This window comes from Zonotrichia leucophrys, chromosome 2, assembly GCF_028769735.1.
Source record: "Zonotrichia leucophrys gambelii isolate GWCS_2022_RI chromosome 2, RI_Zleu_2.0, whole genome shotgun sequence".
Lineage (NCBI taxonomy): Eukaryota > Metazoa > Chordata > Aves > Passeriformes > Passerellidae > Zonotrichia > Zonotrichia leucophrys.
The window spans coordinates 145915454-146203811 of record NC_088171.1 but is presented as its reverse complement, the minus strand read 5'-3'; the positions used below and the strand labels follow the sequence as shown (position 1 = coordinate 146203811).

Sequence of the window (288358 nt, the reverse complement as noted above, 5' to 3'; positions counted from 1 at the left end):
GGCTGTGAAAGGAAAGAGGAGGAGGAGGAAGGATGCAGGAACTGATTCCCTTGACAATGAGAATTACTGAGCTGCCACTTCTGCCTTCTCTAGGATTCAGGATGTTTCTCCCATCTTTTTAATCAGTGTGAGGACCATTTCAGTGGGAAAGCATAATCATAGGGCAAAAATAATCTCATAGTCACAAAGTTATTCCTTAAATGTGGGCTGAACTGCTTATGAGGTTAAGGTGAAGTTGTATTTTTATGTCCAGTGTGGCATTCACATTCTCTGAACATGATTCCTTTGCCCAAGGTTTTTCTCCTGGGAAGCTGAAAGGCAGCAAGAGGCCTCAGAGAAAAGAAAACCAATTCCTATGTCATTTGCTTCTCCTGTGTTGTGCTCATGTGGAATGTGTTTGGAGATTGTTTACCCAAGGTGATTGCCTGATTGAATTCTGGTGTAAATTGTTTACACTCATTGGCCAATGGAGGCCAGGGTGTGTTGGGACTCTGGAAAGAGTTACGAGTTTTCATTATTTTTTTTTTAGCATTCAGTAAGTATCTTTTCTGTATTCTTTAGTATAGTATAGTATTCTTTAATATAATATAGTATAATAAAGTAATAAATTAGCTTTCTGACAACATGGAGTCAGATTCATTGTTCTTCCCTGCCACGGGGCTCGCTGTGAATTTATAATATTAAATATTATGAATTTACAATTTACAATAGTGCAGCTCTGCTGTTTGGCTCCTGGAGCACCCTTTGCGCCAATCTGGCTGTGGTCCACTTGTTCTGAGTGTGACTAAGGAGTTGAATGAACCTTTCTAGTAGACCCAAATAATGTTTTTCACTCCTCATGCATCTTGAAGAACTACCAGATTTATTATAGAAGTTGCTCTTTCATTCCTTGTCTCTACAGAAAAAAAAAATTCAAAGCACTTTGAAAGACAATCCGTCCCTATGTTCTATCTGCCTGTTCCCAGGATCAGGAGGATCAGAAAAACCTCCTGGCTTTTCCATTCTCCACTAATACCACATTACAATGTGCTGGCCATTTTTCCCTGTCATGTTTTGAGCAGTTTCAAATGAGGTAGATTAAAACCTTTTCATTTATTTATAACAGTTGCAGTAAATTTTAGGGTAAAGCAGGAGGCTATTGGACAGCAGTATTTTGTTTCATTCCCTCCTCAAGTTAGGGCTATGGAACATGGAGAGCTGATATTATGTTCTGGCAATTTAAGTCTGTTTAGCAAGGTTCTTAATAATCTCTGCATGTATATCACAGAGAACCTTTCACATATTGCTTTAAATAATTCAAAACTGCTCCAATATTGTACTAAATAATTCAAGAATCGGACAGGCTCTGTGATTAATGATGTGTACCTGGAATTTCTGCAAACACAGCAAGGAGTCAAAGTGTGCTCTAGATACAAGTGCACTGGCATAAGATTCCATTTACTCCTTGCCAAGGCAATAGTATGTATTAGAAAATTGGAAAAGAGCCTGCTACTCACTGGAAAACTGACTGAGGCCAATGGTTAATGTGGCAGCTGCTGAAAGAGTTTGTTCTTCCAGACAGACAATACTAATTTGGCTGAGAACCTCTATTGTCTTCTGACTTTCATTCTTAATCTTCATGAACAGCATTGGTGCCTGATGTGATAATTAAATGGAAGTATAAATATTTCTGCAGGAGCTGGACATTTGTCCTTGTATTTTACCAGTCTTCATTTGAGAGCATGGAAAGGGTTTGCTTTATAAAGCAAAGCACTTAAGCTTATTTTGCAGGTTAACTTCATCCTAAAGGGCTGGCTGGGAAGTTGCTGTTCTTCTCAGCTGGGCTTGGGTCTGTGATCATGAAAAGTACCTGGAAGTCTGCTGTTCTTCTCTATCACTGTCATATTTTCTTAAAAATCTCTTTCCCCAGGATTTTTCTCCTGGGAAGCCGAAAAGCCTCAGAGAAAAAGGAAATCAATATTATCTAATTTGCTTCTCCTGTGTTTTGCTGCTTTGGAATGTGGTTGGAGATTGTTTATCCAACATGTGAATAGTTTTTACTTAATGATCAATCATGGCCAAACTGTGCCAAACTCTGAGGAGAGAGTCACGAGTTTTTCATTAGTATCTTTTATCCTTCTGTCTGTATCCTTTCTCTATTCTTTAATATAGTATAGTATAGTATAGTATAGTATAGTATAGTATAGTATAGTATAGTATAGTATAGTATAATATAATAATAAATGAGCCTTCTAAGAACATGGAGTCAGATTCATCATTTCCTCCCTACTATGGGGGACCCCAGAAACACCACACTTCTCCATTTGCTTTTATGGGCAGATGCATGTGGAGCAGCATTATTAAGGCAAAAAACCCCCCAAACCCTAAATGCTAGAATTGCTGAGTTTTCACCTTGTTGGCACAGCAACCACTTTCCCTTCTTAGTACAGATGAAACAATTGTGGTTTAGACAGTACCAGCAAGAGTTTTTCCTAGGAAATGAATAGATTGCTGTAACCTCAATGTATTTTTTTGGTTAAGGGATTTCTTTAAGACACAAAGAAAATCAATGCTACATTGAAGTGGAAATAAAGCAACCAAATCCTTCTAAATAGCCCTTTTTAAAAAAAATAAATGATATGCTAGTGAGCAAAACGGAATACCCAGGAAGGAGATTACAATTATCAGCATTATTGGAAATACTCTGCAGATATCTTTATGGGAGTCTGATTTTGGACTCCCAGCCCAGCCACCTCAGTTAGCAACCACTCACAAACATCAAAAGGACCAGCTGATTTTATTGGGTTTTGGATATTTGCAATGAAAGACTCCACAGGGGATACACTGATATGTGTCCAGCTTTAATATTTAAACACATTCAAGATTTCTAGAGGAAGAGACAGAGAAATAAAGAGAGCTGCTGGTGTGGCCAATGCATTTGGCATGCCCTGGCCAGTGTATTTTCCTCTGTGTGCCTCTCTGCTCCAGCAGCAGCTGGTGGCCTAAGGGCCATTTGGATAAGGTGAGGCACCATCCTGGATGAAATAAATTTTTATAAAAGCCGCATAGGGAATATTGACATTAGAAGCACAAGCTGGGGAGAAGATTGGTGGGTTGGTTCTTAGGTTTTTCTAGTTGTGGCTTTTTGTTGTTGTTTTGGGGTGTTTTTGTTGTTTTGATTTTGGTTTTGTTTTTTTTTTTTTTTTAAGAATGTGCATCTCAGAGGGAATCACAGGTATTTATGGGCAGGGACAAAACCCAAGGTGTATCAAATGACTGATATCTAGAACAAAGCTATGTACACACATTTGCATTTAAATAATAGAAGCTATTGGAAATTTCCCACACAAATCTTTATTTCAGTAGTTTAGAGATCCAGGTTGCAATAAACTTCAGCATTTTTACACAGGCTGTCTTCAAAATGCTGCCCATTGTTATCTAATAAATTGTAACCTCAGAAGGATGACCAATTAAGGTGTCTCTGTAAAAGTCTCAGGGATTAAACATCTTCTTTAAATAAAAGGGAAACATGCTAATTTTCCATCCCTGCAGATTAATTGAAGGAGCCACAGTATTCTTTTTGTGTTTCAGGGAAGAGCAGGTTGGAAGGGAAGAGAGAGGACATTGCAGGTCGGCCACTTTTAGATTTTGATGGAGTCTGCCTCCTGTAAAGAATGAATAATTCAACCACCCACGCCCCATAACCATTGAAATTACAGCTTCCCTGTTATTATAAAGTAATGTCTCAAAGGAATAAACAAAGTTGACAAAAATAGTCTTCATAAGGGTTGACACTGATTATATCAGACTGAACTCCCTCACTCATGGGGCTCGTCCACCTTTAAATGTCATCATGAGATGACACCTGTCTATCCTGCTGTCATTCTGAACAGAGAATAACTCTCTGTTCCCAGTGTCTTCTTTTCCTAACAAGACCAATTCTAAGTCATAAAGCACAGGATGACAAGTCCTAAACCAGCATAAACTGAATGGTTTCTTGTTACTCCTACTCATAGTAGGAGGGGGGAAACCACTGAGAAGAGGAGTGAAGGGGAACTTCATGGCAGATAAATTTAAAATTAAAAACATGCTGGATGTTGGTTCTGTAAAATTAACTTCTGCAGAAGACCATGTAGGAGAATGAAATGACTGATATTAGACAGAAATTCTTTTCTTTGAGGGTGGTGAGGCACTGGCACAAGTTGCCCAGAGAAGTTGTGGACTCCCTTATCACTATAGGACATAAAAGAGCACAAGTGCACACCACTGCTCTCAAGGTGAAGAAAAAAGGGAAGTTTATTTTCTGACTCCAACATTTATAGTTTTCCAATATGACAGTGGATTGGAGGGTGACACTGCCACCTCTCTAATCACACTGGACAAATCCATCAAATTTCTCCTCCTCTATAAAAGAATGCAAAACAATGAGTTATTTACAGAAAGTGTGTGAGAAAGTTTGTTACAAGAATGTCAACATCAGAAGGCTTAGAAAATCTTAAAAAATTCAGAGTGACACTCCCTGTCCCTGGAAGTTGAAGGCCAGGCTGGATGGGGCTTTGAGTAACCTGGCCAGATGAAAGGTGTCCCTGCCCATGGCAGGGGCATTGGAACCAGCTGATCTTTAAGGTACTTCTAACCCAAGTCATTCTATGATTCTGTGACAGCAAACATTGTCCCTGCAGTGCTTTGGGTTAATCAGCAGTGGTAATTTAGCCAACTGCTTATCAAGGACTGCTGACCTTGTCACTCTGTACTTCATAAAACTGGTCTGTTGGCACATATTTTATTTTTTAAAATTCATTTTTACAGTTGATTGTTCATCTTGCAAGATAACAGGCTCAGAGAACCACAGGTACTTCCATATCCAGTGAAATCAAAGGCCTAACTAGCCCTGGAGGAAACAGCCTGTTGAGAAAACAAATCATGGCGGGTCTCTGTGACATGGCTCATCTGAAACAGAAATGAGAATGATATTCAGCTTTTCTGAACAAGCCCCAAAACCTTTTTCCTTAGTCAGAAAATAATTTATTTCCTGATGACTTCCAGTTGTTTTATTAAATTTCTAGCACTGAGGACAAAAACATTCCAAAATGTGATTGTTCACCGAAACAGATTTTTTCCCCTATTTTTGCTTCAGTTCACATTTCATTGCAGTACAATAAATTGACATAGTGCCCTCATGCCTCTTTCTCTTTGAGGGTGCCTCAGATATTAACAGTTCATTTGCCACAGAGCAGCTTAACTGGCCTCCCCTGCCCAGCAGCACAGAGGGGATGGTTATGGACACTGTGATACACACTGATATCCCCTAAGGGCAGCACATACATTTATAATTTAATTCCTATGGCTTATTTCTTACTATTAGGATGGTTCTCTGTGCTGGTAGGAAATCCTAACTCTGTCCCATATGGACAGCTCAGATAAAGTGCCTGCCTGCCTGTGCTCCTTTTGTCCTGTGCACAGCAAGTTGGGCAGGAATGGAACAGCCTCAGTGCCATGGGCATGAGAGGGAAGGAAACACCTCAGGCTCCCACTTCACAGCTGCTGCCAGGCTCGCTGTGGTCAGGATAATGTAAAAACACACATTTAAACAGACATGCCTACATAAATTCAGAATGAATGCTGCATCCGTTAGCTCATGGGAAACTTCAGACTTATATGATGTGGTTTTTTGCTATTATCCAATCCCTTTCCCTATGTGTCATTTCACTTCTTTGAAGCGCTGAAGGTGCACTGCAATCCAGACTCAACAATTCAGAAAGTGTACATATATAAATGAAAGAAGGAACTGGTTGCTCTGAGCTATTTCCAAATCTAAATTAAGTTGCCCTTACCAGTTCAACAGCAGCAGGAGCACCTTGTTCATATTTTGTGTGTATTAAAAAAAAGCCATCCCCATTTTGTTCTAATAACATGCTATTCGATAACTTCAGGTAAGAATACAGAGGATTAAAACGGTTTTACATCTCTCCCAGCTCCTCAAGCAGCTGTGCTATGCTGCAGCTGCACACATTGCTCAGACAAGATATAGCAGCAGGTAATTCTGCAATCATTGACCCACAACATACACTGGGATCCAGCAGTCCCCTGGTTAGTCTGGGTTTTAGAGGAGAAGCTAAATCCTCTAGGCTAAGTCCTTCTAAGAAAAAGGAAACAAAGCTATTTTATTAAACAAATATATTTGACAATAGGATTATCTGAGTTTCTAAGGTTAGCATCCTGCCTTTCTCAGAAAGGCACTAAGCACACCTAATTAACACTATAAAAGAAACTAAACATATTGGTTGGGTACTAAGATTTTCTTTTTGCTCTAAAAAAAATTGTCACGACTAAATGAAAAGGACTGATGTCTGGCTTTAAAAATGGAGGAGGGAGAAGAGGTAAGGTGAGAGAAAGGAATTACCCATTGATTTATTTTTTTACTTAACAGCAAAGGGGAATGAGCAATTTAAGGTCAGCAGCATATTGTTCAGCTGGCCTCAGATCCTGCAAAATTACCAGCACTGTGTGTTGCAATAAATTGCATGCTTTTGTCATCCCTGTTTGTTTGAAATATGTGTGAAATGAAGAGGGAAACAGCTAAGACCAGCATTAAGAACAGCCCTGATCTGCCTAGAAGGTGAATGGAGACAAAATTGTCTGTTTTGTTGTGGATAGGAGAGTCCTTCTAATGCGCAATAATTCCCACTGCTTTTGTAGCTGTTTCCTTCCCCTCTGCCAGGGGCACACACAGCCAGGTGGGTCAGGAGGACTGCTGAAAATCCCAGCAAAACCACTCCTCCCATTTCTCTCCCTCTGTACCCCAAAGGGCTCGTGTTTGGTTCTACACAAAGTCTGTGTGCTGTCCCTGTAGTGCTGCAGGCTGCCCAGCCATCATGCCTGCATTTACTCCTACAGTCCCTAAAGAGCTCACCCTGTGCAAAAGGGATAAATTGAACTCAGAGGTGTGGCTCAGCCAAGGCACTGCATCACACAGTGAGCAGGTTACTGACAGCCCAAGTAACTTTTCACACTAATGACTCTCTCATCAGTCCAGGAAAACAGGTCCTATTGCTCCAGAAGGTCATGCTGGCCTTTATTTTCCTCCTGGTGATGCAAGCACTGATTATAGTGCCATATCCAAGACAGGCAATTCATGTCAGAATGTGGAGAAAGTGGCTTTGCTTATTGATGTGTTGTCATCGCAACGTTCAGCCTCTCTGTTCGCAGCTCTTCACGTGAGTTACAGCAAACAGAGCCTGTGCCTGGCATTCACCTGCTCCCCAGGCAGCTATTGCTCAAAATGCACAATGGCCTGCAGGACATCCAGAGATTTGCCATTGCTCTATTGACCAGGCACAGCCTTGTGCTGCACTGTGGGATGAGGCAGTGTCAAAATGGCATTCCAGACTGGAAAAGTCAGGAAGCCACAGCCTGGATGCAGACATGATATTTTTTATGAAAAATCCTTTCCTTAGGATTTTTTCTCCTGAGAAGCTGGAAGCCTCAGGAACAAAATGTAAACAATTATTATCTGCTGCTGTGGAATGCAACAGGCGCATCTGTGATTGGTCTCAAGTGGCTGTTTCTAATTAATGGCCAATCACAGTCAGCTGGCTTGGAGTCTCTGTCCGAGACACAAACCTTTGTTATCATTCCTTTTCTATTCTTAGGTAGCCTTCAGATGAAATCCTTTCTTCTATTCTTTTAGTATAGTTTTAATGTAATATATATCATAAAATAATAAATCAAGCCTTCTGAACCATGGAGTCAGATCCTCGTGTCTTCCCTCAACCTGAGACCCCTGTGAACACCATCACACCTGGACAGGTGAACTCTTTGCTGAGTCAAGAGCTGCCTATGTGGCTGGGCCCAGAGAGTGGAGGTGCTGCATCCAGCTGGTCATTGATGGTCCCCCAGGGATCAGTATTGGGCTCCTGTACCAATCAATAATCAATACCTTCATTGATGATCTGGGTGAGGCGAGCAAGTGCACTTCCTGTAAATTTGCAAACATGAAGTTGGGTGGGAATGTCAATCTGTCAGAGGCTAGGAGGGCTCTGCAGAGGGATCTGGAGAGACTGGGTTGATGGAATGAGACCAGTTGTGTGAGGTTCAATAAGGCCAAGTGCCAGGTCCTGCCCTCATGTCCCAAGAAGCCCCTGCAATGCTCCAGGCTGGGGAAAAGTGGCAGGAAAGCTCCCAGCAGGAAAGGCCCTGAGGGTGCTGGGTGATAGCAGCCAAAGGTGAACTGGTGTGTGCTCAGGTGGGGAAAGAGAGACAAGAAGCCCAAGGGCATCATGACCAGCACCAGTGTGGCCAGCAGTGACCAGGGCAGTGATTGTCCCTCTGTGCTGGGCACTGCTGAGCCACACCTTGGGTGCTCTGTCCAGTTTTGGGCCACTCAGCTCAGGGAGGACATTGAGGGGCTGGAGCAGGTCCTTGAAGGGCAATGAAGCTGGTGAGAGTCTGAAGCTCAAGATTTATGAGGGGCAGTGGAGGGAGCTGGGGCTGTTTAGCCTGGAGAAACGGATGCTGCTCTGGGGAGAACTTATCACTCTCCACAACTCCCTGACAGGAGAGGGTGGCCAGATGACATCAGCCTCTTTTCGTTTACCAAGTAAAAAGTGACATAGCCCAGAAGGAAATGGCATCAAATCGTGCCATGGGTGGTTTAGATTGGATATTAGGAAACTTTTCTTCACCATAAGTTGTCAAGCAATTGAATAGACTGCTCATGGAAGGCCTGGAGTCACCATCCCTGGAGATATTTAAAAGACATACAGATGTGGCACCTGGGGACATAGTTTAGTGGTGGCCTTGGCAGTGCTGGGTTAGCAGTTGGGCTCAATGACCTTTAGGATCTTTTCCAATCTAAATGTTCCTATGATTTCATGCTTGTCCTTCCCTTGTATATTCTTACTTTATGGGCACTGCAGCACCTAACAAAGGAAGTGCCATGAAGGTCCCCATTTTTCATTTAGGCTTCACTGGGCAAGAAGATGAAGCCACCCTATTGCTGCAGCCCAACGAGCTGTGCAGCAGTGTGAGCCGCAAGGCAGCATGCATGGGAGGGCTGGAAATTGCTGTTTGTTGTGCCTGATCCTGTGTCAGCAATGACTCAAGTCTCATACTGCTTCTGTGTATGAAAGTACTTCTTCCCAGCTCAGCCACAGGAAAGGCAGGAAATATCCTGCATGCAATTTATCCTTGCTTAAAGAAAATAATTAAAACAGCTTTTACTGTGTGTCTTTCATTCTCTGTGTAGAAAAATCTTTTTCTTCACTTACACTTTACTAATCAATACATTGTCTCTCAGAGGACACAACCAGACTCATCAATGCAGTTTTCTGGCCCTACAGAGGCATTGGGATCTCCACGTGCCTCCAACTCCATACTTACACTAAGTGATGGAGGTGGGAATCCTGAGCTGGAGTTGCCACACAAGTTTTGGTCATTGCTAAAGGCCATTCCTCAGAAACCACCTTCCCCAGTCATTCCTCCAGTCCTTGCCTTGGTCTCTGTGCTCACACACACCTACCCTCTGTTACTGCTGGGAATAGAGGCTGTGGTCCCTTGCCACTGTAAGGATTACACTTCTTTACTTTAGATATCATCCTTTCATGGCTTGTCTGGACAAATAACATTATTCTAAATCTCCCAGCAGACAGAAGGAGAAGTTATTGCAACCCCACAACTGAATTTGGTGGGCTGCTGCACCTTCTCCTGGTGCAGTTCCTGCAGGGATGGTGGGAGCTGACTGCCCCAGGAGCCACTGTCTCACCAACACACAACACTTTGTGCAGCACCAAGCATCATCTGCAGGCACCTATCCAGAGTCCTTGATTGCCTGGATCTTTCTTTTGACCTGGGCAAACCCTAAATTCAGTAGGACCCAAGGTCTTCTCTTGGGATCTCTCGCTGGTCAGTGACCCCAAGAGAAGCTGGATATTCTCCTTTCCCAGCCCAGCACTCAAAGAAGGAGTCAGAGCTCTTCAGTTCTCGGTCTCAAGGCTGTTTATTTAATCTTATCTATAAAATATTTTCTCCTATCCAGCTGAGGTCCACTCAGCAAGACAGTCAGAGGCATTCTGCCTCCCTGGGGCAGTGTTATGTCTTTATACTAAAAACTTTGTACACAATAATTACAATTACTTTGCAATACCTATCACCTATTTTAGACAGTGAGCTTCTACTCTAAACTGATCTAAAAGTGCCAACATCACAGCAGAAGATGGAGGCCAAGAAGAAGAAAGAGAAAGGCTGGACACACCCAGATTCCACCATCTTGCCCCCTGAATCCCCATTCTAAAAACCCCAAAATCTGCTTTTTCACCCTGTGATAAATTCACTATCATTCTACTTAAACTGTTGTGGTTTGCAGGTCTTTGTCTAAGGTTGGCAATTTGCTCCACGGGTCATAATCAAAACCACAGGGGCATTTTGGGCTCTGTGCCAGGGTCTCTGAGCGCCTGGCAGGGGTCTTGGCTGCTCAGGACAGCCAGAGGGATGTCCTGGGTTCCAGCAGTCTCCAGCCTGGCACAGAGCAAGGGGCAGTCACCTCTAATGGAAACAAGGTGCTGCCCATCAGCATCCACACTTCCCATCCTGGCCACAGGTTTTAATTAATGATGCATTTAACTTCCATAAACAATGAAAGTTCCCCCAAAGGTGCTTTATGATATCAGGCATGTACATCCATGGAGCTGTGATCCAGCTCTCATTTTCCAGAGGATCTTCCTCTAAAGAAAAACTCCAGTGTCATCCACAGTTTTGGAGGTCCAGAGAAAACTCTTCTAAGGCTACACAAAGTATTTAGCACAGTCCCAATCACTCAAAATGCCATTTGTGTAACTGACAGACCTCTGAAAGCAGCTTTTAATTTACAGCAACAGGACCATTTTTCAAAGTTTCTAAGGATTTTGTGCATTTTACAGTGAAAGAATATTTATTGCCACTTTTATGTGAAGGCTGACTACAGCTCCATGTTACTTGGGGTATAAAGCAGATCAGCAAAAGGCCTTTAAACTAGTGTTGTTGCACTTCTGATCTTGATTGATGTTGACACCAATTAGCAGAAAAGGAATCTTCCAGATAAAGGAAAAGAAGATTTTATTAAGCCCTAAATGCCAAGAGTCAGAATTCAATGCAAAATTCATTAGTGCTTATGGCAGGAGTCCTACCAGCTATTGCCAAGGGGTTAAAGGGAAATAAAAATTACAAAAATAGGATTTTCAGGACTTTTAAATCCTAGTCTGAACAGTAAACTTGTTTGGGTTATTTCAGCTTGCTGTTCTATACCCTGACACATAAAGGCTGTTCTGGTACACTCACTAGCTTTAATCAAAGGAAACTTCTATTGAAGTCAGCTGTATTCCTCTAAATAAAGAGAAAAATAGAGGTCATATTTTTTTCATTCAGTTCTAAATACATTTTTGTAAATGCAACATTCATTGGGTAGAGGAAGAGGTCTTCAATTTATATAAATATAGATTTTAAATCTATAAATCTGTAAATATACACGTGTATGTATATGTATATATATATGGGATCAAAATCTGATTGAAAATTCCTATTTCATGTACAGACAGTGATAGAAAAATAATGATACTTGCCTTTGCAGACTTTTACCCTTAAACAGTTGCTCAGAAAAATAAAGGAGCTTTGCAAGTTTTCTGATGTTGTATCACCAATAAATCCTAGTTTGACAAAGCTCTGAAACAAGATTTGAAAGCCTTATAAAAACAAAGGTTAAATATGCTTTTAGAACTAGAAATTAAATAGTTTGGACAGTTTGGGGTCTGGAGAACTTTGAGTGGCTGCTCTGTAAGAGAAGTGACACAGCTGCCTGTTATTCTAATACACAGCTCTTACAGGAACTCAGTTTTGGAACAGAAGCAAATACTCGGGCAAGTAGAGGCAATTCCTTCCTAAGGTCTCTATTCACAGCACTCAGAAATTTTATTGAGTATTTATGTCTCTCCATGTTCACTAGATCATGTTTTGCCTTTTAACACCAAACTCTTCAGCTTGGTAAAGAAAATCAGAGGTCCCCGAACACCAGGCACTGCCTGCACAGCAGCACACCACAGGTTTTCATTCCTCTCTGCTTGCAGAGTATCTGCTCTTCCAGTTCAAAGGACTGCACACACACACACAAATTCCTTGCAATTCAATTTAGCCAATGATAACTCAATTTCAACATGTCCTGAGACATGTTCTTCCACTGGCAGAGGATCCTGATGACCATCAGTTTACATCTACTTGTCAGAAGCCCCAGGGCAGATGTTGACTCTGAATTTTCCTTCCAATCTCATTTGCTGCATCAAATGTCATCAGTGCTTTTGACAGCAGCATCCTAGACTTGTAGCTAGAAAGTTATTGCCGTTTCTTGCTTGCTGTGCACACTACAGATTTGGTTTGTACATCTCTCATCTTCCAGGGTTAAACACTGCAGTTTTCTGTTTCCTTATACTGGGCCAGTGCTGTTCACCTGAAAAGGTTTAAACCAACCCAGATTTATTTTAAAAATCAAAGCATCCCTTTCCTGTCTTTACATCATTTGCTCCTGCTCTGCAATCAACCCTTCCCCCTTCTTCAGCACATTCCTGTTGTCCCCTGCTGCTTAGGGCAGGAGTTCATCCTCCTGTACATTTGAGCTACTTGCAACATAGTGAGGGCTTTGCTCTCTGAGGCTAAGCACTGCTTTTATTATTAAAAAACCTTTGCAGGTTGCTTATTAAAAAAAAAAAAAATAAGCTAAATTAAAAAAGCAAACAAATCAACCAAACAAAAAACAACAACAACAACAAAAAAATCCCAACAACAACGAAAAAAAAGAAAACAACAAAACAAAACAAAAAAAAACAACCAACCAACAAAATGAACAAGCAAACAAAAAAACCACCAAAATCTAGACAACGCCGAGCTTTGTTATTAAACCTTATGTTCTGAATATTGGTGAGCCTGGAAACTCTAATTGGAAAAAGAAGAATGACTCTAGAAATAGGGATGTGGGATTTTACGGAATATGTTTTTGCAGACCCTACTCTTATCTAATATTAAATTGCCTCAGTTTCCTCTCAATCCTTTTAAACCACGTTATGCTCTCACAGTATCCCCATGTTCTGTGAAGGAACGTGGATTTCTGCTCTTTGATGGCTGCTCTGTTCCTTGGATCTTGGTTGTACTTGCAGCATGCCAATTTTATAATAGCAAACCTCCCTCAAACAAACATTTAAATGTGGAGAGGATGAGTTCCTGTTCAGGGAGTAAAACCCATCTAGCAAAATCTCAGAGCAAGAGCCAAATGCCACCAGCTCCTATCAGTCCTTCAACAGCAAGTGGCATATTGCAGAAAGCTGTCCCCTCCCCTAAAGGATCTCAGCCGCAAAAAAATGAGGAGACTGCCCAAGAGTTAGAGACTGTGGCTGTGTCTGTGTCTATACATAACAATCAAAAAAGCAACTGTGAAAAGCATTATGAGTTGTTTCAGCTGCTGTATCTCTAGAAGTATCTCTCCTTCTGTGTTCACAGACCTGTGGAGGAATGTTTGAGAAAATAGCAGATTAAAGGTATTTTTGTTCTCTTTCTGTTGCTCCTTGATGAGGAAAACATTGGGAAAAATGTGGCATGGAAGTAGAGCTTGTGAAACTCTCTCACAACTGTGCTGGAGAACTCCTTGGAGGGCCAGAGCAGGGCATTTACAAATCTGAAATAAAGGAGCTTTGACTCAGTCACACAATAGATATACTCTCAGTTGGTTAATAAAAGAAGGACGAATTCTTGGTTAAAAACCTGTTTGCAGGGAGTCAGATCTGTTTCAGTCTTATGCACAGATTCTCTTAGTTCTTCCTTCATTGCAAACAGAGACAAAAGAATTTATTGGGATTTCATATTTGCAGTATATCAACAAGAATATTTTTAATCAGAGATGCAGCCACAAGGCAAAATTTAGATCTCTGCCCCTTTTCTCACTCTGGAGTTGCCTGTAGCAGCCATGTAGAGATAGAAAATGGAGTATTCTTCATAGATATTATTCTATAACAGGACCCCAGCAGAAATGCTTTTTCACTGCTATCCCTGTCAGATTCTATGAATCCACAAATCCTGCTAAATACCTAATATCACAGCTAAAGATGTGCCTGGATGTGCAAGCTGTCAGTTACCTATAAAGGCTTCTTACCAGCACCAGCACTGACAATAATATCTGCAAGAGCTGAAGGCCCCACAGCTGCCAAACAAGAAACCATCAACCAGCTGCGAGATAAATGCAACTGCCAGGTGTTGTGTCCACATGCACAATGTAAGGGGATAAACATCCAGGTCACTCAGAATGAACCTGACCAGAGGAAAAAACATGTGAGGAAAACAGTAGGGTCATAGTTAATCCTGATCCTGTTGTCATTGTCAACAGGGGACATCAGGAATCCACCTGGAGGTGTCAGCAGCATTTCTGTTACTTTTCTCTCTCTGCCACCACACTGAATGGTCAGTTTTGATGGTGGTCAAATGTGAGGCACTGGAAGTAAACACAACAGCTACTGATTCCACAAGTCATGAGGTGTGGAAGTGATAGAAATATGGTCATATGCATATTATGGATCAAGTCTGTGATCCAAAATGTCTGCAGCCAGGACTGACAAAATAAGTGCAACAATCTGTATCAGGCCTCTGTCCTCAGCACCATTGCTAGATGGAGGGCAGATAATACAACAGATCCTATTAACTTGTGTAACATCTTCCAAAAACCATAGAAACTTTATAATATCTGTGTTATCCTTGTGGCAGGGAGCTCCACAGCTTAGCTGGAAACAGTGCAAATTGTAGGATGTAAAAAATACAAACAGGACTTTCTTGACCTGTAAAGCAAGTTATTAAGTGAGGATATTTTTTCCTGAACTGACAGAAGATGGAAGTCATTCATGCCGAATTTTGCCCCAAAAGGCGAGAATAACTGCCTAAGAGACTCAAGTAAGTCAGCATAGACAGGAGGTATTTTATTACGACGCGTCGGAGAAATCACAAAGGGATTTCTAGCTATCTCATAACAGAAGCAAGCTTTTATACAATCTTGGGTGCAGGGTTACATCATATTCATAAGAGGCGTGGTGTGGGCGGAGCGTGGGCGGAGACATCTATTTTGAGGATTATTCATGGTGGTCCTTCGTTGCCTTCCTCATGGGCGCGGGTCTTCTGATGAGTCTTCCTCTTTAAACTTTTGAACTCTTATCCTAATATGGTCAATTCCCGGTGTACTTGGCTTGGTTCCCATGGCTTGGCACGGCTCTTAGGGTCAGTTTGACATTGTCACGGCTCTTAGGGTCAGTTTGACATTATTAGCTCTGATCATGCTTAGCTCGACAATTCCCTTATCCCTATCTCTCTTTATTGTTTGCCCTGCTTCAAACAGAAGGATCCACCAGGATTGCTTCTGGATTAATGAATAACCTATCATACAGCATTATCAATAATTCCAGGATTGCTTCCGGATTAATGAATAACCTACCATACAGCATCATAAGCAATTCCTGAGTGTGGATGGGGGCGAATCCCCTTGTACCTAACATGAGACCACCCGCCGGTGATATGGGATATGGCTCCAGTGTTAGGGGTCGCGTGAGTAGCTAATGGGATGGGAATGGGATAGGACTGCTCAGAGTTGATTTTCAGTCTGTGGCTCTGCCTAAGCATTTTGATAACAAAGTTATGTTCTTGTGCAGTAGTAAAATGCTGATCGGATGGGCAGTTTGGGGCTTCATCATGCTCCAGAGAACATGTAGGCATAACCCACAACAGCAGAAAAACACCAGCAATTAGTCAGAATCCCTCTATTGACTGACAAGAAGTAGACATATACTATCACTGTAGACCAATCTTCTGAGCACTCAAAGTGTGTAAATTAGACCTAACGTGTAAATTGCACAGTAAGTGACAAGAATTTCAGAACATTGATTACTTTAAGACAGTCATTTGAGGAATGAATCCTTTCAAGAAATATAAAACTGCTGGTCTTGATGGCATCTGACAACAGAGTAGATGAAATACCTTGGTTGAATGACAAATATCCGAATACTCCAAGCATTTACTGTGCATTGCTGTCAGTGTGCTTGTGCTTGTATCTCATGGCACTCCAAAAATCAGAGAAAGATGCTTCAGAGCCAAAGAACAGTGGGTTGTGTCCATACGGCATCATCTTCACAAATGGCATCAGCATCTGATCCTAATTAAATTAGTTATCACCATTTGCTAAATGGTTCCTAATACCAGAGCAAGCTGGACTGTTCCCAAAAAATCCCTGCTGTCTGAGTGCTTAACATCACTGAGCAGTTCCAAGAGAGCCTTGGGAGGGCATGGACAGATACTCTATGCCTGTAGATCCATCAGCAGCTGCTCATGACACTGGAAAAATCCGAAGTATGGTTTTATTTGTAATTATTAAATTATACTAATTGATCATCTCTTCATAGGGATTGCACACTGGAAAGTTTACATGAACCATGTGAGAAGCAGGTTCAATGGTGCAGGCTGCAATATGAGCAATCAGAAAAGGGGACTTGTACCAACATTTTTGGCCTCTGTCAAAATAAGCAACCAAGCTATGATTGTATAAAATCTAATTTCTTGCAGGCAACTAAGCATCACAATCCAAAACTAGGAGTGCAGTTTTAAGGATTTCATGCAAAATCATAGTCATGGTGACCTGAGCATCCTTCCTGGATATCTGATTGGTATATCCAAAGCTGACCATGTATGAATTCAGGGAAACAGATGTGAGTCTCTGTGACGGTGTTCACAGGGGTCTTAGGATGAGGGAAGAAATGGGGAACTGACTCCATGTTTAGGAAGGGTTGATTTATTATTTTATTATATATATTACATTAAAACTATACTCTAAGAATAGAAGAAAGGATTTCATCAGAAGGCTAGCTAAGAATAGAAAAAGAAGGAATGATAACAAAGGCTTGTGGCTTGGACAGAGAGTCCGAGCCAGCTGACTGTGATTGGCCATTAATTAGAAACAACCACATAAGACCAATCACAGATGGACCTGTTGCATTCCACAGCAGCAGATAATCATTGTTTACATTTTGTTCCTGATGCCTCTCAGCTTCTCAGGAGGAAAAATACTAAGGAAAGGATTTTTCATAAAAGATATCTGTGACAAGTCTCCTCCACCTTTAGACTCAATAAGCAATTTTGCACATCCAAGGCTGAGGTTGACTAGCACATGATCTATCTGGGTATCATACTGAATTGCACACTTCACTGGAGGCCAGAGAGATCAAAATGCAAAGTGAGTGCTTGTAAGAGCTCAGTTCCCAAATGAAGGTGAGGGGGAGATGAGGAGGCTGATGGCCTCCACACAGTGATGTGGGTGGCTGAACCCATTCAGTCACACTCAGACCTGTACATGTGCTCTGTGTCTGAATGACCAGGGTTTGCAGGGTTAGATAGGCTGCAGGGGATCAAAATTGCCTTGTCTTAACTAGATATCTTGGATAAGCTGAAATCAGACTGTCTTTCTGGGAGTCATCCTATCTGATATCATGAAAGTATGAGCTATTACCAGAGAATGCACTCTGAATGTTTATGGTGATGCTGAAAACTTTTCTAGTTGCAGCAGAAATACGGGAGCTGTGGTAGCTACATAATTGACAGAGCACAAGATAATCAGTAAGGTAGTTAAAATTAGCATAGATTAAAAGAAAATAAGAGAAAAAAAAGAGAAAATTACTTTCCCTAGTAACCTGAGAATGAATTTGACAACTTGGAGACCTTCTCACACATGATTTAGCTGGAATAACCAAAACATGCAGAAATGTGATCATTAAGAATAAACAGAAAGGTGTGAACATAGAACCTGGTAGAACAATTCAGCACATCATGGTTTATGGCATCATGAAGTGTTGTAAATTATCAAGGATTTAGCCAAGGCAACCCACTGGTGCATCTCTTATGTTGACTTTATGAAACCTCTTTCAAACAAGCAAAGGATGTGTTCCAGGAAAAAGGAAGCGCAGACATAGCTGTGCAGGCATGGAAGAATAAACAACTCTTTTATTCCTTTTCTGCAAATCACAAGGCAAATGACTGAAAAGCCTTTTTCAAATCCTACCAGTACTTGACAGGAAAGAAGAAATAATGCCCTAATTGCCAAAAATGGCAAGGAGAGGAGAGCAGAGAGGGCAGAATGTCACGATTACAATTTGTTTCCAATTCATTCTCTTTCTCCAAGGTTCTTTCTGCCCTTTAAGAAATCTGTACTTAAAACATAATGGCCTAGACCATTTCCAAACCAGGATCTTGGTATCATTCATTTTAATGCCACTCCAGTTGGCTGGGCAATACAATAAATCATCACACTGCAAGAGAACCGTCTGGTCCAGACCATGCATCAGACTGAACTTCTGGATCTATGGAGTATTTATCATGAGTCTGTTGCCACACAAGGTTATCATGCTGGTAAACAGCATTTCTCCATCTTACAAATTTGGTTCTTTCAGCCAAAATGGAGCTATTCAACATAAAAAATAAATAAATAAAACAATAACAATTTTTAAAAAGCCTATGCTGGCTTTGTCAGAGTCACATGGCCAGAGTTCAATATCCACCATGACCCTCAGGGAAAGCATCAGCAGACAGTATGGTTTCACAAAATATTTAAGATTATCTTTTTTTAGTATAAGCCACTCTTTAATCTCAGAAAGATGCACTGTAGTTAGTTTCAGCTACACCAGATATCCTCCTCTGCTTTTTCTGCTTAGAATAAGCACCATGAGTAAACAGAGGATTTCTTTTTTTTTAAGGTTATTTCCCTCAGCACACACAAAATAAAGAAAATTCTGCATGGTTTTAGGCCATTTTTTCCCAGATCCTGTGACAAAACCCTTGGAACACACCCGACTTGTGGTCACTGACAGTTTCTCTACCAGGAAACCAGGCCAAAAAGTCCAAGATGTCACAGGAGACATGTCAAAGACCTGGGATCAGAAAAAGTGTCACAACTAATTAATTTGTTTTGGAAGAAACTTGGTATTTGATGTTCCCACTTCATTCATGGGAAATGTTCTGAACTTCTGACAAATCAAGTCATTTATCCAAACACTTTATTGTGAACTCTGCTGCTGGGAGTTGGTGCTAGGATGTTTAAGAGATACCAGTGTAACAGAAACAAAATCCACTTTTGCTCAAAGGTCATTGTCAATAGTGTTTTTGGGTTTTTTTCTGGCCTTGTTTTCTCTTCGGCATACTTGCATTTTTGTCTATAAGTGACAAGTTTGGCCAGAGCAGCATTGATTAAACCAAACTCACAGACTCACTCAATATTTCAATGATTGAGGATAGCTGGAGGAAAATAAATACTTATTTTCACTTTGTCTTGCATTTCCAGCTAGCAGCAAAGCCAGTGGTGATATAAATCTGCTGTAGAAAGGCTTCTCTATGCTGTTTCCATTCAGAAAACCTCAAGAATTCCCCAAAAAAGCCTGTTCCCATGATCATCCCACCTTGTTCCAGTGAGCTTCTGAGGTCTCAAGAGCTGAGCCAAGGTCCCCTCTGAGTAACTGGATTGCTGCAAACTCTCTGCTGCCTGTTTTCCTCCTCTCCTTAACATTGACAGAGCTTCAGCTAACAATTCTGATCCATTCCCATTCAGATTGTGAACCTACTTATTGACAGTCCTTAACTCTTCATCATATTGCTAACTCAGTCTTTAAGGCCTTGTGTTGTTTCTTCCTGCTCATATTTATGCTCTTATCTCTATCATTTACCCCTTTTTCTGCCCTCACACTCTTCCCTTGAGCTCATTCTTTCTTCTGGTCCATCAGGGCTGTATCACCCTCGACTCCCTCACTTTCTATCCCCTTGACAAACTTCTCCCTCCATGTCCTGGAAGAATCAGAGCCACACTCTTGCAGTGCTCCTGAGAGTCAGTTGTTACTCCAGCATAAGATCCTCCTGAATCTCCAAGAGAGAATAAAACAAAGCACAGGTGTAGTAGAGGAAACAAAGGAAAGAGGAGATGAGAAATGGAAGTTGATTGGGTGGAGCAACCCATGTTTTGTTGCTGCTACTAGGAAGTGACAGCAACAATAAACAGACAGCCCAATGCTGGGCTTTTACTACTTTTTATGAAGAGAAGTGATGTTTGGAATAGGTCAAAGGAAAGGACTGTGGCCATCAGCATCTATAAGTATCTGTCCAGTGGGCTGTAATTGCTTCAGTGCCTCTACTGGGCAACAGGAAAACAGCATCAAGAGGGTCTGCACTGCAAGTGTTATCCCACAAATGTCTCAGGCACCTGAGGTGGCATGACATGGCATGACTTGAGGGCAGCACATGAGAGTCAGAGGTGAGATTTGGCAGTGTGTTCACATGTGGGTAGCAGGGGGAAGGGCTCTCATGCTGAACCAGTCTCCTAGATCAGCCTTGAGCCCAGGCAGGGAGAAAGATGGGCTGATTTTACCTAAGCCTTCTTCCTGGGATACAAGCATGAAGAGTGTAAGGCTGGTAAGAACAAAAATATTCTGTTTAGGGAAAGGTGACTGAGAAACTGTTGTCCCAGGGCACTGAACTACTACGTTCTTCATCCTGACAAATTTTGTGTTCAGCTCAGGGCAAATAGATTTGGCCAAAAATCAAGCAAAGCCAAATTTCATGAGGTTCAGTGCTGTGTGCCAGATGAAGAGCCTCGACAGGCTAGTTCTATATGATATTGTTAGATAATTTCTAGGGTAGCAGATCTCAAATGGCACTTCCTTAAATGAGAAGTGGTTGCTCAGATTTTCTGACTCTTGGCTATATCACCCCTAGGAAACCATGGGCCTAAAGCTCTTTGAAATGATTTGGCTACTGCAGATCACCCTGCAGGATGCAGCACTGAGTAAAAACTCAGGTCAGATGGTCACAGCAGGCAACTGGGATGCAAGAGTCCTTGCATAGGCACATTATTCTCAAACACTGATATAAAGAAATTGATGTTTTTGTGCTTCACTCAACATAAGCTTAGTTAGCATTACTTGAAATAATAGGTGGCACGTTCCCTCAGTGGTGCCTTAAAGCTGTGAAAGTGTAAAGTATCATAGAACAGCAGAACAAGATACCCAGACTGTTTCTACTGACAGATACAAAATTCAGGGCTCCTGCTGCTCCACATTTTCAAGGTAATGGTTTAAAAAAAAGAAACAAAATAAAACCTATAAGTCAAGACAACTTATTAAACAATTTGAGACTTTGTACTACTTGATTTGGGTACAAATTTAATCAGAGAGTGTAGGGGTGAATTGACACAGAACACATTTCCTAACTTCTGCCCTAGGGCCATTTTAGATACCACAGTAACATAACATTGTTATTTTATAAGCTACCTGAAAATCAGCATTATTTTGTTTTGCTGGTTTTGACAATCAGGGAAAATAAACTTTGCTGCCCCCAATACCTTCTTCCCTTAGGGACCCAGGCAGGATGGTCCCCTTCCCACTTCCAGCCCCTGGTCTTTCCTCCTGAAATCACATCCCCCACCATGGATGTATGTGTGTATGTATAGAATATTCAACACCAAAACTCTACTCCCTGGCACTGTAACCATAACAGTCTGTTCTTCATTTCCATAGTAGACAGAGGAAAGTTTATTAATGAAAGCCTATTAACTGTTTGTATTTAACTGTTTCTGCATTTAAAAAGTAAACAGAGCCTGTAAGGTGATTAAATGTCTCTCACCTGCCTTGATTCCAGTGGTAGGAGGACAAGGACTGTGGTGCAGACCTGCTGGTGCACTCCATTTTCTGTTCAGGATTCTTACACAAGCAGACAAGGGCAAAGCACAGAGACCTGTTTGGCTCCCTCCCATCTCACTCCTGGCATGGCTGATGCCCCTTCACTGCATATTATTGTTTTGGTTCCACGAGTGCAGCCCAACAAGTTTTCATCAGGCCTCCCCAGTGGAAGCTTGAGCTTTTCCAGTGATTCACACCAGAATGTGAGCAAAACCAATCCTACTCATTTCAGGTAGGCAGCCAGTAAATAAATCCTGTGTCCTGTCATTGAAGATCTTTCTGTTGTCTTGCACACTGCTTAGAAATTTTTTTTTAAGTAACTGTTGTGTTCCACTTGTTTCTTTTCAACAGTTAAAGCTTCTTGCTTCTGTGTAACCACGGAGTGTTTGCTCAAGGCCTGCTTCTGTGCCCAGCAGAATCTGTGCTGTATTTACAAAGCAGAAGCCAATATGAAGAGTGCTGACTGGAATGAACAGTGTTTGGAACGAAATGTCTAATGAGTGTAGATGCTATCAAAGCTGTTCTCTTGCTCAGAAGTGGATGCTAATGCCAATTACTCATGTTTCTTGATTAAACTCTCACCGAACATTAAGTACTGCAGTAAAAAGATCCTCTAGCACAAAATATGCACACTGCAGTTGAGTCAGAAGCTGGTACCAAGAATCCAGGGACATGCTGTACTCTGTGTTGTGGTCCTCTAAAGAATGCATGGGAGTACATTGGGCATGATTTATAAAAGATGTCTGGGCAGAGTGTGCCACTGGATCACAGCCAAATAAGTGCACACCAGACTAATATGTACCCTCCGGACAACAGAAATGCTTCCATGAGTAAATAACTGGAAGAAGACATTTCACATGGACAAGTAGGATGTTCCACTAAAGATGTGACAGATCTCAAGATATACAACCAGGAATTGTATAAACCAGGAGGAGTCAAACAGTAAACTCTCATAGCTGGAGTTTGGGCTACTGCTCAGTTTGACTGGATCCATGTCCATGATTTATCCTGGATAAACCATTCTGGGGTAAATCTGCAGTAATTTTGTTCCATGAATATTTTGTTATGATACAAAAAGGGTCAGAAACCTTGTTATATTTATATGTATGCTTGAGCTCTGAAATAAAAGGAAATGCACCAAACAGGAAAAAAGGTGAACGTTAGGTTTCTCTTAAAAAGTGAAAAGGTTTATCGATGAAGCTACAGGAATGTGTGTTTGTTTTCTAATCATCAAAACAGAGTTTAAAAGGGATGCATAATTTATCAGTTTATCAATTTTAAAGGGATGCATAAATTATCAATTCCCAGCCATCTTCTCTGTCTCAGGCCATTGTATTTATACAGCTCCCAATGCCTTGGGTTAGATGTTTCCCAGAGCCATGACACAGTGACATTCTAAATCCCTGGCACTTAAGTTACACAGTGGATGTAATATTGGAAACAAATAATAAGAAAGTCTAAAGAAATAAAACGGAAGGTGGCTGGTGGAAGAGCAATTTTCCACCCCTAGATTCAAAATCTTCCATCCAAAGAGGATCCTGAGGGTCTCATGAGCACCCAGAACCTGCTATACCTGCCTTTCCACCAGCACCTGTCAGAGCTGTTCACCAGAAAGGTTCACAGATAAATAGATACATTAATATGAAATCTGAGAGGAGTGGCAGGGAGGGGATGTGTCTTGTCCAGGGATAGGCAGGAAGCCATTAGCAGAGATGGAAAAGGCCACAGATGTCCCAATTCCAGAGACTGTGCTTTAAATATTAAACTACCCAATGTTTATCCCATTTGTTATCAATAGATCACAGCACCTGGCTTAAATAATGCTTGACTCCTTGAAAATATCACTTCATAAATCTTCAGGACAGACACACGCAGAGGATGGGTACCAGTGCTATCCCATCTCTCCAAAACTGGGACACTCACACATCCCAGCAGGGAGATAAAAAACTGACAAAAGATCCTCCTGCAGCCACTGGGCTGGGGAGAGCCTGAAATGCCCCCAGAACTCTCTCCAGGAGCCTTGCAAAGAGCAGAGCATTGTGATTTAAATCCAAAGCTGTGCCTGCCTGAGGATGATTTGCAGGCAGTGCAAGAGTGGGTCTGGGTGAGCCAGGAATGCTCAGGAATGGCTGAGCTGAACCATCTCTGATGGGAAAAGGGATGGCACAGAGGGATGGGTAGGGAAAAGGGATGCCTGAATTCTGTGCCTGCCCCTGCTGAGCCCCTGACCACTGCCAGCACTACCACAGCACTGCAGTTCTCACACAAACTCAAGTTAGAAGCAGAAAAAGGAAGAGATTGGAAGTAAGGGGGGACATATGAATCATATCTGCAAGACTTGAGTGTAATTTCATTTTGAAATCTAAGATTTAAACTAATGTATTCCTTGGCCAAAAGTTATTCCAGCTTCTCTGGGCAGGTAGTAATAGAAAGAAATGTGATCTTTTTGATTAAGCCAGAACATTTACTGCCACTGGGAAGTGCAGCATGTAATGTACCATGGGGACACAGTGCTTTCTGTAACTCCTACTACAACTGCAATATCTGACAGAAAACCTCCAAAGATACAGTATAGAGGAAGTCTCAAATAATCCTCCTTAACTGCATTTATACAACAGAGCACCTGTCTATTAAGGTGTTACAGGTGCTTGTAATGAAATAAATTAAGACTAAGTCCTGATTCTGCTTCCAAGCACCTGGTATAAATCCAGACAACTTGTCCTACTTCTGTAGTATTATACCAGATTTAAATCTATTCAACAAGGCTCTTAAATTTATGCCTTACTTGGGAACTTGAGTATTTCTACCAGTGGCATCAGGGCTGCTCTCATAAGCTTTAAATCTTCAAGAAATTCAAGCATGTGCCAGGGACTAAAAACTGACCTCTGAGGCTAAAAACTGTAACAGATTGTCAGAAAACTGAAAGCTCATACAAAACCATCAAGGAAAATCAAAAGGCACAAGAGCTTGAAGAGAAAAAAAAGAGAACTTACAATGATGAGAGAAGCAATAAAATCCTGAAAGGAAAAAGGAGAGGTGAAGTCTGGAAACATGTACCTGCATTTCAAATACCCCAGTATTTAGTCCTGCCTTAGGATCCCATCATACAGATGTTTTCTACAGAGAGGCTGAGACTCTGCCTCCCCAAAAGCTTACACCTGAGATTTTCATACTTATTGTTTCCATTTGTCTGTAGCTGATTAATCATTCTACAAATTCCACCATTATCAGCAATTTTCCTTCTGGGGAAAGAAGGTGCAGGAAAGAAAAAGAACTTACCTAAGGCATTCTCACACACTCAGTCACTAGGAAAATAGACCTGGGCATCCATAAATATGGAAAAAATCCATATATGTTTGGCAATAAGCTTTTGGGGCTTTGCTTGCCATTTGGACTTATGCAGGAAATGGAATTTTCCTGTTCTTGTCAACCTGAAATGCCTGCAAGGTCACAACTGCTCAGCTGGAAGATGGTAAATACCACAGCCTCCTTTCCTTAATGCACACAAGAAAGAGATAAACTCAGCCTAACCTTTTCAGTTTACTTTACCAAGTTTACTCTGGGATCATCTCCATGGCCCAGGTGACTCCCATCTGAGCCAATGCAGGATGCTTAAATGATATTGTAATATGAATGGTAAATCTTAACTTGGGGCTGAGCAGGAAGCTCCTGAATGCAGACAAACAGTCTGGAGTACAAGTCACTCCAGAGGTCTGTGCAAGCACAGGGGAAAGCTCTGCCTGGCCGTGAGCATGTCAGGCTGCCCAAAGAAGCACATGGATACTTGTCTTGCTGTCTGCAGGTATGTCACAGACATCTCTTATGAAAAATCCTTTCCTTAGGATTTTTCCTCCTGAGAAGCTGGAGGCCTCAGGAACAAAATGTAAACATTGATTATCTGCTGCTGTGGAATGCAACAGGTCCATCTGTGATTGGTCTCATGTGGTTTTTTCTAATTAATGGCCAATCACAGTGAGCTGGCTTGGACAGAGAGCCCGAGCTACAAACTTTTGTTATCTTTCCTTCCTATTCCATTCTTAGCTAGCCTTCTGATGAAATCCTTTCTTCTATTCTTTTAGTATAGCTTTAATATAATATATATCATAAAATAATAAATCAAACCTTCTGAAACATGGAGTCAGATCCTCGTCTCTTCCCTCAACCTGAAACCCCTGTGAACACTGTCACACAGGTAGGTCCTTGCCCATCTTCTCCCACCATACGCTTTGGACCTCATACCTGACTGACAGGTTGATTTCTTCCCTGAATAATCAACCCTTAATTAAACTGAATGCTGCTTAATTCCACCAGCTTGAAAATGCTGCATTCATTATCCAGAGATCTGAGGAACTGAAGGGTAACAAAAACTCCTCACAGGGTTTCACACCCACTCCACTGATCTGCAGAGATCTGAGGTGCAGGGTGAGCCCACCTGTGATGGTGTTCACAGGGGTCAGAGGATGAGGGAAGAGACGAGGCTCTGACTCCATGTTTCAGAAGGCTTGATTTATTATTTTATGATATATATTATATTAAAGCTATACTAAAAGAATAGAAGAAAGGATTTCATCAGAAGTCTAGCTAAGAATAGAAAAGGAATGATAACAAAGGCTTGTGGCTCAGACAAAGAGTCCGAGCCAGCTGACTGTGATTGGCCATTAATTAGAAACAACCACATGAGACCAATCACAGATGGACCTGTTGCATTCCACAGCAGCAGATAATCATTGTTTATTTACATTTTGTTCCTGAGGTCTCTCAGCTTCTCAGGAGAAAAGATCCTCAGGAAAGGATTTTTCAGAAAATATGGCTACACCCTCCTGTCGCTCTTCAGAGAGATGTGGGAAGAGGCAGAGGCAGATCACCCACCAGGAGGATCAGGGTGACTAAACCAAGGGACATTGGGACAATATTTGACTGGAACCAAGGAGGGAATAGGCACAGCCCTTCAGGTAGTTGGTATTGATCTCCCACCTCCTCTCTGCAGCACAGCAGGTGCTGCCCATGGAGCAGCTGCCACCCCCAGGTTTTGGGCTGCCCACAGTGCTTGTTTGTGTTTTGGAGCACAAGGCTCAGGTTCCTGGCTCCCACCTGGCCCACAGCTTGGAGAACTGGAAGGAAATATCCTCTCCCACTTACTTGAGCAGCATCCAAACCTTTTGTTCAGATGATCCCGCCCTGTAGGGGAGGATGGGGTCTGTTTGAGGCTCCCAAGGAAGTGGTAACTCAGCCATTTGGCTGCACTACACACAGGGAATGTGTACCCTGCCTTGGCCATGGATTAGGGTGGGTGCCTCCACAGGGCTCCACCTTTATCTCCTTTTTCTTTTGAGGTTGCTGAAAAAAATGCCAATAGGACAGTGCCAAAACAGAACATGGAAACAGCCAGATAAAATCACAGCATGGAGGGAGAGGGATCAAGAACAGAAAAGACAAAGTTTGAAGGTGGATATGCATTTTCAGAGACAGTTCCAATTTGATGCAAAAGCATTTATAAATTTGAGTTGAATACAGTGAGTCAGAACAAGCCAAAAGCTGAGCTAGTTTCACCTGGAGCAGAGATATTTCATTTCAGCTTTCACAAGAATTTTGCCTTTCCTCACAGTGGGCCATGAAAAATCAGTGGAAGTAGCTGTGGGATCTCTGATGCTCTCCCTCTCTCTGGCTGACTTCCCAGAGGTCTGCATCCCCATTTTCCCATTCCCAGAGGGCTCCATCCTATCTGGCTGCAGGCTTCTCTGCACCTCAGCTCCTGTCTAGAGTATCCACTGGGAGACAGCAGGAGGAGGAATATCACCCAGGGAGGAAGGCACTCACCAAAGTGAACTGACTGCCATTATTTCCTCCATCATCCACATTTGGAGCTGGTTTTAAATTTCTCTGATCAAGCAGAGATCTGAAGGCAGCTGTCTCAGATCACCTCAAGTTTGGGCTGTTTCTGCCGCCTTGCTTTTACAGCTCTTTTATAGCCTTTTATAGGTTTCTTTTTTTCTTTAAAATAAAAAAAAAAAGTCTTCCAAACAAAATTATCTCTTTCAGGTTGAACAAAACACCCATTTAAATCTAAATGAAAGCTTTTGAAAACACTGAAAAAATATAACAGGTTGACCCAAAAAATATATACTGCCTAATCAGAACAATACAAAGATCCTGTCAAGGTTTTTCCCCACAATGCCCTGGAACCAGACAGAATGATTTCTGATTGTGCAGACATGCCTTCCCCCTATCTTCCTAAATTTTTCTTTAATTATTTTTTTTCTTCATAGACATCCATAAGGAGGGCTTTTTTAGGAGAATTACTCACTGAAAGTATTTTTATTAAGTTATTTTTTTTAAAAAAAGTTAAATGTGCATGCATGAATTGTGAAAGCATATGTTCAGACATAAAAATTTCTGAACATAGTCACACTTATTAAAAATTTTCTGTGAGTAATCCCAAATTCAAGGCTGTTTGGGAACTGCTTATATTTGCTTTATTCACGACAGAGTTATTTTTTGCTGTTCTCAGTCTGAGATTGGACTGCTGGAACAGCTTTATTCATATGGAAAAAATAATAAATATTAAGTATCCCAAAATCCAGGTATCACCATTCAGCCAACTACTCATGGATTAAGTAAAGGTTTGGTTTTCATTAATGACTGGCCATAATTTGTATATTTGTAAAGTAAATAATACGATCTCTTATATAATATCTTATCTATAATATCTAATATTCTATCTAACATAGAGTTTAGACTTCAGGGTCTGAAATTCAAAATTAGACTTTCCAACAGTGTGACTCTCCTCAGCAGTTTGCCTGTTGACTAGCAGTGCTGGATAGGAAATAGGATAGCAGCAATGGGATTAGCATTCTGTTCCTATTACTGACGTGCAAAAATCCACATTCTTTTATATGAGATTTATCAAATATAATATTATGACTGTCAGCTTTGCTTATTTTTTTTTTAAAGTCCTATTGCAAAATGGTGACAGCTAACAAAATCTCAGTTTACAAATTTGAAGAAATTTTCAGAGAGTCTCAGGTATAACAGGAATGGTTGTAGATTGATAATGCAGATAAAATATGTCGAAAACATAGAAATAGAGAGATGGGCAATTTAGAGTAATAAGAGGAAATTAGACTATAATGAGTGCTTAAGCAGAGGGAAATAAACTAATACAACAGAGAATGGAGCTCTCAGCACAAACAGATAAGGGTGGAGAGATACAAAAGGTATCCGAGCAATAACAAAGGCAGGAAAACCAACAGCAAGTGCAGAGACAGAGCCCTTCAGGCTACAAGATAAACTGGGAAAAAACACACTGAGTCCCCATTTCAGAAGTACATAATCTACTTCATCTGTGTCCTTTGCAACAGGGAAAGAAGCAGGTGTGGAGGTGCAGAGGACAACAGGAAAGGACTGAAAGAGTGCATGGCACAGTGATGGAGGCACCCACATCCCCAAGAAATTATGCACCAACACTAATAATTTGTAATATCAGTCATGAATAACTTCTCTGCCTCCCAGCAGCACTGAAGAATCAAATTTTTAGTAATATTAAATTTAGTTTTTTTGTTCCTAATCTCCAGACCTGGAAGCACTGGGATTTTCCTGGGGTGAAACACACTCAAATGTCCTAGTGGGTGGAAGAAGATTTAGTGGCAATAACAGATGGGCAGGGCTGGTGGCAGCTGTCTCCCTTATGAGTGGCACCAGTTAGTTGTGCCCCCTGTCTCAGTCTTTGTGTTTGCACAGGGCTGCTACCTCACAGTCCTACTGGGAACAGATAAATAGTGCAAGGAGCACACACAGGATGTTTTCCTTATTGTGGAGCAGCAGAAGATGCTTTTTGCTCCAGCTACTGGAAGGTTTCTGCACAGGCACTGTGCTCTGTGCACAAAGCATCTGGAGTGTCTGTGTGATCAGGATCCCCATGGTTTCCCTACAAATTATCTCCTGCATTAATATCCAAGGAAGAAAAATGACAGAATGCAAATATTCAACTGCAAAAATACAAACGAGTGTTTCATTGACTTCTTTTTCAAGCTGGTTATCAAGGGCAGGACTGTGTAGCACACTGGTTCTCACTTCATCCACAGTCCTCCAGGTCTATTCCATGAGGGCAGAGCCTGCAGGAGGAAGGGAGGGAGAGGATGTCCCACTGCTGGACTCCCCAGCCTTCAGTGCCTTGTCACATCAAGTGAGTCAAATTGGTTCCAAGGGAAAGTTTAATAAAAATGCCTGAAGTGCAACTTATCTGTTAAACTGTGAATTCTCTAGGGGGAAAAATTAAAAAAAAAAAAAAGTTTTTCAGGGTTTGTTGTGTGGCAGGTGTTTCTGCGAATAAATGAGAGCGCCATCAGACTGAGTGATTTGCAGGTTCCTCCTGCCCAGGTGGCACCTGAGCCACAGTGTTAAGCTGGAGGCCTGTGTCCCCATTACCCCATCCCAGACCCAGCTGCTCCCACACCTGAAAACCTGTGCAGGAAAAAGTTCCCTCACAGATTTTATCTCTGACTCAGATATGGGATGGATGACTCCTGATTTGCTGACATAAATGAACATATACCTGACAGGCACTGAGAGACAGAATCAAGAAGGATTTCCAACACTGTGCAGTGGCTTTTTCTCAAAGAAAGTTAAAGTTTGCACAGTTTGAAAACAGCTCCTGGAGAAGATAGCAACAGCTGAAGGAGTTTGGCTGGAAATTGTGCTACCCCTTGATCCATCCTCAGCTCTGTGAGCGACTCCCGCATCGTTTGAAGGTGCTTGGGATGGCTTCAGGCTTTTGGCTTTTTTATGCAAGCAGATTTTCATGCTTTGATATCTTCTCTGACATGACTTTTGATCCAGTGAAGGTGATGCTGGCACATTTTTCACAGTGAATATTTTGTGTACAGTGCTGCTGGAGCGTTGCTGTTGCCTGAGTTATTTTGGAGGAACTCTTTCAAAAAGATGCAGCCTAATAAATGTGATGGAAAGTGAGAGCTCTGCTAACTGCAATCAGGGTGTCTGCCCTGGTCCAGACCAAGGCATTGCAGCTTGTCAGCATGCAGGCACCACCAAACACAATCCAGGAGAGTTGTGAGAGAAGGGGGAGCACAGCACAGGCTGCTCTGGGGCTCTGTGCAGTGAGAAGAGCACTTTGGAATATCCAGATTATTCCCCTCCCCAAAAAAGCAGATGATGTTTCAAGCTGTCAAACTGGCAAGTTTTGGGAAAAGTGAAGAAACCCTGGTGGAAAGTCTGTGCTTTGCTGCTCCTGTCAGGGTAATGCAGCACAGGGAATGAGGGTCACCAGCCAAGGAATGCTTTGTGCCTCAGGGAACCCCCTGCTGAAGGACTTTCAGCTAATTGAGAAAGTCAAACATCCATATTCCTGCTGAAAAAGAGGCTGCACTACCTTCACCAGGCATTTCAGCTACAAAGGGAATTGTTCATAAAGGCAGAAGGAATTAAAGGAGGGAATTAAAGGATGCAGTATTTAATGGGGCAGATTGATGTGCACACTGATGAGATATACTTCAAATTGATTAAATGTCTGTTTTGGCTGAAACAGCTTTTTCTTTTTTCCCCCTTGGCCAATGCTATCTGTGATTTTTGTTGTTTGTAAGTCATGCCTCTTGCTGTGACCCAGACAGAACTGAACCTACCTAAATAAAAGGTGTGCTTAAAAAGTTAAAATAAAAAATATTTAAAAAAAAAGAAAAAGAAAAGGCAAAATCACTACATGCCCTAATTTCTACCATTCCAAGGCCCATGAAAGGAAATGAGTTTTTGCTAATATTGGTCTCAATGCAGCAAGAGAAATCCCAGCAGGGTTGCAGCCTGCCTGGCTGCAGTGTAAGGACTTGTTGGAGCACAGTGCAAATCACACCAGTGCAGCCAAACCCCTGATAACCCAGGAGGAGACTGGGGCTGTGTGCTGGCACCTTCTCCTCCCTGAACTGCTGAGGCAGCCTCATTCCCCTGTGTGTGTAATGGAATGGAAGCAGCTTGGACCTTGTAGGCATCAGAAGGAGCTAATCTATCCTGGAATTATGTTTGTGAAAAATGCATATTTTATGATTGGCTTTTCACAAATATTAAAATGAATATTATATGTGTTGTGTTAGAAAGTAATGCTTTATTAATTCTCTTAAGTAGTGTGTTAAATATAGTTTTGGATTATAAAAAAAAATGTTAAAATAGCAACTATGCTATGTAGGATACTTTTTTTTAAAGAAAGGACTTGCAGTGAAATAGCAGCCACAGGACACCTAAATCTTTTAGAGAAAAAGAATTTATTTCCCTCTTATCAGAAGAAATGAACTTCTTCCCGTCTCAAAGGTGCTGTTAGGATTCAGAGGAAGAAGTTGACACTGACCAGACTGAATCCTGTGTTTGAATGAAATTTATGCATCATGTATGAAGTGTATGAATATGCAACAGGCTGTTGTTTTTAAGGGTTAATCCTCTGTTAATGTGGGTCCTTTTTTGGGCTTCTGCTGCCCAGAAAAAGGTACCCAGAGATCTGTAACTCTTTGGTTCTATTGTCTCACATTCCCCTAATTCAAATTGTCCAAATTATTATTACTCCAATTGTATTACTGTTTTTATAAGCATTTTATTACTACTAAACTTTTAAAAATTTTTTTAAAAGTGATTGGCGTTTTTCACATGCTCATCCAACTTTTCCAGTTGATGGAGTTCCCAAGAGCCAGCCCCCACAGTGGGACTTCCACCAGAGTCAGTCTTGCATGGATTTACTTTCTGGGGGAAAATTACCCAACCAAGCTAAATCATTTCAGGCAGAGCAGTTGTAAGAGCTTGTTTACATGACTCTGCTCAGAAAAGTTGATCTGAATTTTTAAGTGGATTAGTTAAACTGCATTAATTAAAGCCCTTTGTGGGAACTGTCAGAATTAAAGTGTCTTTGATTTGATTTGGTTTACTTCTCTTCCAAGGCTAAGTCATATTAAGGCCACTTTACTTGTGAAACGAGAAGTTTAATACAATTTATTTAATTCACTTTAAACTCCTGCCTTTAGTTAATTTAAATCAGCTTTCTTGATTTTCCCTGTATAGACATGCTCAAGGAAAATGAAAGCCACTGAAACAAAATACCTAAGAGAAACTTTGAATAAATCAAAACATTTCACCAGCCCCTCCAGGACATTACTATCCTTGTCACCAACAAGATTTGGGAAGTGCAGGTGACACTATCAAGGTCCAAGGACTGAGAAACAGATCCTTGGTGCTAAGCTGCAGTTGCTCATCAGACACAGGATGGCCAGTACTGAAAAAAAAAAAAAAACCAAACTTAACTCCAGCCTAAAATAAAAGATGAAAAGTTAAGTAAAAGCCTCCTAGCCCTCAAAATAAAAACAGGGCTCAGGCTATGACCTGTGGAGAGGGAAGAAGAAAGGTTCCTGAATATATGAACGAAGGAAATCTTATTTAAAGCTCTGGTGACAATATCTGCATCCTTCCTCCCTCCTAAGCCAAAAGGCACAAACAATATTGGTAAAATGCTGTTATAGGAGACCTGGTCTCCTTTTCCCTGGAAGTATCATGCCTGTTTCAGGCACTGGTACAGGGAATACCATGCAGCAGGCTGAAGCTGGGAGATCCAGGATGTGGAGGCAGGCAGGTGACTTTGCATCAGCCCTGGCTCTGCAGGGCCAGCTCTGATCCAAGAGCCAATCTGCCTGACAATCCCAAAATGTCACCTATGAAAATCAGAATTCCAGACCAATCTTTGAAAACAATCTCTTTCTTCATCGGCAATCTGCTTTCACAGGACATTTCAATGCCTATGAAACCCCACGCCCTCTGTGCATTGCATTTTTCCAGCTCTCAGGTTGGTCCTGTGCAGCTGTGAGAAACAACTGCTCATTTTGAAATTTAAAGAGGTTTATTAAATCTTAACAAAAATACAACAAAGGATTACATAAGGAAAAAGCTGCAGCGCTGGGAACTGCCCCTCGTGCATACCACATGGCCAGTTTGCTTTCAAGATGGGTGCTCAGTCTTTTATACCCCTGGGGATCATCAACCAGCCCTGGCCCTTCCCAAAGTCTGTCAGTCAGCTCTTCTTTGCCATTTATCAGTGGAAACTGCTTTCTTGTACCTTGATTGGAGGTCAGGTGTTGCCATGCCACTCCCCTAAGCACCCAGCTTTTCTATTTCCAACTGGCCCATGCAAGGGACACCTGTGCAGCTTCTTTGTACCTGTCCTGGACAACCCCGGCTGCCTGATGGCAACAATCCGGGGGGGGGGGTGCGGAGCGGAGAACAGAGGACATCTAAACTACAATAACACAACTATACATCACTAAAGCTTTTATTAATATTCACACAATAGTTATCTTTTAATTGTGAGAGCCAATCATCTCATTATCCATCTATAACACAGCAGCCAGCCCTGGCACAGCCAGCAGCAGGGACAGTGACAGGGCCACTCTGCCCCAGATGAATGATCAGAGCAGGGACTGCCACGTTAAATGAGAGGGAGTATGAGGCTCCTTGTGCTGCTGAGATGCACTTTGGTGTTGATTCATCCTCCACAAGGCAGCCTAAGTGAGAGCAGAGGTGGTGATTAGCGGCACCGTGTCTGTTTGGAGAGGGCTGCATGCATGGCTGAGCATGAATGGCCTGATTATGAGTGGGTGGAACTGCACTCAAAGGGACTGAGCGGGCAGAGCTGAGGCAGCAGTGATTAGCTGCCATGCAAGGTGAGTTATTGTCCCCTGGGATGCTAAAGATGTACTGTACTTAATAGTTCACTGGCCACATGCATTCCAAAGGTTGATATTGTCGCAGCCAGAAACATTCATTCACATAATTAGTTTACTTTTCTAGTTTAAGCCAAATGGAAAATCCCCCTGTACAGCACTCTTAAGCTGGTTGTTGGGCCAGTGTTGATCAGCAAAGTCCTTTTGACTTTGCAAAGTTGCCTGGGTTTCCCCAGAAGGACGTGAGGTTGTTTAATCACCTGCCTTATCACAATGCCTTATCACTGGCATTATAGAGACACTCTGGGATTTTCTCTGGATAATCTGACCCCAACATTTGTAACACCAGCCATTGAAATCAATGGAAAATGAGCTTTTGTGTGACAGGATTGTCACTTGTCCATGATCTTAATTCCAGGTGTGTGACAGGGATGACAGCAGATGACTCATCCCTTGCCAAAAATCCTCTGTGTCACAGATTTGCAGTTATATCTTCCTCCAGAGGAACCTCAGCTACTTACCCATAATAAATGATCTTCAGGTGACTTCCTCTCCCTTCTCTGGGAGTCATGAATATTTGACTTTACAAATTAATCTTTTCACTTCCTTTCGTAGGAAGACAGATACCTTTACATATGGAGTGTCTGAAACAGAGGATAAAAAAAAGACCACAAAGGAAAGAATCTGATTTTTTAGTTACTCTGTTCATTGCAAGGATTAGGCCAACCCTCAGCTGCACCAGAGCAACACCATTTAAATTAGCAAATGTACTTCTCCATCTCTTTCTATCTCACTGATCCCCCTTTGCAAATACCAACAGTGTCAGAGCTGGGAAGGATCCACCGAGGCCCTCAACACCAGCATAACAACATCATCAAACTTTGCATAATTTATCAAGTTGTGAAGACTCAGAAGGGCCTTACTCTGCAGGCCCTCCCTTCTCAGCAGGCCCAGCAAGGTCTGCTGCCTTCTTGTGACTCTGTGTCACCAGGGCAGTGCTTGGATTTGCATTGGGTGCTCAGGAACATGGCTTTGGAGGAGAGGACCCTAATCTGCATGCTTGGTGTGAATATCGTGCTCCATCACCTCCATGGTGATGGCAAGGGAGTGTAGCAGCAGTGAGGATGGTGCCAGCATTTTGTGCTGTTTTATTCTGTCTGTTTGTTTTTGTTAAGCCTCCAGCAGAAAGGCTGGGCTCTGGAAGGGGCTGCTTGGGTGCTCATGGTCCTCTCTGTGTGGCATTCCATCCTGTGAAGAGCCCAGGAAGTACAGGCAGCACTTAAATTTCTACACACCACTTCCAGTCACCCCTAGAGGCTGATTCTACTGTGATCCTCAGCAGGATATCTATGTCTCAAGCCTTGTCCTTCTGTTTACTTGTGTTTGCTTCTGCATGCTTTGCTCCTGACCTATTCAATGCGTTATTGAGCCCTGCAATATTTTTTCATTCATTTTATCCTTTCCTGACTCATTTAGCAAGCAAATACATCTTGGCCTCTTGTGCACTGAGACACACCATCCAGCCCAGTGTGGTGGAAAGTGGGAATCTGCTGCCTTTGGAAACCCTGCAAGCTGGTAGCAGGGAATAGTTGTCCACTGGAATTGTTGCTCCAGTTCCATTCAGAGCTTGCTCATGCAAGAAAGCAATTTTTGGCCTGCTCATGCAAGAAAGCAATTTTGGCCAATTTGTGCAAGAAGAACAATACAGCCAGCTCATTTTCTGTCCCCAGGCAGACTTCCCAAAGATTATAGGAAGAGCATGGGTCTAGGGGCATTCTGGCCAGGAATGCAACAGACATGGGACAAACAAGCACATTGGCACAATCAGGTGGCTGCTGTGTCCAAAGCAGCCCAAAACTGCCGAGTGCCTCAGCTTACCTGCTCACTGATGGTCCTCCTGCACCAAACTGCCTCATACCTGGGTCTAACCCCATGGTGCAAACCCAAGGGGCTGCTCTCCCTGAGGGTCTCACTGCTGCATTGCTTTTTCTCTGCATTTTTAATGAAATTTTGAGAAAACTGTAGTAGTGAGAGATTTGTGCAAACAGGAGTGCACTGCATGTCCTGAGTGTCTGGGATGAAACAGCATGCTCAAAGCCTCCATGCTGAGCTGCCAGTGTCCTCAAAAGAATATCTTATCCCCACTGGCTCTTTGGGATTTTAAGATGGCTGTTCTCATCACAGGGAAACCAGCATGCCTTTTTTCCACCATTTCTGGTGCTGAACAACATGTTCTGTTGTCCTTCTGCAGCTGGAGGGAAGGGAGTTAGGGGAGATGGAGAGATGTGGCCTCTGTGATGCACTTTTGCCATTCCCTTTTGTGTCATGCTTTTTTCTTTACTTGGAAAGGCAGGGCAGGAATAAGGCTGGCCTCATGTGATGAAAAGCAGTTTTACTATGAGGTAACAAAAACTGCTACCCAAAAGGAAGATTGGAACAATGGTGAAAGATTGGAGTGTTATTTCCAAAAATTGAAAGGGGATATGTGCCAAGAGTTATCATAAAGTGAGTCTTTGCTGTCAGAGAGGTGGTCTGTCTGGTAACATATCAATATTTTCCTAAGATATTGAGGAAGGAAGGGTCCCAAAATATTTCCGTAAAATGACAGTGCAAAACCAGAAGAAACAGCCAATGAATTCATCAATCTCAACATTTGTTTTGTCTCACACAGAGATGGTGGGTGGTGCCGAGCTCCGTTTGTCCATGGCTGTGGGAAGCTTTCATGTGCCTGTAGGATCCTGATGGGGTAAAAGGATGGTGGAGAGTGTGGAGATCCCTTCATCCATGGCTGTGAAGAGCTTCCAGCAGCCTGTAGGACCATGATGGAATACAAAGGCAGTGGGTGGTATGGAGTTCTCTATGTTCACAGCTGTAGAGAGCTTAAAGCAGCCTATAGGACCATAATGGGCTACAGACCAGGGATGAGTGTGTTTCCTTACCTTTAAGTCACAGTTGTTGTAGTGTGTTCGTTAAGTTCATTTAATTCCTCCCCCATTTTATGTATCTGCTCCCCCCCATTTTGTGTAAAATGGTTCTGCCCTCCTCAGTTTTCCCGCCACAGCCCTGCCAGTTATATTGTCAATCTTTTAGGTTCTATAATTCCTCCTCCCCTTTTTCCCTTATATGTATGCTTTTTCTCCTCCCTGGGCCAGTCAATCACCCCCCCACTCCACCTAGTATTCCAGAAGCTTTTCCTCTTTGAGGGTTGTGGTTGGCTGTGGTCCCGGGACCCCTCCCATACCTTGTACCTATTGGGCTCTCCACTATGTCATTTGTTTTAAGCTCATCCCCTCCTCTCCCCCTATTGGTCTTTTGTAAACCCCTCCCGGATCCACCCCTTCCCTTTATAACCCTGAGGCACCTTTTATTCTGGGTCATTCGTTGGTATGTCAGGAGGTGCCTCCCTGGCTGGCATCGTGGGCTTTCCAATAAACCTATTTCACCCCCAGCGAGTGTCCAGCTCCTTTCTTCTCGTTGTTTAGCAGCAATCCAGTCCGCAACCAGCACGGCCTGAGGCCTTACGACGCTGAGGGGTGCTGGCAGGATATGCAGCTGGGTGTCGGCCTTAACCTCAGCTGGCTGGACTCTGACTTTCTCTGCCCTTGAAGGGCAAATACACCTTGCCGCAAAAGTTGTTGTAGAAAGTTCCTTGTAGAAAGTTCCACACTCTCTGGGTGGTAGAGGAAGGAGTGGGAGGGTGTGTGCCATGTGCCAGTCATGTCTCTGTCTGAGGATTCAGCTGTTAAAGACAGGAGCATCAAAGAATGGAGCAGCCCCACCTCCAGCAGCCCCTGCCTTCACAACTGAGGCTCTCCCAGCCCCAGGTCAAGGCTGTCCAACCCACACCTCCCTGAGGGAAGGAAATGTCCAAGCCCAGCCATGTCACCAACCCCACTGCAATGAAGGCCACCACCAGAGATGGCCACTGCCAATGTTCTGCCTGCTGTGACACAGCACCGGGGCTCTCTACAGGGAGAAAAAGATGTGTTTGCCATGACTGGCGGGGGTTCCCTGTCACAGATATCTTTTATGAAAAATCCTTTCTTTTGGATTTTTGCTCCTGAGAAGCTGAGAAGCCTCAGGAACAAAATGTAAACATAGATTATCTGCTGTTGTGGAATGCAACAGGTGGATCTGTGATTGATCTCATGTGGTTGTTTCTAATTAATGGCCAGTCACAGTGAGCTGGCTCAGACTCTCTGTCCGAGCCACAAGCCTTTGTTATCATTCTTTCTTTTTCTATTGTTAGCTAGCCTTCTGATGAAATCCTTTCTTCTATTCTTTTAGTATAGTTTTAATGTAATATATATCATAAAATAATAAATCAATCCTTCTGAAAGATGGAGTCAGATCCTCATCTCTTCCCTCATCCTAAGACCCCTGTGAACACCGTCACAGTTCCCAGCTCCCTGTAAGGTTGAAGGCAACTCTAAGACCAAACCAGGGTATAAGTTGGAGGTCATCATGAGCACACCCTGCCACTGCAATGTTCTGTCTGCTGTGACACATCTCCAGGGCTGGTGCCTGGAATTAGCAATGTATCACTGTGACATGGCTATTATCTTCCACCATTCATCTGAAAAGAAACAAATAATTAAAATACATAAATAAATTAATTAAAATACATAAACAACCTCTGGCAATATTGTGGTGGAAAATCAGGCAGCTGTAGCAGCTGTTTAAAGAACAGCACTTCAGAAAACGTAAAAAATAATTTAAAGCAGCAAGTCCTGCTCACTGCCCAAGTGTAAAGAATTGTGTGGTACTTGCTGCTGAGATTTGTGGGTTTGAAGACTAAATTCTTTAAAAATGTTTCTCAAGTTGACTGGAGGCAACATTTCACACTTTTAGAATTAAAGACATGTCCAGTGCAAAATGAAGCATCCACAAGTGGCTGAGGGTGCTGAGCACAGCTTAGAATGAACTGCAAGATTCACATCTTTCTTTCCCTGAAATAAACCAAAGAATTTTGCCAGAGACTGTCCTGTGCTACACACTTCAGCTGGACACTAGAAGAAAATTCAGGAATTGCTTCCCTTCTGCTTGGTTCACTGCAGGCTGCTACATACAGTCTCTTTAACTGACAGGACCAGAGGCACTGGACACAAACTGAAATGTATCATGTTCCCTCTGAACATCAGGAAACACTTTTTACTGAGAACTGGCACAGGTTACCCAGGGAGATTGTGGAGTATCTAACCTTGGAGGTATTCAAAAGCCACCTGGACACAGACCTGGGCAAGTGGCTCTGGGTGGCCCTGCTTGAGCTCAGGAGTTGGGCCAAACAACCTCCAGAGGTCCTGTCCAGGCTCAGCCCCTCTGTGAGTCTGTGATTCAGGCACCAGCCACCCCAGAAATTGACTGACACAGTTTGTGTGATGCCTCATGGGCTCTCAATGAGCAGCCAGGGATGACATCCTCTGTGTGCAAATTCTGACCTCCCTTTGGACACCACCAGAAGAACAGGTAGCTTACAACTATCAGATCACCAGACTGCAGTTTTCCTGGCAGTGGAGCTGTTAGCTGAGCAGTCTTCATCTGGGGAGAAATCCAGATCCCAAAAGACTCACTAGTCCAATGGACTTTGGACTTAACCTAAGGCAGCTGTTTCATCTGCTGCCTTCAGTAACCACACTGCCCCTGAGGAAAGCGTTTTCCAGACATCCCTAAAGCTCCTGGGACGAGAACCAGGCTGAGCAGTCTCAGCAGTTCATTACCCATTCCTGTGCCTGTGTGCAAGAAGGTGCTGATGTACTGGAATCCTCCAGCATTTTACACCTTCTCTGCTCTGAGTCCTTGCAGAGGTAAGTGGTTACACAGGGTGCAGTTACACAGGGTACACAGGTAAGTGGTTACACAGGGTGCACAGCAGTGATGGCTCCAGCCTGCAGTGCTTCCAGATGGGAAGAACAGCACTGGCACTGCAGAGCCCTCCTGAGAGCTCCTGCCTGCTTTGGAGACAATGGGACTTCATGGATGTCAGCTGAGCTCCAGATAAGCATGTGGACTTTGTGATGCTCTTCTGAACCCAGCACAAGTTCTGAACTATTTAAGGTTTTTGTTCACTTGTCATTTCTCATTTCTTCCTTTTAAAGAAATCTTCACTCCTTTGTTAAGATGCTGTTTAAATTTCTCAATGACTAAACCATGTATGAAAATGAGTAAGTGCACCTTGGCCAGGTTTACAAGCTGCAGTTTAGAGATGACAATTCAATAGTAAATAAATCCTGGCTGCATGTTTTTTTCACCTTTTTTCTCTATAAAGAATCCTTTGGAAATCCAGCACAGCTGGCACTTCAGTATTTGGGCTATTTGGCTCCCTGTTTAGCTGCTACATCATGAAAGGTAGTGATAGTCAGACGAGTAATTGCATAAAAATTTTCACCTAGGTGCTGAAAATAGGTGTTTTCTGTGGCATGTGTGCTGAGTTTAAGGATCCATTGGGGTTTTTCTCCCTCTCTCATTCCTATGGCTGGGATGTGCTAACCATGTTGTGCTCAGCTGTCCTGCCTCTCCCACTGCAGTGCCAGCTAATGTCTGATTCCAGAAGCTTTGCAGTTGGCAATGTTTTAATAAGCAGAAAGAGCACAGCTTGATTCTCAGGTAACAGGCTGAGCTAGCTGTGCTGGCAGTCAGAGCAAAAAACATGGTATTGACTTGAAGACTGAGTGAATTTGGAATAGAAATTGCGGAGGAGGAATAAATGTGGCATAGCAGGATGTCACTTTTACACTTTCCAGATGATAACTGCACTCTAAAGTGGAGAATCTCTGACAGTGACGTCCTCTCCCAAGCATCCAACATCTTTGCCCCTACTTGGTCCTCCTGCAAACCTCCTCTTTTCCCTGCTTTGTCTGACTCACTGTGTATTCTTCACAAAACACACTGTCACAGGCTCTGTGTGTGAGAGTTACTCAAGCTTGTTTCCATGTTAGAATTCATGATAGGTGAGGAGGGGAGAAGTTTCCTCTTGGGCAAGGGCATTGGAAAGCCCTCACTGGGGACAAAAGTTGCAGGCTAAGTAGCACATCTCTGTCTGTGCTGCATTAAAAAATGCCTAGAAACTCTTTTGTTGCCTCTCACTACAACATCTTTCACACCATCCATAAAATCAACATCCAAGAGTAGTTTATCTCATTGCTGTCTGCTGCACCATGGACCAGGATATTTATTCCTAGGAGATTAGGACATCACTTGGAATCTCAATTAACTGGGATATCTGGGATGTCGCCACATGATATGACAGAGGGAGCAGATGCCTTCTGGAGGGCAAAGCCACATCTGGGTGAGTGTCCTGGTGCAGGAAGGAAGGGGAACAAAGGCTAGAAGCACAGAGTGTCCTTCTGGTGGCAGGATCAGTGCTTGATTTAAGACCCTGTGGCAACTGAAATACCTAATTTATTTCTAGGAAAGGGTGAAAAAAGGATTAAAAGCAAGAAATCAGGCTCTTCATGTTTGTGGGAGAGAGAGGCAGTTTGATAATAAGCTGCTTTCCCACCAGCAGCTCAGGGTGATGCACTTCCCAGAGCCAGGACAACACCCTTGGCCAGTGTGGCTGACCCACTAAAAATCCCGTTAAAAGTGTGAAAGCAAATGTCAGTGAGTGAATGATGCCAAAGCCTCCTCCAGAGGGCAGGGAGCTGGCCCTGCAGGGAGGGTGTTTCACAAAGTGCCTTGCACCAGGATGCCTCCAGCCTCAGGAGAAAGAAGCTGCACTGCGCCCACCTCACCTGCTCCCAGAGGCAGCTTCTCTCTTCCCCAAAAAACCCCAAAAGTGTGTCAAAACATGTGTGCCTAAAAAACATCAAATCATAATTTTATCAGGCCACATTTGGCACCAAGGATCAAAATTGGTCACATGGAAAAATCTTTAGCAATACCAGGGAAAAGTCAAAAACAAAGTGAGAGCAGTCATTTGTTTGCCACTAAAAGGTGTGTTTGCAGCCCAGTTATAACATTCCTGGAGAACCCAAATAAGGAAACAATTATAAAGAAGGCTCAAAATATCACACTCCACTCTTCAGGCCTTGTGAAATGTAAACTAAATAAAGTTCCTCATGGAAAAAAGGGTAAATGAGTTATTTTTAAAATTTATTTTAATGGTGACTGTGTTATTAATAATGTATTTAGAGAGTTATTTTCAGCTATATCCCTAGATCCAGTGAAATAATTACATGCTCCAGGACAAGAGTAAAAGGATGAGGAACTACATATATCTTAGTGACCAGTTCTATAAATAAGCTGCTAAAAATTAGTAACCACTGTCATAGCTGGCTCAAGAGACACTTGTTAACTAATTATAGATCAAGATGTGCATTAAAATTAAAGCCATTTGCAAGATATTACAGTAAATGTAATGTTCCCAAGAGATGTTAGATTGAGCAATCTTGAAACCTCAAGTGGCTGTGTAACCTCTGCAGCCTCAGCAGTGCAAAAAACAAGATTTCAAATATTATTTGAATGTCATGGACGGACTGGATAGAAATGCTACCCAGGACGGGTCATTCCTTGACTTTCTTAACCTGAAGACCCTCTAGAAGATGTACTGACAACAACATAAATTGCCTGGGTAGGCTGCTCAGATATTGGCAGGTTTTTGGCCATTGCTGCCTGGTTCTGTGTTTTACAGTTGTGCATGATGGGATCAGCAGCCTTGCCATGATATAAAACACACAGAATAATAGCACGGGCATTCTGGTCCTCAAAGCTGTGTTTCAGGAATGTGAAGTTTGTTTCCTGATTTAATGCTGCCACAGTCAAGCAGATTTGGTGCATTACATGGGCCTAATAAGAAGATTTCATGACAATTTTGAAATTGTGAGCAACCTGAGAAAGAGGAGAAAGTATATTGGCAAATAAAGCATATTTTCATGTAAATCACAGATAGAATTTCCAGGAATTTATCCTGGGACAGAATCTGAGGGCTGAGTGGCTGACAAAGTGAGGGTACACAGGGGATCTTTATCACTTTGAGCTGCAGCTTAATCACCAAAAAATAAAAATAAAAATTAAAAATTGAAAAAAAAATGAAAAATTCAATACACAGTGTAACCTTGAACATCAAAAGGACCAACCAGGTTGCCAGAGAGGAGTGGGATACTTCCACCTGCTTGATTCCTTTGCTCTGACTAAAATATTATTAATATTTTAGTATATTGACTGCTGCTTACTTTTCTGGAGCAACACCTTTAAAAATCAAGCTGTAAAACACAGAGATGAACCTGAATGATGGCTGGTTGAAGTCAACTACAGGAGATAGCACTGCAAAAAAAAAAAAAGACAAAAATCTGATTGAAGCTAAGACTTCCTTTTTTATTTTTTTCCTTAATTTGGATTAAATTTTCCATTTGCCAATATAGAACAGAGCATCTGGTTGCAAAGAAGATGGTAGCTGGACTGCAGCATTCAATTACAACTAATCTGCATCACTAGATACTTCTAATGTGCCTGGAAACTATTTTGATCCAAGGCTAATTGGTTTATTGTACGCATTTACAGGTACAAAAGAAAACAAAAATTGTGACTGAGCTAAAATTCAGCTCATTATTTGCTATTGTGGCATTAATTATTGACCAGATTCTTCAGTTACTGAACAATTTAAATCTGTCACGAGCAGTAATCATTCTTCTGAACAATGTGTTGGAAGCTGGTCTATGAGATGAAACCTTGAAATGTGGAGTAATAGCACAGCCCAGTGGCTTGCCAAAGAATAAACCACCACTAAGGTATCCACTGATCTGGGCAATTGAAGGGATTTTATCCAAAAGTCTGGGAAAAGTGAAAATGGGAAATTATTCTGGGGTCAGGTAAAAGTGAATTCTTTCTTCTAATCCATTTTCTTTATACAAAATCATTCTGAAAAACTGCTTTCAGCTTTGTTGGCGACAAAGCTACACATTGCCACACTCATGTAATTTTAAATAGAATTCTTTAAGATTGTTATTCAAAACTATATTTGGAATACTAATTTCATTTAGAATAATTCATGCTCTAAATTATGTTATTGTTATAATTCTATTGTTGCAAAGAATTATTCTTTGTCTCCTTATTCCTTTACATACTTGCTTGGATCTGCTTTTATTTGCATGTACAATTTGCATATATCTAAGGAGTCCTCTGAAATCTATTGACACTGGCTTAGGTTGACCCATTTTTTCTAGAAAATAAATGGGTCTACCTACCATTTATTCTAGAAAATAGTTGATGTCTGACAAAAAATGCACCATCACCACTACCACCCCCAAATTAGTGTTGGACCAGAGGAGAGGGGTGGGATGTTGTGGCTGCAAGGGCACCAGCGGGGTTTGGGCTGGGATCAGGGTTGTGCCAGGGCTGGAGAGCAGCAGAATTTTCAGCTGGGTAGGACAGGAGGGGTGGTGGGTAGGCAGGATGCTGTGTGCCTGTTTCCAACCCCATCAGGGAGAGGGGATGTGTTTAAGGATGCCCTGGGACACAGGCCAAGGAAGGGCTGGCTAGTTCCTCATAACCATTGTTGTGATTGTGTTCTCAGGGGTCTGAGGATGAGGGAAGAGATGAGGATCTGACTCCATGTTTCAGAAGGCTTGATTTATTATTTTATGATATACATTATATTAAAACTATAGTAAAATAATAGAAGAAAGGATTTCATCAGAAGGCTAGCCAAGAATAGAAAAAGAAGGAATGATAACAAAGGCTTCGTCTCAGATTCTCTGTCCGAGCCAGCTGACTGTGATTGGCCATTAATTAGAAGCAACCACATGAGACCAATCACAGATCCACCTGTTGCATTCCACAGCAGCAGGTAATCAATGTTTACATTTTGTTCCTGAGGCTTCCCAGCTTCTCAGGAGGAAAAATCCAAAAGAAAAGATTTTTCATAAAAGATATCTGTGACACATTGTCTGTCTGGGCTGTGAGAGGAGGGTCCAAACAGGGCTGTTGGACACGAGAATGGAGCTCATGCATGTTCACACATGGATGAGGTAAATACCTGTCCAAGTCACCAGGAAAAAAAAGGGAAGGTGTTGTGCCTTAGTATGTCTCCTCTAATTAAACAGAAACACCTCAATTTTATAAGCATTGCTCTTTCTCCTGGGATAGGTAATTCCTCCACAGGCAACAGAGTTTGTCACAAAACCAGATCTGGATTATGGACACGCCAGGTGAGGGGGACAGGATGGGAGCCCCTATGGTCAGGGAAAATTTTTGAAAGGAAAGAAGATCATATAGTGCTGAAAGAAGACCAAAAAAAAAAAAAACCTGACACAGAAGTGACAAATGAAAAACAAAGAACAAAGGCTTTGAGGGGTGCCACTTGAAGCAGACTCAGGTCAGAGTCTGTGTTAGCAGTGTAGCAAGCATGGAGCACCAGCAACACAGATTTCTCTCTATTGACTAGAGGAAAAAATCCACCCCTCCTAGAAAATTCCCCAAATTAATTCTACCAGATCCTACAGATAAGAGGTGACCTTGCACATTGAGCTAGTTTGTTAAACGAGGTATAGCTGACATGGCCAAGTCCTGCACAACACAAGTCCCTGAATCTGAATTTTAGCATTGTGTGTGGCTTAAATAACTCAAGTTTCCACCACTGCCAGTCCCATGGGTAGCAACGAATTGGATTAAATAATAATTACTAATTCAGCTATTAAAAAAAAAAAAAAAGAAGGCTAAAACTCTGAGCTGTATTTGGTACTTTTAAATTTCTGTACAGCCCAGAGGCAAATAAATGTAATATGCTGGCATCTTGACCAGCAAAAACCAAACGTGCACTTCACTAACAAAGTCCCTGAGGATTTAAGGATTCATGGAGACAGATATAGGAAAGGCAAAGCTCAGCACCATTTTGGGCTCTGGATGCAAGCAGTGTTGGTTTCACAAGATGCAGCCTGAACTCCACGTGGCACTGTAGCTCTGGAAGCACAACCTCTAGGCTGCAGTGTGGTGCCAGCACACTCTCAGCTGCCCATTGCACATGGCAGTGACCCAGAAGCTCGGTGTGGTTCCCACAGCCCTGCTCAGTTACAGCCAGGTGCCAAACACAACTAAATCTGGTGGGTAGGCCTTGTTGTTTGAATTTACCAAAGTTCAGGAGGCTGCAGTGGCATACTACCATACTACCAAAAACGTTCCCAGAACAAGGCAGAGAATCCTTCCAAAAGGACACATTCCTCTCTCACCTATTTTCTCTCAGACCCAATCCAGTACATGTTGCCAGAAGATCTCTTGCCTTCATGTTCTCTGGGAGACAGAGAAGGGACCCCAAAAATAAGAGAAAGTCCATCCCTGTGGCTCCCAGCTCCATTGAGATGATCTGTGCAAGCCTTGTCCTGTCCTTAGATTTGCCTGTTGACCACCTGTGAGCAAAAGCAAACTGAGTAGGATAATATTATGGTTCCCTGATCATCAGCAGCTCTCATTTCCTTCCTTCCTTCCTTCCTTCCTTCCTTCCTTCCTTCCTTCCTTCCTTCCTTCCTTCCTTCCTTCCTTCCTTCCGCCACTTCCGCCACTTCCGCCACTTCCGCCACTTCCTTCCTTCCTTCCTTCCTTCCTTCCTTCCTTCCTTCCTCCTTCCTTCCTTCCTCCCTCCCTCCCTCCCTCCCTCCCTCCTTCTACAGGGCATATTATTCTTCCCTGCCATTCAATTTTCCTTCTTCCCAACATGTCAGGCTCCAAGCCTGTCTGTCTATCCCTGTTTTTCTGCTTAGGTGTGTCTGACTGAAGTTCAAGCTTGTGTAATTTGTCCTCCACCAGGAACTCCCTTAAGAATCACGTCCACATCTCCAGCATCCAGACACAGATCACAGTCAAATGACAGGAAAGCAAACATGTCCTTTCATCAACACCCCAAATCCTGATATTTTTTTCTGTTCATTGGCTGTGGGATATTGGCACACAGCTCTGCTACATTTAAACACTGGTTCCACTGGCATTATCTTCTCAATCCCTGCTGATTTGAATGTTTCTCAGACGGTCTTGTACATGACAGTCTCCCAGAAAATGAAACATGTGAAGATCCTTTCATCCAAAATCCCAAGGGATTTTGGGACCTAACCATTCACATTCCAGCTCATAACTGTTCTTGATGAAATATAGGATAAAACACCAATTTATTTTTTTTGTGTGTAGAAATACTGTAGAATTACTATAACACTGTTCCTTGCAGGAGTCTATTTCATAGAGGAAATATGCAGAATATCTTTTTTTCTTGCTTATGCATTGTTCTGCTGCTCTAGGCTATTTCCATTCCCTTATTTATGACAAATTCATTCCAAGTTGTCACTAAAGCATTGCCATATGTTGCCCTTTGTTTTGTGAGGACTGTTACCTGAAGTTCTTATTTTACAAAGTATTATCAGTACTGTGCTTCTCCTGCCTGATTTTAGCATTTTCCATAGTTTTTTGAAGTATGTTGTGTTTTCCAATGGCAAGCATGTGATACTGGAAGTTGCAGATCCCTGAAGTGTTTTCTACTCAGGAAAAAGGGCAGGATGTCCTTCAAAGTACAGTTCAGCTTTTCACAGACCTAATTCCAATCCTTCTTTTTTTGTTCCTTTTCCCTTTACCTGGTCACTTATCACTGGAAGGAAGACTGTTTCATTCTACTCCTTGTCTCATCCCTCATGAACTTTGTCTTTTCCATGTATATTACCTTCGATTTTTGCCTTCCTCTCTCAGCATCTGAATTTATACAATTTAGGGCTTGTAATGGTTTCAGGCAGATAAAATATGTCATTCAGGAATTGCTTGGACTGTGCTTGATGTGTTTACCTTCCTCTCTCAGAAGGTGAAAAGTTTCAATAAAATTATGTCCTTTTTGTCTAATTTCCTGCTTTGACTTGGTCTTTTCACTCTCCTTGAAAGCAGAGTGAGTAAGTCCTGGGGGACCATGTAATTCACTTATAATTGAAACAATAGACCATAAAGGCTCCTTGAGAGCAATTACATCTATCGAGGCAATGAGTCAGTTGTGCATTTGCACCAAGTCCAAGCAGTAAAATATATTTATGATTTTTTTTTTTAATGAAAGTTACTGCTCACTTAGTCTTTGGAGTCAGCACAATGCATCATGAGACAGGGAGCCTTAAATGTGAATCTTCATGAGCAGTGTGCATGACATACAATGAAAAAGGATTGCAGTAGGCTTTGTCTGGGCATGCTGCACCAACCAAAGAATTAGTATGTATCTGATTAAATATGATCTGAAACACAATGGTTAATCTAAGAAAAGTGAAGTAAAAACTAAAGCAAATTTGAGAGCATGGTGCTCAAGACTAGATAGTGAGAAGAGGATAAACTGTATATTACTAAAATTAGAAGTGCCTCAATTCTTTTGTTTGCTTTTATCTTCAACCACAACCTAGGCTGACTCTGCTGACAAGCCTGGTTGAGGTCAGGAAAAAGCAATTACACTGCACTAAGCCACCTGTCCAAGGGGGATTCTGGGCAAATCACATCCTGTGCAAGACACTGATTATAAATGAAGGAGCCTGGGATCAGCTACCGTGTCAGAAACATGGCTGTGTGCATGATGCAGGGATCCAGCTGTGTCTGTGCCCTGTAATGCTCTGTGATCCTGGGCATGTCACTCAGGTGGGGGCCATTCCCCAAACCATGGTCTCTACAAAATGGAGAGCAAAGTGCTCTGTACCTTTTCCTTCTGTCTTTTTTGGGTGATCAGTAGGGCACCTGGTCCTTCAGAGATGGTAAAGTCCATGAGGCCTTTGCACAGGTCTAGCAGCCCAACCCAGCCACAATACATAGGAATTCATAGGATCATTAAGGTTGGAAAAGACCTCTGAGATCATTGAGTCCATCCCTTAACATAGCACTACTGTGCTCGCCCCTAAGCCCCAAGTGCCACTTCCACATGGCTTTCCAGCACTTCCAGGGATGGTGATTCCACCACTTCCTTCTCTAGCCTGCTTCAGTGCCTGAACCACCCTTTCAGTGAAGAAATTTTTCCTAATATCTAATCTAAACCACTTGTTATGATTCAATTATGAGAGATGCCTCTGCCTGAGGTGCAAATGAGACCATATGCTGAATACAGATTTTATTTAACAGTAAATTAAAGGTAGAGAGATAGAAATAATAGGAAGGAAAGGGCAAGAGAAAGAGAGTGAGAGACAGAGAAGTTAAGCAAAACATATCACCACCATGTGGATTCCTACATTTTCCCACTGGTGCTTCTTCACGCTGGTCCTCACTGGTGGAGGTCCCAGAGTTCTTCTTCTGGAGGTACCACTTGTGTCCAGTCCAAGTCCTGGGGATTCAGGGAGTGTAGATGCCATTCCCATAACTTCAGATGGGATGTGCATAAGCACTTGCTTCCTTTCCCACAGTTTGCCATGGTGGGAATTTTTGTCTGGATGCTAACCAAACCTCCACCTCATTAGGCCTGGAGTGAGCACCTCCTTCCTTCTGTGCTGTCTGTGCTTATCTCAGATTCCACTGTGGTGGCTTATCTTACAGGGTTGGTATTTTGAGACAAGTAACTGCATTCTTTAAGTCCTCACACCACCCTGGCCACTTCCTCTAGTCCTGTCGCTTGTCACAGCGTAGAAGAGACCTCCACATCTCCACAATTTCCCCTGCAGAGAGAGTAGTCCATCCTCCCTGTGCGAGACAGATTAAAAAACACATTTAGGGCCTCCCTGAGTTGGGGCAGCTCTGTGGTCTCACCAGTTTGGAGGTCCAGTTAAACAATTAAATGAAACAAGGTGGTTCCATGGAATTAAACATGGTGGTTCTATGGATTGGTGTGGGAAGCACTTTGGCCTCACTAATTCCAGCACCCAAGCCAAGAGCTGTGGTATTCAGTGCCACATAAGCAGAGCAGCACATTCAGAGGCTGCTGAGATGCCTCTGCTGCACCTCTGCAGCCTGGCTCTGCAATAAATATGTGCTTTATGTGCTTTATGTGATGAGGCTTGTTCCCTGCTCTGCAGAAATGCTCTTTTCCGTGGAGAGTGTTTCAGCTCCCTCTTAAAAGTGAGCGTGCATTAAAGTGCTTCTCACCTCGGAGATAATTGAGTACATGTACAGCATCTATCACAATAAAAGCCAAACCTCAGACAGATACTAGGGCACTATCAAAGACAAAAAAACAATAAATAAGAATTCATAACGCTTTCAGTCCAGTGCTTTCTGCCACCACTCAATCCATTAAAAAAAAAAATCAAATGTTTGTGTACAGCACTTAATTCTACACAGTATACAGGCACCACTGCAATACAAATACAATTTACAGCTATTACTACTAAAATAATTAATAAACCTATCATTTGTTGATTCTTCTCTCTTTTTAAAATTGCCTCTCTTTTTTGCTTTTTGGAACCTTTCATATTTTTCTACTTGAAAAATTATCAAGTCATTAAAAAGAAAATTGAATTTTTTTATAACAGATACCAAGTAACAGCAAATGTTCACATCCAGGTTATAAAAATGAGGTTTATAATGGCAATACTTATAGATCATTCCTGTTACCACATCAGCAGGGCATCACTACAACATAGTGCTCCACAAAAATGACATATGGAGCAGCACTGAAAATAACAAGAAATTTCCTGCTATGTCTGATTTTTTTTACTGTTAATTCAATGATCCACCAGCCCTGGTTTCCTTAGTTTGTGTTTTTCATCTGGTTGGATTGTTTGGGGATTTTTCAGAGATGCAGGGGTTATAAGAAAGTGGGGGTTCTTTTATATACACCATTTTAGTTTTGATATTTCCCCTGAATTGTGAGAGAGAAAATACTATTTAAATAACACTTTTATAATACTGATAAAAAAGAGAAGAGGAACTAAACCTTTTCTTTCATGAGGTCAGATAATCTTTAGGGAATACATGGGCTTTTTACAACCTTTTAGAGTTTCTTTTTACTTCTTCACAGAACAGCAGCAAATTCTTGAAAGGACGGACCACCTGCAACTTTGGCTTCATGGAAAAAGGGATGGAGGTTTTTAGCACTTCCCTGGAGTCAGGCCAGGTTCTGTACTTACACTGGCATTTATTTAAAACAGATTAATGGGTTTGTGCTGACAGAGCTAATGCTCAGGAAGAAAACCACCTGTCAGCAAGCTGGGCACCTCATCCAAACCCGTGTGCCAGGTGGGCAAACTCATCAGCACCAGCTTCTGAATCCTCCAGGACTTTGCTTCCATGAGCATTCCTGGCACAAGCATCCCCAGCTCCTCCAAGCTTCAGCACCCCTTTGCGTACTGCCTGATGCTTTGCAGCATTCCCAGAAATTTTATGAGCTTTTTGGCTAAGACACAGATATGTCGACTTCTAAAAATAATTTTTAAAAATCATTAGAGTTGAAAAATTCTCAATTCGGAATTTGCACAAGGGCCCTCCCCTTGTTTCTGAATTGCACAAAGCTTAAGATACCTCATAGAGGTTTTGGATAATTGCCTCAAGGAGTGCAAATTTCTCCCTCTCTGCTCCTTGTGAGCTTCAGTCATTAATAAGATAAAGGGTACAAAGCAGCTTGGCTGCAAGAGAAGAACACAATGCAATACAATACAGCTCATCCCCATCTACATGGGGAGGAAAACACAGGTGAAATAATAGTCCAAAAGTTTTCAGGTGAGACAAACCTTGGGTGCATTGCCATGGCTAAGAGTTTTGAACTGGCTGGGCTAATGTTGACTTGTTTTTCAATCCCTGGCACAATGAAATTATATCTCTGAAATCTGCCAGTGGGGTGCCCCTGTGGCTGCCTGGGTCTGTCTCAGCACTCCTGGAGCAGCCCTGGCACACCCACAGCACTCACACCCACCAGGGTGCACAGCATGCTGTGACAGAGCAAACTGGGATGGGACAGCCCCTGCACAGCTCAAGGCCAGCTGCAAGATGCCACAAATGACAAGAAAAGGTCACATTCCCTTCTCTCTCAGGTGGTGTGCCCCCTGAACACAGCCCCCGGTCTACTCTCCTGCAGGGCAAGGAGGAAACAAACATGGGAAGGTGCAAACTGAGGCAGTTCAGAAAATAGCAATGTTTGTTTTGACAACACTTGACTTCCTGAGTTGGTAGGATTTTCTTTGGCTTTAAAACCATAGTTTCAACACTTACCATGCCCAAAGTGTGCCAGAAAATTAATGCAGTTTCAGGGGTGGGGGAAAACAGCTAATCAAAGTAGAAGGGTGGAGGAGCTGAGAGATATTAAGAAGGACTGTTCTGAGGGAAGAAATTGCTGCCCGCCCTTCTATATATTGTTGTGATTGCTCTCCTGTTGTTCTCATGTGGCATTTCACATGGGCACATAGTGATAGGACAAGGTGGGGGATGGTTTCAAACTAAAAGAGAATAGATTTAGATTAGATGTCAGAAAGAAATTGTTTCCTGTGGGGGTGGTGAGGCACTGGAACAGGTTGCTCTGAGAAACTTTGGATGCCCCATGCCTGGAAGCATTCAAGGCCAGGCTGGGTGAGGCTTTTAGCAATCTGTTCTAGTGGAAGGTGACCCTGACCATGGTCGGGAGCTTGGAACTAGGTGATTTTTAAGGTCCCTCCCAACCCAAGCTTTTCTGTGCTTCTACAAGTCTCTCAATATGTTCTTCACATTCACTGATGAAAGATGTTAAAAAATATAACACAGAAATAGTCAAGCCCTGAAAATATAATGCATCTACCAGAGAAGGTCTAGAATTAATGAGAGGCTGTGCATTTTCTTCTTACTGACTTTTCCTTAGGATGGGGAAATGGTGTGAGCTGTATCTGTCCTTCAGGCCTTCTCCTGCTTCTCCAGCACTGTCTTGACAAGTTGTTTTGTGATTGTGAGTGAGCCTTCCTCAGAAACTGCTGCTGACCTGGCTGCTCCTGCCTGGGAATGCAGGACTGCAGAGAGAACACTGCCTTTCTGTTCTCTCACCCTGTCTGATCCCCTTGGCCAGAGGACGTGGATCTGGCCAGCTTCCAGAGAGTGAATGTGGTGATAAGGAAAAGCAGAACTTTGGAAGACAAAGATATACTGTTACACTGGGCACCAGCAAGGAAGGTAATGTCATTACTGGGATGCTGGCATGCAATACTCAAGGGCAGCCTCAACCATGAAGTCACAATTTTTCCCAACACTTGGAAATGAGTGAATATTCACTCAAAAAAAGAAAAAAAAAAAAAAACAAAGAAGAAGAAAAAGAAGTCATTTGTAATACTACCAAGTGAAAAAAAGCAGCAATTCTTACTTCAAAAACATTATCGATGTGAATTCAATGGAAAGTTTAAGAATATCCAAAGGGATTGGAACAGAGAACTGAGAACAAACAAAGCAGAGCCACCTCCTGTTTGTTGCCTCCTGCTCTGCTCTGGAGGTGAAAGAAAGCAGGAAGCACAGTGCAGGATGGAAACTCAAACCTGTCCCAGGAAGCACAGTGCAGGATGGAAACTCAAACCACAGCATCTCACAGGTGACTGGAAGGTACTGATACCCTCCAGAGTTGCCTGCTGACCACATCCTGGATTTTCACAGCCTTCCCAGTAACTCATCCCCACCTCCCCATTGCTAATTGTTCCCTAATGTCCAAGCAAGGCTGCTGTCAGTGTGCAATAAATGCCTCTTCAGTCCCGGTTTTGGGAACAAACAGTGATTATCCCCTTTGCAACACTGCTCCCTGTTGAAGTCTGTTTCCACATCCACATTTTTATGCTGTTTTTATTAAACCAACAACCCTGCTGTGGTCACCCTTTCTCCATAGGGTCACACTGTACCAATCTCTGAGCTCTGCTGTGGCTCTGCTGAGCTCTACCCTGTGCACAGAGATGTCTGTGCACACACACACACCCTGCTTCCTAAAGTATTTGTGCCCAAAATGGGACACATACTCCAGGAGAGGTCTTGCCCCTGCTAAACAGAGTGGAATAATGCTCTTTATCTCTTACATGTGACATGCACGAGAATGGCTCAACAGCATCTTATCTGCTGGCTTATATTCAGCCCCTGCTTTAATACAGCCCTGTATTCTTTTTTTAATATACTGGGGCATAGACTATTGTTGACCATTTTGGACTTTTATTGATTTTGTTTTTCTTTCAAAGGCAAAACATTTTGCACTTGCTTTTATTGAATTTTGCTTTATCAGTTCTAGGCTATTTCTCAAAGTTATTATGATTATTTGAATTCTAACACTCTTCCAAACACTTGCATCTCTTCCCAGAACATTATCTTACGGAAATTGTATCTGAGTAAGCTCTGTATCACCAGGAACTTGGCAATAAGAACATCCAACCAGTCTGGTGCTGGGCAAGCCTGTCAGCCCCAAATGACCTTGTTGGTGTAAAGTGAGTAATTTATAATTTCTCTTCAAGCATGACTTTTTCAGGCAGTTGCACTCTCCCCCTTACAGTGATTTCTTCTGGTGAAGGACATTTTGCCTTGCCAGACATTTTAGCTTTGCCTTCCTCCATTCAGTTCCTCGCGTCTCAGCACAGAAAGTGGCATGTGCTGATGTGGGATATCACCTGGGTGAAGCAGAGCCCCTCTAGACCAGTTCTCTTTGCCTGTCAGAGATGACATTTCCACATTTTTTATAACAGCCAAGGCAAAACTACTTTGCCTTTCCCCACTGGGTTAAAGAACTACACTGGATTCATGAAATATGCTTTATTTTTAACAACTCCGTGTTGGCAGCTTCTCATAGGGATGGGGCAAATAATTAATTTCTTTACAAGTGTCTTTACAAGTATCAGAACTGCAGAGTTTGATTTACAGCTGTGGATCCTCCCCTCCCTTGTTTTTTAAATACATTATTTATTTTAATATAAATTACCAGACCTGTCATGCAGGTTACACCCACACAAACAGATGGAAAAATGCAGGGAAAATTCCTGGGCACTGGGACTGAATTCTCCCTATCTTACACTCTGAGATGTTGTTATTTTAGCCAGTTAGTATCTTCCCAAAGAATTCCTGCACACCACGCAAGAGCTGGTACAGTCTGCATGAGCCCATCCTGTTTTGAATGGTAGAAATTTAAAAATACAGCTATAGCCAGCTTTGCCTGTCAGCCCAGAGCAAGATAATGGCCCCACTGTTGCTTATTTTGTGGATTTTTCCAAATTTGTTTATTTTTGAAATTTTGTCTCACTGATCACTGTAGAAAAAACCTCCAATTTTCAGAATATTTTCAGATATCTGAAAAAATTAACCAAGTACATAAATTAAGGAATATGATCCACTTTTTACAAAAGAAAGGGACTTTGGCAAAATGGCTGATGCCAAAAACTTCTGTCTATTTAGAACATCCCCATCAGCAGGTGTCTGACACCATAAAAGAGAAGTCATCACCCTTCAGGACTGCATCTCTCTTGCTGGGGCTGAATCACTCTCTCTGGTCTTCATCCAGTTTGTCCTTAGCATTTGAGGTTTTTCAGAAGAAATTCTGGATGGGGTAGAGCTTGCCATAGCCATTAATTCCCAGCCAGTCTCTGGAGCTAGATTAAGCAAGGTTTCCAATAATATTTCCAATTAATTTTTAGGTAATACTGGTGCATGGTGTTCTGCAAGAACACTGAAGGTTGGTGGAGGTCCATTCATCAAAACCTGATGGGAACTGTGGCTTCTGTGGTGTACACAGATGTTGTTCTGGTCTAGGGAAACACTGGAGAGAATAGTTAACACAGTAAGACAAAAGATATATCACAGTAAAATATTTCTAGCCATATAATTAAAAAGAGGGTAAAAGCAGATCTATCCAGCAGAGAGAGTGGAGTAATAACTAAAGATAATCTAATTACAGACTGAAGCAAAAAAGAAGTTTTTTTCCCCACAGTTTTCAGTGAGATGGATTACCCTCTATTGTGGAGGGCACTCAGAAGTGAGCAGAGACTTTAATGATCTCCAGCAAAGTCTTTCTGGTAGGACAGCCAAGGTGTGACAAGGGCCAGATGTGATGTCAGGTTTGACAGGCCGTGGTGGCATCAGAGCAGAGGCAAAGCTCTGCTGACCCATTTGTGAATGGTGCTCAAGGTGAGCATACCAAACCACTAAAAGAGAGTTGATGATGAAGGTTTTGTTTTTATTAGAAGACAAATTAGAACAATCAATTTCTAAAGTACAGAAAATTGGATGTTCTGGATGAGAGACTTCAGCATTAAAGTTTTTGTAAGGAAGTTTACCTCCATATGCCCTCCACTTATGAGAGTCCATGAAAACTTCTCAGGATCCTGCTCCAGCAGCCTCAGCAATGAGCCAAGGAGCAACTCCAATGGGAGCTGGCCTGGTCAGCCTGGTGCTTTGGCAGGGTTTGGCCACAGCCAGGGGCAGGCCATGGGGCTGCAGAGGGGCCAGAGCTCCCCATATGGGACACAGCTGATCCCAGCTGGCTCCAGTGGCCCAAGCCACAGGCACATCTGAGCCTCTTGCCCAAGCAGGAGTGTCCAATGATGCTCTTACTCATCAAGTTCTGTGGTAGGATGTCCTGCAAGGAGCAGGGAGTTGGACTCCAAGATCCTTGTGGGGCCTTTTCAGCTTGAGATATGCTATGATTCTGACCATAACCCCCATTTCCACCCAGAACAACCCTCTGGACCTGTTTTCTCTGGCAGAGCAAAGTCTGGCACCATCTGAGAGCTGTCTTTAGCTCTCAGAGAGAGAGCTGTAAAGACAGTGTGGACAAATGCTCTCAGCCCTGGCAGACAGGATAAAAAGAAGAGCAATGGCCAGAAAAGGCACCATGGAAACTTCAGGCTGGACAAAATGACAATTTTTTTTTCATTTGGAGGGTGATGAAGTCCAGGCATGGGTTTCCACAGAGAGGTTGTGGATCTGCTGTTCCTGGGGATTTTTAAAGGTCAAAGCTATGGCTTATCCCAGCAGGTGCTAGTACAATACCTGCTTTGAGTGAGTGGTTGGACAAGAGACCTTCAGAAGTCTCTTCTGACCAGCACTTCAGTGACTGTGATTATAACAGCTGTAAAACAAAAATGTGGCAGACTAGTTTTGAAAAGTGAGAAAAGTAATATAACTCAGGAAGAATATTTGCACCACTGCAAAAGAACTCCCATGCTTAGAATAAGGAGTATGAAGGTTAAATCCTCCTGAGGAACAACAATAAAGATAAAGGTGATATAAAGAAAGTTGGTGAGGTCATAAAGATAGATGACCTTGGAGGGGGGAACACTTCCTTTATTTTCAACATTTATTTTAGTTTGTTCTGATTTTTAGGGAAAAAAAAAAGTGTTGTGCTGTCTTTTCAAGGGAAGCATAGCCAGCAATGCTCCTTGCAGGAAAAGTGTGGCTGGGCAACAATTGCTGTGTTCCTGCATTGCTGAGGGCTGGTGGGGCTGGGATCCCTCACAGAGCTGCACAAGTGCTGTGTGCCAGAATGTTGTAGTGTGTTGTTAAGTTTCTTGTGTTATTCCCCCAATTTATGTATTGTTTCCCCCTATTATGTGTAAAATGGTTTTGTCCCCCCAGTTTTTCCCGCCACAGCCCTGATGTCCATTAGGTTACCATGGTTACCCCTGTGTCTGTCACCCAAGTTATATAATTTCTCCTACCCCTTTTTCCCTTTTTAGTAAATCTTTTCTCCTCCCTGGGCTCAGTCAATCACCCCCCACTCCTCCTGGTTTTCCAGAACTTTCATTTCTCTGGAGGTGGTGGTTGGCTGGGGTCCCAGGACCCCTCCCGTACTTTTTGAGTATTGGTTTCCATGGAGTGTCAGTTCTGTGAACTTCATCCCCTCACCTTTCCCGATTGGTTCCACCTGTACCCACCCCCTCCTTTATAATCCTGTTTCACCCCCTATTCGGGGCCACTTTCCCGGTTGGTTAACCCACGTTGGGTCCTGCTACACCTTCAATAAACCGACATTTAACCCCCGGTGAAGTGGTCAGCTCCGTTCCTCGCCAATACCAGCGGTGTAAGCCAGTCCGCAGCCAGCGCAGCCCGAGGCCATCAGACGCCGAGGGGTGCTGGCCAGGAATTGCAGAGGGGCGTCGGCCTTTCGCCCTCAGCTAGCCGGACTTTGAACTTCGGGCCACATACGCCCCCCTGCAGCAGAACCTCTTCCTCATATATTGCCAGCATTTGGGTTTGGACACAGGTGGAGGATTCAAATCTAAGCAGAAGATGAGAGCTGCCATCTCACATACAGGTATGAATCTAACTCACCTCAGGCAAAGGGTTTCCACACTCCTGGGAATGAGGAGAAGGGGGAATCACAGCCTTGCTGGAGGCAAGTTAACTCCAGCCAGAGAATCTGCATGGCCCTGCCCTGTTGAGGGAAATGGCCAAGTCTGGAAGCCCACAGCCCCTCCAGTACACCACTGGGAGGGGCAGAATGGCCTGTATGGGACCCTTACAGCATGGCCTATAAGGGACCATGATGGGACATGCTAAAGGATCCTGTATGTGTGGAATGACTGCAAAGACTGAAAGCAGGACTCTGAAACCTCTGGAGAGCAGCTGTGGTCACAAGCAAACACTTCTGTCCCTCCAGCCTCTCTGAAAAACTGTGCCCACATCTGACTGAATGGGTTCAGAAAAGACAGGTTCAGTGTGGACTAGGTGAAAGGAAGGGCTTTTTGAAGGACCATGGTAATGGAGGGCCCATTTTATAATGTCCTGTTTCGTAAGAAGCCTTGTTTAGTCTGGCAGAAGAGTGGCTGCAAGGGAACATGACTGCTTTCTAAAAATACAACAAGGAGGGAAACACTGGGGAAAACTATTTAAGTGAAAAGCCAATTCTGGTGCAGAAACAGGTAATATAAATTGTCTCAGAAAAAAATTAGTGCAGATTTGTAACAAATTGAACAGGGAGGTCTAATTGCTGCAGTGTGTTAAGAATGGGGGGCATCCAAATTACTTGTGTGACAAAATTTGACAGGCTTGGACCTGCTCATGAGTCTGTTTGTAATAGCAGACAGTAAGACTCACTGCCTCAGGAGTTGTTCTGCCTCTGGTGTGTCAGAGGGCAGAGATGCTGTGACCCCCATGCTGTTCTGCCATCAGGGCAGAATTACACTGTTCTTTAAACTGCTTTGAAAAACACAGCTTAAATGTTTTCCTTTGCTTTCACAGATTTCTTGTTAATCTCAACACTTTGTCCTGCTGGTGTCCTGGGGTGATACCATAGATCAGCCAAAGGACCAACGCCTTCTTCTACTCTTTATATTCTGCTTTTTCCAGCATTGTCTGATACTGCCTCTCAAGTAGCCTGCTAGTCCCTCTTCTCTTTTATCTCCATGTTCTCCAATCCATCTGATTTGTCCTCCTTATTCATTTTCTTCTGCCCTGTGCTACATCTGCTTGATCTTCTCTATCATCCTGGATCTCTGATTTCGATTCCGAGCTCTTCTTCCACCGTTGCCACTGCTTGTCTCCCACATCTTCCTGAAGAGGGGCTGATATTTGATACTTCTTACTTCCAGCTGATAACACATGGGAATCTACACCTCACAGATTCCATGGGGAGTGTGTGCCTAACAGGAGTATCACATGATGCAGAACAGAAATTAAACCAGAGCAGATGTACACTGACATAAATTGTGACTTGAGGGACTACAACTGCTCATTTCTGTGAATGGACCATCTCCCACTCCAGAAGACTGCAAGGCTTGTTTTGGGGAACAGAGAAGCACCACAGCTGGGCTAAGGAGGATTTTGCTTGGGAATTTGCCTGCCTTTTTTTAGGTGGCAGCCTTCTAGCTGAAAAGGAAGTCCTGGATCCTCAATCCTTTGCTACTTAGCTCCTCCTATGTAGCTCCTCCTCTGGTGTGCAGAGACTCTTTAAATAAGATTTCAGAGTACACAAAAGAGCAAAACACACTCTGCTCAAGAAAACGTGTCAGCTGAATGTCCACCAGAAGAGCATGATGATCCCATACCCCAGCATGGACACTTAAGGCCTGGTCAGCTGTATGGTCCCCAGGCTCTGCTGGCTGGGTCTCTGCTGGCTCTGCTGGGAATGCAGACACGCAGCTCAGAGGGAAATGCCTGCACACAGCCCAGTTACATTTAACCAATTGAAATGCACGTGCCAGGAGTCACTGGAAATGCCCCAGGGTATCTTAGATGAATTTACAGGACTGTCAGAAATTGTACAGGACCTAGAGTGGACTTGTGACCTTCTGAAGAAGGAGCTGTGGTTGTCTGGGACATCTTAAATGGCACAGAAGTTTTACGTGCAGGCAAGTGAATAAAGCTGTGTGTGTCTTAATCAGGAGCTGGATTGTGGCTGAAAAGCTAAAATAAAAATTTTCATGGGCAACTGAAGAAACCAAAAAAACTGGTTTTGCAAGCTCCAGAGCTTCAGTGCAGCACTTGCAACTTGATATTGATTATCCACTAAAACCAACACACATCTAAATCAAAAGGAAACACTCAAATCTCCAAAGTGGAGCAAAAGCAAAGTCTGAGGGAAAGGCAGGTGACTGTTAATTGAATTATATCACAGGATACAGTGGCTGAAGACTTTGATACTGTAAACAAGAAGGCAGTGTTAGAAATGGCCTAAACTGAAATAAAACCAACTTTGAATGAAAGCAAAGTGTTTGCTGGCTCAGAGATTTGAAATTAACTTGGCTGCTGATTCAATGGATCAAAAATTGCATTGATCTAATCCCTCTGACTTTCCACTTATGTCCAAAAAATGTAACTTAAGTACAGTTCAACTGGAAGATTGCTGCCTGAACAATGCTTTCTTTTTCTTTTAATGGAAAATTTCAACTCAATTTTTCCAGCAGTCCAAAACATCCTCTGCTTCCCACATTGTGAGATGACAACAATGCTCAGCTGTCTTTGGCCTGAGTTGTGGCGCCAGGCCAGAAAGAATCTCAAGTTGTGAAAAGTCTTAAATCAACACATTTTACCACTAAAGAGTGAGGAAAAACAGTTTCTAAACCATATGAAATATTCATGTCTAGCATCTTGTGAGATACCATCTGGTTAGATCAAACGAAAGCAGAGCTGATAGTGACAGAGAAATGCACTGGGTGGAAAGTGGGGAGTGTTTCATGCCCTATAAAAGAGCACTACAAAAGCAGCAACGCTTCAGGAACAATTAACTTTCCAAAAAAAAATCTGAAATAAAACTGTTGATCTTTTGGGTCTGTTATTAGGAAAACAATGATGTACTTCAGATAATATCACACTTCTCATAAGGGCATTGATAATTCAATTGTAATTTAATATTTGCCTAAATATTAAAGTGTCTAAGAAAAAAAGCCAAACCCCCAAATTACTAAACAAGCACTTCTACAGAAGAATAAACAAATGCTGCTGCAGACATTGTGATCTTCCAGCACTTTATATTTATATTCCCAGAAGCAAATATATCCTTTCATCCCTAAAAGCTCTTGTTCATGGGGCGTAGCACTTGGGGGACCTGCTCTTTTCTCCTGCAAAAGCTCCTTTTCTGATATAATACCTTGAGACAAATACTTTGCTCTGTTTCTGCTTCCCCTCCCACTTCCAGTCTCTACCAAATGGCAACAGGTTTGCTGTGCCTTGTACAATGGGGCCTTCACGTGCCATTGCAATGTAAACAGTGGCAGTACAGGTGCCAGTGTGAGGAGAATACGGCTTTGATTATTCAGTTACAAGGTCACCCTTGGGTAAAAGGATTGCTGCATAAAATATTGCTGAGCTGTGGCTGCCTCCTGGTTACATAATAATATTATTTCAAATGTACTGAAAGTGTTTCAGGCTGTCCCAAAATTGCCAAGTTTGTGGTGCAGTGGAAGATCACTGGTAAAAATGGTCCTACACAGGTGAGTATCAACACAGAGATACTCACAGGACTGGGGCTTTCCCTACTCTCTCCCTGTTGTTGGCAATTTACCCCTTCCTTTTCTCAAGGTTAATTAAGCTTTGGGCCACTTTGGAGAATAAGGAACTATTGTACCTGGCTCTGTGGAGGGGGAAGACAAGGTAGAAATTAAGTGGCTGCTTGGAGCATGGAGCTGGAATCAGGACCAGGATGCTCTCCTTTCCCTCTCTGCATACCTTGTGATAAAATCCAAATGCTACCCCTTTAAAAGCAGTGTCACTCACACGGCAGGGGCTCTGCACAGCCTTTGAGAGCAGGGAAGAGAGCATCAAATGTTCCATCCCACTTAATTTGAGAGCTGCCTATAATAAACATTTGGGAACACGTAAAACAGACAGGTCAAATTACATAGTTACATAAATATCACTGGATTTCTAGTGTTTAGGAATAAAAGATTTTCATCTGTTCAGTTTAAAAGTGCCTAAAACATCCATGCACTGTGTTAAAAACTAATATTAAGTGCTTTTCTTTTTGTATTTTCCAAAAGCTTAGCTAGAGACAATTTGGACACAGGATGACAAAACTTCTCCTTAATAACATAAATATCCATGCACAAATAATTTGACACGGTGAGCCATTGCAAAATATTTTATATTCACTAAAATGACAGTCCTTATCTAGTTCTTATCCACAGAAACCCTTGAAGAAACAATCCATTGCCCTTTAAAAGCCCCTCTCAGTTCCTCACTTTCCCATCCATCTTATTTATAGCTCTGTCTTTGTAAAGCACTCCAGGATCTACGAAAGAGAAGTGCTTAAAAACCTCCATGAGAGCCAGGATTTGAAATCAGCAGCACTTATGGATGCTATGCATATGAAGGGAAGGCCTGAGTGCAACAACCTCAGCATTCAAAATCAACCCCACATCCCTGTCCTCATCAACAGCTTTGCTTTAAACCAGCCCTCACTCGACATCTGTACAAATGCACCAAAATGCCTCTTAGCCCTTCTCCCACTTCTTTTCGACAGGCGTTTCACTGTGTCTGCGAGCAGGGATCCTCCCTCCCTGTTTTCCCTCATTGCACAATTGGCTTTCCATGGGCCTCTTTGGCAGCTCCTGGCCTTTTGGAAAGCAGAGTTCATTCCTCCCCTCCTCTTTCAGCCTTGCATTGAGGAGGAGCTCTGTGGCAGGGACTGGAAGCAGCAGAATGTCAATGCCAGAAGTGGCCTTTCTCATGGAAATCAGGTGCAGGAGCCTGGCATTTTCTGTGCAAGAATGAGAGATGCTGGTGGGTTGTGGTTTTTTGCCCCCTCCCTTTCTGGAAGATTATATTTGAACTGATGAGCTCTGGCTCTCTCATGCCTTTTGGGTGCCAGATCTTTCCTCAGGACTGATTTCTCCATCTCCTCCCTCACCTACATTGTTGTGCCATCTCCTTTTGTCACGTATAATTAGTCATTATGGGCTTATCTTGGCTTTTTTTTAAGATTTCACGGATAAAAATGCCAAAGTGTATTTGGTTTGAATTTACTCACGCTGAGGACTGTATTTATGTCTCCCACAAACACTGATTACACTGCTTGACCCCTGGGGAGAAAAGAAAGGGCTCTCCTTGCTAAACTGAGGAGCAACAGGAGATGTGCAGAAAGGAAACACTGTGGTCATACTGACATATCCCTGCTGGCCCATTTATTTATGCCCTTCCTAAAAGTTTGCTTTTCAAAGTCTTCCTCCTGATTTGGGGGTTGGTAATATGGACACTGCACTTTTTCAGCATTAAAAATATTAAGGTGGGAGTCCTGGTGTCTTGATACACAGTTTATCCTGGCTGGCAGGCACATCCAGCCCGGATGGTTGTCTTAGAACAAGACACCTTGTTCTTAGAATAAGGTACCTTAGAATAAGGTCACTCCTGGCTGCTCCTGGCTGGCCAAACGCATCCCCTTCACAGCCCTGCAAGCTGGCCACAGTCAGGCTCATGGCTTGGAGGCTGGAATTAAAGGAACCCATGAAAAGGCAAATTCCAGCAGAGCTGGCACCTGCCAGAACCACTGTGCAAAGGCAGCAGATGCACATATGGCCTCCCAGGACAGGCTGGAGTCACCCTCACTGCCCACCACACAAGAGCTGCCTTCCACCCAAACAATCCTGCTCTGAACAGCAGCCTGATGCAGTGTTTTCACAGAATCATAGAATATTCTGATTTGTAAGGGACCCACAAGGATCACTAAGCCCAGGCCTTAAGTGAATGGCCTGTACAGGTATGGAACCCACAACCACAGCATCACCAGCCAGTAACACAACACTAAATCTACTTGGGCTGATAAGAAATAAGCCATGTCACAAATTCAGTGATAGCTAAAAATGTCTCTTTAAAATTATTTCCCTATTAAAACTCTGCCTTTAAATGAGCAAAACCCAGATCATGCATGAATTCACACGGCAGATCCTGGTCATGCTGTGATAGGATTTAAACTGGTTTTTTAATACTCTGGAAGAAAGGCATTGTGCATTTCAAAGGCAGGAAAACTCTATTCATGCCCTTTTATCCACCTTCAGGAAAGGTTTGATGAACACACCTCAGCTTGTATTTTTGATTAATATAGGACTATATTTCTGAATGAATATTCTGGTTAAAATAATTTGAAATTTGTCACAGGTCCAAAAATGACAGCAAGTGGCACACATAAAGTATGCAGTGTGTTCTGCATGTCGGGCAGATGAAAGGCAGTCTAATTGCTAATTGATAGCGTATTTAAATATCATGCCTGCCTACTTATCTTGACTTAAAGCCTGAAATATGTAACATGCTGATAATGCACACACCTTTCATGAAACAAAGTACAAACCCAGAGTAAAACACTGACCTTACACACGTTGCAAAATGCACGTGTTCACAGCTGTCAAGTGTTTGAAGCAAAGCATTTACACATAAAACATTCATGCACACATTGTGCACTGAGGCATTGAAATATGCAGCCTTCCATATGTTATACATATTACATATATGATTTCTATGCCAAGTATTTTGGGAAAAGAAAAGCAATTACCCATATGTTCTCTAAACAATGGGAACGTGCTGTAAGTTGTGGCATTGGAGAGGCAGCTTGATCCCTGGGGAATATTTAAGTGCCATGGGATGTGGAAGAACACTAGAGATGGAAAGGAGCAGGCAAACTGTGATGGCACGAGCTGGGTTTGTGTAAACGTGTGCATAGAAAAGGCAGCATTTAAATTCAAAGAACAGAAACAGAATCAAAGAGAACATGCTGAGTTAGAAGGGAACACCAAGGACCACTGAGCCAAATTCCTGCACAGCACCGTCCCCAAGAGTCACACCATGTGCCTGGGAGCCTGGTCCAAACTCTTCTTGAGCTCTCAGGCTTGGTGCTGTGACCAGTTTTACTAGAGAGCCTGTTCCAGTGCCCAGCCACTCTCTGTGTGAAGAACCTTTTCCTGATATGCAACCTAAACTTGCATTGACACAACTTCAGGCCATCCCTTGGCTCCTGTCGCTGTCACCTGAGAGAAGAGATTCATGCTGCTCCTTGTGAGGAAGCTGCACAATGAGGGCTCCTCTCAGCATCCTCCAGGCTGAACAGAGCAAACAATCTTGGCCACATCTCACATGGCTTCTCCTCCAAACCCTTCACCACCCTCATGGCTCTTCTTTGGATACTTTCTAATGGCCTAATGGCTTTATATTGTGGCACCCAGGAACTGCCTCCAGCACTCGAGGTGCAGCCGCCCTAGTGCAGAGCAGAGTGGGACAATCCCCTTGCCTGGCTGGCCGTGCTGTCCCCGGTACCCTAGGACACGGCTGTCCCTCCTGGGTGTCAGGGCACTCATGTCCAACCTGCCATGGACCCGGCCCCCGCATTCCCTCTGTTCCTGCAGAGAGAGGGAAGCACTGACTCCATGAGGACTGAGGGCTCACGCTCCCACATCCTGCACTCCCCGGGCACAGCTGCCCGCAGGGACACCAGAGTGTTCCCGGCATTCAAACCCTGCAGCCGACAGGAGCTCTGCTCCAGGGCTTGCTAAAAAAAATAAAAAAAAAAAAAAAAAATTACCCCCAAGGGCTTTGCTCTGTAACTGCCTCAGAATCCTGCTTGTGCACTAGGCTGCGATGGGGGAAAGAATATACAGATATATACACATATGTATACACACACATATATATATGTATATATATACACGCAGATATACGCACACACACATATATATATATGCAAATATATAAATATATGCAATATCGATATTATATATTTATTATCGGTTCTGTGCCCTGTGGGTGACTCCGGGGGGCGGGGCCAGGCCGCCCCGGCGCGCGCTCATTGGCCGCGGGGGGCGCGCGGCCCCGCCCCTCCCGCCGGCGGCGCGTGCGCGCGCGCGCGGGGTTGGAGGGCGGGGCCAGGGGAGGGCGGGGATTGGTTGCCATGGCGGTGACGTCAGAGGGTGCCGGAGACGGGCGGCGGAGACACGGAAAGGTCAAACGGGAGGCGAGGGCAGCGAGCGCGGCGGGGCCGCGGCGGTGGCAGCGGGGCATGGTCGGGCACGGCCGCTCTGGGGAGACCCGCGGGATCCGCCGGTCGGGAGATATAGCCCCTCGGTCCCCGCCGCCTCCCCGCACAGGTACGGCAGGAGCGGCGCTCCGGGGCCGAGCTTGGGGCGGGGGACAGGCGGCGAGGAGGGTGCCGGGGCTGGGTCGGTGAGCGCCTGTCGGAGGAGCCCGGGCTGTGGGGTCGCGGCCGGCCCCGGCGGTGGGGCAGCTGGGAGCGGGCTCCCTGCGCTCTGCGGGGTCGGACGGGAGTCCCGCACGCTCCCGGTGTCCCCCCCGTGCCGGGTCCTTCCCCCGCCGAGCCCTGGGGCTGCGACCCCGGCACCGTGACCCCCGTGACCCGCCAACACAAGTTGGGATTTTTGGTTTTTGTTGGTTTTTTTTTTTTTTTTTCCCTCTGGGCCTTAGGGAGCGCTGCTCCCCGCCCCGGCCCCCAGCTTTGCATAACTTGTCTCCCAGTTGTCTGTCCCTTCCTCGCTGCACTTTGCCCTTGCCCGGTGGTCTGTGGCGTGAGGGAGTGAAACTATTCAAGGACTGGGTTTTGTTTCTCTAGGGAAAGAGCTGGGTCACAAACGAGGCAAGCTATCTAATAATATACATATATATATGTATATTCCTTTTTCCCCCACAGCAGCCCAATGTACAAGCAGGATTCTGTGACAGTACAGAACAAGGCCCTTGGGTGTGATTTTTTTTTTTTTTTAGCAAACCCTGGAGCAGAGATGCTATTAGCATGTAGAGTTTGAATGCCACAGGCAGTCTGTTGTCTCTTCGTGCTGAAAGGATAATTTAGAGGAGCAGCAATGACTCATTAATAGAAAGTATTAGTTGCAGGAAGGCAAAACCAGGTGAAGTTTCTTACTTTACCACAGACTTACTCTGTGACCTTGGATCGGTCTTTCTGCACCACTCAGCCCTGTTGTGTTTGCTTATGAATTGGGAATAGCGGTGCTTTCCAAAAACGTTCTCTGAATAAACATACTAATGACTGTGAAATGCTTATCTGCTGGAGTAATAAAGGGTAGATAGTGATGCTATTTCTATCACAGAAGCAGAAAGGCTCTAGCCAGGATGTGAACTGTAGGAGCCACGCTTTGATGGAAATAAGAGCTTGCTTAAAAAGACATTTAATAACCTGTGATGTTGCATGATTTGCACTGTGGTCATCTTGCATTTCATATTTGGATGTAGTGTGTGCTTTCAAAGAGCTGCTATTCCACACTGCAGATACTTTATGGGTGGCTTTTTTTTCCACTTCTGTTTGGAACAAACCTGTGTGGTGTCCTCTTCCACTGCTAAGGAAACCCTGTGAATTTCTAATGTAGCAGATTATCTCTGATAGTTGACATCTCTGAACTACATGGTGCTTTTGAAAGGAAATACTAAGGGAGTGAAGGGAGTGACAATAAGTTCATTATACCTGTAATAAAAGGCAATGTTAGTTTTAGGAGCAGTATTTTTCCCCTCACGTTACTGGATGCTCTCTGTGGAAAATCAGAATGATTCCAGTATTTCATAGGTAAAAACCTAAATACAGGAGTGCAGGACTTGAGTGTCCTGGTTCACACACTGCTCTGAAGTGCAGCCACTGCAATAACAAATGGAACAGCCAAGCACAGAGCTGGGAGTTGCTGCTGCAAATCCTGACCTGAGTGAAAAAAGTTTTCTCTCTTTACAGTTTTGCTTAATACTGATTTGTGCAGCTAGACTAATCATGTTTTTTTCTATTTTTTTTTTAATATATTGTATAAGGTTACACCAGGAAGAAGCAATGCTTGCCTCATACACTGGGGATTTTTTGAAAGTAATTCGATATATAGTGTCTCACCTACTCAATTTAATATGAAACTTCATAATCAGATTAACATTAAGTAGGAAAACTTTTGTGTTGAAGAAGAGGTAAGGACAACCCAGTTGGGTTTGGTTTGGGTTTTGTGTTTTTTCTTTTTTTTTGATGAACCCGAAAGTTGCTCTGGTAGAATGGCAATTCATTGTTAATTCTGAATATGTAGGTGCCCTGGAAAAATCAAATACCTGGTTTCATAGCTACCCTTAGGCATCTTTAATTTATGCAAGCAGGGCTCACTGAGTAACTACAGTAAGTCTCATTGACCTTAGTAGCTTTGCAGAGGTCATGTTTTAAAACGGGTAAGTTGTGCTTGAACTATTTTCTCAGTAAGTATTAGGAGCAAGTGTTTGTTTACACAATTACACTCTTTTTCCAGTTCTCTGTTACATTTTCTGTTTTTCTTTAGATTCTTGCTCATCTTAAAGAAAACTCTCATTAGGAAGGAACACAGGTTTTTGAAAACAAGTTCCTTTTCAAGATGAGGCTGTAGCAGAGCAGACTGTGAGGTTTTACAAACAGCCAGAAAGGCCCGTGTTGGGTTCAGAGAAACTTGGCCAGCACAAGCTGAACGTACACGAGTGACATCAGCATTTTCTGAGCCATTTATGCTGCTCACTTGTGCTGGTTCCCAGCAGTGCCTTGTGTCTTATGTAAGCTCACACTGTACATCCTGTCCTGCTGTTCTCATGCATGATAATTCACTGGCGTTATCTTACGGGAGGGCTTGAGAGCTGCTGCTGCTCTCAAATGTCTGCGTGCAAGTTTCCTATGAGCCAGGAGCACAACAGTGTCCTAGGAGACATCAGAGGAACAACTTGGAGTGAGACACAGCTTGTCCCCTGCTCCTTTTGGTAATAGAGCTGTAACCCCTGTGAAGTCATGTGGCAGAGGTTTTACTGGACTGAAGCCTTGATCTGTATCATATGTAGATAGTCCACTAATGCAGTTTTGATGGCTGGTGATAAAACAGCCATAAAACCCAAAGGACTTCAGTGTCAACAGAAGCCTCGATAATGCTAAGACTGGAAAATAAAGGCTTTTATTACACTGTCACTGCACACTTCTTGTTACAAGGTCTTTGGGAGGAATTGTGTCTTCAGATACTGATCCTTCAAACTTGTCCTTGCAGTTAACATTTAATCGTGTGTAATGAAAGTGCTGCCACTTGATGGGTGAAATTGTAACAAACCCTCCATTATAAGCACTAAACCCAAACATTTCTTCTGTTTTTCCTGCTTGCTAAATCTAACTGAAACCTGCTGGCATAAAACCCTGCAGTAAAGCAACGTGCATAATCTAGTTCTAAGTAAACAGAGCATCTTCTTTGAACAGTGTCTAATGTTTCATATTTCAGTCTCTTTTGTGCTGTAGCAGTGTGAGGGAGCCAAATTCCTGATTACCTGCCTTGGTGAACGTGGTTGTCCTTGTCTGACTCCATGGCTTGTTTGGAGCAGCTAGAAAGTTTCCTTATGAGTACTAATCTGGCACAGCCTTCTACAAGACTGTGAAATTTATAGCTCTGTAGGGAAACCACCTACAGAGGGAAGAAGGGTTGACCTGGAGGAGAAGTGCACCTGGAGAGTAGTGCTGATGTTCCCTATGGAAGTCACAGAAATCTTTCCTGTGACTTGCTCTGTACTGCACAAAACAGTTTCTCGTGGTAGTGGAGAAACAAGAGGAATGCAAGACATGACAAGGGGACTGGTTATCTAAAAAGGAACAGGTGCAGTCCTTAGACACTGAACAGATTCCTTTAAATAAGCTGTTCTTGCAAGTTTAAGGACGTTTGTTGGCAAAACGCCTAAGAGAAACTTGAAATTATATTTTGAGAAGGAAATGGAGTTATCACTATTACGTTTATTGACCAAAGATAGGGATGCATGGACTTTTACTAGTGCTTTTTTTATTTATGGAGGATATGCAAATCTGTTTTAAAACCATATACAGGAGAATAGGCAGAAATGAAATTGTATTTTAGAGCCTTGTAGCAGCTGTAAGAATAAATGTCATAAAAAATCAGCAAACTCCTCCAAAATCCCCAAGCTTCAAAAGTACCTCCACGTGGCAGATTCAGGATTCTGTTAATTATATTTTATTGTGTGACAGATACTTATTTACTTATATTTATATAAAGGTCCACATATATGTTGTGATGAATCAGTAGCTTTTTTAGTCGATGTGGGCAAATAAAATGTGGTCTGGATGTTTAAGTCTGCTAAAATGTTTATAAGAGGGCTGGCTCTTGGAAAAAGTTTCCCACCGGATGCAGTGGGTGTCAGGTCTAAAGGTCAGCAGCAGAAAGTAAAGAGAAGAATCTTTTGCATTTATTTTTCTCCACATTTTTCAAACAAGCATTGTGTAAAGAAGCAGAGAATCTTTCTTCCTAAATTTCCAAGTGCTAACAGGCACTTGGAGGTTTGTTCATACTTCAGCTGTTTGTTGTGAGCTTCTTTCTTTAAGAGAGAGGAAAAAAATCCCAAACCCTCAGTGCAGTTAATACATTCATGAACTCTTAGCACGGAAGTTCCTAGTGTAAGTCATAAAAGCCAGATGGAGTTTTAAGTGACTGTCATGTACAACTTGGGGAATGAACATTCCTGCTACTAATAAAGGGCCAGATTGGAGCTACGTAATTAATCCCAGTGTCCTTTTCAGTGCATGATGAGATTTGGCTGCAACAGCCATGGAGCTAATAGAGACAACTGTCAGGTCCTATGAAGCTGTGGATTGTTTGCCTAAAATGAAAATACCTGTGTGCTTACTCTGGTATGTATCTTCTGGTGATTAGTGCTCAAATTGCAGTTTATATGGGGAAAAAATGAATGTGAATAGTGGCTTTGTCTTGAGTCCATCCCATCTTAAATATGTATGTAAATATATTTATACATATATTTAATATGCATAATTTATCTGCATGCATATAATATATATATATAAGTGGTTTTAAAGCAAAAGATAAATATATAGGGCTTCTTTGAGAGTTACATGGCAAAACCTTTTCTAAATTTGAGTTGATTTGAAATGTAATGGTCTTACAATGAAGTTTATCAGTCAGTCTTATAATGAAGTTTATTCTCTCTGTGTAGCAGTGTCCTGAAGGAAGTGTGCAGAAAAGTGCCAAAAAACCCCCTTATGAGATGGCACAAAGTCTGTGTCAGATAGAGACAGGAGGAGGAGTGGGCAGATGGCAGTCAGTACAGAACACGTGAATAATCAGATTGAGAACAAGCTGAGTAGACTGGCAGTGTGCTGTTGCGTGCTGCTGCATTTTGGGGACATGCTGGGGATTTTTTCTGTTGTGATCACTCTTCCATACTCAGGAGAGGTAAAAGTCTTCAAGCTAGAAGTATTATGAGGGTGAAGGCATGCCCACCAGAGTCAGGGGAACTTCTGGGATGAGGGAAAGGTCAGTGCTTTCAGAACTATCAAGACTGGAAAACATTAAAAAAATCTCTTCAATTTGTTATAGACTTCATCTGCAAGTGTATTCAGATCTACCTTTGGCATGCATCACATGGAATAATATTAAAATGATCCAAAATCTTAGTGCCTGACCCTCTGGGATGACAGATTTGTTTCTTTTTCTGAAAAGGTCTGAAAGGTAGTAAGACTTATTTATGATAAATTGTTTACATAACTTACTTTATCTAATTTATTGGAGAACTCTTTGGGTGGCTGTGTGGCCTGAGTGTTCATTGCCTGGCTCAGTGGCCTTTTCCAGATTGTTGATTGGATGCCCTGTTTGAATGTGGTATGGAAAGAAGAGCAGGAGGGATGGCTGCACTGGTGAATGATTGATCCTGTAACCTCTTGTGCAATGAAAAGGATTATAGAAAAAAATAAATTCAGAAATAGAGCAAAAAAAGCCCTCCTTGCTTACTGATTCTTACTTGAGCAAGGTTATAATATCAATTTATAATAATAATAAGATATACATATGGAAAAGAGTGTATAGAGATCTAGTTGATCAATAGTAACTTGGTTCTGTTTGTATTTGTTTCAAAATGTTCCTGTTTTCTTCTTTCTCAGAAAGTTCCATAGGCTAGAAGAGTAGTGAACTGGTCTAACTGGAGAATGCCCTACTTCCCAAAAAAGAGGCATTGTCTGAGGTGGCATTTGAATGGAAGGATCACAACACACCTTTCAGTTTAAAATTTATTTAGTACAGATAATTTTGCATGCCTGCAGTTATGCTTTAGTAATAACAATTTGTTCCTTATACACTGTCTTAGCATGCCTCAGTCTGAGCAACAGCAGTAAAGAGTTTAACAGCACAAGAAGGTAGAGCAAATGTGGTCTGTATTTTTTGCAGAAGTGAAGGTTAGAAAGATAAAGGGAAAATGATTAAAATATTCACAAGAAGTGCCCTAGATAAGATTGTTTCGTGTCTGAGGGCATGAGGAGTCCTGTGGGAATGAGGAAGCTAAAAGGCTGTTTAATTCTGATGTTTCACACTGAATCAACATGTTAGATATCAAAGTGGTATTAGTGAAATTTGTAAGAACATGGACATTTTATGTAAAGAATAGAGAAATAAAGTAAGTTAGTGCAAACCAAATCCTTTGCTGTATCTGAGCTATGCAGAGAATGAACATTGGAGGCTTAACGTGAGTATAATAAATCAAACTGCCAGCTGAGCCTCAGAGGGCTTTATTCATGCACTTCATTGTTCTCTCTGCACTCCAGCAGGGTTCAGCCAAACGCAGGGCTGTCATTCTGCAGATGTTCAGAGTGTTCCCAGTGTTCTGGGGCTGAGCTGGTGGCTCTGTGTTGTCCCCTCTGCTCCGAGTGGCCTGCTCTGACTTCCGTGGGGGCTCTCACACGCAGAGATCACAGTGTGAGTTTGCAGGTGTGGGTGAGTGGGGAGCTGTGGTGTTGTTTACTGTTGATAACTCCCAGAAAAGGCTCAGATTTGTAGCTTCTGGAAAGTGCTTTTTGGCAGCAGAAGATGCCCTGCTGACTCTCTGCAGCTTGGCAGAAAATGTTCCTCAGCACATGAGCTTCCAAAGCACCTCTCTCAGGGTACTTCTTGGGGCTGCTGGCACAGAGCAGGTTTTTAGCCTTCACCAAACTGTCTCCTTTCCCTATGTCCTCAGTACCAGGCAAACAAAATAATGAAACAGAAGGCAGACTTGTTAAATAAGATTGAAATGGGAAACAAAAGGGTAAAAGCAGAACAGACAGAAAATTGTGTTCTGGTTTAACACATGGTGACACAGCTGGTTGTTCTTACCTAGAGTTCCAAAGCATTCTTCATTTGATTTCAGCTAGTCTCTGCTGTTGGGCCTGACAAGACAGTAGAGTTTGCTTTAAGTATTCCAAGTTAAAATTACTGAGTTTTCCATCACGTCTTCCTTTCTTTTGCCTCATCCTCACTCGGGCTCTGGCTGGAGATGGCACCTTTGTGTTGAAAGAGTTGCTTTTCCATTCTGTCTCTATTCATTTTGCTGGCTGGCTGGTCCATATTTGATATGCATCAGTACTTTAATGAACATGCTTGCAACATGCTCATACGATTAGTGTAGTGTGTTTTGTTAACTCCATGTTTTCTGGGAGTGTCTTGAGCATTTTATACAGATCTCATGTGATATATTTTTAGCCCTGCTGATAAACTTTAACTAAATTATCTGATTATATACAGATTATGCTTGTAAATAAATATTCTTTCTCATCTTCTCCCTAGTCTGCTTCTTTTGGAGTTCTGCTTATCTTAAATTATCGTTCAGTAAACTTGCCCAGTAAAACTTTAACTTGAAAGCAATCAGTATTTTACTCACTTGTAGAAGGCTAAGTAAACGCATTTTTTCCTTTCAAATTAGGTTAAGATAAGAAATACTACAGCTAACTAATTTTTAATATTAGTTTGACAGGTGTATACTTTATCCCAGTACAACAAAGGCAGTGTTCAGGAATGTTTTTCTTGGCAGTGGTTCTGTGAGCATAACCCTTGGATCTCCCTGTAGGTCAAGGACAAATTTCAGAGAGCCCTTTGCAGTGGGATAACCAAGCTGTCTGCTCACAGGATCAGGTACTTTCAGGTCACTGGAACATTGGGAATGTTCTGGTTTCAGGGCAGACAGTTTTTCTGCAGCCTGGCCCTCATCTGTTCTGAATATATCAAGGGAGTATTTCAAGGAAATGCTAAGGAAGGTGAAGGTGACTTCTAGGGCTTTGTGAAGATTGGTGTGCATATCTCTAGCTGGACAGAATTTGCAGTGTTGAAACTTGACTCAGCTGTGATAGAGGACAGATTCTTCTTTTACAAGGAAATCTGTGATATTTTCTTAAACTGCTCATCTGTCAATTTTGACTTCCTTTCTTTTTTTGATTACTCTGACTTGAAAAAAGAGTTTCCACATCTGATCTAATGATTTAATATTTTTAATTACAAAATAAATGTAGTAGTTGATATCCTTAGATATTATATGATTAGGCACGATTGTTTGGTCTTGCATTCTTCATTTGATTTCAGCTTGCATGACTGCTTTGAGTTCAGAAACCTAATTAAAATTTTATTATGAGTTTTTTGCTTTGAATATGGTGACTGAATTACTTGTCTTGATAAACACACCAGTTAGATCAGAATCTGCTAAGCTGATGTTTCAGTTAAGAGTCAGGTTATGCCAAATATTAACTAGAAGCAGTAAAATCCCATCTAAGTATAATGAATCTGTGTACTTAAACATTCCTTGGTTCTAACAGACTGAGGAAGCTGTGATTCTGTATGTTAATGTGAAGTTGCATATTGCAAGATCAGGGAGAAGTTTGGTTTGTTTGTTGCTCTTTGTTACACAACATGAACTTCAGTGTGAAGTTCCTTCTTGTTGTAGTTAATGGTACCCGACTTCTTGCTTATGTAGAAATTAAGGAACAAGACCTTTATTTGCACAGCTTGAATTGTTGTAATGTGTAATGCTACTTGTAAATGTCTCCTGAGAGTATCAGACACCCCAGTAAAACCCAACCTCTGCTGCAATTTTCAAAGACTCTTAATCATTAATTTATTTTGGGGGGGTGGTGGGAGAAGGGGTAATGTTTTCTTAAGTTGCCTGCTTTAAATGAGGTCACTACTAGTTTTCTGTCAGTTTACTGGTACACTACAAATCTATTTCTTAATAGTTTAGGCAGTTTATAATCTGCTGGTAACTTGAACTACGTGGCTGTTTGCTTCAGTCATTTATTCCTCCTCTGTAGAATCAAGTTATTTTAGCTGTCTGGTTAATCTTTGCACAGATGGGACTTGCAGGTCATTGGAGGCTGAAGCACTGTGGTGTACAGGCTATTGATAACTCTCTGGTGTTTCCTGTCTTTCAAGCTACTGGTTTAAGTTTGTAAATATAATTAGTTTGAGGTGTTGTACTTTTAAGTAGTATTTTAGTTAAGCTGGTATTTGCAAGAATAAATATTAGCTTTCACTTGTGTTCAGAGCTCGACAGATTTTGCCAACTCTGATTCTCTGTTTTCTGCATTTAAGTGGAGCCTAAGGCAGCTGACTGTGGCTTTGTGAAGAGTGGTGAGTTTTGGTGCTTGAGTTTATTGTATAGAAATGACTGGAAGCCTGTGTTTGCAGCATTTCTTTAAGTGTGCATTTGTAGGTCTCATTGTACAGGTCAACTTCTAGCAATTTTCACAAAACCTACTTGTTCTAGAAATGCTACTGCTGATGCTTTCTGCTCTAGCACCAGCTGTATTTGAATGTTTCACTTTGAAAGATTACAAACTACACATGAAATTGTCTTTTTTTTAATGGAATTGATTGCTGAGAGGAATTTTTTGATGTTTTTACAGCATTTCTGTTGAGGTAATATGGTCTTAGCTGTTTCAGCAGGTGAAATAAGTCTTAAGGACTGTTGCATCCTTGCACTTCAAACCTCTTTCAGGGAACAAGTCTGGTTCATGAACTGAGTATGGCAGGATTCCTATGAGGAGCCATATGTTTGCTTATTTTTCTATTTTTGTAAACATTATATATGCAAATATGGTGAAATGAGGTGGGCAGCTTTAATTAATTTCTTTAGCTGATTTATTATGCGTGCTGCCTAACTTTAATGAGCCTTATTTCAGGCTCTTATATGGAAAATAAAATCTGTAGTGCAGAAACTCCAGATTTAATGACATTTTTGTGTGGGAGCTCTACACTTGGGCTTGGCTTGCATCACTCATGCTAATTCTGCAGAGCTGTACCCTTGACCTGATGCTGTAAGTGCTTCTCATGTGTCAGCAGCATGTGTGTCATTTCCAGTCAGTGAAGGAGGACAGAACCACATCCTTGGCTGGAGGTTTTCTCAGATATTTTTTCAGGAATATTAATATTCAGCAACATGTTATACCAGCGAAGTCCTCAAGGGAATTTTTGCCTGAGGTGCTTTAAGATGCTTCTGGTTACTCAGAAAGGTTTTTGTGTATCCTTGTGTTCCTTTGGTTTCCCTTGGCCTCCCTAAGGGCTGGGTGCTTTCAGGACTAACCTGCACTGTACCAAGTACTGGCAAGTGGAGCTTTGGGAACAGAAAACAGACTTGGGACTCCTTCCAGCATTTAGGAAAAGTGATTGCTGTGGAATTGCTCAGCTGATTTCCATGGAGGTGGAGTCTGCTGACTGTGTTTGGCACAGAAGCCTGTGGGAAGAGCTCCATGTTAATGTGCAGTGTTAACAAAAGAGGCTGAAGGACAGTGTTCAGACTTGCAGTGGGGGTGAGCTTCAATGCAGAGGCTGAAAAGCAACTTGATGTTCCTCTGCTGATTTGTTGTTTTGTTTTTTTGGTTTTTTTTTCCTAAGTGTCAGGTTCCTCTTGCAAGCCAGGGAAGTATTGAAGCTGCATCTGAATGGTTGCAAAGTTAATGCGACCTTTAAGGAAGTGTGGTTTTGCCAAATTAATTTGTTGTTTACTCTTTCTCTGAGATCTGCATCTTGTTATTTTACTGTTCCCCACTGAAAATGTTGATATCAAATGTCTTAGGTATTTCTGTATTTTTAGGGGGCCAGGGGAAGGAAAGGTTCTGCTGTGGTTAAACATTTTCACCTATCTTGGTTTAGGACTCCATCACCACCAACACAGGCAGTCCTGGCCCATGCAGTACCTTCCTGATTGAGCTGCTCTCCAGTGATTGGAATCATCTGCCTTCTCTTGCAGAAAACTCATCTTTTTTCCTCTATTTTTTCCCCAGGATAATTTTGCAGCTAATATAGTGGTTGTCCAAGTAAATTGCATCATGAAGTCCAAAAATTCCTGGAGCAGTAGAGGAAGTAGGAATCCCTCGGCTGGAAGACAGAGAACATGACTACCCTTCTGTCACTGTGCTTTTTGTTCAATTTAAACCATCCTGAAAGTGTACCAGTAGTCAGCCTCTGTGGTGTGAGTATTCTTTGCATGCTTTTGGAACAGTCATTGTGCAACAGCCTCCCTCATTAAGATAATTACAAAGCAATACTAAGTTGCGTTAAATGATGTTCTTATTGCACAGTTGTTTTCCGCTTGAGGTACGACACAAAATTCAGCTGCACGTAGTTGTTATATTCTTGTATCACTCTGTATTTTGCAGAGCTAATAAAAATTAAGATTGAAAATTAAGATTAAAATTCAAGATTAACTTGAGAACAACTGTGTGTTGTTATCCCCAGAATGCCTGTCACTGTAGGCTGGGTACTGGCATTCTTTGCTGCTGATCCTGCTGAACATGCAAGTCATGTTTTGGAAGAATCAGAATTGAAGCCTGTGCTTCTAGACTTCACTGATGGCTTTGGCTTGTGGACATTTAGACGTTAGGCTGGATTAGAACCTGTTCTAAAATGAGATACCCTGTGGTGTGTGTAGTTTAAATAGTCTTCAGCACAAACTGTGGTTTCACAGATCTCCTCCTGTTGCACACTACCTACTAATGTGGGCAGAGGATTGGGGTTTGTGTTTTTTTAAGAGGACAGCTTTAGTTAGTTAACCAAAAGGTATGAAAAGCATCAGTCAGCTCAAAGAAGAGAGATTGCTTTAGCTACTAATCTTGATAAAATTGAGAGTAGCTCTCATTGTTAGTTTGAAACTTGATGTCAGCATAGGAATTTCAGGTTTGCTGCACCAGAAGTACCCAAACCCCCAGATTTTAGTATTAGATAATGATCTAGATTTCCCCTTCACCAAGCTATTTTGTTGGTTGCATTGAATTGTTGCTTAAACTGCACTGTCGTGGGAATGAGTTGTAGGAACCAGTCCTTCTACTCCTGAGTTACTTCTAAACTGATTGTTTACTGTAAATGGTTTAATTCTGATTATTACAAAAGCCCTGCACTTTTAGGATGACTGAGAAATAGTTTGGGTCATACTGTCCACCTTCAGTATTTAGTTTATGATGATTTGAAAAGCTGTATTCAGTACTGGGAGGAAACAAAAATTAGATTTGCAGGGAAAAAAAATAGAGGCTGAAAATCAGTAGTCAGTCCTTAAATGTAAGGCATCCCTGTGTACTGCTTCAGTGTAACATTTTAAAGTTTTCATGTTCAAAATAGTGCATTGTAGGAAACATCCTGCTGCCTTTTTCAAATTTGAGGGAGTCCCTGCCTGCAAGCTAAGTAAAAATATCGTTCATGTTGCTTGTTCTTTAATACACTGGCATAAAATTATAATCTTGAAGCGTTCTTTTTCTGGAAGAACATTGAGTCATCTGCAGAAGTGACCATGGGATAGTGTTTGGCAGCATATTTAAATACAGTAGGTTTAGGTATGCAACTTCTATATTCTCTGTAATTTATTTTGAAAAAATATTTGGCATCAGCAGATAAAAGTAGTGTTAGCATCAAATATTTGTGATTTCAGAACTGTTGGACCTGCTGGCAGTGGAATCTATTGATAACACCTGGTTATTTATAGAAAAGACTGTACTGATGTAATCTATGGATAGTTATATGTCCAATATTGACTTCATTATGTCTGAGGACAATTATATAAACAAGGCTGTAGTTGCTGGAACCATATCACAGGAATTAATGGGATTATGGAGTTGCAGGTGTAATGGTCAGAAAAGCCTTCTGGGGGTCTCTGGTCCAACCACTCATTCAAGGCAGGGGTAGAAGTAGCACTGGATGGGGTTAAGTCATGGCTTTGACCCCTGAAGCTGTTAAAACCCCCAAGAACAGCAAACCAATGGCCTCCATGTGAAACCTGTACCTGCTCTTCACCACCCTCCTAGTGAAAAAGATTGTCATTGTGTCCAACCTGAATATTCCATGGTGCCTCTTGTGGCCATTGCTCTTCCTTATCCTGTCTGCCAGGGCTGAGAGTGTCTTCACTGTGTTTACAGCTCCCATCTTGGTGTAGCTGTAGGCAGCTCTCAGATGGTCCCAGCATCCTGTGTGCCAGAGAAAACAGGGCCTGACTCCCTCTGCCTCTCCCTGTGGATGATGCCCCTGAGGCCCTTGACCACTGGGTACCCATGGCTGGACCCTCCTTGGTCCCTCAGGCTCCTGCTGGAGTGGGGTCCCCACCTGGGCCCCAGATGTGTGCAGAGTGGCCTTGCCAGGGTCCAGCCAGGCAGGGATCACCCCTTTCCCTCTGTCTCCTGTCCCCTCCAGTGTCTGCCCCAGTGCCTGGGCCCTTTCCTGCAGGGCTGGTGCTGCGCCAGCCCCCCCAGGCCTGTGCTGGCGCTGTGGGCACAGCTTTGCTTTCCTGCCCTGGGCCTGATGAGGTTTGGTTTGGCCCCATCCTTGTGTTTCTCTGTCTATGTTTATGTTTGTGGCAGTGCTGCCATTCCCTGTGGGAGCCCTCTCTTCCTCTCTCCCCTCCATTCCTGATCCCCTGCCAGTTTGCTGAGGGTGTGCTCTGCCCCAGCTTCCTGGGTGCTGGGGAGTGTCTGGGGCTCTGGGGTGGCCCCTGGAGTCCTTCCTGGCCAGGATGCAGCTGGGTGATCGGCAGATCTGGCCAGTTTTCCAGGCCAGCTTCCCTTCTCTTCATGGAGCTCTGGGCACCTCCGACTCCAGCTGAGCTGTGGTGGGAGACCTATCCTGAAATCAAAGAATGTTCTCTGGGCCATTCAACTTTCAGAGCCCCCCAGGAGTTGGCTGTGCTCTGCCTTTGATAAATATTTGTTAACCCCTTAAGATTATCAAAATTAATTTCATCCAGACTTCTTCCATGTTCCTTCCAGAGGGTGATGGGACTCTGTACTTTTGAGTTCTCAGACATAAGGATGGTGGGAACCTCCTGTGGATGCTGTGATGCTTTAGTAGGTGACAGCACTCACAGACACATGGTGTGATTCATGGGTGTCCTGTGCAGGGCCAGATATTGGACTTCATGATCCTGATGGGTCCCTTCCAAATCAGGATATTCTATGATTTGATGAATCTTGGCATAATGCTGCATAGAATATAGAAAAAAACCCCAGCTAATTTAGTGGTTGGTAAGCAAAATTTTTAACAGTCAGTATGAAAATCAAAAATTATTTTCATTATTTAGGAAAAATAAATTCCTACTAAAAGTTACTTCTGTCTTCAAAAAGTTTTATGCCTTTTATTGTATTAGTCCAGTAACTAAATTTCAACTCTTATGTTGTTCCAAGTAGGGAAACATAACTCAAATTTATCAGTTATACTCCCAGAAAATTTACAAACTAGGAAAGTCTATTTTAATCCTTGTTTGTTATAAATTATTGAAGGAGGTGGCTTGATTCTGGGGGAGATGGTGTTTGAGAGGCTCTGAAAGCAGTAATTTTCCAAGTCTATTTGTCAGATCTGATGTAAGATTGATTCTATAATATGGAGTTAATGTTTTCAAAATGAGCTACTTGGCCAGCACCCTGTGTCTGGTTCCAATTACGGTCAGTAAATCCTGAAAATTGTTTTCTGAGACAGACTTGGTGAAATCTGCATTTTAAATAGAGATAATCAGTATTAAAGTAGTTGAAAGGAGTTTTGTAATATTTCATGCTGCATGGTTTTGGTTTTGAGATTGTTGATTCTGAAGTGGGTGCCATGGCTGTGCTGTTCTGGCGTGCACTGTTTCCTCTGTGGAAGCAGGATTACGAGCATGCTTAAAAGGATGGATCTCCTGAGTATTATTGCAAAACAAGTAATTGACTTTCTTTAAAAAAACCCAGAAACTTCTGCATAAGAACAAAGATGTTTTGTAAACCCAAGTGCTGTGTACTTATCTGATGTTTGTGACTTACATGCTTGCTGGGTTGGGCTTATTTTCTTTGAAGTAATTTTAAAAAGTGAATATGCTCTGGGAGCAAGGTTAGGATTGATCCTGGTGTATAGATGGCTTCTCAGGCTGATATCCCTCAGGATTTAATTGCAGTGGAGCAGTTGAGCTCTTTATACAGCAGGGAAAATAGGTGGTTGTGACACTGTACTTTCAGCAGAATCTGCAGGCTGCAATAGCAGCCTCCAGACTCTGCTTTCAAAATTCAGTGTGATGATGCCAGGACTTGCCATATTTGCAACTATACTCATTTGGAAGGATTGGAATACATTCACAGAGGATTATCCTTAAAATGGGAGCATTCCCTGTGGATCTCTTGGTGGCCTGGCCCTTACCAGCTTCTGCAGCAATTTAGTAATTGCTGCTGACTTAGTTGTTGGACCCTGCTGATAGCAGACTGTCCAAATTTGCCCTTGTTCAGCAAGGTAAGCAAAGGGACTTGGAATGTCTGCTTGCAGTTCTCTGCTTGTTCCCTTGCAGTGTTACAGAGAACTATTGTTGGCAGCTGATATCACCAGAGAATTATAATTGCAAATGTGAGTGAAAAGTCATTAAGTGAAGGAGTGTGCTAAATGTGTCATTGATTGGAGTCTGGGACACCAGACTCAATTGATATCCACTCAAAAGAACCCCAAACAACCAACAACCTACTTAACAAGTGACATATTTATATAGATTTTTTTGATTTCTGTCTTTTTGGGAAGGTTTTTCCATCTGTGCTCAGCCATGTTTGAGTCACCAGGTGTGGAGAGCTTCAGTGAACTTACCACAAATAATTGAATCTTTACCATTCCTGGTATTTAGATTACTTTTTAGAGGGCACTGCAATGAACATCTGTAAGGTGTATTCCTAATTTCTGTTTCTTGTCAAGTTGAAGGTTATTTTTTGTCCTTGTGTTTCTGTCTTCCACTCTCTTAGAGCAATCAGATCACTGGTATAAATTTTTTGTATTTTTTCAGGTTGGAGGATCTTCTGAATCTTATGCTTTAAAGATGCCTTTAAAATGAAAGAGCCCAGATTTACAGGCAGTTTTGTCATCTTGGATCTGTGAAATTGGTTACCCTGGAAGAAGAAAGGACAGATTATGTGCCCGTATGAGGAGTTGGAAGACTTCAGTATAATGTGGAGATATGTCAGGGAGAGGGAGCTGGAAGTACTTAGTGATTTGTTTTAATAGTTTATTATTAAATATCTGCGACAATCTGTCCCCCATTGAGCAATCTAGTTTCTCTGTAGATCTTTACCAGGAATGAGGCAAAAGTTCCTTTCCTGTAAGAGAGAACAAAAGAGGTAAATAGCTGAAACTATGAAATTAAAACTATGCCATGGATAGCAGTAATGAGTTACAATGTCAAACCTACTGAGGTTGTATAATCAAAATTTCTTGCTGACATTGAGGAAGTAATACTTCAATGAAAACTTGAGGGAAAGGATAGAATCTTTATGTAAAATCTGGCCTAATAAATTCATAATATTCATATTTCTCCTCTAATTTTGTAGTTCTGGTTGTTCATGTTTCTCTTGTGCATTGGGATGAGGCTGTCCTGCTGGAAAAGTTTAAAATCTAGAAAGTGAAAATAACAGTGAATGTTGCTCTATGTCCTGTAGCAATATAAACAGCTGGATGACTGTGTACTGAGGAAGAGAAATACAAGTAAGGGTGGTAATGCTGTTTCTTTTTTTTCCTGTTTTTGATTGCAGGTTAACCTTCTAGTTGGGACTTTATGGGGGTAATTCATTATGCTAACTTTTTAGTGGTAAACGAGTTTTACAATTTTTTTAGCTCATTTTTAAAGCAAAATGACCTTGAATTAGCCATTTCCTACCTCCTGTGGTGGCTGTGGAGATTACCAGTTACTGCAGAACTTCCCTGAAATAAAGACTTAATTGGCCTGAATGACATCTTGGGTATGGTACTCCACCCCATGGAGAGCCAAGATGCTGTGCCATAAATAAACATATGGTTTCTTTAGGCTGAGCTGTGTTGCTCAGCCAGAGGAATACGAGACTCTGGTGGGGAAGAAGGGGGTACGTAACTGCTGCCATCATTGAGGCAGAGCACACTCAATTTATGACTTTTTCGAACTTTGTTCAGACTAAGATGTGGGGCAGTCTTGAATCAGGATCTGAACTTTTATTTTGTCTCACATCATTATCCTTTTTCAGTAGTTTGTCCTCCTTAGAACTCCTTTTGTCAGATAAAAATAATTGATTTACCACACAGACTTCTGTAGTTTGTTCTACTGAAATAATTTCATATGGTATATGCATCCAGCCCTCACTGAAATTCCATCTGAGGTGTGCTAGTAACATTCTACTTTCATGCTTTCCTGGACATTTTTAAAATAACAAAGACACTTTTTTTTCTTCTTTCTTTACAATTGGCAGTGTTAGATTTAATCTTTCATTTCTTTAGAATTCATGTCCCAGTTTGAAAGGTCTTTTTCCCTCTTGTGCTGAATTTATTAGTTGCACTGTGTAAGTATTAGTGATCAAAAGAAGCTGAACATGTTTTTCTGAAAATACACAGGAAATGCAGTGTCAAAGCTACTTGTATTCACTTCCTACTTCACTGTAATGCCTCATGATGGGTATTGTTAACTTGTAGTGCTGCAGTGAACTCTGTGTGGGTGTCAGAAGTTCATTGCAGTTCACAGTGGAACCTCTTGATTTCAAGTGTGAAGTTCTTCCTACTGTATTTCAATTTGTGTGCAGTTCAAGGATCCCTTTAAGTAGTTAGGTTTTAATGTTTAATTCTCAGTTCTCTTCTGGTTAATATGCATGACTTCAAAAAAAAAAAACCTCATGGCAACAGTGAGCATCTGTCTGCCTCTGTCATTTCTCATCACTCTGTGCTTGCATCAGGCATCTCAGGCTAAATTGCTTTGACTGACAGATGGACTGACTGACAAGATCTTGGCTCCAAACACACACACAGAGCATGCACACACAGGCAGGCTCCTTGGGCTCCATTCACATTTCATTATTTTTATGTGACAACTGAGGCCCCAATACACTGAGTTTCAATGGTGATGGTGGTAGTAGAGTGAGGAAGTCTTAAGTTGTGGGGGAAGAGAAGGAGGAAGATCTTTGGCTGTTTGCTTCCTCACCCTCTTCCTTTCTTCTTTCTCCTCCTTCCTGTCTTGCTGGACTTTCTGCTCAAGGTGCTCATGAAAGGTGCAATAGAAGTTCTGTGTGACTGTTAATTAATGATGGAGGTTTGGGAAAATTACAGATCATCAAAACTTATTGCATCGCTTTGATTTGGAACTGGTGGATGAACACAGTGTTCTAATGATGTCTCTTCTAAATCCTGACTTTTCCATGAGGGAAATCCCATGAGGGTTTTTTAAAGTATCATGCATATTGATCAGAAGAGAATTGAGAATTAAACATTAAATCCTAACTATTAAAGGGACTCTTGAACTGCACACAAATCTAAATACAGTAGGAAGAACTTCACAATGGAAGTCAACAGCCAGCATTCACAAATTTTCTGGTAGTTAAATAAGGATTTTAATTTTTCTTTGTTGTTGCTGTTCTGGAGTATTCACAGCTGAGGAACAATTCCTAGGAGGGTGATCTTATGTTGCTGTTAATAACAAAGAAGTAAATTTCAGGTGTCAGAAGGACTTCATGTATTATTGAAGATCTGCATCATTCTTTGTGTTCTCTATGTGGGGACTTAGGAGGGGACTTCACACTTCAAAGAATGCTATCTTTTATTACTGTTCTCAAGAGAAACAATTAAAGGCATTAACACAAGCCAGCAGCCAATATTCTTCAGCTTATGATGATATTAGAAAAAATCCTGGCTATTTTCAGGGCTTGTAGTCTTTATGAAAACAAGAAGGCTGTGCCATTAAGGAAAATTGGAGTATGCTCTCTACTTTTTTGTTTGAAAAGAAGAAAGTGGTTGGGAAAATTGCTGAAGAGGCTTCTTAATGAATGTATGGCTTCAGTTTTAACTGAACTTTTCTAGAAATTGGTGTCTTTCAAGCACGTAGTTGTACTGTCACCTGTAATGCCTCTGCCTTTTTCCACACCATGTTTGGAAATGAAAATTTCAACTCCTTTTATACAAATATAATTCCTTTGTAAGATGTTATGCAGGTACTTATAGTTGATAGTGAATCCAATAACACACCAAGAGATGTCATTTTCATGTAGATTGGCATTTTTGTGATGATGTATTTGGTAAAACAAAACCAGGTTGTGGAGAGTTTGTTCTCTTTGGGCAGGTAACATTGTAGTAACCTTCATTATTCCTTAAGAAGTATTAAAGAAAGCAACCAAAGAAATGGCTCATTGCAACTTAATGCTCAGCAGCCTAATTAGTCAAATACCATGTGCCTACCTCTGCATGAAATAGCCTGTTTCTTTCCAATGTAAAATAGGAATTTTCAGTTTTGGAACAGCCTGAAGAGGCCTTTGTTGCAAATGACCACTGGCTTTTTAGTTATTTATTCTCAAAAGTAGTGAAGGTCAGCATGGTATCCACAGTGACTGCATGCAGCTTCCCCATTAATCTTGGCATGCTGCTGCAATAATGAAATTCACTTACTAGTAACAATTTCTTGTGTTGCAGAGGGAAACCTTTCTTTGAAAACTGGATGTGAGTGGGTTTCTGGAACTTGAGAAATCTTGAATACAGTAGTTTTTCTTCAGTTTCAAGCACCTTGTCATAATTTCTGGTTGTATGAGTTACTGTGGAGCTCTAAAGAGAGAACAAGCAACCTTGAATTGCTGAAGTTTATGTAAAATCTGGCACTGGAAAACTTGTGACTTGAAAAATTATTTTCATTTGGAAGTGATAAGGACTGCTAAATGGAGAATATATCATTCTGCTTGCAGCTCTGTTAGTGGGAGGAAGGCATTCTGCTATAAAGTACAAAATTAAGGCTTCTAAGTAGTTTGTGAATATGGTCAAGCCAGAATGGTTGAATGCTCCCAATTCCACGGCGTGAAATCAGAGCATTAGGGGAAAGTGCAACAGCCAACTGAGCGAAATGCTTTTAGTAAATACTTCAGTGTAAGTATTGAATATTGTACAGTGTAAATACTAAATTTTAATATTATAAAGGTTCTTTTAACTTGGAGAAAAAAATTATTGCAGACTTGAATGCAAGTGTTGTGGGAGTTCTGATGGGAACTTGAAGATGGGGAGTGAAATGGTTCCATCCTGAGGTTGCTTTCCCTCACATCCCATTTTGCTCCTTTAATGCTTACCCAAAGAGAGTAAGTTTGGTTTGGGTTTATTTAATCATTTGGTTGTAATGGAGCTTTAAACTGATCAGGAAGGATTCTGACCTTGAGGGTAAATATTTTTAGAATTCTGTCTAGTTTCTGTTTCTGGTATTTTTTCATTAAGAATATGGCTTGCTTTTGCTTCTGTCTTTAATTTTGCATAGAGCTGTATTTAAAATGATAAATATTTATGAGAGAATAGCCATTTTCAAAATTCATGGGAAAGTTCAAAGTGGAAATCTGTTTTTGAGAACTCCACGAATGAGTCTATAGGGAAGTAAAGTCACTGTATCTTTAAAATAATAATTATTTTATATCTGTTTTAAATGTATAAATTAAATATATATTTATAAATAAATATAAATAAGAATGAATCTGTTTGAACCTAGAGAGGTCTCAAAATGCATATTGAAATTGAGAATTTTTCATCTAGTTGCTACATTTAGAAATGTTAATTTAATGTAAATTGTGTGTGAATCTAAAACTATTTTTGCTACTGAATGTAAAAACATGTTTTCTTCAATATTAGCTGCACAGTAATTGGCTGGAATGCTACAGGAGCTAGTCTTAAACCCTTTCTTTTTTTATTTCCCTCTCCTAGAGGTGAGCAGCTGCCCTGCACCCAGGCCCTTGCAGTGATGTATCGTAGTCTGTTGCTGTAAACATCCCCGACTGGAAGCTGTACCAGCTCCAGCTTTCAGTCAGATGTTTGCTGCACCTGGCTATGCTTGGACAACAGCAGGAGGAGAAGCTGTCATGAATCCATATGTGCATTTAGATTTGTCAAGCAGTGTTTCTGCAGACAGAGATGAATTGCCTCCCTGTGAATTATCCTGGCTGGTAGGTGTGACCTCCTGAAATCTGATCTGAAATGGAGATCCAAAGCTGGTACATGCTTTGCTCAAAGCTGAGTTCTTTCCTGCTTTGTGTTATAAACTACAGGATTAGGCTTCCTTGGAATGACAAGGGGTGGTGAACTTCTGCAGTTCCCCATGAACCCTTCATTGCTTCACCAATGGTCTGTTTTAGCAGCTTCTCTTACTTTGGGCTGTGAGTACAAATTATAATCACTTCTGTCCAATACTTAGCAGGCCTCATATCTGCTGTGCCTTCCTTTTTTTTGTGTGGAATTTTGTATTCCAAGTCTCCTTGTGAGAAGATTGTGCTCCTGATTGTTAGCTGAGCTAGAACCAAGACCAAAATAAAGGTTAAAAACATCACCCAGTCTGGTTTTGCTGTTCTCCCAATCCACAGTGTATGGCCTTGTCTGTGGTGTGGTTTGTGCTGCCCCCACCATGGTTTGCTTTTCTTGGAAATAGCAGCTTTTGAAAGTATTCCTTCAGAAGTCTTCACTGGTTCAGTTCCTGAACAACTTCAAACAGTCATGACATCAGGAACAGTATCTGCAGAAAAGCTTCAGCTTTCCACTTTTCTCCAGTGGGATCTGCACATGCTGTTGCCTGGATCTTGCCTGGGATTTCTTTCCTTCTTTGTTTCACTCTATAGTCTTTTATTTTTAAAGGGATGGCCAATGGGAGTAACTGCTGCTAATAGAAAAAATATTCTTGCAATAATCTAGCTCTCTGTTCTACCCCCCCAGATGTTATTTTTTTTATGCCCTAACACTTAAATGAAATGTTTTGTTGAATTTAAATGTTAGTATAACAAACCTAGGTATTTATTTGTTTAGCTTCACTATCGTGGTTCTGTAAAAGATTATTATGAACAAAAATATATATGCTTTTAAGAAGTAAAATATTTTCTTCTTATCAGAATTAAAACTAGGAGGATTTCTTAGTCCTGGGAAAGCTGGACTAATAAGCATTGGAAAGGTGATGATTTTGAAGCTGTCAGTGAATGACCAAAGGTGAACCAAGGACAGCCATTTTTCTGTGATGGTCCCATTGCTGTAACCATTTTGTTCCTTACCCTGTGTCCTGTCTGGTGACACAGGAACATGTGTGGTGATAGAAGGTTGTGAAATTATTTATTGATCTAATTCATTGCTAGCACCTCTACAAAGATTTTTAAAGCAACTTGCACACCTAATATAACCTCAGTTAAAATACCTTTTTTAAAAATAACAGTCTTATTTGGTTTGATAAATCATGGCTGTCTATTTATAGAAAGGACTTTGATGCAGAAGCTACAAAGCTTGATACCTTAAAAAAAATGCTGGTGGTTGTTTTCCAAGCTTTCTTTGCTGTAAACATTTAGCATTTCCTAGTTCTAGACAGTATTTGGACTTAGAAGAAAGGAAATTGTTTTTCTAACAAAGTTCTTAGTTCAAAGTAAATGTATTATAACTAATCTAGTGTTCATTTTGGTTAGTGCTGTCTTAGCCATTCCACATGCCACACTAGTGCTGCTTTTTTTTGTTTTCAATAAGCCTAGTTCTTGTGCAGTTTGTCAGTCCAGTCTTGTGGAATTGAACTTGTGCATACCTTCATATTGTACTGGTGTTTAATCCATGTACTCAAACACAGCTGTCACATGTCAGCACATGCAAACAATTTGAAATAGTTTGTAACTGCAATAAATAAATAAATTTTAAAATCCACACTGTATTTTTGTTTGAGTTTTTTTGGGGTTTTTTTGCCAAGTGTTTGAAATGAAAAGATCTGCTTTCTCTGGTCTTGAATACCAAGTCCTAACATCTTAACATGTCTCAAATGTGGCTGTTGTTTGCAGCTGAAGAAGGTGGGTGTTGTAGTGTTGTCCAAATACATGTTTATGCCATGATCCCAGGTGAGCTTTGCAGTACTGGGATGACTGGGAAGGGATGATGGGGATTTGTGTGCAGTTCTGGTGGGGATGAGGAGTTGAAGCAATTGTTGCAGAATGAAGCAAGACAGGCTCACAGGCACAGCAGTGAAGTTTGGGAACAGAAGAGGCAGATTTGACACATCAGCCTGATGCCCAGCAAGCAAATGACCTCATCTGGTTCCTGTGAAGCCAGTGTTGTGTGACATGGATCAGTTCCTGGTGTTTTGCAGCAGAGGGAAGTACCTGACTGAAGATCAGGCTGGGATCCGGAGTGACACAGTGGCCACACAGCTGCTGCTTTTGGGTGGGTGGCATTAGCTGTATGTGCAGGTGCAAGCACAGCTGCCTTTGCTGATAAAAGCTTGTGATGAATACCAAGGCTGGCTCTTGCTGAGTAGGTGGAGTGTCTGTGAAGTCCAGTGCTTTGCTTGCCTGTGGTATTGCTCTGAGCACGTTTTGTGGCCACTTCTGAGCAATATTCCAAAGTCCTTGGTGACTCCAAAGGCAGTCCTGTGTCCTTTGCACTGGCCTGCTCAAGTGCTGTCTTTCCTTGCTTGGAACTCACAGCTGCATTCAGCAGAATTGCTTGAGCTCATGTTTTCCTTCATACAAAGAACAACTGTTAAAATATTTGGAGGGCTTTCCCCCTCCTCTGTGCATGAAATAATCTGCATCTGTGATTCCTTTTACCCAGTAAAGCTGCAAACACCTGTTCAGAGAAGAACTTGGAGAAGGCTGAGGCTCGGCCTTCTGACTGATTGGGTTCATCAGAATTTTGTCTTCCTGCACTGCTGAGGTCTTGTTTGTTCAAGACTGGACATCACATTAAACACACCTGTAAAATACAAGTTCAGATGGTGAGGCTGAGGAATGTTTTGCTCTTCTGCTATTAAAATTACTTGTATCTCTGAGTAGCTGAAACTGGAGGTGAAAATAAGAATGAAAATAATTGAAATAGTAGAATTGCCTTTAAAAAGTTCCAGAGGAGAAATGGGAATTATTTTAAGAACATAAAAATAAGATGCGCAAATGTTGCAATAAATGCTGTAAAATTTAGCACACTAAGGAAACTGTGGAAATATAAACAAAGGGTTATTTCTCCATAGAATTTGAGATGGGCATTTTTGAGGACTCCCAGTTTGTACCACCCCATTTATCTCCCATATATATTTTAGAGTTGAGCTTCAGTTTGAAAAATTGGGATTTCTAGAAGGTGCCTGTACTGAACATCCAGGGCCTTGGCATGTAAGTGCAGTAGCATGCTCTTGTACAGGGGCTGTGAGAGAGAAACATCTTATTTTTGCTTTTGGATCTCTACAACATCAGGGACTGCAGATGGATATTACTGAGTTCTGATATTCAGAAGATTAAATGTTGAAATGCATGGATTGACTTCACAATGTTAGTGAAGGTTAATAAGAGTTGCATGTACTTCATGAGTGGTGCAAATCCACACACCAGAGTATGTCTGCCGATTTATTTTTTATATCCTGAAAAGCACTGCTGTATTTGTATAGTTCAGGTAATTTTTAGTTCCTGTAAACATCCTACACTCAGCTATAATAAGTGGTGGGGCTGGGGGGTGGGTGTTTAATTCAACTGACTTGGAAAGGCAGCTTTCCTCAATGACCAAGTGACACTGGCAAGCAGGGAATCCTATTTTTCAGTAGTATTTATTATTGTAAGCACTAATTTCTATGGAGACAATATGCATTTTTAGAAATCTCTTGATACTGAAATTATGATTCTGGCTGTATAAAGGCCTGCATGTTTGTTGGGAAACAGGCTTTAACTGATGGGATCTGTATCTTTCTAATTGCAAATAAACTGTGACAATATATCTTTGCTTGAAAAGCAATGTCTCATACCCAGATGACAGAAATAATCTAAAACCTTATCTTGAATGTTCAGTTCTCAGTTGCAGCAGTGATTTATTGCTTATTATCTACTTGATCATTGTCAAAGGAGGAATAAACTTACAGGGTGCTGTAAAATCAATTTCCAAACCAAGAGATCATTAAAGTAGTAAAACTACTAAGCTTTAACAATTTCTGTTGCCTTTTATCTTAAAAAAATGATAAATATCTCTGATAGGGGAAATCTGCATAGGAGGAAAAAGAATACAAGGATCTCTTCTTTTTCTAGTAGCTCTTTTTCTATCATGTCTTAGAATCACTGATAATTCTGTTGATGGATGTGTTGTTAAATGAAATATGGCTTCAGCATTTGGGCATTCTTAGGTACCAAAAAATTTAAAGACAGAACTTAAATATTTTTATTCAAATGAAAGAATGGGGTACGTGGAATTCCTCATCTTCTTAAAGTATAAACAGGTTTTTTGAGGATCACTTTTACAATCTGGTACCCTTGTTAATATTTGAAAGGCTCAGACTCTAATATTTTTTACTTATGAAGCCAAATACATTATAAAAATCAGTAAGAGGATTTGTCCTCATTTAAATTTACATACATGAGCCCCATTTTGTTATAATTTAACATTTTGTTGTGCTTCTATTTTTGCTTACAAACTGAAGAGGTCTTTTTAATACGTAGAAGTCCTTGTGGGCAGGTGTTATGCAAGACATGGCACTGGAGGAATTGTATGGAAGAAATAACATCAAATCCTGTGTCTGAACATCACCCCTGTCTGTGTGAACACTGCAGTGCAACCATGTGTTTGCTGTGTGTGCACTTGTGCATGTACAAAACTGCTCTTCTGTGGTTTTATTCAGTGCATCTGTTTAACTGGTACAAAACACAGATCTCCAGCTGGGATGAAGTAGGGAAGAACGAGGGATGCAAGTTCTCCTTCTCAGGAGAGATGATGTAATTAAAAACAAGCCTATCTCCAGAAAGAATCTGCATGTCTGTCTATTCTATTCAATTTCCCAGAATCAGTGCCTCGTGCTGTCCCTGACTCTGCCTGACAGAACTTTCCTCAAGTTCTGCTGTCTTTGCTTCACCCATTCTGCCGTGGGTTGCTCTGGGAATGCTGGGTTTCGCAGCTGTGCTGAAGCGGGAGGAAAGTGCCGAGACAGAAGGATTTCCCTGTGAGGCTGTGACATCTTGCGGCTTTGCTGTCACTTGTTGTGTGGTGGTGAATGCTGACTCACACTCTTGACCCATCCACTGTGATTCCTGCCCTTGCTCCCAGGAAGGAGCAGGCTGTGTGACCAGCACAGCTCTGGTGTCAGTGAAATGCTCTCGCTGTCCTTCCTCAGACTGGATGCATGTCCTTGCTTGGTGCTCTGTGTGCACCAGCACATGTCGCCATGCAATTGTAGTGACAAAAACAGAAAAAAAAAGTTTGATGGCAAGAAGGAATCCTCAAATCAACAGTTACTGCCAACCAAAATGTCTTGAGATTCATCTTTTCAGCCAGTGCCTCTATGTGAAACTAATTTCCTTGGTAGCACAGACAATGAGTAACCAAACTGAGCAGATCAAATGTGGAGGCATGTTTGGTATTTCAGCAGGTTTGTTGTTTTTTTGGGGTTTTTTTTAATACATTTGAAATCTAGAATTCATATTGCAGAAACTGAAGTATGATCCAACTGGACACTTACTGTTGTTCTATTAAAGAACAGTTCTGACTGCTTTTGATGCAGTGCTTAAAAACTCATTAGGAGTAAAATGTAAATATAGAAAACCAATGAGCCTGTTGAAGCTTTCATTAATGTAAGTATTTGAATAGTTGGGTTTTTCAAGAGTTCTTTGTGGTTCCAGGTTTGTGGATTTGGTTTAGCTACTCCTTGGTTACATAGGCAGTAGAGTAGGTTATAATGATAGTGTATCAAATAATTTCAAATAGTTTGGCTTCTCCTGAGGGAGAAAACGCACTGACTGAGGAGTGTCAGGACCAGTATTTGGCAGGGGGAAGAAGGAGTTGTTTGTTTTTGGTTTTTCTAAGTGAGGATTTGATAGGGGAATGAGTGCCTGTGTGTACCCTTCCTGCTTGGCTGCACTTGTGAGTGCTGACTTGTTTTCTGTTTTGTGAAAATCTTCATTTGAGAATCAGACATTGATTTTGGTACTGTTCCTCCTTGTTGAGGTAATGTTTGGCATTCTGGTTTGTGTTAAACTAAACTTCTAGTTTCCCAGCATAAAATAACCCTGCAGAATTTGACACATTGTTTTAAATAGTGTAGTTCACTTTTTTCTTCCATTTTGTTGATGCTTTTTAGGTAAACAGTGATAATTCCATGGTGCCAGTGATGGCCTAAACTAAAACGGGATAAATACCTTGGGCAAAGATTGAGTGTGAATGATTTATAAGATTGTCTGGAAGTTGTTTATAGATATGACATCAATGGTAAGCCACTTAAAAATTAAATTTCTCTTGAAAAACACAGGGGCATAGTTAATGTGGATTTTTTCACAGCAATTTTGAAAATACATTTATTCATATGTTTTATTCTTCCTGGATTTGTCTTCTACTAAAAATACAAGTTTTGCAATAGATGTTTATTGATATTTGCTTTACTTGTCTGTTGTGTTTACTAAGACTCTTCCAAAATGCAGCTCGCTTCCTTTTAACCAGCTGTGCCAGTTCTGCTTAGCTTAAATCATGTTTTATAGAGGTTCTGTGTCTGGGGAGAGTACAGACAAAGTTCAAACTGCTTAAAACTTGAACTTAAAACATGATAGTAGGTGAGTATGAGTAGTGAGGGTCTTAGCTGTGGCATTGGGTTTTCTCTTCCTGTTAAGGAGCAGCAGATCCCTCATTTGTCCACCTCTGCAGCCAAGGAAAGCCTGATCCATGGAACAGTTCATGGGCTCTGGAAGCAGAACGAAGGAAATGCAGTTTATGTCAGTCAGAATTGTTTGTTGTCTGATAACATCACTGTCTCAGCAGGGAAATAATTTCCTGTAAACAATATGACTTTATCTGAAAAATCTGCTATTTTAATAAAGTGAAAAATTATTTTTCCAAGCTTCACAGAAGCCTTATCTTTGTCTGACAGGAAAAAGGGAAGCGGCGGGGATGAAAGATGCTTTGTGAACTGAGCTCTGTTTACTTAAGGCTATGGAAAGCATGCTGAAAGCATATACATTAAGTGCATGGCTTAATGCTTTTTTTTAATAAACACATTTCCCCACATATTATTAAATTAGTGGAATTGACTAACTACCGTCTAGTGGAAAATGAGATCTGTTAACCATCTCTTTTTCTGGAGATGTTTCACACTTATTCTAAGGAATTTATAAGACAGCAAATCTCTAACCTGGATCACAGTCCAGTGTTGGCAGTCCACAGAAGCTTTTTAACTGTGTGTGATGTCCCATGAGACATGAAGTCTCGTTCATCCCACGAACTGCCTGCCATAGCTGCTGTGGGCTGCTTCCTGCCTGTACTGAGCCATAACACACCCAGGATTTCCACTGTCACTGCTGCTCTAGTTCTCCAGGCAGAGGTGCTTCTTGGATGCATCCCACACCAAGGGGTTGACACTGGTCTGTCTCTGTCAGCTGGAGACACAAACTTTGTACCCTCAGATGTGTTAATGACATCTGGCTTCTGCTATGAAACAAAGAAATACCCCCAACCCCTTCCTGCTTAAATTGGTCTTGGAAAAAAGCTGGTGTTATAGGATAGATGCAGGAAAGCAAGAAGCAAACTGTCTTATCAAAAGATGGAACCTTTGAGGGATAAAGTAGAGGGAAGATAATTTTGTAGTTTTAAGATGAGAGGCACTAGTGTGTATGTTGGTTCTTTCTGTTCTGCAGGAATTTCAACAGTGATGTTACATCTCCCACTAGTAAATGTATTTATATCTGCATTTAGCTCAGGCATCCTCACATCAGAAAACTTAGTGAAAACTAAGTTAAGAAATTGTGAGGAATCTCTTCTTAGAATCTATGTTATTTGTGCTATGATGCTTCTTGGTCAACTAAATTGATAGGTGTTTTGTAGGTTTTGGAAAAACAAATTTCCCAGATTTCTACTTTCTGAACTTTTTTGACTTGTTGCTATATAAAGTTTTTTTCCTATTTGGAATCAGTGAATTCAGGAAATGAAAAATATAGCCACATCACATGCTTGCTAGAGAAAATAAATATTTAAATAATCTTGGATGGTGTTTCATGGTAAGAGTAAAGGTTGTGATATAGTTTTTTTTTTTTAATACTAGAAAAAACAATTGCATGTTGAACAATCAGAAATAGTTTTCATACAGATGCTCATCTTAAAACTGTTTTTTCTATTTTTTTAGACTGCTTGAAGTGCAGATTTACCATAAAAACTGTGTAGATACACACACACACACACACACACACACACACTCATATATAATAGTAGTGTAAGAACAATCAAGTGAAGTTTTACTCAGGGCAATGCTGATAAGAATGTTTGCCTATCAATGCTTCAACTGATAAGGCAGTAGTTAATATGGTGGGATGCAGAATGAAGGCTGCAGTTCCTTCCATCAGAAACATCCTTTTTGATGTAGATGCCATTTTAATTAAACATCCATGTGTGCTGCTGTGTGACAGTGACCATGTGGAGCACTGCCCTGTGCCAGGCTCTGACCATTCACTGGCAGCTCTGGTTCTGGAGCTCTGCAGACATGGCCTGCATGCATGGGAAGCACAAGGGGTGTCAAGGTTCTGCTGGTCCTTGGCTGGATATCCTCCAGTGTGTCCAGATGGGATATTAGGAAATCCTAGAATACCAGACTTCCTGAATTTTTGTTTGAGCTGCAGCATTTCTGCTAGAAAAATAGGTAAGGTCACACTAAAGTAACAACTTCCAAAGGCTTGATCTCAATGTCAGCTCCCATCTGTTAATTGCATTTGATGGTTGTTTTTGTGGTAGAGTAGTGCTGCTGATGTGGGACCGTGTAATCTATCTAAAATTGTTGTGACTGAAAGCCAGATTCTGACTCCATAAAATTCCATAACAACTGAGTGACTTCACTGATTTCTAAGGAGGTTTTTTTCTGGCTGTCATCAATATGAATGAGATTATAATCAGGCTTCAGTTATGGTTCAGAATACATCAGAAGATACTAAATATGAGCAAATGTAAACTGTCATAAAGCATGTGAAGTGTCCACAATACATGCATGGGTTTAATCATAAATTAGTTTTGCAAAATTGATGGCTGAGCTGTAACAGGGATGAGTAATTTCTCAGCAGAGTTTCCTTGTATGAACATAAAACCAGAACTCATATAGTTTTATTGGATGTTTAAGTAGTGGTGTCTGTTACAAAAATAACCAAACCCAAACCCTTGCCATGGTGTGCTAACGAAAGGAGACTGAGCAGATGGTTTTTAGGGACTGCAGTTCACGTGTTATGCAACTGTGCTGTTCTTCCAGAGAAAGAGAAGTGAAGCAGAAAGAAGTCTAGCTAAACCTTTAATGCTTAAACTTCCACTCATTGTTAACACAGAAAATGACTGAAGAAAGCTCCAAAAATAGAGTATTCAGGTGTGCAAGCTACAAAATTTATTTGCTTTTATCCTCCAATTTGAACAATTATCTCATTAGAGCAGCAGAGTGACAAATTAAGCACCCTCAACATGTTTTTATCAGAGGAAGGGAAAAGGAACAATAAATTATTCTTGAATGAGGAAAAACCTTGTAGCATGGCCAAGAGAACAATGCCAGACAGAATACAGAGTTGTTTGGGTTTGAGATACTGCCCAATGAAACCTGAAGATGAGAGCTTACACTGGATGAGTAATAAAGAAAGAAATTCAAACAGCTTATTCCAATTAAGGAGTATAACTGGAGTGTCTGTCAGCCCTAGTAAATGATATTTAGAGAAGTGAAGTCACCTTCTCTTACACAGGCTGCCTGTAGAATATACAATTCAGTGCTGTTATCACATTTCAGTAGCTGGAGTATTCAAAAGATATGCAGTATTAGTGATTTTTAGGAAAACTGTAAAACTGAAAATGTTCCTTAAAACATTTTGAGGTGTAATCTCTCTAGTACTTTCAAAATTCCTCTGTAAGAGAGAGGAGAAGGAGGGGTTGGTTAAAACACCCACAAACACTGCAGTGCATGTGCTCTCCTCCTTGTAAGGAACAAAGAATGAATAGGTGGTGACTGGACGTTTTGTCAGTCAAGCAATATTACTCTGAAAAAAGATGTATTTACAGCTTTTCCCTCTTAATGGGTTTTCATTCTATCAGCACCATTTATTATGTCAAAGAGGGAAGTATTGGGCTGTGATAATGTGGAAGATGCAGAGATTAATGAGCAAATCAATGGTATCAATATGGCACAGATCCCTTAGGGTTTTTTCATAAGTAAGAATGTGCTGCTTTAGAGTCTTGTTTATATGGTCACAGTGGTCCCATCAACCTCCTTCTATAGGCACTGGGGAATTCTGGATGCTTCTGACCCTCCAGAAGCTACAGGCAGGCAGACCTAGCTCATGGCATACAGAAGTGTTTGGAAGGGACCTGAAAGGTCATCTAATTCCAAGCCTCCCGCTTTTATCCCATCCATCCATCCATCCATCCATCCATCCATCCATCCATCCATCCATCCATCCATCCATCCATTTATCCATCCATGTCTCTCCAATATGGAGACAAGGATGTTGTGTGGGACAGTCTCCAATGCATTTCCATTTCCGTAAGTCCAGGTAAATGATGTCAGTAGGTAGTGGTGGTGGTAGTTCTCATTTTCCTGGGAGAGAACTTAATGTGTTAAGTATTTAAAGACATGATAATCTTGCAGAAAATTGATGAAGATTGAGAATTGTATAGCAGTCTGCTGAAGTCAAACATATGATGCAATGTCTAACCCAATTACCATCACACAAATCATGGAGGAGCTGTCAGATTTGTATCATTTGGGCACATCATGCTTGTCAAATTCCTCCTGTAGAGCTAATAAATCAAACCCAGTATGATTGGTGCTGCTTTTCCTCTCTGTTCCACTATCCTATAAATAGCTCCTTGTTCCATGAGAGCAGTGGCAACTTTCCCAGCAGAAATAGGATAACAAAGATGTCTATCCTCTACACCTCTCTTTGTGCCTTTTTCAGTACCACGTAGTGGTGTGGAGAATATTCCATTTGTACTATGAATTTACCTTTTTTATTTGGCGTGTATGTATATTTCCTCTTGCCTGAATTACAGTAAACGTGAAAAGAATGAAATCAGGGTGCTGTTTGGATATTGTGCCACACTTTTTATAAATAATCATAAATATAAATCATCTTCTGACAGTCCTACATTTTGAAAAGCTTAAGGCAAAGTTTGCTTTCTCACATGCATTTCTATCTCATCCAGCTGCACAGTGTTCATTTTGTACTAGACTGAAGAAACAGCACATAATAGCATTTCTTAACTTTCATTTTTCTAATATAATTTCTTGTCTTACAGGTCCCTGTGTAAGAAAACAACCCCCAATCCAAAAGTACTTAAAAGAACAAGGAAAACTGCCATTTAAACCTGCACAGTGTTCCAGCCTGTGCTGCTGTCTCAAGCTAGTCTGACACCACCTACCAAAGGAAAAACATGCTGTACACTTGTAATAGGATTAAATAGAATAAACCTGCAAGCAGAAATGTGATTAATACAGGGTATTTCTGAGTCCTGCAGTGACTATATTGCTACACTGAGAAAACCAGAATCTTTATTAGAAGCATTTTCAGTATATATATTTTTTTCTGAAGTTATTTATAATTGTTGTCTTTCTCTCAGGCCTGCAGGAGATAATTTTTAAATTAACTGTGCAGTGTAATCAGTATCAGTAGACTATACAATCCTGAGATGTCAAGAATTATGATAAGCCTCATACTAAGCTCTGGAGAGATTTGTAACTGTGTAGTTCACACTGCCCCATTTTTATTAGCATTTTCATTATAAAGTTGTTACTGGAAGCATAAAGTTAATGTTCTGTAACAAGAAAACAGCAATTATGCAGTCCTAAACAAGAACTCAACATTAAACATGGCAGATAAAAATAACAAGCAGATACAGTTACTGCAGACAGATAATGTGGAAAAAATAATGTAGCATTTACAGGAAGGCAATAGTAACTTTTCTTCCTTAAGCATAAAGCTGATTGCCAAACAACCCCCTATAATTTCTGAGCATTCATCTTTGCATTTTCAAGTAGAACTTCCAAAAGTGCAGAGCATAAACTCAAACTGTTTTCCCTTTGAAATCAATGAGAAAATAAAAATCTGATAAAAATACATGTGCTAATTAACTTTAAAAAAATTTCTTAAACCTGTGTAGCTTTTGAGAATGCTCTCTTCTGTGTCCTCCCCTAGAATCTATATTAAATGGATACTGCTGATTACCTCCACAGCTGTAAATATAGCTCAAGTTTTCCCTTAGTGGAAAAACAGTTTACAAAACCCAGGAAGAACTGCTTAATTACTTTACAAAGTTTAGTCTTTGCTCTCACTAAACAATGGTCCCTTTTCTTTTAAAAATAATGCAACTCGTCCATGGGGCCGGATGGGATCCACCCCAGGGCAGTGACGGAATGGAGGAAGAGCCCTGGCACTCTCCATCGTTTATCAGCAGTCCTGGCTTATGTGGGGAGCTCCCAGAGGACTTCAGGTTGGCAAATGCAACACCCGTGAAGGGCTGGCAGGAGGATGTGGGAATTACAGCCTGACCGTGGTGCCAGGGGAAGTCATGGTGCCAATCACTGTGTGTGTCACCACATAAAGAACAATCAGGGGATCAGTCCCACCAGCAGGTCATGCAAGGCAGGTCCTGCTTGAACAACCGGACCTTCTATGACCAGGTGACAATGTAGTGGGTGAGGAAAAGGCTGTGGATGTTGTCTACTGAAATAGGAGTCTCCTTGAGCCAGGTCTCATAAGCTCTTGGGAGATCTATTGCACATCCAAGATAGCTCAGCTACCTTAGAAGGCATAAAATCAGCAGGATGGCTTCTGTGGCAGTGTTGGAAACAAAAAGGTTTTAATAAAAGGCAAAATAACAAACTCTCTACAGAAAAAAACAATCCAGGTGCAAGAGGCCCTCCCACCCCTGGTAAAACACCTCACAAAAGTGATTAGTTTCTTTGTTCTCTTCTTTTTCTAGTAAATTGCCCAGATGGGACTTTTTGGCTTCTGTCCAATTAGCTATCCTTAGGTTTGAGGTGAAGTCCCCCGGGTCCTGTGAGATGCCTTTTTCACCTAATTGAGGAGAGAAACTTCTGGGCTTATTTCCATTTTAAGGGGACAAAAGATAGTTTTGTCACTCCGTCAACAGGGGACACATTCCTACATGCTACCTGGACTTCAGCAAAGCCTTTGACATGGGAAGCACCATGAGAATGCTCTTCTCACAGCATTCTCCTGGAGAAACTGGCTTCCCACAGCTTGGGCAGGTGCACTCTTTGCTGGCTAAAACCTGGCTGACTGGCTGAGCCCAGAGTGGTGGTGAATGGTGACACAGCCAGTTGGTGGCCGGTCACCAGTGGTGTTTCCCAGGGCTCAGTACTCTGTCCAGCCCTGATTAGGATCTTTATTGGTGACCTGAATGAGGGGATTAAATGTACCTTCATTAAGGTACACCAAGGGACACTAAGGACACCAAACACTGTGGGTAAGGACATTAAGGACATACATTAAAGGTATGAGAGGGAGTGTTGGTCTGCTGGAGGGTAGGAAGGTTGTGCAGAGGGATCTGGACTAGCTGGATCGACGGGCGCAGACCAGTTGTATGAGGTTCAATAAGGCCAAGTGCTGGGTCCTGCCCTCATGTCCCAACAATGCCCTGCAGTGTCCTAGGCTGAGGACAGTGGCAGGAAAGTTCCCCAGCGGGAAAGGCCCTGGGAGTGCTGGCCAACAGCAGCTGAACATGAGCCCGTGTGTGCCCAGGTGGGCAAGAAGGCTGGTGGCCTCCTGGCCTTGTGTGTGAGCACTGGTGTGGCCAGCAGGACCAGGGCACTGGCTGTCCCCGGGCACTGGCTGTCCCCAGGCTGTCCCACTGTACTTGGCACAGTTCTATGTCCCTCACTACAAGACAGAGATTGAGGTGCAGGAGTGTGCCCAGATAAGAGCAGCTGAGCTGGGGAAGGGTGTGGAGCACAAGGCTGATGAGGAGCAGCAGAGGGAGCTGGGGGTGCTCAGCCTGGAGAAAAGGAGGCTGGGGGCACTTAATTGCTCTCTACAGCCACCTGAAAGGAGAGTGGATCCAGAGGGGAGTTGGCCTCTTCTCCCAAGTGACAAGGGACAGGAGGTAAAGGCCTCAAGTTGCACGAGGGAAAGTTTAGGTCTCGTATTATTGGATATTCACAGAAAGGGTTGTCATGCATTGGAACTGCCCAGGGAATTGTTTGCAAGCAAGCACAGGAAACTCAAATGCAGTAGAGTGTATGTGTCTTGTATAATTATTAAAAAACCCAAGACACATGTTTTGGGCTTTTTCCATTCTATAACAAGTGCACACAAAGTTGGAGATTTTATTTTACACCATTTCTTACAATACTTAACTTGTTATACCTGAGTTCTGCTCTCTTTTGGAATGCTTTATGCCCTCTACTTCATAGGTAGAGGCATAAAGAATTTTTGTCTTAAAACACTGGTATATAATAAAAATCAGGTTGGAAATTCAAACACTGCAAGGTCATTAAGTGTCTAAATCAAGGCTGTTGGCACATGTTTGTTTTTATCCTCTGTTGGTATTTTTTGTTGCAGATCCTTAGGTCACAGTCACATAATTTACTGCTTTCTCTCACTGGACAACTGCCTCATTTAGCCAGTTATTGTATCTTCCCTCTACAGAGCTTTGCCTCATTCTGTTTTGGGTGCTTATGGGACATTTATTGATTTGCTATTTCAACAGAAATTACTTTATTTTCTGAAATGCTCATGGGAGAAAAAAGGCAAAGTGACACACTGAAGTTTAGGGTAAAGCTTCCCTAACTAGATATCTTCAATATATGACATCTAGGATAAGAGGAATTTAAAAGTAATTATCACATTTAAGCACAGATGCTAAAAATTTCAACTATAGAAATATGTAAAGCTTTTCAAAGCACATTGCAAATGCCACAGTGAGGAAGCAGAAAAGGAGGAAGATGCAATTAATGAATGCTGGTTTTATATCATAAATGAACTCAGAGAAGAATCTGTTCCTAATCTCCCTTCATAAAACCTCATGTTTACCACTCAACAATTTCCAGCTTCTGTAACAAACCAGGCAGAGTCTTGTGCTACAGATGAGCCCCTGTGCTGTGTAGCCCTCATTCATATCTAGGTCAGGTACGTCAGCAACGCTGAATGAGTCAGAGACTCTGAACAAATGCAGACTATGACTGTGGGATGTGAAAGATTCCCAGAAATAGCTTATGCAAACAGAAATGAAAACTGCACAAAGCTGTACTAATTCTAACTTTTGATTGATTTTATCACCTTAACTCTGTGGGGCTGCTCTAATGGAACAGCCAAGCAAGCTGCACTCTCATTTCACACTTGGGAATACACATCTTCAGCGAAATGCTTTTCCTATTTGTAAATAAAACCATATAACTGGGAAAAGGAGAAGTCAGCATCTGCTGTGCCCTCAATAAGGGCATCCACACTCTGTTCATGGATTCCAGCTTCAGATGCAGGCTGAAGCCCTGTGCACTACTGAACTTGCTCTGTATTTGAACTTTGCATTCTCCAGCACTTGGTAGAGATGATGATGATGATGATTATTATTATTATTATTATTATTCAAGAATTGGTTTACGAGAAATCAGCTCATACCAGCCAGGCATAGAGGTATGAGAAGGAGCTACTCAGTGGCTGAAGAGAAGGAACTGGGAGCTGTATTTGATAAGAACTTGTGTGCAGGAGCTTCTCTACAAGTGGCTAGAGAGACATCAGGGGTGAGAAAGTGCAGAGAGCATCTGGAAAGAGCACTTGAGGAAAACAGGAAAGATATTCCTGTGAATGAAAACTGGGACTGGGACCTGAAGAACAACAAAGGAGGTCAGGCAAGGGGATGTGCAGGAGGGACAGGGAAAGCAGGGGTGCTGTGGGCCTGGAGTTTTGTCAATAAGGAAACTGTGACAGAATGGGATGAACAGACTGGGATCAGGCTCCTGCTAGAGAGGGGATCGGTTCATGGAATCACAAAATACCCTGAGCTGGAAGGGACCATCAAGGGTCACAGGACAGCCCCAGGAATCCCTGCCCTTTGTGCCAAGAGGGCCTCACAACCCATGCTGGTGATTGCAGTAGCTGGGTCTGTGTTCTGTGTGGTGAAGCTGAACTCTGCTGGTGACGAGTTATGTGGCTTTGGACATGATGCCACTTCGAAGAACCTGAGGGTATTTTTATTTAAGCTGTGAAATTGTTGATTCAGAGCTGCAAAAACTTTACTTCATGTAGCTCTGTGACCTGGCCAGGCACCTCAACAGTGACAGCTTTTCTTTCTTTTCTGACATCCAACAGACAGACCCCTCCAAACATTTTGACTGGGCCAGGCAGCAAAGCTCAGCAATTCCAACTCTGATTTCTTGCCTTAGGTAAAGAACAAGCCTTTATTAATGTAGCCTTTTAAACAGGCTTGTGATTGTGGAAAGCAGAGTTGTATGCAATATATGTGTGTAAAAAGTAAACCACGTGGCACGTGGACGCTCAAGCAATGGCTCTATGTGAAGACAAGTGCTTTTCTTGGCAGGACAATCCACCCCCCTTGCTGTAGTGAGGCTCAGTGACTCAAGGACCAGAGAATGTTCTTCCAATGCCAAGGTAAGGATGAATATTATTCACGTCCAAAAAAGAGCACAGTCCTTTCCTTTCATGGGCAGCATGTGCCTGAGCACAACTGTGCTTTCATCTTTATTGCTCCTAGAAGTACGAAATGTTCTCCAGAAGCTATGTGCAGTGGGTGGGAAGAGGGGCAGAAATGGGTACAAGGAGTCCACAAGGTAAAGAGGGCAGGTCAAGGCTGAAGATGGGTTCCCAGTGCTGCTTCTCATGAGGTCAGAACACCCAGTGATGACTCTGCTATAATATTGCTCTGTTATTTTCATTTGGTCAGAGGAGACAAAAAAATTTTGTATCCAACCTCAGCCTCTGGAAAGGTCTGGTCTTTCCCTTCTGTCTTCTACTCATGTCTCTGACATAAATTCTAAAGAACATGTTTTCCTAAGAGTTGTCTCATCTAAGTAATTCTGAGTAAGAGAAGCATTGATGGGTAAAGTGATGGAGCAAAGCTCTGTGTAAAGGTGGTGCAAGTTGTGACACCAGCGAGAAGAGGTGACTTTTACACACAAATGAGCCTGCTCCCTCATACTTGCCTTTTCATGGCCATAAGCACCAAGGGTGTTTGTTCAGACAGTCCTGCCAGAGTTACCTGTGGTGACACGGAGGACAAGGGACACACACCCTGGTTCCCCTTGATCTCAGCTCTTACCTCAGAAGCAAAGTTTAAATTAGGAAGAAATCCTTTACTGTGAGGGTGGCAAGACTGCAGATTTTTGAGTCAATCAGACTCAAGATTCACAGGGAAGCTGTGGATGTCCCATTCCTGGAAGTGTTCAAGGCCAGGTGGGAAGGGGCTCGGAACAACCTGGCTTACAGAAAGGTTTGAACGAGATGGTATTTAGAGACCCTTCCACCCAGTCCATTCTATGACCACCTCGTATGTGCTAAAGTACCAGGCTCATTAAAACACATTTTACCCACAGCTGGTGAATTAAAACGCCTTTGGCAGCCCGAGGTTGTGTCAGCCTGAGCTGCGCAGCCCCGGCCTCCGGGGGTCCTGGGGCGCGCGGCGGGTGCTCAGAGGGGCACGGGGAGCCGAGGCCGGGGTGCCGTGGCTGTCCCGGCTGTCTCCTGTCCCGCTGTCCCTGTCTCCGTGTCCCCATGTCCCCGATCCTCCTCCCGCCGCTCCCTCAGCCCGCGGGCGGCGCCTCAGGGGACGCGGCCCCGCGCGGCCGCCACTGCGCAGGCGCCGCCCCGCCCCGCGGAGCCGAGCCGAGGCGCCACTGCCGTGTCGGCCGCGGCAGATTCGCCATAAGGCGCCGCACGGGGACCCGATTTTCGGTGTTGGATTTTTTTTTTTCCTTCCCGTTTCCCTCGCTCTATTTTCCAAGCGGGTTGCGCTCGGCTCCCGGCGCGCTGTCCCGCTGAGCCCCCGCGGCGATGGAGGCGGCGGCTGCAGGTGAGCGGGGCCGGGCCGGGCGGGCGGGGGAGCGCGCACGGATCCCCGCGCGGCGGGCGGGGAGAAGTAGTTCCGGCGGTGCTGTGACACTGTCCTTCCGCACGACAAGTAGTTCCCCCAGTGGCGGCTGGCTCAGCGTCCATCGCCCTGCGCTGCCCGGCGGCCTGGGGGGCTGTGGGGGCTCCAGAAGCCGCCGGAGGGCTCGGGCAGCCCGAGCCCGGGAGTCCTGCTGTGCCCCGGCTGCCCGTCCTGAAGCCGCCGCTTTGCAGCGAGTCGGGAGTAGCTGGAGCCGCTGCTGGTCCCGAATGGAAGCGTGGAGACCCCACAGCAACCTCACGGGGTGTGAGGGGGCTGCATGGGAGCTGGAAAGGGGTTCTCCCTCAGGAACTGTAGTGATAGGACAGGGAGTAATGGCTACGAAATGAAAGGGGAATTTTAGTGTGGGTATTAGGAAGAAATTCCTTACTGTGAGGGTAGTGAGACAGTGGAACAGGGTGACAAGGAAAGTTGTGGCTGCCCTAAGCCTGGTGGTGCTCAAAGCCCGGCGGATAAAGCCTTGAGAAACCTTGGCCACGGCAGGGAGGTTGGGACTGGATGATCTTTAAGGGCTGTTCCAACCCCTTTCCGTGCTCTGATTCCATGATTCTGTGCTCACCTGGGTTTGAAACACTCCTGATCTCCTCTGGCAGCCGCTCTAAATAGTGCTAACAGCTCAAGGTCCAAGATGTGTTAAAGATGTTTCCACTGCCTGTAATCTCAGGCCTTGGTGCGCCTTGTACTGGCCTGGATGTCATTGGAGCAGTAACACTATCTCCGAAGTTACTGAGTTACTCAGAGGGGCAGCCCCAGCAGGGCTGTGTTTGTGCTTTCTGCCTTTCACAATCCCTGTGTGCTGTTGCAGTACGAGTTTGTGAAGTGATGTCGCAACAATTTAATGCCTGTTAATTACCCTGTATACTCAAATTTGGCTTCTGGTTGTCATTCCCCAAGTTGATGTCTTAATTTTTAGAATCCCGAGTTATTTCTACCTGTCCTACCAAGTATTGTTGCATAGTTTACAACTCAAACCACCACTAAGGGGTAGTAGCCATACTCTAAAATTCAGAAAGTTCAATTTCAACATGAAGAAGAAGCTCTTTATGCTGAGGATGGTGCTGGAACAGCTTAGGAAGGTCGTGGAGTCTCCTTTTCTGGAGGCATTTAACGCCCACCTGGATGCATTCCTGTGTCACCTGCTTTAGGGATCCAGCTTTGGTGGGAGAGTTGGACTAGATGATCTCCAGAGGTCCCTTCCAACCCCATCCATTCTGTGATTCTGTGAAACAGGATTTTATGCCAAGGAGAATTGCACTATCAGTAGGATAACTGAGTAGCAGAATAGCTAACAGGTGCTGTGTTAATTATGGACCATTGTTAAAACATTTCAGGACTGTTTTATATCCTGGGATCCAAATTTCAGTGAGAAATAATTCTTTTACTACTGGTGCTACTAATAAATTCCTATTTATTCAAGCACATTTGTCTTAATAAAAAGTGTTCTGAGTGTGGTTGAACCCAGAACTGTGGTGAGTGTTCAGTATTTTTGATTTTGCTGTGCTGAGGTGTATTTGACCTCAGATGCATTTCCATTGTGGCTGCTTCCAAAAATCTGGTTCAGAATGTTTCATATGGTGCATCCTGAAGTTGGTGACTGATCACACAGTTTGTGCTCCTACTTTGAGGGGTTCTGGGTGGTTTTGGTGTCTGGTAGTGCACCTTACACATTTTGATCTTGTGCATTAGTGTATTTCAGTGGAACCTTAAGCAGTGTTATGTTTAGCCACATGAGGGAGATCTTAGAACATGAAAATAAAAATATCTTGCTACAAAGCTATCTACTATGGCTTTTTTTTCCCCTTAGTGATAGAAAAGCTATCCTGTTTCTATGTTTGATAAAGTGATTATTCTAAACTGAAAATAATGTCCCAGTTATTTGAATATCCTATTAAATCCATGTTATATCCAAGTTATGGATTTTATGTATTTTAGCCAACGGAAATATGTGGAGACAGTTATCTTCTTTTAAAGAACTTTATTTAACTTTTTTTCCAGAAGCATTTGTGAAGATGGTGTGTGTAATGCAGAAAAATAGATGTGCTTTTATTTGCCATCATCAGTGAAACTCCAGGAATTCCAAATGCAAGTTTCTTTCCACAAATACAGTATCAGCCTGTAAATACAATGTGTTTGGTTTGGGTGAGAGTGGGTCTGGGTGAAACCTGGGGAGCTCAGCAAGGCCAAGCTCCAGCTCCTGCCCCTGGGTTGGGGCAGTGCCAAACACAAACCCAGGCTGGGCAGGGGAGGGGCTGGAGCAGCCCCGAGGACTGGGGGGCTGCTGGGTGAGAGGCTGGACATGGCCCACAAACCAAACATGTCCTGGGCTGCACCCAGAGCAGCTGGGGAGGGAATTGTGCCCTGGTGAGAGCCCCCTGCAGTGCTGTGCCCACCTCTGGCACCCCAGGCAGGGAAGGAGGCTCTTTGAGTGCTGGAAAAACTGAGCTACATTCAAGTGTTCCTTACACAGTGTTCTTACTGCAATGTTCAAAATACAATGTCAAAAAGTACTGAATGATTTGGATCTTGATTTTTTTTTCACTCCTGGCATTTCATGTCCCTAACAGCACACAATGGATGTTTAAATAGGGAAGAGTCAGAATGGGGCAGGCACACAGGGATGCTTGTCCAGAATATGGACTTAGACCTCCTTAGAGGCTTTGCTGAGCCCCAGCCAGTCTCTGTCAACTTTCTGATCAACTTCTAAGAATTCAGGGCACTGAGTGGATGTGTGCCCCCCCTGGAGCTGCAGCAGCAGGGACAGATCAGCTGCAAGGCAGGCAGTGGTTTCAGAGGGGTCATGTCCTTCATGACACCTGGTTTTTTCTTCATTTTACACTTTGCCTTTTCTCCATCTTCAGTTACCTCCTTCCAGGCCAAAAAAAAAAAAAATCTAATGTATATAACTACTCATTTATGGAACTGTGCTGTGTTGTTGATTTTCCTTATTTCTGCACCTTTTAAGGATGATGATTGTGATTATTATTATTTCAGTAGAGGAACAATATCCACAGTTGTAAGCCAAGTATGGATCTTCTCTATTTTTTAATAGGCCTTTGTATTATAGGACCATCTCTTCTATAGGTCTGTCTGTTTTAGCTCTAAGGTTTTGTTTCTGAGGAGAGCAGTTTCTAGCCTTGTTTTGAGACTGTCTTTAAAGTGTTTGCTATAATTGAGAGATCTTTCCCAGAAAACCTCTTCAAACCATTATAAAATGACAGCAAATTGAAAAAATTATTTTGCTATGGGCTCACCTCCTTTGAAGGGTGTTTTTCCTATACAGATTGCATTTATTGCACAGGCTCTTAGGCAGGCGTGTAACTGCTGAGATTTTTTAAAATGTTGCTGCATTCTGCTTTTTATTTTTTAAGTTGCTAAAATTACCCTTAATGACCTGCTTCACTGTTTTTTTGCCTTAAATTGGACACAATTTAAATCTTCTTTTGCTTTCCTCATTTTATGAAACTTCCATGAAGATGTTTTCTTCTACTGAAAGTTCATTTCACTGCTATTCAGCTGTGCTAGATTTTTCCTTCCCATTTTTAAAACCTTTGATGATTAGCATCAAATATGATGCTTTTAAATAGCCTTCATGCTGCTTTCAAGGATTTAACTTGTCTTGGAGCTTTTTAGTTCTTTCTGTGGTTTGTTTTGTTAAAGATGCTTTTTATCTTTATATAGTTTGCATTGTTGAAGTGAAACATAAACATTTGGTTCTTTATCACTCTTTTAAGAGGGCTTTTTGAGTAGTACTTTAATCATGGTTATAGAGTAACTCTCAAATGTCACTTTGGAAAGGGTCCTGTGTTTTACTTCTGATAAAGTCAAGAACTGTTTCTCCTCATGTGGTTTCCCTGTGTGCTTGCTGGGTGAAGCAGTCATTAATGGTGTCTAAACATTTAATCTTGGCATCCTGTCCTGACCTGACATTTACCCACTCTGCAAAGGGCTAATTAAAGCCTACAGTGTATTGTTCCTGGCTTTGTAACCTCTTTTATCCCCTCCACTGTGTCACAGTCATTGGTACCCCTGTGGTCAGGGCTGTTGCTCAAGTGTACTCCTTACACTGTACTTTTCTGTGCACTGTATTTAAATTCCTCAGGAATTTTGTTACTTGTTAAAATCAGATTTGACCCTAAGCTGCTTCTAAAAGGCCTTTTAAAAAAAACAATGCATCCTACTTTGTCCTCAATATTTTCATAGTGGTAAAAACCCACTGCATTACAACAGTGGTTATCAGAAACTTGAGTGCATGAATGTCAGTAATCTTTGTTTACAGCCAGGCTGCCAAATCTGCCATTTTATTATTTTTCTTGCATTACTGTAGTAGTGGTTATGTTTGTTTTTTAAAAAGCAACTACAAAACCAAACCTAAGACATTGTTTTGTTCTTTCCTGTAAAAAACATATTAATTCATGTATCGTCCTTCACTTAAAAGTAAGTATCTGATTTTTACTGCTGGAAAGTGAATCACATTCATCTTTGTAGTCTTTTGCACTTCTTACCTTACCCTTCAGTCTTAATTTAAAACCATTTTCATCCTTCCTGAAAGTTTTGCTTGGGTACACCTGATGCTCCTCCATTTTTATTTCTCAACTTGTAATTTTCGCTTAGTTAGATACAGAGAAAAATCAGCATAGTTCTGCTCACAATGCACCATGTTGGATTCATACCCCAGGCACCTTAACTAGTGTGCTTTTGGTTTTCAGTCCTAGTATATTTGTATTATATAGATAATAGAATTACAGAGTGGTTTGGCTTGGAAGGGACCTTAAACATCACTTAAGTCCTGCCATGGCCAGGGCCACCTTCCACTATCCCAGGCTGCTCAGGGCCCATCCAGCCTGGCCTTGAGCACTGCCAGGGATGGGGCATCCACAGCTTCTCTGGGCAATCTGTGCCAGTGCCTTACAGGGAAGGTAGAAATTTTAAAATATATCATTTCTTAGTCATAAAGAGTCACAAACTTCAGTGTAATTTAGTCTTCTATGCAGTGTCTGAGAGCCTCTACAGATGTAGGTTATTGAGTAAATTTCATTTACAGCCTGGCTAGGAATTATGGTGAATGTAAATGACTGGGTGTTCCATAAAACCATATTAAATGGGATTGATTTTAGCATCATTTTTTAGTTTTTGCAGGAATGCATCCTGTACTGACATTGCTGTAGCAGTCTTTCTTAATGTTAAAATAAAGTTTGTGGCACTGAACTAATGATAATGAAATTGCCCTGATTTCAGTTAGCAGCTGAGAGCAAGAACAGCCATGGTCAGGGACTCCTTTGCTTGAATGCTTTCTGCATGGCTGGCTTTGTCTCACCAGTCATTTTGTGCTGGTGAATCAAGAAACTGTTGCTTACTGTTCAGAATTGCCCAAATTTAGATAAAGAAAGCCCTGAAATAGCTTTTGATTCTCCTGCTGCCATTTCCAGTATGGTTGATTTGTTAGTTTTGAGCACAGGGTTCATGTGGTGCTGCTGTTCTAATGGTAGCAAATGGTTTGTTTTGTAGACTTTATATACTTCTTTTTTCTTTAACATTTACCAAGGATAATGATTTTGATTTGCAGATGTGCTGTAATACTGGATATTAATTTCTTGATGAATAGAAATAGAGAAAATAGCCAGAAACCAACATTGATTTATCCAATTTTTTTCTTTAGAAATAAAATTAGTTCATACCAGCATCTTTATGAAAATAATGATTAAAATATTATGTGATCTAGAAAGTATATTTTAAGTAAAACAACACCAACAGCAGAAAAAAACCCTACAAAAACCCATGAAAACCATGAAACCAACAAACAAGTGTCCTGGAGGTGAAGCAATAAATATCAGAAATACACTGTAACATGTTTGTGAAAATTTTGGATGTTTGAAATGGCTTTGAAAATGAAAAGCCTCTAACATGCTCAGAGGAGTGAGATCTGATAAGTAAAATATTTTTAAAGTATTTGACAGTAGTACAGGATATCATTATTTCTTCTCCTGTATTTGCCCATTCTTTTATGTTCAGTTGCAACATTTTATTACTAAGAAATAGTGTTGCTGGTCTTAAACAAAAGTTATTGGCTTTTTACATGCTGCTTTATATAAACTGCTACCTCACATTTCATTGCTTCTACCTAAACAGAAAAAGTTTTGTTTACTGTTCTTAGACACTTCAATATCTAACCTGTTCAAACTTTGTGTGCGAAAAGTTCTTTTACAAAATAAATAATTTGGTTGGAATAGCTGTGCCCACCTTTTCCACTTTTTATTGTACTTGATATCTGTACAGGAGCAACAGAAAGAGGAAAAAAAAAAACAAAAGCCCAACAAGACCAAGTCCTAGTCTGATGAATAAGATTTTTAATTGCAGAAGGTTCCTGTTCAGAATTTGATGGTGATGAAACAAAGTTTGTTTCAGCTCTGTAGTAAGTTTAGAAAGAAATAAGTTATTATTCATATTCTGAACTTAATTGCTGCATATTTTAGGAAGGTTGACCAGATGCATAATTATTGATCCTGTCAACTTTTTTACACTGGCAAACAAATACCCAGTGACTTATTTTTTTTTATTTAATTATGGAGTTCTAATTTCTTTTAACAGCTCCAGAACTTTAAAGGCACTCCCAGAAGTTAACACTTGCCTGCTTTGAGTTTTTCACCTTGAAAGGAAAGGTGAAAAGTTTTGGATCCATTAGAATGACTTAGGGTACATAAATACAGATTTATGTCTTTCCCTGTGTGTCTTTTACAAGTAGTTATTAAAAATAAAACAATACCAATGCTGAGACTTCCTTTTATGCAAAATTAAATTTTTGGTTGGGTAAAATATATTTTGCACTAGGGTTTGTCATACGCTGGTTAAAAGTACATATGACAATAATATATTCCTTTGTTCCCTTAAGTCCTGGTAATTTCAGGGATCTTTCCAAGATGAGTGCTGCTTTCTTGCCCCTTTCCCCTTCCCCACTGCAACTTTAAAGCCAAACAGGACAGTTACTGGTTTATGCTTTGTTAAGGGGATTGGGAATCAGGGAATCTGCTTCCTAGTGTGCAGCTTGCTCTTTGTTTTTAGTAATCCATTTGTTAAACTCCCTTTGCTGTAGATATTCTTAGTGTGAAGAAAAAAACCCTACTAATTAAGCAATATGCTGACGGTTTTGGAAGAATTAAAAAAAAAGGCTTTGCTTACGTTATAGCTCAATTTTCCACCTTGTCAATTAAGGAGAAAATTATTGGTATTATTTATTTCAGTGTATATTTAGCACAGTTTATAGGGGCAAACTGAAGATAATGAATTAGCACAAACATGTTTAGTGAACAGAATGTCCCAGATTGGTTTTGGCTGAATTTCCTGATGTTTGTGTACCTGCATACTTGATTACTGTTCTTTTCTTTCTCTGCATATTTAATTGCTGCCTAATTAATTGCTCACTTGATTTCCTATGTAATTAATTATTCACTAATTAGTCATTGATTCTATGCATAGTTAATTAACTTACTCCTGATTTGATTTTTACACTTAATTGACTATAACTCATTGCTTTATCGCTACACTGCCTAATTAGCAACTGCCTAATCAATTATTGTTTGCTTATTCCATACTTGCTTAGTCTGGTGATCAGCAGAGTTTATCCTCTACTCTCTGACCTCCTTTTCCAGTCATTCTTCCTAAAATAATTTCTTTACTCTGGTTTCCAACTCACCTCTGAGTAAAGCTCGTGCATCTTCTGTGTGTTCTCCTGGTGCTTCCTGCACCTTCAGTGACACTGTGTGCTCTGCCACCTGGGCTCTTCGCTCCTGGCTTTGGGTGGCCTTGCTAATCAAACCCTTTAAACACCCACGGAGGCTTCTGGGCACTCTCCTTGCTCTGCTGCCCCTCCCCAGGTCCTCTCTGGGAGGAGTGAGAGGTAAAGTGCTGGGTGAGTACTGATTGCAGCTGTTCAAGGAGGAGACGAGACAAAACCCTGGGGCTGAACTTCTAGGGACAACAGCCAGCAGGTCAGGAAGCAGAAACAGTGACAAATAAAACCTCAAAACAGAAATGTCAGCTAAATCGTGGAATTTGAATTGGTTAAATGTTTAAGTAAATGTTCACAGGTTTTATTTTGTGTTTACATTTAAAGAAAAGAGTTGTCATCTGCTGGGTCAATAACAGGCTTCATGTCTTTTTAAAGAAACAACAAAACAATAATGCTAACTGGGGCAGAACTAGTTCAAAGGAACATTTCAATGTACTGCATTCAAACCAGAAATATCTGTGTGCTCAGGACAGCAGAATGGCTGAGAAGGAGCCCAGCTGAGCTCCCAAGAACACATTGATTGTGCCATACACTTACAGAGCTGCTTGTGTGCAGTAAGAGGGTGTCTCGAGCAACAGGAGCAGTATTGGAGTTGTTCTTTCAGAGATGTTGTGGAAGAGATGAAGGCACAGCCTGCCTGTTAGTTTTGAGCTGTGCTTTGGTTATGTTTCAAGGGCAAATACCTGTAAGAGACACCTCTGCTCTTAACGTTCAGGGCACCTCAAATAAAGATTTGTTTTGAGTGGGGTGAACTATGTAATTTTTGTGTTGTGAAAGAGGTAGAATAAGGTTCAATAGGAGAGTGTTTAGGTTTGTTTTAAAAATAGGTCCCAAAATACAGCTTCCCTGTTCTCATACCCCCAGATTCATCCCAAAATTCACAAACTATCATGTTATTTCTGTACTTAACCAGTGATCTTTGGTTTGACTTGTACCTCAAAAGTGCTGCTTGTTCCAGTTTGCTTTCAGTGGGTTTATTCCTTAGGGAGATGGAGGGAAGGTAACAATTGAAACCAGTCTCTGGACCAGAGCTTCATACATGTAGCTGGAGAACATTTGTGCTGTTAAAATTGGTTCCTGATTGTTTTTTGTTTCATTGGAACCTGAAGGGAGTAGAGACTCTTCAAAAATCAACCATTAAACCAAAAGACGGCAGTGTTAGAAAACAGAGGTCCTCTGAATTTCTCTGGCTAAAATCTCTGGTTTTTAAAATCTGGGATTATATTAATCCTTCTTTATTGTTATTTATTTTTTTGACTCTTTGCTTTCACATCACACTTCAAGTACCTGTGAATTTAAAAAGGCCATTTGCCTAAAAAGTTGTGTCAAATTTCTGTTTAAAGCATTGACCACGGGGCATTTTAATGACATTCTTCATTTGCTCCTGCTGCTTTGAAGCTTTTTAGTTTGTTTTTGGTTTTATTTGTTTGCTTTTCTTAAATCAACAGAAAATTTTCATGGAATTCGATGAGGACGTCATACATATAATTTTACTATGTGTTTGAAAATACATAAAATTATAAGGATGTTTGAGGCTGGAAGGGGAAAATGTTTTACATTGTTCTTCTTCCTTTTGTGTCATGTTAAAACATTTCTATGCTTTTAGCCAGAAGAAATTTTTTGCCCTATGTGGATCTAGCTAGGAGTTTACCCATTTCTTAAATTGATTAATTTGGGGATGTATTATGGCTATGTTCATTTAGTGATAAAAAGAATTTCACCTCATTGCTGGCTGTTATGTGTCTTAAGTAAATTGTAGTTACTATATTGACTGAACCAAAATCCTAGTCACTCATGGTAACATAAATAACTTGCATTTGGCAACACTAACTCCTTGTTTTTATACTTGTTTTTTCAGGGATCAATTCCATCTTCATGTGTAAGCTGTGTAACTTATTTTCACCAAATAAGTCCGAGCTGTTGTCTCACGTCTCCGAGAAACACACGGAAGAAGGGACTGGTGTGGATGACATCATTATCCCTCTCCAGCCTCTAACAGCACCCACAAACACAAGCAAAGATGGAGAAGATTCAGAAACTGAGAGAAGTATAATTTTCAGTGTTACATATTTTTTTAATAAAACCTGTGGTGTGATGACTCTGCATTGTGTATAGAATGGTCTCCATAGCTGGTTTTTATAATAAGCACTGTGCAACTGTTGCCCTAAATTTCATTCAGCACAGAATAGGTCACATGGCAGATGTGGATAAACTCAGCTTGTTTGAGGGAATGATGGCATTGGTTTATTAATTTTCAGTGTGAGCTATAGCAAAGTTTGCTTCTTACAGCTTTAATTGGAGCTCTGTAGTGGGAGCAGTGGGAAGATGGTCTAGCAGCAGTGAGCAGCAATGAGGACACCATGGGTGAGGTGTGCCTTGAGCTTAGGTGTCCTTTTTGAGTTGTCTGCCATGTTTGTTGTGATTCAGGTAATGTTAATAGTTCTATTCCAAAAAGGAAGTGGCACAATTCATAATTTATAACTGTTTTGATAGTGATGCTGATAAATAAAGAAATCAGAAGTTGAATTAGTTACACATAAAAATTTTATTGTGTGATGGAAGAAGTTACATTCATTCCATTCCATTTTTAACTGGTCATAATTTCCAGCCTTTAGAATATTAGCAATGGGTTCAAAATAATTCAGACTTTTTATCTTCTTTTATGCCCTTACTTAGTAATGGATTTGTATTGCTGGCAAACCTCTTATTTAACACAATCACTAGAATTTTTCAATCATTAAAAATTCTGAATTTTAAAACCTATGTGTTTTTGAATCAACTGCCCTCTAATATCATACATTCAAGAATTTTTTTTGTTAACATATGGATGTGATGTTTCTTTGCTTATTTACCAGCAGTAATTCAATAGTTATATTAACTTCATCAGTGTAAGATGATATCTCTAATAATGGTCATTTAGTATTTCACTAGAGCTGCTGTCTCTTCAGGTGGCTGGTGAGGAAAAATCTCACCAGAGTATTATTTTCACATAATGCCCAAAATTACCAGTGTATCAGAAGGTGATGAATAAATTTCAAATCAGTTTTCAAAATGTCATTCTAATTTTATTTTTGTAGGACAGAATTAATTCCTCAGGCATGCAAAATGCATTTTCCTTTCTCAAATCTTTGTTTCCTGTTATCCCTCCACTACATATTTTTTGAGCACAGTGAGACTGATACCTTGTAACATATTCATTTTAGTAAAAAGGCTCTTCTGTAAACTTCTCTTTGCATTTTTGTCAGGAGCATCTGCACTTTTTGTATTGTATGTGTTCAGCATGCATTGCACACTTATGAGGATAGTTTGTAATTACCATTATGATCTGCAGCAACAAAAATTAGACATAATTAGCTTTTAAGAAAACAACTCTGCAAATCTTATGTAAAATATAACATTCTTAAGTTATATATTCATAATTTACCTTACTCATTATTCTTGGTGAATAGTTTTATTCATCTGACGGACTTATATGGTGCCACCTTTTTCAGGTTAGACAGCCCAACTCTGGCATCTGTTGTCAGTAAGAATATCAAGGTAAATTACTTTTCCACAGTTTTCAAGTCATATTTTAAGCATTCTTTAGACTTTTTCCTTTCCCATCAGACACATTGATTGGAGAACATGGTTCTGAAGTCCCATTGATTTATTTTCTGTGTTCTGTTTAAAAAAATACTGTAATCTACAGTTCAACATTGGATTGGAAAGAGTTCTTCTTTGAAAACATCAATTATTCCCTCCTGCTATGGAATCTGCAGCAAATAAAACTTAGAAAGTTTGTAGTATACAATTTAGTGAACCAGTGAGTCAGTGAACCAGTGTTTGCACTAATTCAGTGTTGTCATTGAAAGGAGAAGTAATTGGTGAATCATAGTCTTAGAAATTACAACTTTTAGTAGGTGGTGACTAATAGATGAACATCTTTCTGTCCTTTGAAAGTGTAATTTCTCTTCCAATGATTGGTAAATACTGTAGCTACCCCACAATAGGCACAGAAGAGTGAATGCTGAGTTGCTAATGGAGCTCTTTGTTCTGCCTGAGTAATGAATTAATGATTTTATAAGTGCTGAGGACTAGTAAAGTGCTAGGCATGTCATATGTGTTTATTACTCTAGTGTTTTTATTTACAGTGCTCTCTGCTGAGTTTTGTTTAGTCACACCACTTTCCCATTGTTAAGCCATGATCTATTTAGAGTTGATTTGTTCTAAATATTTTGGCACAATGATGTCAAAATTTTTTATGAAGTGGGGCCAAGAGTCCCCACAACAAGGGAGACGTTGCTGTTATGCACAGGTCACATTTTGTCCAGCACTGGAGTGTGCCATCTTTGTTTTGGGAAATAACAGATAATTGTAGTCATTCATGCTCCAGTTTAGCCTAGGGCTTTTTATAACTCTTCACAGTGATCTCCATTTCTTTCACAGTGCTTGTCAAAACTCAGCTTTCTTTTGCTTTTGCTTAGTCAAATTGGTGAGGATTTGTGGAACAGCATCAATGGCCCTGGTTTCCTCCATTCATACTGTTATTACCTGCTGGATTGTTGTTTGGTTTGGGCTGTATCTGGGTTATGGGATGCATGTCTCTGTCTGTTATGAAACCTCAGAGAAAGTTACAGTGTGAGTGTCATCACTTCCTCCAAGGAGTGCAGCCATTAAGGTCACTTAGAACCATGGTGTGTGCATCAGCCTGATCCTTGCTGAGCACAGGATGCAGCCAGAGCCTGCATTCATTCATTCACACCCGGGGGACAGGAGGTGTTGCAGGTGCTGTGCTACAAACACAGAACTGTAATAAAATGAGGCTGAGGGTGAGATTTATATGGGTGTGTTTGTGTGACACTGTGTGCAGAAGAGTCTGAATATGTTGTGCTGTTGTAAGTGATGAAATGTAAGCTTTTTATACTGACATTTGAGAAGGATTCATATTGCATAATGTATCAAGCTGTTAAAATATGGTCAGAAGGCTTAAGTGACATTTGCACAAGCATTTTGTGACTTCTGACAAACTTTTTGTATTAAATAGATTGATTTGGACAAGCTTATGTGAACAATTCCTCTGAAGGAACAGTATAAAAATAGACACATGGTTTATTTCATTACTCACTTTTTTGAAGTGTCTTTTTTATGCCTTTGAGTACATAATTATACAGCATAGCACAGAATGTCTTCCCTGGATATTGCCATTGCTCATCCAACGGCAGTCAGCATAAAGATTGGTTTCAGTCAGTCTGTAATGAGTGCAAAATCCCCAGAAACAGCTAAATTGTTCTTGAGGGAACAGGATCTTAATTCAAAATCTTTTTAATGACCAATTTAAAACTTCTATTTATGACTAAGCATCCTTGAAATAAGTGTTAGGGGGGTTTATTATTTATTTAGTATACTGCTTTATTTTTAGCAGTTAAATAGATTCTTTTTTCTAACAAGCATTATTTGATTAACTTGGTTATGTACTGGCAGGTGAATGACAATGTTCTGCTATTAAATTGCTGTGTGCTGTTGATCTTATGTGGAATTTGTGTACTGAGGTGGAATTTGTAACAGCAGTGTGAAGAGCTCACTGGGGGCATGCTGGGTAGAGACAGCTGGAATTTGTGGTTATGTGCCTCATTAAAAGATTAATTCTGGCATTGTTGACTCAAACTAGCTTCAGATAAGTTCTGTCTTGGAAAAAGGAAACCAAGGAACAAGGAAAAGAAATGACTGTGATAAACCTCAGAAGTTCTGGTGATGTTTCAGTTGCTCACATGAGTCCTCCTGTTCCTGTGTTTGTTGCTGCCTGCCTTTTGCCACCAAACCTTTTACATGGTTGAGAACTGCTGTAAATTCTCCTACTGCTGGACACATTTACAAACGTTTCTAAAATTTGCACATTCTTTGTTTATTTGCCACCCCATTAGTAGTCACAGTGATAAGAACTGCAGTTTTATAAGCCATAGCAGAGGTTCTCTCACCAGCCATCTAAAGGAACAGTTTTCATATTTCTACTTGCATGCAAGATTTTGTTTCAATTTCTGTCTTAATGTGAAAGTGCTGTTCTGTTTTTCATTAAATTTTCACTAAAACAGTCAGGAAGAAGCATCTCTTTGACCTGGTTTTTCTTAATTTCTTTTTGTTGGGTAATCTGATGATTGCATTGCAAAGGAATGAAAAGAATATCATACACAGAGAATATGGTGATTGCATTCATTGTTCCAAGCCTTGGATTTAACTATTTTGTAGGAGTCTGACCAGCATCCACATTTGTATTTCTCATGTTGGAACTATGATTCCTGTTAGCAAACTGTGGCCTTTTGATGGGTTGATGTAAAGATCATTGTTGTTTGGTTTATTTTAATTGTTTGTTAATTTCTTCTATTTAAATACTTATTGCTGTGATGGATGGACATCAAAATAGCATGAATGGTAACAAAGAGAAGTTTTGAGAGCACTGAAATCAGCCCTTTCTTTTTGGCTGAAATAGACAAAATTAATTTTCTTAGAGTAGCATGAAAGTTCAGGACACTGGTGGAGAGTTGCAAAAAGTTATGGGAAACAGTTGGGGTATTTTTATTAATAGTAAGGTTATTTGGCAGTTTTATTATGTTTATTTAAGCAGACAGGTGTTCAGTCACTCCTGTAAGAAGACAGAATGCTTTCCTTTTTATCTGATAGTAATTACATGGCTAACTCAAAGCTGTGGTCTCTGAGTGTGGGGTTTTGTTTGCCTGGTATGTTTTAGGGAAATGCTGACTTGGTTACAAATAACATGATGCTGCCTTCTGTTCTCCTGCATAATCTTCCTTTAAGATTCCTTAAGTCATTTATTTTTCCATATCCTCTAAATCAACCAATTCAATAAGGTCTTTCAGCACCTGTGCTTGAAAAATTTTTGTAGTTTGGCGTTTTTTTAATATTCCCTCTTTTTGTGGTTTTTCAGACTTCTATATTGTCAATCTCAATTTATCAGAGCAGCAGTGATGAGAGAAATCTTAAGCAGGAAATACAATTTAAGTTGTCATGCATTTCTATGCACTGCATATCATGGATTTCATCAATATTTCCTCTACAGAAATATGGAAATGTAAAATTAATATTGTATTTATTGGGGGTTGTGGATGACTTCCAATTGTAATTCAGGAAACATTTTTTTGCATGACTTCTGGAATTTATTTGTTGCCAACAATTTTTTAGGCCAGCTTTTGACTAGAAAGTGCTGACAACCAAGAACCACAGTAAATATTAGGGAGTAATCGTTCACTATATTAAAAAGTCAATGAGATTTTGGTTCTTAAACATGCATTGTTTTTCCCTGATTACATCTCAATTCCTGGGTAATTTATTTGAAAATGATTTAAATTAAAAGGCTTTTGTAGTGTTGAAACACAGTAGAGCAATTTTGTAGTAGGCATGTGCTGAGAGAGTGCTTGCAGTGTAATTAAGTAAAACTGTGGCACTTTGACATCTGCTGATCTCAATAACACAAATGTTATTGCTTTGCAGCTACCACAAATGCCAGCAAATACCACTGCTGGAAATAAGTTTGTGTGATGCTAATCTTTTTTAAAGCTTTTGGGATAACTCCCCTCAAATTTCATTCAAGGCACCTATTTTTCAAAGATCAGATGGCTGTTAGCTAATTAGCCGTGGAATTTAATTATAGTTTACTTTAAACTTTAATTTTATTTTCTAGAGTTTCTCGTAGCGAAGAGGAAAAGGGGCAGACCAAAAGGGTCCACTAAGAAGTTTTGTGTGGATGAAGATGTGGCAGAAAATAACCCAGTTCCAAGCAAGGAGACTCCAGCTGGGACAGAGGAAGGCCCAGAACCCCCCGAAGTCTCACCAGGCAGCCTGGAGTGCAGGAAATGCAATCGCAAATTCTCCAACACACGGCAGCTCACGAAACACATCTGCATTATTGTTCTCAATGAAGGAGAAGAAGAAGGAGATGGAGGTAAGAAAACATCCAGCAAAAATACCTGAAGCAGGTTGTGGGACAGTGTGTTCCCACCATGAGACCTGGCTTGGAATCACCAGTGCTGACTTCAAATGGAGTGGAGTTGTCTGTTGCTTGTAACACAAAAAAGCAAAACCGATCTTAGACAAGGTACTTAAACTTCTTTCAAAGTGGTCAAAATATTTATTACAGTAATGATTTTCTTACAGCTCCCTGAAATGCCTGTTTATCATAGCAACTGTTCTGTTTCTCAGAAAGTGGAGTGTAGTTTCTCAGTGAGAAGTGGTATAGGGCCTGAGGTGAGTATCACACATAGGTGGGGAAGGATGGGCATGTACAGGTGTTTCTGTCCTGTGTCTTTGGAAACCTGAGTTCTGTTCTCTTCTTTTGATAGAGTTTGCTTTTCTGGATGGTTTCTTTCACTGTATAAAAAATAATGTCAAACTCAAACAAAGCTTTATGTGAATGATTGTCTTTGACATAGAAGAGTCCAGTGTTTAAATTTAGCTTTAAGATTGATTTGGATATATTCAACCTCTCAAATATTTAGTATAGAACAGAGCAGAATAACAAGTTATTTTCAGTTGTAAGGGACCTACAATGACCATCTTGTCCAGCAGTTCAGAGCTGACAGCAGTTACAGCTGTTGCTAAGGGCATTGTCCAGATGGTTTCTTAAACACTCATTGGCCTGGGGCATTGCACCCCAATCTGTTTAAAGAGACAACAGTGAATATTCATTCAGAATAGAGTAGTTAAAGAGATGCACAGTAATCATCTCCTCTACCTGCCTGTTTAACTTTTCCCTCAGGTCAATGTCACATGCATACAAAGCAATTACTTAATCCAAATTACCTTAACTTTATATGAGTTTTGTTTTAATGGTAAAACTCAGGTTTTGTTTTTGTTACAGTTGCTCTGTATGATACTGTGGATTCTGCTTGTAGACAAAATTTGCCACTGATATTTTTTCCAGTTTTCTGTTACTCTTTCCAATCTGTTGTGATTATACTCAACTAGTATGACTATTTTACTTTCACATATATTAGAGTTTAACTTATGTGGCAAAGCTTTATTAAAACAAGCTCAAAATACATTGATAGAGCAGAGAAACTCTTGCTTTGATAAAGTACCTGGTTATATTTTAGTATGATCAGTGGTACAATTTTTCAACTACACAAAGTGACAATTACTGCAGCTGTCTCACCTCTGACATCCCAAGTGTCCAAGCCCTTTGCTGTTTGTATGTGCTAGATCCAGTGTTGATATTTGAATTATTTTGAATATGTCACCTTTTCTAATGTCCTTTTAAAATAAACTCTCAGGTCAAAGTATGAACTCAAATTACCTGGTTTTGACCTATTAGCTCATTAGAGCTCCTAAATCGTATCTTCATTGGTTTATCTACAAAATACACTGCAAATTTTCCAAACTAAATAGCTCATCCTTTTCCTTCTTCATTAATAGCCTCAGTTTTGGGCAGATGAAACATTTTTTTTATTCTCTGGTAAAAGCAAAATGGTTAAGCAAAGTCAAACAGTCAAGCAACAAATCACTTGGGGTCACCAAAACAAGCAGTTCCAATTTTTGGAAGCTTTCTGTCTTCACTGCAAACTGTGAAGGTGTTGGGGGCTGGTTTTATCCTGAAAACATAATTCTTTGGAATATATTTGTGAAATTCAGTCCTCAGCTGTCTACTGATTACTGTCCCATCAGAGGAAAACTTTTCACTTCTGGCTTTACTGTATGAACTGGTTGAGACAACTTTTCAGTTTCTGAATGTGTAGATGAAGGTAGCATGTGCATTATTATTTTCCTCTGAGATAAGGTGTGTGAATGCAGTCAGTAGCACAAAACACTGTGGAATGGGCAAGAACAGTGTGTTCTCTGCCTAGCGTTCTCTATAATAGTCTCTGTAATATTCCCCATAACCTTCTGCATAATCACAGAATCACTAAGTTTGGAAAAGACATCCAAGGTCATGGAGTCCAGCTATTAACTCAGCATGACCATGTTCACCACTAAACCATGTCCCCAGGTGTCACATACTCAGCCCTTGTGAACACTTCCTGGAAGGCTGAGTCCACTGCTTCCCTGCACAGCCTGTTCTGATGTTTGATCACCTTTTCAATGAAGAGATTTTCCTAATATCCAGTCTAAGCCTCCTCTGGCACAACTTGAAGCCATTTCCTCTCACCCTCTCTCTTGTTACCTGGGAGAAGAGGCCAACCCCCACCTGGCTGCAGCCTCCTGTCAGGCAGTTGCAGAGAGTGGAAAGGGTCCCCTGGATCCTCTGCTCCTGGCTGGGCACCCCCAGCTCCCTCAGCTGCTCCTCACCAGGCTGGTGCTCCAGACCCTTCCCCAGCTCTGCTGTTCTCTGGACCCTCTCCAGCCCCTCAATGTCCTTCTTGTAGTGAAAGGCCCAAACCTGAGCACAGGGTGTGAGGTGTGACCTCAGCAGTGCTGAGTACAGGGGGACAGTCCCTGCCTTGGTCCTGCTGGCCACATTAACTTTAATAATGTGCCAAGGTGCCATTTGCCTTCCTGGCCACCTGGGCACATTCTGGCTCATGTTCAGCCACTGCTGACCCACAGCTCCAGGTCCTTTTCTGCCAGGCAGTTTTCCAGCCCCTCTGCCCCCAGCCTGGAGCACAGCATGGAGCAGTTGTGACCCAAGGGCAGGACCTGGCACTTTGCCTTATGGAACCTCACACAATTGGCCTCAGTCCATTGATCCAGCCTGTCCAGATCGCTCTGCAGAGCCCTCCTGCTTTATACCAGGGCGTGAGGTGTTTTTTTGATCATCTTTTCCTACTGTTTCTTTTATATTATGGTTGATTTTTCTGACTCCTGCTTACTATTAAACTTAGGTTTTCAGGTAAGTATTTAGAAATACAGACAGATCTTTCTTGTACTCTGAGTCAATTTAGAATCCATCATTTTATCAGTAATTTTTTTTCTTCAGTGCACTGTCACCCATGTTCTTAGAGCTGGATGGAAGATTTTATTGAAGGTCTTTGAATCTTCCTGAAATATAATACCTGCTTCTGCAGGTCAGAGACAGTTCAAAATAGATGGCTAAAATTCACAAGCAGCTTTAGCTGCAGGTTCTTCTCACTTATTCTTTGACATTTTACCTAATACATACAGGTTGTTTTTTGTTGTGGTTTTTTTGTTTTACTTTTATCCATGTATTTTCCAACTTGGAATTACTTTTCTGTTTTTTTAATGCTTCTGAGGTATTTCTGTAGTTTTAAAGCTTATACCACTGCCTCATGTTTTTAATTTCTTGCTTAGCACTCTATGAGATCTGGTTAATAGCCAGATGTTTTCACTTTGCACTGTGTCTGGCTGCAATGGAGTTAATTTCTCCATAGCAGCTCATATAATGCAGTGGTTTATATTTTTGACCAAAATAATGTTTTGGCTATTGCTAAAATATGCTAAGCATGAAAATATTGAAAATATATAGTTATTCTGTGTGATATTCTCTATTCAAAGAAATCTAATATATGTTTTGAGCTGGATCTCAAATATTCATAGAGGTCTCCAAGTAATAAAATGTTCTGCTGTCTTTTATAGGTCGACAAGAAAAGTGCTGAAATCCCTAACATGACCAGCATTTAAAAGAAATAAATCACTAGAAAATTCTAGTTGGAGCTAGGCTTGAAACTTCACTGAAAATGCACATGTATTGGTCAGAGGAATAGCTGGTAGATGCAGAGGGCCTCTGCTGTTCCTTGCTTCTGTAATGAGTGATCTGCACTGATCTCTGAGATCAGTGACTCAGTGATGGTTCTCCTGCTTTTTCCAGAGTCACCAGGCTCTGTTGGTTACTGACATTTTCTGTGGCTCTCATTTGATCCTTTAAAGCATAATGATTGCCTTCACCTTGTGTGCCAAGTCACCAAAACAAACAAAACAAACAAAAAAAGTGTCTTTTTTTTCAAATCTGGAGGGTTGACCCTGCCTGGACTCCAGGATGCCCAGGAAGCAGCTCCTCAGCTGGACTGGAAAGAGAAAATACAATAAAAAGCTTGTGGGGAGAAATCACTCACCAGTTACCATCACAGGAAAAACAGACACAGCCTGGCCAAATTAACTTATTACCAATCAAATCAGAGCAGGGTAATGAGGAATAAACCCAAATCTCCATCAGAGAAGCCAAACTGTATCCCCTCTGCTACCAAAACATGGCCACACAAAGCCAATACAGCACAGGATTAAAAATGTACACTGTATTTCCAATTTCTTCATGTACACGCTTAGTAAATATATTTTTTCATAGAGTGCTTATTTGCCTAAGCAGTTTGCTGATTTGCAAGCCAAACTGTGTGTACACTTATTTCTGTTTCCTTTTGGTTAAACAAAATTAGCAGTTCTGGCTAATGGTTTGGGTCTGGCTGCAAGATACAAGTGAGAACATTTAATGGCTGGGGAATGGCATTTGGGTGGACGACAGATTACAGTTCCTTCTCTGGAGTGAACCATTCAATCCTCCTGAAGTGGGAGCCTACATATATCTTACAGATGTCACTTTTGGCCTTAGTTTAAAATGGTTTTGCTATCAGCTGGATTCTAATTAAAATTAATTCTTCTTGCAAGTAGAATGTCATTGTCTGCAGGAGAAACAATTGCCTGTGTTAATTTCAAATGGTCAGTTCACTTTCTCTTTTTCCAAGCTGCTCTCCTGCTGCTATAAAATATCACTTCTTAGAGACTAAAAAACAGTAATTTGAATGAACAGTATTTTAAAAACATGCCAGTTAAGGCTGTGTATCTGTGCTTGTGAAATGTCCTACATCCAATTACAAATGCTTAGAGCAATGCCTTCAGTTAATGACTCCAGCAGAATCCTGGGACAGGTGAAGGATGCAGTTCAGTGGGACTCAGGAAGCCCTGATTAATTCAGAGCTGGCAGGAGCTCTGCTGATCACAGCTCTGACCATTCCTGGATTGTTTCAGGATTTGTTACCTTAACTTTATGTGAGTTTTGTTTTAATGGTAAAACTCAGGTTTTGTTTTTGTTACAGTTGCTCTGTATGATACTGTGGATTCTGCTTGTAGACAAAATTTGCCACTGATATTTTTTCCAGTTTTCTGTTACTCTTTCCAATCTGTTGTGATTATACTCAACTAGTATGACTATTTTACTTTCACGTATATTAGAGTTTAACTTCTGTGGCAAAGCTTTATTAAAACAAGCTCAAAATACATTGATAGAGCAGAGAAACTCTTGCTTTGATAAAGTACCTGGTTATATTTTAGTATGATCAGTGGTACAATTTTTCAACTACTCAAAGTGACAATTACTGCAACTGTCTCACCTCTGACATCCCAAGTGTCCAAGCCCTCTGCTTTTTGGGCTGCTCAGTTTTGTGTTCCTTGCACAAACATGAGCGGCATTGAAACGCCTGGCGCTGGGGAGGGCACTCTGTCCATCTGTCTGTCTGTTGGATCCAGGTGCCAGCTGACAAAGTGCTGAGCTGCTTTCTCAGCAAGGGAGGTGCAGAGTGAGACAGTTGGTCTAAACAAACCTGTTCAGGAGCAAGCAAAGGCTTTTAATGCCTGGAGAAACTCAGCGATTCAAGTGGCATAAACTCCATTTTCTCATAAATCATCTTCAGATCATCCTTTCTATATTCCTTTAAATGTTCCTTTATAATCCATGGTAGTTATTATACAGCAGAACTCTCCTAGTTGACATGGACAAAGCATTTATTTGACACTCTAATCCATGATCCTAATAGTGAAGGATTTTTTTCCAGGAAGGCAGCTAAATACTGATGAGATGGCCACATTCTGTAGTAAGGCTGTTTGAGCCCAGTGGTCAAAGTTGAAGCTCTTTTTCATTAAAACATACTTTTGTGTCCCTTTCAGTTCTTTCCTAAAACACACCTTCCACTTCAGGGTTTTGTTTTTGGTGTACAGAGTTCAGAAACAAAGGAGCTGTCATTGAGAGTTAAGGTGTTTGTTCATTTGGTGATTTGATAGGGAGTGTTGGTTTGAAGGATTTTTAAGTCTCAGGTTACACACAGACCACAAAATCATTCTGTTTGTAGCAAAATGTGTTGTAGATGTGTACACCCCAGCTCCTTATCAACAAATTGTTTCTGGAAGATGTTTCTGGAAGTCTGTTTCCCTCAGACAGGGTGGAATGAGGCTACTGCCATCAACAGACATCAAATTAGTGAATAAATTTTAATGTTTAGGTATCAGAATTAGATCACTGTAGAAAGAGGATTTTTTTTTTTTAATATCAGGTATCACATGAGGGTGAGAATGTTCTTACAGAACCTCAGCACTAGTAGCAGATGTATGATCAGGAAATCAGTGGAGTTTTCTCACTGCTGTTTCTCACCCATCTATGTGTGGACTTTTTTTGTGTTAACTGTGATTGCACAGCACTCAGTAGCTGCCTCACACCTTTGCTCATACTGAATGTAATCCTGTTAGGGGATGGGTGTTTTCAGCTGAGATTGAGAAAGTTGAAATATTTTTTGTCATATAGGCAGTTGAGATTCAGTTTTTTGTTTGAAGTGCTTACCAGCTTTGGGTCTTGTAGTAAAATTTTTTTGTATGGCCATAACTTTTAGTGCTTAGCCTACGTGCACAAATATTCTACATGTATGAAACAGTTTCATTTTAACAAAGAAGTATTTTTATATTGCAATGCTGTATGTTGTTTTTAAGTCTTCTAAAATAGTATTTGTGGTCTGTTTTGAAATCAGGGAGACAGTCAGCAATGTTTATTGCAATGCATGTCTTCACCTTGACCCTTGGTTGGACTGAAAGAACTGCCAAACTGATCTGCCTGACAGAGGCAAGTCAGGAAAGAGAAACAATGTGAAACATTTGTTGGCTACTGTGGTCTTAGTTGTTCACTAACATGGATAAAAAACAAGCTCAAATCTGTGGTTCTCCTCTTTTTAGCAGAATTCCAATACTCAAAAGTTAATAGAGTTTCATATTAAGATGAAAAGGTTTTGTTATTTGTCTTCAGCCACTTCATCATTAAACTGATTGATGGTTAGAATCCTTCTAATGGTTAAAAAGGAGAGTTTAGGAGTAAGATGCTTGGATTCCATTCATATATCTGCTAGGAACTACATGATCCTAGCAACGTGGACAAAATTCCATTCCCCTCATCAGAGCTTTTATTCCAATATATGGTTCTGGATTTCTTGTAGCTAAAGCATGTTTTGTCCATAGGTATATAAAATCTTTTGGGGCTTTTTTCTAATGCTTTTCAGTTTTGCTTACTGCCCACTGAACAAAAGCAGAGTAATTAGTTAATTAATTAAGCCAGTATGTGAAGTACCCTCAGGGAAACAATTCAATAAGCAGATTACATTCTCAGGCACATGGTGTGGCTCTTGGGGACAGTCCTGGGCAGGGCCAGGAGTTGGACTTCATGATCTTTTTGGGTCCCTTCCAACTCAGTTTATTCTGTGATTCTGTGTATTCAGATTGTTTATGAGAAGACTTTCTTGTGTTGGTAGCCTGGTCCTGCTGAGAAATTTGTGATAATTCATTTTATTCTTGCTAATAAACTAACAGAGGCTGTTTAATGGGCAAAATGTGAAAATATATATTTGTTTTATAGAATCACTAAGATTGGAAAAGAACTTTAAGATAGAGTCTGACTGTTTCCTTACACCCCTGCTCAGCACACCAAAAGAAACTACTGCATAAGCAGGTTCTGTTTGAAGGGGATTTTTCTTTATCTTCAATTATCCCTTTCAAGTATTGCAGAAAAATATCAGTGTTAGAACTGCTTTTAGTATAAATGAATAATTTACAACTATATTAAGGAGTTAAATGGGGACATTATGAAATTCTTTATACCTATAAAGCAGCAATATTTTTCAAAATCATAGAAGTCCACAGAGAAGAACCTAGTTGAGAAGAGGCGTAGATCAAGGAACTTTTGTAATGCAGTTGGAAAAATCATTAGTAGGTGTTGAAAAGCTGGGGGCTCTCTATGGAGAGGAGCTGGAAGCTGGGCAGAATCATGGCTGGCTCTGTTTGAATTCAGTTTACTTTTTCATTGTTCCTCATTCTGGAGACTCTAAATATGAATTCCAGGCTTACAGTTTACTGCCAGTTGTCAGCATACAGATTTCTGTCTCAGGATTGCCTGAGAAAGCTAAACTTTTTCCTGCACACCTTGTTTCCTTCTGGTTCTGTGTCTAGTAAAGAAATTTTGGTTTATGCAGGTTATGTGATCAGCCTTACCCATGCTGCTTTAGCTTCTGCTTGTGCCCTTCATTTTTGTAAGGACCACCCAGGACACTTCAAACCTTTGTTCCATTAGAGTCAGGCCACAGTCTTTGTTTCAGTCTCAGCTGAGTATTTACAAAATATTTCTGGAATTAGAACAGCTGCTTCCATGTTGTATATGTTTTCACTCCTGCTGTTTGCATGACAAGTCTGGACACACTGCAGCTTTGCTCTTACCGGTTTTTTATTTATATTTTGTTTTCCTATTTCATTATGGCAACTACAGCATATTTTATGTATACATGGAATTACTCACTCTGGAGATTGAATCAACTGATGTAGATTGAGAGAGGAAAAAAAGAAAAATTCACTGGGTTTATTTATAATTCTCTTCCATTAGTTTTTTCTTTCCTTGTTTATGGCCTCTGGAACATTTGCATAATGCCTGGTTTTGCTGACTGTTTTTTCTTGTTTGCATCTTCTACCACTTCATCTAAGAAATTTTATTTGCATAAACTTAAGAGTTCTCTGGTTCTTTATCTATACTACTAATTATTTATCTATAGAGACACTTGTTTTCTGTTTTTTTTTTTTTTTTTACTTTTATTATTTAGAATTTTAGTAAAGGAATTCCTCATTTGCTTTAAAAAAGAAATCAGCTGATTACTGGCTATTCATTGTTATCTCAGAAGAGTGTTTTGTATACAGCTGTTGTGTGGCTTTCTAGTTAACAGGTTGAAAACTTATCCTATTTAAGAGGTTGAAGACATTCTGAACAGCAGCAGGGAATGATTTGGAAGAGCAGGCCTTCAAAATGTGGAGTTACATGTCAGGGTTAGGTTGAACCAAAGAACTATTTTGAACTCTAATTATTTTTGAATCCACACTAAAAAAGAAAATTATGTTTCTGGCTGTTGACTTACAATACCAGAAGTGGAAGAAGGTCTAATCCAAAGAGATTGTCAAAAGACTTACCCTTAAATAAGATGGATAATGAAGCCTGTACTGGAAAAACTAATCCTAAAATTGTCAGAACAATTAAATATGGAAAAGGGAAAAATAAATTGTTCATTAATTGCAAAATCATGAGAACTTTGACAAAGTTTGTAGCATTTTCACAGAAATCCACAATAATGTGAATGAATTTAGACACACATGTTTCTGAGAGTTCATTTTTTAAATTTTGATTTTTTTCTCTTTTATTTTCTTTGTTTGTATAAGTCTCATACTAGTTTTATTAAATAGAGGGGAAAACGTTCCCCTTTAGAGATCGTGCAGCACATCTGGTTTTGATAACATCTTTCTTTCTACTGTCGCATGAATTTTCTCCCCATTTGTTCTTTCACTGTTAAGAACTGTTACCTGCATTGCTTTTGTACATAGTTACCTTCTTTTTGGTGTTTGCTCTTTAGGTAATGATTCTGACGTTGACCTTCACAGGAAGGAAGATGAGCGAGAAAAAACTCCCAAGAGGCCCAGAGCTCAGAAAACAGAGAAAACAGCTTCAACTAAGGAGACTGAGCAGGTTACAGGAGCTAAAAATCCTATTATAAGTGTGGTTTTGACAGCCCATGAAACTATTCCAGGTAATCAAAATCACCAATTATATAATTTTTTTTAAATTATGCTGACACTGTATAAAGCATTCACTGGTCTAAGACAAAATTGCTTAGAATATTTAGTGTATGAAAAATATTTTGCATTGTTTGATTATCTTGATAGAGTGTCCACATCTGGCAGCTACATAATTGGAGAACTTCAGTCACATTTCTACATAGGTACAAGAAATGCTGGACCTGGCTGTAGTTAACCTCAGTTACTGCATTAACATCAGTTATGTTTAGTCTGTGAATAGTTTTAAAGAAGAAAATGCTAAAACACTGACCAGAGAACAGAAAAGTGCATATATGTTTGAAAATCAAGTTCTGCATAATGATTAGAGGATTCAAACAATTTAGTTGAACCTAGATTTGCATTTGACTGTTTATATAAATTATTACCTGGTTATAAGCCATTAACCATTCTGACTGACTGTTAGAATCCCTTTTTTGTAGTTTTGTGCATTATTTTCAGCTTTGTAGTTTTATTTTCTCCTTTTCCTTGTTTCTAATATTTCTGAGCATTTGTTTTGCATATAATTATCAGAAGAACTTTAAGGTCTTCATTTTGTTGTTGTGGGTTGGAAGCTAGCAGGATTCTCTGTGTTTTTAATATCTTTTGATATTGAGATCTGTGATATGCTGATTCAGGGACTCATGGAGGTGTAAGTAAATTAACACCTTCAGGTGTTAATTTATGGATATAGACAAACCTCCCTTCCTCAGGGCTTTTGGAAAGAGCCATAATTGGAGATTCCCCTCTCCTGGTGCTAAATTTTATGCACTTTGTAAGAATTTTTATCTTAGACCTTTACATTTCTGGCAAGGACTACAAGAATTTCCAAGAGGGCAAGGAAAGACATGGTGGATAATGCAATCAAAGACCCATTTCCTCACAAAACTGCTCTAAAAAGGCAAATGAAATAATAGTAAATATAGATAATGAAACAAATGTATGAAGCATGTGATGCAGGAGAAGAATGTAAATCTAGTGGATGTTGTTGCCTTAATTACTACCTAGTAAAATTTTTCTTTGTAAAACCAAAATTTTGGGCTTTCTTGCACATATGCTTTTTGAGATACTCAAAATAGTAAAATAACTTAAACTTTGGAGGAACTTGGGCATAGTACATCAAACATTCAGAAGGCTTTAATGAACCAAAGGGATTTAGGGTCAAGTATGAAGCTGCAGCAGTTTTTTAAGATCCTCTCATCTCTTTGACTGACAATTAATAATCTTGTTACATTCAAGTTCCCAGCTAAATTATGTGTAGTAAAAAAGTCAGTACTCTTCAAAAAGTTATAAATTGCCACCCAACTTTTCAGAATCTGGAAATTCTAGAAGAAACTGTATAAATGATTAAAGATTCAATAGAAAAATATTTAATGCAATTATATTATAATTTATTTTTCATTGATTTTCCTTCTATTTTTTCCCCATAAATTTCCACAATCTAACTATATCTTAATGTCACCAGCAATTCTTAGATAGTTCCCCTTGCTCAGTAATACTTAAATGTCTGAAGATTTTAATAAAGGTCTTTCACATTCATTTTCATAGTAATTTTTCTGGAGATTTATCTTGTGCTGAAGAGATAAGTTACTGCTGTAGACTGCTGTTAAAGAATATAAATAGTTAAAACAGTTCTCCCATCTCTTCTGCTTTCTTTGTACTAGACCATCTGTAAAGTTAAGTTGAAAATAAAGTTTAAAGTTCCTTAAACACTATCTAAACTTAATCCTTTCTCTGCAAGTATTAACAGTCTGTACCCACCTGTTACCTAGTTTTGAGGGTGCATGGAAATATCCCTTTTTGTGTCCACTACAGTAAAATTCTGTTGGAAAATTTCAGATGACAATTAGAAAAATAGAGAAGGCCTTAAGAATTAGCTGTATTTTATTCCCAGTACTAAGGAACTGCTTAGACTGTATTATTTTCCTCTTAAATAAATGATGCTTTTAGAACTATTACATTGACACTTTGCTGTAACTTTGCTAAGCACTAAAGAGATTTGGGACAATGCTTTGTATCATTTAGATTATGACTAAATGGATGTTTTCAAAATCCCTTTGAACAAAGAGGATCAGTCAGTTTTTAACTTCCCAGAGAGGACATTTGGGCAACTTTGATTTTCCCTGGTGCTCCTCTTCTGCAATGTTTTCTTGGGAGGCATATGAAAGGTAATAGATTTAGAGCTGTAGAAATCTGAGAGCTGGCATTAACTCACAGAGTAAATACAATTTGAATAAAAGTTGTAGTTTCTTTTTTTAGTGTAGGCCTTGAAGTTCCTTGATAGGCTGGAAAGCTGAGCATGGGCAAAGCTCCTGCAGGGCAAGGCCAAGCACAGGGTCCTGCCCCTGGATGTGGAGGGATAGGATAAGGGGAAACAGCTTCAAACTGAAAAAGGGCAGTTTTAGATTAGGTTGTAGGAAGAATTTCTTCACTGTGAGGGTGATGAGGCCTGGAAAAGTTTGCTCAGAGAATTTGTGCCCCATCCCTGGAAGTGTTCAAGGCCAGCTTGGATGGGGCTGTGAGCAGTCTGGTGTAGTGGAAGGTGGCTCCACTCACAGCAGGCAGGTTGGAATTTGGTGACCTTTGAGGTCCCTTCCTACCCAAACCTCTCCATGGTTTTATAACTGGAGGGATGTGGAGACCTTCAAGAGAAGGAGTGCTGAGTTCCTGAGCACACCAAGGCATCAGATCAAACACAGGACAATTTTTTGTAAGCATCACAACTAAGAGAGGGAATAAGTACAATTATATACACTTCTGAAAATTGTTTTGAATGACAGACACTTTTTTTGAAGTGGGTTTTTAAGAACAAGTGAATAAATTTGTCCAAATATTCCATCTTCTTGGTTTTTAATGTCTTTTGTTTCCCATGTTTAAATTCCGTAAATTACCAAGGTGTCAAAAACCAATTTATCATTCATGCTCAGTTAGTTTGATTCAGGAGAGATGTGAACATTTAAATTACTGTTTTATGTAAATTCTGTAATATTTTAAAGACTCAGCTTGTTACTTGGAGATTAGTTTTAAGTTCCTTTGAAAATGGTAAATGGTAGATTATTGTTTTGTTTATTGCTTTTCAAGAAATACAAAAACAGCATGAAGTATTCAGTTTCTTGAGAATAATTATTTTTTGTTTTCTAAAGGAGTTGGATTTTTTTTCAACTACAAATTCTTAATACAACACTGAGAAGGCTTTTCTCTCCCTGATTTCCACTGTCCACAAAAGTTCATCTGAGTTCTCATGCCACTGTGTGAAAGGATTCTATCTGTAATCTATGAACACTTAATTCCTTCTTCCATTGAAATTTTTGGGCAGTGGGGAAGAAGTGGAAGAATATAATTTTGCTTACTATTTTGGGACTGATTTAGTTTAACTGATGGAAGTCTTTTTAACTGATAGCAGTGTTTTTTGTTTAAGATAATTTCTGTTCTATAGCTCATGGAATGATGGTTGTGGGTTTATGACACATCTGAATGGATTTAACTTCAGAAAATATGATCCTCCTGGGGAAAGAAGGAGGACTGGGACTGGCCCTTTTCAAAGTATTTTGGTCAGTAAATGCAGACTGCTGTCACAAGCAAGTGCTGTTCTCCAGCTCCAGCTTTTTGTCCTTTGAATCATTGTGCCTGTTGATGCACTTCTGTAGTGAATCACACTAGAAAATTAATAATGTATTTGCAGAAGGAGAGATTTTAGGCAGATCCCCTCTCTAACCCTATTCATGAACTCCTGTGCTGGTACTTTTCAGGCATCACCAACATGTAGTTGAATGGAGGGCCAGAGTGTTATGGATATGAACGAGGCCAAACTTTCTCCAGAGAAAGAGGTTCTCGTTTATTAAAATAGCTGCAAGGAACGGAGTGCCCAGGATAAGCCCAGGCACCCACACAGCGAGCCAAAAACGAAAACAGTGTGCTCACTCCAAGTGCACTGGGTTCTCCCAAACAACAAATATCCCAAAAGAAGAACCCTGACCCAAACAAATTCCCCACATGTATAGTCCCCCTCGAGTCCAGGATTGGTGCATTTTGGATCCTCATGATGATTGGTTCATTTCCAGGCTTCTCATTGGTCTTTACCGCCGTTCATTCTGGACCAATCGTTTCTGCAGGGCTTTGAATGATTGGTCAGATGTTTCATCCAATCTCTCTTCGACCTTGCCTTGCCCCATCAGACCCCTGCTTCACCAAACCCTGGGCCCTTCTAGCACATTCTAATAAGCCCTCCCTCCTTTAACATAATACAAATAATATAACATATTGAATACAATATAATTGAACTATATCCTATTTTAACTTAATTTTTACCTATAACAACTCCCCCCTCTAAAACTTTGATTGGGCTTTAGCCCGCATCAACCTCTTGACAGTTATTCAATTACTCTCTTGACCAGTCTTAATCAGTTTGTTAACATGTTTCCTCTTCAGTCATGTATAGTTGTCTCAATGTCTGGTAAATCTGTTTCATAAGCCGCATGACTTACTTCTCCTTTAATTGATTTCCTTTCTGATCCATTTTTCTTTCATAGGGCATTCCCCCAACAATTTCTGTTTAAAAATTCCCTATGTTTTCGAATTGCCAATACACTCTGCCGTCCTCTATACAGGTGGTTAACGATAAAAGTTGATACAATTGGGGCTCGGATTCGAGTGTGTTCTGAGGACGGCTGTCCGAGACTCTCCTGCATACAGAGGATGATAGCACTTTTCACACGGTTGCATCTCCCCTTATTCATGCTGATAAGTAGGAGGATCAATAGAACTGGGGGTCCAGTACAGGCTACTCTCCCATTCATGCCTCCTCTCCGCAGAGGATCAGCGACTCTTGTTGGTAAGAGTATATCCTGATCCGGTCTTGCCCCCCCTTCTCTTCTCTTTCCTTACTAGTGCTGTTCTTACCAGTTACTGTTGCAGGAGTCTACTTCCCCTTTTGTATCAACCTGGTCTTTCTTTTAGAGCCAGATTACTAGGTGCGTGGGAGAATGCTCTATTGCTTCTCAGATCACAGGATCAGTAATAGGGATCTCCTCCTTTTCTTGATCTTTTTCATTCCCATCTCTTCATTTAACCTGAAGATCTTTTCAGAATCTTCTAGAGCTGCCCTTTTTGCAGTTACGTCTGCCAAGTTGTTCCCTTTTATTTCTCTAGTATCGCTTTTTTGATGTCCCTTTATATGTACCACTGCAATTTCTTTTGGTCTTTTCAAGGCTTCTTACACTGCCTTTATGAGGCCTTCATGAATTAGGGTTTTTCCCTTTGAGTTGACAAATCCTCTCTCTGCCCAGATCTTCCCAAAAGTATGTACTACCCCATAGGCATATTTAGAGTCAGTGAATATGGTACCACTCCTTTGATCAAGCCATTTTAGCCCTTTTAATAATGCATATAGTTCACAGCATTGTGCAGACCAACTATTGGGAAGCTTTCCTTTTTCTGTGACTGTAGATGCCATTTACAATAGCATACCCTGATACTCGCTTACCATCTACTACCCGGGATGAACCATCTATAAACAGTATATCTCCTTCAGGCAAAGGTAGTTCTAATAAATCTTCTCTAACTTTTAGCTGCAAATCTATGGTTTCAAGGCAGTGATGTTCCAATTCTTCTTTTGGTTCTCCATATAAAAATTGTGCAGGATTTTGGATCCTTGTTGTTGTCAATTCTATATTTTCACTTTTGTTTAATATCTTCATATTTTAGAAGTCTGCTATCTGAAACCCATTGGCAGGCTTTCTTACTTAGTATACTATTTATATCATGGGGAGTATACACCTTGATCTTGTTTCCTAGTGTTAACTTGTAACCTTCCTCCACAAGAGTTACAGTTCCAGCCACCGCCTGGAGACAAGTGGGCCAGCCTCTAACTACGGGATCCAGCAACTTGGAGAGATAAGCAATGAGAGATTTTCGCACCCCACACCATTCTTGTACAATAACTCCATAAGCTATTCCTTCTTCTACATTGACAAATAGTTCAAACAGTCTATTTAAATCTGACAAACTTAGTACTGGAGCATTTGCCAACTTTTATTTAAGTCTTCTAACTTTTTCTCATCATTTTCATCCTAACTTATGGGCTCATTTTCAACTAATTTATCATATAGAAACTTAACTAATTTTGTGTGTCCATCTATCCATAATTTACAATACCCAATTAATCCTAGTAATTTTCTCACATCTGTTTTTGTTTCTGGTGCTGGCAATGATAGTATTCCCTGAATTCGGTCAGCATCTAATCTCTTATATCCTTTCCCAGTTATATGGCCTAGATACTTCTGGTTCCACAAATTGTAACTTTCTCTTAGATACTTTTAACCCCTTTTCCCCTAGGAAGTTCAGTAAATTAGCAGTTGTTGTTTGTACCTCTTCTTTCTGTTCCCCAGAAATTAATAGATCATCTTCATACTGTAGGATTTGAGATCCTTCTTCAGGTATAAACTGTTTCATTAGTTCTTCTAGAGTTTGGCCGAATAGGTTTGGTGACTCCGTGAATCCCTGAGGCAACCGTGTCCATTGTAATTGTTGTTTTCTCCCGGTTTCCTCATCTTCCCATTCAAACGCAAACCATTTTCTACTTTCTTTCTCAAGCGGACAGGACCAAAAAGCATCTTTTAAATCTATAACACTAAACCATGCATGTCTCGATGGTACTTTGCTCGATAAATTATAGGGGTTGGCTACTACTGGATATCGAGTAACAGTTTGCTTATTTACTTCTCGTAAATATTGGACTAATCGGTATGTGCCATCGCATTTCTTTATGGGTAATACTGGGGTGTTATGTGGAGACATGCATGGTTCTAAAATTCCTTCTTTAATTAAGTCTTTAATTACAGGTGTTAATCCCTGTTTCCCTTCTACGGAAATTGGATATTGTTTAACTCTTATTGGGGGAATGTCAGGTTTCATTTTGATTTCTATGGGTGGAATTTCCAACAGTCCATGACCCCCTCCTTCTGCCCACACTCTCAAATCTATCTCTCTCTCATCTTCTTCTTTTAAAACCATCATTTTCACTACCGTACGTTTTCCTTCAGGGACTACCCCTATTCTTAACTGCACTTGTAAATCCCGGCCTAAGAGGTTAGAGTCTAATTCAGGCATATACAGCAGGTCAGCACAGCCTTCTCTGAAACTTCCTTTTATAGGTACTTCTTCAATAATAGGTACTTCAAAAGGGTTATTCTCAGCACCTTTAATTTTACAGGTTTGGTTACTTAATTTGCATCCCTTGGGAATTTTTGAAATACTTGAATGATCAGCTCCAGTATCCACTAAAAATTCCATTTCCTCGCTCTGAGGGCCAATTTCTAGGTTTACCAGGGGCTCCTTTTGATGTCCAATATCATCCCTCAGAGCATAGAGCCCCTGACACCCCTAGTCCTCTCCTTCCAGCCTGCTCCCTAAGGTGTCTTGTTCCTGAGCAATAGCCTCATCCATCTTTCTTTTTCTACAGAAATTTCTGGTATGTCCTTTCTTACCACAATAAAAGCACATGACTTCTGCCCAAGGTGGTCTTCTTTCGGGCCAAGGGGACTTATTATCTCTGTCTGGCTCATGCCATCTACTTGGCTAATCTTTAAATCCACTTATTCTTGGACCTGTGTACTTGCTTTTTCCATCATCTGGTGACTCACTATTCCCAAATCTAGCACTCTCTCTAGCCACTGCTACCATAATTTTTGCTTTTGTCTTGTTCTTCTCATCCCTCCTTACATACACTTTTTGCACCTCTTGTAATAACTCGTTCATTCCTCTTTCATGCCAGTCATCTAACTTGTCCAATTTCCTTCGTATATCCACCCACGCCTTAGTTACAAATTGAATTTTAACTAAAGCTTGTCCTTCTGGACTATCTGGATCCACACTTGAGTACAACTGAAAGTTTCGTTTTAATCTTTCTAACCAAGCGCTTGGTGATTCATCTCGCTCCTGGTGACTATCAAATGCCAATCTTGCATTATTTGTTCTTGGGACTGCCTCTCTTATCCCTCTTACAATTAGTGTCCTATATTGCCTCATGCTCACTCTTCCCTCTTCCTGGTTTGGATCCCAGTTAGGTGGGTTAACAGGCATTTTATCTTGTCCTCTAGGACCTCCTCTATTTTCTCTTTCCCAAATCCTCATACCCGCAGTACGAATCATTTGTATTTCTTCGGAAGAGAACAGTATTTCTAGGACAGAATTTAATTCCTCCCACGTAAAGATGTTAGGCCCTAAGAATTGGTCTAATTGTTGGGAGATGCCTATTGGGTCTTCTAATAAAGTCTTAATTTCTTTCTTAAAATTTCTAACTTCAGAGGCGGTTAATGGGGCATTCACAAAACCAACACCACCTCTGCCCCCCCCCCCCCCCCCATAGGCACTTCTCTCAGAGGAAACAACTTTTCAGTTCTCCCATATTCACCTTCAATTTTCTTTGCTTGGAATCTTGTATTATATTGATGGCTTGCTACAAGCTCATCTGGTTCAATTAATTTCTTTTCCTCTATATCTTTACAACAACAGGCCTTTTTCACTCCCTGACCTTTTGTTTGCAAACCTTCCTCCTGCTTGTGACTCAGTATGTTGGGGTACAGGGGATAAATAAAAAGGAATGTTTTGTGATGATCCAGGAATAAGAATAGGGGAAGAGGTACTTTGGGTTATGGGCTGAAATATGGGGGAAAAATAAAAAGGAGTATTTTGGAAAGTTTTGGGAGCCAAGATTGGGGTATGGACACTCTGAGTGATACTAGAGACCAGTGTCTTGGTACTTGAGGAACTGGAAGGACTCTGCAAAACTGAAGGAGTACTAGAATGGGCAGGTTCTGGTATATTTGGGAAAGGAGATGATACAGAAGAGGGGATGCTGGGAGCAGGACAACTTGAATTAGAAGGTTGAGGTGATTTTAAAACTTCTGTGGAAGTAGATACTGAAATTGCATCCACCTCGTGAGATGGTACTGAGGGGTACAAGGTTGGAGGGGGAGGAGGAAGGTGGTCTATAGGGGGAGTTGGTTGAGGAGGTAACGGGAGGTCATCTAAGGGATCAGGAGGGGGAGGTGGAGGAAGATTGTCTAAAGGATCCCACCTCCGTTCTGGTAGCTTAGTTTCTTCTTTTTCTTTTTCTCTGGATACTTTATATAATTTTATTTCCTCTTCCTGTTTGTCCCTTTCTAACCAACATTTAGCATATCTAATCTCTTCGTCACAAGGTTCTATTCTGGTATTGACATATCTAATTAATGCTATACATAGCCATCTTTCTTTTGTCCCGTATCAGGGCAAATAAATAGGTCCTTCAGCAATACTCTCTTTAGGCCATATTTCTGTACAGTATCTTATAATTTTTCTCTTATCTAGATCCTTCATTCCCTCATTAGTATCCCAATTTATTAAAAGTTCACCTAAAGGACTACTAGTAGGTATTTTCTTAAAAATATCCTTCCCTTTTCTCTTCCTGCTGGCACTTTTCCCAGCACACTGTCCCATCTTTAACTGGCAATTGGTATCCAAATACAATATTTTATTTTTTTTCCCAATAAGGGATATGTATTAGTTATAAATGAGGAAGAGAAAATAAATATTAATTATTGTGGAAAATGTAATAATAATGGTTACTTTAAAAAAGTTCCTTATCATAAGAGACAAGACTCTTTAAAGAAATGTTTGATGTGGGAGACGAAATAAATATGGTGGCTTTGGTGGGAAACAAAACAAAACAAAAAGGTGGCCCAAAGAAATATTTTGTGTGGGAAACAAAATAAATATGGTGGTTTACAAGTATTTTAGAATAATAATGTTAGTTCAAATGAACACTTAAAACCTAAGAAATATAATATCTATCATTTTAGTGGGAAAGCTAAACAATAGTGATGGCTATTTCAAGAAATTAAACAACTTACAACCACCTGCTCAACTAAATACAAAATAGATGCAGTAAGCCACTTACTCTGCACACCACACTCAACCACATACAAATTGGCTTCAATGAGCCGCTTACTCAAAATGGCCACTTCACACCACACTCAAAAATCAAAATGGCCACTTCTCGGCCCACCGTGTAGAAAACTCAAAATGGCCGCTTCTCAGCCCACCTCACAGCAAACGCAAAATGGTCGCTTCTTGGCCCACCACACAGAAAACTCAAAAATTCCTAAGGAATGGCTGAAGGACTTTTGGCCTGCCCTCACCTCCGAACCTCATTCCTTAGGGGCCCCGACTCTTAACATACAAACAAAAAAAAGAAAAAAATTCTCCCTAATGTGAGCTGGTTCTAACCTCCCCCTCAGCCCTAGTGACTGAAAGGGCCCTTCCACAGGCGGTGGCCCACCTCCCCCCTGTGGGTCATCATCCCTGTGAATTATATTTTCAGCCACCCCCACGACCCCCTTTAGCTGGGATCCTAGCTCAGGGTGAGCCTACTTCCCCTCCATGACCCCCTTTGCACTGGGGTCCTAGTTCGAGGAGACCCTACTCCCCTTGGGTTGGGCACCCTCCCCTTCCCTGGCCTCAGAAAAGGGGCACTCCCCTACACGGTGGCCACTTTATTCAGTAGTCTCCGTATAGGAGTATTTTCTCCCACCCCCAAGGTCCTAGTTCCTCAGAGAGTAGACTCCCCCGGTCTATCCCTGAGGAACAGCCCTCCAAGTGGTTTGAGCTAGTGGTCGGAGCTCTACCCCTCACTGGGCAAGTCCGCCCCACTAACCCCCCTCGGGTACCCCTATGACCCCCCAATGGGATCCTAGTTCAGGGTACCGAGTGTGTCCCCCTCTATGACCCCCCAATGGGATCCTAGTTCGAGGGGCACAACTCGGGCCAATGGCTCAAACCACCCCTAGGAGCCTCCAATCACTGGAGGAACAGAAGCCTGAGCGGGTAAGGGCGGCTATAGGTGGGTACTCCCCGTCTCCCCTACTCCTGGGGGTCCATAGGGGCACACACACTCCACAACAGCACTCGCTTCGGGGGTCTGTACTCACAGCCCCCGTCTCATTCACTCACATGCACTTCGCACCCCCTATTGCCTTCAACCCCACTCACGTTGCTCTGAGGCAACGTGAGCCCCGCTCCCTCTCGGAGGGCTCTCACCTTTTGGGTCGCTGTGTTCCTTGCAGCCTCGGGTATAGGCGCAAACCCTTCTGCAGTCCGACATAGTCCAATCTCTGGCAGCCAGAAAGGTGGCTGGACGCGTCTCTCGGGTCCTGGGCTGCCCCGGACTGTTTCAGGGTGTGGCCTATCCCGGACAAGCTCCCAAAAAAGAGATGTTATGGATACAAACAAGGCCAAACTTTCTCCAGAGAAAGAGGTTCTCGTTTATTAAAATAGCTACAAGGAACGGAGTGCCCAGGATAAGCCCAGGCACCCACACAGCGAGCCAGAAACGAAAACAGTGCGCTCACCCCAAGTGCACTGGGTTCTCCCAAACAACAAATATCCCAAAAGAAGAAGAACCCTGACCCAAAGGAACTCCCCACATTTATAGTCCCCTTCGAGTCCAGGATTGGTGCATTTTGGATCCTCATGATGATTGGTCCATTTCCAGGCTTCTCATTGGTCTTTACTGCCGTTCATTCTGGACCAATCATTTCTGCAGGGCTTCGAATGATTGGTCAGATGTTTCATCCAATCTCTCTTCGACCTTGCCTTGCCCCATCAGACCCCTGCTTCACCAAACCCTGGGCCCTTCTAGCACATTCTAATAAGGCCTCCCCCCTTTAACATAATACAAATAATATAACATATTGAATACAATATAATTGAACTATATCCTATTTTAACTTAGCTTTTACCTATAACAAGAGGAAAGATGCTATCCTTATGCTGACTTAAAGCAAATGTTGGATTAGGCAAGGTTAGGAAAATGAGACGTTTCCCCTCTGAATGTGAGCAGGTGTTCATGTTGTTGTGGGTTTGCAGATGGATTTAGCTCAGCCAATCTAATGTCCAGCTCTGGTGAAAGGAGGAATCTTCATCCTCCCACACATGGGTCTGCATTTCTATTTTTGTCCAAGTTTAAATGGGTTCATTCTCAGAGTGACTTAATGTTAAATGGTCCTTTTGCCTTTTTTTTAACTTTATTTAAAGTTTATTTCAAAAACTTTATATTTTTGAAAATATAAAGTTATTTTTTTAACTTTATTTTAATATCTATATTTATTTAGAGATAGCTTTGTATGGAGAACCTTGGCATTATGGGTAGAGTTGGTTTCTGATGACTTTGAGAACTGTATTCCTATGGATCACACACATTTGAAGCACATTTCACAAGATATTGTGGAAGCTGGAAAAACACATTCCTTCAGAAAGAGATTGAAAGAAACAAATATTCACTTCATATCCATAGCTTATTTTATTTTATTATTCATTATTCATTATTTTAACTGTACAGACCAGAGTTATGGTCTGTACAGTTGAAATCTATTATGTATACCTACATTATGAAGATTTTTTTTATACTTTAACTTCAGCTAAAGTTCTTTTTTAAAACAAAAATAGTTGGTCTGAAGGCAGGATGCAGCATCTCTATAGGAAATAAAAAGGACACTTATTGTTTAAAGTCTCATGGATTCTGACAGTTGTTTGCATTAGATTAGTTCTGATGGGTGTTTGCATTGGATTATCATATTTAATATGTATCAATTAATTTTTCTAAGTCCCATTTTGAATGCATTTATATTTTCAGTTTCTGTGACATTATGCAGTAATTGTTCCATAACTTAATTAAATGTGGGGTGAAAGTGCATATTCCTTTAGTTTAAGTCTGCATTGAACTTTTTTTTTTTGTGGGTTGCAAGATAATGATTATTTACACTTTTTTTTCGCAGTATTGCTTAATACAAAGTTTTTTCTGATATTTCACTTTCAGTTACCTCTTTTCCAAGCTGAAGGTCTCCAAATTCTCTACCCCTTTTCCAAACAAAATACTTTGGATTTTTTCTTTGTTACTGTTTTCTGAAGTTCTTCTTTATCCTTGATCCATACTTGAAGCTTTAGAACATTTACAGAATTTAGTTGAATTAACAAGAATTAGGTTGATGTTTTTTCCTGGTTTATTTCTGATCCATTCCTAATAATTCCATTCCCTTTTAGACTGTTGATAAGTATTGGAGAACTCTGTAGTGAAGGCCAGGCTGTTTTTTCAAGGGACAGACTGTAAGACACTGGAGGCCATCTCTGAGTTTGAGCCAGGGATGAGGCTCACTGGGTAATGCTTATCTGTAGCAGCTGCTGTCAGAATGACATGAAGAACTCAAATCTTATTCTTCTGAAGGCAGATTTACTTAGGTGATATTGACTGAAAAGAGGAAAGCAAAAGGCATAAATAAAGTCTGGTAAACTAAAGTCGATTCTGCCTTTAAAATAGAGATATGATAGTGCTGGGGGAAGGATTTTTGCAAAAGAACTTATCAGTACAGTAAACTTCTTTTTTTTTACCCTGATATTTATATGCTTTGACTTCTTGAAATGATTGCTTAGGGAAGCAGGAAAACCTTTATCTTCCTTATTGCCATTTGATGTTTTTAATAAAAAGTAAGACCTTGCATGTGTTTGCCTTGTTCTTAGGCATTTCCCTAACCTGAATACTGAGGGCATTCTTTTGGATTCGGGATATGTGGTGGCTAGGCTGGGCAGAGCCTAGAAACCAATTTTCTCACTTCCTGGGCATGTGCTATGGTCATTAGTTTGTGATCTAGTGGTGATTGCTGTGGCTGCTGGTCTGTTGGCACCCTCATCCCAAGTGGATGGAGGCATCTAATCATTATTAATGTTCCCTGTCTTCTAAGGGTGGGAAGCAGCAACCTCCCACTAGGGGCCATAATTGCCTTCTGTGAGCAGGTACTTCATCAGCATGACTGCAAATCTGAATCTCCCTCTTCAAGTTTTTAAAGACATTTGTCTTTCTGTGAAATGCATAAGTAATTTAGAGGCAGTAACATGAGGATAACCTTGGAGCATTCTGCTCACTCGAAGTATGCAAAATACTGGTGAGTTAGTATTTATCTAGTGAGTATATATTCAGTTCACCCAATTTAGGTGATTAAATTTTTATAGTGGTAGTATGAAAGTCTATTAAACAGTTTGGCAGTCCTTTTAGAAAATGCTCAAACATCCTGAAATGCAGAAGGGCACAGAGGAGAGTTAGTGTGGAGCATTTAATGAGAATCTTTGTCTCACAGTCAAGAAATGGGAGGCCTAGAAGAGGCAATCATGCATATAAAGCAGTTTAAGACCTATTTTCTTTTAAATGAGTCACTCTAAATATAGAATTTGCTTCTATTTTAAGTATTGAAATATCAGAACACTTTTCTGCTCTATGATGTCTAGTCTATTACCTTTGTACTGAACCCACAGACTGAGCCATGGCTCCTGTGCTGCTATGACCAGGTCCCATCTCACTGGGACAGTGCAGTTTGGGAGATGCAGTCCTGTGGACAACCTGATATTTCTGGGAAAGGGAGGAACAGGAAGAATAGAAGCTGTAATGTTCTGGTAACATTTAGGGTAAAATCTTGGAAGATCAGTTCTGTTGAACCTGCAGAATCTTTAGTACAGAACTGAAAGCATTATTAAAAAACAGTACTCAAAAAAAGCTGGTTTTAGATGCAACCAGTTTAGTGAGCAACAGAGCTATTACAGTTTAATCTGTTTAGTTACGGAGTTGCCTGACGTCCAGTCTCATAGGAAAAGCTTCAATAGCTTAAGGTACTCCCATATAGCCTCTTCTCAAAATATCTCAATTTCCCAGTTAAAATCACTCTGAAGGACCCACAGAGAAAACCCTCTGTTTTTCTCCTTGTTGTCTACAGCACTTCTTTCCTCCATGTTCTCCTGGACTTCTCACTGTCTTTCACACCTGTTGTTGGGTAACCTCCACTGTGGTTTCAGAGACGTTATATTAGTACTGCCTATATTTTTTAAATAATATCTTCAGGAATCTTGGCTAAATGCATTCAGTATAGCTCTGAGTGCTCCCAATGAAGATTGAGACATGCACGTGGAACACAGAATCAGAATAATCTGAATTGGAAAGGCTCCACAAAGACTGAGTCCATCTCCTGGCCCAGCACAGGACAGCCCCAAGAATCATACCATGTGCCTGAGAGCATTGTTCAAACACTTTTCGGGCTCTGTCAGGCTTGGAGCTGTGACCACTGCCCTGGGAAATCTGTTCCAAACATATTTTCATTCTGAGGGATGGCAACATGCCCCAAAATATAAGGAGTTTAAGGAAAAGTTGTACATAGTTTTAAATATAGACTAAATTGTCTTTTAGACTAAACTTTTCCCCAGCCTTATTTGTGGAACTGATTGAACAGCTAGGCATCATTTTTCAAAGGCTGTGTTATGAAGCAGAAACAGAAAAATTCAAATTTTATTTAGAATATTTACAATCTTTTGAAGGTGGAAATATTTGGATGTAGGATCTCCTTGTAGCAAGTATCAAGCACCATGAATAATGCTCTGAGCTATCAGTCCTGGCAAGTTTTTTTATGCAGAACTGTGGTATAAGTACTGATGAATTCTGGAAGTGTATCCATCATTAACAACAGAAACTAAAACAGTCAAACTAATGATTACGGGGTTTATTGTTTAATTTACACTTTTATATTATAACAATGCATGTTTCTAGTGTGAAATTTTTGATGAACATTCTTTTCATTCTTCCTTTAGGAGCCAGAAAAATTGTTCCTCTTGAGGCTTCTCCTCATGAAAGTGAACCCAAAACTCCAGACACAACAGCACAAGACCCATCACAACGAAAAGGATATCAAGAATATGCCATTCAGCAAACCCCATACGAGCAGGCAATGAAAACAAGCAGGTAGTTTTGAAGTACTTACATTTGTGTTCATGCAAAATATGAATTAAGTGCTTCCCCTCCATTTTCATAAAACTGGGGTATTGTTCTGAGATCTTTAAATAAAGGAAGAGCTGAAAATTAACTATGAATAAGCTGTATAATTTAAAATGTCTTTAGAGAATATATTTTTTAAAAACTAAGCATTTCTGTCCATTATGAATACTTAGGGAAACACATTAAGTTATGTATGTGTAATTTCAACACATTATGTTATCAAGGTTCACTACTGTAAGTATAACTGTTTGTTTGGTTTTTTTTAGGTTGGGTCCAACTCAACTGAAAATTTTTACATGTGAATACTGTAACAAGGTGTTCAAATTTAAACACTCCCTCCAAGCACATCTGAGGATCCATACTAATGAGAAACCTTACAAGTGTTCTTACTGCAGTTATGCCAGTGCCATCAAAGCCAACCTGAACGTTCACCTGCGGAAGCACACGGGGGAGAAGTTCAGCTGTGATTATTGCACCTTCACCTGTCTCAGCAAAGGCCACCTCAAAGTCCACATCGAGAGGGTTCACAAGAAGATTAAGCAGCACTGTCGTTTCTGCAAAAAGAAATACTCAGATGTTAAAAACTTGATCAAGCATATGAAGGAGACTCATGACCTCCAAGACAAAAAGGTGAAAGACGTTTTCGATGAGCTTCGCTTGATGACACGAGAGGGCAAAAGGCAGCTCCTCTATGACTGCCACATTTGTGAGCGCAAATTCAAAAATGAGCTGGACCGAGACCGCCACATGCTCGTTCATGGTGATGAAAGACCCTTTGCTTGTGAGCTCTGTGGCCATGGAGCCACTAAATACCAGGCCCTTGAGCTCCATGTTCGAAAGCACCCTTTTGTGTACGTGTGTTCTGTGTGCCTGAAGAAGTTTGTCAGTTCTGTGAGGCTGAGAGCTCACATCAAAGAAGTGCATGCAGATCTGCAGGAGGATTTTGTTTTTAATAGTTCTATCAACCAAAGCTTCTGCCTGCTTGAGCCAGGAGGTGACATCCAGGCAGAAGCCCTTGGTGAACAGCAGACACAAAGTGCAGGTGAATCAACTGTCACAAGCACTGATGCTGTTAACACCCCACAGCCATCTGCTTCTGAAGGTGAATCAGCAGCTGCAGATGTAAACCATGATGGTCAGCATAATGGTGATGTACAAATTGATGCAGTCCTTTCCTTAGAATTAGAAAATCCTCTGGTGAAGAGTGTAGCAGACACACTGTGTCAGACAACAGACATAGCAGTCCCAGACATTCAGCCCTGTGTAACATCAGATTGCTTCCTGCTGAAAAATGGTACTGCTGGCCCTGAGGAGTTTAAAGATTCTCCTCCAAATGAAGAGGAAGTTACTCAATGCAGTTCTGTAAACGAGCAGGGTGAAGAAATTAATCTTTTACTAACTGAAGACAAAAGTTTAGATGTGAGTCAGAACAACACAATGACTGAGAACCTTGCAGTTCTTGCAGAGACAATCCAGTCTGTTCCTCCTGGTGAATCAGAAACAAGCAATCCACCCATTCAAAATTCAGCAGAACCCACAGACCCTTTGGCAGCAGCAGAAGCTGGGGCAGCCACCAGCCCACAGACAGCCTCTTCCAACACAGCCACAGCCAGTGGGGGGAATGGATCCGTGGCCTTCATGCAGATCCTGGACAGCTTGCAGAAGAGACAGATGAGCACTGAGCTGCGGGAGAGGATAAGGAAGGTTTATGGAGACTTGGAATGTGAATACTGTGGTAAGGAGCAGTGGAATTGTGTTTGGGGTTTTTTAAATCTTATGCAGTGAGCTAGCTTTTTCCTGCTCCTCCAGTTTACAGTGATGTAATTGTATATCTTTGCAGCAGCATTAATGTTGTAGTTCAGTATGGATTCTGGGGTCCAGTGGGATTTATGTTTTGCTGTAAATATAATGTGAAATGAGTCAAATCTCCTCAAAAAAACTCAGTAGTAGAATATAGCAAAGCAAGGCTCAATTATCTGTTGATGTGAAATTTGATAGAATTAGATTAATTCTGTCCATATGCATCTCCCCAAGCCACAATTTTCACTGGGGCTAAGCACAGCAGATTTAGGTATGTGATCATCATTAGTGCAGTTCATGCTTTAATGCTTGAGCTCCATTATCAGCTTAGTACAAAATCCAATTTTTTTCATATAGTGTAGGAGGATGTATAGTAATACACATTCTGTACAATAGAAACATAGATACTGGCATAATTTTGTGTCTTGTTTTGAACCAGGTTCTTTGAGATGAAAATTTTAATTACATGGTATCAAATCAAGACTATCCTGACTGTAATTGTTTGGGTTTTTTAGTTTATGGAAGTGGGAATAACACACCATTCCCACTTATTCTAACTGAAAATGTTTGTGTTTACATAAATGGAAAGGAAGCAATTCAGGATGTGTTTTGTAGCTTTCGTTCTTGAAAAGGCAAAGGAACCAAAGTCTGAAAAAACAAGTTTTTGAAACATCATGTAACATTGTACTTTAGATGAATTGCTCTAAACTTTTTGGTGCCATTATGCCAAAAGGCTTTTAAGAAGGAATAACATGAAAGAAAGTAACAAAAAATATTTTGACAATCTCTTTTGGTGTACAGCTGCATTCAGATTCTTTGCATAAGAGAACAGATGTAAAGGACTTTTTCTTTAGGAAAAAGATCATTGATATGTACTAAAGTTACTCTTCTTAGTCTGTTTCAGGACATATAACATGATCTTCTTAGGCATAGGTGGATTTGTAAATATATTTTCAGTAGTGAAGGGTCTGTAGGCAAGCTCTCATCAAAGACAAAAGGGACAGGATTCAAACAGTGTGTTTTGTCCTGTAAGAAAATTGGTTATATTTTTTTTGAATTTTCACTGACAATTGTTCAGGAATTACTTTCTTCATGTCTAATTTGATTTTCAGGCAAGTTGTTTTGGTACCAGGTGCACTATGACATGCATGTCCGAACGCACACTCGAGAACATTTATATTACTGCTCCCAGTGCAATTATTCTTCCATCACCAAGAACTGCCTTAAGCGTCACGTCATCCAGAAACACAGCAATATTTTGCTGAAATGTCCCACAGAAAATTGTGACTACTCCACTCCAGATAAATACAAGCTCCAGGCACACCTGAAAGTTCATTCAGATCTGGTGAGTAGCAAACCAAATGTGTGTGTGTGTCCGAATTCAGTGTCTTCTTCAGCGTTTGTAATTCTGTGGCAATACTTGAAGACATAGTTCAGGGTTCTAACCTGTGTGTTCTCTGCACACTTCTGGGAATACCTGACTTAGAGTAACTGGATATTTGGATCTTCTCAGAGCTGTTTTCAGGGGATTATGTCCGTATCCATTTTCTCTCTTTGGTTTTCTCAGTATTTTCAGATCCTTTGAGTGAGTAGAATAAAGTTGGTACTCTAGTTACATTACTTCATTCTGTGAACCTGAATTCCCTGCCTTCATAAATAAATTACTTGTGTAAAATGGGAATATGTTCTTCCTAATTACTACAGACAAAAGATATTTAAGTTGTTAAAAGGGATTTTTTTCTTAGTATCTCCACCTAGTTGCAGTTGAACTTCTAACATTTTCTGTTGTATTGACAAACACAGAGAGATCTCATTTTAAAGGTTCCTGTCTTGTTCAGAAAGCCCTCAGAGTGCCATGTGCTGAAACCAGGCCTTGGTAGGCTGTTGGTCAGTATTTCCAACAGCTGGATTTACTTTAAAGGTATTTGGAGCAGAGCAACACTTCACCTACTCTTCTTAAGCAGCTACTTCTGAAGAACTTTAAAACCAAACAGAAGAGATAACACAAAAAGGAAAAATTTCCCCCCTTGTGTCCTCCCCTTCTGTAAATATTTGAAATGGAATCTGAATTTGTTGTGAAAGGTGCAGAAAATCCACAAAATAGACATTCTTTTTGGATTTTTTTGAATTCGTGTTGTTTACAATGCCTATGTGATAGCAAAAATCTGTGCAACTGATTCTTAAGAACACTTAAGAAAAAAGAGTCTACAATTAGTTCTCCTTAAATCCCTCCATAAGTACCTGGTTTTCAAGTGTGATGAATGTCCAGCAGCTCCCACCAGGAACAGAATTTTCATAATTCTAGATAGAACTGAGAAAATGGATTTCATAATTAAAAGCATTGTGATGGCACAATCTTTCAGAAGCATGCTTACTGATGCTTACTGTCAAATATATTCATTTAAATGGATTGAAAAATTAATGTATTAGAATTTACTTAGTAACTGAATTTGGCAATTCTCACATTGATCTTTGTGCCCACTGCTTGGTATATTTACTCCATGCATATCTCAGTGAAAAGGACCACTTCTTCAAATGTATATCTATGCACAGTTAAATGTGGAAATCTACTTTAATTTTCATTTGAAAAATCAATTCTTAATAAATATTAAAATTTAACTTCTGTGGAGGCAGAAGATATTGAAATCTCAGTTCAGTTCCTTGTGTGGATGTGTATCCTGCATCACCTCCTTGCTGGCTGCATTTCAGCTGGATCCCTGCATTATTTGTAGGAGATAAATGGTGGGTATTGAAAAGCAGCTTTCCCTTCATCCTTGTATATATCACTGTACAGCCACCCACCTTGCTCTGTGTGCAGCACTCAAGTCTTGCACTGAATTTGGGGTTGGTTATTCCCTGGCAGATGATGATGGGGAGTGTGAATGTGCTGCCTCTTGCCTTCTGTGTTTGCTACACATTTTTGTTACAGGGAAGATTTTTACTTTTGAAGCCTGGGTGTCCGGTTTTCGGCTGTTTGGATGGCCTGAAAAGGCCCGGGGTGGCCTTGGGCAGCCCGCGTTTCAAAGGACGAGAAGAGGCTTCAGTTCTTTTCTCGGTCTCGGTGTTTATTAATTGTTTATCTAAAAGATTTTCTCTCGGCCCGACAGAGGTCTGCTCAGCAGACAGCCATGAGCACACTCCCTGCCCTCCGGGCGGTCACCTATCTTTATACCCAAAGTTGCGTATACAATATTTATCATTTTTCCCCAATACCTTTCACCCTTATTGCCCAGTGCACTTTTAGTAACAACCAATCTCAAAGTGCCACCATCACCACAGAAGATGGAGGAGAAGAAGAAGAAGAAGAAGGACAGGACACGCCCCAATTCCTCCATCTTACTTCTCTAAACCCCCCTGTACAGAAATCCTAAACCCTGTGTTTCACCCTCTAATTAACTAATCCCTTCACCATTCACCCCGGTGAAATCCTCCTATCCTCATACAGGTGTCGTCTCCCGTGTAGGATCAAAGTCCAGCCACCAGACACTTCTGGCAACATTCCAGGACTCCCGAGCCCCCCAAGGGTGGTCTCGGTGACTCGGCACCTCAGTCCTGAGGTGCTGAGATCCCACACCTGGGAACTGAGGTGTGGCTTGATTCAAATCCAAAACTTTGTATATATTCTCTGATTTTCAGTACTCATCTTTTGCTCCTAGGGCTTTTATTGTAGATTTTTGATGTTTATTGGCATTTATTGAGCTCCTCCAAAGTTCAAACTGTGACATGACCAATCACTTCAGTGTCATGGGACCTAGGAAAGAGCTGGGCAGTTTCAAATTGCTTTAGTACAGTCTATGTTATGAATGAGCTCATGGTAACATTGAAGAGCAGGGTGTTGAATTAAACAGTGCTGAAGTAGGTACCAGAGTTTGTTTACAACCCCCAGTGGTTTTTGCCATGCTCACTGTGCTGAGCAGATAAACATCACAGAGAGGTTTGTCTCTGAACATATTTTAAGTCTATGTATGTAATTGATACTGCAACATTATCACCTCTATAAAACTGCACTTCAGACCCAGAACCACCACCCATTATTAGGTGCCTGCACCTACTTTGATGCACATTTTGGAATGTAAATCATTCTTGTCTTTGGAAGGATGCTTAGAAATTCCATGATGACCTTTCATGTAATAGTGTACCTGTTGGTAGGATGTGAGATTCTCAGGCTCTGGTTGCTTATTTGCCCTTCCTGAGGAGAGTAAATTTGCACATGGTCACAGGTCTGGCTGTGGAGCAGTGCTGCTGAGCAGTCAATGCAAGGTACTGCAAAGGGAAGCAGTTAACAAAAACATCTCTGGTCTAATGATCAGGCACACTGTTGGAAAGCAGCTTTTGCTCTTAGTCCTCACTTCCATAATGAATGTCAGCTTAGCATTTGTTTTTACTAAAGTTATTTCACCAAAAAATGCTTAAGTGCTGTATGCAGGTGCTTGTCATTTTGTGAGCTGAGTTCTACGTCTTGCCAGACTTCAGAAAAATCTGTCTAAACATCTGCATGTTTTTCTGTAGCCTCCTGCACATGTGTGCACAGCTGTCTCCTGGGTACATCACATCCTTTAGATGAGTTGCATTTTAATGGGACATCAGTTTAATGCAGGAATCTTTTGGGAAATTTTTTATTTGAACATCATGACAACTGTGGTGAAGATTTCTGGAAATCTTCACTCCTCAGAAGTGTAACTTGGAGGTCTAATTCTGATCCCATGGGTGTTAGAAATTAAATTTCTGTTGATCTGGGTAGATATGGGAGCAGGCTTTGGTCCTCTCTTCCTCTACAAAATCACGCAATCAAATGTTGTGTTAATTGAGTTGTGGGAACGTTTCCTGGAAATATTTTGTGAGTGCCAATATTTAGTAGAGGATTTTAATTTTTATTTTTGTGACTGTATACTTGTATACCTACCCCTTGAATTATCTTGAAACACATGCCTCAGAGAAATAAAATTCTCTTCAGAGCACCATAAATGGGTAATGCAATATAGCTGATGCTTTCTTAGCACAATTTTAATTCATTTATATAAAGAGAAATGTATTGTGATTATTATGCAAGTGGCCTTATTTAATAAAGAAATAGTATAAACAAGAAAACTTGTGATAGTATTAGGCTAATCTATTTTCACTAGTTTAAGAATACTTACATACCTAATTAAATTCCTGTTTTATGGAATGTAAGCAACACTTTCAGTCGAAAACCTACCTTTTTTTAGGAATTATTTTAAGTTTCTTATATTTTCTCAAATTGGTTAATAGAGTGTTGAGCAAATATTACGCAGTGATTTCCTTTGAAATTTAAACAGCTGATTGGAGTTTGCAGCTGGTCTCTTACAAAGGTAGATGCAGTTCTCTCCATGCTTTGCTTCTGTTCAAAAAAGCCTTCAAAGGCATTTAAAAGGCAGGTATTCCTTTAAAGCATAGGAAAAATAACTTTCATTCTTACCAGAGGAGAACCTGCATGCTGAGAATGTGATTCAGGTATTTCTGCAACCTCAGCTTTCAAAGAGTTTCTGTCATCACCTATGGCCAGGGCACCTGGAGAACTGGAGCTGTGGAACAGGGGAGCTTCTCTGGGGCTCTATGTTGTGGTCTGGATGCTCTGAAATATTTCATTTGCAGCAGGGGATCTTTAAAGGCTGTTTTGAGACTGATGGGATTGCACTGAAGGACTCACACAAGCTCTTAGAGCAGCAGCAGAAGAACATTTAAGCATTCCAAGCTGACAGCATCAGCTCCAGTACTCTGGCACTGGCCTGGGTACCCAGCAGGGAAAGGTTTGGGTTCCTCTGTGAGGAACTGGAGCCACACTTAGAGGGGACTCAGTGCTCCTAGGCATGCTCTGTTACACTACAAATGATAACCCTTTTGAAGATCACTTCTGCAGAACTTGGTGCAGATAACTTTCTAACAGCTTGAAAAAAGCTGTTGGCATTATTTCATTATTGAAGAATTTTGTTACCATCAATCATCTTGTGGAAAGATGAGTTCTCAGCACCCATCCATTCATGTTGCTCTGTAGGTCTTGATGCATTTACTGTTTATTTTGGTTTTTCCTTTAAGACATAGGCTTATAGCCTTGCCTTCCTCAAGAATATTAATAAGAATGTGAAGTTGTCACAGTTAACAGCACTTCAGCTGAAGTAGAATGTGTGTGTAGTGGAGTGTTGAATTTTTATTCTCTTTTTTAACATTTTTCTCAATGTTCTGGCCACACTGAGAAATGCTTAATTCAATGAGTATTAAAGACCAGCAACACCCAACTGCACATTAAAAGTACACTATTTTTTCCCTTTATTTAAATGTATATTTTGAAATCAGATATATAGCAAGTTTGAGGAACAGACTGAGATCTGTCAACACATTTCAGCTCAAGAACCCCTAAATGATTTTGTGCTGTTTTTCTTAAATGTGCCAAATTATGAATGTGATCATGCAACTACATCTTTGAAATGGTGCAAACATTTCTATGGAGTTTTGTTATGATTAATCTGCCGATCTTTATTTCAGGTGGAAATCCAAAATCATCACTAGCAGATTTAGATTATATCATTTCAGAGACCCTAATTCCACAAACTAACAGCTCTTTTTCAAGGTTTTGTCAACTTTGTAGGCTCCTTGAATCACTTCCAAAACTCAGCTAGTATTCTCTGATGTTCCTATTTTTCCCTTAAGATTCTTAGGGCTTAAAATTCTGACAGCCCCAACTGCATAAGGTACAGCCCTCAGGGTGGTAAAACTTGTGTAGCTGCCATCCCCAGTCCCTGATTTTCTCACTGGAGCAAAAGACTTTCAGCTCAGGCAGAATTCTCCTTGTGCCACTGCCACAATAAGGGCAGTGAGAGCTCCATATCCTACAGCTGTGGGAGTATTTATTGATATTTCAGCCCAAGTGTTCTGGGGCTACTGCTGGTTTTAACTTGTAGGTACTTCAGGGATTTGTTTCTCAGAGGTACATGAGACTGACTGCCCCTGCTGCATCAGAGTCCAAAACCCATCTGCCATGAAAACCCATCAATTGTTGCTTTCCTTTCAAGAGAGGTGTCCATGTACAGCTGTACCACTGCAGCATCTGGGCAATAATGACCTCCTTGTAGAGTCCTCCTTGCTATCAGAGATGCTCTTTGGTCAAAGGTCAGAAACTGGTAGAGTCCAGGACCCTTACCCTCCTGTGATCTCCAGATTTCTCCTTCATAACACAGGGGTCTGTCCTATTTTGATCAATAATTTCCTTCCACACTCTTCAGGAAATATTTCTCTCCTGGAATAAGTAGTGCAGTGTCTGTTCTGTGGCTTCAGCTCACCTTTTCAGAGATCTCTGGTGGGTGGGCAGCTGCACCTCTCCAACCAAGTACTGTGTTACCTGGGCACCTGCCCAGCTGTCAGGACTAACTAGACTCCCTCAGTCTGTGGTTTTGATAATCCACTCATAAATTAATCTACTCAGTGCAGAGGTGACTATGACCCACTCATTGGATTGAGCATCCAGTGCCAGCAGGTACTTCTGGAAGGATCAATCTCTCCAACTTATATTGTGACTGTCAAGGTTTAAATTAAAGTGTAATGGAGAAAATTCTATATTTTTAGAAGTTAGATGCATTTGTAAAAACAGGAAAATTGCAATTAGACTAAAATTACATATAAAAACAGATGACATCAAAACTCTCCAGTTGAACTTGACTGATAGTGTTAAATCTGTTATAACATCAGAGACACTGAGAAAATCCGCAGTAGTCTTTAAATCAAAATAATAGAATACGACTTTATTGGTAATACATAAAATGCTGAATATTTATAAAGTAGTTAAAAATGTAGACACTGAATAAGTAATGGCATCTGTCATTGTTAACTCTGCTACTCAATTTCAGGCAATTTTATAAATCCACAGTGTGGTGGTTGTCTTCAGAAGGGTAAGATCTGATCCTGGTATAAGAAGGGTGGACTTGTGAAAAAAAAGAAGAAAAACCCCTAAATATTACTGCTTACATCAAATACATTTTCTTCTGTTATGTGACTTGATCTTTCAACTCCTGATTTTCTACAGAGTCAGTCAGAAGATAATGCTTGCATTTATTGTGCATATTCTCATCTGCTGTAACTTGGAGCCCAGTATTCATGAGGATTAATGATGTGCTTAGAGTCTTTTAATATTTCTCCTTCACTTATTTCACTATAAATACATTCATTTTTTCCTTAAAAACCGAACCTTGAATTATAACTTTGTTGAGAACCATGTATTACTGAATAATGACTATAGTGATTATACCAGTAGACTGAAAATGCAATCTCTTTCTTTCTCACTTAAGGATAAAAAGAGTTATTCCTGTCCTGTGTGTGAGAAGACATTTTCTGAAGATCGACTTATAAAATCTCACATCAAGACAAATCACCCTGGTAAGAAAAAGAAATCAAGGGAGATTTCTCAGTCTATTGCAATAAATGCATAAGGGTTTAGAATGAGCAGTGTAATGTGATTATATTTCTAAGAAGGAGAAGAGTCTATTTCTAATTCAACTAGTTTAGAGTAAGAATTGTGTTGGTTTTGCAGATGTTAGAATTTAGAGTGAAAAGTGTTCCTGTTTGAGTGTGTTGTGGAATATGTCAGGTAATTGTGCTGAGAAATCTGTCTTCATCTGGCAAAGGGTGAATTCAAATTAAGCACTGGAAAGTTTGGGATCAGGCACATAGACATCCTGCAGCAGCCCAGGAGATGTGAAATTCCCACTGGCCCTACATGAACTGACAGGAATGTGTTCAGGGCTCATGAGTTGTCTGTAGGTGCCTGATGGGAATGCCGAGCTGGCCCTGTGCATGCCCAGGTCCTGGGGCTGGGCTGGAGCCCCAGGGCCAGCTGGGGTCTGCAGCAGGGCTCCTGCTAGAACCAGCTGGGATCTGGTGTGGCCAGTAGGAATGGAGCTGGCAAGTTCCATTACTGGAATCAGTAATGGGTCTGGATCCAGCAAACTGCCCCAAACTCTGTTTACACCTTGCATTCTGGTGCCCTGATTTATCAGTGCAAGTACAAGATAACATGAATGTGGTGAGTCAATGTGCTGTGCCTGAGTAAATAATTCTTTCCCAGATCTTGGGAATTTGATGCCAAAATGCTGGAGTGGGGACTGATTTAAACTCACTGATGTGAACTCAGCAATCACACTGGTGTGTCCCTAATTTCCTGCTTCTCAGGATCTATGTTATGTTGGATAGAAAGTCCTGCTGCTACTGCAGAGGAGGGAGAGGTGACACTTTCTTTAATTCATAAGGGCTCCTTATCACCTGACATAATTGGATACAAAGAAGGAAAACACTGGTCATGCTCAGACTGAATCTAAGGGGAAAAAAAACAACTAAAGGGATGTAACTTTCCTTGTCTTTCTTGTCAGATGTACAGCATAATAGGTAAAGCAGTAGTTTATCTTCCTACTGCCACTAGATAGTGCTAGACCCGTGTTTTAAACAATTTCCTTCACTTTAATTTGCTCCTTAACTCCCACTTCAGCTCTTTAGTTACTAAACCTCTTTATTTGCAGAGCACTTGTCGTACGTCAGAGGACATGTCTAATGCAGGAAATTGAGATGAGAAAAGGCTTCTGAACTATACTGTAGTCAGGAGGTATAACTCCAGTAAGCATAGAAATTGAATCTCAAGAACTGGGCCTTTAAAGCCTTTGTGCTGCCTCAGGCAGGGAGCATAGGAGATATTCCTGAATAGCAGGATCTGAGAACTGGCAGGACAATGATGTTCTGTGCCCTTACATGTGGTCATTAGCCTGTTCTTGTCCACTGACTGCTGAATGATCACTGTGTGCTGTGTCTGAGGTCCAGAAATACCAGTTAACTCTGGAGCCCTGAAGTACTAAACTTGTGGATTTATAAATACTCCTGAACAATTCATTTGGTATCTGAATCTCTCTAAAAAAAGTATAATGCAATTTTATTTTTTTAATTCAAGTGGGTCTTTTAAACTCTTACAATAGAAGTAAGGTTCAGAAAGAAAATCTGCACTATGATTTTGTGTTTTCATTTTTCATTCTTGTATCATGGGGGAATAGAGCTTAAAGGCAGAATAGCAGATTTATTAGATGTATCTCTGGCACTAAAGAAATACTACATCTAAGATATGCCTATGCAACAGTTATGCAACAAGCCTGTTTTAATATACGGAGGAGAATTAATGCACAAATATTTTTTATTTCTGTGAATTTTCTCCTTGTAATCAGGAAGAAATCCTTCATTTGTACAACACACTTAATTACAAGCCATATAAATGTGAGGGGTCTGATGGTATAAGCTTTTAAATACTGCAGTGGCATGAATGCAGTTGTTTTCAAAAACATAAATTAAAATTAATGAAGATCAAAGGAAAGATGAGTACTGTTTAAGATGTATTGAATTTTAAAGTGACATATCAAAAATTAATTTAAACTGAAGTACTTTCATATTTATCATTAAAATATTCTAGAACTCCCCCTCTTCTTCCTTTCTTGGTATCATTCTGCATGCCCTGTTCCCTTGTCTCTTCGGTCTCATCAAGTAGAAAGTATGAAATCAAAAAGTAGTCTTTCCTATTCTGTATTTGCAGAGGAGTTGAATTTTGGTCCCATGAAGGCAGTGAGACAAAAATCTCCGTAGACTTTGGCAGAGCAGTATTTCAAACCAAAGGGATAAGAGAGCTTGGCTTTATTGCTCAATGATTTTTGTACTCAGCAGTGAAGAAAGAGTCTTGGGTTCTGGTCCCAGTTCTCAGAATTATCTACCTTTCATCCACTGTCTGATTTAATATATTTCTTAATAGTTCTGAGGCATGAGAGGCATCAGCTTCCATAGCTCCCCACTGAGCAGACATCCTAGCCTGCAGTCATGAGTGAAGGATCTAAGCCATGAAAGGCAGAATGAGGGTTCACACTTATGGCTGTATTTTTCTTTTTTTTTTTTTTTTGGTACCTTAGAACTTATCTCTGCTCAGTTCATGAGCTTTTATAGTTACCTTTTGAGGTTATTTTCCCTGCGCATATGAGTTCAGGCAGGATTTTTGTGATTCCATTCTGGGACCGATCATCAGGAGACAAGGTGATTTTTGGTAAAAATTGAAGTTTAGACAGGAACTTTCAAGTTTATAACATTTGGGGCATAATATGTCACCAGCTTTCATGTCTTAAGGTTTAGATTTCATGAGTGTTGTACTTTCATTAAGTCAAGAGATAGCATTTCATTCATCTGACGTGCATTGAGCAATTTGATTTATTTTTAAAAGCATCTGGCAATCTTTTCATTATGTGTCTGGGCCACTTTAATTTAAACTTCATTATTTTGAACTTTTTCACTGTGACAACCAAAACATTATCTCATATGAAGGAAATACACAGAACTGAGTGTGTCTAGCTTGAATAAAAAAAGACCAGGAGAGGAATCTTAATTGCTGTCTTCAGCAATCTAATTAAAAAGAAGACAGAGGGAGATTTTTCTTGGAGCTGTACAGTGAAGGGATGTCAGTTGAAACAAGAAGATTTTGACTAGAACTAGCAAAACAGTTTTGACTGTAAAGATGGTTAAAGACTGCAGTGGGCCAAGAGAGGCTGTAGAATCTGCATCCTTGGATATGTTCAGGACAGGACTGGATATGACCCCAGGCAACTGGATGTAACTTTGAAAATGGAACTGTGAAGTTGGCTCTGCTTGGAGTAGGTGACCTTAGAAGTCCCTTCCAGTCACATTTATTCCATGAGCCTGGTTTTCCCTTTAAAGTGCCTGATTATCAGAGTTCTGACCATTGTAGCTGTGGCTGAAGTGAACTGTCTTCAGATCCTTGACATCTGGAAATCTGAGGTGAAATCGTGAATAAAGTTTTTGAAAATATTGAAGAAAAAATTGCCAATTTAGCTTATGGGGAAGGGTCACAGTGATAAAATGATCTTTTGTGCCAGTGGCCCAACCAAGCTTTTTTATATTTAAAATATTTATTTTTTTTTAAACAGGCAGCAGTGAGGACAGTGAGTTCACAGATCAGGAAAGGACAGAGCATCCTAGAAGGCCTGAAGGAAAAAAAGGTCCTTGTGCTCTTTGCTCAAGTCAGTTTTGAGTGGCAGTAGGGGAAATACAACTTTTAAAAGTTGGACCGAATCAGGATCTAGCTCTTCAGTATTACTTACAAAATAAATTGCCTCAAGTCTTTCTGGTTCTTACTACATTTTGCATTTCTCTCAGAGGTTTCAATGACTACTATTTCTGAGATTCTTGGCAGAAGAGTTCAGCTGAAAGGACTCATTGGAAAACGAGCTGTGAAATGTCCCCACTGTGATTTTTATTTTATGAAGAATGGATCAGACCTTCAACGTCATATTTGGGCTCATGAAGGTAAAACTCTGCTTTTAAGCTTTTGGGCATATAATGAGTCTCATGTTCCACTGAAGCTTTGCTGACATAAAAAAAAAAATAGATTCAAGTTTATTTCTATACTTGAATGCAAAACTTTAAGCTACATTGAAGGTTAATTAATTAGTTAAATGGATTCTGGATCACACACAGAATTTCACACTCAGAATATTAACAGACAGTTTAAATGTTTTATAAAAATTACTAAAATTCTAATGCAATTTTTTCCAGAACACATTCATAAACATCTATAAAGAATTCTCTGTGAGTAAGGAGAAGTGAATTAAATACATGCTCAGTATTTTCAAACAAATAATTTTCTGTATCTTCTTATGAGTCTCTGCTGCTCCTTTTACATTTGTCCAAAAATCCTTGGTCTGGAAATCTCTTAGTAAACCAATTGAAATCCAGTTGCTTTGATGTATACATAAAATTCTGTGAATATTTTAATTAAATCCTGCAGAGCATGGCAGCTAGCTGCCATTGACACAGACAGTGATCAAATCCCCTAAGATAATGCTCATCACATTTATGACATTTTTAGGGAGAAATTCCAGTAATAAGGCAACATATGAGTTAAAAATGCCTTGAATTTCAAATCTTTAGACAGTAAAATCTTGTGTCTACTCAGTCTGTGTATTTTTATAAGAGGTTGAAGACAGCTTACACGGTCTTTTGTCCCATTAGTAATCTGTGGAACAGATTGCCTGTGTTTTTAGGTTCTTCAGCCATCCCTCTGCATGAAGGGGATAATGGGATTTGGTGCTCTCAAACTGGTATCTTGTTTCCAAAGTGTTCCCATATAGATAGTTCAGTATGTTTGTTTGAATGCTCTAACTCTGAGCTTTCCCACCTGTGTAACAGAGCAGGGCTCCTCTCCAGTGGCCTTTCCTCCTTTAAGAAGTTTAGGTAAGGCAGAATGTAGGTTAGAGAAATTCCTTGTGTATTCCACAGACAAAGTTCTTTTATTCTGACTGGAACTGGGAACCCATGCCATCAACCTGGCAGAAGGAGGAGGTGAATAGAAATTTCTTCCCAAATCAAAGTGTGCAATCAAGTCTGCTTAAAGCAGACTGTAATTCTTCATGCTTGTAAATCTAATTTTAAGGTCATGAGTATCAATCTAAAATGTGCAGAGCCTCATGAAACTGTTGAACTACTCTGCCAATTCAGATTTATTCAGCTTTTCTTTGAAGGATTTACTTTGTTCTTATAGACCTTCTGTTAGATGACCCACTGGGTATTTCTTTGTATGCTTTGGACAATTTGAGGGAAGAGAAGTTTTAAGTGCTTGTATCTGCCTGAACCATTAGCAAATCTGATACTAATTAACCATAAAACACAGCTTGCACATTTAACTTGTGCTTTCATGTTAACTGCCTAATGAAGCAGTCCTCCTTACAACAGGTTTCCTCACTGTTGGCTGTAGTAAACAGAGAATGGGAGTTACCTGAAGACTTCTGGAGGGAGACATGTACACAAACGTGGCATAAACACAGGCAGCCTGGATTTTACTTCTAAATCGAGAGTGGGCTTAGCAAGGCCCAAATATCAGTATTTTCCTGGCTAAACTCAGTACCTGGCTTCAGTCGAGCAATATTCAATTGTGAAAGAACTCCTCTTTTCTCTTAGCAAGTTAAGTGATGCTGTAATGAGCACAGCATTATTTACACAGAAGCTGTAAATGAAATTTCTTATTTGTAGGCATCCAAATTCTGAAGTGTTTCTCTTTGTCCATGTTGCTCACATGATCTGAAATTTCTTTCAAGCAAATGTCCAGCCTGGAAAGGCACAGCCTGGTTGTTTCAGAGTATATTTATTTCATTTTTAGGTGTAAAACCCTTCAAATGTTCCCTCTGTGAGTACGCCACTCGTAGCAAGAGCAACTTGAAAGCTCACATGAATCGTCACAGCACAGAGAAAACCCATCTTTGTGACATGTGTGGGAAAAAGTTCAAATCAAAAGGCACTTTGAAGAGCCATAAACTTCTTCATACTGCTGATGGTAAGAGCATTAAATCTACTATCTATTTATTAAATCTATTTTAGGACAATAAATATTGGCTGTACCACAGGCCTTATTAACAAATGCTTTTCAGTTGAACACTTCAGTGTGATTTACAGATTTTTTTTATTCCCAGGAGACACCATTTGGGAAATAATTCAAAACTTTGTGAAATTAATTTATGTGAAAGACAGCTGCCTCTGAAATATTAGGTTTCTCTGAAATTCATATTGGCTTTGTATGCCTTCCTTGTTCCAACAGGGAATTGTTTATTTCGATAAAAATTTGAAATTGCCAGTAGTTCTGTCTCTTGCTGTTAAATCTCTCACTGTTTTATTCTATGAGAATATTATTAGGATCCTGGTGTCTAATCAGCCACTGGCATACCTGGGCACTGTCTCACACTCAGCACCTCATTTGCCCTGCAGTTTTATCATTTCTGTGATGATAACTGAAAAAAGCAAGAAGCACATCCAGAAAAGTATCCCATTTTATATCAAAGTTTGGGGCACAACAGTATTTTATTATTCTGTGATTATCATACTGAAGTAAATTATTTAGCAGAATAAGTTGTACAGATCTTCATTATGACTTAGTAGCTTGATTTTTGTTACTCATGCAATTGTGTGAAACCTCATTCCACTTTTTATTGACCATTTAATTTAGATTCTTTTGTTTTTCAAATTACATCTTCAGAGAAAGCACACAATGCTCTGTTACATTTTTAGAATATATTTGAAGTTTCTGTGTCAGAGATATTTTTTAATGCTTATGTCTGTGTGTTCAAGTGGAAGAAACAATCCTTTTTACACCAATATGCTACATCTTACAGGAAGATTATAGTTATTGTTTTATTACCAAAGTTATTGCAGAAATGCTGTGTGTTGGTAAACCACTTGTTATTCAAAAAGTACTTTCCAGTATTTTGAAGTAACTTGATCAGTACCAAGTAGGTCTGGCACATGCATCTAAGCTTCATATGTCAGAATCAAGATTTTACTTATTAAATGCAAACTTCAGCTGATTTCTTCCTAGGAGAAGGAGGCAAGTTGTTGTATTCAGATGAAAAGAAAATTTCAAGAATCGTCCGTCTACAAGAAAAATGAAAAGGTCTCTTTCTATGGCCCTGTAAAAAAAAAAAATCCCCTCATGGGGTTTAATTTCAAAACCTTTCTGTTTTGTTTTCACTATCCAGCACAATCAAATAGGGAAATTCAGCAATGAAAGTTGAATTTGCTTTCACCTGTGTTACTTGGATTTCTTGAACAAATCTATGTGTGTATAAGTCATTAATGCAATTCATCTGAAGCTGCTTTTAAATTCAATGTTGTTAAGAACAGCACTATAGTTGAGCAGGATCTAGCCATGTCTGGATTGGGTTTAAAAGTGTGAAGCTAGCTTTAACCATTCAAATCCATGTGAGGAACTGTGTTCTTTTATAAGTTACTGCTAGGTCAGGCTGTAACCTTGGCTCTAGAGGCATTGTTATTACCAGGAGCCTTCTTTATCTGGCTTCAAACTCATCATCTTCTGGAATAACTCCAGGGACTTCTAGTGGAAAGTGTCCCAGCCCATCACAGGGTGATGGGGGCTGGAACAAGATGACCTTTAAGGTCCCTTCCAACCCAAACCATTCCATGACTCTGTGTTCCTTTTTGTTAAGACTCCATTTTTGACTGGCACAAATAAATCCAAGACTTAGGCTCTTGTGCCTTGCTTTTCACACTTCCAAAACTGTTCCAGGAAATTCCCAGTACCTTTGGAGGGTGAATTTGACCACTGTCTCCAGTGGAAGCAGGATCTCACTGTCTGTGGAGTCTTAAGTAATTTTCCTCACTAAGTCCACCATTTGTCATCAGGAATGTGGTTTGTCAGGGGACATTCAGCATTCTGAGTGACAGTTTCTCTTTGCCCAGTGTCCCTTCCTGTAGTGACAGCACTGTAGAAGTTCTTAGCAGCACACATCTAGGGTTCTTCAGTTATTTCACAAATAAGTGAATTTGAAAGCTGTTTCACTGTTTATGAGTCTTGTCTTCCTGACTTATGAATCCAAGCAATTTTTGTTCAAATATCAGAGCCCTGCAAGGTCAATTTAAGTCATGGAATATAAAGTAGTTTTGTGTCTGATTTATGCTTTTCCAGAAGACAGACTTCTCAAGAGTGACATGATAACAAGCAGTTCTGTAGTCCAGGGTCATTACTGCTTGTGGGTAGAAGTAAACCAGAAAGGCTGATTTTCATTATTTTATTTAGATACCAGAAGGTGCTTCTTAGCTGTGTTTTATAGAAACTTTCACACTTGGTATAAAATGCTTTTACCTTTTTCCTCAGCATCTGGAATCTAAGAAACCCCATCACTTTGTGATTATACAGAACATTGTCTATTCTACTTCTCCTTTACCTTTTGATTCTTTTACTTTTGGAATAGTTTTTAACATCCTTTTTCCACATCATTCAAATACAATTTACCAGCTGAGCACATTTAATTCAGGAATGAAGTTCCTTCAGTATTTAATGCACTTTGTAATTTGGCTGCAGGTAGCAGGACTGATAGAATCTTAGAGGCAAAATAAGGAGAAAGAGAGTATGAAACCCAGAGAATAAAAGGAAGGAAATTGTGTTCATTTAAATCATAAGGGAAAAATAGATTAGTGAGAGAGACTGCTTTGAGGGGAAAATGTATCTGAATCATAACAATTCAGTGCTGGAGACAGAAATAACTAAACCCATGTGAACAAGATCAAACGTTGGTGTTTTGAGGGTTTCCAAGTGTGTTTTACAAACAGCAAAGTAGCTGTGCCTACAGTTGTAAATAATGGATTTCCTTCTTCCATTTAGGGTGCACCATAACAATTCTTTTTCTTCTATCCCAAGTGTCTACCCCAGGAGAATCCAGAGCATTTAATGCTTATAATTTAAAGATTCACTCAAGCCTTTTTTCCTCCCTTATTCTGCTCTTAGCTCTATTTAACCAAAATTTTGCAGAGCAAGTGCCAGACTTCTCTTATTGTTCATTGTTCATTCTTGGCATTTGGGAATTTATCTTAATAAGGAAATAAAATCAGTAGTTTTCTGAACTTAAACAGAAAAAAATTATTCCATTTGCTGTTCCCATTGCAGGAAAGCAGTTTAAATGCACAGTTTGTGACTATACAGCTGCCCAGAAACCACAGCTCCTACGTCATATGGAACAACACGTCTCTTTCAAGGTAAGAAGACATATAAATCATGCTTAAAGTGATTAGGAAATACACAGAACTTTAGATAACAGTAATAAAACTGGCACATTTTCTTGTTTGATGACAATTAACAGTATATAAACATTTAATATTTTGGAAATTTTGACCTTGTATTCAGACTTTTTAGATAGGGTTATTTTATTGGGTTATAGGGTTATAGGTGACCAATTTGTAATTAATAGTTTTACTTGACAAAAATATCTCTATGTTGCAATATGAAACAAATTTATTTGGTTTGATTATCAGTCCTTGAGTGAGTGAATCTAATATGTACCTTAAAAAGTCCTGGGGAGGTATGGAAGCAAATCCCCACTATCACTGTTCATTCAAATTTTTCCCAAATTTGCCAGTCTCTTGGACTACAGATGAGTTCATATACTTGAAGAAAATTGAAGAAAATTAATTTTAAAACACTTACCTTAAAACATTTATCTGAAACATGCATTGGGAAGTGTTTTGAAAATTGTTAATGTTTATATTAAGTATTTAGATTAGAGATACAGTTTATTCTAATAACTGGGAGTATGTTTTTATTTCTAAATTTCACATTGGTTCTCAGCATGATAGGTCTTAATGTAATGTATTGTGAAATGTTATATTCAGTAAATAGGAGTTATACTGATTCCTTTTCCAGAAAAAAACAGTATTTTTTATTTAAGAAAATGTTCATTTTAATGTGAGGCTTTATCTTAACAGTGAACATATTTCTTTTTGAAAACATGATACTATTTTCATATGTAACATCTTTCATTATCTAACAGATCATTTTACTTCTATAAAGAGGACACTGCAGGCATTCTTAACAAGTAGCACAAAGCAGCAAGGCAAGCAGTCTTTTCAATGATGACTTAAGTTTTGGAAGACAAAACAAGTCATCTAAAGAGATGATACATTTTGAAAAAAACAATTTTTCTGTCTAAAGTGTGTGGTTTTGCTCCACACTTACATTTTAAAAATATTTATTGTAAATGAGAATACATAATTTCCCTTTTTTGATGGCTAAAGTGATGAATGCACTCACAGTGCAGTTCTTGAAATGCAGCTGATTCTGACCTTGGGATCTGCCTACACATAAGTGTGGAAATTCAGGACATCATCAAGAGAACTGAACACTGGGTTAGATCAATCAGGAGTATTTGTTTAGTGGAGTTCAAAACATGTTTGCCTCCTTCTAGGCCAGTTGTTTTCATGCTTATCAGGCTCAGAGAAATGTCACTACTTATGTGACCTAATGATCCTTTAATCCGTCATATTTCCCAGCTCCATGAATTTGCAATCCTGCTATCCAAGAGCAGGGAACATGCATGACTTGCACAAGGGAGTGCTGCAAGAGCACAGCAGTCTGTCTGCATTTTATTTTCTTTAAAAAATTACAGTTCCAGCAATAGAAAGAGAGTACCCATCTCTGAAATATTGAGTAGCTGAATTTTACAGTACCCTCTGAAGCATAAGGTTAAGGGAGTCTGAACATCACTTTTCTTCCTTATTTTTGCTATTTGGAACCTGAAGGAAGATCATGAGCAATGAGCTTAGGAGAGTGTTCTAATCAATGTACCCTGACTGCAGACATATCCCTGCTTTAAATTCAGCTCCTGGATGAACATTTCTGTACCAACCATTTTCTGCTGAGGAGCTTTAGGTGGGACTGCTGTGCATGAAACATTTTCCATCCTATTTTGAGGTACTTGACTTTTCCCTGAGGACTTCAGCCAACATCTGCATGCTTTTACCAGGACCTAATGCTTGTGTCAAGCTCCCTATGACTGTGACACATCTCAGTCAGGAAGTTATTATCAAAGGTTAACTTTAGGCTCAAATGTTTGTTTTCTTAATTTTTATTTCTTTAGGAATTTGTCTCTCTGTCACTTGAAGAGAGACGTGTTCTTAAAAAATCAATTAATTCAGTTGCCAAAGTCAGCTCACCAAATGGTCAGAGAAATGCAAATGCCAGGGAAAGGTGAAAGAAATGGGGAAAGGAGAGGAGAGGAGAGGAGAGGAGAGGAGAGGAGAGGAGAGGAGAGGAGAGGAGAGGAGAGGAGAGGAGAGAGGGGGAGGAGAGGAGAGGAGAGGAGAGGAGAGGAGAGGAGAGGAGAGGAGAGGAGAGGAGAGGAGAGGAGAGGAGAGGAGAGAGGAGAGGAGAGGAGAGGAGAGGAGAGGAGAGGAAAGGAAAGGAAAGGAAAGGAAAGGAGTTAAATTAGATTGGCTGTACAATCATGTTGTACTTTCAGTTATTTTAGTTGTCTTGCTGCTGTTTTTCAGACCAAAGCTCACAGCAGCTAGGTCATTTCATAGTAGAGAGTCTCCACATGGTCAGACCTGTTAACATCAATTATGAACACATACAATTTACTGAATTACAAAAACTGGATAATATTCTTATGATAGTGAGAGTCTTGCACATAATAAAAAGTACCAAATCTAGGTAATGTTTAGTTACAACTTCTATTTCTTTTGAATTTTCGAGAGTTCCCTTGAAAGATGCCCAAGCCAGAAATGAACATGGTTTCTTGGGATCAAAACATTGCAGCTTAGCCCAGTATCCTGAAGAGGGGAGGAAATACAGTCCAACATTTTCCTTTTTGCCCCCAGCCCTTCCGCTGTGCACACTGCCACTATTCCTGCAACATATCGGGCTCCCTGAAGAGACATTACAACAGGAAGCATCCCAATGAAGAGTATGTCAATGCGGGCTCTGGGGAGCCTGCAGCTGAAACTCTTATCCAGCAAGGTACATCTCCACCAAATAAGATTTGTTGGTTTGGGGTTTTTTTGCTGAAGCAAATTTGCTGTGAAACTAAACTTTTGTGCAGTTTGTGTTCTTCAGTTTATTGGGTGCTATATGTTAAATCATTATTCCTTTTTAGTAATTCTGGGATGGCCACCTTTTACCCTTCATTCAGTGTCCTTTGTTCTTGGTTTTTAAGGGTGTGGGAACCAAAGTTTTGTTTGACCTTGACTGTGCTATTTGTTGTTGCATACATTTATCATTTAAATCTCTTTGTCTCTTTTTGTAAGTCAAGTATCCCTGCTTGTTGAAATGTATCCCTGCATGTTGAAATGAATGATAAATTTCTACCATTCTGCTGATAAATTTCTGTGACAATTCTGCAAGGTTGAACTCAATGTAAGGTTGAACAAACATAAGGAAAGAGACTGAAGAGTAAATGGCAGCAAATTATTCCCCCACTAGAAAAATCTGGGGAGAAAAGAGAGTACAGGTAAAACAGGTTAGGAATTGTTATGCTCACAAGGTGCTTTATGGGCAAAGGAAGCACACCTTGTCTGTGTAAGTAAGCTAAGAATGTATTAGTAGTAAAGCAGAAATCACCACAGTTTAATTTAGGATTAGTCTGACTCCCATAAGTATCTTTGCTGTTACACACTGAGTAGATGAACCAAAGCAAACAACTGATTATACAGTCAGGTACATTTATGGGTGTAAAGCTCCTTCAGTTCTAGTGCCTGGTGTGAGGAACATTAAGCAAGAAGAGGAGAAAGCCAGATTAAGTATTAAATTGCGTGGAAAATATTTCCATTCTTGGTAAAGTTAAGTTTCCTTCTTTGTTACTCATAATTTTAGAAAGTGTTTTCCCTATTTTTTAGCAGAAACTGCCAACAGTTTCATCTTTTGGAATCTTCAGTTTCTAATTTTGTTGAAGGGAATAGAGACCAAAATAATGCTGTTGTATTAGATAATTAATTAAATGTAAGTCTTCTAAGGTTACGTTGTTTCTAAATGCTATTTCAAATCATTATTCTAACACATAACATTTATCTATTGAAGGCATTAATCCTTGTTAAAATACTGAAATCATGACACAGAGAAAGAGAACTCAGTTGTAGACTCTCCCTTTAAACTTGCTCTATAAGGGGAAAATACATAACTACAATAAGTAATCTGAGTCTGTGTTGGTTTTATATAACATTTCTTTGTTTCCTTTTGTCAAAAAAAATCCCCAGCCAAATAATTTTCAAAGCAAGTATCTATAACAGTGTAGGAATATATAGTATCATTTTATGATTATTTTCACAGGCAGTACAAGTCCATGGGGAACCTGCAGTTGTTTTAAGCAAGTAATATTTGCTTGGTCAGTACTCAGAGCCTCTATTTTGTAGTCACCCAGATGAAGGGAGAGCTCTTCACTATGGGGAGCTTTGTTTAACTTTCCAAATATCTGAGCTCTGCAAGGAATTATTTGTCTGTAGCTACTTTTAGGAATAGATATGAGAGAATGAATTCTCCTACTATAAATTATGGATCATACTTGCAATGTTTGGAACAAAGAAAATTAGTCTTACACTGATTAGGCTTTCCGTCCCCTTTGGGAGCCAGATAAATGCATTTCTGAAGGTAATTCTTTTCCACTGAAACAAAAGAACTGCAAAGTTGTTGAGATGCAGGAGTAGCCTTAAAATGGAGACATTGGAGTGAGATGAGAGAGAGGAGTCTTTAACTTTTTCCTGTGGTCGATATCCTTTTCCCACCACACTGGAACACTGGACAGGATGAAATTTAACAAGATCAAATGTCAGCTTCTGCCCCCAGGGTGGAGCAATGCCTGGCACCTGTCTGAGTGGGGAGATCAGCCCTGCAGACAGGAATAATCTGGGTGGCAGCAGCTCCCCAGGAGCCAGCAGTGAGCCCAGAGGGCAAATCCCATCCTGAGCTGCATTAAACCATTAAACACAGAATAAGCAGCAGGAAAACAGAGGATTATCCTGCTGTGCTCAGGGCTGGGATCACCAGGTGAGGATGTGAAGGTTCATGACTGTGTCCAGAGGGTAACAAAGACGGTGATGGGGCTGGAAGTGATGTCCTTTGAGGAGCACCTGAGGGCTCTGGGCTTGTCTGGTTTGGAGGAGGCTCAGGGGTGACCTCATTGCTCTCTGACAGCTTCCTGAGGGGGAAGGGGAATTGCTGAGCTCTTCTCCTTGGGATCCAGTGATGGAACATGTAGGAATGGCTCAAAACTGTGCCTGGGAGGCTAAGACTGCAATTAGGAAGCATTTCTTTACTGAGAGGGTGTCACAGACATATTTTCTGAACAATCCTTTCCTTAGGATTTTTTCTCCTGAAAAGCTGAGAGGCCTCAGGAACAATGTGAACAATGGTTATCTGCTGCTGTGGAATGCAACAGGTGCAGCTGTGATTGGTCTCATAGAGTTGTTTCTAATGAATGGCGAATCACAGTGAGCTGGCTCAGACTCTCTGTCCGAGCCACAAGCCTTTGTTATCATTCCTTTTCTATTCTTAGCTAGCCTTCTGATGAAATCCTTTCTTCTATTCTTTTAGTATAGTTTTAATATAATATGTATCATAAAATAATAAATCAAGCCTTCTGAAACATGGAGTCAGATCCTCTTCTCTTCCCTCATCCTCAGACCCCTGTGAACACGGTCATAAGAGGGTGGTGAAACTGTGGAAGAGGCTTCCCAGAGAGGTGATCAATGCCTGAAGGCTGTCAGTGTTTAAGGGGCAATTGGGCAATGCCCTTAACAACAGTTTTAACTTTTGGTCAGGCAGTTGGACTGGATGGTCCTTGTAGGTCCCTCCCAACAGAAGCAGCCTTTTCTGTTCTTTCCATCTCTACCTTTGCATCCTTCTTTCTCTTCCTCTCCTTACACAGAATTTACATTTCCTGTGCTGACAGTAGTGCTGTGCCTGATTTCCACATTCACCTGTGGAAAAGTCAGGCATTTTAGAGTAGTAATGAGGCATCAAATCCATGTAGGAGCTATGAAGTCAGTGTCTCTTCTCAGGGCTCTGTAATGAAGAAAGCTATATTAATAGGTGTGATTTCCCACATGCAGCTTCCTTTGCCAACTCAATTTCCTGTTCTGTGATGCATCAAATGTATCTTGCACCTGGGCTCCAAATAAAGCCAGAGATTCCTTATCATGCTATAGAAACATCAATTTTTCTCAGTGTGTTGGTATCTCACTGGGGGGAGAATTGCTCCTGGCGGGAGACATTTGCATTTGGAAGTGATAAACATGAATCCTATTGAAGTTAATGAAAGTTTTCCTGATTTGGAAATCAGAATGTTTTCTGTATTTGGTTCACACAGCACAAACAGATTAGTGTGGACATATTCTGCAGTATGACAAAAATGTCATATTTGTCTTATATGACACCTGGGTATCATACAAGGTAATAGATGTTAGAAATAGATTTTTTACTGTAAGGCACTGGAACAAAATACCCAGATAAATTGTGGATGTCCCATGCCTGGAAGTGTTCAAGGCCAGGTTGGATGAGGTCCTGAGCAACCTGGTCTAGTGGACGGTGTCCCTGCCAATTGGCAGGGAAACAGAACAAGATGAACTTTAAGGTCCCTTCCAACCCAAATCTTTGGATGACTCTGTGGGTTTCTGAACTGCTTGGGCCAGAAGTTGCACCTTGATGTCAGAAAAACTTCTATTTAGTTTCAATTACTGTATTCATAGATCTGAAAAGCAATTTTGGAAAATTATTCATATATTCATATAAAGGAAAAAGACCTTTCAGGCCTAATATTAAACAAATCCTTTGAAATGAAGGTTCTGTAGATGAAAAGGAAAAGGAGAGAGTACCAGCAAGCAAAAAGGCTTGAAAAGAAATTGAGAGGGGAAAGGAACAAAGATCAATATCTAATAAAAGCTGTCTATATCTATTTGTATTGTATTCTGCTTTTTCTAAGTTACTTTCTGAGCCCAGAGTGAATTGTCTCACACTTGCTCATCTCCTCTACTCTCAGTTGGTTTTTGACTGCATTGCAGGCACTGCAAATAAACTTAATTGGAAATATTTATATGAATGTAGACTTCTGGAGTGTACACAAGATTCCTAGAATGAGCTTATAAATAAATGAATGATTCATAGAAGAGGGACTGTGTTCATTGGAGTAGCTGCATTGCCAAGGATAGACAGCAGTATTTAATTTTTGGGCTTGTGGTTAGAAATTGGAATCCACAGGATCAGAGAAATGCTTGGGATTTTTCAGGGTATGTGTGTGTTTCTTTGTTTAAGTAGAAGTCTATGATTTGACATTTATTTTAGTATTATAAAGTAATAAAGGAAAACAAACAGCATAAGAATTTGTTATATTCTGCAAAGGTGGGAAGAATATTCTATATTACCCACTAGTTTTTCTGCAAGGCCCTGTCTATGTGCTCATTTGATGGCTTATTTTATAGTTTCATTTACTTTGTACTGGGCAAGTCACATACAAATTTTCCTAAATTTGTTTCTTTTCTCCTCACTGATTCTCCCTCCCATCCATAAACATTTTGTTTACATGTATGAGACAGATTTTGGTTTGTGTTTGTGCAGCTGTTTTTGCAGGCCATGCATGAAGGTCCAGTTGTGGCCTCAGTATTCTGTTTTACAGCTCTCATCACGTGCTCTCTTTATAAAAAAAATGAGAATTATCTTGTGGAGATTTTAGGCCAATAAATAAAAGAGCACATGCCAATGGAAAGAAGATGTGGGGCTATGTAATATCTGCCTGCAGTGTTTTGTTACAAGTATCAATTTTGTTATTGAAAGTAGCAAAGGTGTGTAATTCATTCACACTCTCTGTATGTTACCCATTATTCTAAAAAATTATCTAGAAATTAATTTTTTTGAACTTCCATATCAAGTCACTGACATGGAGTTATATATTACCAGTTGAATTCTATGCCTCTATTACTTATTATTTAATTAAAGTCATAATGACAAAAGTTACAGATTTAATTTACCTGATGTGTTATTATAATGGTTTTGATATCAAAGCAGAAAAGTGTTCACTGCTCCACAGCAATGTGTTTTTTCTAATACTACAGATGGGTGTGAAATTAATGTGTAATTTCATTTTTGGTAACTGATAATATTATCTAATCTAATCTAATCTGTTCTAATGTGAACTTTTTGAGTTTCCTTAGTCAAACTGCTTCAGTTTTGCTTAGAGATGGAATTTTGAGCATCTGCTCTAACAGTGAAGTTTGGTAAAGACTTAGCAAAGAAGAGGGTTAGTGTAGTAACAGTAAGTTTCACTGAAAGTAAGTCTCTCTCACCTTAGAGACTGGATGTAGTTACTTTCTGTTTTATCAAAATAAAAATTTTGTTTCTTTTCACCTGGTTACCATATGGTAGCTTTCCATTAATGTAAAATGAGATGTTTTTTCTAATTGCCTTGTCCATAAAGGACTGTGCAGCGAGGTCTTGGCTTATATCCAGCTTCTGTGGGTGTGTTTGATGCCTTGGAACATGATGTGGAGTCAGGCTTGTGGTAGCTCAGTTCCTGCTATTAGATTTGTTACAGTGAGTTCTGGCCACCTAATGCAACAATTTATCACATGCAGGTTATTCATGTTGTCTTAAGTCAATAGAGGGAAAAAAAGAGAAATATTTATTTGTATAATTACAAGCAAGTGAGATCTGACATTTGACCAAACAAATTTCATAAGCAAAAGAAGTAAAAGCTCTTTAATCTTGTATAAAAAATTGGATTTTCATGATTTTATCATGCTTAGATTTTTTACCTGTAATGCTGCACACTCACACATTAAACATTGTGCTAACTTCTTGCTGTGCATCATTTTGTAGACAGAAAAATTTATTTACGGTTTGCCTGATAACAGAAACCTCAAGAACAAAGATATTTGGGTAAAGAGAATATTGCATCGTTAATGCCTTCTAGTTTACTTTGCTAATGAAAAAAAAAACCAATGTTTTGAAACTTGGGAAAACTAGAACAGCTGTATTAGAGAAGGCACATTTAAAAAATATTACTAAAGTATGCCACTGATGTGTATGTTAAATATTAACATATTTCACATTGGACAAATGGCTAAAAGAAAACATTTTACAGTTACGTGGCTTGATTGACATGGGATCAAATTAAGCAGGTTGTTCCTGTGTTGAGAAAGAATTTATATAAAAATAACTCAAATAATTTATTTGTGTTTTCTTGTAGGTGGCATTAAATGTCCTGTTTGCAGCTTTGTGTATGGTACAAAATGGGAGTTCAACAGACATCTTAAAAACAAGCATGGAATGAAGTTGGTGGAGAATGATGGGGAGACCAAATGGGAGGTAAAGCAAAATAACAATGGCTTTGACCCTTAAATTTTTTTAAATTCTGGGGAGAAAAGTAAGGATAAAAATAAGAAGTGTGAAAAAATGTGGCTCTGACTTTATATAAGATCAGAAAGTTGTGGGATCTTATCTTTGCTTGAATGCAGGTCTTCTATGTATGTTAAATTTTAATACATGGTAGGGTTAACAACCTTGTAAATGCTTATTTTTGCATTTTATGCTTCTAGTCCTCTGTTTGCAGCAGAAAGGGTGAAAGCTTTATTAAAAAAAAGAGAAATTTAAAAACGTCCTGCATTTTGTAGTATGCTGAATATTCACTGGTGGTAACTGTAAGATGAGCAAAGCTGCAGAAAAAAGCTTATGTCTTGGTCCAGAGAAGGCTAGAATCTAGAAAACTGAATTTTTTAATTAACCAGCTGAAAAAAATATAATGTTATGTAGAGTAAGTCTTCTATGATATGCTCTGTGTTTTCAGCTTCAGTCCTGGAGATGCAGAATCGATGAGAAAACCACAGATTTAGACACTTTTATTAAAAAATTATGGTTGGCCAGAGGAGTGTCTTCCACTCCCCAAGCAGGCTGATTTTGATATCTAGTGAGAGGAAAAAGCCAGGAATCAACCACAGCTGTTTTAGGCCTCTTCTGCTAAATTTCAGTCTGGCCCCCATCACAAATCTAATGCCTGATTTGGAAGAGCTGACCTGCAGGTCTTGTCTAACAGTTACTGAGTATCCACACACAGAAGGATAAGTCTTTGGAAAACACTGGAGTAGGTTCTATTTGGACAGCTGTTCAAAGAAGTAGGACAAGCATTTTAAAATGTAACCCTTCAAAGTCCTTTATCCATATTCCAAATTATTATCTCTGCACTTTCCCTGTAGCTGCCCAAAGCTGGAAAAATAAGGGGACATCCTGGGTGCAAGAATGACTCTGTTGCTGAATTGACTATAAAAAAAGAGTCCCATCAGAGCAGGAATAGATATTGACAGGTTGTCTTAAAAAAAAAACATAGTTTATGGAAAGAATAACTTTTCTGAAACAAAATGCCATTTTTTTCAAGTTTCTGAAGTGTTTTAGCATATATGCAATATAAATTCGTTTTGCTCAAAAGGTTTTTGCTAAACCCTGGTACAGTACAAGTCTGTTGTTAGTTTAAGATAACTGTGCAACAAAAATAAGGTCAAGATAACTTTGCATCCTTAAAGCAACCTTTGAATTAGAATCCAGAAGAACACTGTGGGATGATTATCCTGTCTCCCATGTAACACTCTTCTTGAATTCTGTTTCACCCACTATAGCTCTTGTTACAGTATTTGTTGTCCAAACTCATTCCTTGTTGCTGTTAAATCACTAAAATGAGATTATTCATGCCTTGGCTTTGTTTCCAAGTTGACTGCTGAGGTTTCTGAAGAAGCATCCACTCAGTATCTCCATATAACAGAGGGTGGAGAAGATGTTCAAGGCACTCAAGCTGCTGTGGCTGCATTACAGAACCTCAGATACACTTCTGAGAACAGTAAGTTACCTTTTTCCTAGGTTGGAAAGCAAATACACCTTTTATTTTCCAAAATATAAAATTATTTTGAGTGTACAATATACAGCCTCCTGTAATCTCCTATTAAAATTTTTGAAATAAGTCATCCAGAACTTACTTCTGGGGAGTTATATTTTCTTTAAGTATAAATTAAAAATTATAATTCATTATGAATTCCTATATCCTGAAGTCATTAATACTTATCACTGCCTGTTTTGCACTTTATTATTAGCTGTGTGGAATTTCCTGCCTATATTATTAAATATGCTGTGAAATTAGCTATCTTGGCAGAGTAGATGGTGTGTATCTAATGACAATTCTCTGGCTATTATTTTTCTCCCTCTGGCTTTAGTCAGCAAGACTGCAGGACTGACATGGTGGAATAGCTCATTTACCATGTTCCCAAGGCAGCACTAACAATCTCAATTTTGGTGGTACACAAAATTAAGTGAGCTATTCTGTATCAGATTGAGAAGGAAAAGAGTAGTATTAGATAATGTCTGCCAAGTGATAAATAACAAAAGCCAGGAGAAAAGAAAAAAAAGGCCAGATTTCTGAGAGTGTAAAAACAACAGACTAGAGTAGGCATTCCTAGGTGGTTTTTTAAATTTTTTTTTAAACATATAAATAAATGTCCTGGTTATGAACAGCATTTTACAATTGTTTATCATGGTAGTCTTTATAGTTCACAATACAGATACATGTCAAAAACTCTCCGTTTTTATGGATTTTCCAAACATGTTGCAATTAAATTACATTACTGCCAGTTTCTGTATATTAGTTTAATGAGTTGAGATACTAAATAAGTGAAAACTTCTTGAGAACCTTTTTAAAACTTCTTCATATCTAAATTAAAATAAATATTTTCATGGAATGTACTGTAGTCTTTATTTTAAGCATGAAGCTATAATTTTTTGAATAATCTTCTTTTTAGAGCATCCAACTTCAGGTACTCTTTCAGCATATTCCCTCTTAGTATAAAACCAGTAGTATCTTGTCTAAAGGCAGTTTTATAGTTAAAAAAAACCCAAAGCAAGCAAACCTTTTTCAGTACTCAGATACATTTGTTTCTTACATAAATAACAAAATTTAGCTATTTTTCTATTTGTGCAGCGAACACACTACAACATATTTGAAGTTAAATTATCTGACCTAGATTGCCTATACTATCACAGTATCAACCTAAACTTAAAAGAGTTTAAGTTAGGAAATTAGATTTATTCTATTTTCTATCTTTTTTCTGTCTCTGACAGTAATTAAAGCAAATATAAGGCAGCTTTACATGTCAGACAGTTTCTTTCCTTGTCTGACATCTCCCTCATGCTGACAGTGGGCATGTAGGAATGGTGGGCCATTGGTGGGAATTTGTGTTCCTGCATAACAAAAATCATTTTTCCACATTCAGGTCTTTCATACCTTGTGAGAAGTGAGAGTACAACTATTTTGTTTGGGCTTTTTTGTAAATATCCCTTTTCTTTGGCAGGGCTGCACACACCAGAGAATTTTTTTTAAAAAGGACAGACATGTTCTGATCCAGTGTTTATAAAGTGATCAGTATGAGTTTTCCCAAGCAATTAACCTTTTCCTTCAGCAGCTTAGAGATAAAACTACTTCATTTAGGTTGAGGGGTACTGCAGAGGACCAGACAGAGGGTAAACACAGGTTTCTAAAATACCAAAAGGCTGTTATGGCTGAATAGGTATACAAGTAGGTTCTGTGTAAGGTGAATGTCTGGTAAATGCACATTTGGATTTTTAAACTCCTGCAGCTTCCTAATTTGCTGTTCCTGCTATGACTTGTGGCTCTTGTTTCTTTATTCAATGTACTCTTTTAGATCTCTTTCAAATAGGCACAGAAGTGATCAGTGTGGCTGCACTTGCTGACTCATGCATTCCCTGGGCAAATTTATTTTGTGAATACTTCCCTGCCATAGATCTGTCACATTATTGAGCTTTTTGAATTATACCAACAGCACTGCAAGTCAAGGCTGTGCTGTTTGATTCACACAGCCTCAGAACTGTTCTCCTGTGATGATCTTATGGCTGCTGTCTTTTTGATAAGGTGAAAGACTGGATCCAGCAGCTGTAAACATCCTGCAGCAGATCATTGAGTTGGGTTCAGAGTCCCACGATGCCACCGCCGTGGCTTCTGTCGTTACCATGGCACCTGGCACGGTGACAGTGGTGAAGCAGGTGAGAGCTCCTTTCTTCTCTAAACCAGACACATTCAGTTTTCATATATTCACTGTGAAATGGGTGTTACTTGGCAAGGGAAAAATTTTAAATGATCATTCAAGATACATTGAGAATTTTTCCTGATTTTCACCAGGTGTTGTGTGCATGTTTATACATATATACACATATATCTTTATAGATCTAAAAGTATATATAGTTTTGTGTATATATAAAATATGAATGAATAAATACACCTGTATGTGTATGTAGATATGTGTGTGAAAATACAACTTTTTTTTAGCAGGTGTTTTCAGGTTTTATAAAATGACATACTTATATTTTCTGCAGACACTTAATGCCATTGTCATCTAAAAGATTCAGGTGGTCCTTGGTGCAGCAAGCAAAAGGAAATAATTTTAATTTGAGGTGCCTATTGGGTTCAAACATCAAGGCTTTTACTCAGTATTTCTTCCTCACAGGTGTCTGCTAATTTCCATTTTTCATTCTCCTCTCAGTGTTCTTTAAACTATTCCTTCTCTTTCAGCACAGCTCTTTGCTTATCCCTTTCCCCACTGATTCACTGGGGTCTCTGCACTCAGTGGTTGACAGGTGAGGAAAGGAAAGTACATGAGAAGTTTTAACTTCCCAAAGAGTTTAAGTAACTCTTTTTATTTAAATGAACCAGTACTGATTATTCTGAGTGCTGAAACGAACTTTTGAGTTCAGCATTTTTTGTAGTGTTTTGAACATTGAGTTCATGAGAGCTCCACAGAAGTGTGAAGTTCATGGTCTGTGAAGTACTTGGATAATTCCTAAGCTTGCTGCCCAAATGTCACAAAGACAAGGCAGAATTTGAAGTCAGAGCATTTTCAGATGTTCCTTTGCAATACTTAACAGGTATTTTGAGTAGAAACTATGTAGGAGTTTAGGGCTTTTTTGTAGAATAACATACCCAAACTTGAAAACTAAATTCAGTCATTTAAGAGAAGAGACAATGTGGTCCAATTATGTGCAAGTTTCATACAACAAACAACTTTTATAGTACAGCCACTACCAACATGCCTGCTGTGCTATAGAGATGACCTGTTTAGGGGTTGAATGCAGTATTAGACATTGGTGCTTGTCAATATCATTGAAATTAGTTCTTCCCTAAAGAAATTCATCTTTTGAGGCTGTTGTACTAAAGGTATAGGAGAAAGTGGCTGCTGAAGGAGAGCTGCCTAGAGAATGTTGTGATATCTGAGTGTTAAAGTTTAAATATACAGGTATTAACTGATCAATATCTGAGTCATCATAAAATCTATTGACTTCTTTGTTGGACACTCTGAATTTACTGGTAACTTTTTCTAAGTAAATACTTCTATTCCAAATTAATTTTCTTCTTCACTTTTCAATCCATATTTCTAGCCTTTTGAGTTTGCAGACTGCTAAGCCTTAATCAGTTCTTTTTCCCTGTATACATCAGTGACTCTCAGTGATATCAAACTCTTACAAGCACCACTCCTGTATTAAATGAAATATTGAATTCTCAGAGCACAGAATCTCTTTCTAACTTTTCTTTTTATGCCCTGCTATCCCCCTCCCTTTAGAATCTTCTACGTTTTTAAAATTTTTCTTTTTGTTTTTTTCTCTTTTCTTTTTTCTTTTATTTTTCTATAGAAATTGGTTTTTTATCATAGTCTAGTCTGTTATACAGCTGTAGTTACTTTCCAGCTCTTGTCTTCCAACCAGAAAATTGCTCCAGAGTTTTAGGCACACCCAATTTTAATCTGAGGGAATGTTATTAGCTTGACTTTAATCCTCCCCTATTAGAAACTGTCAGGTTTTTTTCTTCAATGCTGAGTTGCTTTCTATGGGATATCCCTCATTTGTAGCTATGGCTTGGTTGGGTTTTAATTATCATAGGTTCCTAATTGTTAACCTTGAAGTGACCTTTAGATATGTTCATATTTCACTTTCCTACTGGAAAATGTATTCCATACTTTCTTCTGTGACCTTCAGCTTCTCTTGTGGATTGTGAGACAAAGAATTCATTCAGGGTGTCAGCAGTCTCTCAACATCATCTGTCACTGAATTTCCACTCCTGCTCTTTAATGGCCTCACAGAGTCCTTGCTTAGCAGCTTGAGTCCATTTTTTCTTTCCTTAACAACATTTATTGTAGTTGTCCTGATTTTTATGCTGTTTGTTTGTTTCTTTCTTTCTTTTTCTCTAAGGACATACATTACCCATTTCTTATATCAGTTCTTACTTTCAAATCTCATTTCTAGCTAGCCCTTGCAAGTTTGCTTCATATTTCTCTATTTGCACCAAGAAATTTCTTCTCATTCTAAACTACTAGAATGTTTCAGAAGGATTTTTTTTCTTTTTGCTGTAAATGTTACACTATAGTGTTCTATTTTTGTCTCCCCTTTTCTCCCTGGAAATTTATTTCTCCCACAGCTGTCCTTATAAAATTCATAAAATTATAAAACTCATAAAATTCCCATTTACACTTTATCCTTAAAATCTTGTATAAATCCAGCTGTATCTCTCAGTAATGCTGCTATGCTCATGCTTTGGCAATTCCCTAACCTGTGTGCTCACATCCCTTCAGTGTGCTGTGCTTGTAGAGCTTCAGGTTAATGCAAGAATTTTGCCTCCAGAAAAAAACTCTGTATTTATCCCTAAGTCCTTTTCAGCATCTTGGAAGATATCTGGTATATTAATTAGGTCTAAATGGTGTAATTTTAAAATTGTTTTCTACTAGGTCACAGGACATAAAGGAAACCATGTTTGAGGCATTCTCCTGTTAAATTACTGTTCTGTACTGTAATCTTAATGCAAGTACACTAAATTATAAATACACATTATACTGGAGGTGAAATCAAGATCAGATTGTCCTTTACAGCTCCTGAATTGCATGTCTAGAACAAAATTTCAGTTCTGACTTAGGAAACTTTTTATTTCTTGTTTATATGAATGATTATATTAAAGAAAAGGCTTTGACAATGTAACAGTAACCAATTCTAGCCAGAAATGGGATTCAACTTATGATTTTAGACCCCAAAAATGCACAGTTAGCCCTGCTTATCTTGGATTATGTTTGGTAAATAAGAACCATTGTTGGCTCTGTTAGTATCATGCGTATGAGACCTTTCCATGGTTTTGTCTGGAGCCTGAAATTATTTTATCTTAATTTTGCCTGTGAGTCAGTATACTACTCTGTTATCAGAGTTAAATTTTTTCTAATTTGGGATAAATCCAGTTGTGTGAGCTCTAAAAATATGCAACTGCCAAGAAGTGTAATATAAATATCTCATCAAATGCCTGAGGGAAAAAAGTTAGTAATGTCAAGTTTTACCGATATGATCTGAGACTGGCAAAAATCCCCTTTGAAGGATTGATCACAGCATGGCAGGAGAAGTCCATCCTTGTTCAGTTACTACGGATCCGCTCTGGATCTCTCTGCCAAAGAGCTGATGAAGATATTTCTTCATGGCAGGACATTTGAGTTGTTCTGCTCTGCTTAAAGGTGAAAAAATTAGCAAGGTGGGGAAAAGGAGAGAGGACAGAGTGCTGAGTTTGAAGAACAGCTAGGAAAGAGGTTAATAAATGCTTAGAAAAGCCAGGAAATACTCTTTATAGTGGATGGTGAATACAGGCAAGAGACTGTGGAGAAAGGAGTTTGGTGGGAACAGCACATGGGAAGGTGAAGGGACTGGAAGGGTAAAACAGGAGACTTCCCTTTCTGCACATTCCACTCTCTGTGTCCTGTTACAGATGTACTTTTGCCCTTGTGCTTTAGGGTGGAGATTGATTCATTTGGTTTTTTTTGTTTATTTTGCTAGAAGAGGCCGTTCAATCCATTATTTATAAGGGTGGACTGTTTTCCTGGCTTACATGCCAAGCATCACCCCCTCTTGATTTACAGTCTCCACAGGCCTATGTTCAAAGACTGGTTTTTCACACAAAATCTGTGTGTTAACTAGAATAGAGATAGTGTTTCACTACAAACTCCCTTGATGTTCAGTTGTTTCTTTCTGTTAGAATGTACATCAGACAAGGATATTAATTGGTCCATAAAAAAGTTTCTTCCAAGTTAAACATGTGTTTGATTTAAATACTGAGTTTCTTGTGAGGAAACATCACCCTCAGAAATGAACAGCCCTCATATGTTATTTTTGCAGAGGAGATTCTTTTAGTGTGTAGTGCTGTAAGTAACTCTCCAAGGAAACAATATTCAAAGTGCATATTCTTGGTTTCACAATATATGAAGAATACCCTTAAAAGCTTAGTTCCTGAATCCCTCACTGCATTGACCAGAGCATCAGAAGTGTTTCCTCTTCTTGGTCTGTGTCCCTCAGCTCTAGTTTCTCTTCTAGTTGTTGCTCTTCCATTACTAGTGTTTGTTAGCAGGAATGTTTAATGGCAGCAATATGCTACCTGATTTAATTCATTTATTTTTTTCATAAATGCAGTTTATTTCTTGTATTTGATCTCTTTGATGCAGAGTTGAAAGCATGTAGGGTTCTCTATCCAAATATGAGGGGTTTTTTTTCCATCAGATTACCGCTATAGAGCAGTAGAATTTTGGATTGCAAACCAAAGGTTTACATTGCTATGTATTGTAGTAACCAGTTAAATTTAGTTGCATGTTATCTGTTTTTTGGGGTTTAGATAGTGATGGACAAATCTGCTGGTAATTTATTTTTTCTTAGGCCTGTGGTACTGCACTGGGTTTGTGTGCTCTAGAACCATCACTTATAGCTCACTCTGAAGATGGCTGAGAAGTTTGTGTTAATCACTAGTCATTATTATTATAAGGTGATTACGTCAGCCTTTCTGCACACTTGTTCATCAGAAGTTCACTTTATTTCTCAACTCTGTGGGATGTCTTTTCTATTTTTCAAGCCACAGAACTGATTTCCTCCTCAGGAACATTCTTGGGCCTTGCTGCAGGTGAATACCTAAATGGTGCCAATTTGTTTTGAATGATGACTCCCCTATGGTTTCTCATTTCAACCTTTTAGCTACAATGGTTGCCCAAGCCACCATTATTTTATGCTTCAGTTAACTCTGATAATCTTTTTTCTGACATTCAGAGCTTATGTTTTATCCCTTTTGTATTCTTTCAGAAAAAACCTCAAAGATTACTTTCTCTCCTCTTTTGTCATTGCCTTCTCTTATTCTGTTTACTTGATGTTCCTTTTTATGCCACATCAAACAAAATCTTGTTTTCCTTTCCTGAATTTTTTACTCCTTTCTGACTTAGAGTCCCATTTCTCTTTAGCTGTAAAGATTTTGTCTCCTACCTTTGCTCAGTCCAAGAAGATTTAGCTTGTTACTTTTTTCAAACAATTTTCTAATGTTTCCATATTGTGCTTTGTTGTGTGGATTTTTAATGAGGAGCAATTTGTACCTCATTGTCTTCTCTCAATTACTTGTCAAGAATATGATGGCAGCAATTATCTGTGAATAGGCTGTTGTATATTGACACCAATGCCTGGCACACTGAACTGCCACTGGCTCATTTATGTTTTACTCTCTCACCTGCCCTTTTCTAAGTCTGCTTACTTTGTCTTGTTTTATACTGAAATGATACTGAAATTATAAGGCCTTTGGGGCATGAACTACTCTTTTCATGTAGCATAGCGGATACAATCCAGGTCCTGATCCAAAGCTACATAAATATTAACAATAAAGTGCAGTAGTTGGCTGCTGAATTATCTTTCTTTTCCTTCCACTCAGAAAGATGAGACAGAACTGATGTTTTTACTACTTCTGTAGACTGAAGTGAAAGGTTAAATCTATTTCTGAAAAGGACAGTAACCTTTTTTTAACTTAGACATAATGTGTTCTGGAGAATAAGTATATCAGCTATTACAATAACTAAACAGATCTCTATCAGAAGATAACCAGAAAATATTGGATTTCCATGTGCTTCAACCTTTATTTTAGTTGCTTTTATCCTTTTATTCTGTGATCTCCAGTAAAAACCTACCATGGTAAGTCATTTTCTTCAAAGTGACAGCAGTAGGAAGGTAGAGCAAAGATTATACATCAGCTCAAAGCAGATCGCAGAAAAGAATTTTATAGCATAGCACATCTTCAAAAGTAAATGCCTATTATTAGCATGGCTGTCACATCAGAGGCTGCTAAGCATTGTGCTTCAGCAGCACACCTTGTATTTCAGTCTACTTGGATTGGTCCTGATGTGATGATGGGTGCTGCTGGCAATCTAGAAAATTTGCCAGTACAGGGAGTTATGTACATGCTGATTGTCAATTTTGTAGTTGCTTTAGAACACAGAGCAGTCTGATGCTTCCTGTGGCAGTAACAGCAATGGAAAGTTTTAAATGGGGCAGTGAGGCCGTTTCCTCAACCTTTGAGGAGTTCTCATCTCTGTAAGGGACAGATAAAATCTTAGTCAAGATCACTGTCCTGTTAGAGCTCCTAAAACAATGGCAGTGTTGCCATTCTGCCTCAAAAGGAGGTGGGGTGACCCAGCCATGTCCAGCCACAGTCCCTTTGTTGGGATATATTCAACCAGCCAGTTGCTATAACATTTTAAAAATCTGCATCAATAGTATGAAGATTTGTTTGTCCCCTTGCTGTTTTTATTTTATGCAAAGCAACTCTTTCATACTCAAGCCTCTTATTATTCCAAAACCATTGTGCACCAGATTGTCTTTGTTTTGTAGCTCATTATAGAGATTCAAATGATCAAATTTCAGAGTTTTCTGTGTGTCTTTTTCACACAATATAACTGTATGTAAACTAGAACTGAGAAAGAGTTGAAATTATTCAAATGATGCTGAACAAAGCTTATGGGCACCAATGTAAGCTGACACATCACATATCCAGGTGTTCTCTGTGATCTGTATTCCTTTCATTTAAATCCTTTCTGCAGATATTTTGTGTATTTTCTTACTAATATTTTATGATATAAATAGGAGAATCTGCAGCCTAGTGTAAGGTTTTGGAAATCTGAAAGATCTCTGTGATTAACTTTTCTGCTTCATGGTGAACTGAAAAGCAGCATTCAATCTGAAATCAAGAAAGAGATTCCACTGAGGATTTGGGGACAGGCCCAGCGAAACTGTTTTGAGCACAATGGATCTGTAACTCCTGCTGACTTCAAGTGAAATATAACAGTATTTCACAAAATGAGCTCTAGAGTAAGGTAATCTTTTAGCATCTTACTGCAAATATTTTTTTCTTATTCCTTTTCAGGAAAGGAAAGAAGTATGTTTTCCTCAATGGCTTGAATTCATTTATTTCAAATTTAAAAATACTTTCTTGTTTTGAGAGAAAGAGATTCCTCTAAGAGAGACCCATTTGTAATGAATACTTCCATTATTTGGATGGTCTTTGGACATGTAAATTAAGAACATTTGGAATTTAGAGATGTTGAGTTTCTTATGAAAACATGGTGGTGAAATTCCCATTGGCTTTTGTGAGAGACAGATTTAGTTAATAAAGAATATTTATGCAGGTACTGACTTGATTTAATGTGCCAGCTGTGTGTGGCTTCAGCTCCTTGCTGGCATTCTTTAATGAAGGATAAGCAGACAGATGCTTTTCAGCTGACTCTCAAACAGAAAAGAGGTCTTGGATGCTGCTCTTCAAAAGATTTCAGAAGCCAATAAAGAGAATTGAGTGTGGTGACTTCGTTCATTCAGATGGCAGCTGTCCCACTGTTTCATCAATTTGAGGGATGTAAATTAACATTTTGAGATTATTCCCTGTGGAACAATCTAATAGAAACCAAGCAGAAGCATGTAAACATTGAACTGATTTGAAATGTAAATATCCCAAATAATGTGGTGATTTGTCAAACTAAAAGGATTACAGATAGCTGTCCAAAAAAAGATACTGGAAGCTAGAAACACCAGAAATAAAGGCATTAGATTTCTTTACCCTGCATGACAAGGATAATAAACCCACATCGATGAAGTCAGGTAGGGAGTTTAAATTAACTTTCTTTATTGGCCATTTTCATTTCAAAAGGATATAAAACTGAATAAGTATTAGATTGCTGCTATTGAATTGAATGAGATTCTGCTTTAGTTTCATTTTTGTGTCAACTATGCTTTATTTATTTTCCTCTCTTCATTATTTATGTACATTCACAAAGCTATATTTAAAATTATTTATGGGTTTTGATTTAGAGTGACAACAGTGAGATCCATCTCATACTGTGTTGTGCATTCTTGCAGCTCTTAGCAAATGCAGTGTAATTTTTCTGGCCTGAGGCATTTTGTCAGAGGGTTATGTGTAGTGCACTAAAACCAGAGGGATTAGTGTATATTGCATAATTATAGGGCCACATTTTAGACACCCCTATTTCTGTATTTGTTTGAGCATCTCTAGCATCAATGGCTGTAATTGTGAGCTGATTCATAACAAGCTGTGAGATTCTAATTATCTAACATTTTCAACTGCAGCTTCCTATCTGAATTCAATGGTGATTAGACTTTTCATGGCCTGTTGCAATATTCATTGGCAGATCTTGTGTATGTCCTTAACTTTCACAGAGCTGACAGTGGAGCAAGAACCCTCAGGAAAGAGGAGAGGACAGTTATGAAAAGGGAGTTTGGGATAAGAATTCACTAAAGCTCAGTTGCTTTCAGTAGGATTTAGGGTTTCTTAAATAATTAAAAAATAAAAAGGGTGTATTAGGAGCAGCAAGAGAAAAGTTTACAGTTCTATAGTTTTTTTCATTATTTAGCTCCTTGCTTTTCAAAGAAAAGCTCAAGCTTCCATTAGTGAGGGGTGAAAGGGCCTTATAAAAAGAGCAAGTAATTTTTGACAGATAAGGAAAGGATGGGGAGGGTTTATAAACTCAAAAAGGAGAGACTTAGATTAGATGTTAGGAAGAAATTCTTTAGTCAGAGGGTAGTGAGAGATGGGAACAGATTGCCCAGAGAAGCTGTGGATGCCCCATCCCTGCGAGTGTTGGAGGCCAGGCTGGACAGGGAGTGGGAGGTGACCCCATGGCAGAGGGGTTGGAACTTGATCATCTCCATGTTCCCTGTCAATCCAAACCATTCTGAGTCTATTATTCTTTGATTCTATGATAACCTGCCTTTTGAGACAACATAAATTGCTCCTCTGAAGCTGGTTGCAAATTTTACTGTGTCAAGAAAACATCCAGCATCATCTCCTTGTGTAGGGTGCTGAGCTTGAACTTCAGCAGGAGCTGTTTAAAGTATATTTCAAATAAAACACTCAGATATAATTGATAAAAGAATGTGAAAAGGACTTCATTCTACTCCTGTATTTTTTATCCCTATAAAATGAATCCTGTGCAATGAAGGCAGAGTGGGCGTTGCTGGGTACATCTGTGTTGTTGCATTAACGTCAGTGACAATGGCCAGATTCCCTTTAGATGTTAAATCTTTCACCAGATAAAATCCACATATATTTCACTAGTATATTACAGCCATACTGACTTGGAGGCCTCTGAATAATTTAGTACCTGGACATACTTGTTATTGTTCAAGAAAAGGCTTTCTATAGCCTTATTAGTTGAGTGAAAGTTCAGAGTGCTGTGAAGTCTTAAGGGGCTTGTGAGTCTCTGAAATCTTCTGACAGGTATTTTAAACATGAAATAGAAAAGTCAGAAGCAAAGTCACTGTATAACAAAGATAATGGTTGCTTAGGGGAAAAAAATAAATGAGAAAAGAGCATCAGGAAAACAAACATATAGAGTCTATTTTTCTTCTTGCTGGTCTCCAAGGGACCAGACAGATCCTTGGAACCTCCACAGTAGTTCTTCCCTTCTGTTCCCACTCCCTTCTTAAACAGCATTAATAATCTTAATTGTATTTACTTTAATTTGATTGTGCCACTGCTGTTTACTTTTGAGGCAGCTTCTAACGAAAAAGAAAAAATTGGTCCTTTTCTAACTTCTGTAACTTACATTCCACACTTCATAGAATCTACCATGTCTTCTTCTTTCATGTGATCTTCTTTCTAAGACCACTTCAGAGTTCAGTGCTGCAGGAGCACACTGTGGTCCAGCAAACAGAACCATGGATTCCTAGAATGGTTTGGATTGAGAAGGACTATAAAGACCATCTCATTCCAACCTTCCTGCCATGGGTAGGGACACCTTCCCCTAACAAATGCTTTTGCATATGTCCTGCATAGTGAAAAATTGCTGTTCCATTCTCTCCTTAAAAGTAGATTATTTTATCACTAACACTTTAGAGAATTTCTTCCACATCACTTTACATTTTCCTGATTTATTTATACTTGTCTGGAGTACTTTGCATAGGAATTTTATATGGGTCTGCTAGAAGATTAAGATTTGGTTTTGCATTCTAGTATGTACTGTATTTCAGTAATTGACAGGCACTTGTATGAATTTGGAATTCAACACCAGATTGTGTTGCTTTTTAAAATTTTGACAACAAGCAAAATGTTCAGTAAAAAATCCTTTCTTTTCACTTGTTTCTGTCACTCTCCTTTCAATAATGTAAACATTGCTGCCTCACAAACAGAAGGCCTTAGGAACCTATTTCAGTGATATTTATATTTCACATTTTTCTAATAAAATCCCTTAAGCTTTGCAGTGTAATTTGCACTTCTGAGAGCAGCTATTGACTCAGGAGAAAGAGAAAGGTGGGTGCAGTAGGTGTTTTGAATGGGTTCTCAACTCAGTGCTACTAGAGGAATTGAGTTCAGATTTATTTAAATAAAAGCAGTTTTGAATAAGTGACTGCTGAGAGATTAAAGCTGTCTCTAAAGACCAGTGTTCCTGAAACTTTGCAGCTCTCTTGTGCCCAGAACTGAGACGCTGTGTTGGTGCTTTCACTATTCTGCCTAGCTTCACACTCATTAATCAAAAGCGCTCGCATTTTCTGCAAAACTGACATTTTCTTTCCAAACTGTGTGATTGCTAATTTGTGTGCTGTATTTCCATTAATCATCAGAACAGCAGGTACATGTTGGCAAGGTGAAATTCCGTAAGCTCTCCCCTGTGTCCTCCCTCAGGTGAAGGAAGAGGAGCCGGCAGCCAAGCACGCGCTGATGATCCAGGAGACGCTGCAGCAGGCGGCGGTGGAGCTGGCAGAGCAGCATCACCTGGTGGTGTCCTCGGATGAGGTGGAGGGCATCGAGACAGTCACTGTCTACACCCAGGGTGGGGAGGCTTCAGAGTTCATTGTCTATGTGCAGGAAGCTGTGCAGCCTGTGGAGGAGCAAGCTGTGGAAGAATCAGTGCAGGAGCTCTAGAGAGCAATGCTCAAATGTGATGATTTCTTGATTTGCCAAAGCTAGAGGTTTGGGGTTTTTTTGCCCCAACCAAAAGTGAGCAAGCTGATGGATTTTCAGTTGATTTGTAAAGTGATCTAATTGGTTGGATTGTATCAGTAACTTAGATGTATTATGTGCAAAACCTTCTCAGACATTTTTTTTCCTAGAAAATTCTTTTAAGGAAAAAGTATTCTTCCCCTTCTTTGAAGATCTCTCACTTGATTCCTGTAAATTCACACAAATATTGTCTGTTTCAAACTGTGGTATCCCATGGTAAAAACCATCTGTAAAGGTAGCTAGAGTGTCTGGAAAAGCCCATACATCCCATTTTATACATGCTTCATATGTTCTTGACTTGGCTGGAAGCAAAGTTGTTTTTCTGTAATTTAAAAGGACCTCTTAGCTCTGAGTTCATGCTTAGAAAGTGTCTGCTGAGTTGTGGATCTAACCCAAACAAAGGCTCAAGATGTAATTAGAAACACACCACAGATGGACTGTACTTTATACCTGTGAGATGATCCTTTGAGTTTGGGAGGTATTTAAAGCCATATGTGATAATTCTGGGTATCAGTAGGATGACTGTTATTTAGCTATTTGAGTAATGATAACTGTTTCCATCCCACTGAATAAATACCTGTCTAGTATCATAAGGTGAAACCAAAACTGTCAAATCAAGGAAATATTCTTTTGTTTTTAAGAAAAAAAAATATATTCAAAAGATTTGTAAATGCTATAAGAGATGTATGTTCATATGTTTTAAACAGACATGCTTGTAAATATGACAGTGTGAAAAAATTTGTACAAAAAGCTTAAGTAAATATTGATGAGAATCAAGATATTCTTAATTATGCATGTACATAGTTCCAGATTTTTCTTCATGAATCTTGAATTGTTTCTGGTTTAATATTTTTCAATTTGAGCTATAAAAATTATTAATAAATAAAAAATTGTCTAATGTTTTCTTCTAATGCTTCAGTTTCTTAAGTGTTTGTTTCCCTTTTGTAGCTAATTAAAAAGTGCTGGTGTGCATTGACTCTGACAAGTTATTCCTTCTGTTAGTAGTCTCTTATCAAGAAAGTACCACCATGAAATAAAGGCAGACCTTTCAATGTGATTTAACCTATTTTTGGGTATTGTGGGTAAAAAAGTGGAAAAAAGCTTTTGACTAAGTGGATGCAATGTAGTGAGTTGGTTTGTCAGCATCTTCTGAGTCTGCTGGGTTCTCTTGGTGCTGGGCAAAATCAGAGTGCAAACCTGTGGTGACAGTTTCTCCCTTAGCTGTGGCAACAGGGAATTTAAATTTGTTAATGGAAAAGAAATGAGAATTGCTTGACTTCGGTGGCAGCTTTGTTTGCTCTGGTTTCATTCTGGGAGTGCACGAGGAGCCCCAGGGATGGTGGGTTTGCAGGGTGGAGACCTTGTTGCCATTTTGTGTCACTGACCAGAGCTGGTCACAAGTGTCAGGGTTGATTCTGTGTGTTCGGTAAAGTTGGCAAGAATGAGCCATGAAATGTTTGGTAACATTGGTAATGTGATAGAAACTGATGCATCAAATGTATCAGTATGATTAATCTGCATAAGAAACTGTGTTTTTGTAATTACTGGTTGAAATTCAGTGTTGATTTATAAGAACAATGCTTTCTGTTACCTAGAAAAGAAGAAAGCAGTCTCAAAAACTTACAATTTATTGGAACAGCCTATTTGCTGTTAAAACCATTTGGAAGAGCCTCTTGATCACATGTGCTAACAGTGGTGAACTTAGTGTAAAACCTTCCTGAAAAGGGGACACAAAAATATTTTTCTGTGCATCACTCAAGAATTCTGAAGTACATTATTTCAGATAGACTGAGTAATTCTGTCTGGAAGAGGTGTGGCTGTATTTGGACAAAGTTTTGGAGTTTTGTTTGTTTTAATTTTAGTATATCACAGCCATACTACCTATGTAACTTAAGGCTTGATATATAATTGGTGAGTTATATCAAATTTTCCTATACTAAATCATAAACACCTGAATTTTCTGCCTTTTTTTTATTATTAAAATACTTTTCAATTCAGGTCTTTTTCCCCCTGCTCTGTCTCCCATGACCTAAACAGCACAAATTGTTGTTGCTTTTAATGGTATGTTTTCCAACAAGATTACAGAAGTGACATTGATGCAATTCAGATTTTCAAAACATTTTAATATTTTTAATTCTTCTAAAGTTATAAATTTCTTTGTCCACACATCATCTTAGCACTGCTGTATAGAATATGCACTACACCATATTAATAAAGGAAAATTATTTCACATTCCAATAATTTGCTCACAACATGGACATGTGCTTTATAAATTCTAAAAAAACCAAGCCAAACCCAAAACACAGGAGAAAACCTCTTGCATCTCAAGAATGAGTAGTCCTGTCAGCACAACTAGTAGAGAAAGGAAGAATGTAGCAGAAATCATACTGCAAGGTATTCAATTGTTCAAATGATTTAAGATCCAAGTGGGCAGAAAATCTGGTGTGTGGGGGAATTCAGGACTCAATATTTGGCTTGAATTCTTCACCTGTGGAGGATCTCAGAAGGTTCAGTGAAGTGTCGATGGAAATGAGGAAATTGACCCAGTTAGGACGTTTAACCTTTCTGGCCCTTGTGAAAATCCAACTCTTGGGACAAAGATATACTGAATGTTTGAGACTGACCACTCAAGGAGAACTTCTTTCCCAAGTCCCACCCAATCTTTTATGGGGGTAGAATTATCAACGCATCTTATGCCCTAAGAGACTGCAAGCCTGTCTTGTCTTGCCTACACCTAGAGTTGTATTAATGTAAGAGCAGTGAGATTAATTTGAGGACTCTGCTGCCAGTATTGAAAAAAAATAAGGTTCATTTTTATTTTGTAATTCTTTTGATCTGTTAATAAGGATGACTGCTCTCAGCACTCACAGAGCAGAGCTTTGTGAAACAGATGATGTGCAAAAAGTCATAGTTTAGGGATGGTTATATTTGGGTTTGTGTTGATGGTTGGATTTCTTTACACCAGATTACAATTTTTGCTATTTGTAGGTAACGTTTGAGCTGTATCTCAAAGTTTGAACAGGGAGTGACACGAGCTCATTTGCAGATGGCATCATTAACAAAAGTTTGGCTTGTTTGGGTAATGGTAATCCTGCAGTGAACTGCAGATGTTCTGTTCCCTTTTGTGATACAATGACAGTGAGGTTACTGAGTGGTGCTGCACGTGGCTTGACAGCTTCTCAATTTGCATTTCCAGCTTTCCCATCAGAGCAGACATTATTTCCATCAATAGCAGCTCTACTCCATTTGTCTTTTTTCTCCCTTGAAATGAGGGCAACTTTAATCTGGGAAGACTTTCATGTTCACTCAGTCACAGAGATGTATTTTGGCTCATCCTGAGGATCAGACTTGCTATTAGGACATAAATATGCAGTATCATTTCCATTCCTGCTATAGTTCTACCAGGTAAGTGATTAAGGTGATCTTTCATGAGTTCCTGTTCTCAACTTGCCTTTATTGTGCTTTAAGTGATTAAAAACAGTGCCACACATTTCAAAGGATAGTGCAAATTACAGATCTTTGATATTTGCCTGACAAAATATTCTGTTCAAGTCCATTGTGTTCCCCACCTCATCAACCCTCAAAATGGTTGAAAAGAGAAAGGAAATGAGCATGTTTCTCTCTTGATAAACACTGATGAACAAAAATGCTGTGTCTGTGACTGATACCAGCTCTGGTCCTATTCCATGCCATGTGCTCTGGGATGATCCTTCTGGAACAGAGAGGTTACCCAATGGGTGTTTTCCAGCCTGGCCCATTCTGAGATTCTGTGAAGTGCCCTGATCAGCAATGTTCAAGGATTTCACCAGAGGGGAAGGAGCAGAGCTCAGTGTCAAACAAAACCATGGAATAAAATCATCAAGGAAAAGAAATACTGGGTCATATAAAAGAATTAACACCCTGTTGGGACGATCTGTTAGCCTGTAAGGTAATACCTAAAGGTCATCTTGAGTAGCTCTGTTTTTGCACTGAGTAAAATACAGGCAGACATTGGGAATGAGCCTGGTGGGAAGAACAGCACAGCTGACCTCAAAGGTTTCTCTGCCACCTCAGGTTTCTGGGCATTTAATGACAGGAAAAGAGGAAAAAGTGACAAAAGACCTTTTTTATATTCAGAACCACACCTAACAAGGATGCTTGTCAGAGCTCACTCTGAAGGAATTGATGGGATAGGCTTTGATGGGATCTTAAATGAGAGCAAAATCACCACTTACATTTCCTCATTCCTAGGTCACATACTCTTCATAAAAGTTCAGTGCAAGGCTTGAAGTGAGTAGTGGCTGCCAGTAAAACAGAAAAACAAAATAAATGTCTCTGACAACACCATAAATGACCTTTATATTTCCTATAAAAGTATTTTTTACAGGCTAGTTTGCTAAAGTGGGATAAAGAGAGAAATCACAGTCAATATGTTGCACAGAGCTCTTCCTGGTTTTTGAAATGTTGCAAATTCTCAGCCTAGGTAAATTTAAAGGTATCAAAAAGTCTTCACTGTCTTGGAATGAAAACAAACAATGGGAATTTATAGAGCAAGGCTTGATTTGAGTTTTTCTTCAGTTCAAGGAATGTTATCTTCTGGGAAATAAGGGATCATTTTGTGTTGTGTACCCAAATGAAACACTCTGAAAGTGTGTTTTACAGGAGCACATAAAGATATATGAGAATGAGACCACAGGAGCTCTGCATTGGTAATATTCTTTATGGGCAAGCAGTGAAATAAGGGACAAAATATCACAGTGGATTACAGAGCCAGTCAATGTTTTTACACTTTGCTCTGGAAATGGTTCCCCTTTTTGATTAGCCTTTAAAGCATTTATTTTGCTACTGCCATTTGGAGTGAAAATATTTTCTGGGAGCTGAGTTGGCCCAGGGTATTAAAAGTAGAGTACAGAATATTTTAGGGATGGATAACTTGTTCAAATACATGTTCAGATGGTATTAGTCAAATATTCCTTTCATCTAATGGTGACTAAATGAGTTAGTTCAAATCCAAGATATGATTAAAAAAGGTCCAAATCAGAAAATCTCTATGCTTTGTGCATACCTCTTACCTCTTAGTCAAAGGCCAGTCAGTTTCTCCAGCAGAAACAGCCACCCTTCACTTGACACAGGGTTTGTCTAGAAAGTGGCATTCTATTTAGAGTTTGGGTTTAGCTATTCAGGTTGCATTTCCAAACCTTAAATGAATTGCACATGAAGCCTTTTCTATCTGGAGTGTAGTCCTGCTCACCCAGAGATGTTTTCCATTTCTGTTCAGGTCACTCCCCTGTGCTGGGTGTTGACTTGAACTCCTGGGTGGTGGCACAGCACAAGAACTTCTTAAAGCATAATTGTACTCCTTTGTGAGGTCAGAACACGCGATGCTACAAAATTTATTTACTGAAGTGCTAGAGAAATGTTGTCTACTTTTGAACCTAGAAGTGTTCACCAGAACTGCGTCATCCCCAGGAGCTGCTCTCTCCATTTGCCAGCATTGCGTCAAAGCTTTGCCAGCAGAATGAGTGTGTTGGGGGTGCTTGGCCAGGTTTTGGTAGCAGGGGGGTGACAATTTGGCTTCTGTGAGAAGCTGCCAGAAACTTCTCCCCATATCTGGCAGAACCAGAGCCAGCCAGCCTTGGGGAGGATGGAACAAGAAAGCTTTATAAATGTGATTGCTCGGCAAAAGATTATGAGAATATAGAAACTATAAGTGAGATTGAAATGAAAGCAAGTTTTGAGACTTCTTAGTTACTGAACAACTAGAAAACAATGGTGTGGCTAGCTGAAAGTAATCTCCTCTTGATGAAACAATACCCTTTGCAAGCAGGCAGGTCTAAGGGTCAGAGAAGACCTTGCAGCTTGGCAGATAGGGCCTAAAGAGCAAGATTTAGGGTTTAAAATGTAACACAGTACGGTAATGTAGTGATTCTTATAGGTTGTATGGAAATGTTATAGGATATGCATGCTGTAGTAGATTAGTTAGTGAGAATTTGAATATTCAACACTGAAGATTATTTATTGTATTGTAACAGGAACTTCGCTCTTCTTCTACTTCTCTTTCTTCCCTCTTTCTTCTCTCTTCTACTGCTCTTTTTCCGCTCTTCCTCTTCTCTTCTCTTTTCGTACTCACTTCTGCACTTCTTCACTCCTTCCTTTCCACATGCTCTCCGCTCTTAAACTTTTGCCGTTGACACTGCTACACTTCTCAGCCTCTCCATGTGTAACATCCTGCTTTCGCGCTCACCTCTGCACTTCTTCACCCCCTCCTTTCTGCATGCTCTCCACTCTTAAACCTTTGCCATTGACTCACTGACACTTTAAGCCTCTCTTCTCTCGGCCCTGCTCCGAGCTGCGGCTGACAGCTCGCAACTGGGCCCTGCACCCACGCCCTTTGTAATAAACCGATAGTTTCACAACTTAACTACAAAAATCTCTCATCTCCATCCATCCCAACCGTACATAACCCCCGTCACTCCTACAGACACTCCCGCAGACGCTCCTACAAGCCAGCTCCAAGACAGACCTGCCACCAGCAGTGATGGCTGTAACTCTCTGGGATAAGGGATTAAATAAGGGGGAAACAATTGTTTTCTGGGATAACATATTTAATAAAGGGGAAACTATTGTGCAGAGTGAGAATATGTAAGAGAAACCTCTCTGCAGCCACCAAGGTCAGTGGGAAGGAGGAGGAGGAGGAGGTGCTGCAGGTGCCAGAGCTGATTCCCCTGGGGCAGCCCATGGTGAGGCAGCTGTGTCCCTGCAGCCCAAGGAGGTCCATGGGTATGTAGAGATGCACCTGCAGCCCACACCAGAGCAGGGAGATGCCCAAAGCACGCTGTGATCCCATGGGAAGCCTGGCAGGAGCTGTGTTCCTGTGGAGGGACATCAGTCTGGGCAGAGCTGCAGCCCATGGGTGGGACCTGAGCTGGAGAAGTCCATGGAGGGCTTTCCCATGCAAGAGACCCTGTGCTGGAGCTGAGCAGGAGAGGGAAGCAGCAGCAGCAGCAGCAGAGACAAAAACATCGTGTGATGAACTGACCTCAGCCCCCATTCCCATCCCCCTGCATCCTGAGGGGGAGGAGGTAGAGCCCAGCAAGGAGGGAGACATGAGGGCAAAGGTGTTTTGGTTTACTTCTCATTACCCTTAGTAATAAATCCAGTTCATTTCCCCAAGTGTGGTCTGTTTTACCTGTGACAGTAAGTGGTGAATGATATCTCCCTGCCTTTATTTTAGCTCAGTGACCCTTTTGTTACATTTTCTCTCCCCTGTCCAGCTAGGAAGGGAAGTGACAGAACAGCTTTGGGGTGTCCAGATGGGTCAAACCAGAACAAAAGATCATGTAGGAGCTTCCTAATATACCCCAAGGGACCTGGGACACTAACTTGATCCCTTACACTTCCCTTGAAGCACATTGGGGAGTTTCACCCAAGCCTTCTGCTCCCAAAGCTCTTGGGCAAGCTCAAGGAGCCAGCTGGTCATGAGCATTTTGGGGACTTCACTGATATCAACCAATATTGGATTTATGGATTTGGAAAAGAGCACAACAATGACAGGATAAAACTCCTTACACTGGTATGGCTAATGCTAGGACTCTTCTGATTCTATGTTTTAATTTTGTACTACTTGAATATATTTATTTAGAGTAAATTCTTTTCCCACTTGCCTGAGTAGATTATTTTTTTCTGGCAAAAGGTCTTTGCTAACATAATATATCTGCATTAGAAATGTGGACTGCTGTAGCTCTCTCTCTGTCTCTTAAGGTATGCTTAAACTGAAAACATGGACAAAGCTGTAGATGGTGTACTTCAGCCACTCTCATGCTTTAATTTTCCTGGGTGACAATTAAAAAGAATAACCAAAATGAGAAGCTTACAGAAAATTTAAATTTCTGTGTAACTTAGCAGAAAGAAAAGGGAATGCCACAATTATTATGTTCCACTTTTTGGGGATTAGTCTAATGATATTTTTATTTTACTTTACCTGAAGCTGCACCAGAACTTTCAGCCTCTCCATAGCCTTGTCTGCAGTGAGGAAAACAAGGGAAGTGCAGCGGTGTCGGCGGGAAGAAAGTAAACCTTAGACTTTTGTGTAAAGTTTCTGCTACTTTTGAGTGAATCTAATATTTCTTTAGTCTTACATAAAACAGGCACTCAGCATGGAATCCAATTCATGGTATTCTTACGAAGGAGGATGGAGGATGCACTATGAGTAAAGCTTATTAAGGGTTTAAGGTTTTGTGGGGTTTTTCATTTGTTTGGTTTGTTTTTTGTTGTTTGGGTTTGTTTTTGTCTTGGTTCCCTAGTTGGTTGGTTCATTTGGTATGGTTTGGTTGATTTAAAAACTATTACAAAAGAAAGCCAAATGTAAGAGAAATTATGACAAATATTTATAAAAAATAAATATTTTACTATGCCACATTCCAGCCTTTTTATTTTACTATTCATATGTAATAGAATTCAAAATTTAGTCAATGGTAGTAGTAGGTACTGTAAACTCTCAACAAAAATCCTTGCCCTGAAGATATTAATCTCTTTCATCTCCAAGCAGGTGGGATTGATATAAGTTCTTAAAATACAGAGGTTTTTCAAGTGTGTAAATGGAGAATTAGAGTAGGAGGTAGCTGTAAATCTGTGGCACAGCCAAGAGAAACTGGGTAGCTTTGTGTTGTCTTTCCCCTTGAAAAAAAAAGTTTCAGAAATTCTAGAAACTGATATTTCCTTGGCAGATGAGTGGAAGCCCAAAAGGACAGACAGTGGCTGAGTGATGGCAGCATGACTTCAATATGCTGTTTTTCAAGCAGTTATGGTTTTGGTTGGTATTTTCAGCATAGGGTTCTGCATGGTTCTACAGCTTTTAACTGTAGATACACTGATTTTAGGTGTCTTGTCATATAAATACCGTCCAGCCCCCAGTGGGAGACTTTGTAGGTGCTTTGGCAGGGACCAGTGTGACACCAGGATAAGCATAAATACAGCTTTCAAAACCATGAACAAGGGATATTCTTGAAAAATCTGATTTGGTAGTGTTGCAAACTAGAAGTCTGTCTTGAATTAACAGTATTAATATGTTTATCCGCAAAATTCTCTATTTTTAATTTTCTGTAGGGAAGCCACAGGGACTTCTTTCCTCCTGACCACACCTGAAAGCAGAGAAAGTGTGTGTCTCAGGCTACAAACTTTGGTTTTGACTTTCTTCTCTCTTCCCCCACCCTTGTACTTTGTGCTTATGCTGGTTCACAAAGACTTGAGGACACTGAGTACTGTGAGGCATCAATAAAGTTTCTAGGCTGGATGTCAGGATGTCCCATGTCAGAGTTCAACATGAAGCCAGATTGCTGTTTAATTGCATATTTCCCAGTTGAGCCCAGATCCATCTGAGTTGGACATTCAGGCTTTTTCCTGGTGCGCTATATTCACAAGAATGCCTTGCCTCTCTCACTCTGCTTTCAGATCCCTGGGTGCTCCTTTGTTGTGCTGAATGCTTTGGTTGCTCCATTTTTCTGCTGCTGTTCAAGGCAGTTTGCCTTATCCCTATTCCCAGAAATGTAACAGGATTCTGTGTTTAGAGGATTTTGCTTTTTCTAGATCCTGCCTATAAAACAGAAGGCACTAAGGCTGGGATACTGAGTGATTTACTGCAAACTCAAACCATTTCACTGAGCCTGACACCACAAGGGTACATGAATTTGGTTTAAATCACCCTCCCAGTGGTTTAGAAGGGTTAGTTAAATACCTGATTTAGACACTAATGACTGAGCCTATGTGAGCTGGCAATTATGCACGCAGTAATTGAATGTGCTTGGGAGCATGTGTCATGGAAATGGGAACCAATGGGATTATACCACTTCTCAGGAGGCTTTGAGATTGAGAGGAACAGCAAGTATGGTTAAAAACAAATTAGCTGTGCATATGTAGAGATTATAAAGCATCAGCAGACAAACAACAAAACTAATTCTCTTCAGCCAATGGCTGGGAGCTCATTGCTACTAAATGTGCATCGAGCTGGATGTGGATGGAGATGGGAGCTGGGTGGGGAGCACTCATGACAAGAGCTCCTAGGGAACTCTTGCAATATCTGGAAGAGGAGATGCAGCTGCTGTGAAAACAGAAGCACAAGATTTGCTCAGGACTTGCTGAAGAGCTGCACCACCAATCCACAGCATCCAAAGGTCAAGTTTGATTTGCACAAACCAAAGCATTGCAGCAGCTCTTGGGGCAGGTAATGGCCCACAAAGCTCCCAGCCTGCTGTGGTGTGTCTGAGCCAAGAGCTCTTGGGGTTCTCACAGGCAGGAGGGGAGCATTGAAGAAGGCAGTCCAGAGAAAGAGGCACATACAGGAGTTGTAAAACTTTTAAAAGTTTAAAACTTTCACCTGTAATATGTGGCATTTTCTGAGACCACCATCATAGGGAGGAAATGATGAATCTGACTCCATGTTCTTGGAAGGCTAATTTATTATTTTATGATCTATATTATATAAAAGAATACTGTACTAAACTAAACTAAAGAATAGAGAAAGGATTCAGACAGAAGGCTAGAAAGATACTAAAGAAAACTCATGATTCCTCCCAGAGTGGTTGGTCATTAAGTCAAACCAATTCACATGAAACCAATCAAACACCCACCTGTTGGTAAACAATGTCCAAACCACATTCCGAAGCAGCAAAACACAGGAGAAGCAAATTAGATAATTATTGTTTCCATTTTTCTCTGAGGCTTCTTAGCTTCCCAGGAGAAGAATCCTGGGCAAAGGGATTTTTCATGAGATATGATGGTGACAGTAATATGTAGCTGATCCTAGCAGAAATGCACAGCTACTAATAAAGCATTTCTCCCTAGCTGCAGCTCTCTCTTACATCTGGCTGCACAAAACTCGTGAGGCTGTCTACAACAGAATTGTCTGCTGAATGCAAATGGAGCACAGTCCTACTGAGTTATTTCTGCCATCCTTTGTCATTCATGGACCTGTTGGAGCAAGTCCACAGAGATGATCAGTGGGCTGGAGCACCTATTCTATGAGGACAGGCTCAGAGAATTGAGATTGTTCAGCCTGGAAAAGAGAAGGCTCTGTCAAGACCTTATAGCATGTTCAGGTTCCCAAAGGTGGTACAAGAAAGCTGGAAAAGGACTTTTTAAAAATTATGGGGTGATAAGACAAGGGAGAATAACTTTGAGCTGAAAGGTGAGGGGTTTTTATTGGTTACTAGGAAAAAATTCTTCCCTCGGAGGGTGGTGAGGCCCTGGCACAGGCTTCCCAGAGAAGCTGTGGCTGCCCCATCCCTGGATGTGTTCAAGGTCAGGCTGGAGGGGGCCCTGAGCAACCTGGGATACTGGAAGGTGTCCCTGTCCATGGCAGGAGCATTGCAACTGGATGATCTTTAGGATCACTTCTATGAACCTTATTATGTATGGTTGTAAGTAAATTCAATATTGTTTTCCTAAATACTTTTAAAATTTGTAGCGTGAAACTAGAACTTCAGTTTATAGTCCCAAATTAAGTTGTTTGGCATTAAAAAAAAAAAAAAAGGAAAATAATTCATCTGTACATTAATATCTTTGTGCATTGGAAGACATCTGGCCACTGTTGTGGTAAAGCCTGAGATGTCACTGAAGTTTTGACAGAAGGATGTTGCCTTAGTGCAGGGTAAAAGTCTAGGTTTGGGCTTTTTTTTCTAATCTGCATATTAATTACTGTCACACAGCTGATGGAGTGGGCTGCAGCTAGATTCATCCCATTTAAATCAGTTTAATCCTTTGCAAGCTTGCAAAACTAATTATTCTGCATTTCCATCTAACACTGTGTAATACAAACTTCAATCTGTTCAGCTCCTGCTCCGGACCCTTGGTGACCTTTCTGCTCATACACCAGCAACACTGACTGGAATTAATTTCTTCTCTCATTGGGAACATTCTTGTATTGATCCATTCTTCATAAAAGATAGTAAACTGTTACCTGCTGGACTATTCTTTGAATAATCTCTCTCTCTCTAATTTTTGCTTTTATCAGTGTCTTGGTTTGAAAAGACAGGTTTCTGCTAAGGAAGGCAGGAACCTCTCTTAAAATGGAAAATGTAAAACCCCTCCCTCCCAATTATTATAATTTTGAAATTAAGGGGCTCTCAGGCAAAGATATGGGAGTAGGAATAACAGTTCTTTATTAGGAAAAAGAAAAATGCAGTAATACAAAACAACACTGACACCCTGTGGGTCAGGGTGGTGGCAGCTGTCCCATTAAATGGTGGCTGCAGCCCTCCTGCAGGGCCAGCTGTGGTTCTGTTGGAGCAGTGATCCTGGAGAATGGTGGAATTTTCCTCTGAAGGTCCAGGGATACTGGAGATGGGCCTGGTCTTCCTCTGGGAATCCAGTGGAGAAGAAAACTGCTCCTTTGGGAATCAAGTGGGAAAGGCTGCCTGTGGTGTTCCAAACCTCAGATTATATCCAGGTAGGAATGCTTGGCTCCTTCCCCAGGACAAAACTGGGATGATGTAATTTGATCAGTCCTGCAGTGACACTCACTGGCCCATTAACAGAAAATATCTCCTGGAGGGAGGAATGGCTGCGCAAGAGATAAAGAAAACTGCCCCACCTTTAACAGATAGCAGTAGAATACACACCCCCAGCCACATCTTGCATTTGCAGCCTAAGACAATCAGCCTCAGAGTTTGGATCATGCATCCCATGGCATGGCTTTCCTTTCAGCATGGAGACCATATTGCCATCAATTCCTGGTGGGCAGTCCAGCAGCCTCTGCATCTGTTCCCTGTGTTACATCTCTGCCTTGGCAACGAGACATTCTGTGCAGCTTAATTTGTCCTTTGGCTGGATTTGTCTGCCTCATCAGCTTGATTTAATTGACCATCTTGTGAAGTGAACCTGAGGTGGAGCCATTCTGCTGACGGGAGGGCAGCAGGTTCAGTGGGCACAGCCCCTTCTGCTGGGGCTGCACCAGACATATTCATGTGGCAGAAATCTCTCCTTACAGGCTTGAAATCTCTCTTAACAGGCTTCAACTCCACTCTGCTTTAGGATTGCACAGTTCACACAGCACTGCAGTGAATCACTTCCTTGTGGATTTGAGTTTCACATTCTCCCATTTATTCCTATTTTTAAATTTTTTTGCAATATTTGTTTCCACGTCAGAGCGCATTGAGCTGGAGCCTTTCTCCCGTGACCATCGCTAACACAATGATGATAATCACTCTTTCTGAGAGTTGCTATTATTTGTTCTGGTTTTCACAAGTGTTAAGGGAAAACAGTGAAGGTATCCCTCCCTTGATGTGAAATTTACCCACGTTTGCATGACCTTCAGATGGGCAGGGCCTCTTGCAGGGCTGTGGCTGTTCCAGGCAAGTGGCCCAGAACTGGAGCTCTGGTGACAACATTCTTGCAGCCTTTCTGCTGGCACAGGTGGCAGTTTATTTCCGTCATTCTACAGAGCTAAACAAGATGTAGAAAACATGCAGCTCTATAAAAGAGGGAAATTTCAGCCTTCTCAGGTGATTCAGAGATTAGTCCACCTACAGTTTCTGGTGTGTTATTTTTATGTGTGTGCTTAATCCTTTTATATAATCCTGCTTACTTGTTAGTTTTTCAAAGACAGATAATTACAGCTTTTTTGAACTGATGTGGAATCTCAGACATGTTGTGACTGGTGGGGATTCAACAGTGATACAGACAGGTGAGCAAGATGGAGCTTACTGCAGCTGCTACATTTAGTTACATGCATATTTTAAACTAACAGGCACCACTTTATTACACATTATGAAATTACAGAGCGGTGATAGTAATATAATTACCATTATTAAATATTTCTGTAGCTGTACCAATTGAAGCCTCAGCTGGAATCTTTCACAGTTATCTGAGAAATTGCAGTCCCTGTTCAACCAGAATGCAAGATGAATTCTGAGGTTCCTGCATGGTCCAGTAAAGCCCCTCACCTGTCACGTTTTCTGCCAGAGCTGCTCCAGGTGTTAATGCACTGCAAATAAAGGGCCTGGTGTCTCGGTGACTTGGGAAGGGAAGTGAGGAAAGGTCTCTGCTGCCCAACCTTTCATACTGCCCTGGTGGTTTTTGTCTTCTGAAGCAACAGCAGATGAACTTCTCCAGATTTGCATTCTGACAACACCAGGTAATCTCAGATCAAGTTTCTGTCGTGGGGTGGGTTCAGAACTTGTTTCAGGAGCAGCTGAGCTGTTTGTACAGTAGGAGAGGGAGAAGTTTAATGAAAGGAGTGTCAGCAGCTGCTGTGGCCATGCAAACATGTCACCTCTTCACTTGTCAGAGCCTTACAGGTGTGAAAATGAAAATTTGGCCCCAAAAGGACAAGGTGAAAAGAAAGAAAATTCCAATCTCCCAACACAGTAATTGCTGGATTAATTTGTTACTCCCTGAGCTCAAGAAGAGTTTTGTTGATAATTTTGGAGGCAAAACTCAGTGCACTTCCCCACCATGGGACTGGAAGAGAGCATCCTAAGTGAATATGGAAAAAATGTAACATAAATCAAAATTTCAAGCACTCAAGCAATAGATTTCATTCTGTGTAAAGAAAAAACTCATTTGGCAGCTGCTGCTGATACAAAATGTCAAAGATTACATGTTAATTGACTCTCTAGCTAGGACTTGCTTATTACCTTTCAGTAAGATCTGTGTGCAAGACAAATTGAGCTTTGAGCAATGCACGGAACAGCCGTGAAAGACTTAAATGTGAAAAAACGTCATGAGCAAAGGACATTGAAAGTCTGCTGCTATTTGCCTCATTCTTTCTTCCTTTCTAGTTTCTAGTAGTTTCAGCCCTGCTGTGGAGTTTTTTAATTAAAATCTCCTCTAAAAATGGAGGGGAGGGGGGTCAAGCAGCCCCAACCTGCTGTCACTGGCTGTATAGATGGGAAAAAGAAATGGTCCCTAGTCACAAACATGAGATGGAAAAGTAAGATAGGAATGGGGGAAAAAATAACACGCCCCTGCTTTTTATACTATAAGGTCTCTCTGAATCTGATCTAAAATCCAGTGGAAGAAAGGAAATATTCTTTTTCATCAGCTCCTGTGGGCTTTGGAGAGAGCTCTCTACTCCAGCAGTGCCAGCTGTTCTTTAATGACTGTAATTGGTAACAGGGCTGCAGCAGGGATGGATAAAGGGAGCAGCATTTAGGTCCCCATGGAGAAAAGGGTGTTTGGGTAATATTCTGTCCCCTGTGTTTGTAACAGCAATGTAGTGGACCTTTGCTGAGGGAGCTGGCTGAGTGCTGGGAATGCCCCACTGCAGCCTCCTGTGAGCGCACAGAGGTGGAGACAAAGGAATGGCCTTGGCAGCTCTGCCCAGGGTTTAATCCTTGTTTGGCACTCGTCTGCCTCCCTGCATCTGGGAAGATCAAAGAGCTGGAAATTAGGGAATTCTTTAAGGCTCGTGGCCCTTTCCTGGGACCAGGCACTCACACAGGAGCTTGGCTGCTCTGTGAGGGGCGCTGCTCATTGAGGGCACAGAGAGATTCTGGCTGAACACATCGGGTGTGCGCTGCCCTGCTGCTGGCAGAGCCAGAGGGAGCCCCAAGAGCTTTTCTGGTGCCTGTCAGAAACCCCCCCACCACTTCTGTTGTAGAGTAATGAGTAATGAGATGGTTGGCTCTCACAATTAAAGGGTGAGCATTATATGTATGTTAAGAGAAGTTTTTGTAGATGTATAGTTATATATTACTGTAAATGTCCCTGCACCCCTATCATGGGATGGTCTTGGTAATCGGGGTATTTGGGGAGGGTTGGTTTGTTACTATGGCAACACCTGGCCTCCAACCAAGGTGTAAGGAAATTATCTCCATCACTGGATGTCAGGGAAGGAGTCGGCTGACAAGACTTTAGGAGGAGGTAGTAGTATAAAAGGTGGAGCATCCATTTTGAAGATGAGCATGTGGCTGTTAATCACAGTGGGAGGCTCCCAGTGCTGGAATTTTTCCTTATTTAGTCCTTTTGTTGAGTTTTTTGTTAAAGTTTAGTAAACCTGCAGAAATTTTAAGAAGTGAGCAGTCATTTCTCGCAACTTCCAAGCATCTGGAAAAGACAACAGAGTTGTTTTCTTCAGGAGCCTCTGGAAGCAGCTTGTGTTGTTGAGCACGGTGGGGAGGGATGTGATGTGTCCTGCCTGCAGGGCCCTGCACAAGTTTTGGGAGGGCTCTGGAAGGATAACACTGTGTCCTGCCAGCTCAGGCCCAAGAGCTTCTTGGCACAGGGAGGAAACATATAACTCTTTCCGTGTATGATCCCTTATTGTCTGCCCTAAAATCTGGCATTGTCACCTGAGAGTTTTCTTGTGAAAAATGCCAATCACTTGTTTTTTAAAATTTTTAATAGTTGAACGGTAAAAAAATTGTTATAAAAATAGCAATATAATTAGAGTAATAATAATTTGGACAATTTCTATTTAGGACAATACGAGACAATAGAAACAAAGAGTTACAGACGGTCTGGGTAACTTTTTCTGGGCAAAATAAGCCCAAAAAAGGACACATTAACAGGGAATTAACCCTTAAAAACAACAGCCTGTTGCATGTTCATACACCTCATACATGATGCATAAATTCCATTCCAACAAAGGATTCTGTCTGGTCAGTGTCAACTTCCTCTTAATCCTAACGGTGTTTGCATGGATGAGCAAGGTGGAAAGAATTTTGTTTCTTCTGATAATGGGGCAATAAATTCTCTTTCTCTGAAAGATTTAGGTGTCCTGTAGCTGCTATCTTGCTGTGAGTCCTCTCCTTAAAAAAAGGTATCTTACATAGCATAGTTTCTATTTTAACGTTATGTTATAACCTAAAACTATATTTAACATATTACTTAAGAAAATTAATATAACATTACTTTCTAACATAACACATACAGTATTCATTTTAATATTTGCAAAAAGCCAATCATAAAATACACATTTTTCACATTCTTAAAAAGAGCCATTTTTCCCTTCTCAGCACTTTGAGGACACCATTATCCTATGGGCTTTAGCTGGGTGCTGGTCCCAGAGCAGCATTTACACTCTGTGCTTTTTGAAGCATGGTCAATCCAAATTTGTATCCAGGGGAAAAACAACCAGCAGAAGCAGAGCACAGCCAGCAGCAGCATTAGCATACATCTCCTTCCTTGGGGCACAGGAGTGCAGAGCCTGCATTGAGAGGTGGCAGATGCTGTTATCTGAGGGTGAAGGCAATGACAGCCAGGCCAGCGCTTGTCACCGCCGTGTCAGGCATGGAATGACAAAGGAAGGACAGTGATGTGTCTCTCCCGGCAGATAGTCAAAGACAGTGGCCTGGAGTCAGAGCCAGTTGTCACTCAGCCATTGTGAGATGTGACAAAGCAGCAGGGCTGCCCTGCCGTTTAGAGGCAGCATGAATTATTAATGGCGCACTTGTAAGAGTAAGTTAGGAGAAAAAGAGAAGAAAAGAGTCAGCCTGCTGTGCTGCAAATACAGTGATAACAATTTCTTCCACTCTTCTTTTCTTTTTATAATCAGAAGATGGAGAATTCTGGCCTGGTTTCTTCCACCTATGCTTAATAAGTGAGCAGGGTTGGAGAGGCACAGCCTGGGCTCTGAACAGATTCTGCATAGTTTTTCCCCGAAATATGTTTTGGATCTTTCTCCCTTTATAAAAGCCTCCGTATAAAACCCCAAACACAAAAAAGTTTTTCTCTCCCCACCCTGCCAGCCCCTTCCAACTATGTAATTTCTCTTTTTTTCCCTCCCCCAAAAAAATTTTCATGCTGTGCAAACTGGCAAAAGAGGGTCTGCTCTGTTGTTGAATTTTAAGTGGAATACTATTTTTTCTCTTCAAAAAGTAGATAAGATTGTGTCATGAATTGGATTTTAAAGTTTAATCACACTCTGTTGTCCAGAGAAGTTTCTCCTCAAATGCTCAAACTGAAAGGCAGCTGTGTAGGCAGGCAATAAGTAAAAAGCTTGAGATGACTGGCATTAGTATTTTTCAGGGAATCAAGGATTTAGAAGCTATTACTTTATACCAGTGCTGTTCTAAATCCCAGCTGCAGGATTTCTTTGAATTTGTGATGTGCTTGTGCTAGCCTTTAATTTTCTCAAGTACTCTTAGGTGCCTTCTTTGTATTTCATCCTCACAAAGACACACAACTTGAGTCTGGCAGCCTGAAAACTCTTAATGGGTTAAAATTAGCCCCTTTTCCACCTCTTTTGTGTCTATGGTGCTCTTGTAATGCTGGAGATGATTTTTAACTGCTTCCAGTGAAACACGGGGGAAATGGAAGGTCTGATTCCTCATTCCCAAAATTGCCATTTATGGGTCACTGTGGGGACCCTTTTGGGGTGTGAATGTTTTGTGCTTGGATTATTGTATTTGTGGGGTGCCCTGATGAAGGAAGGAACAATGAATCTGACTCCATGTTCTCAGAAGGCTAATTTATTATTTTATGATACTGTATTATATTAAAGAATACTAAACTAAACTATACTAAAGAATACAGAAAGGATACTTACACAATGTTAAGAAGAATAAAATGAAAACTTGTGACTCTTTCCAGAGTCTTGACACAGCTTGACACTGATTGGCCAATGAGTGAAAACAACTCACCAGAATCCAGTGAAACAATCACCTGTGGGTAAACAATCTCCAAACACATTCCACATGAGCAAAACAGAGGAGACACAAATCAGGTAATTATTGTTTTCCTTTTTCTCAGCTTCCCAGGAGAAAAATCCTGGATGAAGGGATTTTTCAGAGAATGCTAATATGACATTCGATGCCTCAAGGGAGATGTTCTGTATGTCTCTCTTCCAGTTCATGTTGGTTTTCTGTCAAGCATTTGTTTGTTCCTGGTCCTCTCTAACCCTCACTTTACCAAATAACTCACATATTCCTTCTCCTCCTCAGTCCTGTGCCATCAAGCTGGAGATGGGCATCTGAGCTCATCTGTGGTGTAACCAAGTGGGAGAAAGCAGAAAATGGCAGCAGCAGCCCTACTGGAGGTTGCAGAGGGCTCCTGGGTGGGATGGTTTGGTATTAGGTTTGTGAAAAATGCGCATTTATGATTGGCTTTTTGCAAATATTAAAATGAATATTATATGTGTTGTGTTAGAAAGTAACGCTGTATTAATCTTCTTAAGTAATGTGTTAAATATAGTTTTACATTATAACATAATGTTAAAATAGAAACTATGCTATGTAAGATACCTTTTTTTAAGGAGAGGACTCACAGCAAGATAGCAGCTACAGGACACCTAAATCTTTCAGAGAAAGAGAATTTATTGCCCCATTATCAGAAGAAATGGACTTCTTCCAGCCTTGCTCATCCATGAAGACACCGTTAGGATTAAGAGGAAGAAGGTGACACTGACCAGAAAGGATCCTTTGTTTGAATTTATGCATACTGTATGAGGTGCGTGAATATGCAACAGGCTATTGTTTTTAAGAGTTAATCCTTTGTTAACATGTGTCCTTACTCAGGCTTATTTTGTCCAGAAAAAGTTACCCAGACCATTTGTAACTCTTTGTTTCTATTGTCTCATATTGTCCTAAATCCTGATTGTCCAATTTTTATTACTCTAATTATATTACTATTTTTATAACCATTTTATTTCTATTAAACTTTTAAAATTTTAAAAACATGGATTGGCATTTTTCACAAGTTTGTACTGGACACTCATTCTGAGGACTTGGTTTACTGGATAACCTCCCTTAGGAGCAGCGAGGATAATCTTCACAAGAGTGTAAGAAAAGGCTGTGATATAAATCAGAGTGAGGTGAAATGTGCTGTAAATACCTGTGCTGACCAAAGAGCAGCTGGCTGTGCTGTATCTCATGGGGGAGGCACACAGATGGGGATGCACATGCTCCTGCACCAGCACAGGTTCCCTGTGAGGAGGAGATGCTGCCTGCAAGCCCTTCCATCAGGGAGGGCAAGGGAGACAGGGAGGAGCAGTCCCCAGGCATGGGGGTTGTTTTATGGAAAGATGAACATAGGATTTATGTTATGGTGTGAGAGACAACTGCTCACTTTGAAAATTTAAAGAGATTTATTAAACCTTAGCGCATACCACATGACCAGTTTATCTTCAAGATGGGTGCTCAGTCTTTTATACCCCTGGGGGTTGCATCAGCCAGCCCTGGCCCCTCCCAAAGTCTGTCAGTCAGCTCTTCTTTGCCATTAAACGGTGGAAACTGCTTTCTTGTACCTTGATTGGAGGTCAGGTGTTGCCATGCCACCCCCCTAAGCACCAGGCTTTTCCATTCCCACCTGCCCCATGCAAGGGACACCTGTGCAGCTTCTTTGTACCTGTTCTGGACAACCCCGGCTGCCTGATGGCAACAATACAGGGGGGGAAAGGGAACTATGGGGAGAACAGAGGACATCTAAGCTACAATAACACAATTATACATCACTAAAGCTTTTATTAATATTCACACAATAGTTATCTTTTAATTGCGAGAGCCAATCATCTCATTATCCCTCTATAACAATGGCATTGTCTGGTACCTTCTGACAATGTTAAGTACAGATGTGTTTCAAAAGGAAAAGTAAAATCTTCACCTCCTACCAGAAATTTGCAGAAATGTGTCTTTTGCTGCTGCAGTGCTACCTATGACATAAATAGAGCTCCACGCTTCTCCAAGAGCTCTTTTACAGCCATTTAAACAGACATGATAAACCATTCTTGGTAGTAGATAATAAAGTTTTCTTTACATTATTCTGAGTGACAAACAAGCAGAAATGAACATACAGTGCTGCCAGCTAAAGGAAAAGCCTGACACTTTTTCATTTGTTCAGTTTGGTTTCATTGCACTAAATTTTCAGATACACATTGCTTTTTTCCAAATAATTTTAAAATTAAATGAGTCTTCCTCAGCATGCAGAAGGTAGGCAGAAATGCCATCCTTTTTTTCTCAGTCCTACCCTATGCCAGTGTAATTCCTGATTCCTTGGACATGATAATAAGGACCATGGATCTGGAAAAACAGAGATGACCTGAGTTGCATTTTTGGATTGTAAGGGATGCTTTATGCATGAAATACAATGAGAAACAGAAAACAATTTTCCTTTCAAAATGTTAGCACTGTAATATCCAGCTGAGACACGGCTGCACAGGAGTGCATGAAAATGAAAACTTAGGAAAAAGGGAATTGAACTAAATAACCAGGCTCCTTCCAGCATGGCTTTGGAAACATGAGTAGTTTCCTAAAAGCTGCCTCACTCACCCCCCTTGCCCAGTGGCCAGAACGTTGGTGTGACTGGGCAGAGAAATCATCTCTGTGGCTAAATTTAACAAGAGTGCTTTGTAGTGGTGTAATAAGTGAAAATTGTTCTCTCTGGGAAGATGAAGAAGTGGTTTGTTTACCTTGTTTTGTACAAGTGCCTTCCAATAATAATAACTTCCTTGCAACTTACCCTGTTGGGAAGATACTGTGTACAGGGCAGTCCTCAATTGCTTTACCTCTGCCATCAGTAATACATAAAAAAGTGTGTGTGGGGGGGAATTCTATAATGAATCTTTTGCTCACACCAGTCTGCACGTGCAGCTGGCAAAGAGGTGTCTCTATAACACGACACCATTCTTCACCACTTTGATGTGATCCATTGGTGGTAGGACAGGCACAGGCCAGCCTTGGAACCAGACAGGCTCCTGTCCACTCTTGGGGTGGACAACGGTCACCCACTTGCACTTCAATGAGAAAATATAAATTTGATTTTTACACCAGCCAGATCAAAACTTTACATTATTGAATTTGCTCATGGCTTCGAGTGCTGTAGGTTGAAAGCCCCCTTGTATTAAATCCACAACTCCTTAGCCTTGTTGTTCAGCATATAAATAAATATATAGCTGTCTGAATGCTGGAAGCTGTTGTTTCATTCCCTCCCTCAAGGCACTCAGTCCCTGCATGACAAACATAGAAGAAAAATCAAACATTATCGCTCCTGCCTGAGATGGTATCATTGGGATTCACAGCAATGAAAAGAACTTTATTTTCTATTACCTAGTCATGGCTGCTGCTATTTCAAATGAACCAGAAATGCTTTTGAATTTCATCCTTCTAAGTTATCACACTTTCCCTGCTGGGCTGAATGTAGTAAAAACGCTGTTTGTCAAGCGAATGGAGAAACTTTGACATGAAGGTTTCAAAGAGAACACTTTGGGAGATGTCGATCATGAGCACACACCAGAGGCCCCTGGGGCTTTCTCCTCCTCCTGCCTTTATTCCTCAGGTGATTTCTCTGCACTTTCTGAACAGGTTTCCAGTCTTCCTTTCAAGAATTGATCAGGATATTCAAGCTTCTCATTTTATGTCTGAGTGAAGACAGTTGTTTTAGTAGGGGGAATGTTTGTCACCTCCTGAAAACCAGAGTACATCCTAGCTGTTTGAATTAGACACTTGATTGGGCTTTTTCAATAACCCATTCTTTTGGGTAAAATGAATTTTTAATATATGTAATAGGTGAATATCACTTTCTCCCAAGTGTATCTTCTTTATGGAATAATGTAATTTCTCAGTTTTAAGATTATTATTCTTGAGTCCAAATTACCTTCTCACAACTCAAGGAAATCAGTTTATCAGGTCAGATTTTCCACTCGGACTTCACTGAAGCCCTGCCTGCTTTTGCTAGCAATGTATTTCACCTCTTGCCCTTAATTTAAAGATATTTTGCTTACAGAGACATTTATCTAACAGGGACCTGTAAAGGAAGAAAAAATTTGGTTTACAGATGACTTGATTCCCTCAAGGTACGTGAATCAATCATGTAAATGGCAGTGTGTCCTGCACTTTAGCTTCAATCAATAGGGGATTAAAGTTCTTCTTTCAGTGTGGGGAAAATAAATGCCCATAGTGATGCTATTAATAACACCTGGGATTACTAAAACTGTACTGATGCTTTAAAAATCTTGCATTTTACCTTTTATGTGTCTTGTTTGGTATTTCCACTGTACATCTCTGCTGGGAACGTGAGCAGAGACGAGGATCTTTACTGTCAGGCATTGCTAAAAAAAGTTTATTTCCTACTAGTTCTTTCCCTATCTGCAGTGATTAACCTTTCTTAGAACAGTTTGTTTGAGGTCCATTAAGATCTATATGGCCAGGGGACAGAGATAGCTCTGGTTCCCCCACAAAATATCATTTCTGGGAGCAGGCTCTCTCTCTGGGGGTGAGACAGTTCTTTAATAGGGAAAACAAAAAAATAAAAAAAAGAAAAGGATAAAATAAACAATGCAGTACACTAGAACAACACTGACAGAGTCAGAACCCAACCTGACACCCTGTGGGTCAGGATGTTGGTGGCAGTCCAATTGGAATTGTGGCTGCAGCCCTCCTGCAGTGTCAGGGGTGGTTCTGTTGGAGCAGGGGGGATCTGTAGAGAAGGATGTATTCTTCCTCCAAAGATCCAGTGGAAGGAGAGACAGCTGCTGTTCCTCTGGGGAATCCCGTGGAGAAAGCCGTGCTGGTGTCTCAAAACCCCTGGATTATATCCGAGTAGGAACGCTTGGCTCCTCCCTCTGGGCAGAGCATCTCACAATGGCATGTTATAGTTCTTATCAGCCATGCAGTGACATTCGATAGCTGTTATCAGCAATGTCCCCTCCCAAGGGAGATGTGAATGTGGTCACTCAGAGAGAGAGAGAGATAAAGCAAACTGCCCCCTTGACAAAGATAATCTGCCATACAGATGGTAATTGGAAATATCTTGCATTGCAATCTTCAACAAACCTGCATCCCCATCACCTGGATGTGGCATTTTCTGTGAGTCACCTGGGAGAGCAAACGTGGGAGGCTTTGCTGGGTGGGAAGACCCCTGGCCCTGCTGCAGAGACCTTGCCTGAGCCTGATCTCAGACAGGATACTACAGACAATTCCACAGGCACTCCTTGACAGCATTTAATGGCCTGTCTGACCTTTTACAACCTTTTATTTTTGTACAGGGTAGAGTGTCCTTTCCACAAATTGGAGCCTGAGCAGCTTGTAAGGAAATCATGAGCTCAGGCTGTATAGAACAGTCTGTGTTGCCTACCCCACTGCTGATATTTTGCTACTTTTCTTTCTAAAGCTGCATCTGTATCTTCAGATGAGGCTGGTACTAAAAAAAAAAAAAAAAAAAAAAAAGAGACAGAAGTAGCATCTGTTTTTTAAATGTGTAAAATACTCTGCAAGAAATACTCTACACTCTTTGTTGAGTTTAGCATCTGCTGCCCTAGCATTGACTTCATTTTCTCACAGTCCTCTCAAATCCTAGGCACAAAACCAAATTTACTTATATGCATTTTTTGCTGGCCCAGATCTATTATCACATATTTTGTTCTACTGTATGTAGGATTTGAGATAAATAATAAATTTCTTCAGAAATGAAACTGATAGAATATTTTATGCAATATGAAACATTATTTCCATATCAGTGTAGTTTTGAGCCAATAAATCCATTGCAGTTGTGAGTTTTAGAATGATCTCCTGCCTGCTTTAGATGGTTGTCATTGATTTTGAAATGTGCTTGGTGTACATGAAATATGATTTTCTAGATTGTGTGGTTTGAACTTTGGATACTTCTGCTTTAATTTAGTGCAGCTCTCAAATGCTTTTGGCAAGGAAGGCAGCCTGCCTCACATAGGTCTGAAACCAGATGCAATTAGGAATGTTTCCCATCAGGACCAGTCTGCCCTGGCTCCTTACATGACTGTTTTTGTACCATAATTCTCTGTGAAAGCTGTTGCAGGGAATTGGTGTCTGTCTTCACTGCAGACTGTCAGTGACTGGGAATCTCATCAACTTTTTAGCATGTTTTGACTCACCAAAGACAAGATCAGCTTTAGCTAAGCCACCCTGGCAGATGATGATCTAACCTGCTTGTTAGATCATCAATATCTCTGATATCTCTGAGCAATGTGGGCTTTACAATTCTCACAGGCAGTGTTCTGGCCAGAACAGCTCGTGCTGAAATTAAAAATCCAGCATTCTTTTTCTTTCCCCCATTAGACCTATTTCTTTCCTAAATTACCCAAATCAGCCACCAGCTGAGGTCCTGCAAGGGCTGCATGAGGAAAGATTTTCTCTTGCGGCTTCTTGTGGCTGTTGTCATCTGCTGTCTGTGTTCTGTGTCCATTGATCCAGGGTCTCACTTTTCACAGCATGGCCACAGGCTTGGTTTGGTGCAAAAAATTAATGGTTTATGGGTTTGGTGGGTTGGTTATGGCTGGACTCCAGGTGCCCACCAAAGGTTCTCTGTCACTGTCCTCCTCAGCTGGATGGGGGAGGAAATATTACAAAGGCTTGAGGGTCAAGACTGGGGCAGGGAGTGAGGAACACTCTCCAAATACCATCATGCACAACAGATTTTTCTTGGGGAAATTAATTTATTACAAATTCATTCAGAGTAAGGCAATGAGAAATAAAAGCTAAATTTTAAAACGCCTTCCTCCCAACTCCTCCTTTCTCCACAGGCTCAGATTCACTTCCAAATCCTGTACCTCCTCCCCTGCACTGCACAGGGGGGCAGGGAATGGGGGCTGTGGTCAGTTCATCACATGTTGTGCAGATCATATCTCTGACCAAGATATGTACTGGGGCTCTGCCATTGCCCTTGTGCACCTGGGCTCCTCTCTGCATGTGCAGAAAAGCTTTTTATCCTATAACCTAATACTGTATACCAGTAAAAACAATCCTGTGTTATTTTGTATAATTTAGAAAAGTACACAGTCCATTCCTGGCAAAGGGTGCTGCACACCATGTATTTAAAAAATTTGTTTCCCTTGCCCTGGTTTTGCAGGGCTGCTCTCCCTGTGACATCCCCCTGATCTCCAAGGCATTATCTCAGGCAAACAGCTCACCTGTGATCACATCCTCTGCAAGAGGTGCTCCTACTACCTGTCAGCCAGCACTTATATGATTACAAATGCTAATCAATATCTTCAGCAGGGTCTGCAGCCTCACTTCCTTTGCAGGCTGCATGCTGCTTTTCACAAAGCCCAGGATCATTTTTGCTTTTTCACACACCAGGATATTGTTGACTCATCTCCAGCTTGTGGCTCACCACATCCCCATCCCCTTTTCTGCATAGCTGCTCCCTGGGGCCTTGGTCCATATGGTGTGTGTGTACAGGCAGTTCTTCCTGTCCTGCATGTGTTCGTATTGAATTACACCCTGCATATTTCAAATGTCAAGATCATCTGCAAATTTGACCTTGTTCTGTAAGGACTTCAAAAAATCAGAGTTGCCTGTCTCAAACACTGCTAAGGCCAGAGAAGGACTTTGCAGAATGGAGCAGGAAGGTGGTACTGGCTCTGGCTCTGGCACATCCTGGCTGTGCATTCAGGCAAGGGCTCCCAATGTGGAAAACTGTGTGTGCACATATTGCTGGTATCACCCCAAGCCATATGTGCCATATGTGATAGGGGTGATATCCTATCACGCCTAGGGCCAGATGGCACCTGCTCCCATGGGAACCGTCCCCCCTCCCACCCATTCCCATCAAATCTGCTTCCATGGATTCCTGGAGCTTGGACAGTAAATTCAGGCACCTGTTGGGAATAAGGTAAAGGTGCTGCTGTTGTCCCACCTCAGGCCCAGGGAAGCACTGATAGTGGGCACAATGAAGCCACAAGGGAAGCAACTCAGCAACTGTGCTGAAATCAGCCCTGAGGAGGTGAAAGGTAATTCCAGCAGGAGGGGATTCCCACAACCCACTGACTCAAAGAAACTTGGTCAGGAAGAGAGAAAGACTGAGTGTGGGGTTAATCAGTGCTAGAAATGAGGGAATAATTTAACCAATATGCTGTTTAGCAAATAAGCATTAGTTCCTTTGTTTGCTAATATCTATAAATTGTGAAAAGTCTGGAACAACCTTGGGATCCCCATCAAGAAGCCCAGGGTAAAGAAGGACCAACAGGATGTGGCTGGATCCACAGGCTGTGATATCTGTCAACCTAATTTGTCTCTTTCTCACTCTCTTTCTCTCCCTCCACCCATTTTCAATTTCTTTTGATTTATCTATACCACCTCTAAAATTTACTGTTAAATAAAATCTGTGCTATTGACTTCGACATGTGGGCTCATTTGCACCTTAATTCTGGTAGAGGCATCTCTCAGTAATGGGATCATAACAGCTCTCAAAGAGGCTCAGCAGTGTCTTCACACCACTTGAAAATTCATTAAATCTTGCTGTTAAACACTGAACAGAAGGGTGGGACCACACCCAATGTATTTTTTTTCAAATTAGCAAAGAACTACTGATAGAAATCCTGACCTGTGAACACTACTAGGGTGAAATTCAGGTGTCTCACTATATCTGCACCTGCTATGTATGATTTTGTTTATACTGCACTTGTTCTAATTTATAATATAGTTGTGCCAATTAAACTGTATGAAATCCAAAACTTCTTTGCTGACATCTGAACTTCTGTCTAGTTTTAGAAGGAAGGTTCTGTCATGATTTAATTCTTGGCACATAGGTATTTTTTCTTATCTGACTCCTTATTTTCCAGATTCTTACACATGGCTGTTCTGATTATTTGATCAAGAAATCTATTGTGTATTTAAGCCAAGCTGAAAGGTCTGTATTTCCTCCAGGTCTGTATTTCCTCCAGGTCCTCTCTCTTTGCCTTTATCAGGACTGAGAATGGTTTTGATCCTCACAGTCTGTTGGTAGTTCATCTACTCTTTACAAATTCTCACAGCCTTTAACCAACAGACACCAAGGTTAACCTCACAGGCCAAATTGCACTGAGAATATCAGAGGCTCAAATGAATGGCAGGAACATAGAATGTTTTGAACATAGAATGGCATTTGGGATGCCAGATCATATCTGAGCATCTCCATAATCTGTGCAGTGTCCTGCATCTTTCTGTACCCCTAACCCTAACCCTAACCTGTGCTGTGCTGCAGCAGATGGGGTGTACATATCAAGTAATATTGAGGTCATTGACTATCCTGAGCTGGAAGTGACCCACAAGGATCATCAAGTCCAACTCTGTGATTCAGCAGTGCAGCCAAAAGCCATCTAATTTTTTTTTTTTTTGTCATTGGCATAAAATGTTCCCTGTTTTTGTAAAAAAGCAAGTCCTCTTTTGAGTTTCTCACTGTCATTGGTCAGCAGTGTCCACTGAGAAGCTGATCAGCAATTTCCATGGTCTTCCTTGAACTGATAATGTAAATGTGGTTTCCTCTTCCTGTTCTTCTGTGTGGAAACTTCATTCTACTTTCCTCTTCCATAGACATAGCTTACACTTTTGCTTTAAATGTATTTTCTTTTGAGGAACTGCAAACCATCTTTTGTTGTTGTCTCCTTCACACTCACCTCCTGTGACATACTAGTGGCTCTGTCCCTGAGATTTGTTCAAGATCAAGTATGAAAATTTGTCTATGGAGTGAGTGAAAATTAAAGATCTGAAATTGCAAAGAATTTTATCTTTGGAAAACAGATATTGGAAGTTGGAGGAGTCCCCCCCCCCCACAATCACAGAATCATTTAGGTTGGAAAGGACCCTTAAGATCCTTGCATCCAACTGCAAGCCATGTCCACCACTAAACCATGTCCCTAAGTACCACCTCACATGTCCTTTGAATACCTCCAGGGATGGTGACTCAACCGTGGGCAGCTTTGGGCAGTTCCAATGCTCAACAACACTTTCCATGAAGTGACTTTTCCTAGTGTCTGCTCTAAACTTCCTTGGGTGCCACTTGGGGACATTTCCTCTTCTGCCATCACTTGTTACTCAGGAAAAGAGACCAACACCCCATGACTGCACCCTCCTTTCAGGGTTTGTAGAGAGCAGTGAAGTCCCCATGGGCCTCCTTTTCTCCAAGCCAATCACTCCCAGCTCCTTCAGCCACTCCTTGCCATGCCTGTGCTCCACACACTTCCCCAGCTCCATTGTCCTGCTGTCAGCTCGCTCCAGCACCTGCTTTTTTACTGCCATGAGGGGCCCAAAACCGAGCTCAGGATTAGTGGGGAGGCCTCCCAGTGCCCAGCACAGAGGGACAATCACCACCCTGGTCCTGCTGGCCACACTGGCGCTGACACAGAATGGCAGCATCCCCAGGGCCTTTCCCACTGGGAGTTTTCCAGCCACTGCCCCCAGCCTGGAGCACTGCAGGGCTTGTTGTGACACAAATGTAGGAGCTGGCTAACAATCGTGAGATTTTTCCCAGATGCTTATTGAGAGTTTCATGTGCCTCTTTGTCCTGGCTGGACAGTCTATAACAGACTCCCACCAGCATATCTGTCTTCTTGGACTTCCCCCAATTCTTACCCATAAACACTTGACACTTTCATCACCAAGTTTTAGGTAGTAAAAGCACTCCCAAACACACAGGGCTACTCCACTGTCTTGCCTTTCTTGCCTGTCACTTCTGAAGACCTTATAGCCATCCACTGCAGCTGTGTGACTCATTCAACCATATTTCTGTGATTTTGTAATTTTTCAGCTGCAAAAAGGTTTTCAGCTCCTCCCGCTCTATGCCCATGCTTCATGCATTGCTGGAGATGACCTTCAGTTGGGCTGCTGTTCCTGTCACCTTTGCTGGGGGGAATCCATGATTCCTATGGGACTGTTCTCAGGTTTTCCCATGGTTTTTAACACACCAATAGCTTTTACTCACTTGCTGCCATGTGGATCTCCATCCCCTTCTCCATAGAGATAGCTGAGGTGTTTCACACATTCTTACAGAGAGTGTGCTCAGCACAGCCTGGAGCAGCCTGAGGGGCTTCACTAGAACACTCCCCCAAATGTTGGTGTGCTGCCCCCAGCTTACCTCTGGAGAGCCTGGTTTATCTATTTCCCCTTTCAAACCTAGATTAAAGCTCTTTCCATGAGCCCTGGTAGCTCAACAGTCAGTGCCATTGCTCCCTGGTCAAGCTGGCTGAGTTACAGCCTCAGCCTGCACACCATTCCATGAAAACTCTCACAAAAACTGCTGCACCTGTTCTCTTGTACTGTTTTGTGAGTTCCTGAGTTTCTTTGATCCATGGCTTGGCCGCTGTTGCCCTGGTCCTGCCCAAGTCCCATCAGTTGCTGTGCCATGTGCTGGGGTTTTCTGCCAGGTCTCTGTGTTTCCCTGAGATTCCCCAGCTGAGGGATTCTCTGGAGTGCTCCACTCACTGCAGATCGTGCTGCCACTGGAGCTGCCAGCCTTGGCAACTGAGTTTTCATTTGCTTCTTTCATTTTTCTCCTTTCATTTGCCTCATTTGCTGTCAAAACACAAAGTTTCTGCCAATTCTTTCCATCACTGCCTCTACTAGGGGTTCTCTGATGTAAAATGGCAGCATTAAGATAATTTGCATATTTAGTCCAGTACACCCAATAGACAACAGTTCTGTGGGGCAGTTATAAATAATTTTTTTAAAAGTAAATAATGGAAATGGAGTGTTGAAGATTATTGGCATGCCACTGTTTACTTAAATGACTTCATCATAAAAGAATATCTTAGTAGTTCCAACAATGAAACTGAATCACATTCTCTGCTCCCACTTGTTAAGTAATGCCAAATGTAAACTGGTTTTTGGTATATTTCCAAAATTGAAAGCATATTCTCCATAAAAAAATATTACTTTAACCTGTCTTTTCAGTTACTCATAACTGTATTGGCTGTAGGCCTGCAGCTGTGAAAACAGCTCAATATTGAAAATCTTTATTTCTTGCCAGCTTCCCCTTTGATCATCATCATGCTGTCTCCATTAATAACTCTTTAGGTTACTGGAACCTGCTCAGAGAATGGAATCAATGACATTCCTCTTTAATTGCATCTGAACTTTTCACTTTTCTTTTTGGTGCTGTTTTGGTCTCTCCTCATAGAAGGCAATGATGATTCCAGTTCTACCAGATCCTTGTCAAGGAAATATTCATAGACCTTTAAAGAGACTCCTTTCTCTCTGTTAATAACACAGCATTTCAGCAGTATGGAAATGGCACACAGATTTAATAGCATTCACTTAAAGCAGAGGATAGCACAAAATCAATGCAACATTTGACCAGAATAAACACATGGAATGTGATATACCCCGGACATTTTTAATTTTCATGTTTGGATGATATAAAAGCTGGTTTTCTGTTACTTAAGAAAAACTATCACCAACTTTCTGCTATGAAAAAAAAAATGAATACTGTGGTGTTTATACTAAAATTTTAATCTTAAATTTGGTTTATTTTATGTTGTATTTTCTGTTTGCTTTATGATGCTTTTTTTATTAACAACACAATATTGCATCAAGAAATTTAATTATTGTTATCAAAATTCATTAGCCTGCAGTGCTTGGTAAAGTTCTAATTCAGTCCAATAATTAAATAGATGCTAAATTCCCATGTGTTTTTTAAGTCAGTTACAAATAAGGACAATTTCCTGAGTCAGGAGTAATTGATCAGGCTGCTCTATTTTACTTTACCAGGAATGTTAGACCAGAAGGGTCATCAGATTCTGCTTCCTGCTATTACAGGTATGCAATTTCTTATCCACATGAACTGCTGAGCAGGATCTGTCTCAAAACTTCTTATTGATGTTTATTGAGCCAGAGTGGTGGAAACTCTCTGGATTCTATCTAAATTCTCAGGTTTCTATCTGAGTGTATTCATACCCAGTTAATTTGTCCTGCGTTGAGCTGGTTTGCCCTCTCTGGAACTGAAAAAAATGGAGAAAAATTGGTAATTTTTAATAAAAATCTTTCTTCTTTTTGTCATTAAGGCTTGGTGTGCCCAGATTCCTTTTCCACATCAGCCCAACCACTTTACTGTTGACTTCTTCACCATGCTCAGTTTGGGGTATTGAATGCAGGACTTCACTGTCTCAAAGTACTGCAGGTGAGGGCTCTCCAGGAATAAGGGCACTGAGGGTGAGATTCAATGACATTTGTGTTCCATTGTATATTCTGAAAAGTTCTCATGTGTCCTAGAAACCCCTTTGCTTTTCTCACAGATGCAGCAGTGGTGACTCTCTGTTGCCCACGATGGGCAAATTTGAAGCAGCTTTCCTTCTCACTTGTTCCAAGTTATTATTGCCCTGTGTATATCATTCCACCAGCTAACTCACCTGACAGCTAAATGTCACTGATCATTTCCAAACAGCATGCATAAATTTCCACTCTTCCTGACATTATTTTACACATTCTCTAAATATTGTTTATGGCTCTGCCCCTAAGGTAGTTGTCTTTTACACCATATGCTGTAAATCCCTTCAGGTGCTCCTCCTGTGTCACACCTTTAAATTATTCTGTTGGACTTTCAACCTTTCTATGGCATAATTTCAATGTCTCTCAGACTTATGGATGCCAGTGTAGATTCTATTCCTGCATGTCAAAGCACTTGCAAGGGCCAGCAGGAAATGTGCTGCTGTACAGAATCCTATTCTCTAGGCAGAACATCCATTCAGCAAAAGAAAGTGGAGAAATTTCTACTATTTTACTTAATATCCAAATAACAACAACAACAAAAAGAGCTACATCACATTATATGAACTTGTTGACACAGCCTGTGGAAGCAACAACGTTTAACAGAAGGTTTAGAAACAATTGTGTCATTTAAATAAATTGTGGCTCATCTGCAGTGCTCCAAGCTAATTACTTGTTTTTCTGAAGCCAAATATTTTGATGTTTAAATATATATCCAAGAGGGAAGCATATACATTAATGAAAATGCATGTCTGAAGTAAAGCAAGCAAATAAATCAGCCACTATTAAAAATCAAATTCTTAAAGACTATAAGAATTTGCTGATTACGGAAATAGGTGCTGTACTCACTCCTGTCTCTGTGAAATATTGTACTCATTCAAATCAATTATCCTTTTACAGATGTGATTTCATAAAAGGATAATTATTTCATGTCTGGAATTGCATCAGGTAAAACAATCTATTTTAATTGTTTCTATATCAATGAACTGCGGCACAATTTTTTTTTATATCCACAAAATAAATTTAATCATGTCTGCCAAATAAGAACTCATTTGTCACTTGAAAGATGAAATTGTTTATTTTCTCTGTCAGCCAAAACCAAAAAACCCAACAAACCGTATATCTGCAGGCTTATGTTCCTTGCATCTGTAAATGTACCTATTTCAGCCTTTCCTAAAAATTCACCTGCACTGGGGAACAATGTAGGTGATTCTATTTTCTTTCCATTATCTTTCATAGATGTTTGTCCTGGGTACACAAGGACAGTGCCTGGCAGAGGTTCCTGCTGACTCCTATTTAAAGGCCATTTTAAGCAGGTGAAATTAAAAATCTTTGCCCACAAGGTTGTTTTTGAAAGTCACATATGACACACGAACCATGAAAAATTGCCTTTCATTTTTCTCAGGAGAAATTTATTAAACTGACCAAAGTCATATAAAAGTGAGGGAACTTAATGGATGGACAGCACAGCTGGAGGGAATTTCAGTCAAAACACAGCAAGATATTTTCCCATACACCTGGATGTGAGAGGTGCACCTTAAAGCTTTGCTCCAGATGAGCACAGGGGTGGATGTGTGTTCACAGACCCACACAGGGTTCCCTTTGCAGACCTCACACTCCAGGGCCAGTGGATTTGCCTTATCCCCTGCAGCCAGCGCTGGGTCTGTGGGTGTGCTCATCCAGCCCCAACGTGCTGGCACTGAGGCGGGAGCACAGCACCTCCCCAGTCTGAGCTTTCCCGTCTCCTCTGTGCCCTGACTCCCCTGTTACAGGATGGACCAGGTGCTCTATTTGTGTGTGCAGAGCAGCCATCCCTGGTGCCTTCCTTATCCACACCATAAAAACTGGGTGCTGACAAACCTTTCCCAACCAGTGAAGTGCCAGCTTCGCATCCCTTTGCATACCAAGGCTACCTCTATAACTTCCAGCATAGTCCTGGAATGTGGGTCCATGTGGCAGAAAATCCCTAGATTGTTCTCTGTCTAAAAATTTGTCCTCTTCCAACTTGTGAACTCCCCAGCAGTCCCTGGATATTCTTCAACAGATTGCACAATCCAGGGATCATTCCCTGTGGTATTTTCTGAGGCCCCCATTGTAGGGAGGAAACGATGAATCTCACTCGATGCTCTTAGGAGGCTAATTTATTATTTTATGATCTATATTATATAAAAGAATACTATACTAATACTATACTAAAGAATACAGAAAGGATACAGACAGAAGGCTAAAAGATAATAATGAAAACTCGTGGCTCTCTCGTCAAAGTCCCAACACAGCTGGGCTGTAATTGGCCAATAAGTTAAAACAATTTACATGAAACCAATCAGACAAGCACCTGTTGGATAAACAATCCCCAAACCACATTCCAGAGCAGCAAAACACAGGAGAAACCAATCAGATAATTATTGTTTTCATTTTTCTCTGAGGTTTCTCAGCCTCCCAGGAGAAAATCTTAGGCAACAGATTTTTCCAGAAAATGTGATGGTGACAATTCCCCAAAATGTTTTTTTTGTGCAGCCACCATGTTCTGGGGGCTGCCATGATTCACTAGTGTGGATGCAGGCTGATGTGTGCCACCTGACTTCAAGGTCCAGGAACATTTATTTCCACACAGGCAGCCAGTGTGTCTCACCACGTCCCTTCCTCTGTGCCTGTCACCTCCCTGGTGGCATCTGCCATTTCAAATCTCAGCCACTGCAGTGACCCTTATTCCCTCTCAGCCCAAGCCATTTGCAAAAGCCTCCTGCAGGATGGGATCACGTCTGTGCTGAGATGTGAGCTAACCCCATCACTCAGAGCAGGCACAGAGCTCTCTGCTCTGGGGCTCATTGCTCCAGGCTCTGATTGTCCAACAACAGCTCTCTCCTCTCCCTGCCTGTCACTGATGGAGCTGCCAACCAAGACAGGAACTGCAGCAACAAACAGCAAGCATTACCCCCACTATGAGATAAGTAGGGATCTATTTCCTGGTGCATTTATTTCCTAGGCTTTGGAATACAATATTCTGATAAAATTCTTTAATAGTACATAGCCACTACTTGATGAGACAAGGGGGATCGCTGAACTGTATGCAGGGTATTTTGAATAATGTATTTTCTCATAAGGCTTATATTGTATTTGTGGGGTGCCCTTTGGCAAGAAGGAAGGATGAATCTGACTCCACATTCTCAGAAGGCAATTTTATTATTTTATGATACTACATTATATTAAATAATACTAAACTAAACTATACTAAAGTATACAGAAGGGATACTTACAGAAGGCTAACAAGATAATAATGAAAACTCATGACTCCTTGCTGAGTCCTGACACAGCTTGGCACTGATTGCACAATAAATCAAAATAATTCACAGAAACCCAGTGAAACAACCACCTGTTGGTAAACAATCTCCAAATACATTCCAAAGGAGCAAAACAGAGGAGAAGCAAATCAGATAATTATTGTTTTTCTTTTCCTCTGAGGCTTCTCAGCTTCCCAGGAGAAAAATCCTGGGTGAAGGGATTTTTCCAGAAAAGGTGAATGCCACAGGCTTAGATCTCTGGAGCAGAAGGCAGAGCTCTGCAACATCTCTCTCATGATTCTTTGTGCATTGATAGCTGGGTAATTGAGAAAACAAGGGCAATTCAGACTGATTCACACTGGATTTACCTGTGCTGGCTGAAGATGTTGCCTGCCTAGATGATGAACTCTTCAGCTGTTGCAGCTAAATCAGAGAGGATTGTGAATCTGACTTGTCAGCCTGCCCAGTTTGCAACCTGATGTTTCAATGTAAACTCAGACTCATAGTGGTTTGCATTTACTGGCAATGACAAAATCAGCCCCTCACCTAATTAGTGATCTGGCAGGGACGTTTTTGGATGGCAGGCTTTTAAATCACCCTGTCCTGAAGGGCCAAATCTTGTGAAAAGGGGGGTTTTAAGGACAGGACTGTTACATCTGACTCTGGCTTCACAAGCTCATCTTCATCAACTCTTTGGATTTCAGTGGACTAAAGAAAAATAGCTGACCTGTGGTATTGTGAAAAATAGTTTTCCTTGGCTCATTTTCTTTGCATATATCTCTTGATCTCATTGGAGATCTTGTCAAAAGAATTCACTGGAGAAGACTTACCAAGCAGGTAAAAAAAAACCCTATGGATAATTAATACCCAATTAGTTTGATGCCACTTAAACCTAAGACTTTAGAAGAAATTATTACAGAAAATATAGAAATACAGATAAGTTAATATTTTACAAGTCTCTGTCAAAAAAAAAAATCACAGAATAATCTGAAGTCTTCTTTGATAAGATACGAAATTTTCTAAATTAATCAGTGGATTTTTTCCTTGACATTTAAGAAATTATTACTTTAGATAACTAAACTGGATATCAGTAGAGCTGTGAGATAACTGGAGATAAGAAAATACAAGATGGTTATGAGATTTTATCTGGAATAGTATGGGAATTCTGATTTTCCATACCTGAAAAAAGAAATACAAAGTGAAGCAGGCAGAGCACAGTATAAGCAGTATAAAAGAAATTTATTTTATTGGAGGAAACAAAAATAACCTAATTTATTTCAAACAAAATATATTTTATAACAAAAAACCCAAACAACAACAACAACAACAAAAAACAAACACACAAAAGAAAAAAACAAACCAAGAATGCATTTGTGATAGGTGTGTGTCTCTATCCAGATGGAGAAGACCAGCAGGACCCCTTTGCTTGCAGTGGTGCATTTCTAGTAGGGACATTCAGTTTGATGCCAGGAAAGTTGAAAAGAAAGTATTGCAAGCTATTCTGGGGAAAATAAATCAGTTGTACAAAGGCCAAAATGCTTCACTGCCCTTTGAAAGCTCCTGAACAGGCACATTGCATGTGGACATTTTTCCATTGGAGGAGATGAGGGAAATCAAATGGAAAGTGGGACCTCAGCTGCTTGGTCTTTCACTGCATGAGAATGCAAAGAGATGTGTGTTGCCTTATATATTACAACAGTTCTATTATAATTATGGTGCAAGAATTCCATAGCCTCAGAGTTGCATACCTCCTCAAAGTTTCTCACAGGCATCTCCTCTAAGCACTGACTGTGCTTGGTCCTTGCAGCAGCCATCTGACTCTTCTGACTTCTCTCTTTTAATGGCACTTGTTCTTATTGGCTACAGGTGTGGCCTGTTAAGATCAGGCCTGCTCCTAATCTTCAGTAACTGGTTCCAGCTGCAACTCATTGGGGGATAACATTACATTCTACATTACCTTCATTCACTCATACTGTGTCCCCCTACAGATGTGTCTGCCATCATCACTCTGGCTAGAATCTTTCTTGCACACCTGGGCTGTGCCATGTCTGGAAGATTGTCCCAGGCACAGGCTGAGGGCCAGCAGCATCCAGGGAATATCCCAGCAGCATCCAGGGAACTTTCCCAGCAGCATCCAGGGAACCTCCCAGCAGCAGATCCCTGACAATCCCGTGGCAGCCCAGGCAAGTCAGAGGAAGGGCCCCGTGCTCTGCACTCAGCCCCTGTGTGCTGAACTAAAACTCCTGAGCTGTTGAGTCCATGATCAGGCTTGTGAGGGAAGGATGAATTTTCCTATCAGAGTCTGGAGTGAAAGAAGGGATTTAATAAAAATATCCACGCTTGTACGTCATTCAAGCTCTGTGAAGAACACCATGCCTTGTTTATCTGTTGGTTAAACAGCTGTAACAGACTGTACCTGCTTCAAAGAGGATTCACAAGAGACAGCAATCAATAAATGTTTGTGAAGACCTTTGATGCTTGAAAATGGAAAACGCTATTTTCACCAGGCTTATACAACAATTCAATTACGGTTTTGGAGAGACAGAGGGAGAAGAGCAGACAGATTTGATCAAGACTGAGGTTCTTTGCCATGATTACACTGAGACATAGCTAAAAATAACTATAGACTAAGAAAGAACTGATTCAAATTGTTATCTTTCAGACTTATTCTAAATACATGATCTAGAAATTATAAAAAAAAGAGTATTGAAAAAGATAAATAAGAAAGGCAAGGGCCCTTCTGTCAGATCACCTGTTTCTGTTTAGGCTAATGGAAGCAGCATATCAGGTTAGAAAGGCACTGTCACAAAACTAATGAAAATTTAGGAGAATGATAAATGTGTTTTGATACCAGCCTAAGACTGAGGTGTCCCTGAAGAGCTTACTTCAGAGATAAGTGCAGGACAAAATTCAATTCCATGGAATAGCAGTGAAGGCAAGATTGAAGTCACCTAAATTAAGACTGAATTTAGACTAATGTTCTGCAAAATTTGTGCGCCAACAGCTCAGACCACTGCTCCAAAGGTGCCATTCTCTTAATACTCTCCTGATTATCCAGTGTCTGTGTGTGCCTTTGTCAGCCCCACAGTTCCATAACAAACACAACCATTGCCCATCTCTGCTGTCATCCATTCAGACCAGGTTGGTGCCCATGTCACCCTCAAGATCTCTTGACATTCAGATTTGGGCACCAATGCCTCATTCCACCCAAAAACCTGGAGAACTTGGCCTGTGGTGCTGTATTTGCAGGAGCCCACTGCCATGCACAGATCCATAGGGTTGGCAGACCACAGATGTTCAATCAAACCCATGACAGAAGAAGTCAGGACCTAAAAATTGAACTTTCAGGAATGGGACTTTCCCAGATGTGGGGAGTCTCGAGCCTCTGTCACTCCTGTCCCCAGCCAAGAACTTGTACTCCATCCTTCCAGATGCACAAGTCAGATCTCAAGATTTGTGAGACCAGGAGAAGAACAGAAAAACAACTGCTTGACTCTACTTTGAGAAAAGCAGGTGAGGCTTCTGACTGGGCTAATAAACCTAGCTGAAGGAGACAGAAAAGGGAATTTGTATTTGGTCCTGAGCACTACTACAGCAACAATTTAGTGTTTGGAAAGTGCACTGTGCCCTTGTGCCTGAAAAGGATGTGCCAGCCTGAACTTTCTTGCCATTAAAGTCTGTTTCCCATGTGCAGAACTGCTTAAAGATGCCTCTCTCCATGAGCTATTCCATAAATCTCCTAAAAAAAGGAAAAAAAATGTGGTTTGAATATATTGGAACACCTACTCCCATGATTAAATGCAATGAAGAAAGCATTGAATACAATGATTTGCTAGCAGGAGACTCATATATCTTTAAATCAATAGAGTTACATTTGCTTGCTGTGATGAGCCCACAGCCCACCTATGGCTGGCAGAGGCTGAATCAGCTGGCTGGCTGGAAGAATTATGAAGAATACATTACAAAAACATCAAAAAAAGCAAATCTGTTTTGTCAGGCATTTTGAGAATAAATCCTGTGCTCAGTAGAACATGAAGACCACACCAAAATCAATCTCCTGCCCAACATCTTAGCCTGTTTTCTGTATCTCTTTTGAGCATGTGCAGTCTCGCCAGGATGCTGAATCTGGTCCTGAGTCTGCCCTCTTGCCTGCCCCATCCCTGGGCTTTCTCACTGTGGTGACACCATTAACTTGCTGGTTTGTCATAATGTGGCATCTTCCTCTTTCCTGCCCTTTCAAAGCACTGCTGCTCATGTCATCCTCCCTCTCTTCCAGCTGCTTCTGCCATTCACTGGCCTAGGGTTCAGGCAGCAGAAACTTGTTGAAAATGTTTCACAGCCTACATTTTTGTCTCCTTTTCGTTCTCATCTTTATTATCCTTGGCTGGGCCTTAGCATCAGCTCAGTGGCTTGCTTTGTGCCTTCAAGTGAGCTCCTTTGTGCATTCTCTGGTTCTCCCTGGCATTAGTCAGAATAAAACCCCAGACCAGTCTGAAATATGTTATGATTCTCCTTGAAACCCCTCCCTCAAACACCTGTTTGCTCTGTGATTGGGGATCCTGCTTGTCCTCTCCTGGAACCACTGGACTTATCACTTTCACCAATGATGTGTGCTGGTTTCCTTGTGCTTTCCTTGACTGTACTATTTGTATCCCATTTTACATTTACCCTGTGAGTTTTGTAAGGGAGAGAGCTTCCCTATGCTGTGTTCACAGTGTTTAAATCCAGGAGGAGAATGGGACAGAGCTGCTGTCCAACTAAATTAATAAAGGCAGCTGTTTGGTCTTTTAATTAAGGCAGGATCCATCTTCTTCTATGACTTCTCCATGTTATTTGATAAGGTAGCAATATTCCACCCTGCTATGCTGAATGACATCAAACACACTGCTGGGAAACACACTCAGATTGGTTTGAAAAACCCAGAGAGAGAGAGAGAGAAAGTTATCAAGTGTTTCTCTTGGCTCCAGCAGAAATTTCTTACTGCTGTTTTTTTTAGAAAAAAACTTTCCAGGATGGATATTTTAAGTTTCAGCTTTTGGCCATCTTATTCCAATTATGTCTTCATTAGGCACATGAAAGAACTGCTGAGACCCCAGTATGTTCTATAGGTACTATCAGCTCACTTGTCCACCATATCCTGAACCTTCAAGAGTATAAGTACCACTTGTAAGTACCACACCAGTGAAATACCTAATAATGGTGATAGAATCCATTATTAACAAAAGAGACAAAACACACAAAGTGCAAAATATAGAATCAAAACTAAAGGCTTGAGTAGAGAACCAAGAGGTGTCATAAACTAAAAAATGAAGGCTTGAGCATAGCCTTAGACACTTCATAGGCTGGGACATAATTGCTCTTGATTCCTTTGTATTGGCTTTTTATCTCAAAGAAGGCAGATGACAAATTGTCAAGTAATTTTTCATAAGCCAGTAGTACATGGTTTCCCTCCCTGTTTCTTCCTCCTCCTTTGCACATTTAGATCCTTTCCTTTTAATATTTGCAAGTTTACAGTTTGAAAAGGTCAAAAAATGCAAGCCACAAAGCTTTTGCTCTCTGCAGCCTGCTGGCCTCCTTCTTACTCTTTATACACTGCAGTTGAACCTGGGGACATCAGTAATCTTTGATGTCAGACAAACCCATTTCAGAAGGTGCTCCTGCCCTAAAAGATTTGCACTGACTAGAAGAAGCTTCTGAGAGAAAGAGGATAAAGCACAGGGACTTACTGCAAGTCAGTGGGCAGTCAAAGGGCAGGCCTGGGAAGGTATTTTTATCTCAATGATGCTTTAGTCACTGTTTTTCCCATGCACTAATGTCCTTTTTTTAGGACAAAGATTGTTGTGACTGAGAAGCTTCTCTAACCTGCCAAAGGCTAGCCAGTACATAAAGGGATCACTGGGGTGAACCAATGTAGTTTAATAATGTCTCAGTGTACCTGTACCCCTGGAGAGCATTTTTAAGCTGAGGGTCAGATCCAGCTTTCCTGGCATAAAGTAAGGCTGAAATTTCTGTGCCCCTTCTTCTCCCCACATCAATTGACTCCATTGCTATTCCCCTATCACAGCACTAAATCCTGAGCACGGTGGGGCCCTGGCACCCCTTTCCTTTGGCTGCTGGCTGTGGGCAGCTGCAGGTAGCTTGCAATGCTGGCAGCGCCAGGGTGTTCCTTTTTTATTATAGGAACAGGGGTGAGGAGTTCAGCACTCTCCCTTACCTCCACTGACATCAGTGCTGTGTCAGCCCTGATGGTATTAGAACAATCTTTTAAAAGCAGTTCATCTTATTACTGAGCTGTGCTCTCCCTGAAGGCCATGGACAAATGTTAAAGTCTGGAAGTGCGTGTGATGTCACGGGAGAAATATGAAACGGCAGCTGAACCACTGCCTGCTGCAAGGGCAAATTCTGGTTAATGTTTCCTATTAACTCCTCACTCCTTCTGTCATCCTGCCCTCGTGGCAGGGAGAATCTAAAGGAAATGGCTCGCTCATCTTCTGCTCAAAATTGCCATTTCCCAAGGATTTGCTAGAGATCTAATTAAAGCAGAATAAATGTATTTTGCATTTCTCACCCAAGAGGGTAGTTTAGATCAGAATCAGTGGAATGAATACAGCATGTTTCTGATGGAGTTTTGAGTGTAAATGAAAGGGATACTTTGAATGATGATGACAAATGTACTTCAAATGAAGAATGAATACTGCTCATAACACTAGGAATATAAAAATCCATATTATTAGAACAAATTCTTTGGTAATATTAGGCACTTCTGTGTCTAAATCTCTGTTAGAATACACAGAAGGAACAGAAAAATATTTATGGTGATATTTAGTACTTAGTACTGCTGTGGCTGTAATTTATATTCCCCCATAATCATGTCACAGTGCCACTCTGTGCTTTGTGTTGTGCCATTTTCACTTGTGATTTTAATGCTCCTGAAGCAACACTTCATGGGGAAACCCCTTCTAGCCAAGAAAACAACTTTTCTCAAATCTCTGTGGTGCTCTCTGAAATACAAATAACAACACTAATAAGACCCAGAAGCTTCTGTATTGAACAATGCAGAACTAGCTTGTGAGAAATGCTTTCTTCACAGGGGACCTTATGTTCTTAAGAGTCAACACGTGATTTCTGCAAACAAACAGGGGAAGCCGAAGTTAACTGAGATGTGGTTATGAAATCTGTTTAAAAATGTGGGTTGCAAACATGTCACATTTTTACAGACAGAAGGAATCCAAAAAATCTCCATGAGATCACAAACCTTACTAAGCAGCAGCCTCTGTGCTCCTGCTCCAGGATCATTCAGAGATCCATTTCCTGTTGACAGCCTCTGCACTGGATTTTCTCCACTAACAGCTGCAGGGTGACATCTGCAGAGGTTCTTAAAGATGGATGAGATGTTTAACGAAATCACTCACTCCCATACCCTTTATGGAGTTCCCACACTTTCTCTTGGTTATGCATTTGGAAGCACATCCTTGACACCCTTGCTAACTCTCCCTGCTTCTAGCAGCCAAAGGAGCAGTGAAGCACATACCTCTGGTAACAATTAGAGAATGGGTTTGGTTGGAAAGGACCCTTAAGATCATTTAGCTCCAGTCCCCCTCCATAGACAGGGATACCTTCCACTAGACCAGGCTGCTGATTGTTTTGGTGGCAAAAGTGCTTGAATAGGACACAGAGTTGTGGAAAATGCTGAGACACTTGGGGTTGTTCAGCTTGGGTGCAGTAGTTTTTAAATAGCCTTTTGGCTTACAGCTGTATTTCATGATAATTCATCATGATCATAATTTGCCTTAATCTCAGTTTCTTTAGAAACAAAGATAACACCCTGCTTTGCAGTACTATTATGTCACCCTACAGAGGACATTATTTTAACCACTGCTATTAATACCTTTAATGTATTATTGTTATTGAGGACTTGCCCCATACTTGCCTGCAAACCATAGCTGTCTGCCAGACTAACTTCATTTTATTCCATTTAATAAAGTGTTGTAATGGTTTCCTCAAGCACGCTTTTTTTGTCAGATTTTCAATGTGTTATTGCTGTTTACTATGAGCAGGGTCATTGGTGGTATCTTGATTCCATGTGATAATGAAGAAATTGGCTTACATAGTGAATAGTTGTTCCTTTGCCATCAAGTTTATGTTAACATTCACAGTATCAATTAAACCAAAATTGAAGATCAAATATATGACAATAACTGGAGGGGCTGAAATAATTGCAAGGATGAGGTCATGGTGATCAAGCTCCCAAATACATTTTACAGAGTGCTGATGTGAAGTCTGCGGGTTATTTCTCCTTCCTTCAGGTGTCAGAACTCATTTAGGCTTTAGACACTGCCGTAAAAGGCAATCAGCTCTTCCCTTCCAATCTCCAAAATCATTTTAGCACAGGTAATATCAACAGAGTCACATCATTTAGAGCCTCCTCCTGCCGCCGTGCAGCTGCTCAGGCAGTTAATTACAATATGTTCCTGGGATGAGAGGCTGAGCAGGCACTGCATTTCCCTGCTCCATTAAAACCAGCTCAGCCAAATTAGGCTGATAGGATAATGGGGATGTTTCATGAAATTCCTTTTACTCCCAGCAACAAGAATTGTGCCAGATATTGCTCTCTTTGTGTAAATTGTATACCTGATGTTTGTTTCCTAGGAATAAGTAATGGCTATATTCTTTCATCTTATACTGAGTTGCTAAAGGACATTTTTCTAAGGACTTAGAAATTAATACATCATCTACTCATGCAAAATAACAATATATCTACTGTCAAACTTTCATTTAGCAGTAAGGAGAGGTAGAAGCTTGAAATGTTTTTCTTAGGAAAGTACAGGAAACAAAGCACTCCATGAGAACAGATGCCTTACATGATATATGTCATTCATACACCTTCATAACTTCAAGTAGAAATGTTCTAAGTTTTTGCAATTCTTCTCTATACCACCTTCAAGAATTGTTAAGACTGGAAATTCAAATTATTTTAATATCACTGATTTGTCAATTATTAATTTATATGGAGTGGGTCAGGGAACCAAAGATGGGATTTACCTCATCTTTCTCTCTGAAAAACTGTAATCTACATTCAGTTTAAAATAATTAGGGGAACAAAATGCCCTTCAGGGAAGTTTAACTTAGGAAAAGAAGTACTTCTGAACATCAACAGAGCTCCCAACACCTTGAGACAGATGAGCTAAATGTGAGGCACTAATGTCAAAAAGGATGAATTCAGGACAAAGACACCCTTTTTTTTCAGCCCATCCATTAATAAGCTTTACTTGATTAACAGAAAAATGTAAAATTCAGATAAAATAATGTTATTTATTTTAGCTAGATTTTTTGATGGTTTCATTTTGCTGTTTTTCAGGTTGTACTTCCTAGTTTCTGTTTTTCATAGTAGCAAATGGGGACTTTGGCACTCCCTATCATCATCATCTTGGCTGAGAATAGAGCAGTGTAAACAGGGGAGTGTGGGTTATGGTTTAGGTTATGTCCCTTTAGGCATCTCTCTGACAGGATAAAGTGTGGTCAGTGTGGGTGGCTCTCATGTGGTGTTAAGGAGAGAAGTGTTGTGTCCTCCTTCACAGGCTGTTTTTGGGCCTCATCTCTGGGACATCTGCAACAAGCTTGGTAGAACCCAAACTGGAGATTTCCCAATCAAGACCCAAACAATGAAAAAGGCAATGAAGTCTGACTTCTGGAGTGGCCCCCTGGATAGAGCAGTCCAGGCCCCTCTGCAGGGGGAGCATTGGAGGCATATTTTGCTGTAGACTTTAAACTTTACACCTGCAATTTCAGAGTTTCATGGTCAAATTCCAAGCCAGAAATAAGCCCTGAGTGTCTGTTCCTTTATCAGCCACACTGCTATGAAGATGACAGATAGTGTGAGGTTATTACTTTTAAATGGCCACAGAGGGAAGAAGGAATCCCTTGCTTTGGTGTTAGCAGGAGCTGTGTTCTAAAGATAAGTGAGTGAAGCAATTGCTGAGAAAAGTAAGACATTATTCCATATATCATCCATTGCAGACATACATATAATCTATGATATATGGATAAACCAGGAGGGATTTACATTTTTTAAAAATGCCTATTGTTCTGTAGCAGTGTGGGGGTGAGTTTTTATGAACAGACATACATGTGATTCCAGTGAGTGCAGCTTTATTATATTCAGAACTGCTGAAAATAATTACCCACAATATCAATTTCCCTTCTGGAGCTTAAGAGGCAGGTTGAGAGCAATGGTGTTATTAAGAATAATTTCAGAGCAGTAAATATAGCTATCTAATCATCTATAATGGCAGGCTAGACATCTAAATTTGACTGAAATGAAGAAATATATCACTACACATTCTATTTCAGTGAAAATATGCATACATTCATCCTGCCTGAAGCAAATGTTAGGTACAAAAAACATTTTTCAAAACACATAGTTCCTTTAGAGATCAGTTCCTAACCCTCACTCTTTAGTCCAAAGTATTTAAACCAAAACACTACATAAAATTTTGCATCTACTCTCTTATGTGTCGTGATCTACTAAAGACTTGGAATACTTTAAATACATTTCATATAAATATAAAAGCTATTCTGAATCAAAGCCTATGATCTGGAATACAATGAGGCTCTCACTGATGGTTCAGTTGTTAAATGATAAGGTCCTAGGGTTGTGTTGGCATTCAGGAGGGATTCCAATCAAACACAGGCAGCATTTGTCTGTCTGTACAGCAGTATTTGTGGAGCTGCACTAACAGATGGGACTGCTGCTCTCATCTCTGGAGCGGGAAAGGTTCATGCCCTCCTGGCAGCAAAGCATATGGTCTAATTAATATGAACAGGGTCAACACTTAACTCTGTGCTCTTGGGATATTTTGTACTCACCTAATGCCCCTCTGGGAGACTACCTTAAGGGACGTGGCCAACATATATATAAATATAAATATAACCATTCATATTCTACTTGGCACGTGCTGTAATGTTTCATATTTTTACTATGTGAAGTCTGCAGATTTTAGCAGGTTTATGATGCTACATTTAGAGATGAGAGCAGTAATAGTGGGTGAGAGACTGAACATGACCCAGCAATGTGCACTTGCAGCCCAAGATGTCAAAGGTGTCCTGGGCTGCATCCAAAGCCCTGTGGGCAGCAGGGGAAGGAGGAGATTCTGCCCCTGTGCTCTGCTCTGGTGAGATCCCACCTGCAGTGCCACATCCAGCTCTGGGGTCCCAGCACAGGAAGGGCCTCAACCTGTTGGTGCAAGTCAAGAGGAGGCCACAAAGATGATTAGAAAATTGGAGCACCTCTCCTATGACAAAAGGCTGAGAGAATTGTTCAGCCTGAAGAAAAGTCCCTGGGGTCACATAATTGCAGCTTTCCCGCACCTGAAGGAGCCTACAGGAAATATGGAGAGGGACTTTTTGCAAGAGCCTGGAGTGACAGGATGAGGGGGAAGGCTTCAGACTGTAAGAGGATAGGTTTAAATTAAATATTAGATTAAATATTAGGAGCAAATTATTGTGAGAGGTGGTGTGGCACTGGAATTCTCATGTTGCCCAGAGAATTTGTGGCTGCCACATCCCTGGAAGTGTTCAAGGCCAGGTTGGATGGGGCTTTGAACAACCTGGCCTAGTGGAAGGTGTCCCTGCCCATGGCAAGGGGTTGGGACATGATGATCTTTAAGGTCCCTTTCAACCCAAACCATTCTGTGATTCCATGATTCCATGCATAAAGAGGTGGCTGATTGTCACAGGTTTTGCAAATTTTGGTTTTTTGGAGGAATCTCAGTATCACTGTCTGCATCAAGACTGACTGTGAGCACATCCAGGGCTCTGTGGGTTCAGTGCCAGGCACTGTCCTGCATCTCTTGGGAGCTGCAAGACAGAGTTCACCCTTACAGGAGAGCTGGCTGCAAACCAGAGCAGGTTTTGCTGAGATATTTTAGATGATTGCTTTTGTGAATATATCTTAATAGATTAATATACTTTTTAGAGGAAAATTAAAATATCAATTAGGTTAAATAGTTACTTGTACAGTGAATACCAGTGTCAGATGAAACTCTCAAGTGCTGGTTACCTGCTTCCAGGTGAGGTCACCTCTCTGCTCACATTCACTACTCATCTTCAAATGCCTCACTGGATGATTTTGATTCAGAAGGGTTCATGGTGAATTATCTTCTCCCAGTCCACTCCCAAATTATGGTTTATCTTATGTGCTTCTGTGTATTTTCTCAGCTGGATGTGATTTATGAAGTGCATTAAGTGACTCTCTATGACTGATCCAGTTTATCAATACCTCGTACTCCACGGGCCAGTGTTTGCTTTACAACCTGTGTCAGGGTCTAGTAAAAATGCACTTATTGATGAACCTTATTAGAGAGATACCAGGTGGTTTGGCAAAGGTGTCTTCTGGGCATCAGGTGGACCATTATTAGTGTTGTTAGATGTGTTCATAATTTCTACGAATTTATTTTTCAAGTAGTCATATGACAGTAAGTTATTACCCAAAGGACCTTCACTACCCAGGGTATGCAGCAATAAAGGTGAACAGTGAAGAGCTTGGGCTTGCTCTTGTAAATACACTTGACCCTCCCAGATGACATTTGACACTCTCAGTTTAAAAATAGACAAGTGTGTTAATTCATATCTCTATGGCTTTTCTTGCTTTTCTGAGCTTGGAAAGTCCTTGTGTATTACTTTCCATCTGACAAGGAAGAGAGGTGAGAGAACATGTATCAGAAAATCAGCATCAGTCACAGCTTTTCAGGGTGGTTTTAGTTTTTTTCTCCTCAACACTTTCAAGGTTGTATCACCAGACATGCTGACTAATAATTGTACTATGAGAAGAAATTTAGCACAGAGAACATTAGCATCATCACTGATAGTAACGAAAAAGCAAATAAAAAAAATGAAACAAAAACCCCAAAACAACAAAAATTCCTACCCTCCAATGATTACAGCTGTTTTTCTTATGTAATTAAACCAACCAGCTCATTAGCATTAACCACACTACACATTCTAATGACTCAATTTATTTTAAACTACATATTCAATCAGATCTGATAAGGCTGCTGTTTTCTAATTCTAAAATAATCCCTAATTTAAAACAGCCTTCTAGGCTTTGGCTGCCGCATTTAACCACGTCCCATTACAATTGGACTTACTCAGCAGACCAGTCCAGTCCATCATGAAGAAATTCAGGAAGAGAATTTGCAAGCCTTTGACTCCATATGTTCTTTATGGGAATTTGATGAATTTATTTTAATTTAAATCTATCTAAGGACTGAAATTCAAAACTGTTAAGGAAAATGAACTCTTTCCCTTATGCTAGAGATTGTTCAGTCTCCCTAGGGCAGCATCTGGCAGATAATACAGTATGTTGTGCTGGAAAGCAGCTCAGACATATTTAAGTAGCAAACTGTGATTACAAAGGCAAAGCTTAGAGGATGATGTATTTTGACCCAGAATTTAAACTTTTAGTTCTTAACATCAGTCAGGTTTCTTTGCCCTCCTTGGCTTTAGAACTTTAGTGAAGGAGCCATAGATGTCTTCTCAGAAGTTTTATAATTGCCCAGAAAGTGACCATGCTTACATGATGGTGACTCCCCAGAACCTGAGCCTCCAGATCCAGCCCAGGTGGCAGCAAAATCTGATTTTAGGGGTTCTGGCCAGCTCAAAGCAGAGCATGTTCACATCCTCACACTGCACCCAGTGCAGCCACACACTGAGTGGAATCACTGGCTGCCACACTGGGATTTCCCTTTCCAGAGAATTTCAGTGCTCATCAGTGACCCCTGTAAGGAGATAATTTTTAATTTAAATCAAATTAAGCTCAGGTTATCTTCAAAGTGAAAGGCCATTTGCTGTGATCAGATGAGATGGCAGACACTTGCCTTCCAGAAGAACTCCATTAAGTGAAAAAAAAGTGCTCATTAGTGAGGAATTAAGCTCAAAACACTAAAAATCTACATCCTGGGATTGATTCTGGACACACTTAGTACACAGATTAATTTAAATGTTTGCTGCATCTAATATTTCCTTATTTGCATCTGGATGTTCCATAAAGCAAATTACCTCAGCTATGAAATGATCAAGCCGCAGAGATTCAAACTATATACAACTTCTATGCAAGAGCATCAGAACATGACATTAATCTCCTTTCTAATTTCCTAAGCTCCCATTTTGTCATACAAGGTGACATCCCTCACAGCAACTGGATGATTTATATTGTGGAGGGTACTCTTAACTATCTTTAATATTGGTGCAACAGCTCATCCATCTTGAAACAAATTATGTATGCAAGATTATTTATTCAGGACAGGCAAGGAATCATTAAAAAAAGGTCTTATTTCTGAATAAACACAGCATATCTATCTTTGTCTCTCTGGTACCAAGTAAATTACATGTGTCCGTTATGAGTATGTGTGGGATCTCAGGATCTGAGTCCTGAGATGCCGGGCCACCGAGACCACCCTTGGGGGGCCCGGGAGTCCTGGAGTGTTGCCAGAAGTGTCTGGTGGCTGGACTTTGGTCCTACACAGGAGACGACAAGGATGAGGGCTTCACCGGGGTGAATGGTGAAGGGATTAGTTAATTAGAGAGTGAGATACAGGGTTTAGGATTTATGTACAGGGGGGTTTAGAGAAGTAAGATGGAGGAATTGGGGTGTGTCCTGTCCTTCTTCTTCTTCTTCTTCTCCTCCATCTTCTTTGGTGATGGTGGCACTTTTGGATTGGTTATTACTGAAAGTGCACCCAGCAATAAGAATAAATGGTATTGGGGAAAAATGATAAATATTGTACACGTAACAATGGGTATAAAGATACGTGGCTGTCCGGAGGACGGCACAGTGTGCTCATGGCTGACTGCTGAGCAGATCTGTGTTCGGCTGAAAGAACATCTTTTAGATAAACAATTAATAAACATAAAAACCGAAAGAAGAACTGAAGCCTCTTCTCGTCCTTCGATACGCGGGCTGCCCCAAGGCCACCTCGGGCCTTTCCAGGCCCCTCAAACAGCCGAAATAACCCGACAAGTATGAGCAACCTTTCAAAAATAGACTGACTTTGAAGTGAATGGTGAAATACCTCTCTGAAACAAAATAAGAACTTGAAAAATGGAACAAAAGGGAACTTATTGTCTTATTTTCACAGTATAAAAATTGATAAAAGTACCATGAGACAAGGTCAGAATTAGCAAAATAAGCCTATGTAGCCTATTCCAGTCTTACAGTGTCAAGGATTTTTATGCTGGTTGCATGAAAGACACCATTATGGTTTATCCTTACCCATCTATTAACATCTTTATGTGTAATAATTAGCTTCCTGTGTTTTTGATAGACTTGAAACTTTATTTGTTATTTCTCCCAAAATTGATAAACAAGTTGACAACTGCAATTGCCTTAAGTTCTTGCTTAAGTGTAGGAATGAATGAGGTTGTCTCTACAGTCCAGGGACCAGGAGTTTTGTAGGATCTAACTGGATTGCCTGTTTTCTCTGAGAAAGCATGACTGTCACTTCCTAGGGCTGCACATGGTCTGGGTGGAGAGGGGAAGGATGACAGAAATCTTGTATTTCTTGGCTTTAAAGTGGCAAGGGGAAGGTAGAACCAGATAATTTTTAAGGTTCCTTCCAATGTGAGCCATTCTATGATTCTATGAAATACTCTCTTCTACTAACCTGTAACAGCACTGTGTAACACAGGAACATGAGAGGGAAATGAGGGGTTCCAGTGAAAGACATGGGGTAGTGGGAGCAAGGTTTTTTCTCACAGTTAAACATTGAGCTGCTGTTTAATGCTAGCTGGGTACCTCTTCTGAGGCTCATATCAATAGGGCTCATTCAGGACCTCTCTTCTACTTTTGATGATGTTGTGCAAGGTGGCACAACATAAAAAACCCTTGTAAAGGCTGGATAAATGGTATCTGCTGCTTCTTTCCCAGCCCGGGCATCTTGGCCAGTCACAAACAGCAACAGGTTGCTCTGACATGCCAATACACCTGCTGCTTCACTCCTTTCTTGATATTCACAGACAGTGTGGTTACCTTTTATGGTGTTTTTTTCCTACTACCATGTGCTTACAACAAGGTCCCCCACAGCTGACAGCCTCTGTAATTCGAATTCCTCCACAGTGATGGAAATAAAGAGAGAAGCTGTCATCAGGGCCAAGTTCGGGGCAGCCAGGACCATCTTTTATTCTCCTTTGATTCATTTATTCACATGACAACATTGAGCCCTCCATCTCCATTCCCTCCATGATAATTTTCTTCTTGTGGGTGAGCTGCCTTGTATCTTCCACGCTTTCATTTTGTTAAGCTAATAAATCAATCTTCCATGTGGTAGGGTTTCCAGGTGGTAGGGTTAAATTTTGTCCACATAAAATCAGAGATAAGACAGAATAGAGAGAAAGTTCTGAACAGTCTGAGGAATTCTGGGACAGCATTGGGGGACTATCAAACACTAACCAAAACATGCAGTTTTGAGAGATTTTGGTGTTGGTTGTCAGTTAGAAAGCCCATTTTCCATTGCCTGCCTCAAATTAAGCATACATCCAAAAGAGGCAGGTTTAAGCACATTTTTCTTCCTTGTGCTGAAATCTAGGAAAATCGGGAACCAAGAGTCTTAAAAGCCAAGAAAACTTCATCTTGGTCTAACCCAAAACTTGTGGAGGTCAGTGTCACAATCTTCAGTGTGTTTTGAGACAGTTCTTCTGAGAGCAGCCATAATCCATCCCAGCTGTGAGGAGGGCAGAGAAAAATCAAAGGAATTGGAACAAAAATCCAAACCTTCAGGAGAAAAATCACCATGTCTTTATTAGGTGTCAAGTACAGAACAACACGTTACTACCAATTTATCTTCTACTGAAATTATCCAAAAACCTTTTTGTGTTGAACAGTTGGGGTTCCTGGGGTTTGTGGCATCAGTTTTGTTCCTTTCACAGGAATTGCCTGAAATATAAAATTCATGCCTGAAGAAAGGAAAATCAATCAAAGCATAATAACTTATTCAATAGTATAGACTGGTGCTGCCACTAAAAATTGATACAGGGATAATCAGAGTGTGTTCGACCCTGTCCTTTCCTGAATTACATGAATGCAGCTCCTGATACAGCAAAGGCAGTTTTGATACTTCAGAGCCATAAAAAAAAGCAGGGACCAAATCTACTCCTATATTAATTTTATGCCAGGGTAAATTTCATACATTTTAATGAGATGACTTTGTATTTACACTCGTGAGAGAGACAGAAAAAGCTTAAAAGCTTCCACAAATACCATTTCTTTTTTTTTTTCCTTTTTCAAGAGGAGGAAAAGCTATAATGTGGACATCATAATTTTCAGAAACATGATTCTTTTATTCTTTTCCTTTGTGGAAGGATGATCTACAACACTGTAAATACAAATAATGGCCATTGAGCAAGGTTCATACATTATGCTGTCAACAAAGTACTGACCTGAAGACTGAAAACAGAAATAGAAAAAAAAAGTAATAAAATATTGATTATAGCATGGGATCAAGTAAATTAACTTTTTGTTGTGAGAGAAGCCATGTAAAAGGGCATGTTTCAGACTGAAATATTTAGCTTTCTTTTGGTTTTGCTGTAACCTTTTTCTTTTAACCTTCATCTGCATCCTGGAGAAGGCCTCTCTGCTAATAAGGTTACTCATTCAGCCCTTCTCACCTCCTGTAATTTGCCTAAATTATGGAAGGCAAATTAAGCCAGCTCCAAACAATATTAACAGGCTGGTGCTACCATCATAATTAAGTCACAGCAGATGCAAAGGGACGATGGAGACTTGGTAGTAAATATATCAAGTGTTCCTGATGACAGTAATGCATTTTATTAGGAAGACCCATCATCATTGTTATGATCTAATGCATATTTACCCTTTTCTTGTCCTTCAGTCACCTGGTAGGACATGAGCTAAATTGAATTCCTGTATGTTAATGTTTTTTCCTAGTTAACTGATATTAGTATTACATTCTATATTATTTAGTAGTTACTCTTGCAGCTACACTTTGTGCTGTCAATAAGGCAGAATTACTTTTCTTGAGAGGTGTTGGTGTCCTGCACTGCTGTCTCTACAAGAGCTTTGTGCAATGGGCTCCACAAGAGACACAGATTCAGCTCTGCCTGTTCTTCCTCTGAGCAGCCTCCAGCCCTGAGCTGGCCCAAGCAGGAGTGGCAGGTGGAATAAGGGCAGGGCTGTGAGGAGCATGGGCCAGAATCATCTCAGCTGGGGGGAGCTGTTAACCTGAATTTGCAGTGCCTGGAGGTATGCACTGATCACTGGTCTGCCAGCAGGGTCACTGCTTCCTCCAGCCAGAAATTGTGAGCACAGAATGGACTATTTGACAAAAATAGCACTGTGGTTTTACCTCAGCTGGCAGCCAAGCCCCACACAGCTACTCACTTGCTCCCCTGTGGTGGGATGAGACGGAGAATCAGAAGGGTAAAAGTAAAAAATCTCAATGTTTGAGATAAAGACAGTTTAATAAATAGATCAAAAGCTGTGCACACAAGCAATGCCAAACATGAAATTAATTCTCCCCTTCCCATGGGCAGGCAGATGCTCAGCCATCTTTAGAAAATCTAGGCTCCATCACACATTATGGTGAATTGGGAAGACAAACACCCTCACTCTGCATGTTCCCCCTTCCTTCCTCTTCTCTCAGCTTTATGTGCTGCTGTTGGTGCCAGATTGTATGGAGCATCCCTTTGGTCAGCTGGGATCAGCTGTCCTGGCTGCGTCTCCTCCCAGCTCTTGTGCACCCTCAACTTCCCCATTGCTGGAGTGAGGAGCAGAAAAGAAAAAAAAAAGCAAAACCAAAAGCAGCCACTAAGGAGCACAAAACTTTAAATTTGATCAAGCTCATTCCAACCAAATCTGTTCCCTCAAAGCCTTTGAGTACCAGGAGGATTATTGTGGTTTAACCACAGATGACAACTGAGCACACACAGACCTCACTTCCAGTGAGATGGTGAGAGAATTGGAAAAAGGAGTCGTAGCTGAGCATCAAGGAGGAAGGGATGTGTCTCCTCAGCATGTCAAATGTCTGTATTTTACATTATGTCCTGTGCAAATGTGTGGCACACATGGATTTGGATACCTGAAATTCCCAGGCCAAAGAGAAATGTCAGAACTTGGTGACTGCATAGTGCCCTCCTTTTTGTGCTCTGCTCAAAGGCACTCCCCTCTCACCCTGCTTGCAGGGCAGCACAGGGTTAGGACTGGGCTGTAGCACTGCTGTGCCCCAAATCCTGACCAGGAGGGAGCACACAATATGCAGTTTATACTTGCAAAACGCTATTTGTAGGGTTGCCACACATAGCCCATCTCTTTGGACTTTAATCCCAGAACCAGTGTGGGTGACAGCCTCAGAGATGTTGATGCTTTTCTCATTCCCACAAGTCTCTGGAGTGCGCTCAGTTCTGATATCCTTAATTTGAATTTAGCTTGTTGTCTTCCTGTGCTACGCAGCCTACACATCTCTGCTTGTTTACACTCGAGGAAGAAAATCTGCTCGGAAAAGAAATAAGGCTCTTTTCCTTAGCTTGGAGCATCAATCAAACCAAGCAAGGGGAAATGAAGTGGAAATGGAGTGTAACATCCAAGGAAAAGCCTTCCTTTGATCTTTCTTGCTATTGTTGGTTACAGCTAAAGGGGAAACACTTCACAATTCCTTCATTACTCTTTGGTGTGTGAAGTAATTGTTTTGGATAAGGGTAGTGGTTGAATGTCTGCATCCTACAGCCTGTGCTGGGAACAACCTTGTGATATTGACATTGCACAAACCACTGAGGACAGTGTTTATCTGTTGGGAAAACCTAATTAATAGACTTGTGCTCATCCAGACCTAATATTACCTATAAATAATCCAACAAATTTTAATTATGTCAGAGAGGCTAAAGATAAAGACATTATCAGAAAAGTGTAGACACCCTCCACCGTACTCTTTCTCCTATTAGAATGCCATGTTAACTTGCCTGTTTACCATAATCTGTTCATGGATTAAATATCGAATACATGAATTTCACCCCAGTAATTAGCTGTTTAGTGTTATCTGGAGAGAAAAATAGTCCTGCTGTCTTCTATAGCTTGATCTGCTGAAAGGCAAGTCTGGATTGCTTGTGGTTATCGAAAAGGTGCATGCAGGTGTCCTAGATAGTAATGCACTTCTTATAATAACAACTTCCTGACACCAGCCAATAGTAAGTTTAATCAGAAGATATTTCCATTAATCAGAATGGAGAGAAGGTGTTTCAATCATAGATGACATCTGTGCTCTCAGCTCAGCAATTATGAACTTCAGTGACTTATGAAGCATTTTTGTTTTTCCTTTTAATGCCAAACAAACAAACCCATTTTCCCCTGGAAGAGATGATGACTTTTCCAGTCTAAACTAGTGGCTTTCACAGATTAAGTAAATATTTTGCAGATTTTCCTCTATAAAACATTTGCAGTCAAATCCTTTCTCTCCAATTAGTAAGAGAATGCTATAGATGGTCTTTTCATATATATATATACATATATATATGTGTGTGTGTGTGTGTATGTATATGCATATATATATGTATATGTATATGTATATATATGTATTCAACCTTCTGGAGTATGACAATCTGTACTTTATCTGAGTACTTCACATGAAAATAGAAAACAACAGCAGAAGGTAGGCACCCCTGTCTGCAGGAGACATTACACCTTGCAGAGGTGGAGCACCCAGGTGGGCACCCTGGACCATTCATCACTGACTTTGGTTTCCATTGTACCCTGGCTTGCTAGAAGACCCCATTCCCTGTCACAGAGGATGACCTGAAACAGCTTTATAGCACTTAGATCACTTTCCACTCAGGTGACCCCTGTCTGCTTTCCAACATGAGGAAATTCCTGATGGTGCAGGACACCAGAGTGGCTCGTGCATGCCCTGGCATCCTCAGAGCTGTTGTGGCTTCACTGACTCCTGTCGTGGAGTTCCGCTCATCAAGGAGCACAGCACCCTGGCACAAGCACCTCTGAGAGGTGCTCCTACAGTTTTAAATCCTCCCTATTCCAGAAATGTGATCTATAGCTCTGCCCTTCAGGCTTAAAACCCCGAGGTCTCCTGAGCTGGATACAGTACTGCAGCATTGGGTACAATATAAATGCAAAGAAAAAATACATTTTTTCATTATATGTGCAGCAATATCTCTAAGGAGTTTATTTTTTCTGTGACTTGACTACAAGTGAAAAAAACCTAAACCACAGCAGAATACTTTGTGCTCATTGCAAATGTCTGTCTCCAATCTTGACAGACTGACTGACATCCCAAAAATGGGATATTGTTCAACTAATATTTTGAGCTGTATAGAATTTGAGAAGTATTGCTCCTGTAAGCAGAGGTTGTCATCTAAGAAAATGAGTAGTTGAAAATGGGCATCTAATTTTAAACTCTGTGTTTGGACAAACTGCAGTGGTCAGTGTCCAACCTATGTAGTATAACACCTTTCACCTCTGGCCTCTGGTCTTTTCTCCTCCCACATGAAGGATTTTTTTGTTACTGATTAAAAGAAAAATTCACTGGTCACTGGAGTACCCTGAGAGACTCAGGGAAAAAAGTGATTACTACTAGTTTCAGTACAAGAAAAAACTGGCTCTGTTTTAAATATCTTCCAGAAGGACACATTTTTTCCCAGATCCCTGAAATAAAGCAAACAATTCCAGAGAGGATAGCAGTGCTTATATTTATTATTTGAAAAACCTTATGTAGCAAAATATTACATCTTTCTATATATTATGGCTGTGTGGGAGCTGATGCTATCAAAAATGAAATACCCAACTTCTGAGAATGTTTTGGGTTTTTTTTTTTTTTTGTTTGTTTATTGCCTCATTTTGGTTTATGAATGCAGCCTCCAGAGCCTGTTTATTTTCTGGCTTTCCATGTTGCTGTGACTGCTACTTTGGGTAGTTGTGCCATCACTTACATTGTAAAACCCAGGGGATTTATCCTCATATGAAATGTGTGAACCTCCAATGGATTTGAAACATGAGCAATAATAAAAAGCTTCATGCATTGGGAAAATATCAGCTTTTCCTTTTTGTAATGTAAAAAGAAAAAAAATTCCTAAAAATGAGAGGATAAAATCCCAGCTTTGTCTCCATTGCAAGCCCTCTCTGTAACCAGCCAAAGGAGAAAATTTCTCCAGCAGATAAAGCCCATACAGAGACCAAGAGTTCAAACTGCTCCAACCAACACCAGCCCTTCAATGTAGGGCAGGCACTGCAAGGGAAAAGAGCTGGGGAGCTGACCCCTTGTGCCAATTCCTCCTCAACACATAAGCAGGGGGAATGAATGGCACTGGGAGAGAAGAAGAAAAATATAATTTTCTCTGAATAAAATAAAAGTTTCCTCAATATATGTGTCTCTTCCCTCCTCCCAAGAGCACAAATTTCTATCAGTTCTTTCCTGACCCTGATTCCCAGCAGTCCTCCATGCCCGTTCCTCTGGAGGCCTTGAATGTATGCACATATTCCAATTTTCATTTGCTATGTCTGTGCCTTCTATTTTTCAAAGCTAATAGATGACTGTGATGTTTTATGCTATTTTATATTCTGGAGAAGATTTTTTTTCAGCAAAAGCCTTGTGAAAGATTGCAGTGTGCAGCTGTAGCTCACCTCACTGCAAGCTGCCCCATGGAACCGGAGCCCTGTGATTTTCTTCAAATGCTCCATGCACGGCAGAGATGTCAAACGTGCTCAAAGACAATTACAACTTCTAGCCATGGTCTGTAGTCTTCATCTGTAAAGTTTGAGCCTCATCTTGCATTCAACAAACAGCTTCTCTTTAAACTAAATATAGAGCACTTGCTCATGCAAATACACCGAGTGGCGCGGAGCATTACCGTAATTGCATTTACAAATGATGGGAGTGTGCCAAAGCCTTTTGGGAAAAGGTTTCTTCCTCCACCTGTATTAATCTTAAGGTTCAAAGCTGCATTGAGATGAAGGGCTTGTTCACACCTCAGGCTCCTTTTGACAGCCTTCCATCAATTCAGGTTGGAGAGCTGCCCTGGGAAACAGGAGCAGTGGATGCTTGCCCAGGATTTTTCAGATGGTGCTCCTGGTATGGCCATTCACATCTGAGTGGTAAGGGGATATAAAAGGACCTCTACTGAAATGGAAACACTTTACACCTGTTTGTTCTGGTAGTATTTGCACAAGAAGAATGAAAGCACCAATATGAAACTATAATTGAGAAAAGATGAATAAATAAATGTTATTTTTAATAAGGGCTGTGCCTAAGAAGTTGATTAAAGCTACTAAGCAAGAGATTCTAGCTCTTCTTTCCAGCTTTCTGCTAATATTTATATTTGAGAACTAAACGTCTTATTGCAAATACAATTAGTTGCATAAAAAAAAAATCACCTCATAAACCACTTTACTGCCTCTGCATCTAGTATGAAAACCAGAAAACTAAAAAACCATAAAAGCTAGTAGAGGAGAAGCTGAGAATTCAGATTCAGAGGAGACAAATACAAAATGAGCAAAAAGGTGACTAAGGTATAATGTGGCATAAGGAATTTAGACATAGTTTCAGCACAGAGACTTTCTGGCTTATTCCAGCGATGAAGAGGTGGCCCAAAACAGGCAGATCTCAGAAGATCTGTGTCATCTTAAAGATAGCATTGTAATGCCAGTGACAACAGAGAAGCTCAAGGAAAAGGATAGGGGCAGCTGAATAAGCTACACCAGATTTGTAAAACTGAACCTATTTCAGACGGGGTCTGATAAATATTTTCAACAGAAAAATGAGCAGCTGGATCTGATAGGAATTTCCTTGTGCTCATGTGGGGATCAAAACTTCCAATCAAGGGAACATGAGCACATCCAAGCAGTTCTCAGCCCCTCTGCTCCTGCTGCTGAGTCCAAGGGAGCACAGGACTCTCCCTGTGGCAGAAACCATCAGGAACCACTAAGGTTGAGAGAAAACTTGAAAACATTCCAAAGGATTAAACAGAAGTGTGAGGATGGTTGCAAGGAAAGGAAAATGAGATTTTAAGCAGTCTGCTTAAGCTTGATTGCACATTCCATGAGTGACATGAGGCAACAATGGATCTTGGGGAAGGTAAGGACAGAGAGCAGAGGAGTCTGCAGGGAGTAAATCTGTCCTGGGGTGCAGATGAACAATCAGAGCCACTGTGAGGCTCTGGGGCAGCAAGAGCTCATGGATGGTGGATGGAATAGTGAGCAGGAAGAAAGGCATCTCCCAGGTGGTTGCAATGAGCCATGGGCTGGGCTCTCAGGGCAATGCCAGCCTGGCTGTGACATTATTACAAGTGCAAAGGGTGAGGGAAGGGATTTGTGTTTTGCTGGGCTGGTGGGAGCAGCCAGGGCACTGGGGGTGGGAGGTTTCTCAACTGGATATGGTGCTGGGGCTGCACCCACAGCAGCATAACAAATCAGCCCCAAGAGCTGTCAAGAGGACACTGTTATTAATGTAAAGCTGCTATTAATCAATTCAGGGAAGCTGCAAAATTAACCTCTCTTAGGAGAGTGACTGAATAAATGTGACACAGAGAACACATATGGGATTGTTTGGTTGAGCCAGTATGGGAAACTTGGGTAAGAAACCCTGTGATTTTAATACCAAGAAGCAAAAGCCATAAATTTAAATACATTTGTATACACCTTCTTCCCTTAGCTCCCATGTTTTCCTTTCCTCCCAGCTCCTCATTGGCCTCACTGGCACATGGAGAAAATATAAGGACAATCTTGTTGTCTCTGTATCAAAGAGATCTTTTCCATGGGTTTCTACTGCAGAAGGGACAAATCAAAGTTCCCTGTGTGCTCCCCACATGGGCAGACCTGAGTCAGGGTCCTTCTGCTTGCCTGGTGCATGATCACTGGCAAAACACAGAAAGTGAAATGCCAAGAACAGTGAGGGGAAAAGCACAGCAGAGAAAATCTCTCTGTATGGTCCCTCCATGTGGATGATCTTGGGAAGTGTCTGCAGATAAACACCAGGCAGAGAGAAGGAGGAAGAATGATTAGAAGAGTAGACAAGGAGGGATGGATTTGCAGATATTGTAATAAAAATGACAAGGAATTTCTCCTGGCCTGAGCCTCGGGGAAGGAGTGAGCATAGTGAAAATCTTCCTGCTGGTTTCATCAAATCAGAGTGCTCCAAGCTCTGTGGCATGGGTCTGCTGAGGTGCTGTCTGTAGCTCTGGGATAGGTTTTGCTGGAGTTATGTGGAAATACCCAGAGAACAGAACATAGCCAGCTTTCAGTTCATCCCAGGCCAGCTCAGAGCAGCTGCCCAAGATGCAGGACATGTGTGGCCTCAGGGGAAATGAGGATTGAGAGCATCTCTCCAGGTGCCCACAGCAGACACTTGCAGGAAGAATTCTGGGCCTGAGAGGATGCAGTGTGCAGGGAACTGGCACTCATGTACAATGAAACATCTAACTGTCCTCTCAGACATGCTCTGAGCCCTCTGGACATTATTGTCTCTGCAAAGACCCATGTCTCTTGTCCTGGTTCAGAGCAAATTTGGCAGAGGATCCCCAAAGGGGTTCCTGTAGGAAAACAGATTCAATCGGCCCCTTCCCCCCAACTGGTCTAGGAGAAACTACCTCCTTGGAGAAAAGTGGAAAAAAACCTGTTAATTAAACAATAAAACCTAAACAGTATTAAACAATAAAACCCCTTGCTGCTCCAAAAGAGATGACAAACTGAGAAAACCCCATCCCTGGGCTGCAGCTCAGCTTACTCAGTCTCTGATCCGTCCCTCAGTGCTGGAAATGTCGCAGGCCAGACCCGGCCTGGTGGGCCCCAGGTGCAGCTGCCGGTGCTGTGCTGGGTGTTCAGGCCAGAACAGGTTTAAACAGGTCCAAAGAAAGGGGAAAAAACCACAGTGCAGGGAATTTCTCTGCCTCAGCTAGCTAAACTAACTAAAAACAAAAAAGAGCTCTGTCCCGCTGTCTGTCCATCCGCAGACCACAGTCAGGAGCAGGAATGCGGAGGAGTGAGTGCAGTGTCTGAAAACAAACTACTGCTTCTCCTCTCTGCCCTTCACTCTCTGGAACAAACCTTAAAGGTGCAAAATTTATTATTCAGCATAGACAGAATGAGATGATTGGGGATAAAAGCATCATATAGTCAACCCAGGACACTCTCTACCTCAGAGTCCTTTCCTGCAGCCAGACCAAAAAAAGAATTTATAAATGCACCAGTTATAAACTCGAGTCAGACTGTGCCAGTGCCCAAGCAATTCAAAATGAGCTGTACATGTGCGATATATAGATTCAAATACACCATCCACTTAATTTCAAGTAAATCTTTCTCTCCAGGACAAAAACACTAAATAAAAGCTGCTGTAGTGCCTGAGGCATTCAGTTTCTCTAATGGTAGAAAGCAGACCAGCCTCTTAGGGATTTTTCTAATTGGCAGAATGTGATTAAATAGAGAGCAGTGAGACAGGAAGTGCCCCAGGTGTTAAATACTTAAAGCTGTTTTGTGCCATTGTGAGTAAATTGAATCAATGCTGTGTATCATTATTTAAACACTGTAATTAAATTTGGAAATTCAGGTGCTTAATGTTCCCTCTGGTCCACAGCCAGAAAAAATTACGGTCAAAGGAGAGGGGGCCAATAAACCAGGAAGGCAGCTGAGGGATGCTGGAGAGCAGAGGTGAAATTAGTTCCAGGGTTCTAATTGAAATCAGTGGACTTAAAGTGGAGCCCAGTGAATCTCAGGGAGCTGAGAGAGGTTTGCTTTCATTTTGTGTTTGTTGGCAGAGATGATGTCTGGGACTCTCTGCTTCCCCCCTGAGCTCGTCTCTGTTGAGTGACCACAGGGAGGAGTTTCCAGTGATATTTTCCATGGAGGACTTGTTCTCCACAGCATCAGCCAAATCACAGCCACTTGAAAATGTTCACAAGCAGAAGGGAGTGACACCACTGTTTCTAGTGATAAACTCCTGCTCACACAAGGACCTGCTGCTGTCTTGAGCAGATGCTCAGAGCTCACAGGTGGCCCTAGAGAGCTTTGCTGATTGCTCCCCAGCAAGGGACAGCAATGACGACTCACTTTGGCACCTCTGCATCTCAGTCCTCAGTGGCTCTAAGCTGATTATGTAGATAAGGGACAGAGAGAATGTCTGACATGGTCTCAGCCCAGTAGTTACTGGCTTAGAAAATAGCAGGCTTGGTCTAAATTATGCTATTGAATCCATTTTTGTGCTTTCTTTAGATGGATGCACCTGTAACAGCAGACTGAATAGGGACCATTACACCACCTTCCTTGGATATTTCTGTTTGGGTAACCCATTTTTCTGCACTGTAGGAACATTGGTTTCATGGCCCCACATTTAATGCCAGAGTAGGGCATGATGAAATATTTCTGCTTCCATCATCTGCTCAGGATAATTAGGTTGGTTCCCCACAAGTAGCCTAATAGCTGGGTGCTGATGCCAAGGAAATCCATTGTGAAAACAAACTGATCATCAAGGCCAGCTGAATGTTCCATCTGTGAAGTCTTCAAATCAAGAATGTGAAATTCCCTGGAAGTTAATACTTAGGTAACTTACTGAGCTCAGCATAGAAGTGGAAGAGTAAAAAGTGCCCGATAGTAAGATAAAGTCAAACTAACTGATCAAATAATCCTCATCTGTGAAAATCTGAGTCATTGGTGCTAAAAGCTTTTGCAGCCTCTGAATTTACGTTGCAATGCTGGATTTACTTTTTTTTTTTAATTTTTATTTCAAGGTTAATAGCAAAAAATAATTGGTGCCAACCTTTTAAAAGCAAGCTTTATATTATATATGAGCCCATGACAGCAAATTGTCCAGTCATATTTATGCTTCTTGTGGCATAACTGCCTCCCATTGCTTAAAAAATTGTTAAACAAGGTTTGTAAGAGGTTTTCTTATTTTCATCCAATCAGTTTTAAGGTCAAACTCTGTAACTTGCCATTGACAATATTTTTAACCATTTTGAAGAGCTGGGAAAATAGGGAAGTTTGTTGTTTTCAATGTGTTCTCCTACCAGCACTTCAATCACAGAGGTGAGTCTCCTTTTGCATTTTTTTTAGTATATTATTTTAACTGGTATAGCTGTCTTTAGCAATCCACTCTAGGGGATAAAAATTATAGATCAAAGAAAATTACAATGTGAATTGCAGAAAGACCCCTTTAAGCAGTTTCTTTAAAGATGATATTGCCTGCTAGAGCAATGGAAAGTGCAAACAACCTTAATACAAAATTATGCCCAAGTCCTTTTCAGATGTTCCTTTATCTAAAACAAGCAGCATAAATAGCTCATTCACACCACTGCCTCTCTTCACAAACAGAGCCACTGAAATCAGCAACAAGGATGACAAAATCTGTCCCTGATGCTTTTTAAGAGGATTACAGTTCTGCAAGATGTTCAGCAGATCCCGAGGAACTGACATGGACTTGGGTGCAATTAAGACTTTGCAGTATCAAACTGATATTTATCAGGCTTTGATTAGTGTTATCTCCTGGGTATGAAGCCTTTATTTCAAGTTTTGATCTCATTATGTTCTCTAACTTTTTCTCATTGTGGTTTCTTGCAATAAAGTAATCAAGTAATTTTGGCATGCAGATTTATGAATACCTCACAATTTATTGGTGAAGACACTAATGAATTTTAGAGCATATTAATTAACCCAATGATTCTTTTACATTGTTCAGGCTTGAACTAATAGAAGAAAACCGATTTTCAGATGCATTTCCAAATTTGCTTAGATATAAATACATTATGTGCACAAATGCAGACATAATTCTTATGCTGCTGTAGTACAGTCTAAACAAAACATATTTCTGAGATATTTATCTCTCACCCTGTATCAGAGGTGTCACCCTCAAGCTATGACCCTTGTACAGTGAACTCCTTGGGCAAGGAAAGCCAGACTCTTGCTCTGCATTAGAAAAAACAACTTTATCATCTGTTTTGTGCAGTTTTTCACATGTGTTTGTATAAAAGATAAATAGAAATAAGGCTTCTATCTTTCATAGCAATATTTACAGATGTTGTTGTTGGTGAATGGAGAGATTAAGGGTTCCAAAACCTAGAACAGGTAGGAAATAAGGTGGGGGTATCCCATTCTAAAGGTATGTGGTGGGTTTAAGGGGTTGCTTGTGAATGTGGAGTCTGGAAATTGTCCATCAAGGATCAGGGCTCTGAGTGGCTCCCAGCAGTGGTGGCTGTGGTCAGTGGGACCTCCACAAGCTGCTCCATGAAACAATATTGGCTTTACAGCATCTCCAGGTAAAGACTTGCTGATTTGCACATTGATCTTTTCACATTGCCAGAAATTTCAAGATTTCAGATGTTTTGCTTTGAAACTTTTGGGAACACATTCAAACCTATGAATGAAATCATTGATCTAGGAGAGACTGTTTCTTTAAAAAGAACAGTGTTTTAGAAAACAATTTGGATGGGAATTGGCAGGATTGGGAAACAGCAGACTCTAGAATGTCACTGCCAGTTTACTTCTACATTTCCAATTAAAGATAGTAGCACACATGTGCTACCCATTTGTGCTACCTCATGTGCTACACACAGTGACACATTTGTGCTACCTCAACTTGGGGCTGCTCTTCTGAAAAATGTGTTCAGACCACACTGTAGGAGATGTCTGCAAAACTGTTATTTTCTTTTTCTTTGGCAAGGACCATCCTTGAGGAAGGCTAAACAGTCTAGCCTGGCACACACAGACACATTGCATTTGCTCTGCAAATAGAGAGCTTCCATCTCCAGCCCCTGCTGTCTGACACATTTCACATTTATTAATACTACAGAAAAAAACTCTGACATTATCATTGTTTTTTTAAAGCAGATGTCCAATTAGCTACTGGCTGCTATTTTTCTCTTAGAAATTTTTTTCTCTTTCTGCTTTTGGGAGATTAATGATAATGAAAAATTGTCAAATCCCCTTTATCCCAAAGAACTACATGCCAGCTCTTTAGATCCAGTTCCATAACCTGTGACATACTGTTGGATGCTGCACTGCTTTCAAGCATTATCCCCATCTCTGTTTTGGGGAAAGGGAGGGTTGATTTGCTTTTGTACATCCATGCCTGCTTTGATTCATATGTAATTTATGGTGTGCTTTCAACTGTTTAGTTAACTTGCCTTCTGTGCATATTCCACAAAGCAAACACAATTTGTAAGTCAGTTTCTACAAACTTTGAAGAGCTCTACTTTTTTTGAATTGTTTGATATGCTACACGTATTTGTGTAAGAAGCCACGGTGCACACATTGTTACAGACCATGCTTAATGGATTGGAAGCAGGAAGCTTTTAACACCACTGTGAACATGAGCATCCACTGTGTTTGCAGGCTGCCAGTCTCAAAAATCAACCAGAGCAAAACATTTTCTGCCAGGAGGAGCAGTTTTGTGCTGGTAGCAGGTGTTGTAGCACAGCAGGAAGAATTGAGGCACTGCACTGTGTCCTTGCATTGCCTCAGAGTCAGGGAGCCTAAGGATCACTGGCTGCAGAAATTCCCTCAGCTGAACCATCCTCCTGCAGAGCTCCACTTCTCCCTGCTCCAATTATTTTCATTCAGTCCTTTTCTGCCTCTACCAGAGGCCTTTCTTCTCTGAAAACCCAAGGATGGAAAATCACTCTCCATTGTAAAGGAAAGCAAGGGGAGATGGCCCCAGGGTGGCTTCAACCTCCACTTTAATCGCCTTTGGCTGCAACCTTCACATCAGTTTTTGTAATATTTTTGTTTTAGCTGTACAGCCCTGACTTTCTAGCACTCCAGGATGTGGGTAGAAGCCCTCCATATATCACTATAAAATTTCTCTGGAATTGAAACTGAAACTCAGATGTTAATTGCACTGAGATACACGAGTCTGGAAGAACATTCTTTTTCTTAACAAGTCCTGGGTATTTGATCTCTGCAAGATGAGTGATGAAGCCCCACTATCACAGCTGTGATGGTAGATCACTCTACCAAAGGGCATCTCTTCAGTAGAATTATTTTTATGAACACTTTCAACTGCTGTCCCTTATGTTGAGCACACTTGGGAGAGGCTTGGCTGTGCAATGGGGCTTTTTATGCCAGATGAAATGGCAGATCTCTGAGGAGTGAATTATTCATACTGGTACCCTGACCTTTCATTAACAAACTCAGTTTTAAAAATAAACTTTAATCCTATTTAATAAGTCTCCCTTACTTTTTCTGAACATCTTTCTCTTCTCTCGGTAACACACAGATCCTAAAACTTCAATGTGAATTCCTGAGAAGACTATTTTTTTTTAATCATTCCTCAACCTTTTTGGTTAATAAGTTCAGGAAATTAAGAAAAGTTCCTATACTCCTTTCACAAAACACTCCAATAATTTCATTTTCCACAGAAGAAACTTACTGCAGCCCTATGTAATTAAACTTCCTACTACATCCTACTAATTATATGCCACTTCCTTTAGGGAAATTATTTTCCCAATTCCTGAATCATATCACAAGAAATAGCAAGTATAATAATAATAATAATAATAATTTATTTTTACATATATTTCTCCTCTCCTACTGCTAAGACCTGTTTCATTCCCAAACTTCTCTCAGCACTTTAATATTCAAGGACTCTTATATTCTTATTAGTAAATAATAGGTCTTTAAATTCCAGCTTCTTGCAGGTGTAGCACACTTTTCAAATATAAGGATTACCTCAGTCTCATAATTTTTAAGCCAGATGTAGATTACTTTCCTTGTTTAAACTTCCTAATGCAGCGCAAAGCATTGGATTTTCTTACATGCCTTTCTTTTTCTTACATTTGCATTTGCAGACAATGGGTTTGCAAATTACCTCTTCATTCCCCAGTGTTCAGACTGTCTTTTAAATGATTGCCAATACATCTTGGATTTTTATCTAATTAAACCATACTCAGCTGAGGATGTACATCAGTTTTACCTTTCCTTGTGCAGTTATATTCTTCTTTTTGGGAGACTTTCTGGGTCATCTTCCCTTAGTGCTCTTAAAATACTGCATAAATTCTGGAAAGAATAGCAGGAAAATTTATTCTGGGAGTCCTAGTTCACTGTTTCAGAGGAAGTCTGATCCCATGCCTAGTGAACTCAATAGAATGAAGCTTGATGATTTTTGATTAAACCTCTTGATTAAACCTGATGCATTCAGCTTGGTTGTTCTCAAATCTCTCAGATCCAAACCTCTTCTTTCTTCTCCTCTTCAATAGCTTAGGCATGGACAAAGGCCAAAATAAAGTTGGGCTCTTTACCTGACTGATACAGAATACAGATCTCTCAGTGAGAAAAAAAGAGAGGAAGAGAAACCTAAAACTGTGCAGGTCAGAGATAAAAACCTGAGCACTCTGCTTTTCTCCTAGTGAAAATACAACCTCCCCCTCACCACAGAGCCCACGCCCTCAAATCTCTCCTGAGCTGAGAAATTAAAGCTGGCTTTGTTCACTTCTTCTTCCTGGATATCACTAAATCATTCAGGTGAAAGAAGGAACTTCCCAATCTCTTGAGTGGCAAATGTGCCCAGATCCCACCTCCTGAGATACAGTCTGTTATCAAGGGCAATTATTCTGCCTCTTTCTAACTAAAAGTGGTGAAATTAATACAGCTTTCTACCTACCATCACAGCCTGAGTTTAATTGAAGATTGCTGTCTGGAAAGAGAACAGAAGCATTTCCTAGGGGCTTGTGTCAGTCACAACTGAAGTCACTTTCTGAAGGAACCATTGATAATTCTTTGCTCTGGCTAAGATGCAGGTGAAAGGTGGATGAGTTCAAAAATAAGAACTAGACTACGACATTGCTTAAGTTTTAGATATTTATATATGTGATGGTGTTCACAGGGGTTTTTGGGTGAGGGGAGAGATGGAGATCTGACTCCATGTTTTAGAAGGCTTGATTTATTATTTTATGATATATATTACATTAAACCTATACTAAAAGAATAGAAGAAAAGCTTTCATCAGAAGGCTGGCTAAGAATAGAAAAGAATGATAACAAAGGTTTGTGGCTTGGGCTCAATGTCTGAGCCAGCTGGGCTGTGATTGGCCATTAATTAGAAACATCCACCATGGGCCAATCACAGATCCATCTGTTGCATTCCACAGCAGCAGAAAATATTGTTCACATTTTGTTCCTGAGGCCTCTCAGCTTCTCAGGAGGGAAAATCCTAAGGAAAGGATTTTTCATAAAAGATGTCTGCAACATATATATACTACACTTTCATTCTTAGTGAGTGTCTTGGCATTCAGAATTCGTAGAAGGCTCGGGTATTGTGAGATGTCCAGGAACAGGAATCACAGAAGCCCATGTGCTGTGCTTGAGCTTAGCCAATGGGATGCATTCAGGTCAGGCTTAAAGTCGTTGACCCTTTAGAAATCCTCAGTGGAGTTTCTTCTGTGATTTACACCTTGCAGTGTTCCCCAGTCCCTGTGTCAGGATTCAAAGACAAATCTATTGTAGGAAAGAGAGTAAAGCAAACTAACCTAGTGTGAGAGACTGGAAGGGTTGCTGGCTTGAAACATTTTGGGTGAAAGGAAGGGGCAGCTTGGGCTTTGGCTCTGGGGAGGGGATGCCCTGCCCTGCACACCCCAGAACCCCTGGGATTGTGTCCAGCCCCACAGGGGCTCCCAGTCCCTGGGACACCAAGGCAATGCCCCACAGTCTGCTCCTGAAGCCCCTAACCCAGCTCAGGAGTGGCCAAATGACCAGGAATCCCACCTGGGGAAGGGCCCAGGAAGGCCAAGGGGTTCTTAAGGCCAAACACAAGGCATACACATGTCTTCACCTTGCCTCCTCTTGGAATTTCTATCAGCTGCACACTGCTGGAACCAGGAGTGGTAGTTTTGTTTATTCTCTTCTATATTTCTACATTTCTATATTTCTATATTTCTATATTTCTATATTTCTATATTTCTATATTTCTATATTTCTATATTTCTATATTTCTATATTTCTATATTTCTATATTTCTATATTTCTACTTATATTTTTAATCATTTTTATATTTTTATGTTCTACATATTTTTCTTCTTCTCATTCTTTCATCTTGGAATTTTTGAGTAACTTAAAATCAAACAGGCTTGGAGTTTGCAAAGTTGATGGGTTGAGTTAATGCTTTGAGAAGTGTTTTATGGTTTTTTTAGATACTGATAAGGTCCCCTCTCTCTCAGACATTATATGTCAAGGCTAAACAAGGCTAAAATTCGTCTCGGGTGGAGGCATCTGTGATATTCACATGCCCAGAATCTGCCTCTGGGCATTTAATTCCCTCTTGTAAATAGCCAAATATGAGATCCAACACCTTTCTTTGGGCAAATTGCTCCCAGATGTACTCAGCATGCACTTTTACAATTGCAAATCTGTTTAAGTACCTGTGTAAAAATTCATGAATCTTTCTCTAAGTCTTCAGTTTTGAAAATTTTTGTTTAAAGCTTACATGGTTCAATAGCTTCCACTTCAGTGATTTAGGAAAGATAGAAAAAGGCCTGGAAAATTGCTTAAAGCAGAATTGTTCCTGCTGTCATGACACTGTGAAACATAAATATTGGCACAAGAATTTACTTTATTTATATATAGACATGGAGATGCCTTCCTGTGTGTACCTGGATACTTCTACCAAGTGCAGCACCTTAATGTATTATTCTCTTTTGCACCTGGCTTATTTGATTTAATATTCACTTGATCTTTTTGTGCTGAAAATGCAGCTAGTGCACTAATACTTATTTTGGCAAATTTTGACATGTCAATAATCCTCAAAAGTTTCATGGGAGGATCTACAGTTTATACCCTGAATTTAAAATCTCCTTTTCAATAGTTATAGGGAGCCAACTTAGGCAACCATAAAAGGCACATAAATCAGGTAAAGAAAAAAATAGGCACAAGGTTTGATCTTTTCAGAACTTGACTCATTCAGGTCTCAATACCACTATTTGAGCTTCTTTGCTTTGGGGGAAATTAATTAGTAAACCAGTTAAAAAAAACTTGATTAAACAAAATGTCCTTGCATCCTGCTCTAAAATACCAACTTGATTCACCAGCAATTGCTTTAGAAATGAGTGTATGAATATTAATATTCATGTGTTCAGTTGATGAAGCTATTCACACCTTTTCAGAATTCTGCATTTTAAAAAATATGCTCCCTTCTGTACCTTCTTTGGAGTTTATCATCCTAATAAAGAGCACGTTTAGAGCCTCCTCCTTCAATGTGCTGAGTGCTCTACTTCAGCCCTGAGTGCCCTTGGTTTGGTGAGCTCAGGGATATTTTGTGGAGCACTGATTGTGCTCAGCACAGTAACAGAACATCCAGTTTCTTTGTTCTGATCCTTTGGTCCTTCTCTTAAATAGGTGGATTATTTTAGCTTAGATAACATGGCTTCAAATAGCTCTCCTTTTATGAATTTTATCTTCCCTGTGAGGGCTTTAGAGAAACAGCATCTGATATTATTTGTTGTCGAGGTAGGTGTTAGAAAGTTCATCCCCAGCTCAGCACAGGTGGCCCAGCTCCCATCTGCCAGAGTTTGTGAATAGAAAACCATGGCAGACCCTTCCTGGAAGATGCTTTTGCATTTTAATCAAAGGACAAGGTGAAGAGGCTGCTTTATTAGGAGCTGTACTGAGCTATATTACCTGCTCAATTTCCCCCAAAGGCTGCAGACACAGCCACCACTTCCCCTTGGGATCTTGCCTCAAAGCTGCACGTGCATTACCCAGAGCTAAAGAGCTGAGACTCAGCCTCAAAATTCTGGAAATGCCAAAAACACTCACAGATCAATCCAGAGAGGAGGCAGTGAGTGGTGTTACAAAACTCCTGTTGTGGATTTATGTATCTAATGCAGCCCTGGGGGTGAAACTGAGCTGAGCATCCACACAAGGATCCCTTGGGACCCCATGGGTCAATGGCACAGGAGTTCAATGTCACAGCCATGAGCTGTTCCTTCCTATCTTCTCCCAGTTCTCTGCATCCCCCAGGGGATTGCAGAGAAGGTGCAAGGCTCTTCCTAAGGCTATAAAAAGGAAATAAATGGAAGATGACAAGTGAAGGCCCTTTCCTGTCCCTCAGTCCCTGTCAGTATGAATACAGACTGTAGAAAAATTCTAGTAGAACCATTTTTACTTGTTTCTCTCCATCTGCAGGATTTACTCTTGGCTGTTCTATTCCAGTTACTAGGAGGAACAGGGATTCTGAAACAATTGGGCTGGAATTATCAGTTTTTTCTGGCTCTTCCAGCAATGAGTCAGAGCTCCCATGCTCATTCTCTTAACCCTGGATGATGCCCTGTCTTTGTGGATATTAACATCTTGCCCCAAGCCTGCTGGTCTGTAATGGAAAGGGGATATCAGCATGACTTAGGCTGTAGTTTTCAGGTAAAGAAACAGGATTTTTTGGGCAGGCATAGCTGGCCAGATGCATTCAGTACTGCCTTATGTTGGCATATGTTTGTTGTGCTCTTTCAGGCTATCTGGGGACAATTTCTAAAATGTGAGCATCTCTTTGGAGTGCTCTGAGTTCATCAGCTCATTTTGCAGAAGCCCTGCTTGCCCAAAAGCTGTCAGGTGGTAATTCCTGGCTGAGCCTGTAGTGGTGACCTGGTGAGCTGGCTCTGAACCATTGGTTTGTCCTTCCAGGCAGAGATAATTCTGTCAGATCAGCACCAGCCTGTGGCATCCTGGTGCTGCTCACAAAGCAATGCCCAGATTGATGAGGCAAGATCTGCAGCTCCCACACTGAGGGACAGCTGGTTACTTGCTATCCTTAAAACTTAAATGCACTTCAAGAATAAAAAAAAAGCAAACCTAAGCTCTCCCCACTTAAGCCAGTAGGCACATAAACATCCATGGGAAACAAAGTGATTCACAATTGAACAGCTTCAGTTTTAATTTAATTTTGCAGCTTTATTAGCCAGAATAAACATCTCCCAGGAAAAGAATCCAAAACTCGTGGTCTGGCAATAACAAAAACAGAACAAAACATTAGCCAAGTGTGCAATAGTGGAGACCAATCTTGGCCTGGCAATGAGAAGGAACAGATGACCAAAGCAGTTTTTTCCATCTCTGTTATTGAGCCACAATGGTTCAATAACAGCACTCTGTTGACAGCTGCCTTCATCCAAAAACCAGTTCCAAATTTCTAAGCATATCAAAGTACTATGAAAGAACTGAGTTGCAGGCAAAATACCCAAGCACCTGATTTTAACCATGAAGATGAAATGTTAATTCCAACATGTTTTTTAGAGATCTTCACCTTATTAGCCCCAGGGTAGCTTACAAAAAAAGAATTAGTATATAGACAAAATCACAGCATGTATAATTCAATATCAGCATGCCTTAGCTAGATCATTAGAGGAGTTGGAGGTTTTAATGCACAGCTCTAGTTACTATAACTCAAGTGAAAGGAATTCTGGATACAGGAGAAGACCCCTATCTTCTAAATGGGACAGTCATTAGCAGCTTGTTGCCTTTTTTCACACACAAATAACAGCAGTGAGGTTTCATCTTAATGTATTCCTTGGAGCAGAAGAAGTCACAGGGGAAATGAATGAGGAATAGGTGTCACTTATGTTTCCTTCCTGGGTGTTTGTTTGCCCAGGAAGGTGTTTGCCCATGTAGATTTGGGACGGAAAAGGGGGAGTGAAATATTCCACATACAAACAATCTTTCATTTGTCACCAGAACTGAAAAAAAAACCAACAAACAAACAAAACCCCTAAGTATTACAGTGACCTTGGGAGGTCACTGGGTGAGAGAAGGACGAGAATCTTGTTTCTTGATCAGAAGGCTTGATTTATTGATATATAATATATGATACATTATAACTATACTAAAAAGAATAAAGAGAGAGCTTGCAGAGACTGCTATGCTAAGAATAGAATAGAAGGAATCTAAAAACAAGAGAGTTCTCTGTCCCTGTGTTCCAGAGAGCTTGCCCTGTGATTGGCCCTTAATTGTACACCTGGAACATGATCCAATCCCAGGTGCATCCTATTGCATTCCACAGCAGCTGATAATTATTGTTTACATTCTCTTTTTGAGGCCTCAGCTTCCCAGAAAATGAACAAGTCCCAAAGAAAGGATTTCTATGAAAAAATGTCTGTGACACCTAAGTACTAGAAATACAGAAAAATAACAGGAACACATGGCAAACTTACATGGAACAGTGTCCCTTGTTTGTAAAACATGAGATTCAGACAGTGAGAACAAATGACCAGTTGTTATCACATTTAGGTCTGTGGTCCACATTAGGGATGTGCCTAAGTTGGCTCTACCACCACAGCAGCCCCTCCTCTTATCTCAGAGCAGGTTTCCAAATCCTCCCTACTCCTGTTGCTGAATTTGGGGGCAGGAAGGGACCCCAAACCCCCTACCTTTGATGGGTAATCCAGGGACCCAGGAGAAGAGCAAATGATCATGGGCACTGAGCTTTGCCATGGTAGTGCAGAGATCCTCAGCTTCATAGGATCATCTTCTCTCCTTGCAGCTCACACAGGTGTTGAAAGCTTTGAAAAGCCAAATGGTATTTTCATACTCCCAAGGAGTTCCTCATATGTTTTCCAAAGTTGGTCTAAAAGGCCAGAAATGTATAAATCAAAGTTGGTCTAAAAGGCCAGAAAGGTATGAATCTAGTGCTGTGCACAAATGAGCCCCTGCGTGCACTGGGGCTCATTTGTGCACAGCACTAGATTCACTGTTTGCATGGAGTTCAAAATCTGTAGCAGCACAAAAATTTGCATGTACACAATGGAAAGGAGCATTTGGAGCATGGTTCACAGCTTCAATCACTGTGCTGATTTCATCTTGACATAGTTAAATCTAAGCACTGCCTGTCAAAATGGTGTTTAGAAAACAAGAGAACCTGTAAGATGTTTTTTCTTGTGAAATAAATTCCCAAATATCATTTATTCCCGCTTTAGCTGTTCTAGTCCAAAGTTTACATATTGCAGAGTGCTTGCCTGCTCCAAATTATTTGTAAAACTACATCTTTGGAATACTGACAACTGTAAAAATCCCAAACTACAGATGGCAAAATTAGAACACAAAGGATGTGTTGAAAGGTTGATAAATGGACAAACTAAACAAGTTTTCTCTAGAAAGGTTTGGGAAACCAAATCCTCAAGAAACAGGGGACTTTTTCCTTCACCTCCTCATAAATATTTTCTTCTCTACAGCATTAATAAAAAGGAAGTTTATATAGAGAAAGTTAACAGTGTCTTCAAAGACAGGAAAAGTAAATTGCTTTTAAAACACTCAACTGAAGAAATACATTGCAATTGTTTTTAATGCTAATGTATTTTCAATAATTTTTGGTTCTGACTTAATGATATTGATTCAGAGTGAGTAGGTAGCAGCTAGGCTTTCTTACTCAGCATATTTTGTTGCTGTGTACATGCAGAGTCCCATTTGCCAAAAAAAAGGAGGAACCATGGGAGTGGGCAACCAAGGGAGCTGGAAATGGTTTTGTTTTGGCCTATTTGCCATTGACTGGAGTCTTAATCAAAATACAAGAACCAATAACTTTGAGATACGAGTCAGCTCTGATGAGTTTGTTTCAAAAGGAACTTACAGGTCAACTGGTGAATGAGAAGGGAAAAAGCAGTGATGGGACATTTTCTTCCCAAATCTGATGGAGAATCAAAGGAAAGAGCAACTCCAAAGGTGTAGCAGACCAGCTGTCTCATATGCAGCCCATACACACCCAGAGCATAAAATTCCCTTCTGTGTCAAGTCTGTATTAGCAAAAGTTTTCTGGAACTGCTAATTTCTGAATGGGAGTAGCATGATTCTAGGAGGCATCATGCCTAAATCTCAGTGGTGATGGAACTTTTTTAAGGAGTTTTTTAATGACAACAGTTCAGTTTTAAGAATGTGGAGGCTGTTCCCAGGTTGCAGCACCCTGCAACCCCTGGTAGAGCAGAATCAGATCTTTCACAATGCTCTCCAGCACCAGAAGCCACATCCAGCACAAAAGTCAGCTCTTTTAGTGATGATAAAACTTTCAACCAGCCCCTGACTTCAAGACCATGAGTAGAAAAAAAGAGATTAAAAAAAGAAAAGTTTTACTGAGCTAATTAATTTTCAGCTGGGAAAATGAAAAAATGGAAGAAAAGCACACAGTACAAACACTCATGGTTCGTAATGTAATATTACTGCTCAGAAAAAAAGCAAACATAAATCTGAAATATTATCTGTCACAGAGGAGGAAATCACAATCCACATCTTCATGAGGGAAAATAACCTTTTTCAGATTCTTGATATCTGAGTGGAAGTGGTGAAAAAAGCTTTTCTGAAAAATGAGGGATGTAGCTGAAGTGAGAGTTTTAATGAGAGGAAGTTCTGACATTTCAGTCAACTGGTTTCAAAAGGAGTTTTTCAAAGCTTTAAAAAAGCATTTCATAAAGTGTCCATCAGCTGCATTATGCTTTAAACACAGTTCATATTTTCATAACAACATGTGACTGAAAGGCAAAAGGGATTTGTGAGCAGCAGGTCCCATCTGTGAGAGTGGAAAAGAGACATATACCAGGTGATTCCTCCCTTTCAAGCTTTGTAATTCTTCACAGGAAGAGGATTATTTGTCCTCCAGTCAACTGGGGGCAGAAAAATCCCACAGAAAAAAAAAAAAGTCAAACAAAAGATATTTATGTATATAAAATTTTCCTATAAATTTTAAAGTTGGTGAAATTTTATTTGATTCTAATTCAAGTACTTAATTTTAATTTGGAGTTGTAAAAGCACCTTAAGAAGTTATTTAAGTATTTTCTTTCTTTTTTTTCAAGTAGAAGTTATTTTTAAACAAAAGTTCTTCTTTGAACAAAATGCAAAGAAAAATCTTGTTTCAAAAAAATAAAGGCTAAAAATCCCATCCTGATATTTTGAAAATGAAGAGGCAGGGAGATAAGGTGCTAAGCAAAGTCTCAGAAAGAGTGGTTTCAACAAAATAGTGTCTTTATAAATGTAAGAAATAGAAAAGAGCTGCTGTCCCTCTTTTCTGTATTGTTGTCTGCAAGTGAGCTGCACTACCTAGCCCAAACAATTCCTAAATTCAGAGCCAGATGGGCTTTTCTGCTGATTCTGGGATTGGAAGGCTCCTGCTGTAGTCACTCAAGTTTTATCTCTTCTTCAATATCAATATAAAAGGGGTTTTTGTGTTCTTTAATGCAAGGGAAGGTGTTTTTCCTATTCTAGAACAAGTCAATGCCCAGCATCTCTGTCTGTAAAACAAATCCCTGTCCTCTTCTTTGGGAGAGAGATTTCCCCAGGGCAGCTGGGATTTGCCTCTCTTCCTTTGGAAATAAAGAGCATTAAAATCTCAGGAATAATAAATCTGAGCTGCAGCTGCTCTTACAGGGTAAGAAAAAACTGAGAATGCCAGGACACCCCAGTGCTGAGCAGCCTTTGGTGCTGGTCTAGGCACCCTGGTTCACTTTTTTGAGGGATTTTTTTCGTATAGCAGAACTGCAAACAAAACCAAATGCCATCCTTCAAATCCAAGAGGTCTGGTAAGAGTTTTAACTGTCCAGTTTTCACATTCCCCAGTTTTACGGCAATCACTGCTGCAGTGTTTTCTGTTAGTCAACAGCCCATAAGCAATGAAGATCAACATTCCTGGTTTTATTTGCATAGGGAATTGGAAAGGAAAATTAATTTTCCACCATCATCCTCTGAATGGCCGGCATAGTTCAGAACTGTGAGCTGCTTTCCTGAGCTCTGACCAGCACCTGGAACAGGATTTTATTCCCACCAATAAAACCAGAAAAACAAAATAAAACAGAAAACCAAAACCAACCAAACAAAAAGCCCCCAAAAACACAAAACACCCCCCAAACAAAGAAAAAAGGTGTTTTGCTAGAACAGTTGTTGAAGAACAGAGCTATTCACCTAGTACACAGGGAATGTTTGGAATTGTACTTGGTTTTAATCACACATATTCCTCTTAAAATAAAATATATTCTGAAGGGAAACATCAGCCTAACCTGTTGCTAGTTCCTTGCCAAATCTCAGGGCTGACAGATCACAAATCTTCAGAGCTGAGACAGGGATTTCCTTTCACCTTATTATTTTAATAAGCCACCAGCAATGGATCTACCTGTTCTGGAACTTTAGTCAATAAGTGTCAAGGGCTGGGATTTATTAACTGCCCATTTATACAAACATGATTTTCTGCATTTAAGAGATTTGTAGTGGAAGACAGCACCTTATAAAGGATCTGACTTCCTTTATCTGCACACTGAAATGTTCCCCAGTGAACCAAACAGGCCAGCAGCAAAGTGAGCTGCTACCTGCATAAAGTGATTTATGTCATGCCCAGGCAAGGGCAACATAGAACATGGCTGAGGTTTGATTAAGGAGAAAAAAAAAATTAAAAATCCCAAACCTGTAATCAATGGAATAGTAATTTTCAGCCTTGCTAATTGTTTGTAACCCTGGCATCAGATAAATCCTCACCTCAACTAGGTTAGATAGAATTAAATTGTGTTATTCTTTACTGCAAGCAGAAGCTGATAGAAATAAATGTATATCAGCTTCCAGTGCAGTTTATTAAACATGCTTCTCTGCCTCTTGCTGTGTCTTTGGGTGTGATGGAGCACCAGGCTCCAGGTTCCAATTAAGCTGCAATGATCAGGGAGGCAGAGCTTGGGAAACCCAACCTCAGACCAGCAATCAGCAGCCACAGGGAGCACCAGGCTGGATGGGAACCTCTTTGTGCTTTATTGAGCAAAGCTGGGGCTGTTTTCACTTGCTGTCCTCCTGATGATGTTAAACTCCCTCTCAACCCTCCAGGACAATGACCACACAGTTATAGGGGCAGTCTGAGAGAATTAAACTCTGTATGGAAGCAAATAGTTTTTGACTTTTCAGCTCAATTTCTTCTATCAAAGACATAAATATGAAATATTGCCCCATTTTGTGCATAATGAAGGAATCCTTTACCCCGCCTCTCCAAAAAAAAAAAAAAAAAGTAGGAAAACAATAAGAAAATAGTTTGTTGGGATTTTTGTGGATTTTTTGGTGTTTTTTTTTTTTTTTTTTATAATTTGAAACATAAGGCAGAGTTTCTCTAACTTTCCCCAGTGAGATCCCTTGTGCTGTTTTCTGACTTAGCAGCCTCTCAAAGCCAGGAAAGAGGCTCAGAAAAAGGCAATGATAGCATATGGGTATGATGCCATGATGCCAGGGAGGGCAGGGGCAGTGACCTTTTGCAGTGGAAACACTGCAAGACCACCTCACAGTGAGGCTAAAAAGAAGAAAAATGTGCTCTGATGTTCTTGATGACAATTACAGCATGGGGACTGGGTACCTGTGTGTAGCAAAGCACAAGGGATCACTGGGTTATGGGATAAACCAGGTTGAAAAGGACCTCAGGAGCTCTCTTGTCAAACCTCCTCCTCAAACTGGGTCAGTTCCAGCTCAGACCAGGTCACTTGGAGCTTCATGTGGTCCAGTCCTGAAAACATTTTAGAATTTGATTCCTGTGAATGAGTCCTGTTTCCTCAGATTTTGTTCAGTGGGCAAGAGCTCTGTTCTACAGGCCTTCCACTGACCTTGCTCCAGTTTGACTCTGTGCCTCTTGTCCTGGGGGGAACATTAAAGTTGTGGTTGAAGATGGTTTTAAATGCAGAATTGAAGCCTGCACGTCTTGGGCCAGAATGTCCTTTTCTCACAGCTGTATGGGCTGGAACACACAGAGCTCTGACCTTCCTGCTGGCACCTGCCTCAGTGCACAGGGCTGAGATGGGGAGGCTCTGATTCCTCTTGAGGAAGCAAGGAAAAGAAAAGAAAATGGAGGGGAATAAAAAAGCCATCTTTGATCAGTGGTTTCAAAAGAAACAGAATGTTAAAGGTCAGATCCTTATCCTTGTGGCTTTATTTATTGACATTGGTGCAACTTCTGACAAAGGGATGAGACCTGAATTCAAACAAAAGTGTGATTCCTGCATTTCTGAGAAAAGACTGTATGAAAGAAATGGCCAAATTCTCACTTGTTGAAATTTTGGGCTTTTTCTGCCACTCTCTTTTCCATCTGAGGTCAGGTGAGCTTGAACCACCTATTCTTCATGCATTTAATACTTCTTTGAGGGTTAAGCAGGCTGTACAAAGCCAAGTGATATTTTTGATTCTTTTTTTTGGCTTTTTGAAAAAATTTTTTTTCTGTCTGAGTCCAGAAAGTATCTGATGCATTTGGGAGATGGAAAGGCTCAAAGTAACCATACTTTTTTTTTTTTTTTTGAGGTTTCTCTCTCTTCTTTAGCATCTTCTTTTCATGCAAACAAATTCTGTTTAATTTTTACATTACTTAACCAACACAAGGCCTGGTATTTTATATACTGTAGCTTTAAGAACATGAAATAAAACCACCATAAGGCTCAGAATTCCATGATTAGATTCTAGCCCTCCTCACCCCCCAAAAATAAAAATGTGTATAAAATATGAAAACCAAGCCTGCAATCTGTTCTCCAGTCTGATTTCCCAGAAAATCACTGTAAGGAAATCACAGCACACAAGTGGTTCCTCTTGGTTCCTCTCTGGATGCAGTAAGTGAATCACCTTGGGTAAGGCTGGGCTCATCTCTTGGAGCTGCTGCTCATCACTGTGACAGTGAAAAAAGGGTTTTTGTTGGAGATGGACCTACCTGCCTCCCTGGAGGTTTGTTTGTGGGACCCAGAGGAAGCACGCCCAGTGAGGAGTCCTGATCTATCATTAGTCAGCTCTGTTCAGATCCTTTTGCAGAATGGCCTGTTTAGGGAAATCCTTCTGTAGCAATAAATTGTAGAGATGTAGAAAAATGAAAGCAAAGTGAAAAGCCTCAGGTGTATCTGAGTTCAGATACACCAAAGTAATATATCCACTTCAATCCAATTATCAACCAGTTAGTACATAATTCTGTGCCTGGAATACTGGACAGTGATGTACAACCCACATTATGTAGGAAATAGATGTTCAGAGCCCATCAGTAACCAAGTTCAGCATTAATTGATTTACTGAGCAATTTTCTGCTAGTCAAACCTCCCCAGACATGCTATAACAGAGGCAGCTCTCTTCCCTGATGCTTCTTCTGACTGACAGTGCCATCAAATACCACGTCTTCTACAGTAATGACTCCTCTTCCTGTAAATATGAAATATAATGCTGGGAAAAAAGATATCCTCCACCCCTGTAGGCATCTTCTTTTTCTGCCTTATGAACCAAGAATAACTCATGATAATAAATTGATTGTACTTCTCAAAAATATTCAGATATGCCATTTTTCTGATTATAAAAGAATAATGATATTAACATTAAAAAAAAAGGAGAAATTTGCAATAATTCAATCATTGTGTATAGACCAAAGTTAAACTGCTCTTTCATGGCCAAAATCTTCTGGTGAACTTTAGTTGTATTAAAAAAGGAAGGAAGATATTCTAAAGAACCTGTCCTTATGGGTATTCAGGTTTTATCTGTTCTTCATCAGTTTTGATATTAAGTATCTCTCAGTAGTTTGCTGGTAGAACTCTGCTGCATTATTATTGTATTATTCAGGTACATCAAGAATTTCCTACTCGAACAACACTGGAAAAGGATTTCTACTCTATGGCAGATGGTTAGGTGTCTGCAAATCAACATTGTTTGGGCATGTGACTTTGACTGTAGTTTTGGAGTTTGGCATTTAAACAGCAGAGATAATTCACTTAGAATCTAACAGACAATTTGTTATTCAGCTCTAAGCAGCCTGCCAAAACAAGTGAAAATTCCAGGCCACAACATGTGGCAATATCCTATAACGCTAAGTATCAAGTTAAAAACAAAAAATAAGTATAACCTTCAAGAGGATGTTTACAAAGTTAATCTAATTGTCACTCATCTAGCAGTCCTTTACTGAGAAATTATCACTACTTTTCTGCCATGATAACTTTTTTGCTAAGAAAGTTGCCTTGAACCACTTAAAGGATGGGGGTAATGGCTGAAAATTACTGTTTCGCATTCTAAGGATTTGTCTTATGATAGATATAACCTTCAAGGGGATGTTTACAAAATTAATCTAATTGTCACTCATCTAGCAGTCCTTAACCTTACGGAGAAATTATCACTACTTTTCTGCCATGATAATATTTTTGCTAGGAAAGTTGCCTTGAACCCCTTAAAGGATGGGGATGATGGCTGAAAATGACTGTTTAGCACTCCAAGGACTTGTTTTCTTATGAGTGAGCTTTGAAAAAGAAAGCAGTCCCCAGCTAAGCTTCTCCCATATCTGTTCTCCCTGAGATCAGAAATGTCACTGTAAGCAGCAAGTCCTCTTATCTAATGGGTAAAGGCTTTCATATCCAGTCAGTAATTCCCCACAGCCCAGTAAAATGTACAATAGGAATTTTATCTTAACTTATAATTAGCAGATTCTGAGGTTCTTCCCTGAGCTTGTTTCCTGCTGATGCACAGTTGCCCTGACATGGATCTATGTTTTCTGCTTTCAAGGTTTGCTTGGTTTTGGTATCTCAATTATGGTGCACTGCAAGATTCCAATATGGCCTCTCTGGAGCAAGGGGACCATGGCCCCTAAAGTGTTGGTAATTAGAGGAATCAGGGTGCAGTCCAAAATCTGATGATGCCTACCTAGATTTTTAGTATTTTTACGTATTTTTAGGAAAATTTTGATAGTTTGACATGTTAGTGACAAGTGAACTATTAAAATAAGGAAAACTGCTTAGAAAAGTGCACAGAGCAGGATGAAATCTGTGAGCTAGGAGGCCAAATCAGCAGTGTATCTTTGTTACCAAAACATTAGTTGTAGCCCAACAATGGAGAGTTCCATCAGGAGAGTATTTCCAAAAGGCTGGGAAGTACAGCAAATATTCCTGAGATGAATTGCTTTAGTAAAATGCATAATATTCCTTTTCAATTATTATCTGAACCACAAAAAATGTCGCAATAGTCATAGAATCACCAAGACTGGAAAAGACCTCTAAAGTCATTAAGTCCAGCTGTTAATCTAACACTGCCAGGTTTACCACTAAACCAGGTCCCTAAGCACCACATCCGATGGTTTTGAACATTTCCAGGGACAGTGATTCCACCCCTGCTCTGGGCAGCCTGTTCCAAAGCCTGATCACTCCTCCTAGCCTGTAATTTTAAAAATCACTATTTCTATTACACAACTAAGAATTTTTAAATGCTCAGAAGCACAAACATTTTTTCAAATTGCATCCTGCTGTCTGATATAATGTCCTTGCAAGTCTTTCTCCACTTGTGGATTTGAGCTATAATAGTTGCCATTACACTATCCCTAAAAAGAAATAAAATCCCATGGAGCTGCATAAACAACTTGCATAGATCAGGTGTCTATTTGGACACAGTAACAGGCCATCTCTTATTCCAGATGAAAACCCACAACTTTTTGTTCTTCATTTTCTCTGTAATAACTGAATTCCCGGTGAGAGTAGCACAGCTTCCATCCATGTGCTCTGTGCATCTCACGAACATCCCTAGAGGAATCTGCAATACACAGGAATGGGAGTGGGATAAAGGAAGTGGTAACTTCTGCCCTTGGACAGGCAGTCACACCAATATCAGGAGATATGTCTGAGATTTCATAAGATATCTCTAGCACAGCCAGAAATGGCTCTTTATTTATCTCAGAAACAGGCCAAAATTTTTTTCCATAAACCAAACTTTCTAAGGGCTAAGTTAGTACGGAGGCATCTGAATGAGAAATGAAAGCACAATGTTGATTCTGCAACTTAAAGATTTTTTCACTTCTCTCTTTTTTTTTTTTCCCCACTGCATGAAGACCATCCTAAAGATGGAGGAAAATATTACAGAAAGCATTCATTACGTTTCAAGGCATAATAAAAACATTGGTAATACACTCATTGCTGAGATACAAAATTAATCTCAAAGCAATCAGAGGACAATAACAATTTTAAATTAAAATGTACACAGTGTACAAATTGATTTTGCTAAAGGCAAACAAACTGTCAAAAAGATCTGTGTTGGCAAAGTAGCTTTGAATATTTAGATCAATTTTACTTCTTGATAAAGGCTCCTAGAAAAGCTGAATTTATACCACGGATTTTATTCCACAATTTATTGCTTATCCTTAGGTGAAGATGCAGAATCTTAATTTTATCCTTGTTTTTGTTACTTTTTTCTTCCTGTTATCGTTTGAAATGGGGAGCTGAGAAGAAGAGCACTGGGAGGATAATAGCTGATGTTTTTACATAGAGGAACATTAACCAACTTTCTCTTCCAGAAACAGCTTTTCAGCCTTGACCACAGGTGCTGTAGGAAGTACGTCAGCAGCTTTTCATGCTCAGAGAGGCTCTTGGACCTGGCACTCAGCTTGAGCACCTTCTGCTCTTTCCAAAGGAGGCACTGAGCAAACAGAGAGAGTGAGCCCACAGCAGGCACAGCTTCAGCCCCAAACTGCAGAGCCCCAACAGGGCAGAGAGCATCCCTGTGTGCTGAGAGGAGAAGCCATGGATGTTGGAACCCAGGACATTCCTCTGGCTGCCCTGGAGGACTCAAGACCTTGGCAGGGGGCTCAGGGACCTTGGCATGGAGTCAAAGACACCTGTGCCTTCAATTTTAACCCATGGAAAAAACTACCAACTTTGTGTGAGGAGCTACAAGCCACAAGGGTTTGAATAGAATGTTGGTGAATTTATCACAGGGTGAAAATGTAGAATTTGGGGGTTTTTAGAATGGGGGTTCAAGAGGCAGGATGGAGGAATCTGAGTGTGTCCTGTCTTTCTTCTTTTTCTTATCCTCCACCTTCTGCTGTGATGGTGTGATTGTGTTCACAGAGGTCCCAGGACCAGGGAAGAGATAAGAATGTTGACTCCATGTTTCAGAAGGCTGGTTTATTATTTTATCATATATATATTATATTAAAACTATACTAAAAGAAAAGAGGAAATGATTCCATCAGAAAGCTAGCTAGGAATAGAAAAGGAATGATAAAATCTTGTGACTGACTGAGACAGTCCAGACAGCTGGACTGTGATTGGCCATTAATTAGAAACAACCACATGCGACCAATCACAGATCCACCTGTTGCATTCCACAGCAGCAGATAACCATTGTTTACATTTTTTCCTGAGGCCCCTCAGATTCTCAGGAGAAAAAAATTAACCAACTTTCTGTTCCAGAAACAGCTGGAAAAAATCCTAAGAAAAGGATTTTTCATAAAATATCATGGTTACATGATGGTGGCACTTTTGGATTGGTTTAGAGTAGAGACAAACTGTGTAACATAGATGATAAGTATTGGAAAATTATTGTAAATAAAGTACACGTAGTTTTTAGTATAAAAAGATAACGCTGCCCTGAGGGCTGTCAGTGTGCTACAAACCAACCTGCTGGACAGATCTCAGTGGGTCAGAAAAAGAATGTATTAGATAAGAGAAAATAAACAACCTTGAAAACCAGAGCTGAGGAATCCTGACTTCTTCTTTGAGCGCAGGGCTAGAAAAAAGACTTTTTAATACCTCGGGAGCCATTCCAACAACAACAAACCCAACAATGGGGAGCTCCCACAGGGAGTGGCTGTGCCAAGGAGCAGTGGTTGAGCCCCTGTGCATCTCTGATGGATGTCCTGTGAGACACTGAGCAGCTGAAGGACTCTACTGTGCTGGATTGAATCTCTCAGATGTTTGGAAGTTTGCTTTCCTTTCCCTCCCGTTGTGATGTTATTTACTTCTCCTTCATCTCATCCAACTAATTAAAAGAGTGCTGAGAACAAACAAATTTTATCAGTCTGTTCAGTTCTGATGGTGCTTTCTTTGATACCTGATACACACAAGAAATCAATATGGAGAATGGATTGAGATGTGTTATAGGACTCCACTGTAAGAGATTAAAGAATGGATTGAGCAGTCTCTAATTCATGTATCCACTGCTTTTTGAGGGCATGGGTGATCTAGTTAAAAAATCAATTTTTTTAAGTGTTGCCAGGAGATAGGTCATTGGGCAAAGAAAATCTCTCACTCCACCCGAGAAAGCCTCTTTCTTTAGAGATGCCAAACATATGAGGAGTAGAAAGCAAGTAAAAATATGTTTCAAATTATTTTTCCCCTCTCCTCATTATTATATAAAGTATGTCAATGTATTGCCTAATTTTATAACTTTTTAAGTACATATGAGCATAAATCCCCCCCAAAACTGTATCAAAAATATTTCTACAGAGAAAGCACTTTACCTGAATTTCTGCATGCTAGTAGAGGGAGCCTTTTACGTTAGAAGCAACAGATAGTGACAGTAAAACCTGTAAGAATGGCCAGGTTTTCAGGGAAGATAGGCTTGATAGCCACAGTTCTCCATGGCTCTTGTTATCCATCAGTCCTTAAGTGAACTGAGCTGCTGAAGAAAAATGAAGAAAATGGGCATGCTTTATCCCAGTTTAGCAGAGTTAGGATTTGCCTGGTTCAGGAGAAAAACAGGAACTCACTAAATGGATGTATATTAGGCATTTATCACTCATAGTAGGGAAAATTATATGCAGTTGCATGTTAATTTGGAGGCTATATTAAACAAAGAAAAGATCCTGAAAAGCAAGAAATATTGTGGTATAAGTGATATGTCTCTCTACCATCTGCAAGTCTGCGGGTGTAGGAAGATTTTGATAGAAGAGGCATATTTTTATTTTATATTAAAATTCATTGAATATAGCTAACAGAACCTTCATTTTAAGGAGTAACATATATCAGTTTTTTTTTAAATTCATGAAGAATGTCAATTACACAGAAAATGGCAATAACATATATTCATTCATATCAATAGTTAACAACTTAATTAGCTTTTATTAATCCCAACTCCAAATTAATAACAACTCTCAAAAATCTAGACAAAACCCAGCATCTGACTGCACCTGTTACACATTTTGGAAATCTTACACTGAAATCCTACTCCAATAGGATCCATACTGACAAACAAACCACAATTTCTCTTCAAGATCTCTCCTCCACACTGCCTTGTGAGGGTCCCTGCACCAGCATCTCTGCAGCCTCACTGCTGAAGCTGACCAAGGTCTGGTGGCTGCCAAGTGCCAAAGTGGCAGCCTCAGTTCCTCTCTCTGCAGTTTTCCTTTTGATCTTGCTGAGGAGAAGAGTGGGTTTTTCCCCAGTTGCTGTGAAATGTTGATTTTTCCTTCAAAAGGGAATGTTTTCTTCCAGTAAAAAGTGTATAGTTTCTCCACACTTGGCCCTTTGTTTCACACTGCAGACATGAAAATCAACTCTACGTACACTGGGGAAAGTCAGAGACATTTCATGAGCCCAGCTGGGCAAGTGTCTTTTTTTTCTGCTTTTGTTTGTTTTGTTTTTCTTTGTGATAGCTGTTGTGAACAAAGAACCATCTAGGTCAGAAAGAACAGCTCAGTGGTGAAATCATTCAGCATTGCTTGTTTTTTATATTGACATCTGTTTCATTTCAGTTCTTTTACATGGAGCATATGGACTTCTGGGTGTCTGTTGGGTTTTGTGACCTCTGATCTGACCTGCTCTGATCATGCATGCCCTCCCTCTTGTGTTTGCTTGTAACAGTTCACTGGGTCAATTGATCTCAAATTTCTGTGTCTGTGATGAATTTGTGTCCAACACATGACAGCTAAAATGGCAGAGAAGCCAAAATATGGAGGTCCTCTGTCAATTTGTTTGAAGTAAGATTTTTCTTCAGTTTTCTCCTTCATCCTCCACTCCCTTATTTCTCCTTTCTGTGGGAGCAAACTGTGGGAATAAACTGACATCTCAGAAAGATTTGGGTTTACATCCTCAGCTGATACAAACTGTGACATCTGACTGGGGCTGACATGAACAGGGAGCCTCATCTTTGGGTTTCCCACACAACATTTCCTTTCTCTAAATGGATTGCACATTTCAGGCAATCAATCTGAACCCGAGTAACAAACAGGGGAAACAACATAACACACATAACGTCACATCTATGCACACTCTGTTCAAGACTATCAGATCCAAACTCTCTAATATATTACCCTTGTTGTAACACTTTACATTATCTCCATGTAGGTAAAAAAGACACTCAAAGGAGTAAAAGAAGCTGGTACAGAATATGAAGTTATTTAGATGTCTTCAAGCAGTAAGGTTTATGAGTTAGCACTAAAGGACCCTCATCCCATAAAAACAATGCATCTTGTGTAGGAAATTAATATGAAAAACATGCCCACGTTTTATAGTACACACTTGTAAATGCACTTATCAATTTGTAGGGTTTTATTCTATAGAAATTGGTGTTAATTGGTGTTTTTAAAGAATTGATGTGATCTGGTAAAACTGCAATTGAAACATGGTTGTACTAGCTAAAAACCAGCTAGTTGTGTTGTAAAAATTCTCTTCCCAGTATTGTCAGAGCTGCAAATCTTCCCTTAAAAGCTCTGGGAAGTTACAGCATACCATGAGGAGCAGGTTTTAATCCTAGCAGCTTGCCATTGTGTGAGTGGGATTTAGTATTAATGTTCATTTTACTGTGAGAGGTGCCTCCCTGGGAAGAGTTGTGGGTCCTTTTAGCAGAAATGGATCCCATTACAAAACCACCCATCTCTGAGAATGTTTCTACAGCACTGATAAAGAAATGACACTGATGTTGCCCAGCTGTGATACTGAATAAAAAGAAATGTAATATAGGCAGTGGCTAGAGAGAGATCCTCTCATGAACAGAGAAAGAATAAATAGAAATGTGTCCCTCTAGGACCCACAAAGCTCTTGGCTGAAATGCACATGTGCCCCATGCTGCTCTCTAGGGTCACCACATCTTTCTGCTCCAACATTAAGAAATTTCATGAGAAAAGGCAGATGAGAGCAAAGCTGAAAGGTGCTTGGCAACAGGGAGGTACAATAATGAGACTAAGCAGGATACCAATTTCACCCTGGGGTCATTGTATGAGCTGCTGTATACAATGAACCCATCTTCCTCTGCTGGAACATTGAGCTGGTCATTAAACATTGATTTTTATTTTTTTAGTGGGGCAGACAATCCGTAATCACTTTAAGCTTGGTGCACAGTGTAGCAGTAGCTCATCTGCTGGGGAGACAAAAGTGATGCACAGAGTCCTGGCAGCTGTTTCAGCCATGGGTAAATGCCATGGAACAGGGATCAGTGTAGAGCAAATGAGTTAGCACTGTTCTACCTTGCTCTCATCTCCCAGCACATTTTCTTTGGGATGTTGCCCAGAGACCCTTGACTTTCAGGGTATCTGCATTTTCCAGGCTGTTTTCACCAAGAATAAGTAGACAAAATTTCCAGTGTGCTGTGGGAAGCCCAGAGATTGGTCTAACCCACTCTGATTTCCCTTATCTCCAGAAATGCACACAAATCCTTGCCTTAGAGCCTTCTTTACCAGATGCCCACTAAATATGACTGCTGCATTGTCCCCCAGGAAATCACAGGCTGATCTTCCTCCTTCATAAATCCCCGCCCTGTCCTCTGATATTGCATGTATTTCCAGCCATGCTCATCTTTGTTACCTATGTGAGAACAGAGTTTAAGGAAAAGGAAAGGGACTTGAATGTGGATATCTCATGATGTTATCAAGTCTCTGAGTAACAAACAGCCAGGCAAAACAGGCAGTGGGTCTGTCCTATTTTAACATGGGACCTGAAATAACAAGCCTGGTGTGAGAGCACTTTCCAGTGTGAGCTCCAGGAGTGGGAGCAGTGTGCCAGCACAATGGGAAGCCTGGAGGGTTTAGATGTGAGGTGTATGCTTAATTTTGTAAGAGGCATTTTCTAACAAATTTGAAACACATCTTTAGAGTCTATTAGTGTAATGATCATACCACCTAGTGGGTTCCAGGAGCCCTCAGAATTTAGCAGGCACAGGGCAGGGAGGGCTGGTGAATTACATTCTTTAGCTGTAAACTGAGTCCTGTTCAGTAGCAGTGAACCAATTTTCAATAGCTGCTTAGAAACAGAGATCTTTTTGAATGGGGGGGAATTTAGATCCTGAAAACCTTCTGAGGACCAGCTACCTTCTGTCATGCACTGCATGAAAGTACAAATTGTGCTCTGCAATGCATGTGTGTCTGCAGTTGCACGGTGTGTTGAGGAACAACCTGGGAAAAGCCATTTTCCTTCCACTCCAGCTGTGCTTACAAGCAGTGGAGGGTGCTGGAGGCGTCAGGGTTCTGAACTCAGAGATCATTGAGAGGTAAATGTGTGAATACTTTTCTGCACCATGGGTTTGATGTGTCTGTGCATTCATTCAGCAGCAGCACACCCTGATTTCAGTGATGCAAGACCAGATCCTTTGCACCCATCTGCTTGAGAGGATGGCAAAGGGCATAGATGTACTTATTCCTCCTGCAGAAAGCATGGCTCAGGTGCAAAAGGGAATAAATGAGGAGGATTAAAGTTAAAAACATAGACGAAATACTGAAAAAACGTCATATTTTTGAGAGACCCGAACGTACAGAATAACACTTCATATTGAATCAAGCAATGCAGCAACACTGTCCTCTATCTCATTAGCCTGACTTGGTGGTGACTTTGGAGAGCTCTTTACATATGTCATTTAATGTAATATTGATTTTCCCTATGTGAATTTCCTATTTGTGAGCTCTCCTAAGATGAGCCAATATGATGGAAAAATTGAGATTTTTTGTTGACTGGCATTAACACTTGACTTTCTCTCACACTTCTGTGTGCAGAGCACAGAGCTGCATGGAAATGGAGCAGCACTAAGCCTGTGCCTGCTCAAAAGTGAGGTTGTGCCCATGCAGCCTTTCACACCTCCCTGGGGCTGCACCACAGCCCCACTTTCACTCTCCAAGCCACAGGGAGAGAAGGAAGGTCTGTGCACACTTCACAGGATGAAGGGAGTGGGTTGACATACAATAACCTGGCAGAGTTTTACCCAGCAGAAGAGCTGGGTAAAAACCACAGGATTTTCTGACCAAGCCTCAGATCCTGCTCTGCTTCTCCAATGGGATTTCTTGGACAGAGTAAGACCCAGAGGCCAGGGCAGAAGGGACAGGATTCAGCAGTCAGTCACAGATTCATTTTGGTCTAGGTATAATTTTGGTTCCCTTGGCTTTTTATCAAGTTTAGCTTGTACCAGCCCTAGCAGGTAGAGCTAATTTAATTTTTGACCTGCCAATTTCTCCCATCTGCATCATGGGAGAAACAGGGCTGGTAACTCAGATATTACAGATATTATATTCTTATGGTATCTGCACTAAGCTCATGTTTATTAAACCAGATTATAGAAAAAAATGTGTCCAAGAAGGACACTGAAAACTGTGGGACAGTAGAGAAATACATTTGAACAGTCTTACCAGGTGTACAGAAACAAAGCCAATCACTGTGCAAAGGTTTTCCTGCATTCTTAATTTTACAGATACAACCAGATCCATTGCAAACAACGCATGAAGAGAACTGTGACCAAAGTGGCAGCAGAATCCATTCCAACAGCCCAGATCCTACCCAGATGCCTCCCAGGTGCCATTTACCTGCATGGCCTCCTGAATTCCCTGTGTTCCTAGACCCAACAGAGATCCAAGCATATGGAAAACCCCTCTGGGAACATGTTGCTCTTGTTTTTCTGATCATACCTTTGATTTGGCTGCTCAGTAGTTCTCGAATGTGTGAGAGTTTCAATAGAATCTGCTGGGCCTGATGATTCTTTTTGCATTTTGACAAACTAAATGCCTGTATTTTTTCTCTGTGTAACTGGAATCAATTGTGTGGATGTTTGTGCTTTTTTTTTTTTTTATCAAGTAGTGATTAAGAATGAGAAATAAAAAGGCAGGTTTAGGGTCATATGAAAGTAGCTTACATACTCTGAGTGAAGACAGATGTAATGGCATTACTTTTTGTGAGGAATTGGGATGGCTAGAAATTGGATTGCTTTTAATTTTGTTTTTCAGTACTTCCTTCAGTGTTAAGTTAATTAACTGGAAGGTGGCCAGATAACTTGGAGTCTTTACAATATTTGGGGTATTTTGCATAAAGAGAGACAAGCCTACTACTTGGTGAAATAATTAGATTAGCCTGACTAATTTAAAGCCCTTTGAGGAGTTGCATAAGCTTTGTATATATAATGCTGAAGTTCTTTTTGATTTTTTTACAGAGACTTACTGAGGCCCTGGAAAACCAGACCTTGTCTATTAGGCAGTGCTCTGAGCTCACAAAACAACCAAAAGAAGCACCAGGAGAAGCAGAGGTAGCTGGCAGTGATTACCTAGAAACAAGGGAGGTCCCAGCAGCAAACAGAGCTGGGATCTCTGGGTGCCCATCGGTTGTAGATGCTGTTTTGACCCACTAAGATGCCAGGCTGAATAATTCATCCATGAAAGGCTCCATCCATGTCTAACTCACTGAACCGAATTCCAGCTGTTACCCCAGGAAACAACCTTGCTTTACCAGAGGTAAAATGATGAGGAACAGTGACAGAATTGGTGCATGTGACATGCTCCTGACTGTTGCATATTAAAGGAATAATTGGGAAAAAGGGATCTTCTGCATCTAAAAATCCTTGGAAATAACAATGTGGAAGGAAAAAAACCCCAAATATACAAGCCCTCAATATGCAATCCCCTCTCTCTGTTGAATGTCAGTGGCACAATGCCAGCAGAGTTCCTGTGGACACCACACTGTGTTCCACAAGCAACACAAGGGTTCAAATCTGCTGCTGCTGATGCCATAAGCCCTAAGCCATGCCTTTGTTCAGAATACACCAATTTCTCCCTTTAGCAGGAGTGAAATAAACATGGGCAGGAGACCTTTCTCCTTTTTAATGCCTTTATTAAAAGTGATCACTTTAGATGGGCAGAACCGACAGATCAGCGCTCATAGTGCTGTTGCTCCCAGGAGTGACTCGGAGGAAGAGGAAGATGCAGCTTTGTCCACTGGTTTGTGGGCAGAGCTGGGGGTTCTGTCCTCTCCAGAGCATCGGGAAATTCCCTTCCTTTTTGGTTCAACATTTGTGTGCCCCTGTCCAGCTGACATCTTCATTTTAGGGTGAGGGGTAAAAAGGGTCTTAGCAGATACTGGATTCTATTCCTCATGTCTGGACATCACTTTGATTCATCAATTTTGTGTTGGTTCGTTTTTTTTAGGGGTTTTTGACTAGGTTTGTTGAGGGGTCTCTCCCATTGCATGCTGGTTCTGAGGTCATTTGCATGCTAACTCTGAGGTCTCCTCCTCTTTGCAGTCTGGGTGCCATCCTCAGGAAGCAGCAGGGTGTCACTGGACAAAAGGGGAATTCTTAACCATCAGGACAGGTATTTAATGAAAACGACAGGTGATTACAAAAACAAACAGTTAGAACTCCACCCTGACTCCAACCTGTGAATTCTGCAACCTTTTAAAAAAATGGGCAGCTGTTCTACTCATAACAGGAGTGTCACCTTGCTGCAATTAGCAGATGCTGGATGTGGAGAACAATATTTCTGTACCATATGAGACCACAGGATGCACACTCGAGCCCAACAGGTTGACCTGAGGAACCGGAATTTCCTTCATCTCTAAAATCTGTTCCAAACCTTGCTGAAAACTACAGGAAAGCAGGGTCTGAGCAAAAATGTTGAGATGATCCATTTGCCTTCAGAATTTCATTTAAACTCTATTCCCAGTTGGAGATTAATGTAACCATTTGTAGCTGAACCTGGCAGTCTCTGTCTTTTGTAGTACTACACAGCTAAAATCTCTCTGCAAGGATGAATTATTCTTATACTCTTCCATATTAGGCTCAAATTCAGTCTCTGTCTTTTCTGGGCATATCTTATTTTCTCCTGTCTGCCATTTTAATATAGAATTTTATGCATATACTTATATATCTTACTTATAACCTTCAGGCTTTTAGAACATTTTAATAAATGGGGCTAAAGTTACTAGATTCACTGAAATTCTCATGGTAAGGACCAAGCATGTGATGCATGAGACTCAGGCACCATAGGAAGAGTAATACATATTAATTTTGTAGCCCCAAAGTGATCCCAAATGATATAGAAACATAATTTTTGCTGACTGTTTTTGCACCCGATAGCTGTCATATTCCCTGTCAGTTGAAAAACCACTCTCTGCCACTTCCATAATTTCATTATGAGAAATGCAGTTTGTCTGTATAGGCTTAAAAAAATTGGTTCTCCCAATGAGCATATAAAATGCTAGATTGGAATTTCTGCTGCATGCTTTTGGTAAAGCTACAGGTACCTTATTAAAATACTTTTATCTCCTTTTTTTACTTGCCCTGGAATGTTCTTGGACACTAGAGCTTAAATGATCTCGAAGGGGCTTTCCCCTGAGCAATTGTTTGAGTTCCTAGTCTGATTGCTTTGTTTCTGGGTGTGATTGCTCATAGTCTTGAGGAGCAGCTTGGACAATTTGGCCATTGCCAAAAGAAACCTCGGACACCAGGTATTCTAAAGGGCCATGAAGGTACCATACTGAAATATAATAACATCACATTTGGAGCACTACAAAAGCATTTCTACAGCTTAAGCAGGAGGGCTTTATTTAAAAACATTTAAAATCCTGTAAAACTTATATTAAGAGAAGAATTTCTCCTTCTTTACAGTGTACACTCTCATCATTGTGTGTTTTCTCATTTTTACTCATACTTTCCATCCCTGTGATTGTAATATTTTAAATTGATGTTACACACACAGTTCACTGCCCTGTATTTATAGAATGCTAAATTTCACTGTGGACTTTGAGAAGCTGTACCTAAGGGGCTTGCCTGGGCTGGCTTGTTGTACATGGCATCATTTGCAATCACAACATGCAGTAAGATGCCTTTTCTGGGGAAAAAATCAAACCAAAATAAAATAAAAATCCCAATCATCTCTGACCCTAACTCAAGCAACATCATTATTTTAACATGAAGCAAAGGATCTGAAAGGTGCATGACATCTAAAGGTGCATCACATAAAATGAGATTTTTGGCTATAGTCAGTGAAGTCATGCAGTGATGATTAAAGAAGAGCTCAGACAAGTAAAATTCCAAGTTATGGATGTCTTCTGCTATGTTCAGTTGATTTATGTGGCGTGAGTTGTAAATTACAATGCAAACTAATTTGGGAAAGGCATATTAGGCATAGGATTTGGACATGGTTTTCCATTTAGGAAATAAGACATTATAAAGTGTGCTCAGTCAGTTGGCCCAAGGTGGCTACAAGGTAAACAATCAGAGAGAAGACAGACCTCAGTAAAAGGGGAAAACACATCAATCATAATCTTGCTTCTTTCTGGGCTGAGTAGGCTCAGTCCAGCTCCATCTGGTTTCTCAGTTGGAGTCCAATAATGTCCTAAGGATTACAGAATTCTCAGCTACTTCCAGCATGGGATATTTTTTCTTTTCCTGTTTCCTCTTCTCTCCTCCCTTCATGTGGTTTGTTAAATGTGATTTTTTTAGGATAGGGTCAGCATTCATAGGCCACTTAAAGGGTGGACTAATACCTCTTCCATCAATGAGAACAAAAGGGCAGGATTTGCTGTGGCATTTAGCCTGACAAATACACTTGTACAGAGAGATGTGTGTATTTATTAAAGATGAAGTAACTGCACTGGCTGCTTTTCTTTCCCAGTATTTTCAGGTTTGGAAGCACCCCAAGACATTTCAGGTCTTTCTGTGTTTGAGATGGTAATTGGGAGAACAATTGAAGAGGATTGAGCACATAGTGAAGAAAAAGCAGTAGGAGGCAAAGATTTCTTCAGAAGAAAATATAACACATTACAGAAATTGAGTGCTCTGCATTTAATAAGGCAAGCAAACAGACAAGAGAAAGGCAAAGAAAAGGCACAATGGAGACTAAAAAAGGCTTATTATGACAAGAAAGCCAGAGCTATTAACTATCAGTCTGGTGATAAACTATTACAGTATTGCCAACGCTGTCTCCTGAAGAATGTAAGTTGTGTGATAAGAGATTTGGCCCCACACAGAGATAAAGAAAGTGCATGTGGTTATATTTCCAAAAGGACAAGGAGATAAGAAAAAACTGGGGATGGGGCGACAAGGGAGTTGAGCTATCATGTTGAAGCTACTAGCAAAGGCAAAAATACATTAAAAAGGCAACAAATGAACAAACCCTGGAGTAAAATAGACCAACAAATCAAGCTTAACTTATGCAGATGTAAAGAGAAAGCAGATCTCACACTGAGTGTTGCTGATTTGATTTTAGTTGAAATTTAGTGCTCTGTTAATCAGATCTCACAAATACAAGGGGATTTGGCTGTCAGGAGACCCTGAGAAACATTTATCAATCAGCAAGGAAAAAAACATCATCTTCAAAGACTGTGGGTGTCCACAGAGGGCTTGCAAGTTTCAAGAACAATCAGAGAAAAGGAAAGTGTAACTGTCTGGAGGATGGGAATGATACCAATCATCTCAAATATGTTTTCTGATGTAGAATCACAGGTTAAGTACACTTTAATAGAGAAAGACAAAGAAATATTTTCTCAATTTATTATACCTTATACAAGACAAATATTTTAATGAGACATCAATGCAGATTTAGAGACTTCATGACCAGGAATTAATAAAAATATTCTTGAAGAGCGCAAATGGGACCCACGGCACATGAGAGGGCTGCTGTACTCTGGGGCAGAGTAAACAGTTCTCCTTCTGTACACTGGGGCAGTGGAAGCAATTCTCCTTCTCTGTAAGGAATCAAGGGCACTGCATGATGATCTCACCATGCTATTCCAGAAGAGTTTCATCATGGACACCTCCATTTCTAGCACACTATGTTCCAATCAAGTAACATTTAAGTCTGTCATATGTAACCGAGCACCACACTGCATAAGGTGGAATTTCCACCCAATACAAGAAGGAGATTGGAAAGCACCCACACCCCAGGTAATATAATGGGTGCTGTGCATATTTGCTCCCAAAAACGTAAAATGAAAATTCAGATATTTTTGTTGCAGGAGGTCCCAATGGGTATCAGGTGGAAAGCTCCCAGGCTTCCCCCACCAGTGCCAGGAGGAATTCTGAGTCCCTCCTGGCTGTAGAAAAGGATTATTGGCACATACCCCAAAAATTACAGTTTTGGCTGCAGGGCTGCCTGACAGGGACCCCTTGCACCTCATCCCCATCTCCCAGAAACCAGCTTACAACGTTTTCCCCAGTAGTTCCAAGTTTGATACATCTGAGCTCAAATCTGTTAGGTCTCATACTTCTGCTTGGGTTAATACTTCCAATAAAAGTGATGAGTCTACTCACTAATTAACAGCCAGCAGGGCCTGGGTGAGTTTCTGCCTTGTGGTGTTTCCTACAGCAGAAAAGACACCTGGAGCCTGGTGCCTGTCAGAGCCCAAGCCAGGCAGGCCCAGAGGCTGTGGGCAGCAGGACCTGGCACAGGTGTGGGGGTGGCCATCACTCAGAGCTTTGTGATGATGAGGCCCCTCAGGTACCCTGGGAGGAACACACTTTGCACTTTGGCTGTTTCAGCCCAGAGTTTTGCTTCAGCAAATGAAAAAAACACAATGTAGGCACATCCTAACAGGCTTTAGACACCAATCACACCCCTCACAGACTGTGCCTTGATCTTAACCCTCCTAATGATTATTCTCACAATCAAAACTGTTAAACATACACAGCTATCATGGCACAGTACATTTTCATGTACTTCAGTTAAAAATTCTGTTTGCCCTCAGACCAAATGTTTGTCAGTTCAAGATCAAAAGTATTCCTCTTTATACTTTCTTATATCAACAAATATGAGTGAATGGTCTTCCACTTTGTTCTGTGGATGCTGTTGGGTTGATAAGGGGACATCTCAACCTGCTTTACTGTAGCTCTCATTAGCCTGAACTGTTGTCCATGACAGCCTGGAGCCTATGATTCATTTTTTTGTTTGTAAATGTTCATAAAGCAACTAGTAGAGAAAACCCACACCTAAAAAAAAGTTTATTTTTGGTTCAAACGAAACAAGACTCACCTCTGTCTTTTCTTCTTGCCTTCTCCTTTGCATCCTCAAGCAAAAATAATATTTTATTGTTTTTATAAAACCATGGGGAAGTTTTACCTTCTTTCACTTAAGGGTATGCAATGACAAAGAAGCACAAGGAAAAATATGTACTTAAAGATAAAAGCCAGCTTAGTCTAGAATGTTTAAATCATATTCCTAAAGGCATGGCTCTACAGGATGCAATTAACATTATTCAGATGTTTTATTGTGTGTGTTTGCATTACTCCTCAATTTAATATTTCTGTTTCAATTTGTCTGGGGTTTGGCAAAATATGTCATAATTGTTTTGTCTTCCCCTTGAACACCTGATACACAGTCCCATGCCTATATCAATTTTAGATAGATTTTTAGCTGCAGAGATCCTACAGTCCTTTACATTCTTGTGCTTTCTCCCATCCTTGTTCATCTTCTGTGTAATGTCAGTCCTTCTCCCTTTCCTCTGCCTCTATGGTTCCTTAATTAATCTAATTTGTATCTGACAGGGAAGGTCCAAGGAGGCCAGCCTGGTTATTCTGCTTGAAAAAGAGCCCTTGTAGGTCTGTTAGGGGCACTGGGCTGTGGGGATAAAGGGAATAACACAGCC

General features: G+C 40.6%; 1 protein-coding gene across 2 annotated transcripts; it reads left to right on the top strand.

Annotated features, from left to right (window-relative positions):
* The first annotated feature begins 66589 nt into the window (after positions 1-66589).
* ZFAT (zinc finger and AT-hook domain containing) lies at positions 66590-191655 on the top strand. 2 transcript variants are annotated; one of them, XM_064706718.1, is made up of 17 exons: positions 66590-66765; positions 77706-77893; positions 115569-115757; positions 121383-121643; positions 131281-131454; positions 147140-147290; positions 147590-149058; positions 150236-150468; positions 157421-157508; positions 161319-161468; positions 163318-163491; positions 166612-166700; positions 169320-169458; positions 175670-175788; positions 177181-177307; positions 179387-179517; positions 190481-191655. In XM_064706718.1, exons 3-17 carry the CDS (start codon positions 115586-115588, stop codon positions 190718-190720), a joined length of 3717 nt encoding a protein of 1238 aa, XP_064562788.1. In that variant the 5' UTR covers positions 66590-66765; positions 77706-77893; positions 115569-115585; the 3' UTR covers positions 190721-191655. The 2 variants fall into 2 exon arrangements, with proteins under 2 accessions (XP_064562788.1, XP_064562787.1); XM_064706717.1 differs by lacking the exons at positions 66590-66765; positions 77706-77893 and adding an exon at positions 105660-105831.
* Positions 191656-288358: the final 96703 nt, after the last annotated feature.

Coding starts and splice junctions, on each gene's coding strand:
- ZFAT (XM_064706717.1), top strand. Junction 115,758..121,382: donor AGATTCAGAAACTGAGAGAA/GTATAATTTTCA, acceptor TTTATTTTCTAG/AGTTTCTCGTAGCGAAGAGG. Junction 166,701..169,319: donor AACAACACGTCTCTTTCAAG/GTAAGAAGACAT, acceptor TTTTGCCCCCAG/CCCTTCCGCTGTGCACACTG.